This window comes from Mus musculus, chromosome 8 (genome assembly GCF_000001635.26).
Source record: "Mus musculus strain C57BL/6J chromosome 8, GRCm38.p6 C57BL/6J".
NCBI classification, from domain to species: domain Eukaryota; kingdom Metazoa; phylum Chordata; class Mammalia; order Rodentia; family Muridae; genus Mus; species Mus musculus.
This window is the reverse complement of record NC_000074.6, coordinates 95,238,192-95,521,991: the sequence shown is the minus strand read 5'-3', so window position 1 is coordinate 95,521,991 and position 283,800 is coordinate 95,238,192. Positions and strand designations below refer to the sequence as shown.

Here is a 283,800-nt window from a genome sequence, read left to right as displayed (position 1 = left end):
TATTCAGTCCTGTTTCTTCTTGTTTATATCTCCCTTGTTTATATCTCCCTTGTTTTTATATCTCCCTTGTTTTTATATCTCCCCTGTTTTTATATCTCCCCCTTGTTTTTATATCTCCCCTGTTTATATCTCCCTTGTTTTTATATCTCCCCCCGAACCCTGGGCCTCTCACTCTTTTATACTCTCAGTTCCCATCCACGCACAGCAGGCCACGCCACCTCACCAGGCACACAGCTTCAGCTAATCAGGGCAGCAGGGGCATATCTCCATCAAATTGGATTCACCTGTATCCTGGTACACCTGCGCAGCACTCAAGATGTTTGTGTCTTATATGAGGAAGTCAGGTGCAAGTCATATGACTTAGCTGCAGTACCTGGCACCTTTGGGACTGCCGCCACACCCGCTCCTAACAATTCCCCCTTTTTTCTTTTTTGGCAGAGAGAATGTCTGTAGATAGCCCCCCGCAGCCATGCCCCTTACCCGTCTTTGGGAGACAAACAGCATTGGTTTGATCCCTGTCTTAGGTTGGTGACATGCCCAGGGAGTCTTATCACTGACTACCTCTCAATCATGCCAAGCCACTCCTGGGGAGATTGTGTTTTGCTTGCGGCAGGTGCATCAAAAGGCCAGGATATTAATTAACCTATGGCCAGATCTTAATTGCTGCAAGCAAGCCTCATGGGTGAAGGTAGAGGTCTGATCCCCAGTGTGCAAGCATAGGGGCCCTGCACAAAACCATCCCTTAGGCTCATCACCCAGAGAGGTCTTGGCCAGCTCCCGTGTCGTTTTTCCTGGGGGAAGGGAACTAGGACACTGAACCTTCATGCAATCAGACATGCCTTCCACAGGATGCCAACAGCAGCTATCCTCTGTGCAGTGCTTAGCCTCGCACCCCACGGCATAACGCAGCATAATTTCTTTTAGAGCGGCAAACCGAATCTGAGGAGATTGTCCCGCCTCCACTGCAGCAAAAGCCTACGCTATCATGGCTAAAGTGCGGGCCTGCACACGCTGCACCTAACACATGTGCCAAACACAAAACACACACACACACTATAACAAGCATACATCCCAGGGCTCTCATCCCCGCTCATCTTCCCTGAAGCAAGGGATAGATAGCCAGAGGGGCTATCTCTTTAAGGGGAATTCAGGGATCAAAAAGCGTGGAAAAATTTGAACATCATGTCGAGCTGGTATCGGCTTCTGGAATACCGAAAGGATCTCTCATCTTGGCTCCATCCTTTGTGCTTGTGGGATCATCCACCACATCCACAGGGGCAACTGGATCAGGACGCTCATTCTTGCAGCGTCTCACCAATCTCTCCAGCACCCAAAGAGGTTCCGTCTGGTCCTGTAGAAACACACAAACAGACCCTCTCGCCCACATCAACACCTGATCCGGTCGATCCCCAGTGGAGATGGACACAATACCTCGTGGTGATGAGACCATAACCTCAATCACCTGTGTGTCCATCTGGGGAGTCAATATGAGAGTCAAGTTTTCACTAGCTTCCCCTCTGTTGGGCAATAATTTCCGTGCCCTTATGGCAATCTGATTCACCTGCTTAAACACCTGCACTGGATATCCTGTCTGTTGTTGTGCAAATCTACCTTGATCAAGCAGCATATCTCTATCCCATGCAAATTTAGCTTGATCAGTGAAAATAGGACATCCCAGCAAGGAGAATCTATCCTCTTTCCAGACCTCCGGACAGAAGGTCTGCCCATAGATGGCTGACGAGGAGGCATAGGGAGGGGGAGCAAAAGCTAATTCGCCTTCCTCCTCCGCCTCAGCTCTTTTATTTTGTCCTTTCTGTCCACCTGATAACACTGTGTCTTTCTTTTTCCTTTTTCTTTTTAAGCCCTTCTCTTCCGACATATTTTCTTGTTGCTCTATAAGGATTTTCTGACCTGTCTTGACTGCCTCTACACACAGTTTCAAACAGTAACAGAGTCCATATATCAGAACAAACAAGACCAAAACTATCAGACCTACCCACAAAGGGTCAATGGGAGAAAAAAGCATAACTACACAGCGAGGATCTATTGATCACTACACTGAGGTTATCATAGTTCCTTAACTTGTCCCCAAACCGGGAACCTTAACTTGTCCCAAAACCGGGAACCTTAACTTGTCCCAAAGCCTGCTTCCTGGCAACTTTATATTCGCCTCTATTTTATCAGAGGTCCTTCCCAAACTCCTGGGGTCGCAAGTTTCACTCACCGTGAACTTACCCTGCCGGCAACCACTGACTGCTGAAAGTTCTGAACTCGGTGGGGGAGTCGGTTCCCTGTACGGGCCACCAATTGTCGCGCCTGCTCTCGACCAGCAAGAACGATGCGACCACTAGTCCTTCTAACAGCAGTTTATTCAGTCTTCATCTCTCTTCTTTCTCTTCATCAGTACCATTCCCCAGCTGAAGAGTTCTGAATCCACGCCGGATCCTTCTCAACAGTCTGTTTTAAGGGAACCTTTATTAACCCCTTCTTCCCCGTTATGCAGTTCTGAATCCTCCCTGTAGCAGGGGGTCTTCGCTTGTGCCTGAAGATGTTTCTTGTCCCGGGTTTTCTTGTATTTTCTCGTCCCAGGTCTTCTCGTCCCGGGTTTCGGCACCACTTGTTGCGCGCGCTCAACTGGCCAGGAAGAACGACGCTGCTACAGGATCCTTCTGCACACATTTATTCAGTCCTGTTTCTTCTTGTTTATATCTCCCTTGTTTATATCTCCCTTGTTTTTATATCTCCCTTGTTTTTATATCTCCCCTGTTTTTATATCTCCCCCTTGTTTTTATATCTCCCCTGTTTATATCTCCCTTGTTTTTATATCTCCCCCCGAACCCTGGGCCTCTCACTCTTTTATACTCTCAGTTCCCATCCACGCACAGCAGGCCACGCCACCTCACCAGGCACACAGCTTCAGCTAATCAGGGCAGCAGGGGCATATCTCCATCAAATTGGATTCACCTGTATCCTGGTACACCTGCGCAGCACTCAAGATGTTTGTGTCTTATATGAGGAAGTCAGGTGCAAGTCATATGACTTAGCTGCAGTACCTGGCACCTTTGGGACTGCCGCCACACCCGCTCCTAACATACTACAGAATTTTGTTGCCCTTTAAAATAATTGGCTGGTGCTGGGAGCCAAACCATAAACTTAACTTATGCTTTCCTCCTGGTTGGCGCTTGTTGGGGAGTAACCTGGAAGCTAGCACTAGGGGCAAGCTTGTTGGTTAACTTGAGTTCAACCTTAGGTCAGGTTCTCTAAGATGGAGTCTGAACCCAAGATGGAGTTGGTCTGGTCTCTCAGTGCGTGCGTGCGTGTGTGTGTGTGTGTGTGTGTGTGTGTGTGTGTCTGTTTAAAGACAGTCTCAAGTCTCAATACACAGTACTAGAACTCAATGTGTATAACACCCTGTCTTCAAACACAAAGATCCACCTGTCCCTGCCTCTTCCAGTGTTGGAGCCAGTCCAGCCTTGATATTCTCTGCTTGCTTCTTTGTTTTTGTTTGTTTTGTTTTGTTTTGTTTTGAAGACAGGGTTTCTTTGTGTAGCCTTGACTGGCCTGGAACTTGCTATATAGACCAGGCTGGCCTTGAAGTCACAGAGATCCATTTGCCTCTGCCTCTGCCTCTGCCTCTGCCTCTGCCTCTGCCTCTGCCTCTGCCTCTGCCTCTGCCTCTGCCTCTGCCTCTGCCTCTGCCTCTGCCTCTGCCTCTGCCTCTGCCTCTGCCTCTGCCTCTGCCTCTGCCTCTGCCTCTGCCTCTGCCTCTGCCTCTGCCTCTGCCTCTGCCTCTGCCTCTGCCTCTGCCTCTGCCTCTGCCTCTGCCTCTGCCTCTGCCTCTGCCTCTGCCTCTGACTCTGACTCTGACTCTGACTCTGACTCTGACTCTGCCTCTGACTGCCTCTGCCTCTGCCTCTGCCTCTGCCTCTGCCTCTGCCTCTGCCTCTGCCTCTGCCTCTGCCTCTGCCTCTGCCTCTGCCTCTGCCTCTGCCTCTGCCTCTGCCTCTGCCTCTGCCTCTGCCTCTGCCTCTGCCTCTGCCTCTGCCTCTGCCTCTGCCTCTGCCTCTGCCTCTGCCTCTGCCTCTGCCTCTGCCTCTGCCTCTGCCTCTGCCTCTGCCTCTGCCTCTGCCTCTGCCTCTGCCTCTGCCTCTGCCTCTGCCTCTGCCTCTGCCTCTGCCTCTGCCTCTGCCTCTGCCTCTGCCTCTGCCTCTGCCTCTGCCTCTGCCTCTGCCTCTGCCTCTGCCTCTGCCTCTGCCTCTGCCTCTGCCTCTGCCTCTGCCTCTGCCTCTGCCTCTGCCTCTGCCTCTGCCTCTGCCTCTGCCTCTGCCTCTGCCTCTGACTCTGACTCTGACTCTGACTCTGACTCTGACTCTGCCTCTGACTGCCTCTGCCTCTGCCTCTGCCTCTGCCTCTGCCTCTGCCTCTGCCTCTGCCTCTGCCTCTGCCTCTGCCTCTGCCTCTGCCTCTGCCTCTGCCTCTGCCTCTGCCTCTGCCTCTGCCTCTGCCTCTGCCTCTGCCTCTGCCTCTGCCTCTGCCTCTGCCTCTGCCTCTGCCTCTGCCTCTGCCTCTGCCTCTGCCTCTGCCTCTGCCTCTTGATGCCTGGCTAATATTCTTAAAGAGTAAACACCAGTTATTTGTGAATAGTGTTCCTCAGTTTGGGCTTCTCTGGCATGTTCTTGTGGTTCAATTCAGGTTCTCCCTTTGGACAGCCACATCAGAGTACTGGAGTGTCAACTTGAGGGCAAGAAATGCTATCTACGTGAGAATTTGAACATGGGCCAGTCCCTTGGTTAAGATGGCGTCTGCCGGGTTTCTCTGCGGCAGCTGCTGTTTGTCCCTTTGTGGTTAGCGAGTATGTTGTGGGAAGATGCTGTGAGTCTATTTAAATATCCTGTTTCTCACCATCCTCCGCCCACCAGTGTTAGTGCTCCTTATGATCTTGCCCAAATTCTTGTTACTGTAACAGCTGCCAAATGGTGGATTTCTAATCCCATCCATCCCTATATGTTCCTTTGTCTAAATTCTACTTTATTTATATCAGGATGGACTGACAAGTTCTTTTTTAAATTTTGATTTATTTTTAATTTATGTCTATGGTTGTTTTGGCCGTGTGTGTGCTTGCTTAGGGCCCCAGAGGCCGGAGGAGAGTGTCTGATCCTCTGGACCTGGAGTCATGGAAAGTTTTTAACTGTCATTTGGATGCCACTGGGCATTCTATCTAAGTCCCCTGGAAATGCAGCAAGGGCTCTTAACCACTGAGCCATCTCTCCAGCCCAACTGGCAGATTCTTATTCTATTGTGTAAATTGTAATTCCTTGCTATTGTTAAACTAGTTGACACTTGAATCACCCCAAATTTGTCCAGCAGAAGCCCCTTTGAGTTGATTGCCTGTGTCCTTCTGACACATCTCCATCACCTTTTGTGTGCCTGTTTGCTTCCTGGCAAACCATCTGTGTCTATGTTTCCCTTATCCAAGTCTGTGCTCAGTTGCTATTCCAAAAAATTCTGGTTCCTCTCTTGCAGAATTTATATAATAAAGGAGGAAATGGGAAGGACAGAGCAGCTAGCAAGGTCGCATGCATTCCTTGTAAATGCCCCTCCTGTTTTCTGTCCCCCCACTAGTTGTGCAAGCACGCAGAATGTCCCCTGCCCTCCCTCAGTGAAGACAACTGACAGCACTCGATGAAGATCATGAGCGATCCCTGTTCGATCCTGACCTGCAGGACATCGAAGAGCCACTCTTTGCCCTCTGCTATTTCCCTGTTCCTCAAGGAGCAACACAGATCAGGTGCTGAAGGAGTAGGTACTGAATGGGAGAGGCAGGGGGAGCCAAGACGTGCCTGGCTCATTGCTGTTAAAATCAAAGTGAGGGTGCAGCAACACAAACACTGGTCATCTGCAAGAGGAGCGAGCATACGGGCGTGGTGGTGCACACCTTTAATCCCAGCACTCGGGAGGCAGAGGCAGGTGGATCTCTGAGTTCAAGGTCTACAGCCTGGTCTATAGAGTGAGTTCCAGGACAGCCAGGGCTACACAGAGAAACCCTGTCTCGAAAAACAAACAAACAAACAAAAGAATAGCGAGCACTTTGAAGGGTTGTGCCAACTGGCTCTCTAGCTCTAGACTATAAATAAGTAGATGATAGGTAGGTAGGTAGGTAGGTAGATAGGTAGGTAGGTAGATAGGTAGGTAGGTAGATAGGTAGGTAGGTAGATAGGTAGGTAGGTAGATAGATAGGTAGGTAGGTAGGTAGATAGGTAGGTAGATAGGTAGGTAGATAGGTAGGTAGGTAGATAGGTAGGTAGGTAGATAGGTAGGTAGGTAGGTAGGTAGGTAGGTAGGTAGGTAGGTAGATAGGTAGGTAGGTAGATAGATAAATAGATAGATAGATAGATAGATAGATAGATAGATAGATAGATAGATAGATAGGTAGATAGGTAGGTAGGTAGGTAGGTAGGTAGGTAGGTAGGTAGGTAGGTAGGTAGATAGGTAGATAGATAGATAGATAGATAGATAGATAGATAGATAGATGGATAGATAGGTAGGTAGATAGGTAGATAGGTAGGTAGGTAGATAGATAGATAGATAGATAGATAGATAGATAGATAGATAGATGGATAGATAGGTAGGTAGATAGGTAGGTAGATAGATAGATAGATAGATAGATAGATAGATAGATAGATAGATAGATAGAGCCAAGCATGGTAGCTAGCACAGGCCAGCACTTGGAAGGCAGAAACAAGAGGGTCATTAGTTCAAGGCTAACCTAGGTTACAGAGTATGACCGTGTTTCAGAGAACTAAGGCAGAAGTGAAACTCGGTGACAGAGAGCTTGGCTGGGGTGCACAGTGCTCTAATCTGATGCCCAGAACAACAAAGATCAACAAAGCAGATAAATAGGTATAAAGTATAAAACCAGGGTTCCAGGCCCATTTGCATACATGACCTGAGGCATTGCAAGCCTGAGGTTTGCAGGCTGAGGTTTGCAGGCATTGGATGCAGGGCCCATGGTGCAGTACTGCATCACCACTGGAAGACAGATGGCAAGTGAGAACCCAGTGTGGGCTACCAGTCCTCCACTCAACTTCTGCCGTCCTGGTACTGGTGTGACCTTAGTACCAGATGGCAAAGAAGGGGAATCTTGCTTGACGTAATGGAGTCTCTCTAACTCTTTCTCAAGGTTGGCCTCACAGCTGTAAAAAAAAAAAAAAAGGCAAAGTCCACTGGGCAAGGTGGTGCTTGCCTATAATCATAGCACTGAAGAAAGAGGCTGAGGCAGGAGGGTCTTGAATTGGAAGGCAGCCTGGACTACATGGTGAAACTCTGTCTCAAATACAGATAAAGGGAGAGGAAAAGGGAAGAGAGGGAGAAGGAAAAGGGGTAGAGGGAGAAGGGAGAGGGAGAGGGAGAGGGGGAAAGAGAAAGAGAGAGTAGGCTGGGCTGGTAAGACCCTGGACTCAGCCACTGTCAGGTCCAAATGAAACCGGGGGCAAGTGACTAACTATAGTGCTTATTAGCATACCAAAGCGCATGCTGGCACCTTGGCCTTCTTAACTCTTCTCACCCAACCCTAACCTAAACTTCTTCAGCTTATGGGCTTCTCTTCCCCCAGCTTCTCATTCCTATATAACCCTGCCATTTTGGCCATGTGCTTTCTTGGCTCTCTCTTGGTCCTTTTTTCTCTCTTTTGCCCATCCCCACCCCCCATCTCTTGGTCTTCCCCACCTCCTAATGGCCTGGTCCATTCTGCTGACCATGTTTAATCTACTACGTTCTCTTCTTGCTCTGGACCCTTCCAGGTGCATCTAGCTGTACTCTCCTTTATATCTACAATTAAAAAAAAAAAACAAAAACAAAACTCCTCAACCATACCTTGCAGGAGTCACATCACTTTATACATGTGGTGCTGAAACCCCCACTTTATACAGCCATTAGCTTGTCTGTCAGATAAAATCAGGTGTGGTAGTTCATACTTGTAATCCCAACACTTTTGGGAGGTGCAGTATGATGGCCATAGACTTGAAATGAGTATGGACTATAGAGTGAGCTCCAAGCCATCTTGAGCTAGAGTTATGACCCTATCTGAAAACAAAAATAAATAAATAATAAATAGTCTACAACTTTGAAGATACTTTTATGTACTTCTGTAAGCGTCCCAAGTGGTCCCTGAGGGTCACACAAATAATGCCCAGAGGCAGGAGCTCTTGGATCATGAAGGTAATCAGCTTCACTGGTGATTAAAACCATGGGCTCCTCCAACTTCCACGCACACAGGCCTGGAGTCCATGACTCTTCTCCAGCTCCCCTCATATGCAGTAGATTAATGAACCTGGCTCTACTTGCTCTGGATGGCTCCAAGAAGCCCTCATGCATGCATGGCCTAAGTCAAAAGGGTCCCTTGTTTCCCTGGGTTTGGAAAAGATGCCTTCTTTAGGACCGTAGAGATGGACTTCTGTGTATGTTCCAACTGCATAGTGGCTAAGCTGGAAGGGGAGGAGAGAGCTATCGCCACCCTCTCTAACAGTGAGTCACCCTGTCAACATGCCCTTTCCAGAATTCAACTTGCAGCTGGTTTTACCAGATCCCACGGAGATGGGGCCTGCCCTTGCCCCTGCCAACCCAGAACTCTCGCCTTTGCCCTCCTCCCAAGTCAGAAGCAAGAAACATGCCAGGCCAGAACTGTCTGAACTCTCAGACCCCTTCCTGGTCAAAACTCTCCCTGAGGTCTCTGTAAAGAAAAACAGATTATTATGGGATGGCTAGAGTCAAAACAGAAACCTTTGCCTTTCTCTCTTCGCCAAGCCTACATTCAAAGGAAACTCTTATTAAGGGCTTGGTGTGGAATCGTCTAGATTTTATCTATGCCTAGTCATTTTTCAATTAATTTTTAATTTTTCAAGATGTAGAAAGGAACTGGGAATGTATCTTGAAAGGAACTGGAAATGTATGCCAGTGGTGGAGCACTTTGCCTGACATGTACAAGGCCCTGGGCTACACACACACACACACACACACACACACACACACACACACACACGTACATACGTACGTACGTATGTATGTACGTCAGATCAGACAAGTCAGGGTCCCCGTCTAAGGTACTGCATTCTCATAGAGAAATATAACACAACCTATTTATCTTTTTCTTTTCTGTTTCCATTATTTTTTCTTTTTTTACATTTTATTTCTTTTCTGTGTTGGAGTATTTTGTCTGCATGCATGTCTGTGTGCCACATGCATGTCAGGTGCTCAAGGAGGCCAGAAGAGGGTCTCAGTCCCCCTTGGACTGGAGTAACTGATGGTTGGGGGTGTTGAGAATCGAACCCAGGTCCTCTGCATAAGCATCCTAAGAGTTTAACTGCTGAGCAATCTCTTCAGCCTCCTAGTTGTCTCTTTTGTTCTTTATCAAGATCATTTTTTTGGTCATATTCATGCACACTTGTGGTACTAACAAGTCAAATACTATTTCTAGACAAAATCAGTAATGTCCTCATCTCCTGCCTACGCACCCAGTCACCATCTGTGAGCTCTGATTCCCTAAGGAAAGGTCACTCTTGCATCTGTCTCTCTTGGCATCTGCCATCTTTATTTCTGAATAAGATACTTCCTTGAGATGCATTGATCCCTTGACCCTAGGCGTGACTGACTGCCATGCAGGGCCTCACGTCTCCTCCCTCCATTCTCCCCATAGAGTTGTATGACAAATTCCTCGTCCATTTTTATTGTAATCAGTGAAGTACTTTTCCTGCCAAGATACGGCTCTCAACTTTAACTGCACACTGAATCACCGGAGGACCTCTAATTGCAAAGCCTAGGTTGTGCTCAAATCTCTTCCATCAGGCTGAGAGTGAGGAGCAGTCTTCGGGACTTTTTGGTGTTTTCCAAGTGCTTCTGATATTTAGCCAAGAATAAAAACCACTACTACCAGGCCAAGGACAGTGGATGCATTATTTTCCCTGTTCCGAGTTTCCCACTGGGAAATTTTTCACACTTCTTTAATTTCTTTTCTCCTCCCTCCCTTCCTTCCTTCCTTTCTTTCTTCCTTCCTCTCCAACAGAACTGTAAAACCTCTCTGAAAGCGGTTGTCTACACTGCCAACCACATCCATCCAGAATCGCCTGGAGGTCTCACCACCCCGCCCGCCCCCCCCCCCCCCCGCACACACACACACACACACACACACACACACACACACACATTGCTCAGTGTGTCCATCTGTCCCACCACACTCTGCATGTCTCTGTCACATTCCCTGCACCCTGCCTCCTGAGTCATTTTTTTTTTGAAGTGCTCGCTTTCTTTTGGTGGATCAAAGCTGTGCAAAGGGTGCACGGGGATATAAGAATACTTTTATTTTCTCTTTCAATCTGATGGATCGAGTTTTTGTTTGGTTTAGAATCCCTAATTTCAAAAAAAAATTTTTTTTTAATTATTTCCAAGCCAGGCAGTGGTGATGCATGCCTTTAATCTCAGCACTTGGGAGGCAGAGGCAGGTGGATCTCTGAGTTCGAGGCCAGCCTGGTCTACAGAGTGAGTTCCAGGACAGCCAGGGCTATACAGAGAAACCCTGTCTCAGAAAACAAACAAACAAACAAATAAAAACAATTTCCAAATTATCTTTTTGAAGTGTTCTTTGTAGAAGAGCTCTTTGCTGTAAATGTCTATGGCTCCTCTTTCAAGAGTTATCTTCTTCCAGGTCTCGTGCCCATTTTGAGTGCTGGAAAAGCTGCCAGAAGCGATGTCCCACTCACTTGGAAGCAGTCGATGACTCCTTGCCCCCTGGATGGAACACCTCTGAGGCATGTTCTTTCTGCACACCGCCCTGCAGGCCCCCAGGACGATCAAGCTCCATTCATTCTCACTATGCACTGCCTTAATAACACGCCAGCCTATTGGCTTTCTCCCATCCCAGTCTCACTGCCCAGCCAGTCCTCAGCCAGTGTTCTCTGCGGTTACCTGCCTTTATTTTTTGTGGTGCTGAGGATCAGGCCCAGGGCCCAGTGTGTGCTACAAATGCTCTACCACTGAGTTACACCACAACCTTGGCCTTAACAAAATCACATTTTTTTTTTACATTTATTAAGTATTTGGAGGAGTGCTCACAGGTGGGCCAGACCTGTGAAGTGAGTGGATCCTTCCACCGTGTGGATCCTGGGAATTGAACTCGGGTCATCAGGATTCGAAGCAGGTGACTTTGCCAACTAAACCATCTTTCCAGCTCCGAACATTTCCCTGAAAGGCGCTCTCTTGCTGTTATGTGAAGGCCTAACCTGGTTCATAGCATCTATACGTTAACTTCCTGAGTTTCTCCATCGGTGCCTGTCCAGTTTCCTGCTGTGGGAGACATGTGCCTGCGTAGCAGAATCCTTGAAGTCAAGTGGCCAGAAAGGTGAGGCTCACGTGGACTTTTGCACATTACCCCCGGTTTTAGAATCACCCTCTTTTTTGGCCCCGGCCTGTGTCTTTAGGTTGCATGTTTCCCTGGTTTATAGAACAAACCTGCACCAGGGTCCAAAGGAGTAGTTGTTGGCCATGCTACATTTGAAAGGGCTCCTGGGACGTTACTCCAAGGATAGCTGATGTGAGAAATACTAAAAAATGACAGCATTCATTTTACAATCTGTTTCTGTGGGTGGAGGACCTGGAAGAGGACTCTGCTAGGGGCTCTGCTTGGGATCTCCTGTGCAGTTCCAGCCATCTAGATGACAGAGCTGGCCAGACCTCTCCCTCTGTGTGTGTCTGTATAGTCTTGGCTTCTCCCTGTGTTTTCCCACACAGGTTTCTTTGAGGTTTGGTGGTCTCGGGAATGTTGACTACTGACTCAGAAGCTTAAGCTTTCAGCGTTAAGAGAACCAGCCTGGGAAGTAGGGTACTAGCATTTCTACTGATTTCTGTTGTCATGAATCAAACGATGCTCCATTGAAGGAACAGGAACATAGACTCCATCTCTCAGCAGGAGGAAGGCCCCAGTAACATTGTACAGTAGGACATGAAATAGATACAGAGCAGTTCCACTCCAACTCCGATACATCATCTGACCCAGTTCCTAGCATTTGGGGGCTGTCGGTCATGAGCCGTCCTGCTTTGGGGGAACGTTAACCACATCAGTGTATGCAAGCCAAGAGAACCCAGCAAATCCACATTTTAAGGGGCAAACTTTCCAGGTAAGATTTTGCCAACTTAGTCCATCGAGAATAATCATTTCTCGCAGGCATCAGTACAGTGGGAGGGAAGCCAAACGACGTTGATTTTCCCACCCATGGAAGTTATGCCCCTGCAGGAGCCTTAGCTACTCCCTCTTCAGATGAGGACTATTATACACTGACATGTTTAAGCCTTGCAAATGGCAATAGGGTATCCTCTACGAGGAATACACTTGGCTACATTTGTAGCTGACCTGGGAGCCATGTGGCCTGTGAGTACTGGCTCGGAGGACGCACCTGGCAGAGGTCAGCACCTCTGAGACAATTCCAACTCAGTCCGTTCAGCTGCTCTCCCCTTCCAAAAACTCACCTGCTGCAGCCCCTCTCTGCTGCTCCCTTTGCCGGCTTTTGATGGGTTTAACCTCTGAGGATTGTTTACTGTGAGTTTTGATTAATCTTTAAGATGAGACAGAGGATTTTCTCAGCCTCTTACTCTAACTGAGAAGAAGTGCCTCGCTTTCCACTTCTCTCCAATATAATTGCTGTGGCCTTGCCTCATTATGCACATATGCAAGCGTTCATACCTCTTGGTATAATTTTACATCTATAAACATGGATCATGCTGTGCACATGGCTTGGCAATTTGCTCTTCTCACTCAATATATATTCAAGGCATCACCAGTGTCAGTATATAGAGAGCCTCCTCGTTCATTATTATGGCTGTGTAATGTTCCAAAGTTAGGGACAGGAATTATAGTCCCGAAGAAAGAAGAGAACGATAACAGCAACAAAAATCACCTTTGTCATTCCTTATGCCTCTCCCTAGCGGGGCTTGAGGGGGGATACTGGGCAGGTGGGTGGGGTGGGGGTTGGAAGGGGTTCATTGGTTTTCCCATAATTCTAATCATGGTGTGGACACTCAGGACTCTTCCTATTCCTTTGTAGCACCTTTTATTATAAAGCAGGTTTTAAAAAATATTTATTTATTATTATACATAAGTACACTATAGCTGTCTTCAGACACACCAGAAGAGGGCGTCAGATCTCATTATAGGTAGTTGTGAGCCACCATGTGGTTTCTGAGATTTGAACTCAGAACCTCTGGAAGAGCAGTCAGTGCTCTTACCCGCTGAGCCATCTTACCACCCCCACAGGTTTTCTTGGCTTTGGCATGGGTGACATTTGGAAGATTAAATTTTGATTTTTTGATTTTTTTTTTTTTTTTTTTGGTAAGGACATTCAAACCACGGGACACACATTTGGTTTCTGTCCCTGCTTGTAGCTTCTGAAGCCCTTGGAGTCTCTAAAGTCATAAGAAGCAGAGACGGGAAGATGAATGTTAAGGTGAGACACTCATTGATGGCCAGCGACTTGGTCATGCTTACCTTGGAAATGTCCATGAACACCCAGAATGCATTCTGGTTGCTTTAGGACAAGTGAACTCATAGGACCTGCAGAAGGGCAGCCAGTAGGGTATGAGGCTCACTCCCCTCTTCCTTTGGCTCTGTATGCCACACTCTGTTATCTGTAATCTTTCTTATCTCTTTCCTAATAACCAAGTGATTGAGCCCCAGGGGGGTTGGAGGAACCTCAGTTAAGGTTCTCAGTTGGTCGGAAGCACAGATTACAGACTGTGCGTGAGACTGGTACCCAGAGTGGGGGCCGGACCCTCAACCTGTAGGATATGACTCTGTCTCCAGGTAGAGCTCTATGTTAAAACTGAGCTAAATTGTAAGTTGCCCAGCTAGTGGCTTGTTAGCAAATCTTGGTGGGATACTTGGTGTGTGGGGAGGGGAGAGAAACACCACAAATCTAGTACTGAAAGTGTTAGATAGGCAAGAATAGAAAAGGATACTTTCTCTGTTATTCTTCTTTTTCCCTATGTATATGTTTATAAGAACTTAAACATAATCCCTTTCTTTGTGTCTGTTGTTGTTGTCGTGTGTGAGAGAATATGTAGTATGTGTGCCCATATGCATGCATGTGCAAACAAGAGCAAAAACGTCTCTGTCTGCTGCTCTCCTCTAACCTTCCTTTTACATATGGTAATGTAATATTTCCCCGGGCTTTAAGTACCCAGAATCCTTTGCAATGTCTCTTTTATGCAAAGCAAAAGGAGACCCTTCTGGTACAAGTTCAGGTATCTTCTATTCTAGAGCATTACTTTCAGTACCACGTTTTTAATATATAATTTTTTTTAAATTTTATATGCATTACTGTTTTGCCTGCCTGTGTGTCTGTATGAGAGCCTCAGGTTTCCTGGAGCTGGAGCTACAGACAGCTGTGAGCTGCTGTGTGGTTGCTTAGAATTAAGCCTGGCTCCTCTGGAAAAGCAGCCAGTGCTCTTAACCACTAAGCCATATCTCCAGCCTCAGTATCAGTTAAAATTTTTTTTTAAAAAGATTTATTTTCTTTCATGTGTATGAATTACTTGCCTGCATATGTGTCTGTGTACCGTGTGCATGCCTGGTGCCTGTAAAAGTCAGAAGAAAGTGTTGGCTCTCCTGGAAATGGAGTTCCAGATGTTTTGAGCCACCACATGGGTGCTGGGAATGGAATCCAGGTCCTCTTCAAGAGCAGCAAAGCTAACCACTGAGCCACCTCTCCAGCCCCAATATTGTTTTTTGTCATACAGAAAACGACTCTTGTTCCTTGTCAAAATATTATCTGGAGAGTATTAAAAACCTTTAAATTCTTATTAAAATGAGCGTGCACCCAAGATATGTTTGTTAGCAGGCAGATGTTAGATGGTACAAAGGACCATCTTTCCTCTTACAGGAAAGAGTTGTATGTCCCATATCAGAAAAGGCATGCTAAAAGCAGTCTGTCCTGTTCAGAACAAAATTGATCAATGGCCACAGAACAATAAAATCTTTGGTCTATCTTTTATATATGTGTGTGACAAGGTCTCACAATGTAGCCGAGGCTGGCCTCACACACTCAATGTTACTGACTCATTTTCCCCATTATAGATGCGCATGCCTCAACATGCCTGCTAGGATGTTAGCCTTTCTTAGCAGACAGAAATTATTTGTCTCACTGCTGAAATTCTGTCAGTTAACATATAACTTCATCAACTCTGGCCTCCAGGGAGGAGTCTGCTTCAAGTCCAACGAAGGTACATTTCTAAAAAAAAAAAACCAAAACAAAACAAAGACAAAAAAAAACCAAAAAACAAAACAAAACCCGGAAACCACGCCATCTGCTCTGTTGCACAGTGCTACAGAACCCACTGAAAAGACGCGTGCTGCTCTTTTGTTTCTTCAGTTTGGGGGATTTTCAAACGTTCTTCTTTTTTTTTTTTAAATTTTATTTATTTTTATTTGTATACATGTATGTGTGAGTGTATGTATGCCAAGTGAGTGCAGATGATCCTTGAGGCCAGAAGAGGGCGCCAGATTCCCTGGAGCTGGAGTCACAGGCCATTGTGAGTTGCCCAATGGGAGGGCTGCTGGGATCCAAATCCTCACCCAAATCCTCCCAAAGAGCATCTGGTGATCTTAACACCTGAGCCCTCTCTCCAGTCTCTTCTTCCTCTTTACCTCCCTCTCTCCCTCCCCCCTCCCCCCTCTGAATCCACATCGTACAGCATAATTTCTCCCTAAGGGAAACCAGCAAAAGCTCCTGTAGTCCTTTCTCCTCTCCCTCCTCTTCCTTCTCTCCATCCACACTCCAGGAAGGTGAGGCTAGTCCCCTGAGACATTGAGTTTCCTTTAGTCACTGCTCGGACCAGGCTTCCTGCCTGCTCACCTTTCTCTCTCCTTTTCCTCTTTCTTTTCTTCCTCTCTCTCTTTCTCCCTCTTCTACTCCAATTCTTCCTCCTCTACCCGCTGCCTCCCTTCCTCCCAGGAACCCCCTTCCTTCCTTGCATTAAAAAAATATATCCTATTTTATTGAAATATGATTCATATACCATAGAGCCATTTAAAGTACATAACTCCATGGCTTTTGACAGATTCACACAGTTGTACATTCCTGTCACCCTAAAAAGAAGCCCTATCCTGATTAACAGTCACTGTCATCTCCTCCCACCCCTTAGCAACCAGGAATCCACATTCTGTCTCTACGGATTCGCCTATTCTAGAGATTTCTATAAATAAAGTCATACAATGTGTGGGGCTTTTGTGACGGGTTTCTTTCACTTGGCTTAATGTTTTTCATGGCTCATTCATGCTGCAGCCTGTATCAGTAATTCACTATTTTATTACCAAGTAATATTGCATCAGACAGATATACAGAATTGTACTTAGTCAGTCAGTAAATACATGGGTTGCCTCCACCTAGGAGGCTATTAGGAAAAACGCTGATGTAAATTCTTGGAGACCACTTAACTTTTATTCACTGGGGACAGGGATGAGAATTTGTTAATGCAAATTATTTGTTTCTTTATATTTTTAAAAACTGTCAAATCACGCCTATTAATCTGACATGTTTTTCTGGTTGAGAGAACTATGGGGGTGGGGGCTATTTAGAAATCCATATTTCATTTTTTTTTTATTTTTTAAGTTTATTTCCGATTGAAAATTTTCTACATTCAGAGAGTGTATTTTGAACAGATTCACACACACACACACACACACACACACACACACACACACCATTCTCTCCATTCTAATTCCTCCCCTATCCCTATCACTGCTATTTCCTCTAACTTCATGAGGACTCTAGTTTAAAAAAAAATCATAGACTCCCTTTAGCGTATGGCAATCTGCGCATGCGTGTGGTGGCATCTCTTAGTGCTTTAGTAGCCTTTCAGGTGCCTGGAGGGGAGAGCTGATAGGCTGTGGGAGCCAGAGCAGTGGGAGGTCGTGGTGAAACAATGTTTTCTGGACACAACAGAGTAGCTGTGCATATGAATTGACAGCAGCTGTGGCCGCATGCACAAGACCCTCACAAAACCTCAGCAGAGAGTGAAGAGGAAGCCAGGAAGTCCAACCCTGAGCTGGCTGCTGATGGCTGCTGGAAGAGGAGTCTGTTTTCTTCCTTCAGTGTTTGGGGTTTTGTTTTTTGAGATAGAATCTCTGTTGCCCAGACTAGCCTGGCTGTGAACTTCTCAACCTCCTACCTCACAAGTCCTGGACTTCCAGATACAGGCTACCATGCTCAGCTAACTTTATGTCAACTTGACACAAGCTAGAGTAATTGGAGAAGAAGGAGCCTCAGTTGAGAAAATGCCTCTAGAAGATCGGACTGTAGACAGGCCTGTCAGGCATTTTCTTAATTAGCGATGGATCAGGGAGGGTCCAGTCCATTGTGGGTGGTGGCCTTGGGTTCTATAAGAAAGCAGGCTGAGCAAACTATGTGGAACAAGTCAATAAGCAGCATCCCTCCATGGCCTCTGTATCAGCTCCTGCCTCCAGCCCTACTTGAGTTCCTGTCCCGACTTCCTTCAGTAAGAGACTACTGTGTAGAAGTGTAAGCCAAATTAACGCTCTCCTTCTTCACTTGCTTTTGGTCCTGACGTTTCATCATAGCAATAAGAACCTTAAGTAGGGCAGTGGTATTTGAGAGCTACCCAGAATAAAGTGTCCTCCTTCATCACTAGCAAGTAAATAAGTTGCTGCCTTAAAAAGAAAAAAAAAAAAAAGGTTAATCCTTCAGGGAAGCGTAGGCATCTTAGAAAAGTCAATACCATGTTATTTATTAGCTTATCAGATGAGTGGGAGTTTTGACTCATTGAGAAGGGCAGGGAGGGATTCCAGAAAGCTCCAGTAGAAATCTGATAGCACTGCCTAGGAGCCACATTCCAGGACACAGCAAAGGATCAGGTCAGGTCAGTGGCCCCAAAGCACAATTGACATCGTTCACCAGTAAACAGACAGTGGCAGCAAGTGTTGGCATCAGGACCTCCGAAACCTGTGACATCACAGGTAACAGCGTAACCTACATGCCTGTTGCCAAGACAACGGCCACCATATTCCCAGAATCCATTGGGCTCACCTCCCACCTTTACCTGTGATCACATCAGCTTCCATATATATGTGTGTATATATATACACATACATATATATATATATATGTATATATATATATATGTATGTGTATATATATACACATACACACACACACACACACACACATATATATGGAACGCCTCTCCTCTCTCTCTCTCTCTCTCTCTCTCTCCTCTCTCTCTCTCTCTTCCCCCTTTCTCTTTCTGCCACCACCTTCCCCCTCTCTCTCCCAATAAACCTCTTAACTCGAGAAACTGCTTTGGCTTGGTGTTCTGTGTTCAGACTTTAGACGCTATTCTAACACATCAGCAAGTACCACACAACCACATGTGCTTGTCTGACCAAGCCCTCTCAGACAGTCAACAGCTTCTCCAGTGCAGGAGCGAGGATTTAAAAGGAAGAGACGATTAGACAGTGCTGCAGCATGACCCCAGTCAATTCTGAGACTGAGGCAGGTTTATTTTTTCCCAAACAGCCTTTATACCATTTTAATTTCATGCAAGTATTAAGGTCAGTTCTAGGTTAAAGAACAAGCAAGACAACAAACACAGATAGTCAAGGAACAAGCAAGGCAACAAACAGAGTCCCACGATCACCTCTGTGATCACTGTTTCTAAGGGCTTATCAGGGTGACCAAGGTGTCTGAGCCTACTTCACCGCTCTAGCCCAAAGTCCTATTCTTGCCTGAAGTCTACTTCTTTTGTTATTTTGTTGTTGTTGTTGTTGTTGTTTCCTTGTTCTAGCCTAAAATTAGATTCCTGCCTGAAGCCCATTTCCTTGTCCTTGGCCAATATCAGATTCCTGCCTAGGGACCCCCAAAAGTTCTCCACATTTGTCCCTAGGTTTTCAGTTGTATTTATATCATGGATACCCCAACCTGCCTCTCAGAGCACAGGTCCCATCCAGTTAACCAGCCTCCCAAACAGACTCCCAGACCTGCGTTTTCTCATACCTGTGAACCAACCTCCTCATTTACCTTTATGGCTGGTCTCCTGGCTTTCACGTTCACAGTTAGAACAAGGCCTTTGAGAGCCATCCCCCTCCTCTGTTCAGCGTGTTCTGATAGCTTCCGATCATGGTCATTTGACAAATCAGAATCTTTACAATGGTCCATAAATGTCTGCCTCCATCATTCCCTGTTACAGGGCTGTGTGATTCCTGCTGTTCCTCCCACATGGCAGGCACTTCTGCCCAGGCCGCTGCAGAGGAAGCTGAGTCCTGCCAAAACACTCTCGTGCCAAAACCTGCACGGTGAATGAATGCTCTTCCTTCATAGCCTCATAGGGACTTTTTTTGTAACATCCTCTCCTCCAGCTGCAGGAGCTCTGCATTGCCAGACTGAGCACGGTTGGAGGCGGTATGAAGACCAGAAGAGGCAACTCTAGGACAAGTGCTGTGGTTTTAGCTTGAGATGGACACTTTAGACTCCATTCAGAGCTTCCGATATAGACAAGTGCAGTAATGGGGGCGGGACGAGGGAGGCCGAACACACTTCACATCAATATCATGACTTCTAAAAACTGTTCTCTACAGAAAGGAATAAGGACATCTTGAAGTGGTCGTCGGCCGCAGAGCTGGGGCAGGAAAAATATATCAAGAGCCTGGAGCATCCTTTCTAACTAAATTATTGCTGGGGATAGTGACGGACGCCTTTAATCCCAGGAAGCTGGGCGTTCAAGCCAACCTGAGCTACCTGTGAACTTTATCTCTAAACAAACAAGCAAACAAACAAATAAAAAATCCTCAGAACCCAGTTGGAAGGAGGTCACTCCAGCAAAATAACAGACAATTTGAACATAAAAGTAATTTATTGCCAGGCAGTGGTGGCACATACCTTTAATCCCAGCACTCAGGAGGCAGAGACAAGCAGATGAGGCTAGACTGATCTACTCAGAGAAAAACTGTCTGGAATTTTTTTTTTTTTTTTTTAATGCATGAGGGTTAACAATGCGGCTTGGTGGGGAAATGCGCTTGCCTGATCACCTGGGCTCCATCCTGGAACCCACAGAAGAATGAAAGGACTGAGTCAGACCGTTATCCTCTGACCGCCACATGTGCACCATGGCGTGAGCACGCACTCACAGGCACACACACGGACACATCATATAAGCAAGCACACAGCAATTTAGCTTTAAAAAAAAACCAAAAACTGATGATAACAATTGTTTGTTGAGACAAAAATCTCTATATGTAGTACAGGCTGACCTTGGTCTTCTATCTTCAAATCACAACCTCTCAAGGGTTGGGATAACGTCTGTGCCTCTAACCTCAATGCCATAGGACTCTGCCATAACTCACTTAATAAACGAGTTCATGCCGGGCAGTGGTGGCACACGCCCTTAATCCCAGCACTCGAGAGGCAGAGGCAGGCGGATTTCTGAGTTCGAGGCCAGCCTGGTCTACAGAGTGAGTTCCAGGACAGCCAGGGCTACACAGAGAAACCCTGTCTCGAATAAAAACCAAATAAATAAATAAATAAATAAATAAATAAGTTCTTAAGTGTAGTGTTTGTTGAGGACCAAGGAAATTACAGTCTTCTTTCTTTCCTTCCTTCCTCCCTCCCTCCCTCCCTCCCTCCCTCCCTCCCTTCCTTCCTTTCCTTACAGATTTATTTGTTTCATTTATATGAGTACACTGTAGCCGTCTTCAGGCACACCAGAAGAGGGCATCAGATCCCATTACAGATGGTTGTGAGCCAAGATGTGGTTGCTGGGAATTGAACTCAGGACCTCTGGAATTGCAGTCAGTTGTCTTAACCACTGAGCCATCTCTCCAGCCTCCTACAGTTTGTTTCTTTGTTTGTTTGTTTGTTTGAAAAATGCCTCCTAAAAGTTGTATTCATTAAAAAGGTAACATTGTAGTGGGGAAGTCTAGCCCAGTGCTACCCTGATTTAAGTCACTAGCTCTGGGGATTGGACAGTGGACACTGAGTGACCCAGTAAGGTGGAAAGGGATGAGTCTGACTTTTATTTTTGTGTTGTTTTCACCCAGGATACCTGAGCCAAGTCATGAAGAAATGCCCGACAGATACCTCACTGAATATTCTCCAACAGGTCTCCATCCTTCAGACAGATATGGAGAAACTGTTGCCAACCAAAAGGGCTGAAGAAAGTTGGGCTACTAAAGCTGTAGGGGACCCTGACAGTGAGCCCTGTGTGCAAAAGACCTGACTGGAGCAGATGACATTACAATTAGGATTAGACAGTCATGATGCAGAGGCGGTTGCAGATTTGCACAATGCTTCCACTTGGCTGGAGAATTAGGCCAGGTCCCTGCTTGGCCCGGCATTGGTTCCAGTGTTGACACCGTTGTCTATGCGGTTGCGATGGTTTCATCTTCCACCCATAGCTGTCTATGTGCCCTCTGCTTACTCAGTGAAGGGACTGGTCATCACTGCAGGTGTGTGTCATTGGATTGAGTTTCTAGATTTGAGGATGGATTCCTGGAATCTTGTGTTACCATTGCTCTGGGAGCAGCCCAAAGGACAGGTCCCCTGGGCCGTAGAGATCATCTCTACTATGTAGCCTTTCATGCGATGGTGTTCCAGTCAGTTGTGTGGATCCCAAAGCATGCACACTTCCTAAAGCAAAGCCACAGAGTGAGATCTGTAGTGTGTGTTAATTTATTCATCTTGGGGGTGCAGCAGCTAGTGTCTATCAGGAGAGGTAAAAGGTAGTCCGATGGCAGCCTAAAGGTTGTCCTACACTGAAAACAAAAAACAACTAGAGCAGCTGGCCTTGCAGGAGAACAACCTTACTCCACAGCTCCACCATCTGCAATGTGACAAGCAAGGATCGTGCCAAGGTCACAAGTGCCGCTAAAATGACTGTGATTTGGTTGATTGATTGGTTGATTGATTGATTGATTTTTTTTCCATTCATTCCTTCCCTCCCCTGCCCCCTCTTTTTTCCTACATCCAGAATGAAGGGAACTACTAAACTTTCCATAGAGGCTACTAAATAGTGATGTAAACTTTTTGGCAGAGTGCACAAGCCTGCTGAGTTCTAGCCACAGGCTGTGGCTGGCTTGTTGCTGATAAGAGGGTACCTTATCAGCAGTGGTGGCGCATGCCTTTAATCCCAGCACTTGGGAGGCAGAGGCAGGCAGATGTCTGAGTTTAGAGGCCAGCCTGGTCTACAAAGTGAATTCCATGACAACCAGGGCTACACAGAGAAACCCTGTCTCGAAAAAACAAAACAAAAAATTAAATTAAATGAAATTTTAAAAAAAGAAGAAGAAGATACCTACAGTGAGCCTTTGAGTGGAAGAGAGGTGATGTAGGATTAAAGTGGGGGCATAGGCTATGGGTTGCCCCATTGTAACGGGATAGGCAACTTTAAGCAAGAGGGTAGATGTGAACTGGCTTCTGCAGAGAAAGCTGGCTGGATGCCATGATGGATTTGATGAGTGGGAGGCTGACGATAATCCTGAGCAGGACTAAGACATGCTTCAAAGAGCAACTAACTGGCAGGGGAAAGCTGGTGCCTTTGCAAGGCTCAGTGGGCATTATTCCTGTAGAGTTCAGCCTATTTGGCTGCAAATGCCCTGCTCAGCCAAGCACACTGGAAGCCACTTCAGGGAAAAGACTGCAAATCTTCCTTCATGTTTCCTCACCTGAAACCCCAGATTGAAGGTTCATCTGTTAGGTGTCTTCATCCTGACCCGGTTAAAATGCAAGTCCCTTTGAGAAAGCATTGAGAATCCTGTATTTACAATGTTTAAGGCTAGAGATACTTCAGATTTTGTTAGATTTGGGGATATTCTCATATGCATAATGAAATATCTTGGGAGATGGGACCTAAGTCAAAACAGGAAACTCACTTCCATCTCCTATGTATGCACACAACCTAGGGGGTGATTCTGTACTGTGTTTTTGGTAAAGTTGCTCACCCGAAATATAAAGTTGTATGATACTCAAAAAGTTTTGGATGTAGTGCTGGAGAGCTAGCTTAAGCAGCAAAGGGCTTGCTATACAAACGTGAAAATCTGAATTTTGATTCCTAGAACCCACATAAAAGTCAGGAATGATGGCACATACCTGTAACCGCAGCACTGGGGGAGTGGAGGCAGGCAGGTTCCTGGAGCTCATTGATCAGCCAGCCAGCCTGGCCCAAGAGATGAATGTCAGGTTCAGGAGAGCCCCCCTAAAATAACAATGGAGAACAATTCAGTAAAGACACTCAACCTTGACCTCTTACTTCCACGTGCACCCTTAAGTACCTGCACCTTCATATACATGTGCATATATACACATTAACAGGTGTATACTTCACACACACACACAAACATACTGGATAGATAAATAGAGGATAGATAGATAGATAGATAGATAGATAGATAGATAGATAGATAGATAGATAGATAAAATCCAGGGGGTAGTGGCTCACTTATAAGCCAAGTCCTGGAGAGGCAGGGCTAGGAGGATCCTGCAGCTTGCTAGCCAGCAAACCTACTAAATTGGTGAGCTCCAAATTCAGTGAGAGACTCTCAAATTATGAGCTGAAGAGTAATTGAAGAACAACACCCAATGTTAATACCCTTCACACACACACACACACACACACACACACACACCAGAGAGAGAGAGAGAGAGAGAGAGAGAGAGAGAGAGAGAGATTTTGAAGAATTTAGGGTCTCAGAGTTCAAATTAACGGGTATCAGCATTTTATTTACCCTTTGCTCTGAACGGTTTTATCCAGATTTCTTTAAGGGCATTAAGGAGAATTCAGTTAAGTTTGTGAGCTCCCATCCCTACCCAGCCAGATGGGCAGAATGAAAAAGGCCCTTATTGACAGACTAACAGAAATTTTCCATTTTCATGCCTTTTTTTTTTTTGTACTGTGCTGTGCCATATTCTGCCCCTCCCCCACATGCCTCTCTGGATGAAGGACACTGAGTCACTCTCTCAGGGTGATGAGGGCAAAAAAGAATCAAATAGGGATGTTCCTAAGGAGGGTGTGTGCAAGGGATCCAGGGCAGCCGGTTGGACTGCGGCATGCTTTCCCACATATTTGGAGCCCCAGAGGCACCCTTAGGTGAGAGCCCAGCATTACATGTGGGTTCTTGTATTAAATTAAGAAGTCAACCCCCCCTTTTTTTTTACCCTGCTCCTCTTTTCAACTGATGAAAAGTCCCCACAACCTGTCAAGTTACCTGAGTGATGGTGGGGACAACCCCATATACCTTGAAGATATTTATAAACATAAACACTGTCCCGAGACGGAAAGGCATTGGCTGGATTTCCTTCTAGTTCATTTCGTAGGCATTTGTTACCTATCTGCAATCTCACCCACTGAGCCTGGGCGTGTGCTCCGAAGCGAAGCCAAGCACAACGAAAGAGCAGAGGTTGTGTTGTATATTTTTACTATGAGAGAAAGTCCTGGGAAAACACACACCAAACAGTGAGATTAAAGAAGATCCAAAGAATGGCTTTTCCCCTTTTTATCTTACTGACTCCTGACCGCTTTGGAAGACATCTGCTTCCATTAAAGGAAACGTCAATTGTTTACATCAGCAGGCCGAGTAATGGATTTCATTTTAAAGAACAATGTATTAATGTCACTTGGTGAGGACGGAGGAGGCTTTACTTAGTGGAACTTTGTTCAGTTCAGTGAGCATAGGGGCCATCTATGTCATCGGGGAGGAGGGTTCCAGCTCAACTCACTCAAGGGCAAATGGATTTGTAATCACTTGTATAGGGGATCAGTGGGTAGAAGGAACTATCTAGAATATGGAGTTTCTAGCTAAACAGATCAGCTCGCCGGCATTATTGCTAAAGACAGGAGCATTTGATAAGATGTCAAGAACAGAAAGAGGCCACTCTGGGAAGCTATGCTAGCCTGACTCGGCAGGACTTTTTCTCTTCTACAGTTCCATTCACATGTAAGAGGTGTTGGGGTCACTTTTACCCCCCCCCCCCCGCATTACCCTCTCACCTATTTTTGTCTCCTTCCCCTTTTCTTCTTTCCAAGACATCCTGCTGGTACCTTCATGTCCTTTTTGTTTTGTGACCAAGTTTAGTGACAGTTGTTTGCTGGCCACAGGTAGCTCACCAGCATCACACTGCTAGAGAAAATGGCTCCCCTTGCCCAAGCCACTGCCACCTGGACAGGATTTTTGCTCCAAGTGAATTGGCCAAGGACAGAGAGGGGAGCTCCTGACCAGGCTAGTCAGAACAGACTCAGAAACCGAGTCAAGTTTTGGTCAGAGTTTCCTCTAACTGCTGAGACAAATGAGCACACCCAGCAGAACACAGCTCCGTTTGAAGTGGTCTCCTTGGTAACCAAGGTACTCACAGGGCTGCATTTTTACTTTGGAGGCTTTAGAGAAGAATTCATTTCCTTGGCTTTTCCAACTTCAAGAGGCCATACGCCAACTGGGTACAGAGCCTTCTCCATCTTCTAAGCCCACATTCCACTCTTCTCTTGACTGCTTCCATCCACACATCTGCTCCTCTTAACTGTTCTCCCTCCCTCCTCCCCTTGTGAGGAGGTCATAGTGACCCCAAGCACACCTAGGTGACCCAGGACAATCCCTCAATCCCAGAGTGTTTACTTCAACCACTTGCAATATCTTTCCCATGGAGGGTAACATACTAACAGACGCAGAACAGCAGGAAGCAAGTAGGATCGCTTTTCCTTTTACAGTTAATTTAGAGACGGGCAGACTTCTGAGTTCAAGTCCAGCCTGATCTACAGAGCGAGTTCTGGGGCAGCCAGGGCTATGCAGAAAAAACCGACTCAAAAAAAAAAAAAACCAACAAAACAAGATATTTAAAAATTGTTAGACCTGTGTCACCATGCCTGGTTTATTTCATTATTAAATTTTATTCTTTTGCTATTATGTGCGTGTAGGTACATACATGCCACATTAGTGTGGAGGCCAGAGGACGGCTTTGTGATGCTGGTTCTACCTTTACATGGATTCTGGGGATTGAAGTCAAGCTGTCATAAAGCTTGTGTGACAGTGCTCACTCACTGAGCTGTCACCTGTCCCTTGGTATTCTTTCTTACCATGATTAATGTGCACTTTTTTTTTTTTTTTTTTTTTTTGGTTTTTCGAGACAGGGTTTCTCTGTATAGTATAGCCCTGGGTGTCCTGGAACTCACTTTGTAGACCAGGCTGGCCTTGAACTCAGAAATCCACTTGCCTCTGCCTCCTGAGTGCTGGGATTAAAGGCGTGAGTCACCATGCACAGCAATTTGCACCTTTTTAAAATAACAATAAAAAACCTTTTATTGGGGACTGGAGAGATGGCTCAGCGGTTAAGAACACTAACTGTTCTTCCGGAGGTCCTGAGTTCAATTCCCGGTACCTCTCAACCTTCTGTAGTGAATCTGACACCCTCTTTTGGTGTATCTAAAGACAGTGACACTGTACTCACAGAAAATAATGGGTTTTTTTTAAAGTCTTTATCATAAAACTCCTCATCACTGAAAATACCTCGCAGCAAGCATCATTTTTAACAGGGTCTAATATTCCACTATGGGAAGGCACCCTAATTCTTTTATATGACCCCTTAGCCTGGAGGATATAAGTTGTTTTATACTCCCAGGCTTGAAAAGGATGGTGTTCATGACGAGTTTCTTTGGAAGGATGGTGACTAAATCTGAGAGGGGCTGTTAGGAAACTAACTTTGTGAGTTCAGATGCTGACTGCCTTCTTGAGGTGGTGGTCTTGGTTTCTTCATCTGCAGAAAAGGAAGTCCTCAAGTTCAAGGCCAGCCTGGTCTACAGAGTGAGTTCCAGGACAGCCAAAGCTACACAGAGAAACCCTGTCTCAAAAAAAAAGAAAGAAAGAAAGAAAGAAAGAAAGAAAGAAAGAAAGAAAGAAAGAAAGAAAGAAAGAAAGAGCTAAAAAAGAAAAGAAAAGAAAGAAAGGAAGAAAGGAAGGAAGGAAGGAAGGAAGGAAGGAAGAAAGAAAGAAAGAAAGAAAGAAAGAAAGAAAGAAAGAAAGAAAGAAAGAAAGGAAAAGAGAAGGAAGTCCTCGCAGCAAAGCTCCAGGCCATGAGTTTTATCTTTATTCGCTTTTTTTGTGTACTATGTGCATGGCACATGCTCACGGAGTGTGTACAGAGATGGGAAGGAGGCTGTCGAGTGTCCCACTCTATCGCACCTTATTATCTCCGGTCAGTTTCTCACTAAGCCTGAAATTAAGCCGGCAGCCAGAAAACCCTGGTAATGTTCCCACACCAGTCCATCCCTGCAGCCCCAAGAGATAAGGATTTGAACGCAGGGCTTCATGTTTGCGCAGCAGGCACTTTGACTCACTGAGCTATCTATCCCTCCATCCCTTGATTTTTATTATTTGACCAAGCCCACTCTGCAGTGGTGCAGCGTGACCCCCGTCAATTCTGAGGCTGAGGTGGGTTTATTTTTCCTCAATCTGCTTTTATACCATTTTAGTTACATGCAAGTATTAAGGTCAGTTCTAGGTTAAAGAACAAGCAAGACAACAAACACAGATAGTCAAGGAACAAGCAAGGCAACAGAGTCCCACGATCACCTCTGTGATCACTGTTTCTAAGGGCTTATCAGGGTGACCAAGATATCTGAGCCTACTTCCCTGTCCTAGCCCAAAGTCATATTCTTTTTTGGGGGGGGAGGGGGCGCGTGGGGGGATTGAGACAGGGTTTCTCTGTGTAGCCCTGGCTTTCCTGGAACTCACTCTGTAGATCAGGCTGGCCTCAAACTCAGAAATCCGCCTGCCTCTGCCTCTCAAGTGCTGGGATTAAAGGCGCACACGCCACCACAACCTGGCAACTTTTTTATTTCTTTGTGTGTGTGGGGTGTGTGTGTGTGTGGGTAGGTGGGTGGGTGTGTGTGCTCGAGTGCGCTCCATACAGATCAGATAGTTCTCCTGGAACTGGAGCTATAGACAGTTGTGAGCTGCCATGTAGATGCTGGGAATCGAACCTGTGTCCTCTGGGAGGACAGCCAGAGCTCTTAACCTCCCCCACTTCTGATTTCCCTTCCAGCTTTGTGATCTACAAATACATACTTAAGCACACAAACATATTTTAGTCTGTTCACATGAAAAAAAAGACATGGTATTGTCAGTACCGCTAAACCATAATTATTTCTTTCCTATCTTTCTTTTCTGATATAGAGCCTTACTACTTATGTAGCTTTGGCTGGCCTGAAAATGAGAGAGAGCCACCTGCTTCTGCTTCCTGAGTGCTGGGATTAAAAGCATCTACCACCACAGATGGCTGGACTATAGGTTTTGGGGGGCTTTGTTTTTGTTGCTTTTGTTTTGTTTTAAACAGCTTCATTGGGATGTAGTTCATATATCATTTAGTCCACTTTTTTAAAGTAGAAATAATGCTTTTAGCTTTATGAGTTTGGTTTTGGGGAGAAGGTATGGGTTTGTTTTTTGTTTTGGGGGGTTTTTTTGTTTTGTTTTTATTACATCCTTCCCCCCCACCCCCAGGCTGGCGTCAAACTCAGAAATCCACCTGCTTCTGCCTCCCAAGTGCTGGGATTAAAGGCATGCACCATCACTGCCAGGCCTTTTTTGTTTTGTTTTGTTTGTTTTTGTTTTTAATTCAACTATGTAGGATAAAGAAACTATCATTATTTTTATTCATCCTCTTCATATTTTTAGGCTAGGTTTCTGTTTTGTCTAGTTTTGCTTTTGAAATGAGGTCGTCTATATCTCTGGTCTGGTTTTGAGCTCCTCAGCCTCAGCCTCGAGACTATGGAGAATTACAGGTAGGGAGCTCACATCCAACTCTTTTTTTTTTTTTTTTTCGAGACAGGGTTTCTCTGTGTAGCCCTGGCTGTCCTGGAACTCACTCTGTAGACCAAGCTGGCCTCAAACTCAGAAATCCACCTGCCTCTGTCTCCCAAGTGCTGGGATTAAAGGTGTGCATCACCATTGGCTATCATATCCAACTCTTAAGGGAGGTTTGGGTTTTTGTTTTGTTTTCTTTTCTTTTTTCTTTGCTTTTGTTTTTGTTTTAAGAAGAAACAATGTGAGGTAAAAAAAAAAAAAGACCTGTGAAACCTCTCAAATGTTTTGAAAATAGACCTTATCAAGACAGTAAATGGGGGCTCTAGATTTGAACCCCAACCCCAGGAAAAAACTTGTCAGAAAATGTTCTAAGATCTTCATAATGATTTTTATTTTGTTCGGTAAATTGGAGTCTAGAAGAGATGTCGGCGAGGAAGCACTGGATGATCTGATTCGAGGCATCTCCTTGCATCCTCTTTTCTATAATTTTGATCACATTCACTTGTATATGGCACACACAGTGAAGAAAAATCAGTACTGGGCTCTCCCTGCCCTTCCACCTACTTATGCAGAACTACCTGCTCGGTCTTTCACAAACCCAAGCCAGATTCCTTCAGCTGGACTGCCAGGGTACCACCTCATGTTAACCGTAGCCAGGCTGGCCATATAAAGAAAAGAAAAGAAAAGGGGGGGGGGGGGACTAAAGAAAAGCAGTGGGACCTTGCCAATACTGTGGGACACCCATCATCCTACTTTGCAACAAGCCATAAAAAAAACGCCTTCCACTTGGCTGTGGGAGGGCTGGCTATAGGTTTCAGGGCTGAGCCAATAGAGTATCAGCCAAATCCGGAGTATGTTGCGCCAGAGCCATGTGTGGGAGAATCCCCAAGCAGCCACAGGTGTGGGATCAGGTTATGAGACATGGGTGTGGGCAACGTGGTGAAGGATGAGAGGCAAGAACAGGGAGTGTGGGTGGGGCCAGAGGTGGGCCAGGGTGGAGGAGGCAAAGAATGGGGCTCTGCCAGGGCTTGGACACAGTTCTCAGATCAATGGCAGTGGCTTAGAATCCTCTCCAGGCCATAGTCTCCTTTGAGAACCTGACACATGCAGAGGAAAAAGAGCATACATGCTCAAACTAGCTACAATTTCTGCACAGTGTCAGGAGCTTTCTAGAGCTAAGAAAGTCTATCTAAGATTTAGGATTGTGACTTGCTGGTCTAGACAAGTTAATAGAACATTTTGAGGGGGGAAAAAGAAAACAAAAAAAATAAAACTTGGAGCAACCTTAAGATCTTAAGGGTGTGTTAAAAAGGAGATTGAGAGGGGGTGCCGTGTTTGGAATCAAGGTCAAAGTCCATGTGTTCGCTAAATGCTTTATTTCATTCAAATTTTAAAATGTATTTTATGTGCATTGGTGTTTTGGCTACGTGCGTGTCCCCGGAACTGGCATTGACAGACAGTTGTGAGCTGCAATTCGGGTGCTAGGAATTGAACCTGGGTCCTCTGGAAGAGCAGCCATTGATCTTAACCCCTGAGCTATATCTCTTTCCAGCCCACAGTTCTTGTTTTATTGAAGGTGTTAGAGTTTGCACAAAGTTGCAAATTTGTGGGCTTTTTCTTTTATGACAAGGTCTTGCTATGAAACCCAGGTGGACTTCAAACTCATGACTCTCCTACCTTTGCGCCTCCAGGGTCCTGGCGTTACGGTGCCTGAGTCAGTACTTGCGGATATTTGGCTTATGTCATTAATTGTCAGCCAGTGGTTCCTTCTTTCCATGGATGGTCATGTCCTTGGGAACCCATGGGTTTTTGTTATTTGTTGGTTTTCTACAGAGCCACTTGAGAATACATTGTGGAGATTAAAACAGTTCATCCTTCAACACTTGAAAATTTTAAAACCAAAGGGCTTTTCTTGTTTAACCCCAATATAAAGCTCATGTGCTTCAAGTTAGCATTAAAACAGTGGTATTTTCCAGGCAGTGGTGGCGCACGCCTTTGATCCCCAGCACTTGGGAGGCAGAGGCAGGTGAATTTCTGAGTTCGGGGCCAGCCTGGTCTACAGAGTGAGTTCCAGGATGGCCAGGGCTACACAGAGAAACCCTGTCTGGGAAAAACAAAAACATTGGTAATATATAATATACACCCCATATTAAAATTACCCCAGAGATAAGTGTATTCCTCTCTCTCTCTCTCTCTCTCTCTCTCACACACACACACACACACACACACACATACACACACAGTTCCTGCTTTTGCTTTTTTGTTGTCTTTTGTTTTTGAAATAGAGTCTACATAACCCACACTGGCCTGAAGCACATTACAGAATCTAGGCTATGCTGCTGCCTTAGCCTCCCAACTGCTAGGCTAACAGTCATGGACTACCCCACCTGGCCTGACCCATTTATTTATTTTGGATATTCTTTGCTGCTTTTGAATGATAAGGGCAGTAGAAATAGTGTGTCTGTCTCTCTAGGCTTCTGAATGGTTTGTTTTATTTTTTATTTTGGACAGGTCTCACTCCATAGTCCAGATAGACAGGCATCAAACTCATGCTGATCTGCCTGTCTTAACCTCCCAAGTACCAGGGTTACCAAAATGCACTACCACACCTGACTGCATCCCCCCACAAAAAAGTAAACAAACAAAACAAGATCTTACTATGTAGCTCAGGCTGGCCTTGAACCCACAGTCTACTCCTCAGGTAGGATTACAGTGTGCAGCCTCAGGGGTCGCTCTCAGTCTCCTTTACTCTAGAGCAGCACCTCAAGTTTTGTTTTGGCTGTGACACTGTTATTTTTTAGCAGTGTGAACTAGATTTTTTTGCTGAACTGTCCCTCAGTTTGGCCGTGTCTGGTTGGATGCAGGTTGAGCTTTTTTGACAGCAATGTGATGAGTGGTGTGTCCTTTCTCTGTGCGTCACACAGAAAGTCAGCTGGTCCATGCATAATATGACCTTCAGGGTCCCCTTTGTAACCAGCATGGTAACCGTGGGCCAAGAGCACTGTGTTGACTGAAGGCCTCCTGCCCGGCAGACACTGAGTGACCTGGTGGTGATCACCCAGCCCTAGTCATGCCTTCACATTGTTTTCACAGGGAGGGGACAGATGGCAAACCAGGAGAGGACTCATGCCAAGCTGTAGTTTTACGAAGGGCATGGAGGAGTCGCTGAGAGAAGTATCAACTTCAGAGAAAGTGGCCTCTAAGGTGAGATTTGAAAAAGAAAGCCAGTCATTTGTGGGGTGGCAGCGGTACCCCGTGGCCAAGCTCAGAGAGAAGAAGAAACTGAAAGACGGGCATGCGCTATTCTCAGGGAAGGAAAGGTGTAGAGTTTAACAACAGCGGGAACATGTAGTGTTTTAATATGGAGCAGTCCTTAGTCTCTGTACAGCTCTGTGAAGTCGGTGCTGGGTTGATGCTACAAAATCTGTAGCACGGAGACGTTGAGTCATTGGTTCAAATCTGCATTCCTTGCAAACTATGGAACCGGGACTTGAACCTCGATAGTTCGGTATGTGAAGAAAGAGGAAACGTGGCCTCATCTAGAAAACAGTGTGTGGGGGGGAGGGAGAGGGGGAGTTTAGAGTCAGAGCAACCTGGGCTGGAAGAAGAGATCCTTGTTGTTAAAGAATATGAACAGGAAAACAAGATAGCCGGGGACCCCAGGACATCAATGAGAGAGAAGACTGTTCAAGAAGTCCTCACTCCCCAGCTCTCCCTCCTCCCAAACAAACAAACAAACAAAATGGATATTTACATTCTCAAAGTATGATCCACAAATTACAGGTTCAATACAAAGGGGGAAAAACCCAGTTAACTTTATGGGGAAACTATCTGGTGGGCTCTGGTTTAAGCAAGTGGCCCAAAGGATGGCTCAGTGGGCTCTCAGGGAGGAATCTGGATGGGGAATTGGGAGGCGAGGGTAGCTTTAGGACTAGTTTGGTTTTCCTCTTGAAGGAAGGGATCTGTGGATGGCAGGGTGGGGTCCAGAGTGGGAAGAGGAGTGAGGAAGGGGGACAGTTTGAGGGGAGGGTTCTTGGGTTTCAAAGAAAGTCAGCTCAGGGCCAATATGGGAGGTCGTGGTGGGTGGACACGAGGTGACTGGACAGTGGAACTATGCTAAGCGCGGCGGCAGTCAAAGGTAGAGACTTCTGGGGGGTGGCCTGCAGTTGGGCAGGCAGCCGGCCACATTGCTTGGAGGGTGGCGAGCTCGCTGAGGGGGCGGGCGCCGGCCATAGTCCCCCCGCACTGTAGGGGGCGCTGTGGGCCGGGGCGGGCCGGGGCTGGGCGGCGGCCGCTCCTGGCGAGTGCGGCCCCTTTTCCGGGTTTCCTCCGCCTCCTCCTCCTCCCTCTTCGCCGCCGCCGCCGCTGCCGCTGCCCCTCTCCCGACCGGTGGCTGCCGCTGCCGCCACCACCGCCTCTGGGGGGCCGCGAGCCGAGCGGAGGCCTCCGCGGAGCACGAACCCCGCCGTCCCTCCGGCAGCCGAAGGCCCCGGGCCGGCTCGGCCGGCGCCTTCCGCGCCCCCCGGCCCGAGCGTCCGTCCGTCCGCCCGCCCCCGCGGGCCCGGCCTGGCGCGGACGCCCGCCGCCGCCGCCGCGCTCCTCCTCTTGCTTGGGCAGCCCGCGGCCCGCCGCTTCCCGTGCCTGCCGCCCCGCGCCCCGCGCCGCGCCGCCGCCGCCCTCGGCGCCCCGCGGCGCCCCCCGGTCCCGCCCGCCATGCCCGGCCCGGCCGCGGGCAGTCGGGCCCGGGTCTACGCCGAGGTGAACAGCCTGAGGAGCCGCGAGTACTGGGACTACGAAGCCCACGTCCCGAGCTGGGGGTAAAGCCGCCGCCGGCCGCCCCACGCGCGAACCGCACCCGCCGGCCGCTCGGCCTCGGGGCTGGCAGGGAGGCCCGGCCCCGGCCGCACGTGTCCCCGGCCTCTCCTGTCCGCCCTGCCTCGGTCCCCGGCTCAGCCGCCGGTGGGGAGAAGCGTGGGGTCGGGGGTGGGGGCGGCCCTTCCTCCTCAGACTTTGGGCTTCCTATGGGTTGGGAAGTCCATGGCTGTCCTCTTGAGCTGTTGAAATCTCTACCTCTTTACTTTCTGAAATGAGGCTGGGTGGGAGGGTCATTTTGAAGAGGGGCAGATTGTCTAGAGCGGGCAGTGCCCCCTGGAAGGTGTGAAATGGGAGGCAGGTGCCGTGGAGCCACGGGCAGGGCACCCCAGTACCACCAGGGGGGATGCTTCCCTTAGTCCCCTTAATGGCTCCTGAGGCCTTGTAGCTGCCCATTCCTCTTCTTGTTAAGAGTCAGTTAGGTTAGGAGCTCTGCAGAGTGAAGGGAGCCAAGCTTCTGTGTGGCTCTCATTTAAGAGAATGAGTTGCTGTGTGATGGTAGGAATACTTCCGAATGCTTGATTAGTTGGAGATGGCGGATGGATGTGTGGTGGACAGAGGCTTGCTTAATCCCAAATCCTGGCATTTATGTATATCTCTTGCCTTTCACAGTAATCAAGATGATTACCAACTGGTTCGAAAACTTGGTCGGGGCAAGTATAGTGAAGTATTTGAGGCCATTAACATCACCAACAATGAGAGGGTGGTTGTAAAAATTCTCAAGGTGAGTGGCCAACGGTGGCATGTAACCTTTCCCCCCACAGGGCAAAAGAACCAGCTATCCCAGAATAAGCATCTCCTACAGGACTCCTACCATGCTTTTCCTTGTGAACTTTTGAGAAAATGTGCGGGCTGGTCTTAATTCTGAGTTTGGTAGGTCAGGAACATTTAAAGTGTGAATTCTGAACTTCTCAAACAAAGCTTGTGAGGGGGGACTGTATCTGATATGGAATAAAGAGGTATTCGCAAGAGAGGAAGGAGTTTGCATGGAGAATCTGTCAACTGTAGGGATTCTAAATCTGTACTCGTTACTCTCTGCTCCCAGTTACTCCAGAAAAAGTCCGGAAAACCCAAAACAAAACAAAACTGGAGTCTGCTCAGAGATAAGTTTAAAGCCAAAAATTCAGGACAATTCCCTCAGTTGATATTTTCATTTCATGTAGCAGTAAAGTTTCAGGTGGGCTGGATATAGCAAGCCAGCCGCTAAGAGATCTGGGGCAACAGAAGAGTACATTCTAGCCCCTGAAATAATAACTGGAACAAAACTTGTCTCTGTGGCAAGACTAGCCCTCTCGCTTTGATAATGATAGGGCTTTTGTTATCACTCAAATGAAGACATGATCTTAATGAGCATGAAGAGTCAGCCAAGTTTCTGTACAGGTGATTGAAGATTCAATAGTGCTTTGTAGGTTGTTCGAGAGGGTGGTTCGTAGGACCTGAGCGGTTCTTCATGGTTGTCAAGTCATTTAAATGCATATGCTTGTCACCTTAGGATCTGGGCAGTTTTTCATGTTGTCAGATCACTTAACATGTATGTGTGTCACTAGTGAAAGAGCACTGGAGAGTGGTAGTGTTTCACCAGATTTTCACAGTGCCCAGTGAACAAAAATGCAGGATTGAAAAGCTTGTGCCTTAGGGCAGTTCTTATTTAATTGTGTAGATTTTAGCGTTGTGTGAATCACCTTTCAAAAAAAATGGCTGCTGCTAATGCTCCTTACCATCCTGGCCTAGTGATGAAGGAGCAGAGTTGCTGCAGAGATGGGTGATGCTATTGCTGCTGCCCAAGACACTGGGGTGAGAAGGAAGGAATGATGGCAGATAGGGAGCTTGGCCCCGCTAAGTATGAGTTGTACATTGGAGGTCTGTAGTTATGGGAGGGGTGTGTTTTAAGCAGAGAAATGTTTCCTTCAGGGAACTTGCTGGAGGAAACCATGCAATTTCATTACTTACATAAACCTGTTTTGAATAGAAGTTACTTCAGACATTTTCATTTTAAGGATAAGCAAAAACAAGCATAGTTGGGAATATCCATGTTCTGTTGCTGCACATTTGGAGGATTGAATTTGCCAAGTCTAAAGCAATTTCAGGGAAATGTCTAAATGTCTGTGCAGTAGCATTTTGGGACTAAGTGCTGTTTGCTGTGGAGTGTTTGGAAGGGAACAGTGCTCAGGTGTGTGTAAGCCCCAGTGTGTTTAAGGAAACATAGGGTTAGTAGTTTCCCATGGTTCTTGTGAGGAACTTCAGAGATGAGTTGCTTGATAGTTTTTCCTCTGCTCTAAAGATCCAATGCATATATTTACCACATCCAGTACGGAAGCGGCTTTAAATTATTTTTACAGATAGCAGACCTAGGCACAAAGAAATGTACCTGACATCATTGTTCTGTTGAAATGGACCTTCACCAGAGCTCTTCCTTCCTACTTCTTCATTCCTCTGAGTGTTCATTTCAGCCTGGGCTGTAGGATCTTAGCACTGAGCACAGGTTCAAGTTCAAGCATGAGATTTGGGAGACCCGCTCGATGCTCTAGTTCCTGACGTGTTTGGTTTTTCTCAGAGGGCAGTCTGAACCACCTCATACTCCTTTGTCAAACCACTGTGTAGGCATTTCTGTGTAGCTTTTCTTTATATTTGAAGGGTAGAGTAAGAAATCACTAATATTGTGGTTTTGCTTTTATAATGGATTGGAAGTATTTTTCAAAAAGAACAGAGGCTATACCAAAATTATGCTTATTACTCAAATAAGTTGAAGTTACGACTAATACCTACTATTGTGATATTTTCTCAGAGAAAATTAAGCCCTTAGCAGTGCCAGCTGCTCGGTTTAGGGCAGTCTGGGAAAGGTTTGCTTTTCATAGAATCTCACAGGAAAGACTAGGTGGGCACGTGGTGACTGAGACACAGGGCGCAGGCACTCAGTGACACTTCATATCAGTCTTTGTCATTTTGTCACAGTTGGGTGCGTAGTGATGGAGGGCTTTTATTTCATTTAACTTGCATGTAAGATTTCTAAGTATTTCATTTGTCAAGGTAAGTTGAGGCTATTAGAGGACTTTACAAATTTAAAAAGCTGCTAGTGAAAGGTCTGTGGGTTTTTTTGTTTTGTTTTATTTTTTTCTAAAACAGGGTTTCTCTGTATAGCCCTGGCTGTCCTGGAACTCACTCTGTAGACCAGGTTGGCCTTGAACTCAGCAATCCACCTGCCTCTGCCCCTCAGGTGCTGGGATTAAAGGCGTGCACCACCACGCCTGGCTTAAATGTAATAACTCTTAACAGTTTCTTTAATGTGTCTGTGTGAAAAAGTGAGCATGTGTGCAGGTCTGAGGTTAGACCTTAAAACTTTGTAGTGAATAGAGAAGCCATGTCTTTTATTTTTGGGGAGTGGTGTCAGAAATTGTGTTAACAAGAAAGGAAAATGATTTTTTTTAAAAAAGGGTTTATTTATGCAACAAGGTAGAAGGCTACTTCTTGTCCTGAGTTTCATCTTGACTGTAAGCTGTCAGTTCTTGAAGGTGTGCCCAGAAGTAAAATTAAAGCATTGGTGAACACGGCTTGTGTGCATTCATTCCAGCCCTTCCTGGGGTCCTTGAGAGCTTTTAGTTAAACTGCTGTTTCCTCCGTGCATGTCAAGAGCAATCCTCCAAAGTGCTTTGACCCAGTGCTGCAGCGGCTTGGAAATTCTCATGTAAGGCTGCTGTTAACAGCATTATTTTATATTATAGACAGCTTGGCTGACTGTCACTTTCCCCTCTCAAAATTCTTGACGAAGGGAATGGTGGTGTTAAAATTTGTCTTAAACATATCTTACATATTTGTAGTTCTTTTTGTTTTTTGCATTGGTAGGACTAGGGTGGCTGCTCACTGGTAGAGCACTAGCTAGCAAGCTTGAGGTCCTGGAGCTAGTCCTTACCCTTCCCCCACCTTAACACAGCAAACAGAATAAGATTGTAGGTTCTTAAAAGGAAGATTGGCATTGATTACAGCTCTTTATTAGTGATTTAGTTCTTGGCTGATGGCCTTTGTCATATCCAAATGATTGTGTCTTTCTAAGATCAAATGTTCCCTCCTCTGGGCCCTCTCTGTCTGAGGGAAGGTTATTCTTTTACCCATCATTTAAGCAAAGGTACCAAGACATCTTCATAAAGAGACATGTTAATAAAAGCTTCGCTTTTTTGTAAATTCTAGTTTTAGCAAATGTTTCATAGTAAATGAGTAGTTACTAAGAGTATTGGAGTATTGGTAATATAAATTGTTAGAAATTGTATGTAAATTGGCCGGAGTTATTTGTAACGTTGACATTATAGGGACATACGTAGAGGGTTGAGCAGAATCACAGAATGTACTTGCTTAGAATCCATTAGAAGCATATCAGACCGATTTCTGTAGGAAGGATCACAGTGAGTGCAGGCACTGTGAATTAGGAATCTGTGTGTCACAGGAAATGGGGACATTAGCTGGTTGACTTGTTGGTAATTCTGAGTTGTCATGGAAGAGAGAAGGGCACTCACTGGAAGTGAACGGGAACTGTCTGTGTTTGGAGTTACTCTTCTAAAGGGGATGGCTTGGAAGTCGGGCTTGAAGCAGACTGAACTTGAGTGAGTTCTGTCTTCGTTCCCACAGATGCATGCTTGCTGATTTGTCTGCTCTCAGGCCTTGGTGGTGATTTTATTGCGTTCAGTTTTTACTTTTTAAAATCTCTTTCTTGCTTACTTTGGAGGTCAGGGGAGACACGCGGTTCATGTGTGGAGTCAGAGGATGACTTGCAGGGCTTGTTTCTTTCCTTCCATACTGTGGTCCCAGGATTGAATGCAGGTCACTACAGCCTGGGCTTTTACCTGCTGAGACATCTTGTTGATCACGCACCAGTTTCCTTAGAACGGTGGTTCTCAGCCTTCCTAGTGCTGTGACCCTTTAATATAGTTAGTTCCTCGTGCTATTGTAACCTCCAGCCATAAAATTATTTTATTGCTACCTTATAATTTTGATACTGTTATGAAGCATAATGTAAATATATCTGTGTTTTCTGATGGGTTAGGTGACCCCTGTGAAAGGGTCATTTGACTCCCAGGTTGAGGACCACTGCTTTAGTCCTTTTGACCTATACAGTTTCTCCAAGTCTCACAGCAGTTACTCACCAGATTTTGGGCTGTATAGCTTAATCCCTTTACTACATTAGAGAGAATTGTGTGTGAAAAGTATACAGTGATAGTACCCATCCTTGTGCATGGCTCAAGGCTTCATATGGCATTTACAACCTAGTTTATGGGTCTACTGTCTACCATTCATAATCCAAGTGTAGACTGTTAGCCATGTGAAAAATAGGGCAGAGGACTTGAGTTCTACATTGTTCATTTATAGCCTTTGGCTCTTTTTTTTCTCATCATTAAAATAGGATTATATGATATAAAGGTAGAAGGGTATGTAGCTGATATTATTGTCAGAATCTGTAGTGTTTTTCTTTCCAGAGTAAACTGCCTGAAAGGTAGATGTCAGGTTTAATAGTTAGCTCTGTGACATTAGATGCTTTGGGTAAACTGTAGGAAGAGAATTAACTTACCTCAGAAGATTAAATGTGCTTAATAAACTCAGTGCTGAGAGAGCAATATGATACAGTAATAACAGTGTTACACTTGAACTAATTGAACAATTTTAAAAGCAAAGCCAATAGTCAAAGGGATTGTAACATTAACTTGGTGAGATTAAAAGACTCTGCTCTATGCTTCGCAACCTACCCCCTGTTATGTATATTGAATATAGCATAAAATTTAAGCAATGCAACCATTTATAAGCGTGCAGTTTGTGGCATTAAATGAATTGATAATGCTGTTAGGACCACTATAACCATCTATCTGCATAGTTTTTTTTATCTTGTAAAACTAAAACTATACCCATTAAATGATGGTTCCCCAGTCTTCTATTCCCCAGCTCCTAGCAGCCACCATTTGTTGTTTGACTGTCAGGTATCGCATAAGTGAAATCATAAATCTGGCTTATGACTGGTGTATTTGACTTAACCTGCTGCCTATATGCATACGATACAGTTTAGTTTTTGCTAGGCAAGCCTGTAATGTCAGCACTTCAGAGTTGAGATAGAGGGAAATACCCTAAGTTCAAGGCAAATCTAGGCATTAGTGTAAGACCCTGTTTCAAAGAAAACTAAAAAGGAAAGAATAATTTCTTTCCTTTTGGAGAATAAAAGTAATGATGGGCTTTGGTTTTGGGTTTTTTGTTTGTTTTGTTTTTCGAGACAGAGTTTCTCTGTATAGCCCTGGTTGGCCTGGAACTCATTCTGTAGACCAGACTGGCTTCGAACTCAGAAATCTGCCTGCCTCTGCCTCCCAAGTGCTGGGATTAAAGGTGTGCGCCACCATGCCCGGCAGTAATGGGCTTTTATATATCCGTTCATCAGTAGCCAACACTAAGCTGCTTCCATGTCGTCACCGTGTGACCTGAGCTGCTTTGAAGACGGGCATACAAATTCCTCTTTGAGCCTATGCTTTGCAGCTTTTGGGTATCTTCAGAAGTGCAATTGGTGGCTTATATGGTAATTTATCTCTCTCTATAAATGGCATCTCTTAAGTTGCCCAGGCTGGTCTTGAGCTGATGATTTGCCTCAGCCTTCTGAGTGCTTCGATTGTAGGCCTGTGCCACCATTCCTGACTGCTTGGCTTCTCCTAAGATGTTTTCACAGGAGCTGATCCATTTTATAATGTCCACAGCAGGATGTGAGGAGTCTTCTTTGTATCCTCAGCAGCATGTTTTCTGTTTTAATGATGTTTTCTTTTTTGAGACTAAATCTCACCAGCTAGCTAGCCCAGGCTGGCCTTAGACATGTAAATTTTCCTTGTACAGCCTCCCAACTGCTAGGACTACAAGTATGTACCATCACACTAGCTAATTTTTTATTTTATTTTTTTTAATTAATCTTCTTAATAGTGTGTTGTCATTGGGATTTTATACTTTGCCTTTGTACATTTTTTTTTTCTTGTTTAGTTTTGAGAATAATTTCCCTCAAGGAACTGGTAATGTAAGTAGAATGGTGAGACTTGAAAGAGTAGAGGAAAAGTTGCTGTAAATGACATTGGTTAGCTCATATTTTTATGTAGGTCAAATGTAGTAGTTTTCAAAGATGTATGCAAATGAGGAAGTTCATGTCAGCCTGGCTAAGCCTATTCCCTCCTCCATCGTTTTTCATTCCTGGCACAAATTGTTGATTATAATTCTTCATTGCAAGGGTCGGATGGACACCTTTGTTCAGCAGTCAGTGATTGGATAATAGGATCAAAGTTTAAAAGTTGGTGGCTATATTATTGTCTGTCTTGAATTTATCAATCTAGTTGAACTTGGAAATAAATTTTAAAAGGCTTTGCTTTGATACTTTCTTTAATGGCTTGAGGTTCTGACTCACATGCAGTTGGTAAGCAAAAGTTGACTAGATGAATTGCAGTGGATACTGTCATTAAACTCCACAGCGCTGGCTCTATAGGAGAGGGGCTGGGCTCACTAGGAAGGTGATGGCTTTGTTGACTTTTCTACAGTGTGTCACCAGCTTATATTTTGTTGTAGGTTTGTTTGTTTGTTTGTTTGTTTTTTAAGATCTGGGCCACTTTGAGCAAGGGTCTTCCAGATGGCCATCAGGAAACTTTCTGAATAGGCAATTTGCCCTTTTTTTCTTTTCTGAGTGTACATCTAAAACACTTTAAATGTTAAACAAGTTTTTGTGGTTAAAACTTTGTTTTTCTTTGCTTTAATGTTTCTCAACATGCATGGTAGTAATACCTGATCCCAGTGCTCGGGGGCTGCGGCCAGTTAACTTTTGCTGCTGCTTTATCTACTTTGAGAAAAAAAAAATCAGTTTGGAAAACAGCTAAACTACTGCTGTTTGACTCTTTGAGACAGATAACCATCTGAGTTAGATAAATGTCTGAGAGCCCTGGTAGCATGCTTGCTGATTTGTAACTGGTGGCCAGTGGAACGTTCTCTATACAAGTGAGCTGAAGCATCTATTTCTGTAAAACTTGCAAAGCTTTCAAGGTATCAGCAATGCTCTCTGGTAAATCTTCTTGTCTTCACTGGTTCCATTTGTACAATTAAAGGATCTCTTTCACTCTCCAAGCTCTTTAACAGTTAGCTTCTGGAATCTTCCTTAGGCTCAGAGCAGTACAGGGAGGCAGATGGGGCTGCTTGCTGCCTTGTGCTTTGAAAGGGTCTGTCCAGGGCTGTGGGTCACTTTATTTTTTGAGTCTTCTTGGTATCTGGCAGCATCTGAAGACTGCAGCTGCTCTGGGCTCCACTGGACCATTTCAGAGTTGCCCAGCTGTTCCTAGTCTGGTCTGGGTAGTTTTAGGGCATCTGAATGTGCTTAGCTGCACTGTGAGGTCTCTTTACTCAGTCTTTCTGAGTTCCAGGAGCTGCACTTGTGTGTTGCTGGGGAGCTAAGGAGCAACACAAGGCTGGAGAAAGTGGCAGAGGCAGAGAAGCAGTGTGTGTACTGGCGCTGTGCGTGGGTGCTGTCAGGAGCAGGAGGGCTTTTTTAATTGAACATTGGCTTTATCCTTCTCAGTTTTTCTCCCATAAGTAGACCCCACACACACACTTGTCTATTTATGTAGACAAATATATGTTTTCAGATGTGTGCATATAAATATAGTATGCTTAACATGTTTCTATGACCTGTGTAAATCAGTCATCCCTAACTGTTTTATTTTAGTATTTTCCTTAAAATGGTGATTCCTTACATAGTCCTATAGTATCATGTTAAAAAATAAGAATTAACATTAACCCAGTACTGTTACCTAGTCTGTGGTTTTATTTACATTTGCTAGTTCTTCACTCTTCTTCACTGTAAGGAAAATCACAGCACATGGGTTACATTCATTTCTTTTTTAAATCTGGACTAATACCTCCCTTTCATGATGTTGGCAGATCACACATAGAAGCTGCGTGCCCTAGCTGTTTTTAATTGAGTTTTATGGCACTTGGTTTCTCCCCAACATTGAGGCCTTGATTACAGAAACCGAATAAGATTCCTGGAAGAGATGGGGCGAACACAGTGGCCGGATCTCTGCTGGGAACCCTGGGACAGTGGAGAAGTGTTCTGGCAGCTGGCTTATACGCGCACAGCTGTGTTTGCTCCCCAGGTTGACACTGTTGCAGGTGATGCTGGCTCTCTCTCTCTCTCTAGTCTTTCTCCTCCTGCCTTGTGATGGGGCGTGCAGGTATCCTGGAGAAGGCCAGGGGACAATGTTATCCTGAAGATGCTATCATTAAACCTAGAGGTCACTGTTATTCTGGTAGACTGGCCAATCAGCAAGCTACAGTCATGCCTGGCTCTTTTCATAGACACCGAGGGGTCTGAGTATGGGTCCTCATACTTACACAGCTCTTGTCCAATAAGCCACGTCTGCTAGCCCACTTTCCCTGCTCTTCTCCAGCTAGCCCACCTTCCCTGCTCTTGTCCAGAGGCATGTTTCAGTGACCAACCTGCGTCGTCATCTCTGAGCTTTAAAAATTGTGTGTGTCTGTGTGTTATGTATATGTATATTTATATATTTATTGTATGTGTGTTGAACTGGGAGAGAGAGCACACCATGCAGAGGTCAGAAGACAAAATCTGAGAGTGGGTCTTTTTGACCTTGTGGATTCTAGGGATTGAATTCAGGTCATCAGGCTTGATGATAGCAAGCACCCTATTGAACCATCTTCCACCTTCCCGAGCAAGGCCCTTTAGGTCTTATTTTATCATTCAGGAAAATCCATGGACGTCTCTTTACCTTGCTGTTATAACAGTGCCTTAACAATAAAGTAGCCCATTTCCTTAGCTCAGTCTCTCCCTTGACCCACTTGGGAGAAAAGCCCAGAGGAGATGAGGGTGCTGCTGACCAGTCAGGTTGCCAAGCCTGAGTCTTGCTTCTGTTAGCTGTGACCCTGGGTGAATAGCTCCTCTGCTACTGACCCTCCTGCTTAGAGGCTTCATGGGGTCAGTGGACTTCCTCCTCAGTCAGTAGGTGAAGGTCAAAGAGTGCACGCTCACTGATGTGCCTGTGGCTGTCCTGAGTTATAAATTATATTGATAATGACACACGTTTCTGTTTCTTGTTTGTTTGCTTGCTTGGTTGGTTGGTTGGTTGGTTTTTCGAGACAGGGTTTCTCTGTGTAGCCCTGGCTGTCCTGGAACTCACTTTGTAGACCAGGCTGGCCTCAAACTCAGAAATCCGCCTGCCTCTGCTTCCCAAGTGCTGGGATTAAAGGCGTGCCCGGCACACAATTGCCTTTTCAAAACTGCTTTTATTTGTTAACTTCAGACAGGAAATAGTAACACATACTGGGAGTATTTCTAAGAAGAACTTTAATTTTCCATTTGTAGGTTGGTGCCTTAGCAGTTAGCGGTCACTGCTGGAGATCAGCTTTCTCCCTTGCTGATCCAACAGCTTTCTCTCTCTAGGAATGAGATCGTTGGGAGAGTTACTGGCTCTGAGCTGATTTGATTCTAAATATTAAGGAAGTGGGAGTGGCAATAGGAAATGGGAGCCAACAGCTTGGAAACAAGTTTGTAACTTGATGTCAGTGAACTGGTTCTTGCTCATAAGACACAATTACATATAACTCATGGAAAGAGCAGGTGTCTACCCATTTCAGTTTTCCACTTGTCCATGGTCTACAGCTGTTGAGAGCTATAACACATTTGGCAGTGATCCAATAAACATGCATTTATTTTTAAAAGACTACATGAATGTTAAAGTTTGCTAAGTGCCCTAGATGTAACTACTTAAAGATCACATAAGCTATAAACTAAAATGTTTAACCTAAAAGAGTCCTATGGGTAAGCTCACTTACTTTCTTCTAATTTAAGCATATTCTTTAACACAACATAGTATACAGCAAACGATCCACGCTGTTGCTTAACATTGATTAACGTTGTATTTATTATATTAACTTCAAAAGGAGTCTCACTTCTGATTACTCTTGTGTATTTAAGCCAGTGAAGAAAAAGAAGATAAAACGAGAGGTTAAGATTCTGGAGAACCTTCGTGGTGGAACAAATATCATTAAGCTGATTGACACTGTAAAGGACCCTGTGGTAGGTGCCTGGTGGCTGGGGCTTGTGCTAGTGGATTGGGGTGGGCTGTTTAACACCCAGGACCTCGTGTGGTGCTGCATAATGGGCTGATGGCACTGGTAATTACTGCTGAGGGGATTTAAAAACCATACAACAGTCACGCTCATTGGTGAGCTGGCTGTCACCATTAAATGGAACCTAAATATGTACATAGAAAAACTCCACCAAAGATTTCTTCCCTGTTTCTTTGATTTAGCCCACAGAGGTTCGCTAGATAGCTCCCTGAGGCCCTGCTTTTGTTGTTTTTGAAAGCTTCTCACTGCCAGTTTGCATTCTCTTACCTTACTCTAGTATCTAGTAGTCTGATCTTGGGAATCTCTATGTTGACTCTAGTGTAGAGAACTAAACAGGTCTCAGACCACCAGTCCTTTGAAAAGGAAGCCTTACTGTTTCATATTGCTAGTCTTTAGCTCTGCATCAACCACAAGCCCCTCACATTGTATATATGCAAATAAAAATATATATTTTTACAACTAAAATGCTTTTGTTAAAATGCTTCATTTGGGGCAAGATGACTAAGTAGATACAGGCACTTGTCACACAGGCCTGGTGACTAGAATTTGATCCCTAATAACCATGTCAGGGTAGAACAAAAGAGCCTGATCCACAGAGCTGTCCTCTGACTCCACATGTGTGCCATGGCACATGTGCCAATATACACATGTGTATGTACATATACACTATAATAAAATTTTTTTTTGAAATTTTAAAATAATATTTTTAATTTTGACCTACCCTAGGGTGCTATTCCCTTTGTTTCTTCCCCTAAGGAAAAACATGGCTGTATTTGATTGCCTAGGCTTTGATCCTTAAGATCACCTTCCTGCCACTTATGTCCTCTTGCTGCTGTCCACCTGCTCTGTCTGGTTATCTCCCTGTTCTCTAGGAGAGTAAGAAGCAGGTCTTTGCTTCTGTATGCTGAGGACATCCCCATGCTTTAGTGGCTACCTGAGTGCCTGCTGTAGGCCGGTGCTATGCTGAGTACTTAGCTATATCACCCCATTTAAACCCTGTGATGAAACAGGGGCTCTGTACTGCTGTGGTTGACATCTTACTGTAAGGAAACAAACTGACAAACATTAAGTAATTTGCCCACCTGCACAGTAATAATACAGGGTGAGAAAATATTTTTCTTTTGGACCCTGATCGAGCCTGAGAAGGGGTTGTTATATACAAGTTTGTAATGATTGTTATTAATATATCCTATCCTGCTTAGTTCAGATTGGTGGCTAGCCCAGAACTAGTTAATGTTCAGGTTAAAGTGGGTTTATCCACTTGAGGATATAAATTCACTCTGTGTGTGTGTGTTTGTGTGTTCTTAATGTTTGAGATAAAAATGGGCATTGCTCATACACACCATATATATAGAAAATGTAAATTTAGGGGTATAGCTGAGTTGGTAGTGTCTGATAGCATAAGTAGGCCTTGAGTTTGATCCCTAGAACTGCATAAATTAGGCAAGGTGATATGTGCCTATAATCCCAGCACACAGAAAATCGAAGCCAAATGGATGATCAGAAATTCAAGGTCATTCTCAAGTAGGGAATTTAAGGCCAACCTGAGCTAGACACCCTGTCTCTTTCCTGACTCATACATACACACACAAAACTAAGACTGCAAGAGATGGTACTAGGGAATAAACCTAAAGACTTTGTACATAATAGACAAATATGAGTCAGTACATGGTTTGTAAGCCCCCCTCCCCCTCTCAGTTAACTGAAGATACGAATACCTGTCTTAGTATTTGTAACTTGTTAATGTGTGTGTATAATATATGAGTTAAGCAAAAAGTTGAAGTAGGACTTGAGAGTGGTTAAAAGCACATGTTATTTTCCAGAGAACCTGAGTTTTAGTTCCAGTACCTGTGTCAGGTAGCTAAGAGCCACCTTTAACTCCAGCTGTAGATGGATCAGACATTTTGCTTCTGTGGATAGCCATACTCACCTGCAAATAGCGAACACATAATATACACATAATTTAAAATAATTCTTTTTTTTTTTTTTGTTTTTTCGAGACAGGGTTTCTCTGTGTAGCCCTGGCTGTCCTGGAACTCACTCTGTAGACCAGGCTGGCCTCAAACTCAGAAATCCACCTGCCTCTGCCTCCCGAGTGCTGGGATCAAAGGCGTGCGCCACCATGCCTGGCTACAATTCTTCTTTCAGATTGATGTAGGTGGAAATGGGAAGGGAAGCCTTAGCCCTGAATTCGAGAGGATTAGCTTACCTGAGTCTGTAGAAAGCCATGTTTGGTTTTTTGTTTGTTTGTTGTTTTTAAAGTTTTATTTTATTATTTATTTTATGCATATAAGTACACCACCATTGCTGTCTTCAACACATCAGAAGAGCCCATCAGACCCCATTACAAATGGTTGTGAGCCACCATGTGGTTGCTGGGAATTGAACTCAGGACCTCAGGAAGAGCAGTTGGTGCTCTTAACCACTGAGCCATCTCTCCAGCCCAAGGTCAGGTTCTTGATGAAAATGCTAGAATCATTTGTTCTTGGTGCTGCATTGCCTAGGTAAAGACCTGTGTGTGTGCTATGGCCCACTCCCTAAGAACCTTGAGCTAAATAAAGTTCTCAGCAGTAAAGATTTTTTAGATGAATTTTTACTTCTATAACCCTAAAACCCCTGCTTTTCTTCCAGTTTTGAAACAGTATTTCTGCCAATTTGCAGAAATTTATTTCACCTAAGTAAACCTGATATTTGAAGCTCTAGATTTCTACAAGGAAGTATTAAACTAAACATCTTATGGTTTTTTCATTAAAGACTATGGTTTTGTGTGGAGAGTTTGTGTTATGTGCTATATGCTTTATGCATGTATGTATAGGGATGCATGTGTTTGGAAGCCAGAAGTCTTTTCAGTTAGGCTGAGTGCCCGTTGGGCTTCGGCTATCTGTCTCCACTACTGGAGATTACAGTACCCAGTTTTTGCATAGTTGTGGGGGATTTAGACTCAGGTCCTCTTGCTTTCACAGCAAGTGCCCTTAACCACTGAGCCATCTCTCCAGCTATACTACTTCTAAAAGTTTGATTACATTTGTCTGCCTCTGAGTCCAGATGATCTTTTAGGAGCCTAAAAAGACAACAGATTCTGAAAACCTATAAAAACTGTCAGATGCATCTTGCTTGCTCAACCCTGATCCAAGTGTGCAGCTCTCGATATAGGTGGAGACTTGGGATATTGCTGAGAGTAAATCTTAATAAAGTGAGTTGCTCAGGGCTGCTGCTGTTGAATCATTTGGGGAATAATCTTCCTGCTTAAAACTTTACACATATACAGAAGTAAATAGTATATGCTGTGCCCACTGAGCATGACTGAACTTGGGCTATATTTGCCCTCATGCCAACTTATAACCCTGCCCCTTTCCCACCTCTCACTTATTTTGAAGCAATCTAGACATCATAAATACTTCAAATTTTAAATTTAAAATACAAAAAGGTTTTCAGGGCTAGAGAGATTGCTCAGCGTGTGAGTACTTGCTGCTCTTCAGAGGGCCTGAGCTCGGACACCAGTACTCATTTCAGTCTGCTCATGGCTGCCTAGTTCTCCAGCCCTAGGGGCTCCAGTACACTCTTCTGATCTCTTTGGAGATGGACAGACAAGAACAAATCTAGAAAAACAACAAGAAAACCTAGGCTGTCTCTGATTTGGGAATCCCCTTTTCATCTGTGAGGTTTGAGGGTGGGGCTCTGCAAATTGCATTTATTACTGTCTGAGTATCTAAAAAAATCACTGTTCTCTCTTTCAGTCAAAGACACCAGCTTTGGTATTTGAATATATCAATAATACAGATTTTAAGGTGTGTATGCTTCTTTCTGGCATGGGGTTAATGGGGGTAGGAGGGAGTGGCTTGGGTACCATTTAAACTCCAAATCAAAGCACTCATGGATCTTGTTGGTGAGTCACGTGACAACTTGGATCCTGAATAGTGCAGACCTTGGTTGGGGTTCTTGAACTTGGAGGAGTTATTCATTGCCCTTTGACTTGCTTCCTCAAGGAGTTAGCTGTGGAGTTCTCTGTGTAACATGAGATGTAAGGCCTCATCTGTAACACGCTTGTTCTATTCAGCACAGTTTTAGCGGGTTAACTTTGGTTTTCATGACATCTGCCATTGCTAAAAGGAAAAGATAGTGGAAAGAGCTTCTGTGTAAGGAATCATTGGACTGAAGCTACTACTTTACACTATAGCAGTTGACAGCAATAACCTAACCTACTGAGAGTCACTGTGGTCAGAGAACTTTATCCTGGGATATATATTAGAGAGAGGCAGACAGAGACAGACAGACAGAGTCAGAGTCTTATTTTTGATCAGGACATACTATTTAAAACTGAGGGGTGGGTTGGTTGGTTGGTTGGTTGGTTTTGTATCCCTGGGTCTGTATATCCCAGACCATCCTAGAACTTGCTCTGTTGACCAATTTAACTCAGAGATCCTCCCGCCTCAGCCTCCAGAGTACTGAGATGTACTCAGGTGCCACTGTGCTTAGCTGACTGAAGCATTCTTTTAAAGGAATGTTTTAAATATCGAATGATTTTTGAGAGACACTATCCCAGGCTTGCCTGGAATTCATCATAGGCTTTCTGCTTCAGTTTGCTAAGCACTAGGGTTATAAAAGTAAGCAGCCATGAGCAGCTTTAAACTTGGTTCATGGATTTGTTTATTGTATTTATTCATGAAGCATAAAAATAGAGCCTACTCATGAGGGTTCTGGTGTTGCAACATACAAAAGGAAAACCTTTTTAGAACACAGTTTGAAAACAATATAAAAACAAAATAGTGATGTTGATTTCCAAGGGTCTGAGAGGACTTGTGGGTGATTACAACTCTGGCAAGGAATCAGACACTTGTGAATTGTTGAGGGAGAGGCTAGAGATAAAGCCATCTTGTCAGATGTTGGTGTCCAGCATTTATGTTGCAGGTGAAATAAAAGATCCTTATTTGCACATGTATTTTCTTAGCTAATCTCTCTAAGGGTATCTAATGAAAACTAAAAGGGTACATTGACTTAAAATGAAGTAAATTTTATATCTTTCTTGTATGTAACAAATGTTTTATTATAACTCCTTTACAGGTAAAATCAGTGGCCAGCATTTTGTGTTTCTCAGAGGTGATATGTGCCAGGTTCTGTGGGGAGTTAACAAATTCTAATGTCTGGGAAGCCTGTTTCTCTGGAATCTGAACCATTAAAGGAAGTGTTCTGAAGACATGGATAGACTTTTAAAGAATATCCTTTTGAAGGATATGTTTTTAAAGAAATCATGGGAATCAGTCATTTTTGAAGGTTGCATATTTGGGAACATCTTTTCTCCTCCTCACTCATGTCTTCACTATAATTCTGTGTTGAATTCCTGATCTCTTCTGTTTTGAAGAGTTTGTTCCAGTGTCAGCACTGGTGCCATTCCTGTTTGATCTAAAGATTTCTCTTTCCTTTTTCTGGAAGCGTTTAGGAATTTCTCTTCATTCCCAGTCTTGTGAATGTTCAAATGTGTGCCTTCCTGTGGGCGCCTTTCATCCTTTGTTCTGGATTCTTGCTGCGCCTTTTCCATCTGAAAGCTCATGGCTTTCCATATTTTCAGTGTTCTTTGATTTCTCCCCCCCTTTCTTGTTCTCACTGTCTAGAATATAATTCAAATGTTAGACTTTGTATTTTAGAAGTCCATTTCAGTCTCTGAATTTTTAAAAATAGTCTTCTGTTCTCTTACACTTTATGTAATATCTGTTTCCTCATAGAGATGGTTGCATCTTCTCCCCATGCCGTTTTTCTTCACAATTTCATTGTCTCTGTTAGTTGCTGCTGCTGTTTTGGAGTAATGCTCTGAAAGGCAGTCACCTCCTGCCTTGGGGATACCTTGGCTGTTGGGTCTTATTGGTTTCCAGTTGAGTGTGTTAGGGTCTCATGGAGATTTCAGTGATGTTGGTGTGCTAGCTCACAGCTGCTGCCTTCAGCTTGCTGTTTGCTCTCTTTCAGACATAGCTGGGTCTGTCCACTTCTGGACCTTTCTGTGCTTCTTAGTTTGAAGCTGTGTAGGCTTCTCACTGTTTGTCTGAACTTCCAGCTTTTTAAGTCTATAGAGTCCATGACCGTGCTGACTTCAAACTGTTGTTTTACTCCCAGTTCCGAGTCTATCCCTTCCAGGCCTGTATGTAACTGCAGAGAACCTTCAGGTGAAGCACAGGGATTGGAATCCCCTTTGAACACTGAGCCGTGCTATTTTGGTCAGCCTAAAAGAACACTAAATATCAGGTAGCATGTGTGTTTGGAAGGATGAATGATAGCTCTTAGATGGTTTGTCTTCTAGGTAGGATGACAGGTCACCAATTGGCAATCTGTTCGTCTTTATATACTCTAGAAAGATTTTTTATTTTGTCTTGTGTGTATCTTATTGGAAAGGTTTGGTTTTCCTTTTCATCATTTCCCTTTTACTGTGAAGTATAGTAACTGGCTTTAAAGTACTACACAGAGCGTGTTTGTCCTGGCTGGATGTCAGGTTGAAGCATTAGTGCCTTGGCTTAGGGAGTTGCTCAGTGATGGGTGTTCACTTAGCACTTACTTCCCTAGCATGCACAGGGCCCTGAGTTCCATCACTAGCACTACATGATAAAACAAAGCAACAATGCAGTGTACACAACTTGTTTAGTGATTTTTATCGGACCATTGGTAATCACTTTGATCGGTAAGTTTCCTTTCATTATCTGTTTCATTTTTATATCTAGGTTATATTGCATCTGTAAAGTTAGTTTGAGTAGTTTTTCCTCACTACTGCCTCTAAACGCGTGCACACGGTGTATAAATCTAGGCAGCTCTCTTCCTGACTTCTTGTTAATGGTAGATGACAAGTTTTATATTCAAAATTTTGAACTTGTGGGCTATGTATGGGTTTTCTCCCAGGCTTTCTGCACAGGGGCCACTATCAGCCATGGCCCAGGTGGGCCAGCTAGTGTTTCCATGTCTTCCTGTTCCATCTTTTTGCTGAGTCATCTTGTAGATAGTTGGACATTCTCTTACTTGGCTTTTGAATGTGCTGTTAATAGAACCTGAGCATTTACCTGTGCAGTCACAGAATCCAAGACATTGATTTTCACTATACTCCATCTACTATCATAACTATTCTCGGTAACTCTTGTCCCCCACAATGTCTTTCAGAGCTGTATGTTTGAGAGCATATGGTTCAAGATCAACTGGGCATTTCAAAAAATCTTTGTTGACTCCTAATTTGATTGTACTTGTGTCCAGAGAATATAATCTCTTCAGGTTGTGCATCTCTAGTCTAAAAAATCTCAAATATGGAGTGCTTCTCAGTACATCACCCCACAAAGTAGAAAATGGGAGCCATATCATGAAAGTTTTTAACGTTTTTTTTAAACTATTTAAAATCTTGAATGAATAAACTGATGTGGTCGTACATGCCATTAATCTTACCACTTGGGAAGTAGAGACAGGTAGATCTCTGTGTTTGATGCCATCCAGGACTACATAGTAAGGCCCTGTCTCAAACGAAAAGGTATGAAGTTAGCTTTGTGGTCTGTGGCTATGAAACACAAATGGATTTGGCCAGATGTTGTGGCTGGGGCCTCTAATCCCAGCATTCAAAAGGCAGAAAGAAGCCAAAGGGAGTTTGGGGTTAAGGTGGGCTACATGAAATCCTGCTTAAAAATAAAATAAAATAAAATAAAAAAGTATCCCCAAAACAAAGCCATGAATGAATTTTATGTTTAGACTTGGGTCTAAGAACCAAGATATTTCACTATGCTGATGTAAAGATTCTAAACACTGAAAATTACCTGACAGGAGAAACATTTTGGGTCCCAAGTACCTCAGATACCCAGCCCGTGTAGTGCTGGCTCTTTGGAACCTGTTGGTGTTCACTGAATCTAATGTGGACAATGTTTTAACCATGACGGTTAGTTCTCTGTGACCATAATCACTCTGTGTTTGATTTCATGGTAGAGATACTAGTTGGGTTAGTTCCTCCTTTAGAACCACCAGCTGTTTCCTCTATGTGAAAGTTAAACAGTAAAAGAAACGTAGTAGCCCTTAAATGGCAGAGTCATCTCTAAGAGTTAAGAGTGACAGCATACACCTCAACTTGAAAGTTCTTAAGAGTTGGATATGGTGGCACAGACCTATAATCCCAGTGCTTGGGAGACTGAGATAGAAGAATTCTAAGTTCAAGACCAACCTGGGCTACATAGCAAATTCTAGCTCACCTTGAGCTGCATAGGAAGAGCGTGTCTCAGAACAAGTCTAAAGGAAAAGGTATCTGTTGAGACATGTCCATTTTCTGCCTGTTAAGTAAGAATGTTGTAAGGGCTGGAGAGATGGCTCAGTGGTTAAGAGCACTGTCTGCTCTTCCAGAGGTTCTGAGTTCAATTCCCAGCAATTACATGGTAGCTCACAACCATCTGCATTCATGCATAGGAGTAAGTGAGGCCCAGTGTGGCCATTCCTTGGGTGTCTGTGATTTTTGTATGGGAGACCTCAGGCCTGGTTATCAAATTGCAGTGTCTTCCATTCTCTTGTTCAGATGTAGGGTTTATTTTAAAAGCCCAAGATACATTCAAACAGGCTGTAGTAGAACTGATTTCAGGGAAACATGAGTGTGGGTGAGGCTTTGCAGCCAAACTGGAATGGGAAAGAGGTTTCTTCCTTACTACTTGCACTTTATTACATTTAGTGTGTATGCATGTGTGTGCGCATGCATATACATGTGTCATAATGTGTGTGGACTGGCCACTGTTGTCCATATGGGTCCTAGGGAACCATACACTTCCATTGAGTGTGGCAGCACGCGCCTTTGCTGTGAGCTCCTAACCTTCTGGGAAACAGAGGCTTGGTGCGTTTCTGATAAGTCTCTTATGCAAATGTGCAAACTGTTCACTTCCTGCCTGCATTCTGCAGTTGCTTGGTTAATAATATTCTCCACATAGCTGGTGGGAAAGTGTGGTTCTTACAAAGTTTTTCTTTCTAATTTCCCATGGACTCTGTTTAGCCTTGGAAGATAGGATCTGTTTTGTTCCACTAACTGGCAAGCATTATAAAAGCAAATGTGGAGGAGTTAGACCTGCTATATGTCCTGCCGTATGAGGACTTGGCTTGAGGGTTTGGTAGAGAAAATGGGTGTAGGTTACAGCTGTGCAATGGAGCCATGACATATTATATTTGGAAAAGTGGGGAGAGTTCAGAGATCCTGAATCACCATGGTAGTGCCCACCATCAGCTGAGGGCACCTGTTTCCCTCATGTGCATAGCCAGGCACTCAGGCAACATGAACATGGCTCTAGCAGGAGACAAGTTTATGTTCACAACAGTGAGGGTTTACTTCTAGAACTCCAGATTGCTGCCAGTACCTGGTGCTAATTCTAGGGCCACTGAGGATCTCACTGTGCTGTGAACACCTTAGAACAGTGGTTCTGAGCCATGTGTTGCAACCCATTTGCGCATTGCATATCAGATTTACATTACAACAGCAGCATAAGTAGTTAGGGAGTAGCAGCGAAGTAATTTTATGGTTGGGGTTATCACCACACGAGGAACTGTATTAAAGGGCTGCAGTGCTAACCAGGAAGGTTGAGAACCACTGCCTCAGAGGGAGATCATGGCATGGCCTAAGACTCAGAGAAGGGAGACTCCTGATTCTCTCTAGAAAGCTCATAGGATGGTTTGGAAGAGAAACACTGGGAAGGGATGATGGAGAGCAAATATATGTTGGTGTCTTCAGAGAGGGTGGTTCCTGGAGCCACAGTGGGGATTGTAGCAACAACTATTAAAGGAAGCCAGGTTGCCCAGGTGGTTACTTGGTCCAGATGGAGCTTAAACTTCTTCGACCAAGAACTCCTGGGGAAAAAAGGAGGTCACAATGAGTGATGGCTAGCCATTCAGGGCTTTGTAATGAAATAAATCCAAGCACTGCTGTGTAGGTAATGTCTTTCATATTCAGTAAAATTGGTACTGGTTTGAATAATCAGAAATACTTTGTTGACAGCTCAAGGACTTTTTTTTATGCCATAGGCCCTTTATACTATGATTGATATAGATAGTACATGATATGAGAAGAAAAGCCTTTTTTAGATTAAAGGTTCAAATAAAATAGCCCATTGGTTTTCTGAAAATAAAAATCCTAGCACTCTGAGAGTTTGTGAATTTGGTCTTTTCTCTTTTCTGGGCTATTTATTGACTCATGGTTCAGTTTAGCACAGCCTGTACAATTGATCTGTCTCACCCAAGTTGGTATCTAAAGCTTGGACCTGTACATCCCATTGGAAGTTGTGACCAAGTAGTAGATAAGAAGCCTGTTTTCAAGCACAAGGCTGGGAAGACAGAGCCCCCTTGGGTTTGGTCATTAGGAAGCTGAAAGTCCCTGGCAGAAATGGTGAGTGAGTATGCTTGAGTACAGCTCAGCTCTCAAGGGCCACCCAGGGGTGAGCCCCTAGCAACACAGCAGCTTGTGGGCCTGCGCCAGCAGCTGTCTGAGGCCAAGAGAGCTGCACATTCCTACGAAGTTACTCTTTTTGCTAAAGGCCAAAGGGGTTGGGGGTGCCCTCTTCTTCTACACCTGTGCTTAGAAAACACTTTTTATTAGTTTCATTGAAATTTTTGCCAATAAGCAGTTTTATTTTCCTCTTTATAGAATCACAGTGTCTATCCATTACAAAGTAGATATACACTCCTTGTTGTGTGAGTCTTTCTTCTAAGAGTAAAAGTTTAAAGCCATTCCAACAACTTTATTTGTAGAAAGTACTACCTAGATTGACAGGAAAGGAGACTTACTTGGAATTGATTATCAGAGGCGGGCTTGGGGTACTTTAATGATCCTGGTACTCTTCTCTAAGAAACTGAAATTTATTTCAAACGCCCATGAGGTGGATCTCTGAATGATCAGTAATGAAAGGTTCCATGAGTGTGTTACCTTGTGGTCATGCTTGACACTGCAGTCTTTTTATTTTTTTAATGCCCTATTTTATACATCTTTTTTTAAAAAATCAAATATTGCCTGTGATTTTTTTTTTTTCCAACCTGGAATTGTTTGGAGAACATAGCATAGATTTTTGGAAAGTCTCTTGACATCTCCAAAATTCTCACTTTTCTTGTTTCTTGTACGAAATGTTTTATTCCCCTAACACTACTCCAAATTCCCTGGAGTAGTTCTCCAGGTGTGCTGTGTCGGGGTTGGGCTCAGCTTGCTGTGCAGTAGAATATGTGCACAGCTCAACAACAGACCTCACAGCAGTGTGGCTGTGGTTATTGAAATTGAAGTATTTCCTGTCCCAGAACTCCTTCCTTTCCCCATCTCTACTGAAGGTAGAAATGTTGGACTCCTTATCTTTGCTATTCCAGGTCAGGCAGTGAACTCCTGGGTGTCCATAATGTAAGCGCAAAATTTGCAGGGGAAGGCCAATGTTTAGAATATCAGAACACAGTCAGACTAAATTAACTTCTGCTTTCTGAAATCTGTTTCAGCAACTCTACCAGATCCTGACTGACTTTGATATCCGGTTTTATATGTATGAACTACTTAAAGTAAGTGGCGTTTGTTGATGGTGCTTTCCCCCTCAGGCTTGTATTTTTGAGAGGATGTTAAAAAATACAGAGAGAATTCAAGCAGAATATTTCTTAATAGAGAACTTAGTGAGACTTAAGTTCTGATGAGAATCCTGTTGTGAGACCTCACAGATTTTCAATCAAACTTGGAAATTTGGCCAAACAAGGAGTGCAGGGCCGTTATACAAAGTTCACAACCCCTCGTGTATGTCTCTTATTGGCAGTTGGAGTTTTTTTTCTTTGCCAGGTAATTAATCTTAGTTTTATGATTTAGTTTTAGTTTTATCTTAGTTCTTAGTTTTCTCTATGACAAGTGACCTCAGACTTTTTTTTTAAATGCCTTTTCAATTGCTTATAATTTGATGAGATGGCCTGGTAACTTTTTTTTTTTTTTTTTTTTAAGAGTCAGGGCTGCCTGACTGAGACAAGATAGTCTGGGTTGGGCTCATTCATGTGCCTGTGTGATGTGGGCTGGGGTTGCTGGAATAGTTGAGGTCCTGCCTTCCAAGTAACAGTAAGAGAATGGGAACCTCAGCCTGCAGCCTGCCAAGGTCAGCCCTGTAGTTTGGCCCTCAACATCAATATGTTTGTTGAATTAGTTGGTATAAAATGTTGGTTGGTTGGTTGGGTTTTGGGGGGGGGGTCGGGGTGCGGTTAGTGTTTTAGTTTTCTAAAGGCAGGGTTTCTCTCCTGGAACTCCCTCTGTAGACCAGGTTCCAGGGGATCCTCAAACTCAGAGATCTGCTTGCCTCCACTTCCCGAGTGCTTGGGAACAAGGCCAATTGCCACCACCTGGCAGTTACTATTTCTTTCTTGATGGGAAAGTTATGAAGAGGGATATACATAATTGGCAGACCTTTGATAATTGGCAGACATTTGCAGCCATCTTTTTAGTTTTTCAAACTGTCTTTTAACATCCCTTTTTTGTATGAGAACATCTGCATCTCACCTGCGCTGGCTAGTTTGAGCAAGTGAGAAGTGATGGGTGAACCTTCTAAGTGACTTACCAAGTACTAAAAAATCGAAGCATTATCAATCAACAGACACCTGTTTTTATTTGTCTTGATGAACACTGCAGTAAAGCACTGTGAACCAGCCTTGTATACCTTTTGGGTAATGGATCACTAAGAACTTAATAACAACTTTGTACCCCCCCAGAAGTGCATCATAAATACAAAATTGGCCAACATGGTGGCACATAACTTTAATCCTGGCACTTGTGGGGTAGAGGTAGGCGAATCTCTTGAGTTTAATGCTTGTGAACCTCAATTAAGAAAATTGCCAAGATGGGGTTTGTATGGGAACTGAAAAACATTGCTCAAGCAAAATACCAGGTTGAAAGGCTGGACTTGGGGAGTGGAAGTTTGCAGATCTGGCTTCCTGAAATGTTTTCCTTAGAATTGTTCTTGAGTGATCTGCCTGTTACTAGAGCCAGAATGCTGGGCTTAGAATTCACTAGTGTCTGTTGAGCTTTGTTAGGAAGGATAGACTGCTTGACCTGGCCTTCCTTTCCTGTGGAAGTGTGCAGTGGGAAGAGGTTTGCCATGCTGTGAACTTCAAGCTGTGCCTTTGCTAGAGGTCTTCCCAGAAATCCCCATGCATGCACTATGAGAACCACTGTCCTCTTCTCACAGGAGCTCATTTAAGTCACTTTCGAGTCTTGGAGTTTTTAGCTAGCACAAGCTCCATGAAGACAAACCTAGCACATCAGTGCTCAGTGCTGGTGCCCACGCTGCTGTCCAGTGATGGCAGTGAGCTATCTCTTTCTGCTAATGTGGCAAAATCCCAATGTCTAGGAGCAGAAGCTGTGGCAGATATTAAAACTGAAGTACCCCTCAAGGAATGTACAGGCATGTTAGGAACCCACAGTATGTCTGGCCACTGTACCCTGCCAAGAACTAATCGCTGCTTTTTTTTTTTTTTTTTTTTTTTGGCTCAGTCCTTGGTTCCATCCTATATTTTTCATATCCCAGGTATTGTCAGAATTAGATCTTTGACAGAGACTAGATAAAATGAAAAAAAAAATCAACATTTTCTTTTAGAAAATAGGAAATATTTAACCTTGCTGAAAATGTAGAAGAAGCCGGGCGGTGGTGTCGCACACCTTTAATCCCAGCACTCGGGAGTCAGAGGCAGGCGGATTTTTGAGTTCAAGGCCAGCCTGGTCTACAAAGTGAGTTCCAGGACAGCAGAGAGAGAGACAGAGAGAGAGAGAGAGACACAGACAGACAGACAGACAGGGACAGAGAAGGACAGAGACAGACAGAGACAGACCGACCTGAGGCTGAAGGCTGTGGGTGACTGCTCAGTGACTGCCGCTGCCCGCCAGGCTTTCTGTGATCGGATTCAGATTTAGGGTGTGGTGTGTGCCCTCACGGTCCCTAGTTTCATAAGACAACTGCAGAGATGGATTTGGGTGAGAGCTATGAAGATCTGGGTAAACAAATACCAGTTGAAAGAAGGCACCAAGAGCTCGTTGCAATCTTGCTACATCTATTGTAAAGCAAAACAAAAAAATGGAAATAGAACATAGGTAAAGTAAATCAATCTTAAGTCTCCATGGTATTCCATTGTAAATCCTCCAGTCAGATGTCCTTAAATCTGTGGTAGCTGTTTAAATTAAGCAAAACTAAGAGTTCTGTTATCTGTAGGACACTGGTCATATACCAGGTGCTTAGTGGCCTTGCATAGCTGGGACAAGCTGTAACTATAGATTGTTTTTGCTGCAGAAACAGTAGCGTAATTGCGGATGTCCAGGAAGTGACCCTGGCTCCTTCCTCTCAGTATTTCTTTCTTGGGAGATTATGTCACTGATTATGTCACCTTGTCCCCAGGTTCTGTATTGCCCATTCTCCAAATTCATACTAAAAGCATCAACTTTGTTGTTGTTGCTGTAGATTAGGGGAGCATATTGTTGGCATCAGGCTGATGCTCCTCTGTGGCATAAAGCTGCCTGGGATGGTGTCCTTTTCAGTCTTGCTGTCCCCAGCCAGGAGGTACTTGTTCTCAGAGTTACCTAAAAGGAAAAGGGCATATTCATACAAATTTAAAGATTTAAATAAATATTTCTTCAAAGGCAGCATATAGACTGACCAATAAAGAGGTGACAAATGTGTTTCAGCGCTAATAAGGAAATACAAGTCAGAAACACATTAAGATACTACTTTAACCCACCTGAATAACTGTTATTTTAGAAAGGGTGTGACAGGGATTGGCCAGTGTGTAAAACTGGAACCATCCTGTGTTAGACTTGAGAAAACAGGCAGTTCCTTAGAAAATGTAAAGTTTTATACAGCAAGGAACTTCCCAAGATAAATAGATGCATATTCCCCCAAAAGTCTTCCACGTGCTTATTCAATGCAGCGTGTTCTCAACAGCCAAAAGTAGAAACAACCCCAGTGCAGCAAACTAATAAGTTCATACAACTACTCAATCTCAAAAGCACAGTGAAAGAAAGGAGACCAAGGACCAAAAAAGTCTAGATCACAGAGCAGATCCAGCAGTGGCTTGAAGTCACTCTGTGTGGGAATTTGGTCCTGAGAGTTGTAAAGTGTGGTAGCAATGGTTACGGGGTTTTCTACTTACTAAAGATCACAGGCTTTCAACCCATAAAAGCCTCTTATATTGATTCTATTACAGAAAATAATTTTCTCTCAGAATTATAATGTTGGTTTTTAAAAGCTAAGTGGCTCAGATTTTATATTTAAGTAAAATGTAAATGCTTCTTAGCCTAGAAAACTCACGCTTATGTCTGCCTTGTTAGAAGATGTATTAGGATGTCATTCTTCAGGTCCCACGTGCTGGGTCTCGTTCCCTCCTTATAAAGCAACCTTCAGCATGACCATTGAAAGCCCCCTTTCTACTGGCTGCCAGCTGTAGTGTCCACAGAGAGCTTTTTTGAGACCATTCAAGTTAAAGTGTCACAAATAATAAGAATGTGTTTGCATTGGGGGCGATTAAAGGGTTTGCTTACTTTTCTCTGTGCTTTCTTACCTACTAGGCTCTGGATTACTGCCACAGCAAGGGAATCATGCACAGGGATGTGAAACCTCACAATGTCATGATAGATCACCAACAAAAAAAGGTACCAATCCAGCCAGGCAGCACCAAACCTTTGCTGAAGGCTTAGGGAAGATCTAAACCTCGTCAAATAGCATTGTGGTATCAGTAGACACGATGCTGTCTATGCTGTCTGTAGACCATGCTGATTCCTTTTGTAGACTGATTACTCTGACTTCTCTAGTCTCCTGTATTATTAGTTTCTACCAGGAACGTGTGTACATGCTAACCATGACTATAGTTTCTGGTTTTATTTTAGTTCTAGAGTTGACAGGGCTTTAGGAAGAAACTACAACAGTGGTTTCTACGTCACTTCTTCATGATCATTCCAGTCCAACTAGCCCTAAGAGATACACTTGGGGCCCTCCAACTCTGGCTGTCACAGCCAGTGTTAGCTTAATAACCAGTTAGAGCAGTGTGCAGTGCTTCTGCCTGGAGGGAGCCATACATGTCCTTCAGTGTTGCCTGGAGCTCATGTTAACAGCCGTGAGTGATGGGGGAGTGTGTTCCATATGTAAGTAGCATGGAGGCAGAAACAAGGTTGAGTTCTGATGATCTGGAGAGAGTAAAAGACCAGGGTAACTTAAAGGGAAAAACTCGGAAACATTCCAAGTGCTCCAGAAATGACCTCATCTGCAGTTCTTGAAGTGTAGTCTTCCATGGGTACACTCCTACTCTATGTGATCAAGTACCTGTTATAGATACGTGCTGTGGCCTCACCACAGGCATGGGCATGTCCAAGGGCATCTTTCATGGTCTGTTTCCTCTTGTCTTTCTTATAGCTCCGACTGATTGATTGGGGTCTGGCAGAGTTCTATCATCCTGCTCAGGAGTACAATGTTCGAGTGGCCTCGAGGTACTTCAAGGGACCAGAGCTCCTTGTGGACTATCAGGTGAGCGTGTCAGTGAAGCTGCTCTGCTCTGCATTAATTTTATATTTTCTTAGGGATTTTCCTGGTTTGCTATGTAGTCGATGGATTCATACAAAACCCAGTTATTATTCTACTCTATAAAGCTTTTTCTCAACTACATTAAATTTTTTTTCATTATGTATGTATAAGCTTACTTGTACCACAGCCCACGTGTGAGGGTTAGAGGGGTTTGTTCTCTCCACCATGTTGGTTCTTGGCATAAGGATTAGGTTGTTGGGGTTGGCAGCCTTGGATACTTAGTCTACCAGCTGAGCCTCTTGCTGCCCTTTTTTTTTTTTTAAGGAAAGAATGACTTTTAGTTATAACTTCAGAAAGGCTAAGAATGGAACTTGCCTGATAAGTATAAGACCCTAGTGCCTTAGAAATACGGGCCAATCTTCAGGAGTCAGATGAGTACTAGAAACTCCATCAGTACAAAGAGTTTCTAGCCATCTTTGACTGATCGACCGTCCTTACTGCCTTCAGATGTATGATTATAGCTTGGACATGTGGAGCTTGGGCTGCATGTTAGCGAGCATGATATTCCGAAAGGAGCCATTCTTCCACGGGCAGGACAACTATGACCAGGTGAGCAGATTATGTTATAAATGCTAGAGATATAACATTTGAGCCATGAATGTCACTCACTATATATGGGCTACCATGTAAGCTGATGAGTTGTTCAGAATTGTGTCTGTGGTACAAAATCCCAAAGCATGCAGACATTTGCTGTCTATGCTGAACCTTCAAGATGGGTCTAAGAAATAAGGTATCTCTTTGTTGCAGTAAATCTCCAGCCCCAATATGTCCGAGCAAAAACCACACAACTCAGTTACAGCATTCACAAGCTGCACAGCTAGATTGGGCACATTTACCGCTACACTACTCTGTCGCCCATCTATGAGATCCCTTGTTACTTGCGGCTTCTCCAGGCCACGTGGTACTATTCCATCTTCCACCTCCTCTTCCTCTGTCTTTCTTTCCTCTTTCTTCTCTTCCTCCTCTCTAAAACCTCCAGCCCCACCTTTCCCTTCCACTGCCCAATCACAGGCTCTAGCCTTTATCTGACCAGTTAGAATGAGGAGAAGGTTCACATGAGATCACCTGAGCACATGATCCACTCCTTATTCGGGCAGCCCCTCTTGAGGAAGCAGAGTTAACATCAGAATACAAATAGCACCAGGGCAAGCCACAATGTTTCCCCCTTTTTGTACAATTAAAGGGCTCTCCCTTTTTTTTTTCCCCCTCGTATAAATTGAGTACAACTATTATGCAATTTAGAAAGTATAAGATATATTTAAAACCCAGTCTGTCATATTGTCAATTTAGATAAAACACTCTACCATCTATCCTAACTTTAAAAGCTTACAATTTTATATCTGAATTATATTCTGGTTTTAGCTTGTATTACCATCTGAAAATCATCCTCTCAAATCTGTATCATCTCTCTTAATGTTAAACAGTTTGAGTGCTATGAAACTATAACTAGTCTTCAACTCCATCAGAAATCCAAAAATGACTTAAATATTACCTGAAAATATAGGAAGCACAAGAGATAGCTTCCAAAATTTAAACATTTTGTAGAGACAGCTGACTACCTGGACAGTCCCTAATTCCTCAAAATGTTAGAGCTTCAGTCTCCAACATTTATACCTTAACTATTCTTAGTCATTTCTACTTGAGTAAATTAAAAACACTTTATTATAATTAAATCCGAATATATAATGAGCCTTCTGGCCCAGGATCATCTGACAGACTTTTGTAAAGCAGAATTGTGAAGGACTGCTTACCCTGTCTTGCTTGGCAGAGCTACCGGTCAACTATTTCACATAGTATGACCTTTTCCTGGACAGTATTTTTGTAGATGAATTGAGGCAATTTTTGCCTAGTGGTAATCTCTCCACGACTGGAGCAATTCTATTGATATTTAATTTTTTTCTTTGAACCAAGAAAGGGGTGTAGTCAGGAGCAGACTAGATTCTAGTCAAATGATCTTTAATAATGAAATGGCCTTAAATGTTGTATTCTGTGGACTTCTGTCCACAGAAGACTATCTGTCGGGGGCTGGAGAGATGGCTCAGTGGTTAAGAGCACTGACTGCACTTCCGAAGGTCCTGAGTTCTAATCCCAGCAACCACATGGTAGCTCACAACCATCCATAACAAAAGCTGACTCCTTCTTGAGTGTCTTTAAGACAGCTACAGTGTGCTTACATATAATAAATAAATCTTTTTTTAAAAAAGAAGACTGTCTATCTATTTAAAGTATATCTGAACTGTTATACCTTAACTATTCTTAGTCATTTCTATTTGAGTAAATTAAAAACACTTTATTATAATTAAATCAGAATATAATATAATCTAGCCCTTGACTTGTATTACTTAATCATCCTAAACACTGTTTTTACTCTTTTAAAGTTAAAAAAAGATTTATTTACTTATTTTAATACCTAAATACACTGTAGTTGTCTTCAGACACACCAGAAGAGGCCGTCAGATCTCGTTACGGATGGTTGTAAGGCACCATGTGGTTGCTGGGATTTGAGCTCAGGACCTTTGGAGGAGCAGTCAGTGTTCTTACCCGCTGAGCTGTCTCTCCAACCCCTAAACACTTTTTAACGGGAGTTATTAGAAGGACTGGGTCCAAGCCTTGTATTCTTAGAAGAGTTGTACAGGCACAATGCCTATCAAAGAGTAACAATAATAATTTTAAATCTTGTATCAATATAAGAAATTTAAATCTGTATTATTCTATAAATTGTATATCAATGTAAAATTTTAACTTCAAGTTGCATTAATTATAAAAATTTCTGCCAACGTAGGATATGGCTGTATAATTTTTTTTTTTGAAAATTTGATAACCTATCCCTATGACAACCCACAATATCTCTTTGTCTAACAAAATCAGATTCTAGACATTAGATCACAATGTCCTCAAAGATATTAGCATCTAAATTACGTTAACCCTTTAAAAGCAGTTTAGAAACTTGGATTTGTGTGAGACAATTTGTATCTTTAAGTCTTCTTGTTTATCCTAGGCTCAGGTCTCTGTTAAGTTCCTAGAGATCTGAGTGACATGGAATCTCCTGATTCCCAGGTCTGGCTCAGTGTTCTCTAAGACTCATGGGAAGCTCTGTGCTTGGTGGTTTGGTCAGTTTGTTTTGTGTTTCAGCTTGTTCGAATTGCCAAGGTTCTGGGGACAGATGAACTATATGGTTATCTGAAGAAGTACCACATAGACCTAGATCCACACTTCAATGATATCCTGGGACAGTAAGTAAAAAAGAGAAGAAGGTCGGGATGGGGAGGGAGGAAGGGTGCACCTTGCTGTGATTCAGAAGTTGGAAGGTTAGACAAAATCCAGTTTCTTTCCCTTTTCTAACACCAGTATTGATGTTGGTTGGTTGGTTGGTTGGTTGGTTGGTTGGTTGGTTGGTTGGGTTAGCTGGCTGGCTGAAGCAAGGTCTCACTTGCCGTGTAGACCAGAGCTGGTCTTCAACTCACAGAGATCTACCTCCTTTAGCCTCCTAAATGCTAAGACTCCTACTTATCAATAGAAAATGGAAAATAAGCCAGGAGTGGACATGGATATCTCTAATGACAACATCAGGGAGGCTGAGGCAGGAGGATCATTGAGTTTGAATCCAGCCTGGCAATCATGAGATCCCATGGAAGCAGAGAGACAAAATCATAATGTTCCAGGGGAAATGTTTACTTGGTTAAAGCATGGACTTAGTATTTAACACGCTGGCTTATCTGTAAGCATGTTTTACCTGTGTGCATGCATTTGTACCATGTATGTATTGCTGTCTGCAGAGCCAGAATAGGGGTCCTTTGAAACTGGAGTTAGAGATGGTTAAGAGCCACCATGTGGTTGTCAGAAATTGAACTCAGAAGCTCTGGAAGAGCAATCTGTGCTCTTAAAACCACAGAGCCATTCTCCAAAGCCCTAAATATACCTATTTGGATGACAAATCCTGGAAAACTATGTTTTTAAATAAGAAATGTATAGCTTATTTTCTGAAGTAAGTTTTACAATAATTATTAAGGCATACTGAATTTTCAGGTATAGTGTAGATTTGTATGGTTTAGAGATTTATTTGTTTGTTCATTTGTTTGACATGGTCTTGCTGCATAGCCCTTTCTGGCCTCAACCTGAGTGCTAGGATTATAGATGTACACCACCATGCCCAGCTTCAGTCTTCAGTGCAGTATGCAAAAGGAAATACTTGGCTGGTGGTCTTCACACATTGTCATATGAAACCATTTGTTTCTAAAGCCAACTCTCTTAAATCTACCTAAGCATCGTTGATTGCTTAGTCACCACCAGGCTGTACTTACTCACAGTTGAAAAGACTGGGCCATAAGAGTGATCCAGGAAGATTGAACCGACTCCCGCTCAGATGTAGAAGTTTTAAACAGACTCTGTTTGTCCAGTGATTGAGCCGTTTTGTGTCAGTACACCATGGCTGACCTGGGTGTGACAGGTTGTGAAGGTGCTGCTATGTGAGGTACCAGTGAGAGTGAGCCTCAGCGGCTTCACAGTGCACCGTTCTAAGGGGTCCTTGATGTTGGGTCAGCAGAGAATTTATGTAGAAGAGAATTTTTCATGTTGTTTAGTCTCAGAATAGTAATGGCTCACTGTTTTCCTTAGACATTCACGGAAGCGCTGGGAAAACTTTATCCATAGTGAGAACAGGCACCTTGTCAGCCCGGAGGCCCTAGATCTTCTTGACAAGCTCCTGCGGTACGACCATCAACAGAGATTGACCGCCAAAGAGGCCATGGAGCACCCATATTTCTGTGAGTTTTTTGTTTTTCTTTTAAAGTATTAATTACTTTATATTGGTATATAAGCGTACATTGTAGCTGTCTTCAGACACACCAGAAGAGGGTGTCAGATACCATTACAGATGGTTGTAAGCCATGTTTTTCTTGCTGGGAATTGAGCTTAGGACCTCTGGAAGAACAGTCAGTGCTCTTAACCATTGTGAGTTATTAACCACTCTCCAGCCCTGTGAGGTTTTTTTATTTTGTTTTGTTTTTGTTTTTGGGTTTTGGTTTTTCAAGACAGGGTTTCTCTGTATAGCCCTGGCTGACCTGGAACTCACTTTGTAGACCAGGCTGGCCTTAAACTCAGAAATCTGCCCGCCTCTGCCTCCCAAGTGCTGAGATTAAAGACGTGTGCCACCATGCCCGGCCAGCCCTGTGAGTTATTAAAAGACAAAATTGTCACTCTTTATTTTCAAGGTCAGTCAGAACACTAGATGTCTGGCATCAAATTTTATTTATTCTAGATCACTGAGGCCACTTTATAGATGATTTTTCTTAGTTCCCAAAGGTGTTTGCTTATTCACTAGTAGTAGTACCTCTGAGGCCAGGCTATCTACCCACTCTCATAACCCTGATCTTATAGACTGAAGGTATCTAAGATTTGTTTTCAAGCATAAAATGTGTATAAAAACTTAGTCAGCAATATTTTTTCTCATTTAAAAAAGTAGTTAGCGCACCCTTATGTGTTTCTAAAGGAAGCAATGTGTGAATAAGAGGGCTCTGAGGCGAGGGAGCAGGCAGTGTGACAGCTGGACTCTGCCCTCTGACATCTCGCACTGCTTACGGTTTGAGTGTAGATCTCCCCATTGAAACTTCACATACACTGACCACGTGCTTGAAGAGGTAGCTCAGTCTAGTCCTGGGTGAGGCTGGAAGGGATGATGCTGGGTAGCGACTTGACTCTCAGTTCACTCTGAATCAAGATGAACTCTGGCCTGTAAGGTTTGGGTGTATTGTCTGACCACTGTGTGCTCTTTTCCTTTTTACCTCTGGAGTTTAATATTAACTAATATGAAGAATATATTGCTATGGTTTCAAACTTAGAGCAGAAGTTTAAGGTGACAAAAAGTGTAAAGGACTGTTCTTTTAGCTTTCTGTGCCTTAGACAGGTGACATTCAGTTGTCTGCACAGAGTGGTGGCACACGCCTTTAAATCAGCCACTCAGAAGGTAGTCAGATCTACTTAAGGCCAGCCAGGAACACATAGTAAAACTCTGGGGGTTTTTGAGGTTTTGTTGTTGTTGTTGTTTTTTTAAAGTCAGGTGTGCTGATGAAAATACCTTTAATCCCAGGACTCAGAAGGCAGAGGCAGGTAAATCTCTGAGTTCAAGGCCAGTCTGGACTACAAAGTGAATTCTAGGATAGCTAGCCAGGGCTACACACAGAAACCCTGACTCAAAAAAAAAAAAAAAAAAAAATTGCCGGACAGCGGTGGCACATACCTTTAATCCTAGCACTTGGGAGGCAGAAGCAGGTGGATTTCTGAGTTCAAGGCCAGCCTGGTCTGCGGAGTGAGTTCCAGGACAGCCAGAGCTACACAGAGAAACCCTGACTCAAAACATACAAAACCAAATAAATAGAAAGCAATATTAGTGTAAACAAATGGATGTGCATATGCATAAGGATTGCATATTTTAAGCTATCTAAGGTGTTGGTGTTCTGTCTGGACTCCACCCCCACAGTTACCTGGCAACAGCAAGGCCCACTATAAAAGGGGCTGTGTGCCCCCCATAAGGTATACAGTGAGATTCTGTCTCAGAAATGATAACTAAAACAATCTGATGAATGTTTCACATAATTCATTATTTGGTTATTATCCAAATAAACTATGTATCTCACTGCTCCTTAAAGTCAGTAGACTGGCTCTTTTATTCATCTTTTCATAACATGCTTATCATATATGCTTTAAAGAATTTAGGGGCTGAGTATGATGTTGGTACTCAAAGAAAAAACTGGAATAAATGTGAACAGTTGTAAATTAGGGTTTCTGTGCTTTTCAGCAGTTGGATCTATATTCTAAGGAAGTAGAAGAATCACCTAGAAAAAGTTTCCCAGTGAGCATGAAGCCACCCTGGCTGAGCAGGAGGATCAGGGTGAAGAAGAGGGAAGAGTTCAGGGCTAGTTTGAGCTCCTTGTAAAACTTCATACCCAAATCCAGTGTTCAGTAGGAATTGAGACAGTGATTTAGTCGTAAATTGATTGCCTAGCATGTGTGAAACTACACCCTGCTTTGAGGGAGAAAAAAATAAGGAATTATTTCCTGATCCTGCCTTGATGCCTGGTTTTTGTGTGACCTGAGTCCCACATAAACGTGCATGTAGAAGAAGAAAGGCAGATTGGCCTCAGTGCTGGTGCTGATGTGGGGAACCTGTGCTTTCTTGCAGACCCGGTGGTGAAGGAGCAGTCCCAGCCTTGTGCTGAGAACACCGTGCTTTCCAGTGGTCTCACCGCAGCACGATGAAGCCTGGGGAATCGACGGTAATGCGGCACTGATGCTTGCCAATAAAACCAACCAACCAAACAAAAACTTGAAGGAAACTACAGTGTGATAAAAAGAAATTCTAATCATTCCTTCTAAAGGCAAAGAAGAGTAAAGACCTAAAGTCTGTCAAAAGCAAGAAACTCCCCAGTACTAGTCTGCAGGGAGCTGGCTGTGCAGTGTGGCAGAGCGCATAGTTCAGGATCTGAGGGACTCTCCCTTTGGAATGCATGGGAGATGAGAAGCTCGGAGTTGTTGTACACGTACCTGCGTTTAACAGGATACCACTGTTGAATTAATCCGTTCGGTCAACAAGCTCTGAATATCTGACTTCCTATCTATTCCATTGTGGTCTGATTTTCTGTGAGAATTCAGGCTCAAGTTTTAGCAAAAGTCAGCAGTCTATTCTGACACACCAGCCTCATTTACAAAAAAAAAAAAGGATTAAAACAGTGACAGTATTTTTTTTAAGCTCTTTTACAAATTCATGTGTTATGTATTTTTTTATGACATGAGCTCTCCAGGAAATGTACCTCGTTCCTGCAGTTTGCTTCTAAGTGTATTCATTGGGAAGCAAACCGCCGTTGCTCTCGCCACGTCCTCTTTGGTGTCAGAAGATGGCACTGTAACTCTCGAGATGCCAAGAACAGGTCCCAGGCTCGTTAGATGTTCCATGCTGTGTGCATGACTTGGGGCTCACCTTTATTGATTTGCCTAACTATTGAATCTTGTTGCCTTTTTTTTTTCCTCTCTCTCTCTCTCTTTAGCTTTTTTTCCCCCTGGCCTTGTAAGAACCTCACAGTTTCTCAGCACATCTTTGTGAGGGCGCTACTTCAATGCTCCACTTTAAAACAAAGACTATTTTTGTTCACTACCATAGCTATAGCTGGAAAGTTAGTCTTCAGGCAGGTCAAAGAGGGAGGAAAACAGTTCTATTAGGATTTATTTAGGAAAGACCTCACGGGTGTAAAAAGGCCGACCACCATCTTCCCTCCCCTAACCCTGTGACAAACAAGTCTGGCTGCAGTCAGGATGGTGGGCAGATGGAGCTCTGATAGGTCATACATGAATGTGAACGCAAAGACATCTCTTGCATGCGGCTGCTAGCTGTGGGTAAGGCTGTCCTGGAACTCCTGCAGCTGGCTGGAGAGGGAGAGCCATGGCTTCCGGGAGGAAGTGGGGCTCCTGGAGCAAGTGTCAAAGCTTTACAGATCCACTGTTACCTTCACGTTAGCAGAAGCTAAATTTTGTTTTTTGTTTTTGGTTTTTTGTTTTTTTTAAATAGGGCTGATTTGATTTGTGGGATTGGTCACTGACATGGTTTGCCAGCTAGTCCCCTCTCCTTGGCTGCAGCCACGCCTCAGCACTGGGGACCTAACATGCTTGAGATATCCACCACATCACACTTAGGGTTTCTTCAGAAACTATTTAATAATGCCACACATTTTTATAAGGTTAGATTGTTTGTTCGAAACATCTGTTTACATTCCAAATTCCAATAAATTTGTATTGGTATTGGTAGCAGGTCCATTTCTAAATGCAGATTCTATTTTGTTGTTTGGTCTGTAGGAACTTAAAAGGCAAATGTAACTCTTCTCTTGATAGTACAGAGTTGAGTTTATAGATGAAAATAAGATCTTGGGCCAGTGGCATGGCAGGTATAGATGTTTGCTGCCAAGACTGATGGCCTGAGTTCAGCCCCAGACCCATGTGGCAGGGGGAGAACCTACTCCGTGAGTTGTCTTCTTCCCACACCTGTGCTGTGGCATGTGAACACATACACAATAAATAAAGTTTTTAAAATCTTTAAGATCTTTATAAAGCAGGACATACATTCAGTTAAGGTTTTTATAGAGCTGCTGCCTCCTCGCGTTGAGCCCTGTGTTCCCATGTATATATTTGTTCTTCCTGAGAGGTGGAAACATAACATGGCCGAGACATGACCAGTGTTAACACATCAAGTATTGGGGATTACCATGGCTATTCTCATGTGCTGTCACAGGCAGCCTGGATCCTTGGTGGTCAGGGGATGACCCAAGCTCCTCTTCCCTCTCTCTCTCTAAGTTGTTCAAGAGCTTATTGGAGGGTCTCAGTTGAGCAGTAATCCCACCTCTTTGCCCTGGGTCCTCCAGAGACAGTCCAAACATCTGGGAAAAGAGTTGGCCATATTCCCCCACACACACACAACCACTCCCCCCAGCCCCCTGGAATGCTGGGGGGAGGCCCTTGAGTGACAGCTGGGGGCGGGGCGTGCAGCAGGGACTGCACTTTACCTCTCCCGCCTTGGGCTTGAGATGCTCCCCCTGGGTTTGTACTTGATCTTAGGCTGACCTTTCCCAAACTGCAGTGTTAGTGGACCTTTCCTGCCTGTCTCACATCTCCCTTGGTATATATGTAACATGTATGCCCGGCACAGCTTGCTCCAGCCTCCTGGAGATTTTCCCTGGGTTTTAAAGAGTGTGTATGAGTAGTGGTGAGGCTAGGAAATTTACCCATCCAGTATCCTTTTTATATTCTTTTTAAACTCATCTCATAATTCTCGTTTGTTTCATTACCTTATTAGAGGTCAAAAGTGCCTATGACAAGGACTTAATTATTTCCTAATGAAAAGCAAAAAAAAAAAAAAAGACCCCACAAAAACCTGTGGGGAACAGGGTAGTGTTGCACTGTCATCTCAGGTATGCCTGTGTTGAAGAGTGCACCTGGTGTAATAAGAAGCCGCTCCAGGCCCAAGTTCCTATCAGTTTCTCTCCTTGGTATCCACAGGGAGTGCGACCGCAAGGTTGCCTGGACTAAAAGCCATGCTGAGAATGAGAAGTGTGTTGGTGACAGTTTGTCCTTTTCAGGTGCCAGTCAGCTGACCTGCTCCCGTCCTTGTAGGTGGCTGGGTAGAAGCCAGGCCTGGTGGACCTTACCCTAATGTCCATGCTTCGGGCACATGGGTTCCCTGGTTGAAAGGGAGAAGGTACTCTCAGTCCAACTACTGAGAGAAAGGAGCTAGGAGTCCCTGAAGCTTAGAGAAGGTGGCTGGCTGTTGGGAGCAGGTGAAAAGATCCTGTAAGGACAGTGTTGTAAAGGTGGGCCTTAAGAGCTCATACTTCTAAGGATGAAACTAGGGGACACTAAGTTCCTGTTGCAAATGCCTGGAGAGGACACTGCCCCTGGCTGGGGTCCTGTGGCCCTTGAAAGGTAGTTGCCAAGCGCCTCAGGGAAACAATCTAGGTCTCCAGGAGCTAATGTGTCAGCAGAGCTACTTGGGGGACAGGAAGGATAGAAAGAGTTTATATGTGCATTGAGATAAATGTAGGAGCCAGTTAACTTTCTGTTAACACCAGTTAAGATTCCCAGACACCACAGGGAAGGGAGTTTCTAGGTAAGAGCTGGGGAGAGGTGGTTGCAGAATGCCAGCCCTTCTGAAAGCAAAAGCAAGCAGGTGTCTTGAGCACACAAGAACCTGAATTTGTCAGGGAGCTTAATAAATTAAAACTGAAGTGGGTTCTGTCTTTAAAAAATAAGCCCAAGGGAGGTGGCCAAGAGTGCTTGCTTTTGCTATGGCGGTCTTGGTTGTAGAACCTGGCAAGGATGGATTATACAGCAGACGCATACTTTGTGTCAACCAATGTGCTACAAATGTGACACTTGACCCTGAACTGCATGTATTGGGGATTTTTAAAAGAAAAAACAAACTTTGAATCAATAAATTAACAGTTTTTTCCACTTGGTGGCTCTTCTTGATGTAAATGGTGAATTGGGGACAGAATCTTGTTATCCAGTGGCAAGTTTGGATAATCTTCAAGAACCAAGGAGCCTTCTGTTTGCAGGGGAAAAAACACTGCCTGTGTTGTGGTCTTTTTCCAAAGGAACACTACAAACCCAGTTCCTCCGTGTAGCCCTGGATGACTGATGTGGTGCCGTGTCAAATCCCATTTTCCTAAATAAAGTTTCTGTTGACAATTCCTGGCCTTCCCAACTAGGAGACAAACCGTTGCTTCGGACCTTAACTTGCATTCAGGGGATGGGGATGGGCCATAAACTTGGAACTTCAAAGACCTGTGGTGGCTGAGGCTGTCACTCTGGTGTGGAGATTTCCTTAGGAGTGAGACCAGTGGCACCCCTTGACCCCTGCTTCTGAGAACTGTCTGCTTCTGTCGCATGACTTTAACCTTGGGACCCAGGCTCGGGCGTTTGTAAAAGTCCCTCTCCACCACTACTTACAACACAAATGTGAGTGTGGGCCACTGTCATTTGGCTGATGACGTGGGTCTTACATGCATGTAGGTTTTCCCTAACGGATCCCCGGTGATTAGACCCTTGGACAACAGCTGAAGAGCTCTGAGGCAATGTCATTCCTTAACGGACCCAGAGTGTCTGGGCCAGCTTCCCCGATGCCAGGTGCTTTCCACACTGAGCTCTCTAAAATCCAGTCCCGGGCCTCAGCCACCTGCTTTACCATGATGGGTATGGGGGAGGCCATGCCAGACAGCTTAGTTTGCAGAGGTGGGTTGGAAATTTGAAGCCTACTTGCTGCCCTACAGTGATAGTGGGTTTGGCCTTTTTCCCTGAGTAACTCCAAGTCACTTGATTCCTAAACTCAAGATGTCCTCAGTAAATGGGTCAGATCCGAGAAAGCGCGGGGCTGGCCCTGTTGTTGTCTGGCTTGCAGGATGCTCACAGGCATCTGCATAAGCACCTACATTTGAAGGACAGGGCAGAACAGATTGTGACGTGACCAGAGTTCCTCTAAGAAGGCCAGGCCTCTGTTGGGGTCAAAAAGCAGGAAGAGGATACTTGAAGACCTGGGCTCATGCCTATCTAGTGTCCCCTCTAGTGTGGAGAAGACAGGCTTGCTTGTGCCCTGTCCCAGGTGGCCTGCCTCTCTGCCTCAGATTGATTAATGCCCTCTTTCCCCTCCTCCCATCTCTCTCCCCAGGTCTGTTGCGGTTCCTCCCACTTTTCCATAAGCAGAACAAGAACCAAATCAAAACGTCTTAACGCGTGTAGCGAGATCACGTCCCGAGAGCAGACACAAAATGGTGGCAGGCTTGGCGAACAGGAACTAGACCACCCGAAGGGCAGCCCACCACCGTAAATCAGACCTCACTTCCGAATGTAAAAGGTTCACATGCCTTTGGCTTCCTGTTGACTTCCTCCCGACCCAGAAAGCATGGGAAATGTGAAGGGTATGCAAAAATGGTTGTTGGTTACTGTTGCTCCCCGTGCCCTTGACCCATCCCATGGTCGCCTGTCGCTCCAGCAAACCCCAAGGACTAGCTGACCACAGACTCCACAGACGGGATGGGAGCAGTGTATGGCATGATGGGCAGTTACATATTATTTTAAAAGTATATATATTATTGAATAAAACGTTTTAAAAGAAGTGGATGGAGCGTATTTAGTGTGCAAGGGGCCATTGACCGAGACCTGTGGACAGAGAGGACTGAGTCACCAGCGCACTGTGCCAAGCTCTAACTAGAGGGAAGCAGGGCCAGGGTGGCATTGTCAGGCAGTGGAGTGAACAGCCTGGCTCACTGCATAGGCTGGGAGAGCGGGGCCGTGTCTTGACTGAGGTCCCCATCAGTTGTCCACCCTTACCTCTTCCAAATGAGGAGTGGCTCAGTATTTGAGGGGGATAAGTGTCCCCATGGTGACTTCAGGCTATAAGCCACCCTTTGCTGTTTCTCTGCTCACACCTCTACATTTTGTTACATTGCTCAGTTAAGCCTACTCCCTTCGGAAGAAATGCCTCAGAGTCCTGGAGGCAGGTTGAATCTGCTAACCAATGAGAGGGAGGAGATCAAGCCCAAAGGTACTTCTCATCCTGCCCTGATACTCGAGGGAAAATAGGGAGAGCAACCCCCACATGCATGCATGCATGCATACATACATACATACATACATACATATGTACATGCATTACATACACACAACGGTCTGCAGTGGAAGCCGTTAACAGGAAACAGCCAGTTGACAGTGCCCTTTCAATGTCCTCAGACGACTGATCCCAGCACAGCTATGCAGGCGCTGTAACCACAGCTGAGGGATGACCAACCTGGGGTTTGGCTACTGGTCATTCTCATGCTGCCTATAGATCTAGCACAGAGGCCCTAGCAGGTTTGAGGCCATCGAGAAGGTTGGGGTGCCAGCTTGCTCCTCACAAGGACCACTTGCTCTGTATTCTTCTGCCACGCGTTCTGAATGGCCATGCGAATCCAAGTGTGAACACTCAGTATTAAAGTGATTATGTGGGAAGGAAACAACAGGCCTCTCCAAGGCCACCGTGGTGTCAGTGTCCTTGGACCCCATTTCTGTCAGATCTGGTCAGTTCACCAGGTGTGAGACCTTAACACGCCCCACCCCACCCCAACAGGGGACACCAGCAAGTACCCTCCAGGCCACTGGCCATAGACCAGAAAGCCAATGGGCTACAAGCACCTTGCCTTGGTTTCTTTCTGTTTGCTTGTTTTCTTGAGGCAGGGTTTCTCTGTGTAACCTTGACTATCCTGGAACTCACTCTTGACCAGTCTGGCCTCGAACTCAGAGATCTTCCCACATCTGCCTCTAGAGTGTTGGGATTTAAGATGTGTGCCACCACCACCCAGCTTTGCCTTCATTTCTAACCCTACACTGGCTTACTATCCTTAAGCTGTCTCAGGGGAGCCTTTTCAACTCAAGGCTCTAGAAAGTCCAGTATCAGTTGCTCATCCATACGCTCTTGCAGATGTACATAGTGGGTATGGGCTGTCTCCACAGACCTGTGCAGATGTGCAGGGTCTCTGCTGGACAGATGGGTGTGGAGATCCAGCAGTGCTCTTAAGGAGCCGGGAAGGCTAGCTTTAGTCCTTGGGCTTCTCCTGCTTTTTAGCCCTGGTTCTCCTTCATTTCCCAGCGTGAAAGTCTTCCTTTCCTGAAGTCCCAGGCCTGTCAGATACTCAGGTTTTGTGGGTGGCAAGAAAGGAAAAGAGGGAAGGGAAAGAAAGGGGTTCGGGGGAAGGGGGAGGAAGGAGAGTTTTCACTTGAGCTTTGACTTTGAGAAGAGTACCTGGAGGCCCCCACCCACCCAGAACCCGAGTAGCCCATCCACCGCTCACACGGCCTGTCAGAGAACTCTTGCCATCTGCATTAGTCCTGAATGACTTCTGACTGCTTGTAGTTATCAAGAGGTAATAGTTGTTACTATTACCTCCAAGCCATACTGTTGTTCAATTTGATCTTTTTGTTTGTTTGTTTCAATAAACCTTTATTATCTACATTTTACAATGACTTTCATGGGATGCAAATGTTAAAAAAAAAAGATACTCTTTTTCTACAATGTTTCCAGTTGACAGTAAAACTGAGTCAGCATGTATCCATCTATGTTATCTGTTTCCATGGCTGCACAGTGTTCCACTGTGTGCTGTGCCATAGTTAAAGCAATTCCTTCTTAGGCTCTTGGCTGTTTCTAGTTTTTCAGAATTGCTAAGTGTGCGAATTTGCTCCACATTTGTAGGTGGGATATATGTAGGATAAAAATTACTTTTTAAAAAGGGTATAGAGTTCAGCTTTTCCTTTCAAAATTTTTATTATGTGTGTGCATGTGTGATGGGCTGGGGTCAGGGGTTGGAGGGGGGGGGGGTGCGGTGGGAACAGACATGGCCAGAGGGCCAGGAGATAGAGAAGATGGGCTGTTCTTCCCAGAATGCACTTTCCGGGGCTGTTAACAAAAGGTGCCTCTCACATGCATTTAGCTAAGAAGCCAGACTCAAAAGGCTGCATACTGAATGATGCTGTTTAAGCAGGGTGCAAAGCAGATCTCAGTTGTCTTGAATAAAGGATGCCGCCAAGGTGTTAGCATGACATCCTTTCAGGGGTGCTCCAGTATCAACGTGTGGTTATACATATTTATTATACTGCCTTTGTCAAAACTATCTACCCAAAAAGAGCTCATCTTCCAGATAATAAACTTGAAAGTATTTTTTAAACTCATCCTATGCAGAGACCCAACAGAGTGTCACGTGACTGACCTTCAGTCTAGGAACCTCTACAGTGGCCCAGGTCCCTGTCCTTCACCCACCAGCTGAAGGCTTCCAATTTTCAGGACACTCCCATGGTTTTACTCTGGCTAAAGGCCAGACCTGTTCATCTCACTGCTGTGCCGGAGAAAGGCCGGGGGGCCTTGGGGCAGGGGTGGGGGTGTCTGTGCTCTGCATGCCAGTGTGTAGTACCTCCCCGTGGCTCTTCAATGCTGGTGCTCCAGGTGAATTTCTAGGCTGGGGTGGCCTGAATACTTCCTGTTCCCTGGACCAGAGAAGGACCAACTGAGGGCCAGGACCTTGAGTTTGAAGGGATGCCTTTGTTATTAAATCTGTACATTTAAAACCCAGTTTGTGTCGTGAGTGTATAGGTATGCACACACATGTACCTATGCATCTGAGTATGTGTGGAGGGCACTGTACAGGGTCTTCCTCAGGAACTCTTCCCCCTTTTATTTTTTAAGATTTTTTTATTTTATATATGTGAGTATATACTGTAGCTGTCTTCAGACACACCAGAAGAGGGCAACGGAAGATCCTATGCGCACATGGTTGTCAGCTACCATGTGGTTGCTGGGAATTGAACTCAAAGACATCTGGAAAAACATTTAACGCTCTTAACCACTGAGCCATCTTTCCAGCCCCATCTCCACCTTAATTTTGTCACAGGTTCTTTCACTGAGCCTAGAGCTTCCTTAGTTAGCTACAGCACGGCTGGCCTGCAAGCCCCAGGGGTCCTCCTGTCTCCACCACCCTATAGAACTACAAGTGTGTCCTACTAAAACCCAACTCTTTTTTTAAAATGTGCATTCTAGGGGCTCAAACTCAAGCTCTATCAAACAGGATAGAAAGCACGCTACCAACTGGGTCATGTCCCCAGCCTTCTATAACTGTCATTATGATCAATTATAATTCTTGTTTTATAGCTACAAACCAGGTGATATTAGCACCTTTATTAAAACTCACATGGGTCAATAAATTAAAAACTTAATGGGTGTCAGATGCCTTTAATCCCAGCACTCTGGAGACAGAGGCAGATGGATTGCTATGAATGTAATGTGCCAGCCTGCTCTATAAAGTGAGTTCCAGGACAGCCAGGGCTATGTAGAGAAACCCTGTCGTAAAAACAAAAACAAAAAACAACAACTAAAACCAAAAACAACAACAAAAAGAACAAACAAAAAAACTATCAACAAAACCGTAATGGGTGGTACACAGCTATAGTTCTGGCATTCAGGAAGCTGATGCAGAAGATTGAGAGTTCGAGGCCAGCCTCAGGTACACAGTCAGGTCCTGTTCTGAGAAGCAAACAGCAAATAAACTAGTTTAATAAACTTTTTTTTAAAGATAATTTATTAATATATGTAAGTACACTGTAGCTGTCTTCAGACACTCCAGAAGAGGAAGTCAGATCTTGTTGTGGATGGTTGTGAGCCACCATGTGGTTGCTGGGATTTGAACTCTGGACCTTTGGAAGAGCAGTCGGGTGCTCTTACCCACTGAGCCATCTCACCAGCCCCGTTTAATAAACTTTTAATCAGTTGCTATGTCCGTGCATGGCCCCAGGGACTTGGACCTGACTAGGGTGCTGAGGGAATGAAGGAAATGACAGACACAGTCAGAGCTGGGGTTGGGTGGGCAGGGGCTCTCTGCAGGAGAAACCATAGCACCCCGAAGCTCAGCATGTTTATTACAATTGAAAAGGGATGTGGGGTTATCGCCCACGACTGAACAAGGAGGCTCCGAGTCACTGCAGATAAATGAGGAGGTGGGCTCATGGTATACAGCTGCATCAAGGACACAGCTAATGTTGGTAGAAATGGTCTCTGTGGAGGAGCAGTGTTCGGCGGTAAATATCTAGGGGAAGGAAGCTATGATGGACATTTTCTACACTCACTGTCAATATCCACACTTGGACCAGAGGAAGGCTTTGCCATTCCTTCATGGGTTTGAGGCTCTGGGGTCCTTGACATGGCGTGCCTATGTCAACAGCACACATCAACACAGAACTTCATTGACTGGGCTCTCTCTGCTCCCTGCAACCAGTAAATTCTATAAACATTGCTTACATGCTTAACCAATTCACCTTAGACATTTCAAACTTAGTCTACACAGCCTGTTTACTTTCACAAGCACAGTAGCTAATGAAAAACCTGACCAAAGTCACTCAAATACCAATAAACCTAAGTTTAAACTCATAATTGGAACTGTTAAACATTCGCTATTTACATATTTTTTCAGACATTGCAAATGTAAAACCACATGCATTTAAAAAAAAAATGAGTGCTTTCACATTAAGTCCAAAGCCTCAGACCCTGTAATAGTTATCATCCTTAAATATTTCACACATCTTAGATAAGGCCGTCACTGTAGTTGAAAACTCACTCCTCAGTCTGTCAGGCTACTGAGATCACAGCTTCGGTCTGCCTATTCATCATAATGTCTAGAGCTAAAGAGAGATGGGTCCTTATCTCCCAGGGGACACAAGTTCGATTCTCAGCACCGACATCAGGTGGCTCACAACCACCTATACCTCCAGCTCCGGGGCATCAAATGCCCCTCTAGCCTCCATCACCACCTGCACTCATGATTAAAAATCAGTCGTTAGAAACTAATGTCCTCCTGTCATAATATTCCAACACCATGCCTCAGTTCTGGTCCAAAACAAGCTAATGGTCAGAGCTTCCAGGCCAGGCAGAACTGGGAGTTAACAAGCCAAGCCTGTGACACTGAAGACATCCCCAGGCATGCCCTGTGATACCCCTCATGAGCTAGTTTTAATATGCAGATGGGCATCTGTGGCTTTTGTGCCTGCTGCCTGGATTGCATTCTCTTTGCTTCTATTCTGCACTTTCCCTCTCTTTGATTGCCTCTCTTCTTTTGCAGGGCTAGGCCCTGAACCCAGGTCTGCTGCATGTTAGAAAAGTATTCTACCACTAAGCCACATCCCCAGCCCTCTTGCCTAAAAAGACAAGATCTCATTGAATTGCTCAGTCTGATCTTAAATTCAACCTGTACACAGGATGGCCTTGACCTTTTGATCTTCCTGCCTCCTAAGTAGCTAGGATCACAGGCCTGAAGCACCAGGCCAGGCGCTTTGCGGTCTTTTTATCTGACTACATTCTAATCGTGTTGGTCATTGCTGTCAATGATAATATCCAGTTATCAACAAGATTTCCTACACTGTGTTGAAGGCTATGAAATATACATACAAGAACTACAGTGTCAGAGGCAGCTGGAAAGCAAGAATGACAGCATTTAAACATTTGTTCTGTGAAAGGCAGGCCTGATTTTAGGTAAGTTTGGTCTGTTTACCGTTGAAGTGAATGTTAGTGACAGAAGTGACCATTTGGTTCTCCATCCAGCTATTCATTCATTATGGAGTGCCTGCCGCACTAATAGAAACTGGCAGGGCCTGTTTCTGCAGATCAGAACAAACCATAGTCCATCCCTGAAGGGAATAAGTCAAAACCACGCCCATTTATCTACATTCTCCCTGCCTCTGATCAGCTGGTCTCTGCTGCACTCAAAGCTGTGATCGTAGTGTCTTACTTAGTAAGGCTTACTATTGCTGTGATGAAACACCATAGCCAAAGCAGCCTGGGGAGGAAAGGGTTTATTCACTCGCAGTTCCACATGACAGCTCATTATTCAAAGCAGCAAGGGAAGGGACTCAGGCAGGACAGGAACCTGGAGGCAGCAGGTGATGCAGAGGCCACAGAGAAGTGGTGCTTACCAACCTGCTCCACATGGTCTGCTCAGCTTGCTTTCTTAGAGAACCAGGGACCACCAGCCCAGGGATGCCATCACCCACAATGGGCTGGGCCCTCCCCATCAATCTCTAATTTAAAAAAAAACCTTACTGGCTTGCCTACAGCCAGATAGTATGGACACAATTTTTATCAATTAAGGTTCCCTCCTCTCTGATGACTTTGTCAGGTTGACATAAAACTAGCCAGCACACATAGTAGACCTTCAACCCCAATATAGAGAAAACCAGACATAGTCCACATAGATACTCATTGCAGATGAGTAGCTTGGAGAAGCAATGCTTGCTTTCCTCTGTCGCAGTGTTTACTGATTATCAAAGCTCTCAAGGTATGCCAATGGTATCTTCATTTTTTTAAAGGTTTATTTTATGTATATGAGTACACTGTAGCTGTCTTAAGACACACCAGAAGAAGGCATAGATCCCATTACAAATGGTTGTGAGCCACCATGTGGTTGCTGGGAATTGAACTCAGGAACTGTGGAAGAGCAGTCAGTGTTCTTAACCAATGGGCCATCTCGCCATCCCGGTAATTTCATTTTTAACTGAGAAAACTGCATAGTTAGCAAAGCAACCTGGTACAACATGAGACTTTGAAAGGGTCAGAGAGGTGGCTCAGTGGGTAAGAGAGCACTTGCTGCATAAACATGGGAATCTGAGTTCAAATCTCTGGAGCCCATGAAAAAGGCTAGGTGTGGCTAAGAGCACCTATAACCCCAGAACTGTGCAAGTAGGGACAGGAGGGTTGCTAGGGTTTGCTGGTGCTAGCCTAGTTCCAGTTTCAGTAACAGACCCTATTTTAGGGGAATAAAAGAGAATAACAGAGCAGGATGTCTAATGTCCTTGTCTGAATTCCCACACAAGGACCCCTCACACATGTGCATATTTTTCATACACAGAGAAAGAAAAAGACACTTTACAGAGCTTTTGTGGGCAGGTGAATGGCACAGATTACCCCTGATTCTGAGCAGGACAATCAGCTGAGTGAGGAGGGACAGAGACAGGCCCCACTGTGGCCTGGAACCCCAAGTCCAAGACTTAGTCGCTGACTCAGCACACAACGCATAGCTACTTCAAACTGTGGGCATTTGGGTTGACCCTAGGAGCAACATGGACCAAATTCATTGTTCAAGAAGTTCAAGGCTGGAGGGAAGGAATGGAAAGGAACGATAAGTGAATTACTGTTTAGACTGTCAAGTGGTGAACAAATAAAGAGGGAGATAAGATTAGGGTGTGGTGGGGAATGGGGACTCAGCGGGGTGCATCAGACAAGTCACCTCTGAAAAGGGCACTAGTAAACTGAATAGTGTTCACCTCAGGTTCATGTCTGCCTGGAACCTTAGAAAGTAAGCTGCTCGGAAAGAGGTGGGTTTGGATCTGTACTTGTGGTGGTTGGCAGGGGAATGGCCCCAAAGGTTCATATATTTGAACGTTTGGTTCCCCGTTGATGAACTGATTGAGAATTAGAAGGTGTTAAATGGGACCCCAGATCTTAGCACAACAACCTCATGATGAAAGTGCCAGGGGCTGGAGAGATGGCTCAGCGGTCAAGAGCACGGTCTTCAGATGCACAAGAGGGCGTCAGACCTCTTTACGGATGATTGTAAGCCACCATATGGTTGCTGGGATTTGAACTCAGGACCTTCGGAAGAGCAGTCAGTGCTCTTAACCGTTGAGCCATCTCTCCTGTTCTTGCTAACTTAAGTATGTTAACCCAGAGCATGGATTTTGTGCTCAGAAGCTCAGAAAGGCTCAGACCTACATCTGGATCCTGATCCTAACACCTAACAGTTGCCGGCTGGCTAATAAACCCATGTCCAGGCAGTCTTCTCTGGTGAATTCCCCACAACAACATGCTCTTGCTGGAGGATGGGTGTCACTGAGGGGAGAACTCTGAGGTTTCAAAAGCCTGTGCCAAGCTTACTCCCATTCTCTACCTGCTGTCTGTGGATTAGGATGTAAGCTGTTATCTATTGCTCCAGCACCATGCCTGCACCACACTCAACAATATGATGGTCAGGAGTCAGAGACAAAGTATGGAGCAGAAACTGAAGGAAAGGCCATCCAGAGACTGGCCCACCTAGAGATCCATCCCATATACGGTCACCAAACCCAGACACTATTGTGATGTCAACAAGTGCTTGGTGACAGGAGCCTGTTATAACTGTCTCCTGAGAGACTCTACCAGTGTCTGACAAATACAGAGCTGGATGCTTGCAGCCAACCATTGGACTGAGCACAGGGTCCCCAATGAAGGAGCTAGAGAAAGGACCCAAGGAGCTGAAGGGATTTGTAGCCACATAGGAGGAACAACAATATGAACTAACCAGTACCCCCAGAGCTCCCAGGGATTAAACCACTAACCAAAAAACATATGGTAGGACTCATGGCCCCAACTGCATTTGTAGCAGAGGATGGCCTTGTTGGTCATCAATGGGAGGAGAGGCCATTGGTCCTGTGAAGGCTCTATGCCCCAGTGTAGAGGAATGCCAGGGCCAGGAAGTGGGAGTGGGTGGGTTGGGGAGCAGAGGGAGGGGGAGGGGATAGGGGGGTTTTGGATGAGAAAATAGGAAAGGGGATAGCATTTGAAATTAAATCAAATAACATATATGTATATAATATATATGTATATATGTGTGTACACACACACACACACACCACACAATATGATGGTCCTGGACTAACCCTCTAAAACTATAAGCAAGCCTCCAATTAAATGCTTTCTTGCTTTTTTATATAACTTGCCTCGGTCATGGTGTCTCTCCTCAGCAATAGAACAGTAACTAAGGTAGTTAGTTAGTTAGTTAGTTAGTTAGTTAATGATGAACTGGATTCAGGACAGGCCATCTGAGAACTAGTATCCTTATTAGAGGATACAGAAGAGAAGGAGGTAGCCATGTGAAAATGGATGAAGAGTGTATACATCTATATTGCCATCAGCCAAGAATGCCTCAGGCCAGGAAGGGCCCCCCCCCCCAACATCTCTAAAGTTGAGCAGCTCTGACAACACTGATTTTGGACACCCCACCTCCAGAACAGAAAAAGGTTCTGTTTTGGGCCACCGAGAATGTGGTATGGTATCATTTGTCATGGCAGGTATAGAAGTATGAAAGCAAGTGGGTTGTTTTGTTTGTCTGTTTTTTGTTTTATTTTATTTTCTCATTGGAGAAAGGATCTATGTAGCCCCTTGGTTGTCCTGGAACTCACTCTATAGGACTAGGTTGGCCTCAAACTCAGAGATCCGCCTACCTCTGCCTCCAGAGTGCTGGGGTTAAAGGTGTGCATCAGAAAGCTCAGCAAGATACTTTTGTTAAACAAATTTATACCAATCTAATCCTAATCAAAATTGAGCAATAAATTAACTGTAAAACCTGAATAGAAAAACAAGACCCCATGAATATTAGACAAACCAGTATAGTGACAATTCTGGAATTTTGGTCTCTTTAAGAAAACACACAAATATTACAAGGATGTGATTTCTTTTTAACCCCAGGTGGAGGGATTCGGGGCTGCTTCAGATTGTCCACACCAGCTGACTATGATCTGCCTCTTGCTCTAGCAGAGGCATGGTTTTGCCCGCTGCAGATAGAATTCTGGGAGATTTTCAGCGGGTCTATAAATTCTAGGGCCCTGAGAGGCAGGGTTGGTGGTTGGTGATCAGTCTGGGGGTTGGTTGTGGCTTGCTAGTAGTCATGCTTAAAGAAGAAACAAACGAAGAAAGAAATTAGATAAGGGATCTCTCTCTGTGCGTGTCTCTGTCTCCTCCCCCCCAACCCCCATCCTTCTTTATCTCCTATCTAGTGCCACTCAGTGATAGATGCTTGTGTAGTGAGTGCTAGGTCTCACAATTCAATAAAGGATAAAGAGCCTCAGTGGAGACCTGGGCAAAAGACACAAACAAGCAATTGGAAATTAAATTTTCTTAATGTGGGAGGGGGAGGGGAGAGGGCGAGAGAGAGATGCATGTGCAGGAAGCTCAGAGAACAACTTCTGGCAGGCATTCATTCTCTACCAAGTGAGTCGGATCACCAGGCTTGGTGCCAGGTGTCTTTACCAACTAAATCCTCTTGCCAGCCCCAAATAAAAGCAATTCAAATACCTGTGAAGAGGGGTGGGAGAAATGGCTCAGTGGTTAAGAGCACTCACTGGCTGCTCTTCCAGTAAGATTCCTAGTTCCCACAGGATGGCTCACAACTCTCTGTAATTCCAGGCCCTCTTCTGGCCTCTATAGACGCATGAGAGGTGCACAGACATCCATGCAGGAAAAGCACCCATACAAGTATATATACCAAAAAAAAAAAAAAGAAAAGAAAAAAGAAAGAAAGAAGTGACTTTAAATTAATTTTAAATGCCCATGATGAGATGAGCCAGAATATTAGTCATCAGAAAATGAAAAATAAGCCAAACCAACATGTATATAGTTCAGACTTGTAAATTTAAGAAAACAGACTAACAGGAATTGTGACTATAAGCATTGTCTATGGGAATGTAAATGGCTACATGATTTGTAAGAGCTGTTTGGTCAAATTGAACATGTGTGTTTATTGAGATCTAGTTACTCTAGAGCAGACATGCAAGCCAAAGAAATTCTCATCTGGTTTTTTTTAAGTGGAATATGCATAAAGATGGCCATTCCTGGAGAAGGGGAGAGATAAATGTAGATGCCTACCTGGGAGGACAGTGACGGATTCCACACCCACTGGCCCAAAGGATGGATCTTAACAACCACAGCAAGGGATGCTGTGCTCAGTTCTTGTCTGTTTTAGGACAAAGACAGCTTCCGTGGCTACCTGCACACATTAATATGTGGTGGGATGCGGGCCGAGAAGGAGGGCAATGCAGGGAGGTGTGGAGACAATAGAGAGGCATACAATTATTTCCAAATGGTGATATTATAAATGTTACTTTTTATAGTTTCCTCAATATCTATATTACATTAATCAGAAAAAAATGAGACAGGGCTCAGAACCTTCTGAGGGGCTTAGTTATCACCTTAATTTTCTATTACTCATTCCATTTTCTATTTCCAGACTTAGTACTGCTGAATTATTTTTAGAAATAATTTACTTTCTATAAGACGCCAAGTGGTTAGTTATGTGCAGTATTGAAATCACCATCAGAACTCATATACCATCATTTCTCTTTTTTTATATTTTTTATTAGGTATTTTCCTCATTTACATTTCCAATGCTATCCCAAAAGTCCCCATACCCTCCCCCCGACTCCCCTACCCACCCACTCCCACTTTTTGGCCCTGGCGTTCTCCTGTACTGGGGCATATAAAGTTTGCAAGTCCAATGGGCCTCTCCTTCCAGTGTATACCATCATTTCTTATCTTGAATCTTTTTCCTGAGGATTTTGTTTAAGATTTCTATTTATTTATGTTTTGTTTCTGAGTTCTCTATCTGTATGTACACCTTCAGGCCAGAAGAGGGCATCAGTTCCCATTACAGATGGTTGTGAGCCACCATGGGGTTGCTGGGAATTGAACTCAGGATCTTTGGATGAGCAACCAGTGCTCTTAACAGCGGAGCCATCTCTCCAGCCCCGAGGATATTTTGAACAACTTAAAAACAATCAAGCTATAAATTATTCACTTGGCTTAGAGTACATAAAGAATTCCCAGATATCATGCAAAAATTAATTCCATATAACAAGTTTCATTTTTATATAGTAATAGATTCACATAGTTTTCACGATATCTAGAAATTCTGGCTGGAGTACTCAAAGCTTTGGTGTGAGGGTAGAGTGAGTTAATACAGGGTAAGGCATCACATATACCCGTCACATAGTAAATGTGTAAACTTTGCAACTATGATCGTTAAAATTGCTAAAGTGATCGTCTGTGCTTCAAACTCTTTTCTGTGCGCCAGAACACAGGCCTGGGTGGAACACCATTTAGGAAGACGCTCAGCGACTGGTGGAAGTCTTCCACACTTGAGATTTCCTTCTACTTGAAATACACAGCGTATGTCTTTCCTACAATATTCCAGAAATTGACACACTTTTTTTAAAAAAATCAGCTGTCGGTTCAACTCAACTATTCCACTTTTAAGATTTTATTAATTTTTGTTTATATCTTAATATTCCGGCTTTCTTCTTTTCGAATCAATGCATTTAAAGAGATACGCTTTCCCCCAGAGTATTGCTTTTACAGCAGCTCATTCACTGTAACTTGATAATTAAAGGTGATGATGTAAATTGGGCAATCAATACTGGTTCATTAGCTCACACGTTCTCCTGGGCCAACCAATATTTGTTTTTTGCGACAGGGTGTCTCTGAGTCCTGGCTGTCCTGGAGCTCGATATGTAGACCTCAAATTCAGAGATCTTTCTACCTCTGCTGGGATTTAATCCGGTACTAGGATTAAAATCTGGAGTCAACACACCCAGGGATAATATTTATCTGTCGTTGGCACAAAGCCACCTTCCTCACTCTTCCCGCCCTTCGGGGGAGGGGTCTGGCATGACTCCACCCCTCCACGCGCCTCCCGGTTCCCATGACACCACGCAGGCACTGTAAACACGTGAGGTAAACTTAAAGTCTCCTTCCGCTGTTCTAAACCAAGTCTGGGCCCCGGCGGGGAGGGGCGGGGAATAGTCCCTTGGCAACCAAGTTCCGCGCCCGAGGGGGCAGGAAGGGGCGGGCCTAAGGGCGGAAGGAACCGGAAACCGTTCTTTCTGCGGCAGGACTGGGCAATGCGCCTCCGAGGGGCGGGCCCAAGCGTGCGGAGGGATCCGTGGCGGGCCGAGGCGGCGCTCCGCCTCCTCTCCGGCAGGCTCGGCGGCGCGGGCGGCAGTTGCTGTGGTTTCGGTGCTGAGGTGGCTCGGTGCTCACCGAGGCTTACGGATCTGCGTCACGCCGCCGCTTCCCGCCGTCAGTGGCTGCAGCTCTCAGCGTCCTACCTTCGGACCGGCGGCACCCGCTCTCTTTCGCCGCTCGGTGCCGATCTCCAATCCCGGGCCTAGGGCGGCGGCTGCGGGGCCGCGGCTGGCGAGATGTTCAAGAACACGTTCCAGAGTGGCTTCCTTTCCATCCTCTACAGCATCGGCAGCAAGCCCCTGCAGATCTGGGACAAAAAGGTGAGCGGTGGGGGCGGGACGGGGGTGGGGCCGACTAGCCGCCCACGTGATGGAGTGGCTACCGAGCCTTGACGTCCCGGTCAGTAGAATGGGGGCAGAGTGCCCACAGCCTAGCTTGAAACGCATAGCACTTTGAAGAAAGACATGCATGTGTTCGCTGGTGCCAAGCACTGTTGCTGCACTCCATACGGAGGGCCTTTTCCCCGGACATCCTGAGCACCGGCCAAGCCAGACTTGTTCTGATCCCATTCATTAGCTCCATCCGTCGACAGCCAAACCTTTGGAACTTGCTGCGAGCCCTCTGTAACTTAGAGTCCGTACTATTCTTCCTGTACTGGCCTTCTCCATTGGGAAACCTGCAAAAAGGTGATTGTTAGGGGCTTCTCGAGAGCCAGTATCAAGCCTCTGTATTTTTATCCAGCCGTCCTCTAGAATGGATGGTGTTTTTGCTTGCCACATGAGATGGTGGCCTTCCCTGTTCACTTTTGGAGATATTAAGATCTAGATGAAATGCCTTGCCGTTTCTTTTCTCATGAAGATTCCTGGGGCAGTGAGCTGGACCGTTTTTTTGTTTTGTTTTGTTTTTGAATATAAAGTGGTCACTCTAATGTGGAAGCCAGGTGATTTAGGGAATATCTTTAGTTCTGCCCTCGGCTGGGGAAGATGGAGAGAGGTGATATGCCTAGTGTGGTGTTCATAGAGATGTATATAGAATGGGTGGAGTAAGTCAAGATTATTCGTAGTAGGACTAGAACAATGTCTTTCCTAATTCACAGAGAAGGGCTTTGAGACACACAGTGGTTGACAGAGTACCTGCATTGCCTTCTGTTTGTCACTGCTAGGCAGTCGTGTGTTCTGAGGACAGCTTTGAGAGAAACCTGTTGGGAGTGTCTTGTCATTTGGCTAAGACAGTTGAGAGTTCCTCAAGATCTGGCCTTTGGTATGTAAGCAGTCTGACCAACTCTTTCAGATCCATAGCTAGAGTTATGTCAAGAGTATCCCATAGGAAGCGGACCCTTAGCTCCCCCCATCCCACAATCTCCTGAGTGTTCGTTCACTTTGAAATGAAGCAGCAGGAGCTCTTAAATGAGACCTGCAGGGAGAACCCAGAGACAGTCCACCTGGCAGTGTTGGGAGGGTGCTCACCAGCCTTGGTATCTTGCCTGTTCTGCACAGCCAGAGGGCACAGAGAGAGAGCAGGCTTGTGTGCTGCTTGAACTTGGAAACTGAGCTGTCTGAAGTGTTGGTGTAAAGCAGTCAGAACAGGGCTGGAGAACATGCTGTTTTGAGATGGGAAAGAAGTGTCGGAGCGTCTATCAGAGGGTTCATTTACCCCCTGGCTTTTCTCTGTGATGTGTTTTATTCTTTCAAGCCCGAGTTTTTGACTAGTCAACATGTTTACACATGGCATAGAAAGCAGAGTAACCATGGTGCACTGTGTCCCTTAACAACGCCTCTAAAGGTCCAGTGGTACCCTGATGACATAAACAACATACACAACATTATTAGGGCAGAGTCACATGGAGCAAATTAAACAGACATTCTTGCAAAAACAGGAATTAATTACGTTTCTAACTCTTGTTTGGATTTGACAAACTAGTGTTTAAGGGAGAAGTTTTCTCCAACTGAGGCAAGAGGGGGCAAGAGAAAAAGAAGAAGTTTAGGCCTATCCACATCAGCTTTATTGTATTCAGGCTTTTCCTCAGTTAAGCGATCTCAGTAACTGGGGATGCAGTCCAGTCAAGGAAACACTGGAGTTGGTCATGTTTATCAATGATTTATTGAGCAACATCTGAGTGATAGGCCTTGTACAAAGAAAATCACCCTTCTCCTGGGAACTAAGGCAAAGCTGTAATAAGGTCAGAGTCTGGTTGTAGGGTAGGGGCGACAGGGCTGTCTACATTACCAACCTGTGCCTTGGCCCTTTGCCAGGAGGCACTACACACTGACTGGGATGATTATTTTGAGTCCTTATTTTGATATCACAAGTATTTACTATTCTGACTTTTGCGTTTGTGCACAGAGAAAATGCCTATTTGGTTTCTATGAAAAACGATCTTGAAAGATTAGGTGTAGCATCTGCTTAGGCTTCTGAAATTAAGGTGATGTAGTCATTGTCCTTTGGCTTTTCCTCTCCTAAACCTCTAATGTGGCACTGAGGCAGCGCTGAGACTAACTAGTTGTCCAGGCTCACTCACCGGTTCCACTCCCTCCTTAGAGACAGGCTCCTGCTGCATGGAGGCCATGAAGCGCTCTGCACGCAAAACCTCCCGCACGCACTTGGTGCTCCTGGCCTTCACCCACATCTTCCTTGGTCTTTGGTCACAGAGCAGAGGTAGCAGTGCCTCTGATGCTTGCCTTGACCCCACAGGGTCATTTTATCAGCTCCCAGCCTCTTCATCCTCCTGTCCCCACACTGGGACTTAGTTAAGAGCTGAGACAGATCTTTGTTGGCTTTCAGACCAAGAGCTTAGAAAAAAATCAACAGGTTCTTTAATGTCCCTTTACTTCTGGAACCAACAGATCCGACTACCTTTATTAAGAATGTTAGGGCTGGATGGGTACAACTTTAATTAGATGAGTCTCTGGGAGTCTGAGTCTAGCCTGGTGAACATAATAGCAAATCCTAGCTAGGGTGACTTAATGATGTACTGTCTCAAAACAGAAATAAAACGAAGAATGTTGCTCCTCCTGCACTGCACTGCGTGAGTGTCAGTCGGCTTTGCTGCTGCACTGGGAGCCCATGGCGCTGGCTGCCCATGGCACTGGCTGCCCATGGCACTGGCTGCCCATGGCACTGGGAGCCCATGGCACTGGCTGCCCATGGCACTGGGAGCCCATGGCACTGGCTGCCCATGGCACTGGCTGCCCATGGCACTGGCTGCCCATGGCACTGGGAGCCCATGGCACTGGCTGCCCATGGCACTGGCTGCCCATGGCACTGGCTGCCCATGGCACTGGCTGCCCATGGCACTGGCTGCCCATGGCACTGGCTGCCCATGGCACTGGGAGCCCATGGCACTGGCTGCCCATGGCACTGGCTGCCCATGGCACTGGGAGCCCATGGCGCTGGCTGCCCATGGCACTGGGAGCCCATGGCACTGGCTGCCCACGGCACTGGCTTGTGTTGCTACTAGAAGCCCATTGGGCTGATTTGTGAGTGCTGCTCTCTCCTCCTCCCTCCCAGCTGCTAATGTTTCTCCATGGAATGTGACTGTATCAGAGTCTTTTGTTGATCTTGTTAAGTAGTCATAATGACTGGGTCCCCATTTCTTATTTTAAGGAAGAATAAAGACCCTCTCCAGAATTTAAAAAAAAAAGTCACTACATTTTTGGTGTGTGTGTGTGTGTACACTCACACACAGGCATATCTTCTTGCCTGTGTCCATAGAAGTCAAAGGACAAGTTGTAGGAGTCAGTTCTTTCCTTTCACCACGTGGGTCCAAGAATTGAACTCAGGACAGCAGACTTAGCTGCAGTAAGGTTTATCTACTGAGCCACTTTGCTGACCCTAGACCCTGACTTTTAAATTGATAAACCTTGCTGATGTGTACTAAGTCTGTCTGGCCTCCAGGAATGGAATTGAGTGCCTTTGGATAGAAAGAGTAAAATGATTTTCACTTTCCCAGGCGTGGTCTTTATTTCTATGGTTGATAACTTTTACTGTAACAGGATGAAAGCAGTGAGCTTCATTTACTTGTGCCCTTTCAAGAAACACTGTGAGCAAGGTGGTGCTCGTACACACATTTAATCCTAGTAGCCAGGTAGATCTCTGTGAATGTGAAGCCATCCTGGTCTACGGTGTGAGTTCTGGGACAGCCAGGGTTACACAGAGAAACCAAGAATCAAAAGAAAGAGGGAGAAAGAAAGTGATCGAGGCTTGGGAGGCAGAAGCAGGCAGATTTCTGAGTTCGAGGCCAGCCTGGTCTACAAAGTGAGTTCCAGACAGGGCTACACAGAGAAAGCCTGTCTTGAAAAAAAACCAAAAAAAAAAAAAAAACCAACCAAACAAACAAAAACAAAAACAAAAAAGAAAGTGAGCGAGGGCAAGAGAGAAAGAAGGAAGGAAAGCAGAGCACAAAGAAAGAGAAAGACACTGTGGTGCCCAGGGTAACTGAAGGGACGGACCATTTGCAGATGTCTGGAGTTACTGTCAGCTGGGTAAGTAGCCCAAAGTCCCTTGAGCCTGAGCTTTGACCAGTCTCCCACAGAGGGCTCCCTCTGCCTGTTTTCTGACTCAGAGCCAGGCCCCTGGCCCTGGGCAGACTTTCCTACTGCAGTAGACAGCTTTAGGGGCTTAATGTAAATTGGGACATGTGTCATTAAGAGGACATGCCAGATAGCTGAGGGTTCCGCTGCAGAATGAGTGAGTGGAGCCAGAAAATGAAAGTGGGGGAGGGGGGCCGAGTGGGACTGGTACAGCTAATGTGTTATTTTTGAATCACTCTGTAGAACTGTGGAGATTGGCCAGCTTCCTCCCGATCCCTGTAGTATTATTTTTCCCTCATCCTGACCCTCCTCCCTGGGGCTCACACTGAGAGGGAAATCAGTGTTCTTTATTAGTTGCCCAGCAACCATGAAAAGCCTGGGAGAACACTGTGAGATGAGCTTAAGGTTTGCTCCTTTGGTGTCTGTAATACTGGGGATCATTCTCATCTCTAATTGCCAGTAACTTGGGTTCAAAAGCCCCCACATACTTAATGTGTAGGATAGCAGGGGTCAAGGTTCACAGGGAGGACTAAGAATACAAGATGATGGCATTTGCATGTCATTATGAAATCCACTCATCTTTTCCTTTTTTGAGTACTTCTGGGTAGTTGTGTGCATGCATATGTGTGGAGTGTATGTGCTGACGTGTTTGCTTGTGGAGGCTGGAGGTAGGCAAAAGCTGGTTAGCCATTGAACCCAGATCTGCCTGTCTGCCTAGCCCCACCTCACAGTGCTGGGGTTATAGGCAGTGTGATTGCCTTCCCCAGCTCTTATGTGGGTGCTGAGGATCCAAACTCAGTCTTACAATGTAGCCCAGGCATATCTGAAGTTAAAAAGCCTAAGGTAGCCACAGACAAGCAATCTTCCTGCCTCAGTCTCCTAAGTGCAGCCACTGTGCCTGTTAAGCCTGCTACTTTGCATGCTGATATTAATTTTGTTGCTGTTTTTGCTGCTGTGGCAGAACAACTTAAGGTAAGGAAGTTATTTGGCTCTTGGAGGAGATAGTAGGAGTAGGGAGAAAGATATGGCCAAGTTCATGGTAACAGGGACAGACAACTGGGTCATCTATGAAGACCAGGAATCAATGAGCAGAGAAATCTGACACTAATCTTGCATTACTTTTTTACTTATCTTTATTTTATGTCCATTGGTTTATTTACCTTTTTTTTTGTCCATTGATTATGTCCATTTGGTGTTTGCCTGCATGGATATCTGTGTGAGGGTGCCAGATCCCTTGAAACCAGAGTTACTCATAGTTGTGAGCTGCCATGTGGGTGCTGGGAATTGAACCCAGGTCCTCTGGAAGAACAGGTCTTAACTACTGAGCCATCTCTCTGGCCCCTATCTTTTCTCCTTTTTATTCAGTGATGAGTCAGAACAGAAGATGGATGGATACCACCCACATTCAGGGTGGGTCTTTTCTCATAAACTTCTCTGGAAGCACACCGCAGACATCCAGCAGTGTACCTTCATCACACTAACTTTAAAGACTGAGGGGTGTGTGTGTGTGTGTGTGTGTGTGTGTGTGTGTGTGTGTGTGTGTGCCTGTGTGCCTGTGTGTGTGCGTGTGCATGGTCATGTGTACGTACTTGGTTGCCTTTTTGCTTACCAAGTGAGTGCAGGTGCCTGCAGAGACTGGAAGAGCACATCAGATCCCCAGAACTCTAGTAATATGGTTAGGAGCCACATATGAGTGGTAGGACCAAACCTGGGCTCCTCTGCCAGAGCAGCCAGTGCTCTTAATTGCTTCAGCCCATGATTTTAAATATTAGTGAAAGGATAGTAAAGCAAGAAAATGTTCATGGCCACACTCTGCTGGTGAGCATATATCATGAAAGAATTAGTCATAAGCTAATTAGAGGAAGAAGTAAAGTGAAACCTTGAGCACTAAATGCATCGACCGCATTTTATCTTCATCCAAGGCCAGGTCTGCTCAGTGAACTCTGGGCCGAGGAAAGGAAGTTAACTCTTTCTGGGGACATGCATCTTACCACATGTGTTTGCAAGAAGCTTCCCGGAGGATGGGGTTACTTCCTGAAAGGCAGTGTTAGCCTGCATCTGTTTTGTTTTGTTTAGTTTTGTTTTGTTTTTGTTGGAGACGGGATTACTATATAGCACTGGCTAGCCTTACATTTGCTATGTACGCTAGGCTAGCCTCAAAACATACTGAGACCATCCTAGTTTGCAAGTGCTAGGTTCCCACCCATGTACTACCACAGCCGGGCTGCCTGTGTAATTTAATGTAGTCATTTCTAGAGGGGAGGGGTGGAAACCACTCCCTTCTCCCAGAGCAGGCTTTGGGAAGCCTCCTGTCCTTGAGTGTTCACGTCCCGGATCATCATCTGCACCCCACTCCATTTTTCCAGCTTGTTTGTGTTTCCACCCTTTGAAAGGGGCCTTGAAAGGGGGAAATGGTAATTCACTAACAAATCAGGCTGAGGAGAGACCTAGGAATGCTAGAGTGCATTCTAGCGCCCTCTGTTGGCCTCTGCATGCTGTGGAAGCCATTGTTCCCTTCGTAAGGACTTAGTGGGTAAGACTTGTAAGCTGTAAACCTAGAGAAGGTCAGAAAGGCACTTCCTTCTGTGAGTTCTGGCTGCCTTTCTGAGCTGGGAAGACCTCTTGTTGACTCTGGATGGAGAGCTTTTCGGAAGTGTTAGGACTGAGGCCATGATTTGAAACAATGTTGGATAAGTGGCAACAGTTGCCTTTTAGCGATAGTAGACTTGAGAGCCTAATTATTTTTTTTTGTCTCTTTTAGTCCATTGAATTTCACTGTTCTTGTAGCTGCCTTCTTTAGAAGGAATGTGTGTGTTATTGGAAATAACTAGTGTATGTTATAAAATTAGTACAGCATTTTATTGGAATGCTCCCAGCTCTTATCAGTGTGCTATACCACAGCATTTGGAAATAACTTCTTGACAGAGTCTTCCTTCAACAAGTTGCCTGATTTTCCACAGAAAATACAGGAGAAATCTTGCTACTTTGGTTGGGAGTGCTGGGGAAGGAGGTGGGCAGTGCTGGCATGTTCTACACAGACTTGAGCCTTTGTGCTCTTAATCTCTGTTGGAAAGTAGCCCAGAATTCAGAGCAGGAGGCCATTGACTGTGGCCAGCTTTGTTGAGAAGCATTTCAATGTGACATTTGTGTCTTGACAACCCAAGAACTGCTCCCCATTGGCAGAGATGAGAGGCCCATCTAGCCCCTGTGCCTGAAAATGGCACCAAAGGGTGTTTTGTAAGAAGCATTCTTCATGCCACTAGTTTCATGTGCTTTCTGACGCTCCCATGATCTCCAGCTTCCTATAATAGTCTACAGTCGATATGTTATCCAGGAATGTTTAAAACCCTCCTTGAACCTACTCAGATGTGCCAGCTCTTAGGGTGACAGATTCCAGAGTCAGCACATATTTGAACACTTAGCTTATGCTTCACACAGAACTAAATGCTGAAGAGGATCCTACAGATGGGTGGCATTTGATCTATTCTTGGCTGAGCCTCACAGATGTCACCTGGAAAACACCACACACAGTGGGGTAGATTTAGATTGGACTCATTGATAGAGCGTACAGAGACTGATGGTAAAGCACAGAGCAGTATTTTTAATAGTCTGTGTTAAAAAAGTATTGTCAGGCTCCTCAGTGCCTTCTCCCTATATGCAAATCTTAACAGAAAATAAAATTGTAATCACCAGGCTGATTAATGAACAAGAACAAGGAGCTTTAATCACTGAGGTTGAGTCATTGATTATGTGGCCAGTTTTAGCCCTCCCCCCCCCCTTTTTTTTTTTGGTTTTAGTCTTTTGAGACAGGGTTTCTCTGTATAGCTCCAACTGTCCTGGAATTCGTTCTCTAGACCAGGCTGGCCTCGAACTCACAGAGATCTACCTGCTTCTGTCTCACAAGAGCTGGGAATAAAGGTGTGCAATGCCAATGCCCCGCTCAACACTGTCCTTGCTCGTTTGTTTGTTTGTTTGTTTGTTTGTTTGTTTTAGTACCCAGGAGCCTCTCCCACACCTAAGTGATCTTTTCTGTATTAGCACATTCAGTCCTATGTCTCTTGTGCATTTTAGCTGCTTTGGATTTAGTGCTCAGAAATGTTTGTTTGAGAAAAGGAATTCATATTTAATGAGAGATTCTCATATTCTGTATAATATGTATATCTGTATATGTATAAAGTACTAAATTATGCTGTCTAGAGAATATAAATCAAGAAAGTAAATCAGAAAATGGAGAAGTCACTTTGCTGAAAATGAATGTCTGTACATGATATGGGAAAGAACTGAACTTATACAAGCAAAGTATATAAAAAAGAAAGTAAAGGAAAACGTAGGAATAAACTCAAGGAACACACACACACACTTCCTTTGAAACAAGGTCTCTGTGTAGCCCAGGCTGCATTGTAATTCACAGCAGTCTCCTACCTTAGCTTAGATGAGAAGTGTACATCAACAGGTGACGCTTGGGAATACTGCTCTCACCCTTTTTAGTGACGTGTGTCTGTGTGTGTGTGTGTGTCTCTCTCTGTGTGTGTGTGTCTGTGTGTGTGTGTTTGAGACAGGGTCTTTCTCCATAGCCTTGGCTGTGTTGTAACTTACTAGACCAGGCTAGCCTCGAACTCACAGTGATCCACCAGTCTCTGCCTCTGGAGTGCTGGGATCAAAGGCATGCACCATCTTGCCCAGCTGACACTAGATTATTAATCTTTGAGGACAAAGAAGCTATGTTGTAGTAACTTTGGAGTTTTGGCTTCTTTGAGAAACACAGAAATATTATGTGGATGTGTGTTCATTTTAATCTCAGGTCTGGGATAGGATGCTGCTTCAGATTGTCCACAGCAGTTGACTGATTTGTCTAGTGCTCTAGCAGGACTGTGATTTTTGCCAGCTGCAGTTTCTGCAACTGTGTAATGTTTGGAATTCTGAGTTCAGAGGATATATAAATACTAGGACCCTGAAAGGTGGACTGTTGGTGGGTTGTTGGAAGGTTTGTTGATTGTGGTTTTTTAAGTAGTCATTTGTGAAGAAGAAGCAAGAAATAAGATATCCCGATGGCGAAGATCAAACTGGTCACAAGGCACTGATGCTCCTAATCAGCAAGTATTAGTCTCCTGATAACATCTCCCCTTTCCAACCTCTGACTTTATTCAGATCGATTGATCTCCTTCTTTCTCTCCTATTTAGTGTTAGGGAGTTGTAGGGTAGAAAAAGGGGGTGAAGAAGGGTGGAAGAAAGAAGAACCCACAGAGTAGCAGAAGACAGCTACACTATGTATGTATGTTTGTGAATGAGACACTTATTACTTAACGCTGTTGTTGATGTGCTGTGGGGTTGAGTAATATACTCTGTATGAACTTTGCTGTTGACAGAGTAGAGAGTAAATGTTAGATGAATCTGAAACAGGGAGGAGTTTATTCCAAACGGCGGGTACAGGGATACTCCCTTATACACAGGCTTTGACGTGTTGCCAACTTGTATGTCATGTGTCTTGGGCCATATTTCCTCAAATGGACTCAATCAACCTTCCGAATTTTTATGAAGCTGTTGCGAAAAACTGCAACATTGATGGATTTTCACCCCTATAGGTACGGAATGGCCACATCAAAAGAATCACTGACAATGACATCCAGTCCCTGGTGCTAGAGATTGAAGGGACAAATGTCAGGTAGGTTGCCAGCTGTGTTATCTAGACGTTCTACAGCAGGAGGGAGGGCAGTTCACATCAGTGTTAACAGGCTGCAGAATCAGGCTGTCTGTGGACCCCTACACCACTTACAGCTTTTCTCAGGCAGCTTTAGTTTCCTCATCTGCAAAGTAGGAGTGTTTCCCTGCAGGGTTAGTGCATAGGTTAAATATGGCATTTAGGCCATGCCCAGCGTAGAAATCAGTTAGCTGTGTATTACTATTCGGCCAGAGTATGGCAGTACTACCCTGATCTCCCAGCTGTGGCCCCTGTGGTTTTTAATACCCCAGGTTTTTTTGATCTACCCTTTCATATTTACCTTAGACAAGAACTGAAGTCTTTTACTGGAAGAACTTCCCAGGCTTTGTTTTTTAGATACTTTATTGTTGGTCCCAGGCTTTTATTTGAGTGGGTTTGGGTGTGGATTTTTTGTTTGCTTATTTCTTTGGTTTTGGTTTTTCTCAAGATAGGTCTCACTATATAGCTCTAGCTGTCCTTGAACTCACCATGTAGTCCTGTAGACCAGGCTGGCTTCCCAACCTCCCACGTGCTAGGGTTAAGGATGTGAGCTACCACACCCAGCTGATTTCAGTATTGATTGATTGATTGATTGATTGATTGATTGATTGATTGATTTTTCAAGACAGGGTTTCTCTGTGTAGCCCTGGCTGTCCTGGAACTCACTTTGTAGACCAGGCTGGCCTCGAACTCAGAAATCTGCTTACCTCTGCCTCCCAAGTCATGAAGCACTATACAGAAGCCATTAAAAGGAACCCGAGAGATGCCAAACTGTACAGCAACCGAGCTGCCTGCTACACCAAGCTCCTGGAGTTTCAGCTGGCACTCAAGGACTGTGAGGAGTGCATCCAGCTAGAGCCAACCTTCATCAAGGGTTATACACGGATTAAAGGCGTGTGCCACCACGCCCGGCTGTTTTTGTTTTTTTTAAGATTTATTTATTTAATGTACCTGAGTACACTGTAGCTGTACAGATGGTTGTGAGCCTTCATATGGTTGTTGGGAATTGAATTTTAGGACCTCTGCTCGCTCTGGTCAACCCTACTCACTCTGGTGGGCCTCACTCACTCAGGCCCAAATATACTGTAGCTGTCTTCAGACACACCAGAAGAGGGCGTCAGATCTCATTATGGGTGGTTGTGAGCCACCATGTGGTTGCTGGGATTTGAACTCAGGACGACCTTCAGAAGAGCAGTCAGTGCTCTTACCTGCTGAGCCATCTCTCCAGCCCTTTTTTTTTTTTTTTTTTTTTTTTTAAAGATAAGCTCTCTTTATATTACCCTAGCTGCCCTTGATCTCCTGGCCTCTAGCAGTCTTGTACATCACCACACTTGACATTTGAACTGCTTGTTTTACTTATTTTGAATGTGTATATGGGGAATGCAGAATGGTGCTCAAGCCATGGTCTGTGTTTGGAGGTCAGAGTTTTCTCCTACCATGTGGGTCCCAGGGCTTAGACTCTGGTCGTCAGGCTCGGCAGCAAGTGTCTTTGCCCACTGATCGATCTATCTCGCCAGCCTTGACATTTGAAAAAGTGTTCACTAACTGAACTGTTGAGGGGTTTATTAGGTGATGAAGCTAAGCCCTTTAGATCTGTTTTCTAGTTTTTAGTCTTGGAGTATGTGGCATTGTACACACCACAGAGGAGGAAAGACAAGTAATCGGCTCCTGTGTTTCTGCTGACAGTACCACATACATCACGTGTCCTGCGGACCCCAAGAAGACACTGGGGATCAAACTGCCTTTCCTTGTCATGATCATCAAAAACTTGAAGAAATATTTTACCTTTGAAGTCCAGGTGAGTGTAGAGCACGCCCTCGGGCTGCACGCCCTCGGGCTGCGTGCTATCCTCCCATGTATGCGCTTTGCTGCCTCCGCTAAAGCTCAATGTGGCTCTCATTAGGGAGGTCAAAAGCAAAGCTTAACTGTGGGGTTTTGAAAGAAATAGCACCCAAAAAATCTAATCAATAGCTACAAAAGTCCGAAGATTAAAGATCAACAGGTCCATTTGGGGAGGGAATATTTAATATTGAATGATTGTTTCTGTTTTAGTATCTTTGAGCGTTTAGTGTGAAGAAATAGGAAATCATTCTATGGTCTGAGAGCCTGCAAACTGTGTCATATGTCATAGCAGCTGCTGTTGTCTTGACAACAAATAATATAAACTTGCTCCTTCCGGGCCATCTGTCACCAGTTGTGACCTGTCTCTGGCCTGTTTATTCTCCCTGGGGTTTGGCATTGGGAATCAGGCTGTGGAGGCTCAGGATCTGGTCTTAACAGCTATCCTGAGCTTGAGAACATGGAACTAGTGTGGCCCTCCTCTGGGTGTTGCAGGTACTAGATGACAAAAACGTTCGTCGAAGGTTTCGAGCAAGTAACTACCAGAGTACCACTCGAGTCAAGCCCTTCATCTGTACCATGCCCATGCGGCTGGATGATGGCTGGAACCAGATTCAGTTCAACTTGTCAGATTTCACCCGGCGGGCATATGGCACGAACTACATCGAGACCCTGAGAGTGCAGGTACTGCACCTTCCACACAGGGAGTCCCATACTGGGGGCTTTAGGACACTCTGGTTGGCTAACTGGCTGGCTTATGGCCCATGGAGCAGAACAATGTGAGGCTTCTAGCCAAAGTCCCCAAGGTATTGTTCAGGAGGTTTTGGCCTCAAAAAAGGTCCAGAAAGTAATCTGAGGTCTACTCAAACGTAAGGTAAATTCTACAAGCAACCTCCCACCCCCAGCAAAGGTTTTTTTAGATTTGTGTATGTGAATGTTTTGCCTACAAGTACATCTGTGTACCATGTTCGTGTCTGGTGCTTTAGAAGGCCAGAAAAAGTTATTGGATACCAAAAAACTCTCCACAGGAGTTAGGGATGGATGTGAGCTACTGTGTGGGTCCTGGGAACTGAACCTGGATCCTTTACAAAAGCAACAAGTGCTTTGACCACTGAAGCAACTCTCCAGTCCTTTGAATTATACACATATGCGCATGCGTGCGCGTGCACACACACAGTGTACCACATGTATGCCTGGTACCTGAGGAAGTCAGAAGAGGGTGTCAGATACCCTAGAACTGAAGTTAAAGATAGCTGTAAGCCATTGTATGGATCCTGGGAATTGAATCCCAGTCCTCTCCCTGCAAGAGCAAGTTATTAACCAGTGAGCCATCTCTCCATCTCCTGAATCCTCCTACTGTTGGAATCCACGCCAGGGCAATGCCAGTTTGCTAATAGAGATGAAGTTTTTAGGGTACCATGAGAAGGCTTCTGAGAGAATCAGGAAAAGGGGAAACAATTGTATTTAGCCTGTCAAAGTGAGTCTTTCTCCACAGATCCATGCAAACTGCCGTATCCGAAGGGTTTACTTCTCAGACAGACTCTACTCAGAAGATGAGCTGCCAGCAGAGTTCAAACTCTATCTACCAGTTCAGAACAAGGCCAAAGTAAGACACCCTTCCTTAAGGAAGCCAGGGGGAGGACATGGGGAGCCATGGTCTAGGACATGCCCTTGACCAAAAGCTGGCCTAGCTGGGCTGGCACTGGAAGTTGGCCATTGCCTTAATCCCCCTTACAGTGTGGCAGTGCCAAGTCAGGGGAGCTGTGGACTGTTCTGACTGTTCTGTTCCCGGTGCCACCGCAGTGCATCGTCCCTTCCCTCTCAGGCCTTCCTATTTCTTGCTCACAGTTCTTTTTGGAGGAATGCCCTCCATCTGATCCTTTGTCAGTCTCAAAGGCTAATGAGCAAGCGGTGTACAACTGTGGACATGTTGTGTATGCCTGCTCCAGCACGCTTGTGTCCCCACAGCCTGGTGTCTACCCGGGTATCATCAGAAGTAAGGGACTGGTGGGACTGACCTTCAGTTACCTAGTAGCTGAAACTGACTGCTCGTTTCTGCTTTTCTCCTTCAGCAATAACTGGATAGCAGCTAAGGGGACAGACTCTGGATGTGAGTCTTAGTTTAAAAAGGAAACTACATGGAGACCATGCAAAAACATTTAAATAATCCACTGTGCTGTGGCTCGCTGACCACTGTGTCCTTGTCATGGACACCAGTGACCATGCACAGTTGTGTTCCTTGCATTCTAAGTCAGTGGAGGGAAGCAGAGCTTTGAGTGACACACGAGTGTTGGGGTTTCCTGCTGCCTGCCCTGGCCCGTGAGAGACGCACGCAACAAACGGAAGAATTAGAGACGTCCTACAAGGCAGATTCAGACCAATATTTCTTCGTATAGTTTATTCTTTCTTTTATATATTATCTAAATATATGTATATGTTGTGTAATACACATAATCTGGAAATGAATAAAATGCTATATTCTTGGTTTGTAAATTTATCTTTACTTTTTTATATGATTATGTTTCTTGTTCCTTTTTGCTATGACAGTACAACCGTGTGCAGTCCAGGACAGGCCTGTGTGCACTGACTGGAGCACCTTCCAGATGAGCTAATGAGAGAGAATGCAGCCAGGATGTCACCAGGAGAGTCACCTTACTAGGGGGATGGGTTGTAAATTCAGTTTGACACACAATGGCATTTAACCTAAATTGTTCTTACACACCTGTGAAGGCATCCTTATAGCCCTCTTCATGGTCCTCAGTTGGAGTCTCCTTCTGGAGCAAGTCCCAGATTATAGACTTGCCAGATCCCTGTTTGTATCCCACAGTCAATAGAATAGCCTTGCAGTCATGGCGCAGATAGTTAAGCTTGCAAAAGAACTCTTGTTTTAGGTTTGTTTGTTTGTTTGTTTGTTCGTTCATTTGTTTGTTTGTTTGTTTGTTTGTTTGAGACAATGTCTCCCCTCAGAGCTCTGACTGCCAGGAACTCACTAGACCAGGATAGCCTAGAACTCACAGATTAGCCTGCCTCTGCCACCTCAGGACTGGGATTAAATGTATGTGCCACCGTCCCTGACAAAATCCGTTTTTTAAAGATGACATTTATTTATAGGACAGTATACATGTAGAGGTTAGAAGACAACTTTCAGGAGTTCTCTCCTTCCTCACTGTGGGTCCTGGCATTTAAGTCAAGTAGTCAGGCTTGGCAGCAAGTGTCTACTGCTAAACTATCTCCCAAAGGTGTTTTGGGGGGATTTTTTGTTTTGTTTTTGTTTTTGCTTTGTTTTGTTTGTTTTTAAAGGCACAGATAGGTCTCTGAGTTTGAGGCCAGCCTGATCTACAGATCGAGTGCCAATACTGTACAGAGAAACCTTGTCTTGAACATCCCCACCACCACCACTTCCCCAATTAATAATGTTGCACATAGCATGCACGTGGCCCTCACAGGACCATTTTGGGAGTTGGTTCTTCTTCCACTGTGAGCTCAGGGGATGGATCTCGGGTGGTCAGGGCTCAGGGGTGGTCAGGCTGTGCTGAGCGCTCTCTGGTCACCTGCTGAGCCAGTTCACTGGGTCAGACTGGAGCATGTTCTCACCACTCTATGTCACCCTTCGGACATGCTTCCTGCTTGCCTTGGGGCAGGCTAGCTTCTGGGCAACCTGTCTACTTTTTAATGCTAACCCATTTTGAAGGTAATATTTCTGTAATATAAATATCCAAGTCTTAAAAGAAACAGAAAACCACACCAGACACTGGTCTCCATTCCTCTGGATTGGGTGTCATTCCTTGGGTCATTTTGATTTTGGTTGAAGGTGAAAACCATATTCTGAAATACCTCATTACAGTTTCTACTTTCTGAAATTTAAAAAGGCAGGAACACCCTTTGCCAACATACTTGGTCTCCAAAATGCCCTGAGCAAGTATCTCTGAGGTCAGGGAACAAGGGGTACCCCATTGCTAACTTTTAGTCACAATGTCCTTTTCTGCCAGCAGTTCAAAGGTCCAGGTACGCTCACCTGTTAATTCTGTGGTCTTCCTTTTTGGGCCACCAAGCCAGCCAGAGCCATCATCTACAGCTATTACCTGTCTTGAGAATCCCTGGCAGTTCAGCATCTTCAGGTGTTTAGCGCAGGTGACAGTTCAGTTAGCCAGCATTCCCAGTCTGTCTTTCTCTCCACCCCTGTATTAGTCAGGGTTCTCTAGAGTCACAGAACTTATGGATAGTCTCTAGATAATAAAGGAATTTATTGATGACTTACAGTCGGCAGCTCAATTCCCAACAATCGTTCAGTCACAGCTGTGAATGGAAGTCCAAGGATCTAGCAGTTACTCAGTCTCACGCAGCAAGCAGGCGAAGGAGCAGGAGCAAGAGCTAGACTCCCTTCTTCCAATGTCCTTATATTGTCTCCAGCAAAAGGTGTAGCCCAGATTAAAGGTGTGTTCCACCACACCTTTAATCCCAGATGAAAGGCATAGCCAGATTAAAGGTGTGTTCCTTAACTCGGAGATTCAATCTTCTGGAATCCATAGCCACTATGGCTCAAGATCTTCAAACCAAGATCCAGATAAGGATCTCCAAGCCTCCAGATAAGGGTCACTGGTGAGCCTTCCAATTCCGGATTGTAGTTCATTCCAAATATTGTCAAGTTGACAACCAGGAATAGCCACTACAATCCACCCCTTGTCAACTTGACACAAATAATATCTCATGTTCACATGAAACAATAACAAGGTTGTAAATACGCCTAACATGATATAACTATCCCTCGTACAATCGCAAACGCATTAGTAAATTTACAATGGGCATTCATATTACTTTATAATCCTCGTTTCTGCAACTGGTTACGTGGCCTTAATTGGTATTTATAACTACCTTCCTCTACTACCCATTCTGTATTTCCTTCACCTTCAGCCAGCACCTCAGCAGGTCTTGGCTCTTTTCCTGGAGGATTGACCCATACCTTCATTCCTGATGGGTCTGCGTCCTTTGTCATCCTGCTTGGATTAGGCTGTTGTAGTTTCCCATTGACTTTAATCACAGGACATGGTAGTACTAAGAGGCGCCCTAAGGGATCTCCTACACTCCAGACATAATCTTGCTTACCACCATTGTGAAGAGGTAATCCAATTTCTCCATGGTAATCTGGATCTATCACCCCTCCTAACACTGTTATTCCTTTTTTAGCCTGTTGGTTTAAGGGCATTAGAAGCCCAAAATGACCAGGGGGAAGTCTGAGCTTCCAGTTCAATGGAATGTTTGTTGTAGCTCCTGGTAGGAGGACTCCCCTCTCTGGAGCCAAAACTTCTAGGCCAGCAGAACCTAGAGTTATGGGGACAGGAAGCAAAAATTTTCCTAGAGGGTCACTAGGAGTGATAGTAAGTGGAACTATTCCTTTTTCCACCCCTTGATTCCTGGACCCATGAATCCTGGCTATGGGTGAAACTGTACCATATATCGAGCGCTGATTCAAAGCATATACTGCCTTCTGAAGAACTCTGCCCCAGCCTTCCAAGCTGTTACCACCTAATTGGCGCTGTAACTGCGTCTTCAAAAGGCCATTCCATCTTTCTATCAGCCCAGCTGCTTCAGGATGATGGGGAATGTGGTAAGACCAGTGAATTCCATGATCGTGAGCCCACTGTCGTACTTCTCTGGCTGTGAAATGAGTTCCTTGGTCAGAAGCAATACTGTGTGGAATACCATGACGATAGATGAGGCATTCTGTCAATCCGTGAATGGTGGTTTTAGCAGAGGCATTACGTGCAGGAAAGGCAAATCCATAACCAGAATAAGTATCTACTCCAGTAAGAACAAAACGCTGTCCTTTCCACGAAGGAAGTGGTCCAATGTAGTCAACCTGCCACCAGGTTGCTGGCTGGTCACCTCGAGGAATGGTGCCATATCTGGGGCTCAGTGTTGGTTTCTGCTGTTGGCAGATCTGGCAATCAGCAGCAGCAGTAGCCAGGTCAGCTTTGGTGAGTGGAAGCCCGTGTTGCTGAGCCCAAGCATAACCTCCATCTCGACCACCATGACCACTTTGTTCATGTGCCCATTGAGCAATGACAGGGATGGCTGGGGAGAGAGGCTGACTGTCCACAGAACGGGTCATCTTATCCACTTGATTATTGAACTCCTCCTCGGCTGAAGTCACCTTTTGGTGAGCATTTACATGGGACACAAATATCTTCACATCCTTTGCCCATTTGGAGAGATCTATCCACATACTTCTTCCCCAGATGTCTTTCTCACCAATTTTCCAATTGTGATCTTTCCAAGTCCCTGACCATCCAGCCAATCCATTGGCTACAGCCCATGAGTCAGTGAATAATCGTACATCTGGCCACTTCTTCTTACAAACAAACTGTAATACCATGTGTACTGCCCGAAGTTCTGCCCACTGTGAAGATTTCCCTTCACCTGTGTCTTTCAAGGTTGTCCCAGAAAGGGGTTGTAATGCTGCAGCTGTCCACTTCTGGGTGGTACCTGCATAACGTGCAGAGCCATCAGTAAACCAGGCTCTAGTCTTCTCCTCTTCGGTCAGTTGATCATAGGGAACACCCCATGAGGCTATAGGTGCATGCTTGGCAGCAGATGGCATTGTAACAGGAGTAGAAACCATAGGCATTTGAGCAACTTCTTCATGTAACATGCTTGTGCCTTCAGGACCTGCTCTGGCCCGATCACGTATATACCACTTCCATTTGATAATAGACTGCTGCTGTGCGCGTCCCACTTTATGACTTGCAGGGTCTGATAGTACCCAGCTCATGATGGGTAGTTCAGGTCGCATAGTAACTTGGTGTCCTATTGTCAAACGTTCAGTTTCCACTAAGGCCCAATAGCAGGCCAAGAGCTGTTTTTCAAAGGGAGAATAGTTGTCTGCAGATGATGGTAGAGCTTTGCTCCAAAATCCCAAAGGTCTTTTCTGTGATTCACCTACAGGGGCCTGCCAGAGGCTCCAAACAGCATCTCTATCAGCCACAGATACCTCAAGTACCATCGGGTCTGCTGGGTCATATGGTCCAAGTGGTAGAGCAGCCTGCACAGCAGCCTGGACCTGTTGAAGGGCCTTCTCCTGTTCCAGGCCCCACACAAAGCTAGCAGCTTTCCGAGTCACTTGGTAAATAGGCCTAAGTAACACACCCAAGTGAGGGATGTGTTGTCTCCAGAATCCAAATAGGCCCACTAAACGTTGTGCTTCTTTCTTGGTTGTAGGAGGGGCCAGGTGCAATAACTTATCTTTCACCTTAGAAGGAATATCTCTGCACGCCCCACACCACTGGACTCCTAAGAATTTCACTGAGGTAGATGGTCCTTGAATTTTGGTTGGATTTATTTCCCATCCTCTGATACGCATATGTGTTACCAATGAGTCCAAAGTGGTTGCTACTTCCTGCTCACTTGGTCCAATCAGCATAATGTCATCAATATAGTGCACCAATGTGATATTTTGTGGAAGATCCAAACGATCAAGATCCCTTCTAACTAAATTATGACACAGGGCAGGAGAGTTAATATATCCTTGAGGCAAAACTGTGAAGGTATACTGTTGGCCTTGCCAACTGAAAGCAAATTGCTTCTGGTGGTCCTTATGGACAGGTACTGAGAAGAAGGCATTTGCCAGATCAATAGCCGCATACCAGGTGCCAGGAGATGTGTTAATTTGCTCAAGTAACGAAACTACATCTGGTACAGCAGCTGCAATTGGAGTTACTACCTGATTTAGTTTTCGATAATCAACTGTCATTCTCCATGATCCATCTGTTTTCTGCACTGGCCAGATAGGAGAGTTAAACGGAGATGTGGTGGGAACCACCACCCCTGCGTCTTTCAAGTCCTTGATAGTGGCAGTAATTTCTGCAATGCCTCCAGGAATACGATACTGTTTTTGATTCACTATTTTCTTTGGCAAAGGCAACTCTAAAGGCTTCCATTTGGCCTTTCCAACCATAATAGCCCTCACTCTACAGTTCAGGGAACCAATATGAGAATTCTGCCAATTTCTGAGTATATCTATCCCAATTATACATTCTGGAACTGGGGAAATCACCACAGGATGTGTCCGGGGACCTACTGGACCTACTGTGAGTCGGACATCAGTCAAAACTCCATTAATCACCTGCCCTCCATAAGCCCCTACTTTAACTGGAGGGCCACAATGTTTCTTGGGATCCCCTGGGATCAGTGTCAACTCAGAACCAGTATCCAGCAGACCCCGAAAAGTCTGATTATTTCCTTTTCCCCAGTGTACAGTTACCCTTGTAAAAGGCCGTAGGTCCCTCTGGGGAAGAACTGGAGAAAGGGTAACAGCAAAACCTTTGAGTGTCTTATCAAGATCCTTCCTCAGCGGAACCTGGCCACCCCTTCATTCAAGGGGTTCTGGATCTGCAAACTGTCTCAAGTCTGGAAATTGATTCACTGGCCGAGATTGCTGTTTACCACGATCTAATGTAGCCTTTCTTTCATTTGGCTGTTTACCACGATCTAATGTAGCCTTTCTTTCATTTGTTTGAGAATTTTTCTGCTTATACAGATCAAACAAATATGCAGTAGGCTTCCTATGTATTTCATTCCTGGAAACACCATGATTGGTTAGCCAGTACCAAAGGTCCAACCGAGTCATGCCATTATAAATTTCACCTCTCCTGTGCTGACCATTACTGGGTATGTTATTATAAACATTCTTTTGTCTACGCTGTCCATTATAATAACTAGAATCACCTTGTCTCGGGCGATTCAATGCTGCCACCTGGCCCTTGTTACCTCGGAATCCAACTAAACCCAGTGAATTTAATTCATCTAATTGAGCAGAAGCATCTCCAATGCTAAGATCTGGCACAAGGAAAAGGGAAAGAACAAAACCCTTCAAATGTGCTGGTGCCCCTCTCACCAATTTGCGTCTTATAGAGCTGGTGAAAGGCATATCTTCTGGACCTTCCCATTGTGGACAATTATGCTTTACACAATATATCCACTCTAGCATTGCAATTTCCCTAAGTCTTAAAATCCCTTCATCAACACTAAGCCATGGAATATCAGGCATCTCCAAGTCATTTCCAGTAGGCCATCTTTTGATAAACACCTCAGCCAACCATTCAAACAAACTTTTGACACCTTTTTTAACTATGCGAGCTTCCGTATTAAACCTAGAATCTCTACTCAGAGGACCCATGTCAATAAACTCAGCCTGCTCTAGTTTTATGTTCCTTCCACCCTTATCCCACACCCTTAAAATCCATTCCCACACATATTCACCAGGTTTCTGCTTGAATGAATTAGCAAACTCATTAAGCTCCTTAGTAGTGTAGCGAATTTCCTCATGGACTACACTTTCTACCTCCCCTCTAGGAGCCTGTTTTGCTTTGAGTCTGGTTACAGGTCTAGAAGAAACTATTGGTGGGCCGTGAGCAGACTCTGCAAAATTAATTTCCTCATGTGGGGAAGGCATTATTTCAAGAGGTGGGGCTGAGGGTACTACTTCCTCAGGTGGGGCAAACCCTTGAGAATCTGAGGATTCAAAATTCTCAGCTTCAACATGGTCTTCCCACACATCCCCATCCCATGTTGTAGGATCCCATTCTTTGCCAATTAGAGCCCTTACTTTAACTGTCGACACACTCTGAGGCTGAGACTTGAATTTTCGCTGTAGTTCAGCCAACCTTACAATGAGAGTTTCTGTTTGATTTTCTGCAACTTGAGCTCTATTGCTACAAGAGAGAAGATTCTCCTCAAGGACACACTTAGCAACTTTTAGATCGTTTACTTGTGTCTGGAGCCTTTCGATTTTATCACACAACTCCTTCCTTTCATTCATCATTTTTTCCACAGATACTAAGAGCAGCCAGCCAGTAAAATCATTTTTCGATTTTTTCCCCATCTTGTAGAAAGCTTTGTGCACTGAATCACCTAATTCATTAAGAAAATCAAGGGCATTAGCTTCTTTAAGTTCGGAATATAGTTTCAACCATGGGTCTTCAAAATTCTCTGAGCTCCCAGGAGGGAGAGAATCTGGAGAGGTTTCAATAGTTGAAAGTGCTGGTGGATCAACAAGCCAATTCCAGAATTTTAAAAGATTCATCCTTGTACTTCTGTTACTCTAGAACCACTCCTGGTACCAACTTCTGTATTAGTCAGGGTTCTCTAGAGTCACAGAACTTATGGATAGTCTCTAGATAATAAAGGAATTTATTGATGACTTACAGTCGGCAGCTCAATTCCCAACAATCGTTCAGTCACAGCTGTGAATGGAAGTCCAAGGATCTAGCAGTTACTCAGTCTCACGCAGCAAGCAGGCGAAGGAGCAGGAGCAAGAGCTAGACTCCCTTCTTCCAATGTCCTTATATTGTCTCCAGCAAAAGGTGTAGCCCAGATTAAAGGTGTGTTCCACCACACCTTTAATCCCAGATGAAAGGCATAGCCAGATTAAAGGTGTGTTCCTTAACTCGGAGATTCAATCTTCTGGAATCCATAGCCACTATGGCTCAAGATCTTCAAACCAAGATCCAGATAAGGATCTCCAAGCCTCCAGATAAGGGTCACTGGTGAGCCTTCCAATTCCGGATTGTAGTTCATTCCAAATATTGTCAAGTTGACAACCAGGAATAGCCACTACAACCCCCTTTCTTTCTTTCTTTTTTTTTTTTATAAGATGCCATGTGCCTGTCCCCTCTACAGAGGGAATCCCTGAAATAAGGTGAGAGTGGGGTGATGAGTGACCTCAGCAGGGCTTCCTGCCTGCCACTGTGCTGAAATCTTCGCTGCAGTCTGGGTCTGCTTTGGAGTGAAAGATGCTTTTGTAGAAGCAAGGAAGTCTGGGATAGCCTTTCTCCTGCCCTTGGTGCCAGGACAGCAGGGAAGTGTTCCTGGAGACTGAGAAACAGTAAGACTCTCCACACAGAGCCCCTTTCACCCTGAGGCCCTTGTCAGCTGGCACTGAGGATTACCTCACCAGCCTCTAAAGGGTGGCTGCCGGCAGCTGCCGGCTTCCCTGATCCTCCGCATACCCATCTGAGAGGAAGTGGGGGGTGCTGAGGAAAACGGATATTATCTAGGCTGGAGCCAGGCCCCCGGAACAGTGGCTTCCACCACAGCATGGCCCTTGACTTTGGTTCAATTCAGAAGGAAGATGACAGGCGATGACTAATTGAGAAACTAGGGGAAGGGGGAGACCTTGGGGGCAGAGGCCTGGTCTGGGGGTCGCCCCTGGCAGGCAGGGCTGTACTGCACCAGAGCACCTTAGGAAGTCTTGTTTTAGTAGAAGCTGCCTTCAGAATGACAGTTTGTAATTGGCATGCAGCTGTCCCAGTGACTGATTCTGGGGATCAGAGATCTATCATGCCCCTTATTGGCTCAATGACTGCTTTATTTGTGGCCAGCCGAGAAGCTGGCTGGCACTAGACCTGACTTCCTGAAGGTCTTCCGGGGATTCGAACAGTTTCCCTGGACATGCAGTGGATTTAGCTAAAACATTTTAGAGTCGCAGAATAAATTACCTGCACTCCTACTTATGAAGACATGGAAGCCACTCTGTGGCAGGTGTGAGGACCCAGGTCACCTAATGGAAATCCTGTGGTACTCCTGGCCCTGTGTTGGCATCCCTCTGCCTCAAGGACTAGACTTGGCTTGGCCTTGGTGGTGAAAGCCATTGGTTAGTTACCACATGTTACCTGAACTCTGAGGCCGAGAGTAGAAAGCAGAGACGTAGAAGTTTCACGGATGGATCATAGACGGAGTGTATCCCATGGCTAATTCAAATGAAGTGTGATGGCAGACTTGGTCCCCATCCTGTCCGGCGTATTCAGACTTGTAAGACATGCCCACTCCACAGCTGGCCTGGCAGCAGCCTGCTCAGAATGCCACTGTCATTCTGGGGTTTGGGAGGCTTAAAGCTAGGGTGTTAGGACGGTGAACAGGGTCTAGGGATGTACAGCTTGGTTGGTAGAGGCTGGCTGGTTTGCACAAAGCCTTGAATTTGATCCACAGCACCACATACAAACCAGACCGTTAAATAAAGTAAATATCTAATAAAACAAATCAAACCGCATGGTGAATCCTAATACTCCCAGCCCTCTGGAGAAAGAGGCCCAAGGTCACACTCAGCTCATCTGAGGCTCACCCAGGATGGGACAAACCCTGAACCCCAAAGTAGCATATTCAACCCAGTACACCAGGCAGTCTTTTACCACCACATACTTTGTTAAATGTATTTGTTTCATGCGTTTAGGTGTTTAGCCTGTGTGTATATCTAAAAGAGCATCAGATCCGCTGGAAATGCAGTTAGAGATAGTTGTGGGCTGCCATGTGAGTACTGGGAATCAAACCTGGGTCCTCTAGAGGAGCAGCCAATGCTGTTAACTGCTGAGCCATCTCTCCAGCCCCCACCGCAACATGGCTTTCCTAGCTCTTCATGAAGTACCTTCAGCCGGGCGGTGGTGGTGCACGCCTTTAATCTCAGCACTTGGGAGGCAGAGGCAGGTGGATTTCTGAGTTCAAGGCCAGCATGGTCTACAAAGTGAGTTCCAGGACAGCCAGGGCTATACAGAGAAACCCTATCTCGGGAAAAAAAAAAAAAAAAAAAAAAAAGAAGGCGCCATCTGCCACTAGTCCGGGACTTGCTAGGCTGGCCGGGGGTTTACCTATCTCCGTCTCTCCAGTGCTGGGATTACAAGTGTGTGCCACAAACTGGTTGGCAGAGGCAGGCAGATCTCAGCAAATTCGAGGTTTGTCTGGTCTTCCTAGTAAGTTCCAGGGCAGCCAGCACTGCAAAGTAAGACTGTCTCAAAGATAAATAAACAATAAAGATATCAGCCGGATACAATTTGGCAGGAAAAGATCCCATTACTGCAACAATTGTTTTGTCAGAACAATGTTGGTTATAGAAACATGGATGGGGGGCACCGGCCCATTAGAATCGAGGCATTCTCCACAGTCCCATCCAGCTACTTATCTGGGTGTGGAGACCACTGTCACACTCCATTGTCCCCAGTGGGCTCTCCAGGGAGGGCAGTTTACACTGCCCAGCCTGGCCCTGGGCCGAGGGAGAGTCAGGTCATGTTTTTACCGGCTGTCCCTATGACAGCTCCCTGGGTCTGACAGGCTCTGGGCTGGCACTGTAGCCTCTCCACTGGGCACATGTGGCTGTTAAAAGGGCTCTAGCCTGGGTGGACACTCTATTCTTGCATGGGAGGAGCCTTGTGAACTTTGTAACTTTCTGAGCTTCCCGAGTCTTAGAAACTTCCCAAGTCTTTGTTGGTGGTAGATACATAGGCAGCCACCTAGTCCGGCTAAGAAAGGACTAGGCGGTGAGCCTAGCCAGTTTGGGATGTCTCCGGCTGTAGGACCTACAGGCCACCCCATCAGATTTCCATACACCTGCTTTCTCCCTTGGATCCTGGCACTCACAGCCCAGAGCCACAACAGAAGCACCCCAGGAGGGAGCCAAACGGACTTGCTGGGGGCACTGGTGACACAGGGCTGTTCTGTACACCTACCAGGGAACTTCCACTGAGGTCTCTCTCAGCTTTGCTTCCAGTGAGTGTAGCATGGTGCTCCTCAGTTTTCAGGGAAGGTCTCCAAGTCTCTCCTGCTCAGAGCCTGAAGCTCAGGGAAACTTCTAATGGCAAGTAGAAAGAGCCTGACTCAAAGGATGCATTAGGTTCAAGCGAATATTTAGAAAACCAGAGGAGACTGAAGAGTGAGCCTTGGAACCTGAAGGTTATTGTATTTATAGTTTGAGCCTTTTGTCTCTTGAGATGGAGTCTTGCTCTGTAGTGCACACAGGTCTTCAACTCATGATCCTCCTGCCACAGCTTCCTGAGCACTGGGCTCATATTCCTTGGGGGTGATCCTACAGTGACTACAGATCCTACAGTGACTGTATTCTGTCAGGAAGGCTCACAGCTTCACTTTGTAGAGGCAAGAGTGGGGGACCCCCTGGTGAGTGACGGGGAACCAATGGAAGCTCTCACACTTACCTGTCTTACAGTGAACCGGTGCGATGTTTTATAAGGGCTTCTGTTGTCTGTTCCACCTCCCACCCCTTGCGCTGTTTGGCTTAGCTTCAGACACCATGGATACCAACGGGCATGATTCTTTTCCCTGAGGCTCATGCTCCAATCCAGATGTGCAGCGCCTCGTGGGTTTATCACTTTGAGCCTCCATCACAGCTCAGAGGCATGAGCTGACTGCTTCCCAAGGCCCTGTGCCTCCAGGTCATTGAAAAGACATAGGGATGTAATCTAGAGGTGGGTGTGAAGGGAATTTAGGGGCCAAGAGCAGGCCTTTACACTGCTTTGCTTTCTGAGCAGACTTGAATCTTTCTCTACATCTGTAAGCGGCACATCATCCTGTTCCCTCCGGGCTGGACCAGTGTGGGGAGAGAGGAAGGAACAGAGACTGGGGGAACTGGGAAGGAGAGATGGAGGGAGGGAGAGGGGAAGGGACAGAGTGGGAGAACTGGGAAGGAGGGAGGGACAGAGAGGAGAGAGAGAGAGAGAGAGTATAAATATGGATCTCTTGAGATAAGGACAGGTAATCTTCATTTGAACAAGTGGGCCCCATAAATCTGTATCTTCATAAGTCAGAGCCAAGGCTATTGATGGGCATGCATGCGTGTGTTATACACATGTGCATGCAGATGTAGCTACCTAAAAACAGATACATCCAGAGGATGTCTGGTGTCCTGCTCTCTCTCTCTCTCAGCCTCATTCCTTTGAGACAGGGTCTCTCACTGAACCAGTAACTCTGTTGTCTCCACCCCTTGGGGCCACTGGATTATAGGCTTGCATGGCCAGGCCCACTTTATGTTGTTGTTGTTGTTTTTAACTTGAATACTGGGGATTTGAACTCAGATCCTCACGCTTGTGCAGCAAGCAAACTTAGCATCTCCTCAGCCCCCAATTTGATTTTGTTAAATTAAGCAATCTTTCCAGAAGAGTATATTAAATGTAGTTGTGAGAAGAATAACTTTTAAAAGCCCACATATGAACACAGCTCAGGTTAAAGACAGCGCTGCTAGCTGGGCGGTGGTGGAGCACGCCTTTAATCCCAGCACTTGGGAGGCAGAGGCAGGCGGATTTCTGAGTCTACAAAGTGAGTTCCAAAACAGCCATGGCTATACAGAGAAATCCTGTCTCTAAAAAAGAACAAACAAACAAACAAAGACAGCGCTGTTTACCTGTGGCCTCCAAAGTGCTCTCCCAAGGCTTGTGACCTCAGCCCTCGCCACCACCCTCAGGGAAAGAATTCTGGAGGCTGATTTGTCTGGTTTTGTTTGTTGCTTATTGAGATAAACGTCTCACTTTGTAACTCTGGCTGTCCTGGGACTCACTGTGGAGACCAGGATAGCTTTGAACTCACAGAGATTCACTTGCCTCTGCCTCTGAAGTGCTGGGATTGAAGGCCACTCTGCCTGGCTCTAAATCTGTATGTGTATGTGTGTGTGTGTGTGTGTGTGTGTGTGTGTGTGTGTGTGAGAGAGAGAGAGAGAGAGAGAGAGAGAGAGAGAGAGAGAGAGAGAGAGAGAGAGCGCTTCTCATTTCTCTTTATGCAGTAGTTTCTGGCTGTCCTAGGTGTCTCTATGTAGTAGTCCAGGCTAGACTTTAACTCAGAGATCCTCCTGCCTCCCAATGGCTCAGGCATTTTAATGCACCCAAATGATTGCCTGCCTGCATCCCACAGTACACTGTTTTGCCTGTTTTCACAATTGTATAAAAAGGGTTGTCTGTGCTATAGTGTGGCTTATGTTTTTTACTCTACACTTCAGTTATGAGGTTCCCCATTGTTGTTGCACCTAGCTAGCACCTGTTCCTTTTCATGGCTGTGTAGTATTCCACTGCACATAGGTAGCACATTTGATGTGATCCATCATTCATAGCTGTTTCTCCCAGTTTTACATGCTTTATCGATGGGATAATCCTGAGGAGGGTGCAGCACATTCGGGCTGAGGGCTACTGAAGTTAAATTGTCTGAGTTTGAAATTTGCTTCCACCACTAAGAGGCTCATTGTACGGCCTGGGGCATGTTAATTCTTGTGCCTTTGTTTTCCTGGGTATGGAATGGGGACAGAGAGATTTCTATGCAAACGTCTCTGGCCAGGCCCCTTTTAGAACCTGCTTTTTTTTTGTTTGTTAATGAACAGGATTTCTGAGACCACGTACTAGTTACTGGGGAGTCAGGGTTCATTCCAGAAAGTTGTGGTCACCCGTCATGGCACCAAAGAAGGCAGGAGAGGTGGGGGTTCCTCATCACCAACCTCTCTCCTGTCTTCCTGCAAAATCCCAGCAGCCTTGAGGAAGGAAGGTGGAGGATGCGCTTCCCGAGATAACCTGGCTGGGCTGGCCAAGTGGTACCAGCTGCACCCTACTGACCTGGCTGAGCACCATGCTCCCAGTATGGACCCCTGCACCCACTAATAAAGCCAAAGTGCTAGGGCACCAGGTACTCCTCAGAATTCAAGCTTACCCTAGGGACCCACGCTGACTCCCTCCCTGCCAACTGATGTGTCCATGGGCCTCTCCTGGGCCACTAGAAGACAAAGCCTAGTTCATGTTTGCCCTGTCCAGGATCTCTATATGGTGACTGAAATTTAAATATTGGTTCTAAAAACTTAAATTAATCTTCAGTTCTGTCACATCAGTGAAATCTCAAGGGCTCCTAAAACTGGGAGATAGATACTTTAATGGCTGACTTAGGGTTTCTATTCCTGCACAAACATTATGACCAAGAAGCAAGATGGGGAGGAAAGGGTTTATTCAGCTTACACTTCCACATTGCTGTTCATCACCAAAGAAAGTCAGGACTGGAACTCAAGCAGGTCAGGAAGCAGGAGCTGATGCAGAGGTCATGGAGGGATGTTCTTTACTGGCTTGCTTCCCCTGGCTTGCTCATTTTGCTTTTTTATAGAACGGAGGACTGCCAGCTCAGAGATGGCACCACCCATAAGGGGCCTTTCCCCCTTGATCACTAATTGAGAAAATGCCTTACAGCTGGATCTCATGGAGGCATTTCCTCAACTGACGCTCCTTTCTCTGTGATAACTCCAGCCTGTGTCAAGTTGACACACAAAACCAGCCAGTATAATTGACCCCTTGTCAACTTGACACACAAACACAAATTGGTACCAGCATAGTGGGGTATTCCTGTGACAGCCTGACCATGTTTGGTGGAGGACTGTGGAAGGACTTTGGACCTTTGGTCTAGAAGATCCATTCAGTGTTAAGAGCTCTGTGGGATGTTCTGTAGGAGTTTAGAAGATAATGTTTAGAACAGTGAAGAAGGTGGAGACCTGGCTTGTGAAATTTCAGAGGGAAGATTAAAGACTCTTATCAGGGCCATTGCTAGTTTGATTGTGAAGATTCTGTAGTTCTGGTTATCTGGGGCTGAAGAATCAGCTTGTGATTAACAAGATACCAGAACTACTAAAGCAAAAACTTTGCATTACTGGGACTATTGATGCTGGTTAGCTGGAGCTAAGAAATTAGCGGTGATTAAGAAGAGACCAGCATCATTGAGGTGACATCTTCTGGGAAGTGTTTTCTGAGAGCACAGACGCTGTGTTCCAGAGATGGCCAAGGTTGTACCTTGTGCTGTGGCTGGACTTGGTAATGTGTAAGAGTCACCCAGGTAGTACTGGTCTTGAAGGCATGAAAGGGTCATGAAGAACAGATGAGGCTTGGCGCTGTGAGAGGCCATAGAAGGCCATTGGTGAAGGTGCAGCCTCGGTTGCAATTGATGGCCCAGGATTGAAGGGATCATGCAAAGGGGTTGAGGCTTGGCACCATGAAGAGAGCCTATGAGAGGCTATTGGTGAAGCCTAGTTACAGCAGAAGATAGCAGTGTTTTGGAGATGTCAGTACCATGAGATGACCATCAAGAACAGCAGCAGCAGTGCAGTACAGGCAGCTGGAGCCTAGAAGACAAGGTGTCTGCTACAAAGGGCAGGGCTGAAGATGTGACCCAAGCCCTTGAAGGAGCCCAGAAGATCATGAGTTGGATCCCAGACACTGGACGGTTGGAGTCTGATTTTGCTTTTGATTGTGACTGTGCCCTGATATTTTTCCCTTTTGAAGGAAGAAAGTATTTTAGTGGATCCCACAGTCAAGAGACTTTTAATTGTAAAAAGAATTTGGATTTTAAAAGAGATTGGACATTTTAAAAGGATTGAAATTTTAATATGTAAGAATTTGCAAAGGCTGGGACTTTTAAAGTTATTTAGATCGTGGAGATGACTAAGAAGTAAGGATTGAGTCTTAATAGTGACGTGTTTGTGGGTCAAGTTGACAAGGGGTCAATTGTACTGGCTGGTTTTGTGTGTCAACTTGACACAGGCTGGAGTTATCACAGAGAAAGGAGCTTCAGTTGGGGAAGTGCCTCCATGAGATCCAGCTGTGGGGCATTTTCTCAATTAGTGATCAAGGGGAAAAGGCCCCTTGTGGGTGGGACCATCTCTGGGCTGGTAGTCTTGAGTTCTATAAAAAAAAAAAAACAAAAACTGAGCAAGCCAGGGGAAGCAAGCCAGTAAGTAACTCCCTCCATGGCCTCTGCATCAGTTCCTGCTTCCTGACCTGAGTTCCAGTCCTGACTTCCTTTGGTGATGACCAGCAATGTGGAAAGTGTAAGCTGAATAAACCCTTTCCTCCCCAACTTGCTTCTTGGTCATGATGTTTTTGAAGGAATAGAAACTCTGACTAAGACACTGACTAATCCACTTTACCTGCTCTCAGTTACAGCTTCGAGTTGAGTTAGAAATCACTGGTCTTGAGGCAGACATGGTGGTTAACTCAGTCAGGGCTACCTTTGCTGTGGTGAAACAGTACAACCACAAACAACTTGGAGAGGAAAGGGTTCTTGCCTTACACTGCCACATCACTGCTCATCACTGAAGGAAGTTAGTACAGGAACTCAAACGGACGGGAACCTGGAGGCAGGAGCTGAGGCAGAGGCCATGGTGAAGCATTGCTTACTGGCTTGCTTTCATGGTTTGGTTGGCTTGCTTTTTAATAGAACTCAGGACCACCAACCCAGGGATGGCACCACCCACAATGGGCTAGGTCCTCCCCCATCAATCACTAATTAAGAAAATATGATGGCTGCTGGTGGCGGTGCATGCCTTTAATCCCAGCATCTGAGTTCGAGGCCAGCCTGGTTACAAAGTGAGTTCCAGAACAACCAGGACCACACAGAGAAACCCTGTCTCAAAAAACCAAAAGAGAATGACAGAGATGGGGTGGGGCGGGGAGGGGGGGAGAGGGGAGAGGAGAGAGAAGAATGCTCTAGAGGCTTGCCTGCACCCCAATCTTATGAAGGCATTTTCTCACCTGAGGCTCCCTCCTCTCTGACGACTCTAGCTTGTGTCAAGTAGACATAAAACCGGCCACCACAGCGGCACATCCCTATATTTCCAGCACTGGGAAGGTGGAGGTAGGAGAGTCAGGAAGTCTAAGTCACCTTCAGCTCCACAGCAAATTTGAAGCCAACCTGGGTTATGTGAGGAACTGTCTTACAATTTTTTTTTTTGCAAAATAAACTGAATGTGGTGGTGCACGCCATTAATCCCAGCACTGAGGAGGCAAAGGCAGATGGATCTCTGTGAGTGCGGGGCCAGTGCACAATGGGACACTGTCTCAACTCAACACACACACACATACATGTATGTATGTGTGTGTGTGTATATACATATATACATGTGTGTATATATATATACATGTATGTGTGTGTGTGTGTGTATACACATGTGTATATATACATACATTCACAATAAATTACATTTTAAAATAGAGTAAAATTGCTAATCATAGAGAAACAGCCAACACAATTGACCATGTAGACTGGGGAAGCTTGATTTTGCATGGGCAGACCTTCCACCGCCTTGTAAGCTTCAGTCACACTTTCCAGGAAGCAGCTGTCCTGAAGAGTGGGGTCCAGACAGCTCTCTATTTGCACATGGGGCTCTCTCAGGAATCAATGAATACACACACTTTTGCAAAACTCTTTTTTTTTTTTTTTTGCAAAACTCTTAGTTGTAGTGTTTGGCTGTCATCATGCAGAGTGGCCCACCCAGTCACTCTAGCCTGGTGTATAGCGGCCATACTGTACTTCCCACTGGGCATGCTTGCACTGAACAAAATAAAGTTTTATCAGCACTGAAAAATGTCCACCATTGTATAAGCTGATCAAGTGTGAGAGTCACCATGCATATACACAAACCACCAAGGTGTTCTATTAAAATGCAAGTTGATTGGGCAGATCAGGGGCTCAAAACTAGATTCTGCATCTCCCATAAGTTTCCAAGTCATGCCAGCATCCGGGGGTCCTGGTCAGAAGAGAGCCTGAAATGTTCATGTATTCGCATGTAGCTCATCTCAGTTCCGAAGAAAGGACCTGAGGTAGCTTAGCTAAACCACATATAATGTTAGAGTGTCTTCAGAGCTGAAAATGAGAGCAAAAGGCCAGGCTGGACAAATGGCTCAGTGGTTAAGAGCACTCACTGGCTGCTCTTCCAGGGGACCAGGGTTCAATTCCCAGCACCCACATGTCAGCTCACAACTGTCTGTAACTCTTGTTCCAGGGGATCCAACACTCTTACATAGACATACATGTAGTCAAAACACCAATGTACATGAGAGAGAGAGAGAGAGAGAGAGAGAGAGAGAGAGAGAGAAAGGCAGGAAGGTTAGGTCTCCAGCTGTGCACAGGTCTGTGCAGACATGCTTTTTGCTTCATTTCTGCTTGGGGTGTCTGAGTTCTTGTGGTTTGGAGGGCAAAGGCAGTGATCGCACTGGCTCCGGAAAAAGAGGAAAGTGTGTGTCATCTCATTCCTCACAAACTATGGCTAGAGATGGTGTGTGCTGGGTCAAAGGCTACAGGCAGGAGGAAGGCTTTGTGAAGGAGGCTTTTGAGGATATAGGTGATGCCAACCCAGGCTGTTGAGAATGGTAGATGGAACAGCAAGAGTATAGAGAGGCCAGGAGTACAGAAGCATCTTTTGTTTGGCAGAACAGACTTTTTTTTTCCCCCTGAGACAGGGTTTCTCTGTGTAGCCCTGGCTGTCCTGGAACTCACTTTGTGGACCAGGCTGGCCTCGAACTCAGAAATCTGCCTGCCTCTGCCTCCCGAGTGCTGGGATTAAAGGTGTGCGCCACCATGCCCGGCTGGCAGAACAGACTTATCCCTTTCATTGGATTTCTGGGCTGTAGACCCAGGCATGAAGTGACTTGGTTGGAGCCACAGGTGGGCAGACTTGGGTACTGTGGGGTGGGAGGCCACCCATCATAGTCTCCTTCTGCTCTCTTCTTCTTTCTTCTCCCAATCAACGGGAGCAAGGCTGTTCTGGACTCGGGGATGTGGCAGCCTTCTTACCACAGGCCCCGGCCACCTGCTGCAGCTCCGTGGGTGTGAGGCTGTGGGTGGGGGTTCTCTTGTTCCGGTCCTTCCCCTAATCCCTGGCAGCTGTTCTCTGACCCAGGGAAAGGGACTAGTTATTTTGAGTGGGCCACTGGCATCTGACCAGGAAACATGAATGACTGAGGCAAGGACTGGCAATGAGGCAGGCAAGCAGAACCAGAGCTGAGTTCAGCAGAGGGTGGCCCACGCTGGGGAGGAAAGAGCTGGGCCAGGGAGGATGCAGGCCAGAAGAGGCTTCAGAAGACAGCGTAGAAGACAGCGTTGGAAGTCTGAGTCCAGTCTGCATTGACTGCAGGGCTGGGGGGGCGGGGGGCGGGGCCAAGACCAGGCAGGGATGAAGATGGACTAGCTTCCCATCTTGGTCCCTGTGACCCTGGAAGAAGGAAAGAAGGAAAGGGAGGGACCAAGGCTAGTATGGCTGAAGAAGACATGATGCATTATCTTTTTTTTTTAAAGATCTATTTATTTATTATATGTAAGTACACTATAGCTGTCCTCAGATACTCCAGAAGAGGGCATCAGATTTCGTTATGGATGGTTGTGAGCCACCATGTGGTTGCTGGGATTTGAACTCCGGACCTTCAGAAGAGCAGTCGGCGCTCTTAACCACTGAGCCATCTCTCCAGCCCCCATGATGCATTATCTTACCCGTGCTTCTAGGAAAGCCCTCCCGGGGTCAGAAAGCAGACTCTGTGGGGACTTCACATCTTCCTAGGTGTCTCACATTCCTGTCTGTTGAGGAGTCTGGTGAACATGAGCCTCTAGGCCTGGAAATGTCAAGTGATCCAGTGATACTAGCATCACTTAGGACAGGCCAACTTGGACTTAAAGCCCAACTCTTTGTACTTATGACTTCATTCCCTCCGAACCCATGGGCTACCTCACTGAGCCTTCCCTTGTGGAAATGGGAGCAGCATGCACCTCCTGGGAGTGGGAGGGCTTAGATCCATGCATGGTGTGTTACCATGGTAACCACAACTGTCACTGGGATGTTGTGGTGGTTGGCATGGCTCTTGGGCCTTGACTATTTTCATAGAAATACCTGGAGGGGCTCTGTAGTAAGGGGGATGCTGATAGTCTTATCAGGAGGAGGACTGTGGACTCAAGAAAGGCATTAAGGACCAAGAGGAACACACTGGACCATGTACCCTGAGAGGGGCAGGCTCAGCCCCTGGACTGCCTGGTACTGAACTAGTGGGATGAGGAAATGAGTGCATGAATGAATGAATGAATGAATGAATGAGTGAATGAATGAGTGAATAAATGAGTGAATGAATGGACGGATGGATGAGTGAATGAATGAATAAGTGAGTGAATGAATGGATGGGTGAATGAGTAAATAAATGAATGAGTGAATAAATAAATGAGTGAATGAATGGATGGATGAATGAACAAATGATGGCTCCCCAGAGTGTGACAAGCTCTAGTGAAGTCCTAGACTGGGCAGTGAGCAAGATATTGCCATCTATTCCCTCTCTAGTGTTTGAACAAAGTAATAGAGAAAAACAGGGTTACCAGACCTTGAAATAGACCCAGAGAACTGGAGGCCATAGGTCTATTCTCCATCTGCCTTCCCTCTCCCCAGCTGCCTGGAGTGGCAAGAGGAGGGAAATAGGAAGAGGAAGGCAATGTCCCCCGGGGTCCTGGGAAGAGCTCATCCTGACCACAAACCTCTCCCTGAGTGACCAGAGAGCCTTGGTGTACCAGCCATGCCACTGAGCGGGCAGAGCCACGACTCTCCAGAGTGGCCTCCATAGCAGAAAGAGTCCAGAGAGGGGGCCAGTGGGTGGTCAGGAAGAGAAAGTGCTCTTTGGGGGTAGGATGTGCGCTGTCCTCACTGAGAGCGAGCTGAGGAACAATGATGGTTGACCTGGGAGAGGAGAGCAGAGGTGGGGGACTCTAGGTGCAAGGAACCATATTCACAAGGTCTGGGGCTAGACTGGGTCTGAAGGGACCTGGAGTGTGAGGGTGGAGGGAGGAGGGGTTAGAGGGACACCTGGTGTGGGGCGCCAGTCTCGGCTCACTCCAGCCTGAGGCTCCATCCAGCCCACAGAGAGCAGCTGCACCTAAGCGTCTGTCTTGAGGGCAGGTGAAGGCCTCCGGCAGAGTACAGCCGCCGCTGTGTCTCCATGTCTCCATGTCTCCACCCCACCTCAGGCTCTGATGATAAGCGGCCCTGCTCCCACCCATGCCCCACCTGCACAGAGAGGGGCCAGCTTGCTGTTCTAGAGGCCACTGTCCAGTCACCAGGGGTAAGGGTTGGTAGGATGGATGGGCAAGACAAGGAATCTGAGGGACGGACGTGTCAGGGCTGAGGAAGATGGCGTTTGGCTTTTATAAGGAACTGTCTTTCCCACTCTCAGCCCTGTCCAGATGAAAGCTGCTGACATGCAAGCACTTCTTTTAGGCTCATAAAAGATTAATTCTTCTTGGTTTCTGGTTGGATGGTTGCTTTCTCCAAGGAGACCCTCTCCCAAGAAGGAGGACCCGCCTCCCACCTCCCGCCCTCTGCCTAGCTCTGGGGAAAATAGCCTCCTCTGCTTCTCAGTCTTTTCTTCAGCTCGGGAGAAAAATATGGAGGCTGGAGGACTAAGGCAGATTCTGTGGACCTTCTGTCCTTTTTCAGAGGTCTGAGGGTCTCGCTTTTTGTTGTTGTTGTTGTTGTTGTTTTGGTGTTTCAAGACAGGGTTTCTCTGTGTAGCCCTGGCTGTCCTGGAACTCACTGTGTAGACCAGGCTGGCCTTGAACTCAGAAATCTGCCTGCCTCTGCCTCCCAAGTGCTGGGATTAAAGGCATGCACCACCACTGCCCAGCTGAGGGTTTCGTTTATGGTTAAAGTCCCGGGAGTGCTTTCCTGTATATGTTCCCTCAGACACACCTCCTGGGCAGAGGTGGGGTCTGCCTTATATTACTATGGGGTGCTGAGGTTGGGAATATTAAGAGGCCTGCCTGATAGTGCACAGCCCTGTGAGGTCAGCCTTATAGGGGAGAGGTTTAGGGGTGACTGGGCAAGAGGACTTTGCAAGGACACTTATCCAGCATGGGACATGAAGACTTGGCATGGGGGTCTCATCTAGATGCAAGGGGTGGATCCGTCAGAACCAAGCACGTGAGGCACCCTCAAATACATGTCCAAAGGCCCAGCCAGGTGGGATGTGTGGGGTTGGAGGGCTGGGAGGGATGGCAACACCAGGGAGCAGGCTGGAGAAGGCAACGAGTCCCTAAACAATCCTACCTTTCCCTCTCCACACAGCCAGAGAAACATCCCCTGTTTCTCAGAATCTTCATCTATAAAGGGGCTCACTGTGCTGGGGGTGGGGGTGAGAGGGGGAGAAAGACTAAACAACAACCAGCTCTCTGTTCTCACACATATCACTGTGAGCCTACTGTGTGTTAGCCATGCAATGGGCCATGTAGTAAGTGAAACGTCATCTCCCTTGCTGAACTTCTAGCCCAGCTTGGAAGACCAGTAGCAAACTTGTACAGACACTGTGACCATAGTGTGGTGTGAGGAAGAGGTCCCTGTAGACCCCTTCTTCACAGCGTTGACATGTAGATAGGTGTCTCGGGAGCCAGCATCTGGGAGGAGGGGACAGCTCTTGTGCATCCTTGAGGTGGCATGTGCTGGTGGCAAGGCCTTCAAGCTGTCGCTCAGGGAATGGACATAGCCTCCTCGTGACAGTACCGTTTGAAAGTGTCTCAGAAGCTGTGGAGGTAGAGGCTGTGTGGACACGGGGGCACAGGAACTCCACAGTCATCCCCTCCAGCTACCATTTGTGTTCTTACATATTTCCAGCCTCAGATGGCCTCTTTCCAGAGCTCTTACGGCCGAGGTTTTCCCCGACTGTGGCCCCATTCCACTCCCACCCCAACCCAGGGTGGGGCCCCTGATCTGGTGACTACCTCCTCCTAAATGGGGAGGGTGCTAAGTCTGTCCTGATCAACTCGGGAGCATCACAAAAGGCCCTTTCATCAGAGGGCATTGTTTGGGGGACTCTCAGGGGACATAGTGCCCTCTTGCCTGTGGGCATAAAGACCCCCTTTCTCTTCTATGGCATCAGTTTCTGGACTGGCGGGGGCAGCAAGATTCCATCCTTCCCTTTCAGAGTATGTGCAGACAGGCCAAGCCAGACAAGGGCAGTGGTTTACAGCTTGTGGTGCTGGGTGGCTGCTGGGGTGGCAGCAGTCAGCAGCAGCCTCCTTCTTCAGCGAATCCTATGGGCAAAGAGCTTTGCACCAGCGTGTGGGGTGCCGATCTAGTGCACGCCCCTAAACAAGAGCTGGACTCCTCTGTGTTGGAGAAAAGGGGTCAGATTTGGAGTGTCAACGGCCTCCTCAGCTCTACTGGCTGGAGGTCACGTGGGCTGGCCTCTTTCAGAGTGTAAGCTGACCTTTCTGAATGGTCGGCCTAGATTTCTCACCTCAACCCAGGCCGAATCCCTCATCGCAGCTGCTACATTCCAGGCTGGTCAGATCTGCTTTTAGAGGAGGTGGGCAGGAAAGAGGAAGTACCGAGGGGGCCGCCCAGTGGCTTGGACAATCTGGTCATGAAGTGATAATAAGAACCCCCTTTTTGAGAAGGCCCCATGGGCAAGGTAATGTGATAGCTGAATCCGAGAATCTCTTCCTGCTAACTGGCCCTGGAAACATTTCATCAAGGATGAGGGAGGGGCTCATGAGCCCCCCACCCCTTCCTGAGGAACTATTAATGGTGACTGGGGCCATTAATGCAGCCACAGATAAGACGCCTATTCTCTAGTAAATAACTGCCCTGCGTGGGTGCGCATGCAGGCAATCTAGTTAAATTCAGTGGCTCTCACTCGGGACACACAAACAGACACCAAAGTAGGAAGATACTTATGGAAAGGGGCTCAGTCGAAGAGGGCGGAGGTGAGACAGGGTAATGGGTAAAATGGCGAAAAATTCATTACATTGGTATATGGAATTGTCCAATGATAATAGTAACAACGATGATTAAGAAGAGATGTGAGGATGTCACCTTCATAGAACATGTCCATTGGGTGGGGCCAATTGAAAGTCTCCTAAGCAGAGGTGAGGGGTATCTGCCAAAGCCAAGGTCCTGGTGGAGTGAAGTGGGGGACCAGTAGCTGAGCTAGGGCCTTGCAAAGCCAAGTGGAGAGGGTTGCAAATCTGTCCACACCAAGAGTCAATAGCGTTCCACAGTGGCTGGGCAGTGGTGGCGCATGCCTTTAATCCCAGCACTCGGGAGACAGAGGCTGGCGGATTTCTGAGTTCGAGGCCAGCCTGGTCTACAGAGTGAGTTCCAGGTCAGCCAGGGCTACACAGAGAACCCCTTCCACGAGCAGAAGGAGGCAACTGAGCCAGGAGGGGCAGTGGGAGCAATGGGAACAGACTTAGGACACATCCCAGGTAGCAGCGGTGGGAGCCATGCCTGGGGGTGAAGGGTGGCTGAGATCATCTGACAGCTGCAGAGGGAGGAGAAAGGAAAGAATCAGAAAGCAGCAGGGACGGGAAAGGAAGGAGAAAGCCCAAGAGGCTTAGGGGTGGGAGGGTGAGGGGGTTGGGGTGGAGAAGGGAAAAAGAGGAGAGGAGAGGGAGGAAATGAGGAGCTGAGGTGGGGGTGGGGACAGGAAGTCCGAGCAGGAGCCACAGCTGGAATGGGGTCTGTGCAGGGGCAGAATCTTCCAGCCACCCTGTCCTGACCCACCCTCCTCTGCTGGCCAGAGGAGACACAAGCAAGGCTCTTTGGAGGACAGGGGTAGGAGCCACACAAGCAGGCTCAGTTAGATACAAGTAGGAGCTTTTCTCCAAAAGGTCTGCGGGGAAGGTCCCCTTCCTGCCAATGAAGCAGCCCATCCCCCACCCCCACCCCCACCCCCAGCAGGGGACTATCCACCATGACCCTTCAAGGGTATGGGCTACACATTCTTCTGCGGGTTGGCGGCACCCAGCTCAGCAGCTTGGTGTCTCTATTCCAGGCAGAGCTGTGCTAGTGAGCAAGGCAGGCAGGGCAGGGGCTCTTCAATGAAGCTGAACGTTGAGGTCAGCGTGCGCCCATGCCCAGGTGGGTCCTTACCACTTCCTCTGTTCCAGGAAAATCAGGCAAAAGCCACTGGAGAAGAGGGGTGGAGGGCAGGAGCTGCCTGGGTATTTCCAGGGAAAATCTGATTGTTTTCATGGAACAGGCAGCTAACTGCTGTCCCTCCTGCCCGCACACCCACTCCTCATCACCTTATCTTCACCTCAGCTTTCCTCTCTTCTTCCCTCTCCTGTTAACATCGGGACAAACGCTGGTCTCCCTGTAGCAAGCACCCTATCCTGAGCACTGGGCCCTGGGTGCCAGCAGTTTGGGGCAGGCATGCAAGTATGTTCAGGAGTGTGCAGAAGTATCATGCATATGTGAGTGTAAGACTGTGTGTACATGCATCATGTATATAAATGTGTCATATGATGCGAACAAACATGATAGAGATGTGAACATGCAATCACTGTGTGTGTGTGTGTGTGTGTGTGTGTGTGTGTGTGTGTGTGTGTATGTATGTAAGAGATGGCTGAATCTCCCGAATGCCTGGGACTTGGTAAGTATGCGCCACCACACAAGCTTGCAGCCTGGCTTTTCATCTGTGTATGAGGACAGCGCTTGCCTGTTTCTTAAAGGCTGGTGCTCATGTTCAAGCCAGGCAGGAAGGGTTGGCAATGGCCCTAGGTCCAGGAGATGTGCTACACTCTCAGCAGGGGCTGTTATTGTCCCCTAAGAGGAGACTGAGGCTCCAGAATGTCAACTGCCCCACATCTGTCCATGGCGAACCTGAGGTGAGACCCCAGGTCTAATTGATTTATAACAGAGCCGTGGGGATCTCTGTATTATCTTTGTGTGACCCTGTTCTTGCTGCTCCATGGCCTCTGCTGCTGGCCCTAGGGTAGTCTTCATCTTGACCATCAAAGGCCTAGGTCATTCAGACACCAGGCAAGTGTTTATATATGTGAGGAAGACGGAAGAAAGTAGAGATAGGCTGGAGACGGGCCACATCCGTTTGACCAAGCTTTGATGGAGGTGATCATGCCACACAGAGATAGTACAGAGGCAGCACAGAACCCCTTTCCTCCAGGACTCTGAGCCAGCAACTCCTGGCTCTTGGGGAACAGCCCCTCTGAACCTATGAGAGCTATGGTCCTTTCTTAACTGGGCATGTTTTGCACTTTGTGCCCACCCAAAACATCCCCATAGACATCTGTCTAGACTTTTGTCATTTCTTTGGGGAGCCTGAGGTCCCAGCACATGGCTTAAAATTGCAAAAAAATATATAGGAAATATATATAGGTAAGGCTGGGATTCCACCTTTCTGCCTGTGTGTCCAGGCATAGACTCTGTTAGCCAAACACCTTCTCTTCCTCTCTCTTTCTCACCAGCCTGAAAACTCACCCCCACAGTGAACCCTCAGAAAGGGCTCATCTGCGTGGGGACACTGGAACTTCTGAACTTTTCTGTTCTCCTTAGTCCATCTTTAGTTTTGATCACCTCCATCAAAGCTTGGTCAAAGGGATGTGGCCCATCTCCAGCCTGTCTCTACTTTCTTCCTTCTTCCTCCCTTATATAAACACTTGCCTGGTGTCTGAATGACCTAGGCCTTTAATGTTCAAGCTACTTACCCTAGGCTACCTAGGCCCAGCAGCAGAGGCCATGGAGCAGCAAGAAGAGGGCCCCTTCTTCAAGGTCACCTTTCCCAGTCCATCCCACTCCACACTCTCATTCTCCAGAGGATTTCCATCCTCTCCACATGGGATTCTCCCTGTCCACCCTTCTGCCATCCACCTACCTGTTTAGAGTGCACATTGAGGGATGAAGGAGTTGGATACAAAGACCTGCATATGTTGATGGTTGTTTATTCACTTTTTCAGCTCTGGGGTAAATACATTGGAATCTTTGTTCTGCCACATTTGGGTTTTTTGTTTGTTTGTTTGTTTTTTTTGTTTATTACCTTGAGCACAAGCCACACTTTCTGTGATTTCTGCCTCTTGGAACAGTGGTTTTTCCATGTCCCCTAGGCATGTCCTTAGAATGTCAAAAGCAAAGCTCCTGGGGCAGGGAAAGACAGGTATGTCTGAGGAAGTGAGTGGGCTTGGTAAAGGAGGTAGAAGACAAGAAGAGGAAGGAAGTTGCCAAAGTAGAATGCCTGTCAAGATGCCTTGAGCCAAGGGTTGGGCATTCGTGACTGTCTTGCACATGTGGTCTCTGATACACTGCTGTATTCCCTCACAAAATCATCAAATGCCACACCCTGGCTGGCTGTGCAATATACCATGTCAAATATATAATGTATAATGTTGCATGTAAAATACGTTAAAACCCACTTATTGTCTCTTCTTTGGGCCAAGCCCAGGCTGGACCTGTCCCGAGCCTCCATCAGTCGGGGCCGGTACAGTAGAGCTCCCCAGGAAAGGAACTATTGTGGCCCATAAATAGGTTAGGCGGTCAGGAAACGGGAAATCCTGAAACACAATGAGGCCCAGTGCACAGGGGCTTCCTTTAGGCACAGGACTGGCTTGGGGATGCAATTGGGGCCAAGTGCCTCTCTCCCTGAAGTAAGACTCCCTGATTGCTGGCCACAGACACTGACTGCTCTTACCACAGCCTTCAGGGACATTCAAGACTCAACCTCACCCCAGGGGTAGCTCAGGACAGTCCATGCAGAGCTGAGACAGTCAGCAGAACAGCAAGGGGACAGTGGGCACCTCCCAGCTGAGCTCTGGCAACTGGCCACAACAGGAGGTGATGGAGCAGCCGGGCCTGTCCCGGGAACAGGTTCTTTCTATAACCCCTGAGTACCTCTGCCAGGCCCTGTCACCACACTAACCTGCACACCTTCAGCATTCTCATCCTAGGCTACCCAAAGGATGCAGGAAGAGCAGGCTGCACATGTACCACGACAGTGGACACAGGGAACCGGGAACTCTGAAAATGCATGTTCCAGAAAAAAATCATAAGGCAGATAGCACAACTCAGTGTCCTATAGGACCTCAGCATCGCACACACGGGCAGGCAAGATGGCTCAGTGGATAAAGGTGTCTACTTACTGTCAAATCCAACAAACTGAGTGCGGGTTCCAGGAACCACATAGAGAAAAGAAAGAACCAACTCCCACAAGTTGTCCACTGACTTCCACATGCATGCTATGGTGTGTGTGTGTGTGTGTGTGTGCACACGCTTGCAAGCACCTGTGCATACCCATATGTTCATTTAGTGCACACACATTAAATGAATTGGTAAATAAATCTAAAAATGCCCACAAACATATATGTATGCCAGTGTAAACTGGAAGCACAGAAAAAGTCAGATGGTCCACAAAACATCAGGACATCAGGGCTGCTAGGGACTTCTCTGTGTGTATGCTTTCTATTTTTTCTACAGCAATCTTTGTAATCTTAAACAAACAGGGCACGGAACACCACATCCTATAGTAGAAGATATTTTATATCTTTAGCATGAGCTTTTAAATGGGTGGGGAAATGGAAGGAGAGTCGTCAGTTGGGAAAACAGGATACAGAGCTGTATACGTCAAATGTAAAGGATGAGACCGTGAGAAGAGGATGGGAAGGAAAGGCTGATGTCATAAAGGCCCTGACACCTACAGGACAGTCCCCCTTCCGGTATACCAGGCAGCCTCAGTTCTTCTGGCAATTCCATGCATGTCAGAGAGAATCTTATTGTCGTTGCTACACCCTTGATTGAGCCTTCTTACATCACCAGGTAATGTAGAAAGAACAGGCATAAACATCGTCTGGCTGAAAGGTTTCCGGAGACTTCCTTTAACAAGTATGTGTTATCATGTTTGTATTCCTTTCAAAGCTCGGTCTCACCTCCAAACTCGGCAGAGCATGAACTAGAGTTCAGCACGGCTCCCTGGTTCCTTCTCATCCCCTTCCTGAGTAAATTTTGCATAGGGTGAATGTGGTCTTAAGTGTATCAATGATTGATTAGACAAATGCTACCATGCTACAGAGCATGAACGTCAGGAAATTACCCAGTGGAAACATGGCACGTGAGATCATATAGTGTGCCGTGTTTGTGTCCGGCCCATTCATTCACCACAGTATCTTTTCCATTTGCCCACGCCATTGCATGGTCCACTGGGTTTCTTTTCTTTTTTATTTGGTTTTTCAAGACAGGTTTTTTTCCATGTGACCCTGGCTGTTCTGGACCTTGCTGGATCAGGTTCCAGGTTGACCTCAACTCAGAGATCTGCCTGCCTCTACCTCCTGAGTGCTGGGATTAAAGGCAAATGCCACCAATGCCTGGCTAGTCTGCTGGTTTTCATTGTTGAATATTAGCCTAGAGCTGCCTATGGCTTTGTTCTGAATAACATCTGCACAAATCTCCCTGAGAATGGAGCCAGCCTCTCCTCATAGCTGTCAAACACTTGTGCTTTTTTGGCTTATCTAATTTGTTTCTCCTTTTCCTGTTAATTTTGTAGAAACTCTTTGATTATTGAAGTTGGATGCTGTCTCTCTCTCTCTCTCTCTCTCTCTCTCTCTCTCTCTTACACACACACAGAGACATAGAGAGAGACAGAGAGACAGAAGACAGACAGGAAGAGACATAGACAGACAAGAGAGGCAGACAGAAAAAGAGAGAGACAGACAGGCAGATAGGGAGAGACAGACAGACAGACAGACAGAAGAAGAGAGACAAAGACAGACAGGTAGAGAGAGACAGACAGGGAGACACAGACAGACAGAGACAGACAGACAGGGAGACACAGACAGACTGGAAGTAAGGGAGGGAGAGAGAGCAGAAACAGACAGAGAGGGAGGAGGGAGGAGAGAGAGAGAACACCCGTTGTTGGTTTAGGAAGAGGCGTAGAAGACTACAGGAAGACGAGTGACAGTTGATGTGGTTGGTGGCTATGATGGTGCCTTTGTGGCCTTGCTCTCCACACTTAGAGTCCCCTCCAGCCCTCTCTGCCTCAGTCACAGGGTATTCGAGGCTCTGCTCTCACACTCTGTGCTCTCCCTGTCTAGCTTGCTCCTGCTGCTCTGGCCCCTGCCATTCGCACACCTGAGCCTTTCTCATTTAGAGTCTCTCTTTCTGGGGGCATACTTCCCCAGACTTCGCTTAGTTTCCCTTCTGAAGGCTCTGAGAGAAAACACCAGTGTTTTCCAGAGTCTGGAGGCTCTGCGTGTTACTATTTCCCGATTCATGGCTGCCTCTGTCTTCACATAACCTCCTCCCTTTTCTGCCCCTGCCTCCGTCCCTTTCTCTTGCATCCCTCCCTTTGACTGTGCTAGGCACATCCTCTGCCTGCCCTGAGCCACACCCCCAGCTCCCCCTTTAGGCCATTCTTTTGTTTGTTTGTTTGCTTGCTTGCTTGCTTGCTTTAGTTTTTCCAAAACAAGGTTTTCCTGTGTAGTCCTGTCTGTCCTGAAACTTGCTCTGTAGACCAGGCTAGCCTTGAACTCAGAGATCACCTGCCTTTGCCTCCCAAGTGTTGGGATTAAAGGCGTGCGCCACCACTGCCCAGCCATCACCCCAAATCTTAATCCCCAGCAGCATCAAACCAAATTCAAATTTCCATTTAAAGATACTTTTCTCACAACTCACAATGATGATGCATGCCTGTAAATCCAGCACTTGGGAGATTGAGGCAGGAGGCTCATCACTGGTTCCAGCCTGGGCTACATAGTGACCCCTAGGACAGCCTGGGCTACAGAATGAGACTGTTTCAAAAATCAAAACCACAAAAATAAAACCAATCAATCAAAGAAGAAATTATTCTTTCTGAAAAGGCTTAAATCTCATTATCTACTGGAGGCATGGGTGAGACTCTGGGTTCAGTCTATCCAGAGGCAAATTCCTCTCCACATATGAACCCAGAAATCTAAAAGATGTGTTTCATGCTTCCAAAGTACTATGGTGGAACATGACATGACAGACACTTCCATCCTAAGGGAAGGTAGAAGAAATGAGAAGGCCCCTAGCTGTTAAGACTTGGATATGCAATGTCCCCAAAGGCACTTGGTCCCGACCTACTCTTTTGGGATGTTAAAAACATATTGTTTATTTATGGGGGGGGGGGGTGCACGCGCATGCACGCAATTTCCTGGAGCTGGTGTTACATGTGTTGTACGCCGCTGAACATGTATGCTGCGAGCTGAGCTCTGCTCCTCTGAAAAGCCAGTAAGCACTCTTAGCTGCTGAGGCCTATTTTGGAATTTTAAAAACTATGTTTACTTACTTATTTTGAGGGCATCTTAGTCAGGGTTTCTATTCCTGCACGAACATCATGACCAAGAAGCATGTTGGTTAGGACAGGGCTTATTCAGCTTACACTTCCACCCTGCTGATCATCACCAAGGAAGTCAGGACTGGAACTCACACAGGGCAGGAACCTGGAGGCAGGAGCTGATGCAGAGGCCATGGAGGGATGCTGCTTATTGGCTTGCTTCCCCCGCACCCCCCTGCTCAGCTTGTTTTCATATAGAACCCAGGACAGCCAGTCCAGTGATGGCACCACTCACAATGGGCTGGGCCCTCACCCTCTTTGATCACTAATTAAGAAAATGCCTTACAGCTGCATCTCATGGAGGCATTTCCTCGAGGGAGGCTCCTTTCTCTGTGATAACTCCAGCTTGTGTTAAGTTGATACACAAAACCGGCCAGTACTGAGGGTATTGGGTTATGACGGCTTGCAAGTAGAGGCTAGAGGATAACTTGTGAGAGTCAGTTCTCTTCTTCCACCATGTGAGCCCAGAGATCAAACTCAGTCTTCCGGGTACCTCTACTGGCTGAGCCATTTGTCACAGGCCGGTGGAGGTGCTACTGTGAAGTCTGTGGAGCCTTTAGGAACTGGGGCCTGGTTGGTGGAAGTTGTCCACCAGGGGTTTGTGATTCTGGGCAGCTCTCTTTGCTTTCTGATCAACTGCTCTGCCTTCTCTGCCATGATGTTCTGAGATACTCTGAAGCGATGAGCCGAGACCAGAAGTTGCTTCCGAGTGACCAGAAAAGTGACTATTGGGTAGAAGCCACACCCAGCAGGGCAGTGTTACCGTGCAGCTAGGCCCACGGCTAATCAGCCCAGGTCCTGCCTGGAACATTTTGGAATCCAACAGCCTTTCCGTATTTTCTTTTGTCTTCATTCTTTGCTGCCCCAGGCGGTAACATTTCTGCCAATGGAACAACCTCACAACCTGTGGGGCTCCCTGTGTGGCAGGGATCTGTGCCATGAAGCAAAGGCTTTGCCCAGGTCAAGCCCATCTCTCCTTTATCCTTGGGATGGTTTGAGTCCTGCACTAATCTCTTCAGCCACCTGCTCATCGCTTTGCCAGCACTGGGTTCCCAACAGTTGATTTCTTCATGTGCCTTCTCCACAAAAAATCAAACGTGCCAAGACTCTCCCCAGTCCACCCGGCCCTTCCTCAATGTACATCTTCCATCTCACGTTTCACTCTAAGCTGTCGGAGTGATGCTTTTGTGCACTGTGTGAAGATTACCCTTGTATTATTCAAATGCTGATTTCTCTGCCAGCAGAGATCTGTGTACAGGCTGGACATTGGAAGCACATCCTGCCTTAGTGTTTTGTAAATATTGTTCTCCAACATCTCTGGTCCAATAAAGCTGAGTGGCCAATAGCTAGACTGGAGAGTTAAGGCAGGACTTCCAGGCTGAAAGAGAGGGTCTTAGGTGGGGACGGGAGGCACAGGAGTTGACAAGGGCCAAGACAAGACCAGGATGGATAGCTACCGGGCCACGTAGTGGGACGTAGGCCAGGCTAGTACTGTTAGAATAGATGAGAATCTGCCTAGCGAGAGTGTCTAAAGCTTATAACAAATACAGTTAGATCTCCATGTCCTTGTTCAGGTGGTAGGGGTGGTCCCCAAGAATGGTACAGATACGCTAGGCAGTGAGGGGAAACAGGCCATGGAGTTAACACTGCACTGGGAGCCGTTCTGAATGGCAAGTTCATTTCTGACAAGTTCTGCTTTCTGTGAAGCACTCGGAGGCAAGCAAGCATAAAGAATAGTTTGGTAACCTAAGATTTGCTTGTTTGGGGCCATATGCCTTCCTAACGCTAATGCACTTGGCAGCCTGAAAGTCTTCCCCATACCTTCTGTACGCAGTTGCTTCTCTGAACGATGCAGCCAATCAACCTGTTATCAACCTAGGACCCACACCTGCTTCCAGCAGCACACACTCCCCTCTGAACAATGGAATATGTTTCTCTTTTCCATAAAGACAATGAAACTTAGATTCTATCCATTCACACTGTCTTGATGTCTGGCAGGAGACCAGAAAGGCCAGTGAAGGCCAGGTGTCTCATCACTCTGGGTGTTTGTCATGACATTTGTTATTTGAGTCTGGGGCAACCTGGACAACTTAGGTTGATCTCAGTTGAGGTCCCACATCTTCCAAAGCCCTCGGCCAAATAATTCTGGGGCATCAGGAATTAGGTCCATTTTCCCTGGGGACATCATTCAGTCCTCCACACTCCTCAGTCCCCCGGAGGCCTTTCCTCCGGTGTTCCCTGGTGTCACCGTGTAAAGCACACACATGCGCACACCTCCCTCCTTGCCCTGTTCCCTTACTCTCAGGTGCACATCCACCCTTGGCTGATTTGTGGACATTTATTAATCTTTCTACCGGCACATAACTTTCATGAAGGGAACATTTTAATTTAATTTTATTTGGTTTTTCAAGACAGGGTTTTCTCTACGTAGTCTTGGCTATCTTGGACCTTGTTCTATAGACCAGGGTAGCCTTGACTCAGGAATCTGCCTGTCTATCTCCACTGAGTACTGGGATGAAAGAAATACACCATTATCCTTAGTGTAAAGACAGTTCTTTTTTTTTTTTAAACCACTCTGGAGTCTCCATGAACAGAACAGGGCTGGATACAAGTAATTCCCCAATAGCACCAGTGGCGTGAATCTCTCTTCACCCCTGTAGTCAACTTCTACCTAACATGTCCTACGTTTTCTCTCTGCCTTTCCCTTCCTAGACTCCTAGGCTCCTGTCTCAGGTCATCAGCCATGAACTATGACACCTTTATAGGAATCCTTACCTCGGGCTTCCCTCTGGGGATGTCCAAACTGCCACATGGGAGGGCTCTGCAGCTGTTCCACGGATTCTCTAAAGGTGACTCATTGGACGGCTCCTGTTGAGAGACCATGCAGGCAGGAGCCAAAAACATTCCAAACCTGGGGACAGCTGTTGAGGAAACTTTTCGGAGCCTTTGTGGGGGGCTGGAGGCATGGGGTATGCTTCAAGGTGGACCTCAGAGGGTTTGGCTGGGTGTGTGTGTGTGTGTGTGTGTGTGTGTGTGTGTGTGTGTGTGATGGCTCAGAGCTAAGCAGAGGTTGCCTTGCCTTCCTGACTCAGGGAGAACGGAAGGGATAGTTAGCCCATGAGAGAGCATCTGCTTGTGCTTACCCACAGAAATGGGATCTCTGCCCTACATTAGGTAGCAGTGAGCTGTGGCCTGCTCCGTTGGGCATACGTGGTCACTTTAGAATGCACACACTCTGTAGCCCAGACTTTCATTCCGCACAGTTGTCCATAAATGCTAGAAGTATTTTCTGAATATATGACATTCTTCTATTCTCAGGGATCACAGGATCAACATTATGTCCAGTGGTGGGGAGATCACTGTCTAAGAGTAAAGAAAAATACCAGTCACCAGTGTGTGTGTGTGTGTGTGGAAACTGGAACCCTTTGCACTGTTGGTATGAATACAAAACAATGCAGACAGTATGGTGAGTAGTAAGGTATGTCCTTGGAAATTTAACAGGGAATTTGGTATGGTCCAGCAATTTCATTTCTGGGTAAAGACCCAAGAGAACTGAAAGCTTGGGTTCAGGAGTCCTGGACACTGGTGCTCAGAAGCAACACTTCCTGCAGTAGCCAGAGGGTAGAAGCAAATCTGTGCATTGATAGATAAACAAAGAGCGGTATGTCTACAAAAAGGAATATTACTTAGCATTGAAAAAGGAGGGGACTTCTCACATGGGGTATGCTACCACACCCTGTTAAGTGAAATAATCCAGCCAACAAAAATATCATATGATTCCTTACAAGGTGTGCCCAGAATAATCACATTGGTAGAGAGACATCATAGAATGAATGGCAGTTGTTCAGGGGAGGGGGGTGGAGAGAGGGAAGGGGGAGGCGGTACAAGAGTAGAGCTTCCAGTTGGTAGGATGCAGACAAGTCCTCACACTGTATTCTTGCACACACTAAGCAAGAGCTCTGCCACTACTGGGCTATAGTTCCAGCTCCGCACACTGTATTTTTTTTTCTTTTTTCCAACATACGATTTTTATTGATTGTTTGGAATGTTTAACAATGCACTCCAATCACACTGGCTTCCTATTCCTCCCAAGTCCACCTTTCCACCCTGTCTGTGCACCCCCTCCCCCACACACATACACAAAGAAAGAAAGAAAGAAAGAAAGAGAGAGAGAGAGAGAGAGAGAAAGAAAGAAAGAAAGAAAGAAAGAAAGAAAGAAAGAAAGAGAGAAAGAAAACACCAAGTTCTATTTGTGTTGTCCATATACTCACTGGAGCATGATCAAACTCCCAGTGGCCAGCCCCTTAAAGATAACTGAGTCCTTCCTTACTCCCCTGCCAGGAGCCATCAACTGTGAAGAGCTATACTGTACCCTTGAAAGAGTTTAGAGGGTGGTTGAGTATTTGAGTGTTTCCGTAGCACGTGCATGGCCTTGAGTGAAATCTCCACAGCCACAATAAAAAAAAAAAAAAAAAAAAACTATTAACTAGGTCTGTCTACGTGTTCAAAACATCACACATAAGCTGGGTATAGTGGCTCACACCCTTGATCCCAGCACTCAGGAAGCAGCTGCTGGTAGATTTCTGTGAGTTCAAGGCCAGCTGTGTCTACATAGTGAGTCCCAGGACAGCCAGGCTCGCATCAATAGATCCTGTCTCAAAAATAAAACAAGGCATCACACATTAGGTAAAACATCACTTTAGACATGTAGTTCATGGGGCTGAAGAGATAGATGGCTTAGCTGCTTCTCTTGCAGAGGAGAATCAAGTTCCCAATGTCTACACTGGGTGGCTCATAACTGCCCCTAACTCCAGCTCCAGGACATCCAACCCCCTCCTCTGGCCTCCTAGACACCCGCACGCATGTACGGATATACACGTACACATAAATAAAAATAACATAAATCTCTAAAAAGGAAACATAGTTTTGTCTTTCTGCCATATTTCTTTTTCTCTTTTTAAGGTTTATTTATTTTATTTTATGTATATGAGTACAGTGTAGCTGTACAGATGGTTGTGAGCTATCATGTGGTTGCTGAGAATTGAATTTAGGACCTCTGCTCACTCTGGTTAACTCCGCTTCCTCCAGTTGGTCCCGCTTGCTCTGGTCCTGTTCGCTCCAGCCCAAAGATTTATTTATTGTTCTAAATAAGTACACTGGGGCCTGGAGAGATGGCTCAGCAGTTGAGAGCACTGAGCTCAATTCCCAGCAACCACATGGTGGTTCACAGCATCTGTAATGGGATCTGATGTCCTCTGCTGGTGTGTCTGAAGACAGCTACAGTGTATACACACACACACACACACACACACACACACACACACACACACACACACACACACACAGATTAAATAAATAAATAAATCTTTATTTTAAAATAAATAAATAGATAAATAAGTACACTGTAGCTGTCTTCAGACATACCAGAAGAGGGAGTCAGATCTCATTACCAATGGTTGTGAGCCAACATATGGTTACTGAGATTTGAACTCAGGACCTTTGGAAGAGCAGTCAGTGCTCTTAACTGCTGAGCCATCTCTCCAGCTCTGCCACATTTCATTAAACAATTATGATCTAATTATTTTCTCAGTGTGTGTGTGGTATAAAATCTCATTATTATTCCAGCCTGGCCTTGAACTTGCAATCCTCCTGCCTCAGATTCCCACATGCTGGGATTACAAGCATGCATCACCATATCCCACTCTTATTAGTCTTAAACCTACTATTTGAATTTGCTCATCCTAAAGGATGTGTGTGGTTCTGCCTCTGCACACGTGGCTTATTTCACTTAGCATGATGTTTTCAAGGTTCATTCATGTTGGAGCACGGATAAGAACTTCACACCCTTTATGCCAAAATATTTAACAGTGTTATGTTATGCCCTGGCATGGACAGACCCCCTTGCGTTTAACCATTTGACCGTTGGCAGCCACCTATGGGTGGTTTCCATCTTTTGGCTACTTCTGACTTGTGCTTTTGAATCTTAGATAAAGCACAAAGAGCTTGGGCTAGTTTGGGGTGCAACCGGCAGTAGAATCTTTTGGAGGTCCTCCCACCCCATCTTGATCTTGTCTTGCTGGCTACTGTAAATAATCTCACCAGGATAGAATAGCACAGTGGGCTGTGTGGTTGAAACTTGGAGCCTCCGTTCTCTTGCTTTGTGTTCTGTCCAAGTGGGATTTGTGGCCCTGGCTTCTAAGTCTAGGGCCGTTAATCCTGTTCTCCTTTCTCAGTTTCTCCAGGCCCTGAAGTCATTTCAGGGGCTGCATCTGTGACCCCAGAGGCAGCTGGAATAGCTTTATGAGTAAGAAGCTGTGGTTCCCTTTCGCTCTCAGGTCTTTTGCTCCCATATTTGAGATTCCTCTGAGTCTTTCCATTTTTAGTTTGTCCATTTTCAGGACTGTAGAGTATGCCTTTGTGTACATATAAATGTCATAATGCATTAGCTTCCCCCATTGATAGACAGGGGGTTTGTTAGCAATATTTAGTTTTCCTAATGGTATACTACGGTATCCAACTCTTGCCTTTCATGAATATATATGTTGGGGAACCTCGATATTAAAGTAGCAGTACCTTCCATGACAGGATGGCTTTCTGATCTTGGCACAAAATGGGGGACTCCCTTTCTTAGTGAGGCTTCTCTGCCCCTGCCTCTGTCTGGAGAGTATCCCTGAACACAGGTGGCTGGCCTTGGCTGGCCTTGTCTGAAAAATGACCTTGTACAGAGCTCCCTACAAGGCTGCATATCTCAGCACATACACCTTGCTCTGGCTCCCGGCCCGCATGATAACCAGGTGCTGTACCAGTCAGCCCTTCTCACTAGCTTGATGTTATGACCAACTATCCCTTTCCACCCGTACCCCTAAAAACCCAGCCCTATTCCTGAAACAATAAAGTAGACTCGCTCACGACAGCAGTCCCCAGGGGTCATTCTGTATGCGCTCACTGCCACCCCAACTACCTCTGTTGCTTTTGTCTTTTGTCCTCTCAGACTGGTGGCCACCTGCATCCGAGGAGAAAGGAAGAGACCACATACATACATGTATTTTATTACATAAAGCTGCCGGGCAAGTGCTATCTCATGTTTAGTTTGCAGAAATGATGCCAAATGATCATCTGATGTTATAAAGTTTCTTTTGGGTTTATATTGGTTTATCTTGTTCTGTTTGCAGACTGAAGATAGAAAGAAGGGCCTTCTATGTGTTAGGTGAGCTATGGTCCCAGCTTTTCATACTGTTTCAATCCTCATCACCACTATATGGGAATTCCAGCTGCCCTGTACCCGTGCCAACACTTAGTATTGTCATCATTTGTACTTTAGCCACTGGTAGATCAATTGTGTTGTTAATTTTTCTTTGTCTGACAGCTAATCTTTGAAGTTGGATTGCGATTTTATCCTCTTTCGTTTGTTTGTTTTGTTTTGGAGACAGGATTTCTTTGTGTAGCTCTGGCTGTCCTAGAACTAGCTCTGTAGATAAGACTGGCCTTGAACTCACAGAGACCTTCCTGCCTCTGCTTCGGGAGTTCTAGGGCTAATGGTTTTTGTTACTACCCCCTGGCTGTGTTTTCATCTTTTCATTGCTTGCTGAGATGTTGTTTCTAAGTAAGGTAATGGCCAAGTCACCTATGAATGTTTTCCTGGGGGGTCTCTTTGTAAAAAGTGTTTTGCAGCATTCCATCTGCAGATATAAGATTTCTCTTAGATCAGCATTTTCTCTGGGAGCTTTGCTGGTCCTTGTTGCAGGGACCCATGGTGAGAAGGAGTGGCCATCACTAGGTATTTTCTTACTTTGAAGGATTGCTTGGTGTCTGCTTGATAAATCACAGCCCCAGGGGAAAAAAGTCTAAATCTGAATTTAATAGCATTACCTCACCCCCACCCCAAGGAGTTCTTCTGGGTGACTGCCACAGCACCCAAATTAGAAATTGCTGAGGTCATTTCAGGCTATTGTGCCTTCTTCAAATAGTACTTCCTTGTTTAAAATAAAGAACCAGGAAATGTCAGGTAAGGGCTGTGCTTGTGTGAGAACTCTGGCCAACAGGGACTCCTTCTCCAAGGAATTGTTTTGTATAGGAAAAAAAAAGCTTACCTAATATTCCAGCATAGGAAAAAGACTATTAGAAATGTCCAAATGCTAATTTGAGCATATCCATCCAATAGATGACTGAAAAATCATTTTATAAACAAGACAAGGGGCTGGAGAGACAGAGATGGGCCAGTAGTAAAGAGCACTTGATGCTCTTGTAGAGGACCCAGGTTCAGTTCCCGGCACATGATGGTTTATAAACATCCGTAATTCTGGTTCCAGAGGTTCTGCTTGCCCTCTCCAGACCTCTCTGCTTACATACACGCAGAGAAAATGCTCATCACATACATAAATCTACAGAAGAAATAAAATGTTTTTGAAAAAAACTAAGTAAGACAAGGCAAATTTATGCAGGTGGATACAGACTGAAAGGAAAAAAAAAAGAAGAAGAAGAGACAAGAAAAACAAACAAACAAACAAACAAACAAACAAAACCTCAAACCCAGACAGAGATAGGGCAGGCCAGGATGTCATGCAATATACATGATCTATTTGAATGGACTGCAGCCAGAGGTGAGAAGGGTATATGGCACAGAGGGAGAGAACCGTGGAACTCCTTTGCAAGCTATCTAGAACATTCGAAACGTTTACAAATCCACTCCCATCTATTATTAAAAAAACTAATTAAAAATGGAAAACTTGGGCTGGTGAGATGGCTCAGCAATCAAGAACACTGACTGCTCTTCCGAAGGTCCTGAGTTCAAATCCCAGCAACCACATGGGATCTGATGCCCTCTTCTGGTGTAAAACAAACAAACAAATAAATAAAATAAGTAAATAAACAAATCTTTTTTAAAAAATGGACTTTGAAATATAGAAGTGGGAAAGAAAGTGCTCATCCCAGGGGGCATGTTCAGTCCTTTCAGCGGAATGTTCCCTGTCCCCTCTAAAGCCATTCAAACTTCTAAGCCAGGAATGCCATGCTCAGGAGTCCTAGGTAGGAGCATCCTAAGCCAGCCTGGGCTACATAGTAAGACCTTCTCTCTAAAGGAACCCCAAAGCAAGCCAAACAGAAAGCCACTTCTTCCTGTCTCACTACTATTGGCTCTTAACAGAGCTCAGCAAGTCCGGCAGGCCCATACACAAGTCCTTGGAACAGTTGGAAACCTCTCTCTCTCTCTCTCTCTTTCTTTCTTTCTCGCCTAACAGTAACTGGTCTTGGTGGTCTTTCTTTTCTTTATTATAGACTTACTTATTTTATTTATATGAGTACACTGTCGCTGTCTTCAGACACACCAGAAGAGGGCATCAGATCTCATTGCAGATGGTTGTGAGCCATCATGTGGTTGCTGGGAATTGAACTCAGGACCTCTGGAAGAACAGTCAGTGCTCTTAACCACTGAGCCATCTCTTCAGCCCCTGCTTTCTCTATAAAAATAACATTATTCACTGTGTGAGGGTGTGTGTGGAGGGGTTGGGGATGAAAGCCAAAGGGCAGCCTACAGATGTCATTCTTGCCTTCCTCCAGGTGAATTCCAAGAATAAAACTCAGATCTTCGGGCTTGTTGGCAAGTGCCTTTACCTGATGAGCCACCTCACCAGCCCCTAAAACACATTTTTTAGTCAGTAGAAAAACAAGAATACAATTCCAACTTGGTTATACTTTCTTTTCACATCAACATAGTCATTCAATTAAATTTTGTGTGTGTGCTGGTTTGGAGAGGAATGGCCCCCGTAGGCTCATATGTGGGAGTGGCACTACTTGAGAGGGATTAGGAGGTGTGGTCTTGATGCAGAAAGTGTGTCACTGGGAGTGGGCTTTGGGGTTTCAAATGCTCAAGCCAGGTCCAGTGTCCTTCTCTTCAAGTCGCCTTCGGATCTGGATGTAGAACTCTCAGCTACCTTTCCAGCACCATGTCTGCCTGCACACCGCCATGCTCCCTGCCATGTCAATGGACTCAACCTTGGAACTGCAAGCCAGCCCCAGTGCAATGTTTTCCTTTATAAGAGTTTCCACGGAGCCGGGCGTGGTGGCACACGCCTTTAATCCCAGCACTCGGGAGGCAGAGGCAGGCGGATTTCTGAGTTCGAGGCCAGCCTGATCTACAAAGTGAGTTCCAGGACAGCTAGGGCTACACAGAGAAACCCTGTCTCAAAAAAAAAACCAAAATAAATAAATAAATAAATAAATAAATAATTTCCACAGTTATGGTGTCTCTTCACAATACAACACTGATCAAGACAGTGTGTGTGTGTGTGTGTTACACGTCCATAACTTTTAAATTGCGACTGTGTTCCACGTCCATAATTTTTAAATTCGTTATTTTTAATGGAAAGTCTTGGGGATACAGGAGTCTAGCGCACATCCTTGTGCTTGGAAGAGACAGAAACCACATATTTCAGACTGGGGCCCAAACCATCACTGTCGTTACTAGACTCTGCTCTGTAGCTGTGACAGCAACAGACAACAGTCATGATGGAGGAGTGCAGCTAAACTGCAGCAGGGAGCTGTAGAAGCGGCTAGGAGCTGCAGAGGTTGGAGTCTTAGTCGCAGTTCCTGCAGTCTGTGCTCAGCGGATGTCTGTTTGCGGAGTGAATGAACACACAGGCTAAAAGGTCAGCAGCAGGGCCTGATCCTCGTCCACAGGACAGAGGTGTTCACTGAATTGAGGCCCGTTTTCATCTCTCGTCAGCCCTTGTTTGCTGTGTGATATTGGGCAAATTGCTGTCCTTTGCTGGGCCTCTGCTGCCTGTCAGTAAATGGAGGCAACACTCCCATTTGCCAGACTGCATGGAGCAGATAAACTGTTACAAAGGTCATGGAAGTACCTGGAACAGGAACAGAAGGTTTCCATGGGGCAGCTCAGGGAAGGAACTGACACTTCTTAGAGATCTGGTGGCCTGGGGAATGTCAACTTGGCACAGGAAAAAGGGGTGGAGCCAGCCAATAACATGACCCGAAACACAAACAGTCCCCAGAGAGGGGCCGAAACTCTCAGGTTGGTGAAAACACGCTTGTCAAGTTTCTGTGCTGCCTCTGAGAAAGACCTGGGAAGGTGGCCCGGGCTGGTCTCAGTTGGCAGTGCTGTCAGGAGTTGGCAGTCACCTGACCGCTACAGTAGCACTGAATACTCCGACTGCTGACAGACCCGTTCATTTCCTCAGAGCCAGAGGTGGCACATCAGGGGTAGAGCATAGGGAGGCGCCTCACACTCCCATCTCACTGGGGACCACCTAAGATCCACAAACCCTCTCCAGGTGGCTTACAAGGGCAGTTTGGAGGTGTGTGTGAAAACCAACATGGTGTTGGGGCCCTGGGAAGCTCAGGCGGTTTGCAACTGTGTCGGGGCTTAGATTCACTGTCGACAGCTTGAACCAAGGACACTTTTCAAGACATAGAAAAGTGTGGTCAGGTTCCTCAGGGGATGTCAGGAGTTAGGCCAGAAGGACTGGGCACCTCTGCAGGAGTGGGGGAGGGGGAGCTGTCTCCTAGATGGTGAGAAGCATTGACAGAGGGAGAGCCCTGGCTTCCTCCTGTGGTGCCTGCTCCTGTGGGCATACAAGTGTCCTTCAACCAGAGAGCTAGATTCCCAGTGCACCGGTCTGGGTTCTTCTCAGTACACAGAAGCCCTTCATGGGGAGAGTCGTGTCTAGGGAGCAGACGACCCTGTTGCAAGATCAGTAGAGGGTCTAGGGAGCTAGCTCAGTAGGTAAGAGTGACTGCTATCTAAACACATGGACCTGAGTTCAAATCCACAGCACCCACAAAAGCCCAGGTGTGGCCGTGTGTGCCTGTAGTTTCAGTGCATGTAGAAGGAACAGGACACTGCAGAGACAGGTACCTGGGATCTCCCTGGCCAGCCAGCCAACTAGCTGAAACACCTTCCAGTTCAGTGATGGACTAAGGACTAAGGTGAGGAAGAGAGAAAGATACTCAAAGCCCTCCTATGGGCTTCATATGTGTGTGCACACTCATGCAAATACATGTACCCAAAATTAAAAAATAATAATTTTAAAGACCAGGGATCAGGGATTGGAGATCAGCACTCGGGTAGGGGGTCGGGCTAAGAAGACTGCAAGTCTGAGACAATCCTGGGTTACATGGGCAAGACTACCTCAAACACAATATAAAGCAAACCCTGAGGAGAAGAGTCATGGCTCGGTCAACTTTCTTTCTAGGCCTCAGTATCCCCATCTATCCAATCGGATCAAGTCGCTACGGACCACAGGTGTTAGGTCTGGGCTGGATGGTTTGTGGATGGTGTGGCGCTCAGCTGCCCCTCTCAATCTGGGGACCAGGAATGATTCCTCAGAGGACCCAGCCCCTTGCTGTGATATACTGGGCATGGATGACACCGGGTATCCAGGAGGAGCCTGGGCGTTGGCTTAAAAAGGGGGAGAGTAGAGGCTATTTCTGGAAGTCTGAAATGGGGAGACACGTGGGTGTGGGAGGTGTGGGGCACTCGGGGAAGAAACCTGAGCTAAGACACTTGGGAAGGAGCTGCACCAGTGCTGGGGTGGGGCAAGAGAGGGGCCTGACAGCTGGGAGGGAGCCAGCGGGACCAGAATGCCCCTCCTCCAGGGCACCTGTCCTCAGGCTCCTCTGACCTTTGGTCCCACCCCACAATCACCCCTGGAGAGGCAGCAGAGAAACCATACTGTCCAGTGCCCACCCCACAACCTCCATACCAGCATTCCCAATAGGGAGAATTCAGCACAAGCCACCGAGAGCCTCCTGTGTCTGTTCTCGTGACAACTTTCAAGTCTTGTAACGGTTTGAACCACACATGGCTGTTAGCCCCATTCTACAGATGAGGGTTTTAGGTTTGGAGAGGTGAAGTGACTGGCTCAGGGACACACCCTTTATAAGTTATGGAGCATGCTCAGTCTCTGCGTGCCGGTAACCATGGGCAGGCTGAGCAATGAGTAAGAGTGAGAGCTTAGCTTAGCCAGAGGTGGGAGGAAACCCAGCTACCTTAAGAGTGGAGGGCAAGAATCTAGGAAAGACAAGAGACACCCAGGTCTTGAAGATGTACAATTTGGACTGGATGAAATGGACAGAGAAGTCTTCTCAGGGACGGAAGAGCTTGGGCAAAACCCCAGACTTGGAAGGCATGAGTAGCCTACCTGGAGTTACTGTTATGTTACGGGATGAGGGTTGGGCTAAGGTTCTGGGCCCCGACAGTGTCCTGATGATGCTGATAACTGCTCTCCAACACACACTGTGGTTTCTCAGGGTTGTTTGTTAGGGACATAAAGCCAGGGTTTCAGAGGCGGGACTGAAGGATGCATGGGCAGAAAATCCTGCTTCTCTCAAACCTACACAGAGGGCCCTGCAGAAGGATGGATGGGACAGTTTTGGGTATACAGGAAGCCCGCCATTCCTTCTACACTGGAGAATGGCTTCTGTGTGTACCACAACAAAAAGGCTTTTCTGCCAAGTGGAGGAGAGGAAGCGGCCAGGCTGGCTCTGTCCAACCCCAGCCTGAAAGGAGACTCTGTCCTAGACCCTGGAATCTCAGATGCAGAGAATGAAGGAAGCGGGGTGGGGGTGGGTCCGGTCCCTGTCTCATTCCTCATCAGGACCAGGTGGGAAAGGCAGGGCAGGAGTTTTCCAACTTGGTCTGCCTAATCTGATCCCAGCATGGTGACTTCCTAGCTGTGTGGCCTTGGCCAAGTCACTTACCCTCGGAGACCTACTTTCCTTCTGAATAAAATGTGAGAGGAAGCATGCTGGTTGGCCAGGGTCATAAATCACATTCAGGCATGTCCAATGTCCAGACTCCCGCCATGTTTTTTTCTTCACGGAGCATGCAGCAGGGCAGTGTCGCTCCTTTTCTGCAGCCTCGACTTCAGGTCAGGGGTGAACCCTGGGCGCCTGGGTTGTGTAGCTCTAAGTGTCACAGACGAGTAAAGACTGGAAACACCCTGAGGGGGATTACAGTGACTCCTGTACCTTCCTGAATGTCTTTTTTTTTTTTTAAGATTTATTTATTATTATTATAAGTACACTGTAGCTGTCTTCAGACACACCAGAAGAGGGCGTCAGATCTCATTATGGATGGTCGTGAGCCACCATGTTGTTGATAGGATTTGAACTCAGGACCTTCGGAAGAGCAGGCAGTGCTCTTAACTGCTGAGCCATCTCTCCAGCCCCCCTGAATGTCTTATTTAAAAAAAAATACTGGAGAACTAGTAAAAGGGGTGTTGAAAGAATAGGGGTGGGGTAGGGAGCCCTGATTTTTTGGGTTGTAACAGAATACAGACAGGTTGTCCATTAAACAGTTTCTTAAGGAGTCAAGGCCTCTGATCACCCCAAGAGCACAGGCCAAAGCAGGCCAGACTAGGGACTATATATAGGAAAGCCAAGATGGGTCCTCCCCGGTCCCTACCACCTGCTGCTGTGTGAGTCCCCTGTGGTGAGGAGCTCAGGGCTACTTCTTGGATGAGCCAGAAGCTCTGGGCTTGGAGGGCCAATCCCTTCGGTTCTCCTCAGCCCATTCCTATACAAAGAGAGGAAGGGGTGGGACAGGGTGGGGTGGAGTCCAGAGAGGGAGCATGGTTGAGGGACCTTGCTGATGACTTAGCAGCCTGGCCCGGTGAGTGATGAAAGAGAGGCTCCGATTGGCCTAGGGTTGAACACAGACACGGACCTCAGATGCACCCCAGTTCACCAGCCACACCCAGGCCCCCAGCACCCCAGTTCCTGCCATCCTGGGCCCTGTGGTGGGATTTTCTGCCCCTGTAGACAAGGCAGCAGGTTCCAGTGCATTTTATTCTCTGAACATGGAGGGAAGATTCTGGAGGTAAAGTGGCCCCGTTACACAATTCTCTCCAGACCCATCCCTGAGTTCTTGTTCAAGCCACCTCTCAGGCTGCCCAAAATCCAATCCAGGTGGGTGGGACGATTGGGCGGCCTTGTCTGGTTCTTCCAGACCGCCAGATGTGGAGTCATTTGGGAAGCTGGGCTGTCCTCTCCTCTTATCACTACCAAATGTTAAGTAAACCCAGTAAACCTCAGCCCAACCAGACTCCTACTGCCCCCCCCCCCCCACTCTTCCCTGACCTTCCTGGACTCCATCCCAAAGGTCCTACCAAACTGGGAGGAGGGTATTCCTCGGCATCCTCGCTTGGCCCCGACCCTGCCAAGCAGGTCTTCCTTGCGGCATGCTTGGGTCTGAGCGTACAAGTGCAGCCACGCTCGCTGGCTGGACATTTAATCAGTGCTGATTATCTACAGAACTAAACGATGGGGAGTGGGGGGGTGGACGCCCCACCCCTTGCTGACTCTCAGGTTCTGCAGAGGGGACATCTAGAGTGCTGCAGGACATGCCCCTCCGATCTGTCACCTCTAGTGCCAGGCTATAAGAATCCACCACTTGGAAAGCGGCGGTGACCCAGAGGATCCTGGCTGGCAGCCCTTTACTGCTCAAGGCTTTAGGGAGGCAGAGGAGACAGAGCCACAGCTGTACAGTACCATTTCCCACAGAAGCCTCCTGCTGACTCCAGGATGAGAAGAGGAAGGGAGGGCCCCTTTCACCCTTAGGACAGACTTCCCAGGCCTTAGTGGATTCCTTTGGGGGTTCCACAGACTCTGTGTGGGGTGAGCTGCTGGCCTGAGCCTAGTAGTGTTGTGTGGGGACAGGAATCTGGAAGGGAGGAAGCCCATAAGCTTGGTCTGTGACCTGCTGAGCATCCACAATCACACACACTGCCCAGGGACCTCTGGTACCCTAGTGGGTGTGTCTGCCCCATGTCATTAAGAGTTGGGACAAGGACTGCAGAAGCTGGGGGTGGGGGCGGGCGGGGAGTGCCCAGCCTCCGGAGACCTATGGGGCACTGAAAGAGAATATGGGCAGCCTAGGGAAGGAGGAGCTAGTCACTAGCATTGGGAGGGGAGCTTGGCAGGCTCCCTTTGGTCCTAGGTGAGACATGTCCAGGGCCCCTTCCTAGAGGAAAGAAGCTGCAGGCCCGGGGCAAGTAGGAGCTGCAGAATGCTAGGATGGGGTAGGGCTTTTAGGCTTCTGGGCTTCTTAGGAGCCTAAGAAGAAGGAACCAAGTCTCAAGGTTATCAGGGTGCCCCCCCCAGGGGGGGGAGCATATACTCTCCCTAAGGCAAATTCAGGAGGGCAGAGCCCGAGGTGGGCTCCTTCAAGGCAAACACAGTTCTTGTCGTGGGAGGAGAGGTTCAGGCTGAAAAGCCAGAGCCAGAGAAGCTTCCCAGCCCTCTGCCATCTTCCAGAGGTGTGAGCCTCTGTCCCTTCGTTCCTGCCTGGGGCGGTACTACACTCCGGGAGATCTCAAAGCATCTCCTGGCCCGAGTCAGGAAAGCGGAACCAAAGGCTGAGAGAGGGTGCCAAAAAGAAGAGGCACCTGGGCATAAATAAAGGAGGACGGGGGTGGGGGGCAAGGCTGGCAGGGGGATGTGTGTGGCTAGGAGGGCATCCTGCCGCGCCGAGGGAGCATCTGGGATCCACACGTCTCCTGTCCCTGCAGACCTGAGCACCGGGTGCTGCGGGTGCTACCTGATCACACCCACTCCTGCAGTGAGCGCTTGCAGTAGAGCAGCATGCGAGGGGCGCCCTTGCGCTGCATCTGCACCAGAGCAAAGGCCAGGCCCAGAATACAGAGCAACAGCAGCAAGGGGACCAACACCATCACCACGTTCACTGTCCGGACCACCTCCTCCATCTGCACCACCACGCGGCTGCCCTCATCCTTGTCACCCGCGTTCTCTTCCTTGCTGTCACCATCTGCCTCAGGCTCGGCACCCCCGTTGGGGTTGAAGGGTGGACGAGCCACATCGGGCCATCGCGATCGGGGCTCCACGTGCTCCTGGCAGCCCATGAAGTCCCGCAGGATGGATTTGGGGTGGCCGGGTTCCATCCGTAGGCGTTCGTTGTTGAATTTCCAGTACTTGGTGCCCTTGTAGAAGTAGGTGTAGGCTATAGGAACAGACAGGCCAGAATGGCGTCAGGCTGGGGCAGAACATTTGTGGAGCACGTTAAACGGTCCTGGATAATTTGTGGAACACGTTAAATGGTCCTGGATCTTCCGGCACCGAAACCAAGCCAGAGAACAACTCAGAGCTGTTCAGGACCAGTATCCCACTGACACCAGGAAGGGCTAGGTTTGAAGCACAGGGTGTGTCTGGGCTTTACTGAGCACAGTGACATGCCTGCACACGGAAGCAGGGGGTCAGGTGGAGCACTGGTAAAGCTGGCAGGTCTGCCCTGAACATCAGAGTCCCAAGTAAAAAATCAGACACAGAGGGGCCCTGCTGGAGAACTAGCCGAGTCACGGCTCCTGTCACTCAGTTACAATGACAGGTACTAGAGCTTCTTCGGCAGGTCTGTGAGTGGACTTGCTCCCAGTGCTCTGAACTACTGCCCAGCTTTAGCTCCAGACCTAGACAGACACGGGAGGCACCTAGACAGCAGCCTCTCTTAGCTGTGGGGTTGGAGGTCCCATCAGAAGAGGACAGTAATCAGCAATATGAACTAACCAGTACCCCTGAGCTCGTGTCTCAGATGAACATGGAGTAGAAGATGGCCTAATAGGCCATCACTGGGAGGAGAGGCCCTTGATCTTGCAAAGATTATATGCCCCAATACAGGGGAATGTCAGGGCCAGGAAGGGGGAGTGGGTGGGTTGGAGAGCAGGGGAGGGGGAGGGTATAAGGGACTTTTGGGATAGCATTTGAATGGTAAATGAAGAAAATATCTAATAAAAATAAAAAAACTGAATTAAAATAAAAGAGGGCAGTCATGATGCAGGGTGGGCAGGCTGTCATGCTGGAACATGGCACAGTTAGGTCCCCCTTCCATGCCATCACAGTACCATGGGACCTTGGACAAGCCCTGTATCCTGTGTATGTAGCAGAGTATGTAGCAAGTGTTGAGTCCTCTGGGAGGGAATGGTGCAGTACCTGCATCGTTGCTGAGGAAGGCCCCTTTGGGAGAGGTGGGGATCCCCTGCCAGACACTGATGGGCTTGGGGTAGCCAGGGTCTCCATGCTGTGTCTCCTCGTTGAAGCGCCAGTACCTATGACCAGAAGCATCAGGCTGTGAACCTGGAGCCCTGCCCGGTTTGGGCCTTGGGTCTTTCCCCTTCCCCTATAGCCTCTCCCTGGGCAGGTCTGAAAATGAGAGGCCCTGGCTAGAGCCTCTTCCTTTAAGGGAAAGGGCATGGCAAACCGCTCACCTGTCTGCTTGAAAGAAGAAGGTGTGACCTGTGGGCTCCCACCAGATGGCTGTGTCAATGCGGTCATAGGGGATGTCTGTGCCATAGCTGCTCAGCGGCTGTGGGTAGCCGGGCTCCAGATTGGCTTCTCGGAAAAGCCAGTAGCGGTTACCTGTATGGGGAGCAGCAGGCTGTGTGAGGATAAGCCCAGATTGGGGACGGAGGTGGCAGAGGAAATGCTACCCATACACACCACCACTGCCCATCTCGCAACCCACGCATCTACGCCTATCCCCATGGCCACCTGCGAGATGCTCATTTCTCTGTGTACAAGTCATCCGCTACCACCCAGTCTGACTCACACACTCTGCATGGCCTTCTAGACTGCAGAAGATGGACAGGGATACAGTTGTAATCCAGGCCTGCAGGGTCTAGGGCTGCCTGATCCCCCAGCCTGTCTGCCTCTCCATTCACACTATGCTACCTCCAGGTGTTGAGTCAGCCCACCATAGTGATGGGAAATGCAGTCTTCTCTTCTTTCCTAGACCCAACAGGGCACGAGGGCTGCCTGGTCCCTCTCAAGGCCTCCTGCTTACCTTTGAAGAAGACAAAATGTCCATCCTGGCGCTCGTAGGCAGCACTGATGTTCCCCGGCAGACCGCGCCAGAAGTGGCCAATTGGCATGGGGTAGTTGTCTAGAACGCGGTTGTGCCTGACTCGCCAGAACCAGCGGCCCTGGGGAAGAGGGTGGGTATTGACGGGCGGCATGTGCAAGGTACCTTGGCTCAGGGTGGGAGCTATGCTTAACTCTGCTTCTTCCCAGGTCAGGGATGATCTGTCAGACAGGCCATAGAGACCCCAGGAGCCAGGCAGTACCTGGAAAGCCAAGGCAGCTCCAAGGAGGGAGCTTTGGGCTGAGAAGCGGGAATCTGACTGCTGTGTGACCCTTGGCAAGTCCCTTGTTTTCTTGGGTTGGTTTCTTCCTCGCCTGGGGTCTGGTAAGCACCCAGAAGCTGTTAGCGAGGGAGGAGCCAGGCAAGGCTCTGAACAGGACTTAGAGAGGCTGGGGGTGGGGGGAGGTGGGGCCAGGTTCTGGGTTGGCTGGGGAAGGCACTAGGAGGGTGGGGCCAGACCTTGAACACAAACATCTCTCCGCGGAGCACAGCCACTGTGTCGAAGTTGCCATCGCAGATGTTGGGGCCATACTGGTCAGGCCTCTCTGTGGCTCGGGGCTGGGGTGGGGGCCCTGGTTTGGGGGGCCTTTCTGGCTTCCCACCTGGATGTGGTGGCTGGGGAGGCCGAGGTGGCTGGTGATCTGGCCGTCCTGGCCGCCGGGGCCTCACAGTGGGGAGAGGCCGGGTGGGCTGTGGCTTACCATCTGGGGAGCCTACAGAGAGGAGGGGATCAGGCCGTGAGAAGGCAGGCGCAGAGTCCAGCCTGGGTGCCAGGTTCTCCTATACAAAGTGCTGGAGTCCTGAGTCTCCTTCCAGCCTGGAGAGACTTGGACCCCAACAGGGACCCCCTCCAGGAACAAGGTCCTGTCTATCCAGAGAAGATCTCTCTGTTACCAGTTCATTCCCCTACCTCCTAACCCCCCAGCCTCCTCCACACAATCTTTTTCTTAACTTCTCTGGGATGGGAGGCTACCTGCTTCTGCTTTGCCTGGGGACAGTCTCCTTGCCTGGCCAGGCCCTAGGAAGTAAGGCACCTGCGGAGTAAGGAGCAGAGCCCTGGCTTGGGCAACTTGAACTCTACCAGATGCACAGCTTAGTACTGAATTGCTGGGGATGGAGGAAGGTACATCTGTCAGGTGCCCCCCTGAGGAGGCTGACAGAAGAGCTGGCCTTGGGGAGATCTGGCCACTGTAGATTTGCTATGTAGAGTCTGGGCTAGATAGGCAGCTGTCTCACCCCAAATCCACTGGGAAGTGCTGGGAACAGACTATGGGTCCTTGGGACAACTTTAGTCTAGTAGGGATAGTGCCAAAGATAGGAGGGAGATAGGGTGGGTCATCTAAATCTTCTTGCAGTTCCAGCCTGGAGCCAGTGTGGGTTCTGGGCAAGTGACTGGGCCTCAGTTTTCCTGCCTATAGAATGGGAGCAGAGTAGTGCTTGTCTTGCACGGCTAACAGGGCACAGCCTACTCACCATACAGCTGCTGGATGCCCCGAAGGTCATCTTCGGGCAGCTGGAAGTTGTCGGTATCCATCCACTGGTAGAAGGGTGCCATAATAGCGCTGGGGTTACTTGAGTGTTCTAGCCCCAGGGCATGGCCCAGCTCATGCACGGCCACCAGAAAGAGGCTGATTCCTGTCGGGAAGGCATATTCAGTCACTCCGGTCATCTAGGCCCTCCAGGCTGCCATGGACCCTACTCTTGCTTCTCTCTTGGATGGGACTGAGCTTCTCTTACTTTTGGCTTCTATTTTCCCCATCTGAGAAATGGGTCCAACATCCCCTTCTCTTCCCACCTTCCCTTGGTGGGACAACAGACTGAGATTAAGTACAAGGCTTCAGAGTCATGAATAGGGGACATTCTCTCCTCCTGAGCCTGAAGCTACTGAGCTGGAGGGACCAGCCAAGCTTAGGCACTGCCCTGCCTGCTCCCACCCTGTCCTGGCCAGCTGTCCTCACCATGCAGGTCAGTGCTGGAGAAGGTCCAGGGTTCATCTGCGTCGAAATGGGTGTCCCCACCCAGACCAGGGCCGGGGAAATAAGCGTGGGCCAGAAAGCCACCCACGCCATCAAACGGTGAGCTGTCGCCATGGAAGCCAGAGGCAAAGAGTACCATGATGTCAGCCTCCGCTCGCCTTCGTAGCCGAATGTCATCATAGGATACTTCCTGGAAGACCAATGGTGTGACCTGCTCCCACACTTGGAAAGCCCTGCGCACCGCCTCCATGGAGTTGTACCAGCCCAGCTTCTCAGTGTAGTTCTGGATGCTGCGGGTGGGCGGGGAGATAAGAGTTAACAGGGCCCTAACAGAGATAAGGGCCTATGGGATACCACCGTCCATTGCTGCCACCTTCCTAAGATTACATAATGATGCCACGCTATCCACTCTTAGATATGAATTAGAACTTGTCACATCCAGTAATTTTTTAAGATACGGCCCTACGTTTTCATGGTGGAAGACAAGCAGATTTAAAATAAGAAAGACAGTGAGGCTTGGTGGCGGCCTATGCCTTTAATCCCAGCACTCAGGAGGCTGGAGCAAAGTGGATCTCAAAGTTCAAGGCCAGCTGGTCTACAGAGTAAGTTCCAGGCTAGCCAGAGCTACATAGTGAGACCCTGTCTTGAAAAACCAAAAAGAAACAAAGAAAATAAAAATACAGTCAGGAGGTGGGTATGGTAGTGTACCCCTGAAATCCCACCACTTGGAAGCTGGAGGTAGTAAGGTCGGGGGTTCAAGGTTAGCTTCAGCTACATCGTAAGCTTGAGCGCATACTGGGTATTACATGAGGACCTGACCTCGTCTTAGCAACCCTCCCCACACCCCCAAATCTCAAAACAAAAGGTAGTAAAAATAGTAAGTGAAAGAAAGCACAGCTCTTTGTGGCCATGGGATAGAGGCAGCTGAAGTCTAGGAAACAAGCCAAGCCACCCTGGATATTGACCCTAGGGCTAGGCAGACCCTAACTTTAGCTGTGTGACTTTGGACATTTGACTAGACAGATTCAGTTTCTCTATTTGAAAGACAGCAAAAGGGGAGGAGCTAATGCTTTCTTTGTGTGTGTGTGTGTGTGTGTGTGTGTGTGTTTGTGTGTGTGTGTGTGAGTCCTCGAGAGGATTAAGTGAGATACTGCACAAAGGATATATATACAGCCCAGAGCAGGGGCTCTCAACCTTCCTAATGCTCCGACCCTTTAATACAGATCCTCATGGTATGGTGTGGTCACCACCCCCAACCATAAAATCATTGTATTGCTACTTCATAACCATAATTTTGCTACTGCTATAAACTATGATATAAATATCTGATATGCATGTTATCTGATATGCCACTTCAGAGTGGTTGCAACCCATATATTGAGAACCACTGGTCTAGAGCCTGCATATGAAGCAGAAAGCCTGCCCCTTCCCTGAGGATTAGACTCAGCTGCTGGTGCAGATAGACTGTCATAAACCACAAGGGGCAGGGGGACACTGACCTAGTGGACCATGCATTTGCTCAAGGATCTGAGACCTGAGTTAAAGCAGGATGTCTGTCCCCCACACCTACTGACCACACTGATTCAAGAGCTCGTCTGGTCACATTAGGCCAGTATAGCTTGCAACCAGCTGGGGTCAGATAAGGACCAAGCAGGAGACACGTGACAGTGACCCATCTTTCCCTGGAGGGAGGCCCTAGATTGTGAGCTGGGACTGAGTAAGGCCAGGCCTCTTCTGGGAAAACCCAAGTCCCCCTGAGAGGGCAGAACAGCGCCCCTTGAAGCTGGACCCGTACCTGAAGGTCAGGTGGTAATTGTTCCATGCCTTTCCTGTCAGGGTGTAACGTTTCCGCCGTCGACGCAGGTTGGCTTTCACATGTACCCCAAACTGATCAGGAACCCCACATCGGGGCCGCTTCATCCACCTGGATCACAGATATAGAGGGGTCAGCTTTGGGTTATCTCTTCCAGGCAGCGTCTTGCTTCCCAATCTTCCCTCAGAGGGATGTTTTGGGGGTGGGAGACTCTGGCTTCCAGAATAGTGGGTAAAGAGATTCCATTTTAAGAAGATTGAACGCTAAGGAGTGACTCAAAAATGTATGCTCCTGCTCCTGAGTATAATCCAAGCATGGGCTGGGTTCTCTTGTGGCCTCCTGTCCCAGTTGTGTCAAGCTCGGTGCTTCTCAATGTATCTGTAGGTCCTATCAATTCTAATAGAGTAAGGCCTAGCTAGGTTGTCCCAACCAGGGGTTTGGTACTGCACGTCCCATTCTCATGCCTATAGCAGGTATCACTAATTGAACATGATGCTCTTCCTGACAAAGCTGGACTATTTCTATCTCATCTCTTTTTTTATTTATCTATTTTTTAAATGTATGTGTATGTATGTGTGTCTGCATGAATTTATGTGCATTGTATACATACAGGTGTCTGTTGGGGTTCTCAAAGATACCTAGGAACTGGAATTATAAGTGGTTGCAAGCTGTCTCCTGTGGGTATTAGGAACTGAACCCAGGGCCTCTGAATGAGCAGTCAGCAATCTTAACACTCCAGCCTCTATGTTATCTTTTTTAGCATAAGGCTTCAGGCAACCATACTAAACAATAAACATTAGCATGAAGATCAAACCATCAGTCATTCCTCATCCAGGCCACTCTCCTCTGAAAATGTCATATACCAAAGGCTCCTCAGAGCAGGCTGGAGGCCAGGAGGCCCATGGTGTCTGGAAGGGGTCACGTGGAGGGACTCGGACTCACGTTTTCGTCTCTTCATCAAGCACACCCGTGACAGGGATCCCATAGAAACTCTGCATCTCGGCAAGGGCGGAGGCCAGGATCTGGGCAGAGCGCATGGTGGACATGTGGCGGCTGGGCTGGGGTAGGTAGCCATAGAGCCGCAGCCAGTTCTGCAAAGTAGCCAAACCCGGTTTGCTCAGTCACTGCTCAGAACCCTCCAAGACCTCCCAATTCAAAGGACATTCAGTTCTTCCGGGGCCTATAAAGCCCTCACCACCCAGCCCACCTCAACTCTCTAGCTTCCATCCTGCCGACTGGTACACTATTCCTTGCCATCCCTCTGCCCCTCAGCGTGGGATCATTCTGCTCCAGGCAGGCTGCTGGGGACCCTCAAGTATTCAGAATCTCTCTAAGAGGTTAAGAGGGCACTGGGTCCTGTGGAACTGTAATTACCGGCAGTTGTAAACCATGCATTCAGTTGCTAAGGACCAACATCTGGTCCTCTGCTGGAGCAGCAAATACTCTTAACTGCTGAACCATCTCTCCAGCTTTGGAGAGAGAGAGAGATTGAGAGAGAGAGAGAGAGAGAGAGAGAGAGAGAGAGAGAGAGAGAGAGAGAGAGTGTGTGTGTGTGTGTGTGTGTGTGTGTGTATGTGTGTGTGAGGTTTTGAGACATGGTTTCTCTGTGTAACCTTAGCTTTTCGGAAACTTGCTTTGTAGATCAGGCTGGCCTCAAACTCAAAGAGATTTGCCTGCCTCTGCCACCCAAGTTCTGGGATTAAGGCATATTGCCACCAAGCTCAGTCCAACCCCTCTTTTTTTTTCAAGACAGGGTTTCTCTGTATAGTCCTGGCTGTCCTGGAACTCACTCTGTAGACCAGGCTGGCCTAGAACTCAGAAATCCGCCTGCCTCTGCCTCCCAAGTGCTGGGATTAAAGGTGTGCGCCACCACCGCCCAGCCCCTCTTTTTAATTAAAATTTTTAGTTAAGTTTGTGTGCATTCAGGTTCCCATGGAGTCGAGAATAGGGTGTTGAGTCCCTGGAGCTAGAGTTAGAGGTGACTATGAGCCCTATCACATAGCACTGGGAATGAGCATGGGTCCTCTGTAAGGACATGCTCATAACTGCTCAGCCATCTCTCCAGTACCTTTTAAAAAAATGATAGTTTTGGTTTATTCTTTGAAAATTTCTGACATTTATCCAATGCGTTTTGAACATACCCTCATCTGTGTTGGAATTTTGACTGGCTTGATCTTATGCAGGTCTTACGCAGGTTATCACATCTGCTGTCAGCTGATGCGTTCCACAGACATGCCACACCTGAGAGTCATTTTTTTTTACAGCTCTCCCTCCTATCCATCAGCTTGTAATTTTTTTCTGTCCAACCTTTCACCCAGCCCTGATCTGTTAATATAGATGATTCATCCACAGCTGAACACACACAGTCACACACACTTGGCACTTTGACCACTGGTGAGTCTCTGCATTAACCACTATCCACTGTGCAAAGAGGCTTCTCTGACCAAAGTTAAGACCAACACAAATCTATGGGTTTAAATAAAAATACTTAGAAGGCAGTCCAACAGCCTTTAACATAATATTATTTAATAGTATTTAACATAATAGCAGAGGATTCAGCCCTGGCGCCTATGGTTTTCTGGGTCATGAGCCTTTTCTCTTTCTTTTCTTCTTTCAAATTCTCATTTTATGTGAATGAGTGATTGTTTACCTATATGTGTGTGCACCGTGAGTGCCTGGCGCTCACAGAGGTTAGAAGTGGATGTTAGATTCCCTAGGACTAGAGTTACAGACAGTTGTAAGCTACCTGAACCACGCCGTCACCTGCAAGAACACACACACACACACACACACACACACACTCCTTTTTTTTCTCTTTTTTTTTTTGAGCCAAGGTCTCTCTTCTATATAGCTCTGGCTATCCTGGAACTTGCCTTGTAGACCAGGCTGGCCTCAAACTCCTAAGAGATCAGCCTGCCTCTGTCTCCTGAGTACTGAGATTAAAGGTGTATGCTACCATGTCTGGCTTTATTTATTTTGGGTGTGTATGGTCACACATGTGAAGGTCAGAGGTAGGTTCTCTCCTTCTACCACGTGGGTCCTAGGAATCGAACTCAGGTCTCCAAGCTTGATGGCAAACACCTTTATCTACTGAGCCATCTCATTGGCTCCTCTGTTCAGAATCTTTTAAGGTTTCACCAGGTAGGAAATCCAGCAGGCCCTAAAGCCTCTAGGAGTATGTGGGGGCCAGGGATTGGGGGAGGAGAGACAGGCTCAGGCAGGAGGATGTGTGCCAAGAGGATGTGACAGAGTTCTGCTATGACTTATTTATTTTATTTTGAAACAGGGTCTCTAAGTCAGACTGGCCTTTAACTTCTATGTAACCAAAGGATAACCTTAAATGCCTCATTTTCCTGCCTCCACTTCCCAAGATTACAGGTGTGCACTACCATGCCTGGCTTCATGCAGTGCTGGGGCTCAAACTCAGGCCTTCATGCGTGCTAGGCAACCATCCTACCCACAGACCTACATCTCCAGCTCCTACCATCTGCACTGGATGCTTCCTCATCTGTAAAATGAAGACCAGTGTGCTGTTACAGGGTGGCTCAGTTACCATTGCTGTGCTGAAACACCATTGAAGGGATCAGTATTCAGTATAAGATACCTCAAGACCTAGTTCTCAGCACAAAGGAGATTTATTTGCTCTGAATTTGCAGGGAATAAGAGACAAAGACAGGAGATAAAGGAGAGGGAGAAGGGGAAAGGATATTTGTTCCAGAAGGACAAGGGACTGTCTTTGGATAGAGAGGAGACAGATGTGGCCCATAGGCAAATGCAATCTATAAAGGTACAAGGGGAAACGTGGGTTAAATTTTAATTGGGCACGTTAGGTGAGCCAAAGAGGGCTTTGATTGTTAGACTTCAATACTTTGATAGCTGGACCTTGATGGTCAGCCTCAGAGGGAGGAAGTGACCAAATAAGGAAACAGGCCTTGGTGGTTAGCTCTAGGAATGTAATTTACTGGTTTTTAGCGAGGCAGAGAGATGGGGAGAAGGCAAGACCTGCCAGAGCACGGTTTGCCATGTTTGGGCTGGCTAGTGTCTCTTCAACCATGACCATGATGATTATTCGGCTTACACGTCCACATCATTGTTCATCACTGAAGGAAGTCAGGACAGGAACTCACACAGGGCAGGAACCTGGAGTCAGGAGCTGATGCAGAGGCCACGGAGTGGTGTTGCTTACTGGCTTGCTCAGCCTGCTTTCTGATCTAACCCAGGACCACCAAGATGGTACCGCCCACAATGCAAGGCTCCTTCCTATTTGGTAATAATAATTTGAAAATGCCCTCCAGCCAGATTTTATTGGGGGTATTTTCTCAATTGGGGTTCCCTCCTTTCAGATAACTCTAGCTTGTGTCAAGGTAACATAAAAATGAGAGTGAGATTTGTGAGGCGCAGACCCAGGAAAAGCACTTAGTACACAAAACCAGTGCTCAGTTCCTTACTAGAACTTGACAGGCAAATCCCACCCATGCATCCTGACCGCCCGTCCGTCCATCCATCTGTCCATCCATCCATCCATCCATCCATCCATCCATCCATCAGTCCAACCACCCACCCACCCACTCTGCCAGATGTTCCTGTACACTCTAGCATGCCCCCTGGGGGGCTGTGGGAGACATGGCCATCTAGAGCTTATAGGCACCCAGGAGACTCTGCACCAGAAAGGGGGTGCTTCACAGCTCTTAGGTCCACGAACGCACCAGCAACCTGAAGTAGCAATTCTGATGAATGATTCTGAGAAATGCTCAGAAAGACCAACTGCCTCAGGCCCTCAGGATGGTGAGAGGATGGTACCCAGGTAGAAGCAAGGAAACAGAGGCCTTCCTTGGCCTCACCGCATTTACTTGGCCACTTGGAAGACCCGCTTTCTAGGTCGTTCTAGAAGGGGAAGGCTATTCGCTGAGGAAACCCAAGGCAAGCTAGACATGGAAGATGCTTTGGGCTGACACCCAGATGTTAGCCCGCTCAGCCCAGGGCAGCAGTGCCAAAACATCGATGGAGAGAGAGCTGCCGAACCGAGTCCCAGCCTGGCTGGCCGTGCAGTCCCACTCAGAGACCCGGGGGCTTTGGAGGATGGCAGAGCAGCAAGCAGAGACCTGGAGCTAAGAATCAAGTGTCAGCTCTGTACACAGTGGGGCCAAGCTTATTAAAGGTGGGGGTGGGGACGCGGTCTGGATTAGGGCCTGCTTTTTCTGTGAGGTTCTGCAAGGATCAAGTGGCCAAAAGCCCTGTAAATGTTGTGGATGATAAGAGACTGGGGCTCTGACTGGCAGCCTTGTTTCTGCCAGCAGGCCTAAGGGGGCCTAGGCTTCTGCTGAGACTGGCCAGGCAGGAGCAAGGCTAGGGCACAGGATAGCTGGGGGAGGAGGGAGCCCCCACAGCTTTCCCTCTGACTCTCTCTACCCCTCTGACCCACACGGTAATAACGACTGCAACAGTACCTCAGGTCTTCCCAAGCACTGAAACCTCCTACCAAGCTCCTATGCAGAGTCCACTTCTCTTTTGGACAGTTTTCCTGAAGCCTTGTGGGAAAAGTCCAATGGGCAAGGCCACCAGGCAAATGGCAAAAGGCATGGAGCTGGTGTGTGTGTGTGTGTGTGTGTGTGTGTGTGTGTGGAGGGGGGAGGGAGGTTGGGGGGGATGGGGTGGCTGCTGACAGATGAGGGCACTTTCATATCACCTATTTGCATAAGGTAAAAATATCTCCAGCGCAAGCAATCAGAACCACAGAGGGGCTGATTAGCCTATCTGCAGAGCCATAAGAGGGGAAGGAAGGCTGGGATAGAGGCTCAGGAGGAAGCCCTGGGCAGGGAGGGAAGGGGAGCTGGCCTGTTTGCAGCAAAGAGCTTCAGAGATCTGCAGAGATCTGGCAGAAGAGCTGTTTCATCCCGGAGCCAGCCCAGGGCTGCCAGACAGGTCCCAAGGGAGCCTGGTGGCTCTCCTTCACATAGTTAAATGCCTTTAAGTCCCCAGGAAGCACAGAGTTTCCATCTCCCTATCAGTCGTGCCTCCCAGGCACTGCTGGGGTGAAAGTGGCTGGTGACACCCCTGGGACAGGGACTGGTGAACAGAGCCACAGCCTCCTGGTATGAGGTGAAGCTGATGGCTGGCCTGCCTCTGGCAAACACGTGCTCAGGGTGGCTGCACACCAAGTGTCCACGAAGCTGCCCACTGGGCAGCAGACAGCACCATGGGGCTTCTCCCCTTCCTAGTGCTGGGGGGGGGGGGTGAATGCTCCATCATTCTAGCACAGTCCTGGCTATGAGAGGATTTGGAGGCTAGCCACACCGGTGGGAAGCAGGGTACACAGGTTGGCCACCACTGCCTTATAGTGACAGGCAGCTCAGGCCCCTGAGCCCCAGATAACTAAGGGGCTCTGCTGCTTTGGGACAAATGATGGGAACAGTACCCAAGGTCCCCCCCGGTGAAAGAGGGCTGTAGCCAGGCCCTTCCAGTTCCTATTGATGGTATCTGTCCCTTGTGCATGGCGCCTCCTACTCCTCTTTGTCACCTACAGGTTCATGGGTGAGGCAAGCAGGCAAAGCTGTGCTTCTCTGATGGGGAAACTGAGGCACGGAAGTTAGTACTGAGTAAAGTACTGAGCATAGTAAAGGAAGGGCCCTAACGCAGGGTTTGTTGCCCTTTCTATGAGGGCCACTGTCCGATGACGGAAGAGGACTGGGCTATGAGGCCTCTCCCATCTTTAGATCAGAGTGTGTCTGTAGGGTATTCCCAAGACCCTAGAGTCATGGCTATGCTAGCTGCTGTTTTGAATTTCAGCCTCCATCCGAAAATTATCTATTGATGTTGTAGGAAAGTGGCTGACCTCAAGCAGGAAGGCAAAGGACAGCACTTCATAAGGGAAATTCCTGGTCCTCAGAAGACAGTAAACACAACACCTCAGAACCTGCTGTGGACCATTCAATGCTCACAACCCCTCCTGAAAGACAAACATCTATGTATTCTCATTGTTCTGGGAGCAAGGTTCAGAGGCAGTGAGCTGGCTGCTCAGAGTCACACAGCTGATCTGGGTGCAGGAGGTTTCTGCAGTGTTCCTGGTCCCTTGGCCTCATATGCTGGGCTCTGGCCCTTCTCAGGAATACCACAGCACAGCACAGCACTGGGGCAGGGCACCTAATCCTCTCTACACCCAGCGTCTCTGGCTGGGTCTGGGCACTGAGCCAGGCTGTCCTTCCCCAGGCCTGTTGAAGCAATATGGAGGGACATAAGCCCGCAGGGAGGGTGCATCTGAGAAGGAGCCCCCAGATCTCAGATCGATGCTGTGCCTAGAACAGCTATTGGAGAGGGGAGCTAGGACTGGGGCCTGAGCCACTGCTGTGGACAATATCCTGCTCCTGGGGCTTACACTAGGGCAGTGTCCAGTAATAGCACATCAGCCCTTCCCCTCCCCCCAAAGCTCTTATCAGGCCTCAGGTGATAAAGACAATCTCAAGGGTTCTGCTCTGTCTCTGACCTCAACTCCTTCTGTAATCTGAGAAGCCCCAGGCGTTTTTTGCTCAGGCAGGTACAAAGGGAAGCTTGTCAGGACCATCAAAGATGAATCAGCCCCAGACCTTCTAAGACCTGAGGATTCTTGGAAACAAACCAGGGTTCTGCTCCGTCTGCCACAGCCACACCAGAAGAAACAGGTGCTGAGTCTGGGATCGAGACCCTGTAAGAGACAGGGCTTGACCTCTTACTAGCAAGGTGCATTCTGGGTCACTGGGAGTGGCGGGATGGGGGGGGGAGAGAAAGAGAGGGGGGGGTTTGTGGGTGTGGGTGTGTGCGTGTAGGGGGAGTTCCAAAGCAACCAAGCCCAGCCACCTCTCTGAGGCAGAGCCACAGATTCACCCAACAGGCACCTCTGAAGAGACAGGGTACTTAGAGCTACCCAAGGCAGCTTATCCCACTCTATGCCATGCCAGCAAGGACCCTTAGAAAGCCCCACCCCCTACCCCAAGGCTGAATACAAACTAACTTTGGCCTTGTTACTGAGTAGAAACTTGCCCTGGGCCTAGTTGCTTGTCCATATTAAAGGCCTATGAGAAACTGGCCAAGAGAACTCTGAAACTTAGTTTCCACCTCTACAAAATGGGTCATGCGGAACAGGACAAAAAACTTGAATGACCAGACACCAGGCCCATAAAGGAAGAGAGAATTAGTTGAGCATGGTGGCATAATCCCAGCGCTTGGGAGGCAGAGTTCAAGACCAGCCTGGTCTACAAAGCAAGTTCCAGGCTGGTCAGAGCTACATAGAGAGACCTTGTCATAAACAAGGGTCTGTCCAGACTACTCAGTTCTTCTTGCCTGATACTCCCAGGGGTAGCACGGTCCATTTAAACAGTTCTAGGGCATGTACATTTGGGGAACCAAATCTATTTCTTATAAATATTTCTAAGATCCTTCTGCCTCAGGTTTCCAAATCCTGGGATTATAAGCACGTACCATCATACCCAAACCGCCATAAGTCTTAAAAAAAATTGTATGTGTTTGTATGCAAGTTCAGGTGTTCTTAGAGGCCAGAGGCCTAAGAGGTAGTTGTGAGATGCCTAATGTGGATGTTGGGAACTGAATTCTGGATACACCCTGTGACATCATCCTCTCTCTAGACCCACGTATGAGTCTCCCTGCCCCCAATATTGGGGGTTGATTGATTACAGAGCCTAGACTATGCCAGACAAGTGTTCTACCTCTGAGCTTACTAATAACCCTGACCATTTTTTTTAACTTTTTATTTTGAAACAGGGTCTCATGAAGTTGCCTAGATTGGCCTTGACCAGGTGTCCCTTAAACTTGAAATCCTCCTGCCTCAGCCTCCTAAGGATCTGAGGTAACAGGCCATAGCCACCAAGCTCCTAAGACACTCTGAGTCTTAAAGGTGGCTGTGGGTTATAGTGATAGTCGGGGACTTCCAGCCAGGAAAGCAGGAAGGAGGCGGCCACCCAATCCGCCCCCACAAGCCTTAACCTGAAGGAAAAACAAACGGGTCCTTTGGCCTATGGGAGGGGAGGGGTGGGGCGGGAAGGGCCTTTGTTTGCCAGAGTTTTCAAGGTTGGCTAGAGACCAGGCCTTGAGAATCACCTGGACCTTGGGTCTCCCCAGGGCAGGGTCTGGGGGGGGAATAGGTAGGGAACAGGACAGCTTTGGCAGAACCCCTAAAAACCTTCCCATCTGAGTCAGTCTCAGCAGGCTCCAGAAGGAACTCATGGGGTGGTCCCTCGTCAATTTGACCTTTAGCCCAATCGGAGGCACTAAGACAGAAGGCTGTGGGTTCAAACTCCCGTTCTGCAGTTCTTGGCTATGTAACCTGAGGTCCTTTCAACTAGAGAGCTTATTTTCCTCTTTCATACGTCTTAAAAAGAAACGTGAAAAATGCTTCTAGAATGTTCTTGGACAGAACTAGTTTGATAACCGTACTGAAACAATGCCCGAGGCTCTTGGGCTGCCTGTGCATAGCACGACAGCATTGCCTATACAGAATAGTTTCCCCTGGAAACCATCAAGCAGTTATTATGGCCATTCTATTTTACAGGCAAGAAAACTTGGAACTTCAGACAGGTTCAGTAACTTGCCAACAAGGACTACTGCTTGCTTCTCAGCCATTAATTTTACCAAGGGCTACAACGCTAAGTGGGGGGCATGGAGCTGGGCTCCTTGTGTCTCCAGGTGGTTCCCAGGTGTATGTGTCAGCTTTAGAGAGCTGACCTACACCCGGTTCTCCAGACTGCATAGCTCTGGGGACTCAGCCATCAGTGGCTATGGGACATAGGACATCTGAGAGCAGAGGAGGTCAAGGCAGGCCTTCTGTTTATTTCTGCTTGTCTCTTTGGGGCTCATGGGATTCAGTGGAAGGTACCCCTTTTGTCCCTTGGCAAATCCAAGTCTGCCACGTTTGCCTGGGGCTGCATATACCCTGTCACTTCCCTGCAGACAGTCAAGCCCCTTGACTGCTAGTCTCTAGGTATTCTCAGAATGAACACATGTCCTTTGGGGAGCAGTGCTCCAGATCCCCAGTGCTTGAGCCCTGGGTGGATGTGGGCTCTTCCTCCCAGATGATGCTAACATGCTCAGGCTGGCAAAGCTCAGCCATCCTCAGGGTCTCAAGGCCTGACATAGATCTATGGGCTGGGGATCTGCCAGGATTCTCTTTGCGAGGAAGAAGTGTCCAAGCCACGTCCTTAACCCCTTTGTTTCTGCTGACTCAAAGAACACTGTACCATGCCATGGGCTTCCTGCCCTGGTGTCCACCTAAATCTTGGGGTGCCATTAAGGATGCCGCCTCTGAACCCTTAGGCTGAGAACAAACTCCCAGCAGGGTAATATTGGCAAGGACTACTTGAATCCAGACACAAAAGGGGCACAAAGGGACAGCCAGAATTACACCCATGGTAGAGAAAGGCCTTTCCACACCCACGGCATGCCATTCTGAGCTGGCACAAGTGACTTCTGGGCTTTTAGAGAAAATCTTTAGGGGAGAGAGTATGGGTATGTTCTCATGAGGTTTCTGTCCATATCTAGGGTATCTTTTAGAAGTCTCCTTCCTCCTTGGGGTAGGGCAATAAAAAGTATGTGTGTTCACCGGTCACAGTGGGCAGGCCAGTGCCATATACTGTTCTAACAAAGACACACAAGGAGGTCAATGATGGGTGGGCCAAGGGATGTCCCAAACACAGTGACATGTTAAGGGCTAATGTGAAAGATGGTTTACATCCAACCCCAGTCCTCAACTGTGTCCAGCACCCCAGTTCTCCCCGATCTTGAGGATGTGTGGAGATGCAGTCTCCAAATCCTTGCTAGCCTAACATGAAACCCCTTTCCCTTCAGGGAAAACATGAGGCCTGTATAGTTTCTGTTCCATAGTTGAGAAGGAATGTTATCATGAGGAGGGGACCTAGAGGGACCATCACTAGCATATAAGAGGAGATGGGCACACAGACCGTGCCTCCAGTCAGATCTGAAGATCAAAAGGCCTAGTGGTGGTGGTGGTGGTGACATACACCTTTAATCCCAACTAGGGAGGCAGAGGCAGGTGGCTCTCTCTGAGTTTGAGGCCAGCCTGGTCTACAGAGAGTTCCAGGAGCACCCTAGTTGACTCCAGTCTCCTCGACTCCTTCCTCAGTTGTCAGATGGGGACAGGAAGTCTTGTGACACTATTCAGGAAAGGTGGGAATGTCCAGTTTTGGTGTTGGTGGCACCCCACTTGTGAACTCTGGCAGCCTGAGTCACTTCCACAGGATAGGCTGAGAGCGCTAAGTTTCGGGAAGGAGAAAGAAGAGTTTCCCTAGTCAAAAAGCAAAGACACTCAGGTTGCCAGCAATTGTAGCCACGGAGCAGGTCAGGGTCCGGATGGGGTGGCAAGCTGGCACCATCCAAGTGGGGTCCTAGATCACAGTGCCTGTCCAGGGGAGAAAATGGCAGAGGCTAGGGCAGAATAGCTCAGGAGTAGCTTTGCCAAGGAAGGCAGGCTACCAGGGGCTGTCTGCAGGCATACAGCAGCTCCTAGCACAGGCCCGTTTCTGGTCCCTTAATCTAGTGAATTCCTGTGGTTGCCACCTGGGAGGGTGAAAAGAGGCAGAGTGTTGGCCTTGGCTCAGCTTTCAAGGTACTCACAGGCAAGAACTGACCAGAGGTCAGGAGCTGTGGACTCCCTTAAGTGAGAACCAGACCTTTCTCAAAGGAAAGGGAATCTGGACACTATGGATGGCAGGCCTAGATTGAGCAGATGGGCCAAGGGACTCTTTGGGTCCAATTATGACCAGTCCTACGGGATGTCTCAGAGCAGCCTGTATGCCAAAGCCAGCTCTAAGGGTTATGACATCCATCCTTCCACCCACTGTGGATTCCAACATGCAACCTTTCTGAGTCCCCTCCAGCCACAGCCTAGGCACAGCCAAAATTGTACCCCAAGAGTCAATCTTAGCCAGGGACACCATGGTTTTCTTCTGCGGTGTGTGTATGTGTATACGTGGTGGTGGTGATAGACTGTGGGCACACTTGGCTGTACTGCCTCAGTTGGAGGAGGCTCCCTAAGCCTCAGCTCCTTGGCCATCCAGGAGGCCCATTCACAACCACCAGACTCCAGCTTGGTCTGTGTAGGCCACAAATTCTCAAAGGGGAATCAGTGACTTGAAATTCTTTGGCACCTTCTCTGGTGGTAGCACCTAGGTTACAGGCAAACAATTCCTACCAGCAGGAGCTCCCCCTGAAAGCCTCTGCCCCAAGGCATTGTGAATTGGGTTGGGTTCCCTGCAACTCTCTGATCTGATGAGAGGAAGGCAAGGCAGGTGGAGGATTGGAGGTGTAAACTGGCCCCCCCCAACCCAAGTTTTTATTAAAGTAAGATGGGGGAGGGAACAGACTTCCATTGGAAAAATCTCTCTCAGGCAGACTAGAAAACTGGGCAAGCCTTCGGGGCTGGGATGGAATAGTAGGCTGTCTGCAAACCATCGCTCCAGGCAGCCCAAGGGCACCAAGGCCCCAAGCCTACACAGAAGATGCAGACCCTGGCTCATCCTCTCTCCAGATTCCACACCTAGTCTCCTTTCTCCTAGAGCTGGAAAGAATGATCATTAAAAGTTCGATGGCACCCAGCGCGCTAGGGGCATACACTGGAGGGAGAGGTACCCATAGGGACTCTGAGCAGAGACCGCGCCTGGTCACTTGCAGGACCAATCCAGAGAGCAGCCAGCATATGGACGTCAGCCCGGCTTCCAGAGAAAAGAGGCGTGGAGTCTACCCAGTTTCACCCAGGCCTGGGCGTAGGGACGCTGGTGTGAAAAGTGTTTCAGAAGATAGGGCCTGTCCTTCAGACCCTGTCCCTGGAGTGGGAATGCTTCAGCCCCAAGAAGTCACCAAAGCACCTTTGCAATCCGTCATTAGCCTGGGAGATTCACACCCATCCCCCAACCACCCTGGCTAGCCCGGCGACGCACGATGTCAGCCAAAGGAGCTTCAGCCAAAGCGCGAGCGCTGCGGGGCTCTTGCTCCGCCTAAGCTCTCACTACCCGCAGCACCCCACCCCTCGTCACTCGTAAAGCCCACATTGCGCGGATCCGGCTCTCGAGGAATCGCGCGGGCTAAATGACTGGAGGCGAGGGATAGGGGCTGCGGAAGCGGCTGCAGGGACTCAAGCTAGGGCGGGTCAGTGCCCCGAGCGGCTTTCAGGGTGCACAGCAGCTGCGAGCTCTGTGCTCCCAGGGCTTTGGGAAGAGGCGCGCAGCAGAGCTCTGACCAGGGAGTGGCAGCCTGCCAGTCCCGCTTTTTCAATCAGGCTCTCCAGCCCAGATCGGTCCTCACCCCCTAAGGCCGGGTGCGTCTCCCCCCACCTGCAGGTCCCCGCTGCGGCGGGTGTGGTTCGCACTACATCCCTCGGGTTCTTACCTCCGCGGCGTACACTTCGGCGTCTTTAGACGCTGTACCATGGCCCAGACAGTCCAGAAGCACCAGTAGCAGCGGGAGCAGCGAAGCTCGGCTGCTGAGGCAGCTGCCAGTGCAGCCTGGACGTCCGAGTGCGCTCCGGTCGCTGCCCATGCTCCTAGGCAGTCAGCCCGGTCCTGAGCGCTGCACGCGGGGCTAGCTGGCTGGCCCGCACCGCGTCCTCGCACGCGGCTGGGAAACTTGCGACGCTCCCTGGCTCCCGGCCCCGCGGGCGCGCGGCGGACCTCCGGCTCCCGGTGCCTGCCTGAGGAGCTCAGGTCCCCTCTGCCAATTCCCAAACCGGGTGAGAAGCGGGCAGGGCAGGTCGGGGCACGCGGGGACTCGCCCGCTGGAGAAGGGGACCGGCCGAGCTGCACGCCGCAGAGTCTCGCAGCGTCGGCGCGGTGCGCCCTGGCCCCGGCCCCCGAGAGCAAGCAGAACTCCAGAGCCTTTGTCTGGCTCAGCGCTCCGGCCGCCCGGTCCCGCGGCGCCCCCTGCGCGCCCTGCACTCTCTGTCCATGCCCAAGGTCCTCCGCGCTGCCCAGAGTGCGCGCTTCCCTCTGGCGACTCCACTAGCTGCCGCGCCCAATCGGGCCTGGATCCCCAGGCAGTCCCGGGAGGGGCGCAGGGAACCGGCCCGACAGAGCGACGAGCCCGCCAGCCAGCTAGCCAGCGCCCGGCGTCCCCGGCGAGTTTGGCTCCGCAGCCCTACTCCCAGTGCGCGGCGGGAGCCGCGGTTCTTAAAGGGCCAGTGTGCTCCCTGTGCGCAAAGCCAGGCGGAGGCTGGGGGCGGGACCTAACCCGAGGCTTCTCAGTAGCAGGTGCCGCCTGCGGTGACCCGGCAGGTGGGTGACCCTACTCCATTTTTCCTGATGGCAGTAAACCTCTCCTAGCCTGCTTAGCTCCTATCTCTGGGGAGCAGGAGTGACCCATGACTCGACCCTATGCTGAGGGAGGGCGCAAGGAAGGCGAGATCTCCCTTGGAGGGAGGCGAGAGGACATTCAGATCAAAGTGGGACAGAAAAAGACTTGGGTAAGGACCTGAAGTACTGCTTTAAGCTTTTAAACATGGCAATAAAACTCTGGGGGTGGGGGGAAGTTGGAGGAGCAAGTAAGATGGCTCAGCAGGTAAAGGCCCTGGCCACTATCAAATTTGTCAAGTACGGCGAAAAACTTCGATCTCCAGGACCTACTTGGTGAACCGATAGAACCTGTGCCACCGTAGCGCTCGTTAGACCCTACACACCCACGCAAGTCCCAGAGCAGAGTGTCTTAGTCTCTTTAGTAAATTTCCCCAGTGGAGAAGTCTGGGATTAGGGCGCCTCTGGGGCGCCTCTAGTGCTGAATGCAACCTAGAGCGCACGCTTACAAGGCGTGTGAGTCTGCATCCTTACTCCCTGCCCAGTGGATAAGAGCAACTGACTAGATTTTTTTCTGAGTTTCAGTGTTGGGCTGAGGGTTCCGGTTCCTAGTGTGCACACATTTCGTTTCCAAGAAAAGTCCATTCCACTATATTTGGTCTCTGTGCCCGCGAGGCCCATCGGAACTCCGGGTGGAAGGGCAAACCTTCTGGGGAAGCTGGGGCTGGATTTTAATTTTTACTCCGGCGTGGACGCTAAGGTGATCGAAGGGCCACGGCAACTTCGTCCAACCCCAGGTCAGCCCTAGTGTCCTTAACTGGGGGAATTGGTATGCCACTTGAGAACCAGGGCAGAAGGCAGCACACTTTATCACCTCCCCACAGACTAGAGAAATGGTGTTTACCTTCCCTGAGGGTGGTCTTTCCTAGAGTTGACTCTCTGGATGCCTCCGACCCCTCTCACCTCTCAGAATCAGGAGACCTGGCAAAGGACCTTATGGCTGGTTTGAACCCACTCACCGGCTGAAGGAAAATAAAGCATACCCATTGCCTGGCCTACTAACAGCTCGAGGAAAGGAGATGGGGATTTAGAGAAGAGGTAGAGGCAGTCTCTCCCCTTCCCACTGGTGGACCTCTCTGTTGGGGGTCCCTCGCCGGGAAAACCAGCTGCTGAATTTTCTAATTAGAAATTTGATTTTGGGGCTGGTGAGATGGCTCAGTGGGTAAGAGCACCCGACTGCTCTTCCGAAGGTCCAGAGTTCAAATCCCAGCAACCACATGGTGGCTCACAACCATCTGTAACAAGATCTGACTCCCTCTTCTGGAGTGTCTGACAGCTACAGTGTACTTACATATAATAAATAAATCTTTAAAAAAAAAGAAAAAAAAAGAAATTTGATTTTGACAAATGTCTAGTGTCTGGTGAAAAACAGCCCCTTTTCTGTTCAGGTGTACTGCATCTGTTTGCCAAATTTATTCCCAACTTTTTTTTTTTTTTAAACTGAGTTTATGGGGCTAACTCGGAATAAGAAAAAAGAAAACCAATCTCACTCGAGTCGGCAAGATTTGAGAGACTATGATAAGTCAAATCTGATGCCCCCCCCCCATTGCCGGTTGTTCTAGCTGTAGGAAATGGATCCCACCCCCCCGTCCCTTTCCCCTCCCCACCTCAAAAAAGTTTTTCCCAGACAGTATTTCATTGTGTAGCCTTGCTGTCTTGGACTTCACTCTATAGACCAGGCTGCTCTCTGATTCACAGAGATCCACCTGCTTCGCCTCCCAGGATTAAAGCCGAATACCACACCCAGCAGCAGTGGAAATGGATCTTTATGTGAGAGATTCTTCAGAAAACTCTGGATTTCAAACCAGGTCTCTGGGTTCCCGGCCCAGGTCGACTTCACTGGAATCTGGAGCATTTTGTTTCCCATCTAGGTTTGCTTTCTTATTTGTAAGAGGAGGACCCAGATTCAGCGCTCTTAACCTTTGAGCCATCTCTCTAGCCCCCATTACCTGATTTTTTTTCCCCTATCAGTTTTAGAAGTATGTAGCTATGTGGTACACTCCCATTAGCTTTGCTGTCAGTAGCCCCTAGGATGAAAGGGTCATGGGAGAATAGGTGGCCTGTTTTTCAGACTTGGAGGCAGCTCAAAGGGACGGGAATGGGTTGGAGAGATGGCTCAGTGGTTAAGAGCATTTACCTATTCTTCAGAGGATGCAAGTTTGGTTCCAAGCACCCACATCAGGTAGGTCAGAATTACCCATGACTCTGGCTCTGGAAGAACATGACCCCCTCTTCTAGCCTCCACACATACCTGTGTAGATATGCACACCCCAAACCCATCCCTGATGGGGCTTGAAAGTGCAGAACACATTATGCCTCATTTCCCTACCTCCAGCCACCCTCCCATGCCTCAGACCACCCCATTTCTTTAATCCACAAAAACCTCTATGGTGGGGAAGGTTGGTTTGACACTCTTGCCTCTTCGTATTTGAGCACTTATCACTTCAGTGACTGGTACTGTGCCAGGCTGGCAAAACGGGACCCTTTCGGTCAACAGGACAGTCTTTCGGACTGTGGGTGCCAGGAGAAGGAAGAAATAAACAAACCACGTACTTTCCCTCTCTCTTGGAAACAGAGCTGGGGTGGTCTAAAGAGGCAGAGGAGAAGGCTTCGGTGCCAGATGGAAATCAGCCAGCCAGGCCTGGAGATGAGCATCTCACCTCCCTGCCCTGCAGGGAGCAGCTGAGGTTGCCAGAGCCAGATGTGTTGATTCTGTACTCTCCCAAGCGCGATCAAATCCTCATCAAGAACAGTTCTTCCCCGAACACCACCCACCTAGCGGTGGACAAGCCTGCTCTGGCCTTCCCTCTCCAGTTGTCTCTTGGGTTTCTGGAACACTTCTCCTCTTTTGGAAGGAAGCGCCCCGGCTGCTTCTGCCTTGTCAGCGCTCCACTCTGGAGGCACACTGCATGTCTGGGTGCCTGCCAAGCAAAGGCTGCCAGCCTCCTTAGGCACGGCTTACATGCCCATCCCCCCCCCCCCCCCCCCAGCACAGCTCAGACTTCCTTCCTCCATTACCACCTCCACTCTCTATTGAAGAGCTGCTTATTGATCTTGGCCCATTTCTCAAAGTGGCTGCACTTTAACTCCACTCGGCACAGACACAGACGACCTGCAGAGCCACATCCTCCCCCAGGGGAGCAGTCCTCAGCGGTTTGGACAAGTACAAGGGCCGGGGATTCTACTCCGCACACCTCCCGTTTCCCCTCTGATCACCCAGAGGGCCAGACCTGGGCTGTTCTATGGCCCAGTTCAGGGCCTGGCACAGAGCAGGTGTCAGTAATGTGACTTGGGAAGCTAGGGTTGCCATGGTGCCTGTAGGCTAGAGAACATGCCTAGCTTCTTCTCCAGTGTGATTTCTGATGCCACTGGCACCAAACAGCAGGTCAGCTGAAGCCAGTAGATTCAGGTGTGGTGGCATTCAGGGAACAAGGCATGAATGTGTTCTGTAAGGCTAGGGAAAAGGCAGGGTTGTGAGGACATGAGTCACAAAGTGGGAGCCAGAGCACAGGCCTGAGCAGAAGGTAAGGGAGGGGCTGGGCTGGGCTGTATCATGGTGGAAGCTGAGGCTAGGGTTGAGTCAGGTCCTGATGTTCTCATGTCCCCAAGCAAGCCACGTAACTGTTCTTCCATAGTAATTACCTCAACCCAGGTTGCTTTCCCCGGGCTCAGCTGTGAAGGCCCTAGGAAGGGCTTAGTACAGGTCATCTGGTATAAAGTCTAAGTGTTGTGTCGGAGGAGTGAGGATAGCATCTCCCTGGGACATGCTGAAACCCAGTGCCACTGGTGAAGTCCTACAAGACATGGCAACCCTATCTTCCTATTTTCTTGCGTAGGGGGATGTCTGTATATGTGTGTGCAGAGGTAGACATGCATGTGCACACGGCTGTGCACATGTGCAAGCCAGAGGGCAAGCCTAGGCGTTTGTTGTTCCTTGGGGCCATCCATGCTGTTATTTGAGACAGGGTCTCTCATTGGTTAGAGCTTGAGAAATAGATGGGGCTGGCTGTCAAGTAAGCCCAGGGTTCCTTCTGTCTTTCTGCCTCCCCAATGCAGAGATTACAAGTGTTTGGTACCACGGCAGCTTCTAAAGGATGGGCTCTAAGGACTGAACTCAGGGCCTGACACTTACAAAGCAAGAACATCACTACCTGAACTAGCTCTCCAGCTCCCACTTTTTAAAAACTTTATGGGTCTGGGTGTTTTGCCTGCAAGTATAAGTACCACATACATGCCTGGCACTGGAGAAGTATAAGTAAGTACCACATACATGCCTGGCACTGGAGAAGGCCTGAGAGGGGCTGGAGTCAGAATGGCTGCCACGTGGGCTCTGCCGCCATGAAGAGGCTGGAGAGAACTGTCTCCCGAGGGCTGTTCTCGGAACTCGTGTGCCTGCACACACACATACATATGCTAAAATAAACAAATACCTAAAAATCTTTGAAGTCGTAAGAGCCTCCCAAGAGCCCCTGGACTGTGAAACACAGCTGGAGGGGAGATCAGAGGCACCACTCACCTTTTAAAGTAGAAGTAGTTTAAAATAAGACACCACATTAAAAAGGCAGATTTTATTTGTTGAACATAATTTAAAACTGTAAAAAAATATTTCTTCATCCATCACTAGAAATCCCCATGACAACTAGAAAGGTTTGGCTCTTTGCCCTGGTAGGAGCTTGATGGAAAATAAATTCTCCAATGCCTCCCTGGCCCTCTCCCCACTTCCCACCCCCACTTTGAAAAATGCTCAGCAACAGGGGCAGGGGTGCTCTGGCTGGAGGGAAGATGCCTCTTTGCATCTCTGGGAAAGCTGATGGGGAAAGTAGGGGTCATGGGTGTTGGAGGCCTGGCCAGCAGCCATAGCCAAGCCAAAATGAAGCATCTGCTGGGCTCTCCCCAGGCACCTGGCTGGGTAAGTGGGAGGAAGGAATGAAGAAAACTGCTGCTGACCACAAATTAGCACCCTGTGCCCTGGCCCTGAAATGACCTCTCCTGGCACAGGACGGGATGAAGGGACGAGGTGATAAATAAAGGAGATTAAAGAGAGGCTGACAGACAACGGAAGCCCCAGTCTGACACAGGTGGGTCAGAACACAGGGATCTAAAAAAGTGGTTGACGGCCAAGGGCATCAATATAGATTACTGCAGTGGAGAGACCTCGGTGGGGACTGAGCGTGGGTGGGCTCCCCAGCCAGGCTCATTTGACTTTCCTAAGAAAGTGGAGGAAGAATTAGAGGTCCGGGCTGCCCTCTACTGGTGATTTCTGGAAATGAGCACATTACAGTAGCAGCCTACCAACCTAAGGACCAGGAGAGAGTGAGCAGCCCACTAGATCAGTACTAAGTGTGGGATTAGGACTCCTGGCTGGGGCATCCCACAGATGGCAGCAAGTTCCTCCATCTCAGTCGGCTTGTGGAGAGGCACGGGACAAGGCTCACTTCAAAGGCATGGAGAAGAATTTGTTCCCGGACTTGCAGCGGACCTGGTTGGCCAGCACACGTAACAGCATCTCAGAGTCTTCAAACTCATCCACGATTTCCTTCAGCCAGCAACAGGGAGATGACAGCTATGTTAAGGGGAGTCAGACCCAGAGCACCACAAACAAAAGCAGTCCAGTACACTGGGCAATTCTGAGAGGGTCCCTGGTCATGCAGAACTCCGGGCTTGGCAACCATCATCTTGTCTAATCATCTTACAATTGTATGAGGTGGGGCCTATTGCCTCAGCTTGCAGATGAGGACAGTGCCCTGGGGACAGTGACTACTGTGAAGCTTGGTTCGGTCTGGGCCGAGGCTCCTGGAGCTGGACATCAGAGCTCTTTGCTGTCTTCAGTATGATCAAGCTGAGGGGAAGGTACCCAGAGACTGATGGCCCATGGACTTTGACTTGTAAAATATTTTTCAAAAATCCTAATCAGTTGCTAACACAGAACATCAGAAGACTGTACATAAAAATCTGGATTTCTGGCTTCTCTTGAGAAAAACAGAAATGCTGTCAACAATGGGCCATACTACTGACTGCCTTCATGCACTGCCAGGGGAGGGCGTCAGCTGCCACACACTGCATGCAAATTCTCCTTCCAGGGCCCTGATAGTAAGGTCACCTGTTCCACACGCTGTCAAAATGTGGCCTGGCTTGGCATGGTGGCACAATGGTGGCTACCAGGTGGCCTGAAATCCCAGAACTCAGAGATAGTAGGAACACTGCAAGTTTGAGGCTTGCCTGCTCTACAGTGAGTTCTAGGCCAAGCTAGGAGGCACTGTGAGACCCTGTCTCAAAAACAGACCCACAGTGCAACAGGTTCTGAGGGCTGGAGGTTCTGTGCACCTGACATTCTTCTTCCATTTCCAACTGCCACACCCAAACCTCTGACCTCAGATAAATGGCTGAGGCTGAGGGGTGGGTTTCCAGTCTCCTCACAGGACAGGGTTGTAAGGCAGGGCACACGGAGCCATAGAGATTTTGCTAAAATGCACTTCTACTGCCTTAAGTCTAGGGTGGGGTCAGGGCACCTATTTCACTACTCAGCTCCTAGCTGCTGCTGCTGGGTCAAAGGGAGGGGGATGAGGGTCTCCTGCCTTGCCATTCTGTTTCCTACAGGTTTAGGTTTAAGTACCAATCCTTCCCTTTGTCATTTGTCCTCCCCATCATTTTTGGAGCTCAGTGCTCTGTGTCCCTGCTCTGGAAATTCACCTGTAGTTCCTGCAGGCACTGTCCCTCCAGCTGGAGACTAGCATCACCTACACACCAGGCCAGGCTGACATGAAATGAGGGGTCCTGGGGAAGAAAAGCTGGGAGTTAGGCCACCACTGGACGGCATGGCAGGCCCATCCCCCCACAGCGGGTCTATGACAGTCCTGTTGGGTCTACCAGTAGGATCCCTGGATGCCCCAGTGCTGAAGCCAAGTCCCCTGCCCACACAGACATAATAGCTGGTGCCTCTCCTCAGTACAGGGGTGTACCTGTCCCCCAAATACAACAGTGACAGCCTAAGAACAATGTAATGGTATTTGACGGTTCATGAGGGCACTGGGTGGCGCCCTTAGAAAAAAGATGTGGGGGGCAATGACTCAGAGGTTAAGAACAATGGCGGCTTTCCTAGGGCACAGAGGTTTGATCCCCAGCACCCACCTGATGGTTAACAAATCTCCTTAAAGAATGTAAGTACCACTGGTCCCAGGGGGGTCTCACACCCTCTAATGGCCTCCAAGGGCACTGCATGCACATGGTATACAGACAGAGGCCGACAAAACATCCATAAGTACAAAATTAATTAAAAATTAAATGGGGGGTATAGAGAGCTGTGTACTCTTTTCCATCCTCGAGGGAAGGACAGCGAGTGACAGCCAAAGCCTTCCTCAGAAACCAACTATGTAGTCACCTGAATCTTGGATTTCCAGCTTTCAGGTTTAAAGGCATGTGCTACCATGTCCGGCTATAACTCTATTTTCTGATCTAGAACATTCCAGCAGAGGCCATACTTTTCAGATTAAATGAACAAAACCCCAAAATGTCAACAATGTTGAAGAAACAATAATTATCTCTATTTAAGACTAACTGTATACCTGGGCATGGTTTTGAAAAACACATCGAATAGAATCAATGTTCTTTTACAGCTGTGACACTCAGCCTGGACTTTGAGTCCCAGGAGGGCATAGGGAAGGTACAGTGAGACTGAAAAGCTACAGCTGTAGAGTCATTTCTATGTGTTGGCAACAACTACTTAGGAAAGACAGGCTAAACAGATACTCTACAGAGAAGAAGCACAAATCACAAGATGGATGGGAGCTTTTTGAAATGGTGGACTTTGGGTAGACACCTCAAACTCCAATCCTGTGCTCTGGCACTCAGTGCTCCCTCCACACAGGGAAGTTCTGGAGGTCTCTTCAGTTGTCTCTGATGGGGCTTCTTTGAGGATGCTCTGTTCCAGGGCTAGCAGAGCAGCAGCCCTGTGGCAGAAACCGTAACCATCTTTGTTCCCTTACCTCAGCCCTGTGCATTACCTGGTAGAAAGTAGTAAGGTCAAATTCCTTCATGGCTCTGTCCACCTCTGAAACCAGGTCCAGGAACTGGGCATGCCCTGAACTGACCTCCAGCCCGATGAAGGTCCTGGGAAGAGGCAGTAGAGACAACAGGGGCACAAAATGCAGCGCATGAGAGCACAAACTATACAGGTTGGTGCAGGAAGTATCCAACAGGAAGCCTAAGATTTAGGTTGTGGCTCATCTCACCTTCCTGTGCATGTCTTTGCTGCTCCATGAACCAGCTCTTTCAACCCACTTTCCTTCTTGACTTAAAATATCCCTTTTACTAGGGGTCTCTTCTCATGTCTAGGAAACCTTGCAGGGTGGCCTTCATCTACCACTGCATACACCACCCTCTGCCCCCTCCCCTCTCTGGCTTAGCAATATCAGGCACGGTTGGTTCCCCACACCTGGACACCCTTCAGCTTATAAAGTCAGAGAGCCTACAATGAAGGAAGAGCGGGCCATTTCAGAGCAGCCGAGAGGCAGGGCTTGCTGAGTAAACTGGACAGGGAGGCCCTGGGGATAAAAATGCCACCTTACCTCACTTAATGCTTTAAGACTTGTAACTCCTCAAACTTCATTGGCTCATTTGCCATGAGGAAGCGGGAGACGGTACAGGAAGGAAGGTAACAGGACCTCATCTCTATGTCGGGGAGCTAGACAAGGACAGATCTCCGCCTTCACAGCCCACTCTGTACTAAGATAGTTCCTACATCTGTATTGCCCCTGAAACCCCTCAAGTTCTTCTCCTAGGTAGGTCTGGGTCTGGGAAGCGATGCCCGACAGATACAGATGAGAACAGAGCAGCCCCTCTCTCTCGGTAACAGATAATCTTCTTCTGCCGACTTAGGTCAGGGACCCACCTGGTTTTCTCTTGATTGGTGTAAATCTTTACCCTGTTGGCAGTAAAGAAGAACCTGAAATTTAAAGGAAGAAAGATATTTCAAAGAAAAAAAGAAAAGAAAAGAAATAAAACAACAGTTCATATTTTAAAACCCAGAACTTCCGCTGGGGATAGTGATGGATGTCTGCAGTCTTGTCCTCAGGAGGCCAAGACAGAAGATCTCAATTATAGTAAAAGTTTGTCAAGAACAAGCAAGCAAACAAGCAAACAAACAAAGCAAGCAGTCCTCTAAATCTCTCCCCCAAATAGCTTTTAAAAATATAATTAACTCATTTTACAATCAATATTGTTACCCTATGACTTGAGTGGAAAATTGTACTAAAATATCCTAACTAATTAACTAATCAAGACCCTAAGTCACCCTTACAGCATGTGGCTGTGTCCAGGTGCCAGCAAAAAGTTTGCTTTGTTGACAGCAGTTTAGGCCAAAAAACAACTTGAAGTCACCAAGTTTACTGGCTGCTAACTTCACCTATGTGCCGTAGAATGCTCTGCTGTGCATCTGAGAAAGACATTCATTGTGTGGGTGGTAACGGAAGTTGTTATGACCCTGTGAAGCAGGCCCAACAGTTATAGACAAGAAAATAGAAGCCTGGTGAGGCTGAAGTTGAGGCTCCATTTGATTGCAAAGCCCTGGCTCTCAGTCTACCCTTGGTGAAATGGGCCTGTTTGTAGAAACTAGGCAGAAGCCTCATCACTCAGGGACCAGAGGCAGCTGCCTGTTCTTGGTCATCTCAACTCAACAGACGCAGAGTGTGAGGCTGGCCCAGCTTCATGGGGACACTTGGCAGAAAATGGAGCAAAGACACCAACCCAGGTGATCCTCAGGTGAGCAGGGCAACGCTACAACTTAGACCACGGAGACTGATACTGCTTGTTTCCAGCACATAGCAAGGTGCCTGCCCTGTTAAAGAACTAGTTAGTACCCACAAGGAGGCCCAGGAGTGGCTTCTCCTTAGGAGTCCCTTTGTGAATTCTCACTCACTGGCTTCTCACCTTCATGCAGCATGCCTGCAGTGCACCTGCCGGTCTTGTTACCATGACAATGCTCTAATCACCCAACTTGAATGCTAGTTTGACCAGGAAACAGAGGGCTAATAAGATCAGGGCAGCATTCTCTAGAACCAAGGGAAAGGGCTTTTCTATTCTTTACTTACAAGGGGAGAGGATGAACAGAGCCAGGCTACCCAAGGTCATTCCCGTGGCAGCTGCTGAAACTATTAAACAACAAGGACAACCACCACCACCAGCGCCTGGGCACTGGCCCAGTGATTAGTGATTAGAGCACTTGTGTAACCACGCGGACTGGCATTCTGATACCAGGACCCATCTAACAAGTTGGGCATCCTGTGTACACCTGTCACCTCAGCTATAGGTGGGTCAGAGACAGGATTGCTGAGGCTTGCAGGCTTCCAAGCCTAGCCAAGAAAACACAAGCTCCTGATGTGGAAAAGGCCCTGCCTCGGAGGAACAGGCAAAGATTGATTGATACAAGACAGCTGATGCCTTCTTCTGGCCTCCAGAAGTACACAAAGGCGCAGACCCTCACACACATGTATGGACATGTGCTACCCTCCCCCCATACGCACACTTTAAAATGTGTTTAAAAATTTTTTGTGTGAGTGTTTTGCCTGCATGCATGACTGTGGGCTATAGGTATAGAGTGCATGTGGAGGCCAGAAGAAGCCTCAGGGCCTATGAGTTACAGTTTGAGTTGGGAACTGAACCCGGGTCTTCTGTAAGAATAGCCAGTGCTCTTAACTGCTGAGGCATCCCTCTCAAGTCCAATAAACATTTTTTAAAAGAGCCTGGAGGGTGGGGGAGATGGTCAGTGAGGAAAAGTAGTGCTGGACAAGTGTCATCAAAACTCCGGAAGCCATGTAAAAAAGCCGGACACAGTAACAGAAGCAGCTGTAATTCCAGTGCCTCCATCTGGAGACGGATCAGACATGGACTCCTCGGACTAGGTAATCCGAGACACACAGCAGAGAAACAGGAAGGGATTCTATGTCAAGCAATGTGGACGGTGAGGACCAACACCTGACTTCTACATGCATGCTGTGGTACGTATGTACCTGTATTCACATATAGGACAATGCATATACACACATACTGATGGCCCCCTTGTCACTGAGAGAAGGAAGCCAACCTTGGGGACGAGACAGCATGACTCAGTGACATCTCCTGGTTACTCCCATCGACTCATGCATGAAGCTAGGGCTATCTCTGGACCAATCTAGGCCGGGTTCCAGCACCTGTGACAGTCCTGATGCTATGCAGCTGGCTCAGTAAACGGGACAGTGGCAGTCACAGCGGGCGACACTGAGGTGAGCGTTAGTCCTCGCTTTCTCACCAACTGACTGCCCTGGAGCAAACTCTTTCCTCCTCAACCAAATGAGGAGTTTTTCCGTTTGGAAAAGCCACACTCAGGAATCTGAGCCTCGGGCCCCTAAGCAGCGGGGTTAGGGCTTCACTAGAAGCTTCTGCTTCCACCCGTCTCAGGCCTTCACAGGGGTGTCTATGAAGAAAGACTCCGCGCACATGAGTAAAGAGACGGCTCAGTGGGAAAGAGCACTGGCGGCTTTGGCAGAGGACGGGGGTTCAGTTCTCAGCATCTACACAGTGGCCCACAACCTTCCAGACCTCTGATGTTCTCTTGTGACCTCCACCAGTACAGGCACATTCATATATGCAGGCAAAACACTCATAACATAAAATTAAAACAATATTTTAAAAAAGATTCCATGGTGGTTTGAACAGGTTTGGTTCCCATAGACTCAGGTGTGTAATTGCTTGGCTCATAGGGAGTGGCACTACTAGGAGGTATGGCTTTGTTGGAGGAAGGGTGTCACTGTGGGGGAAGGCTTTGAAGTCTGCTATGCTTAAGCTACACCCAGGGTGACAGTCTCCTTCTGGGGCCTGTGGATAAGAGGGTAGAACTCTCAGCTCCTCTAGCGCCACATCTGCCTGGACGCTCCCATGCCTCCCACCGTGACTGGAACTGTAAGGCAGCCCTAAGGAAATGTTTTCCTTTATAAGAGTTGCTGTGGTCATGGTGTCTCTTCACAGCAATAAAACCCCAATTAAGACAGACTCTGAGATAAAAGTAGATCCAAAAATGCACTAACAAGATAGTTTTGTGAGTTCTATATCGAACTAGCCCTCCGAGGACCCGGAGAATCCCAGGAAAGAACCCTTTACTCAGTCTTGAGCAAGCTCCTATTGATGGAGTGAAGAACCACAACTCCTGCAGAAGGCTGTGAGCATTCAGAGAAGCCAGTGTCCGGACGGATGGAGGAGCTCTGGCTCCAGAAGGGGGAGGGGCATGGGCATGAGAGTGTGTGATGGTGAGTGGGACGAACCCTTGGGCCCTAACAGCAGCAGGACCAGGTGACTCCGGGCACTAAGGAATCCTGAGAGCAACTGGAGAAGACTTGGTGGGAAGAGCGGGCAAGGCGTTTCAGCGGCAGTATAAAGTAGGTAAGTGCAGAGACACCCTAAGTGGGTAGAGAAACCCTTTCTAACCCTGCCCTATGTGTCTTTTCCATCGTTCTTCTTTACATCATTTTAAATATCCTTTGTAAGGGGTGGGGATGGAGCGCAGCGACACGGTACTTGTGTAGCCCCCACATCTCCTTTGTAGGTCTGAGTGTGGTGGCATATGCCCAGCCTAGGACTCAGGAAGCTGAGGCAGGATTTCTATAAATAGAGAGCCAGTCTGATCTATACAGTCTGCCTGCCTGTCTCAGTACATAAATTGGAAAAACAAACAAACAAACAAACAAACAAATAACCCCAACAACCTGGAAATCCAGGAAATGAGCTGCTTTCCTGAATGTTGTGAGTCCTTCTGGCAAATGACCCTTGGGGGGTGGGTATCATAGGAAGCTCTGATTTGTACCAAAATCACAATTCTTGGCTAACCTAGGGACCTACCATGCAGCCAACATCTACTGCAGAGAGCAACTTGCGGGATGAAGTCCTTTTCCTGTCCCACCGACTCTGGGAATTGGTGTCAGAACTGCACTACCCTGTAGGACACCCAGTTAGTATCTGGAGAGGTGCACAGTGCAGGTATGGGAGAAGCCCTCACGTATCTGGCAAAAGGAGTGCTGGAAGACCTAGGTGGGAGCTGAGAGACAGACTCAACACAGACTATGGAGGAGCTCATGTAAGGTGCCTGCCTCACCCTGGATGGGCAGCACAGCAGCCTCAGGAGGCCTTTAGGTCTGGCCTGCTTGCTGGGCACCACGCCCACCTCCAAGACCACTAAAGCCCAGGAAAGGAGGGGGAACTGACCAAAGAGGAGGTGCTCACCTTTGGAAAGAGGCCATGCGGTCCTTGAGCACCTGCACAAAGGGGAGGATCCAGTGGTGACGGAGAACCACGCTCTGGGACAGGCTGACGTGGAACTCCTCCATCAGTACCAGTCTCGGTACAAACATCTGAGCTCGGGGCAGCAACGCGTCAAGCAGATCCCGGAAGTCCTCCTTCGCCTCATCTAGAGAAGCATAGGGAGCTTAGAGTGCCTGCTGAGCCAAGCTGTCACAGGTGAATAAAAAGCCCGGAGAGCAGGGAAGCCCTTACAGCCTGCTTCCAGGAGTAGCCTATGTCTGTACAGCTTACCAATATATATATATATATATTAGAGACAGGGTTTCTGTGTAGCCCTGGCTGTCCTGGAACTTACTCTGTAGACCAGGCTGGCCTCGAACTCAGAAATCTGCTTGCCTCTGCCTCCCGAGTACTGGGATTAAAAGCGTGTGCTACCACGCCTGGTTTAGCTTACCAATATTTTAATGCCTCTTCAAACGAGTTTATCATGATGATATGTGTGGACACACACATGATCCTGCTTTCCAGAGCTGGGTCTTTCTACCTTGTTAGGGGCAGGGTCTCTCTTGTTTCTGCTGTGGGGCTGTAGGATTGCTAGCCTGTGAGCGTCTCTGTGGTTCTCTCCATCTACATGGTAGGAGTGCTAGGATTACAGATGACGTCAATCATCTGCCTTCCTCCTGGGTTCTCGGGATCAAACCCTGCAAGTCATCAGGCTTGTGTGCTAAGCACTTTTACCTGTTGAGCCATCTGGGTGGGACCTTCATGTGGACTAAATTAAAAAAAAATGTGTATGTAAGTGTTTTACCTGCAAGTACGTATGTTAACATGTATGTGTCTGGTGCCTGTAGAGTTCAGATGATGGTGTCAGAGTCCATGGGACTGGGGTTATGGGTGGTTATGAACTACCACGTGGGTGATGGGAACTGAACCCAGGTCCTTTGCAGGAGCAGTAAGTGCTCTTAACCTCTGAGCCATCTCTCCAGCCCTTAATATGAATTTCTGAGTGTAGTTAACATGTATTTATTGTAAGAATTCGAGTAAACAAGAAGCACCCAGCAGGTGAGGAGTATGAGGGATCAGGGAGCAGATCTGGTAGGTGGTGAAGGTTGTGGATAGGACTGGTGTTGTTCCTGTGAACCAATCACCTGAGGAATAAAGGAGCCAATCACTGGGCGAGTAAGGAGGGACTTCTGGGTTGGACGGATGAAGAGAGGAAGCAGGAGAGAGTTAGGTCTTATTGGACGGGATAGTGTGAGGACAAGATGTAGCTATGAGTGTGGCCTGGTTTCAATGGTGGATCTGTCAGGATTCACCACTGGAGGATTTAGATTTAATAAGCCTTAGCAGATTAGGATTTTAGTTGTTGTCCCCAAACTAAATTACTGTCGTTTCTGAACTAAGTTTGTGTTGTGTTTTCCTTCATGTGGCGGCTGGTCCAGGTTCAAGAGAGAAAGGTACAGCAGCAAAGTATTGGGTTTGCCTGAGGTGCACCACAAAGGCCGTGGGGGATTTGAAGCACAGCGTTGGTATGGTATTGACTCGCAGGAGGAAACCTAGCAAGCTAGGTGGAGAGATTTTGGAGCTCTGAGTCAGAGAGTCTCTGTGAGAGAAAAACAGGTTGACCGCTGGGCGGTGGTGGAACACACCTTTAATCCCAGCACTCAGGAGGCAGAGGCAGGCGGATTTCTGAGTTCGAGGCCAGCCTGGTCTACATAGTGAGTTCCAGGACAGCCAGGGCTATACAGAGAAACCCTGTCTCAAAAAACCAAACCAAACCAAACCAAATCAAACCAAACCAAACCAAACAGGTCGACCACTGCCTGCCAGTACATGGCTGGCCAGGTTGCCGGGGCAGACAGGAATATGCCAGTTCATTTTTTAATATTTCCCACAACAGGGATTAAAAATGTATCAGTGCATGAAATTCACAAAAACATCAATAAAGATATATTAAAAAGGGGATGCTGTGTTGGCTCAGAAGATAAAGGCTCCTGCTGCCAAGTCTAATGGGCAGACACTGCTCATTGATCAACTATTGCAATTGTCCTCTGATCTCCACATGTGTGTCATGGCTTGCATACATACATGCATTCAATAAGTAAATAAATGGAAACAATATTCAAAATGAGGAATACAGGGGACTTCTGGTGTCTAGTCCAGGCTATAGGAAGCCTAGTTGTTGCCCACAACAAGCAAAATCCTCAGCCAACTGAAAAAACAAAAGCTCTTTACAGAGCTATGAGAAGTAAGACCACAGGCATGTGCAACCACAGGCATGTGTAACTTTCACATGATCAGACCAGAAACACTTGAGCTCACATCTCCTCAGGAGCAATTTGCAAATATTTTTTTAAACTCAAACACACATTGTGTTTTAGTTATATTTGTAGGCTGCAGCAAAAGATCTTCTAAGGATTCTTTCAGCATTAAAGGCATATATTTGATCTAAACCCATGACCAGGCTGGGAGAAGTGGCCCAGATTGCCTTTTAGTCTCTGCAGGCACCTGCACACATGTGAGCACACAGACACATAATTCTTTTTTGACATGGTATTTTTCTATGTAGCCCTGGATGTCTTGAACTACAAGGCTGGTCTTGAACTCACAGAGATCTGCCTGCCTCAGACTCTCAGGTGTTGGGATTAAAGGCATGCAACACAACACCCTGCAAAGTCAATCTTTAAAAATAAATAAGTGAAATTCATGACCTAAGCTTCCACTTTAGGGATTTACAAAAGGGAGGTGGTGGTGAATTCATTCAAAGTAATCAGAAGAAATAATGAACATTAGAGGAGAAATAAATGAAACTGAAACTGGAAATCAATAGGGAAAGTCAACAAAAGCAGAAGTGGGTGACTATGGTCTGCTGACAGGAAGTGTCCTGCCTCATCCAAACCATTTTATTGGTCAATAGCTATCAAGATGAATAAGATCGACTTCATTAAATTCAAAATGTCTGCCCTTTAAAAGACACAGCCAAGAGGATACAAGAAAAAGCTCCAAACTGAGAAATACTGATAAAGACTACAGAAAGAATACAGAACTGTTAGAACTCATTAAGAAAACTTGGTTAAGGCTATGTGTTTACCATCCCAGCACTTGGGAGGCGCAGGCAGGTGTATTCCAGTGAATTTGAGAGCAGCTTGGTCTATATAGTGAGTTCAAGACCAGCCAGGGATACAAAGTGAGACCTTCCAGGGAGAGGGAGAGGAGGAGGGGGAGGGAGAGGGGGAGGGGGAGGGGGAGGGAGAGAGGGAGAGGGGGAGGGGGAGGGGGAGGGGGAGGGGGAGGGGGAGAGGGAGAGGGAGAGGGAGAGGGAGAGGGACAGGGAGAGGGAGAGGGAGAGGGAGAGGGAGAGGGAGAGGGAGAGGGAGAGAGACAGAAGTTCATTAAAATATAGCCACACTGGGGGTTCTAGGACAGCTGTCTGGAAAAAAATAAAACAAAACAAACAACAATACAAACAAACAAAAAGTAATAGCCCCCCCCCCCCCCGAATCCTAATATACAACTTACCAAGGAAGATGGACAGATACCTAAAAGCCTATGGGAGATGTTCTGCATCAGGCTACAGAGAGCCAGTGCTACTCTGCACTGCAGAGCAATGGCATAGCAAGTGCAGGCCGGGACACTCGTGGTGGAGAAATTTGTTGTTGTTGTTGTTTTAATTAAACACACTGTTACCATACAATCACCCCATCTATCAGTCACATTCCTTATCATTTACATGAAGGAGCTGCTGAGACCTGTCCACACAAAAGCCTGTGCACACATGCACGGACACACATGCACACACATATTTTATTTTATTTTTTGAGGCAGGGTCTACCTATGTGGCTCTGGCTGGCCTAGAACTCAAGAGATCCACTTGCTTCTGCCTCCCAAGGCCTGAGATTAAAGGCATGCACCACCACACCAGGCCAGCCTAATGTCTTTTTATGCATATCTGCTCATATTTAGGAACAGCCAAAATCTCCTTTAGTAGGTGAGCTGGCTAGACAATGGAATATTAGTTAGCACTAATAAGAAATGCGCTATCAAGACGTGACAAGGCACAGAGGAGCCTTGAATGCACACTACTAAGCCAAAGAGGCCATGTGAAAAGGCGATATATTGAGTGACCCCAATTCTGTGACATTCTCGAGATGGCAAATTTGTGGGAATAGATGGCTGGTGGAGGGCAGGGGTAGCTAGTTGAGCATGAAGGATTCTTTTTTCGGGGGGCGGGGGGGGGGGGTTGAGACAGGGTTTTTCTGCGTAGCCCTGGCTGTCCTGGAACTTACTCTGTAGACCAGGCTGGCCTCGAACTCAGAAATCTGCCTGCCTCTAACTCCCAAGTGCAGATTAAAGGCATGCGCCACCACTGCCTGGGTAGCATGAAGGATTCTTATAGCAGTAATATTACTCTACATGATAATATAGATGCACATCTTTTTAAGTTTGCCCAAATTCATAGAATATATACCACAAAAATTAGCCAGGGGGCTGGAGAGATGGCTTAGGGGTTAAGAGCACTGGCTGCTCTTCTAGAGGTCCTTAGTTCAGTTCCCAGCAACCACATGGTGGCTCACAACCATCTAAAATGGGATCTGATGCCCTCTTCTGGCACACAGGTATATGTGCAGATAGAGCACTCATGAACATAAAATAAATAATACCTAAGAAAAAAAGATTAGCCATAATATTAAATGTTTGTGAAGTTTGGTGATTATAATGTGGGCTCAGGTCAGGTGGTAGTGGCATACACTTTTAAGTCTAGCATCTGGGAGGCAGAGGTAGGCAGATGTCTGAGTTCTGGGACAGACAGACAGGACTACATGGAGAAACCCTGCCTCAAACAAACAAACAAACAAACAAAAAATGAAATGAAATGAAAAATGAAAAAACCCACAAAATTAAAAAACCCACAAAACAACAATAGCAAAAAAGTGGGTTCATCTGTTGTAATATAGCACTCTGGATGGTGGATACTGGTAATGGGTGAGTCTACACAAAATCAGAGCCACCATTTTGTGTATTGTGCTAATTGGCATAGATTATCTGATTTAATCTTCCAAAGAGATAGATAGCATCACCCCCACTTTAGAGGTGCAGAAATGAGACACCCAGTAGCTGACAGAACACCCAGTGCAGGAAGGTCTACTTCAGCAGTTAGGCAGTCCATTGTCTCCTCAGGTCTGCGGTGGGAGCTGAGTCCAGCACACAGCAGCCCTGGTGTCTTCCTCCTAGCCAGAGCTAGAGGCACTTTAGTCAGTGACTCACACGGTATGTAGATGTGGGTGGCCCAGTTGCCCCGCTCATGGGGAAAGGTTCGGATTCGACCGCCATGCTTTGCACTGTCGTCCTCAGGCCCTTCCTCTGTGCTGGGGAACATACTTAGCACACTGTCAGGCACTGGAAGCTTCTCACTGGGAACGGGGTTCTGGCCACTGCAAAAGAAGAACACACATTTATCCTCATTGATACCCCTTTGAACAACGGTAGTTCTAAGCTGTTATGCACAGTGATTCTTACCCACACCAGTCTTGCCATGTTGGCCTCGAACTTGATCCTCCTCCCTCAGCCACAATGGCTGAGTGTTCATTTCCAGGAAGGGGTTGAGCTTCTACTAAAGAACCATAGCTTTCTAGAACTGCTTAAGTTTCCTAGCTGGGAAGGCAGACCTCAGCTGGCTCTTGGTCCCCATGGAAACATTTCAGCAGGTAGCAGTGTGGCTTGGAGGTCCCTATTAGATAGTTGGACAGGCCTGAACTCAAGTAGCTCTGTGATCTTGGCTTACATTAATTTCCTCACGTGTAGAGCATATTTTTACTTGCTAGAGCTCTTGTGCAATGAACCGACACACTACAGTCAGCAAAGACCAGTATTTAAGAACCTCGAAGATTTAAGCCTCTTGGCGCATGAGATTTTCATGGGTTTTTCAACAGGCTGGTGTCTCCAGTCTACCGTGTGGCTCACGGTGGCTATTCATTAACCATTTACTAGACGAACGAAAAGCTTGGGTTATTATTGCATAGTGTTCAAACGAGGAAACATCTGGGAAGAAACATAGTTGCTTTCCAAAAGAGAAAAAAAAAAAAAAAAAACGCACCAACGGAGAGGGCTGGACTTGAACCCGTGTCCTCACTCCCAACTTTGCCTTAGCCAGGGTGTGTGTGTGGTAGTGCCATTCCAGGGCTTTGTCCAGGGTGTGTCCTGAATCCTTTCCCTCGACATCCCTTTTTCTCTTACCGGGGAACTGACCCACCCTCTTGGTTCCCCGGGAGGCTCGGGTCCCACTAGGGTTTCAAAAGAATCTACGCTCGAGAGAGAAAAATTCCTCGATCCTCACCAACGGTGGAAGCCAGTACCCGGTTTGCTCCGCCCCGCGGCGACAGCCTCCGCTTCATCCTCTGAACCGCTGCTGCTGTAGCCCACCAGGGGCGCCGAGCTCATGGGGCCTCGACCACAAGCCGTGTCCACCGACAACCTGATCCGACGCCCGGAGTTCCTCTGAGCCGGAAGTGCTCTGTGGGGGGCGGGACCTAGAGTAGCTCCACCTCGGGGCGGGGCCTGGCGACCCGGGGGGCGAAGCCCAGTGGAGCTTAGGACGGACGGCGGCCACCGCCTGTGCGGTAAAGGCTGTAGGAGGCGGCCTTCCGGATCACTCCGTCGCCCCAGTGTGGGTTCCACAGGTCTGCGGGTCTGTTTGCCAGACTTGCAAAAAGTTGGAGTCTCAGGATCCCTCTTGAGAGCGAGCTGAGCCGCAGGTCAGCTGCAGAAGACCGGAGAGTCAGGTGGGGCTGCGGCGAGCCGGGGATGAGGATCCCGGCTCCTCCGCGACCGTAGGCTCCGGCGAGCGGATCCCGAGGCTCCAGCCCCGCCCCTCCGTACCCACAGGCTCGGGCCAGCGGGGCCGCGGGTCCCCGACAGGGGGCGGCCTCGCTCCGCGCCGCGGGCTTCTCGGCAGCCGCCGCCCCGGCTGCCGCTCCTCCCCCGGCCCCGCCTACCCGGCCTCGCGCCGACCCTCTGTCCGCCGGTCTCTGCAAGACCCGTCGGTCTGTCCGCTCGCCCGTCCGTCCGCTGCCCCGGTCCCGCTAACCCGAGTGCGCGGGTCGATTCGTCGGTTCCGGCTGCTGCAAACCTGTCTCCCGACTCCGCGCTGCCTGCCTCTGCTACGCGAGGCCCGGGGATTGGCAGGACGCGTAGGCCGCGCCGCGGCGGATGGAGCCGGAATAAAGAGGCGGCAGAGAAAGCAGCTGGTCTTCGCTTGTCCCGCGCCTGACCCCTGGAGCAGGTGAGTGGCAGGGCACCCGGGACTGCATCTGGGGGCCACTCCAGTAGCCCCTGCACCCAGGGAGAGCCTCCTGAGCTCCGAGGCGATCCAGGCTGGGCCTGGAAGTACAGTTGCTTCCCGGGCACCGTTTGAGGCTCTGGGGCCTTCCTCGGCCGGAACCACCCCCTTTTCGGGACGCAGTGGCTGGGCCATCCGGAGCAGGAGCTGACAGCAGGCAGCCCAGCTGGGCCTGATGGGAGGAGATCAGCTTTCATTCGGTGACTCTGAGAGGAAAAAGGGCTAGGGTGGGGCGCGGGTGGGGGCTTCTCTTTGCCTTTCCTCTCCACTTCTCTCTCCAGCTCTTGTGCAGTGAGCTAAGAGTGTTCCTGGCTTCTCCTTACTGGAGAAGGGTCAGGGTAGGCAGTGGGGTTGCTCTAGGAGGTGGGGAGTGGGGGCGGCTGATGGGGCTGGCAGCCATTCATACCAGGAAAAATAACACACAGTTGGATTAGTACAGCTAGATCAGACAGTGTTCCGTGCAGTCCACCGCTCCTCTCTACCTTAGGAACGCTAAAATGGCCAGCTGTGGTTGGTTGGTCGTACTCCTAGGTACTACCCCAAATCAGCAGCCTCTTTATTCCCTCCCTTCCCAGAAGATGCTGAGGGTGACAACTTTTAGCTTGATTCTTAGGTTTCTTTAAGAGAACAGTTAGAAGCCAGCTGGCTTATGGGAACATTCTCTACTTTCCTTCCCTTAAAGAAAACTTGCAAACTTTTAAATCTATAAGCAGCTGAGAACCTAGAAAGGAGGCTGCCTTTGATTCCAAAAATAATTCTCTGTGGGATTGCTTTAATACTATCTCAAAGTGGTGAATTAGAGATTTGCTGGCATGGGGTGGGGGCGGTGGTTAGGTGGGCTTTATCTTGCAGTGATTACTGTGAATATTTGGGACTTGGAGGAGACACACCCTGGGGCATGCTTTATCTGTACAATTCAGGCAAACAGAACAATTTCTTACACCTTGACAGTCAAAGACTCAGAGGGTAAGGGACTTCTGTTTATGTTCCTCTGGGAGATAACTAGAGTGAAGAAGTTCACCTGATCAGTGGGTCTATAAACCTGTTATTTAACCCTCTTTGGCCAGGAGTTTGGGTCCCAGAAAGGCCATTAATCCTGTTAAGCTAGAGTGGCATGTGCCCTGGGAAAGGCCTGGAGTGCAGGTGAAGAGGAACGTAGACCAGTCTTTCAAAGGAGAGGGTTTTTAGGTGGTTCTTAGTATTGTTGCCTTAATATTAGCTTCCAGAGTCCATCTGCCTTAGAACTTATACCTCAGGGGCGTGGCTTCCTTCAGCCATCAGGATCCTCTTGATTCCAAACAGTAGTGTTCTCTCATGTCAGTGTGAAAGGGGCTGTCAGGCATTAGGGACAGGTCACCCCATACTATCTGACTGAGTGGGCCATATGGAAACTAGTGGGGAATTTGTGGAGGCTGAGGTGCCCTGCCCAGAATGGGGATTAAAGAAAGTGGGTATAGAGAAAGCTCTCTTCCCCTTTGCATGGAGGAGAGGAGCTGCCTCTTTGAGAGCAGGTGAAGGGAGCAGGGCTCGATCCCTGAGCATCTCCGTCCCCTAAAGAAGCTTATGTCTGTGTAGTGAGTGTGGGCCGCAAGGGAAAAGGGGAGAGCTGCTTGTTCCTGCCTCATATTCACTGTGTCTCTCTTCCCTACAGAACCGATTACTGGGGAAGGCACAGCCTTCTTAGCATTGCCAGGACCCTGTCTCGAAGAGCCCTCCCGTCCTGCAGGCTATCTTCTTGGCTAATGACAAGGGCTATCTGACAAGGCCTCTGTGCCCTGTGTGAGGTTCTTGTCCGAACCTGAGATCCGGTAGCTTCTCTCAGGGTTAGGTTCACCTTAAGCGGGGAAACTGAAGCCATTACTGTCCAAACCCAGTTTCATCTTCCCAAGCATGTCAGAAAGCTGGCAGCAGCCACCGCAGACTCAGCCACAGCAGCCACAGGCGCCGCAGCCTCAGCACCATGCAGAGACACCTCCAGCCCTGGCTGAGCACACGCTGCCCCCAGGCTCGGCCGAGAACCCCCTGGGCTGTGCCGTGTACGGCATACTCCTGCAACCCGACCCAGGCCTCCAGCCCCCACAGCATGCACCCCTGCAAGCCGGGGAGCCGGGCCCCAAATGTGGCGTGTGTGGCCATGATCTGGCACACCTGTCCAGTCCGCATGAGCACCAGTGCCTGGCAGGCCACGACCGCTCATTCCAGTGCACACAGTGTCTTAAGATCTTCCATCAGGCCACCGACCTGCTGGAGCACCAGTGTGTGCAGGCCGAGCAGAAGCCTTTTGTCTGCGGTGTTTGCAAAATGGGCTTCTCCCTGCTCACCTCACTGGCCCAACACCACAGCTCCCACACCGGCATGGTCAAGTGCTCCATTTGTGATAAGACCTACAAGCCAGCTGAGGCTGCGGAGCCGGCCACCACCACCGCCCCATCACTGCCCTCAGCACCTCCACCTGCTAACATAGCCCCTGTGGAGCAACCGGAAAAGCCCTATAGCTGCCCCGTTTGCCAGAAGCCCTTCAAGCACCTGTCGGAGCTCTCCCGGCATGAGCGGATCCACACCGGAGAGAAGCCGTATAAGTGCACGCTGTGTGACAAGAGCTTCAGCCAGTCCTCGCACCTCGTGCACCACAAGCGCACACACAGCTCGGAGCGGCCCTACAAGTGCGCTGTCTGCGAGAAGACCTTTAAGCACCGCTCGCATCTGGTGCGCCACATGTACGCGCATTCTGGCGAGCATCACCTCTTCCGCTGCAACGTGTGCGAGCTGCATTTCAAAGAGTCGTCCGAGCTGCTGCAGCACCCCTGTACCCCGAGCGGCGAGCGGCCCTTCCGCTGCGGCGAGTGCCAGAAGGCCTTCAAGCGGCCGTCGGACCTGCGGCAGCATGAGCGCACGCACAGTGCGGAGAGGCCCTTCAAGTGTGATCTGTGCCCCATGGGCTTCAAACAGCAGTACGCACTGATGCGCCACCGGCGCACACACAAGACGGAAGAACCCTTTAAGTGCGGCCTGTGCGAGAAGGGCTTCGGCCAGCCCAGCCACCTGCTCTACCACCAGCACGTGCACACCCTGGAGACTCTGTTCAAGTGCCCGGTGTGCCAGAAGGGCTTCGACCAGTCGGCCGAGCTGCTGCGGCACAAGTGCCTGCCAACCTCCACCGAGCGGCCCTTCAAGTGCCCCGTGTGTAACAAGGCCTACAAGCGGGCATCCGCTCTGCAGAAGCACCAGCTGTCCCACTGCGCTGCCGCCGAGAAGCCTCTGCGGTGCACCCTGTGCGAGCGCCGCTTTTTTTCTTCCTCGGAGTTCGTGCAGCACCGCTGTGACCCGGCCCGGGAGAAGCCGCTCAAGTGTCCGGACTGCGAGAAGCGCTTCAAGTATGCCTCAGACCTGCAACGCCACCGGCGGGTGCACACGGGCGAGAAGCCCTACAAGTGCCCTAGCTGCGATAAAGCCTTCAAGCAGCGAGAGCATCTCAACAAGCACCAGGGCGTGCATGCCCGAGAGCAGCAGTTCAAGTGTGTGTGGTGCGGCGAACGCTTTCTGGATGTGGCGCTGCTACAGGAGCACAGTGCCCAGCACAGTGCTGCCGCCGCAGCCGCGGAGGGCGCCTACCAGGTGGCAGCCTGCTTGCCCTAAGGCCTCGGTGCCCGCCGCCACCTGCCCTGTCTAGTCTTGCCTGCTTGCAGCTGCATGGCAGCAAGCCTGTCAGTCAGCTGCCTCCTCAGGAGTCGGGACCAAAGGGCTCTTCTGGGCAGGTGGAGGGTGCGCATGTTCGGTATTCTTAGCACCAGCCTGGCCGTGGGAAGAGCCAAACTGCAGTGGCCAGACCCCAATTCCATCCACTTCTTCCCCATGACAGGACTTGCTTTCTGAGAACCTGCTACACCCCTTACCTGTAGGGAACTTGAATTCTACCTGTAATCAGGTGCCTCTCTGCCCCAGGAGTCGGGGATGCCAACCCAATTTTCCCAGCTCTTCAGCCTAGTTAGAAAGCTGATGGCTTGGGAAGAAGTAAGTACGGTTTCTTCTCAAGTTGCGTTTTTATTGGGGGTGGGGGGAGGCAAGCTTGAGACAGATCTGGGGACTTAGAATGGAGACAGAGCTACAGTCCCCTGACTGCCCAGCTAGGACAAATGTGCCCCAACCCCAAGTTTTTGATAGAGATGTAGGATAGGAAGGAGTCTGTGGGTACTGTCTGCTTGGAGACTAGGGGCCCAATCAGGGTGGGGGAAGCAGAAACATTCCACGACACCCTCAGTTCAGCCAGGGCTGTCCACAGAGAAAGGGACACAAGCAGCCCATGTCCTGAGTCTGTGGAAGACTCTCCTGCCTGTGAGTGGTTCTGAGCTGCAGGGGAATGAGTGTGCCCAGAGCAGAGCTGCGGTGTGGAAGTGGAGGACTGTTAGTCCCCTGACCTTCATCCCTGGGTTGGGGAGGAAGGAAGACCAAGCCTATGATTTCCCGGCAGATGTAAACAGGTCCCTTCCTATGTCATGTGAACCAAAGTGTCCGGGGCTCAGAGTCATAGGCTTGTCCCAGCCCTGCCTGAGGGCCAAAGGGAGTCCCAGGTATCCAGGGTGAGGACTGTCCTCTTACCCCCACAGAGCCCCCAGGCCCTAAGGATCGTCCATTGCTGTAACAACCTGCTGTCTTTTGAGCCCTGGGAACCCTACCCCCACCCCCCAGGTCTTTGGCTTCTCACAGCCTGCTTCCTGTAGCAGATGTGGGTACACAAGGAGTGGGAAGCCCAGCAGGCAGCATTCTTGGTAGGTACACGGTCAGCCACCATCACTGGATGGCCAGAGCCACCACGGGAGACTGGAGGACCTTTGTTGTCAGTCATCGTTCTGAACCCAGCACTGACCATGCCCCTTTCAGCCCCCTCTCTACCCGTGAGTCTTGGAAGACGACTGATCACTAAGTCAGGGGTCAGATGGGTAGGAGGAAACCACCTCACCTCATCTGAAAAGTCCAGCTGGCCACATCCGGCTCTCTGTCTGCCCAGGTTCTCTCCTGTGTCCATAGAGACTGAGCTTAGCACTTCTCTTGGGTTGACTCTTGGTCACAAAGCCTCAAAAAACTGGAACTCAGGCTTATAACAGCCTAGTCCTAACTGCTAGGTTTTTTTCCTTTCATTTTTGCATTCTAAAAGCTGTTTATTATACTATTCATAACATTGTATAGCTTAATTTCATGTCATTTTGGATCATATATAAATATGAGAGTTTGGAATTTTTAAAAGAATGACTCCATTTTAGGCAGCCACTTTTGATGTTAAATACAGTGAGTTTGACATGTGCTCTAGAAGTAAAGACATTGACCGGTGCAGCCCACAGCTCTTCCACTCGTTCTTTGCAGAGGGTTTGTTGGGAGGTGCAGAGGCTGAGACACAAAGCAGACCAAAGGAGCAGGTTGGGGCGAGGCTTGAATCCTGAGCTTTGAGGCTTCTGGCTGTGTAAGCTTGGACCGGTCACTTAACCTCTTTGGGACACAGTCGCCATATCTGTCAAAAGAACACATTGGAAGGTTAACTTGCCCCACTGTTGTGAGAGTTGCATGGAATCATTGTTGAGACCCCACAGGGAAGCCACAGACAAGCCAACAGCTACCAATGCAGCATACCTCACCCCTCCTGACTAAGGGTCAGTCTTAACCCTCGAAGGAGCTGGACCATGAGAGACCAGCAACTCATGAAAGGCCAGAAGCTGCAGATGGCAAAAATAAATTAAGTAAATAAATAAATGTATTCAGGTGCTTCCTGGAACAGTGGTGGCCCCACCTAGCCCGGCTGGCCCACACTCCTCTTTGGTCTGCCCTACAGTGACCCTCTGTGGACCGAGCCCGGGTGGGGCCTTTTACCTTAGTCCTTCCACGTATCTCTACTGTACACCATCCTTGTCCTCAGCTGCAGCTCACAAGCCTCCATTTCCCAAAGGCCAGAGTCGGGCTGGAGAGAACTAGCCAAGGGCTCCTTGTCCTAGATAAGGATAGAAAACTTCAAAGGACATGCAGCTACCCACGCTACAACTGTTCGGAAAACTATGACCAGACCCCATCTTTTCCTATCCCCTCTGTGGCCCCTGGGAAGCCAAGAGGTTCCTTCCTGTCGGCTTCCACCACTCAGCAGCTAACAGCAAGGGGCCTTTGTGGCTCTGCCAGGCTTAAGGCCCAGTTTCTTTTCTAGTTGTGTGGCAAAGATAAAACTCTGCTCAGTGGGCAGGATAGACTGGAACAGTCCTGTCCAGATCATTTCAAGGCTCAGGGATTGTCTAAGCCACACAGGTGAAAGACAGGCTGTATGACCTGACAGACACCCAATCTGGCCAGGGGAATCAAGGCAACAAAATGCTCTCCCTGCCCCAGATGGTGTTCAGCTTCTTCACAGATCCAAATTACTGTTGTCCACCTTCCTGTGCAGACAGAGAGGCAGGTCCTTAAAGGGCCTGCACCTTCCAGCACTGTCATGAAATGTCATCTCCAACCAGTAATGTCCCTCCTGGCCTGTAGCCCTGTTCTTCCTCCAGAGCAGACCTTTGTCCCGTGCTGGACTACTCTGCAGGAGTCCCCCAAACTCACAGCTGACTCTGGTGACAAGGCCTGCATCCCATCCTTAACAAAGCGTTTTTGTCCCTGAGCAGTCAGTCGTACATAGCTTCAGGAAGAGCCTTGGCTGCTCTCGGTCTACATTCCCAGAGATCTCTGCTGTAGGATCCTGTAAAGGTCAGTCTGTGGGGAGGCAGGAAGCTCCCTCCTCTCCATGTCCCCACCCAGCCTGGCTCTACAATCCTATGTTTGCTTCTTCCACAACCATAACGTGAGTATCTGCTGTTTGCCAGGCATAAGGCACGAGCGTCACACGAGAGAGTGAAGAGTTTCAGAATTGAGTAGAGTAGGGGCTGAGGGGAAGGCGGCTCAGTTATTGCGGTGCCTGCTGCTTGAGCCTGAGGCTCAGAGTTTGGATACCCAGCACCTTCACGGCTGTGTGATTCTGTGATCCTAGGCTGATAGTGGGAGGAATGACAAGACAGACATACAGACATTCCTGGTGTTCCTACCAGTCAGGATAACCATTTGGTGAACACTGGGTTTTTGAGAGACCCTGTCTCAAAAAACATGAGGTGAGGAGTGATGGAAGACACCTGATGCTGATTACCCTCTGCGTGTATGTGCACCCAAAGACAAACAACACAGTAAAAATGTCCACTGACACCTGGGCCGTGTCATCTCCACCCCACCCCCATCTCAGTGTGAGCCTTATTTCTGAGCCTGCCCTTCTGCCAGCCCTAGACCCTGGGCTAGGATGCATGTTCTCCATGTTGCTCTGTAATAAACATTACTGTTACTTTATAGTAGAAATTTCATTCTGTCCAGATAGATATATCTGCATGGTTCTGGAGGCCCCAGAGCCTATCCCTGAACCTTAGAAGGTAAAAGGAGCTGGCAAGTAAGCCTGCTGGCCACAGATGTGAGTCCCCCGAAACAGCCAAGAGCCCTGTACTTGTGGTCTTTGGGAAGACTGGGGAGAAGGGAGCACTTGAGGCTTTTGAGACTGGGTAGAAAGGGGTGGAAGGATGGCTTTGAACAAAGTTGGGGAGGCAAGAGCCTGAGGGTAGGATAGACAAGCAAGAAAAGATGGTGGGGTCTGTGGTAAAGGCCAGGGAACTGCATGTGTTCAAGTCCAAAAGGCCTAGAGATGGGGATCATGCTGGCTGCACTGTCCCGAGGTTACAACTACAGAGAAGACTTCAGATGGGACCCGTTTATGCGGAGCCACAACCCTCTGAAGGTACAGAGGAGGTCATAGCTGTGAGGTGGTTGCCACTCCTAGTACTTCTGAGAGCATTCCTATGTCTGTTTCCCAGGCTAGTCACAAACTCCTGGGACATCAGTCATGCCTCAGCCTCCCCATTGTTTGGGACTCTTAAGTGTATGCCACTAATCTTGGCTTCTTAGTGTTCTGATGGGAGGTCTCTTCCTTCTAAGTACTAGTCTCATGTCTCCAGCCCAGGAAGACCTTCTGCTTTCCTCTCCACTCTTGGCTTGCTCCTCGGAGCAGGAAAGAAGTAGATCACAGTCTCACTGCCTTCGGTTCCTAGTTTTGCCGGTCACCAGCTGTATGGTCTTGGGCCAATCAAAACTTCCTCTAGCCTATTTAGTTAGTTTTATGTGAATGAGTGTTTTGCCTGGGTGTATGTGTGTGCACCACCTGTGTGCCTGGTGCCCCTGGAGTCAAAAGAAAGTGTTATATGCTTAGGAACTGGAGTTAAGATGGTTTTGAGCCTCCGTGTGGGTGCTGAACCTGGGTTCTCTGGAAAAGCAGCCAGCACTCAACCTCAGAGCCATTTCTTTATCCCCAAGTCCATTTACTTAACCAGCTATAAAATGGATTTAAAACAACTTACCTCACAGGGCCTGTGAAACACTTAAAATCTTAATAAAAAGCATACACTGAATTGGTTTTGCTTATGCTTTCTCCTCCCCTTATTCTTAGACACAGCTTCTATTTCTTGTATTTATAAAGTTGGTGTTAAGCATGTAGCCAGTGGACAAGAACCTTTACTGCTGTGGGCTGGCCCCTGTAGTGTCCTAGACTAGAGGGGTGTAGGTTGTGGTTTAAAGTGACTTGGTCTGCCTATCGGTTTTTTCCCCACTGGACTCAAACCACTAATAAAGCATGGGTGACCTCTTGTCTGTGTCACCTGAGCATTCAGCGGAACCCTGGCCCAGGCAAAGGCCTCAAAGCTGGGCCACATTACAAGGTGAACTTTCTTGGTCATACTGGGTCACAGAAGCGGGCCCAGAAAAAAATAAAAATTCCGGGTCACTCGGTTCCTCCTTGCACCATCAGCTGTTCACTGGTGCCCCTCTGACCATTCTCACCCAAAGCAGGATGTGAGCATCCGCTGTGAACCTAGCCAGGTCCATTTCTTTATCATTTGGAATGAACGCTTGGAGCACTAACGGCTCTGGGGCTCTGTCGTTGGCTTCCCAAAGCTGTCCACTGAGTTTGCTTGAAGGAAGCTGGGTTTATCTTCCCCTGGCTCCCTGCCCTGTTTGAAGAATTCCAAATATCAGGTGATAGTATGTTCTGACCTGTGAGGACATTTTCCTCTCAGTCCCTTCCTCCTGGGATATTAGCCTTGCATGCAGCAGCTGTGCAGTGGGTTCAGGGAGGAAAGGGAATAATGAGCGAACCTAAGTCCTGAGGATGCCAGCTCTGCTGAGAATAAGATGAAAACAAAGGGTCTGCTCTGGGCATGTAAGCACATGACTTTGCACATAATTCCAGGTTTGGGGATATCTGAAGCTCCAAGGATGGTTCCAGGAACAGAACTCCCATACTGAGTTCCTAAGCACAGTGACTATTTGTCCCAGTGGGAACCTCTCCCTGCCGTCTGCCCTCGGCGGGGTGGAGTATGGGAGACCCAAGAGCTACAGATGCCAGTTACCCTAACATTGCACCAGACTGAAGCCCACTTCCCTGGGGCTCCTCTCACCTAGGCCATCACGCCCACCATCACAAGAGGGGCTCAGGACTAGGGTGTGTAAACCGAGGGACTGATGAGGTCCTGTCCCACTGCTCAAGAGTACATACAGCAGATAGCCTTCTGTTTAGGCAATGAATTTCTTAGCAGTGCCTTGAGGAGCCCAAGATATTCTCAATCATCTTATCCCAGTTTATATTTGAAATCTGTTTCACAGGGAATAAGAGGGTATAAACCTAACCTGCCCACTTCCCATCAGGGAAGTTCTGGTACCAGGAAACCCCAAAGCACACCAAAGTACATGGTGGTGTCATAAGTCTCTTCTTTGCTCTCAATGCTCAAACTCAGTTAGAGGCTCCACATTCAGGATCTTGGTTAGGGGTTGCAAGCGAGGGACAAGAGCATTAGGGAAACTCATATCCCAGCCTGTCCTTGTGCCTCCACCCCAGCTAGACTTGAGATCTAGCTGGGGTCCTGATAACTCTATCCAAGTCCACAAAACATCCTTCACCAGCCCCTACACGCCCTCTCCCCATTTCCCAGGAGTTTGTAAAGAACAGGTAATACACTATCCTGACCTTTCTCCAGACTTCTCTTTCACTCCCCCCAGCCCCCGACCACCACCCCCGCCACGAGCCTAGGGCCTCTCTGAGGAAGCATTAGGTTTATTTCTTGAACTGAACTCCTGGGGAGAAGATGGGTGGTGCCACCATATGCCCTCTGTCCGGCTAGGGGCCCTGAGGTGGCACGGTCCAGCCATAGAAGAATCAGCCTTTTCCCCCCACGGATTAATGCCAGGGAGTCAGATAGTTGATGCGACTGTAAAGAGAAAGAGGGGTGAGATGGGGACTCCAAGATACTCTAAAAAAAAATCAAGTTTTCCTTTCCTAGCTCCACCCCTCTACCCTGTCAGGTATCCCCGACCCCCAAGGCCGGATCCACTAAGCTGCTTGTAGAGTGTAGAGTGCCGGCTGAGCAACCTCAGGGCACTCTTGTTAGGGGGCGTGGCCTGCTGCGACCAGGGCGGGGCCATTCTCTACCTGTAGTGGGAGCCAAAGCGCCTGAACGCGTTCCTGCAAAAGAATAAAGGTCTGAGTGCTGGCTCACGGAGCTTGGAGATGCCAGATTCTGGCATGATAACTGCTTCATGCACCGGCTGACAGACGCCGGTTCAGTAGGAATTCATATCTGTCCTACAACTATGATCCCTCTCCTCTGGCTCGGGGATCGAGGTCACGAAGGGGTCCTGCAGATTGTCACTTACAGCGAGTCGAAAGGCAGGGGCTTCTGTCCGTAGCGGTCCAGGCTGGGGTTCTGGTTGAGGCAGTACTGTAGTGGGCCGTAGGAATGGGGACCCGTAAGCCTGTGGGGCGCGGACCCCAGCAGCCAGTCCCTCCCAGCCATCCGGGCCCGGTCTGTTTGCATCTTTCCCTACCCGCCAGTTCTGGGTCACCTCCGGCTTCAAGTACCGCACCGCGTAGCCACTGAAACCCTCCACTGTGGAGAGAGCCCACTTTGGGAACCTAGATCTGAACAAACCCGACCCACCCTCAACTAAACCCCGCCCCGCGCAGAATCCCCGCCCCTCCCGAACTCTGCTTGGCTCTCAGCCCCAGCCCTAGTGGCTTCCCTAACCTTGAGTTGCTTCAGCGCTCCTCCACCCCAACCCTGCCCGCACCCTCACCATTCTCACCACCCCTTCCTGGTCCTATGTTCCAGGTCCTTGTGCTTGTGGCTCTCATTACCCGCTTTACGCACCATCAAATAGCGGGAGGTCTCCCCGCTCTTAAGAGCATTCTTTGCAGTTGGTAAACTGACCCCTTTTGTTGGCACAAGGCAGCTTGAACTCTTCGGACCTGGACACGAATTTAGACCAATCTTCGATGGCACGCGTGAAGCAGGGCCAGTCGACCCGGTTGATGCCTGGCGCGATGGGAATCATCTTGCCGCCACGATACTTGTGACAGAGCTTCTGGCCGGTTGCTGTGAAATCCTATGGAATGTTGGACCATAATGGCAGATGCAAGACCCCAGAAGGCTTCCTGGGCCTGACCTGATATTAGTTAGCCCCATTGGACTGAGGATGCAGGAAACAAAGGCTTGGGTTGGGTGGGGGTGAGAGTTCCAGGTAGGCAGCTGGGGATATGCTCAGGCAATAGAGCCTTGGACCAGAGGTGCTTGGGCCTGGGCACGGACTGGTGCTACTGAGCCCATCCCAGGCTGGGGATAAAAGACACTCACCAGGCATTGCAGGGGTTTGTTGGGGACCCCTAGGAGTGTGAAGTGGGCCTTGTTGAAATCATCTGTTGAAAGAGAAACGTGTCCCTTCACGAGCCCTTAGGACAGGCCTACTCTAGAAACTGGGGCCAAACTATGTACCTTAGGAGAAAAAAAATGTTTTCCAGGTGTGGTAGCACATGCCTTTACTCACAGCACTCAGGAGGCTAGATAGAACTCTGTGATTTCAGGGCCAGCCTGGTCTACCTATCAAGTTCCAGGCCAACCAGGGCTACATGGTGAGATTCTGTCTCAAAGGGAAAAAAAATGTTAGTTTTTAAATATTTAAGATAAAACTCTATTTCTTACAATAAAGAAAACTCTATATAGTGTGGTGCCCATGGGGAGTGGCACTATTGTGGGACTGTGATAGGCAGCCTATTTTGGTTGAATGGGGCTTGCTCTGGCGACCCAGTAGAGAACTCTAAAAGGGACGGAAAAGTGAGCCACAGTCCCAGAGCCAGGTGCCTTACACCACAGAGCCCCCAACTCCATAATTCTGTGACTATCAGTTACACAGACAATGTCCCAAGCTTCTGGCATTCTGGATAGACTTCACCCCCACAGTTACCTGACTATAGCCAGGTATGCTCTTCCCCATAGTTACCTGGCAACAGCAAGATAGTCCAGCCCACTATAAAAGGGGCTACTTGCCCCCTCCTCACTCTCTTTAAGCTTTCACCTTTCTTACTCTCTAGCCCTCCTTCTCTCTCTCCCTTCTCCCCTCTCTCCACCTGGCCATGGCCGGTCTCTCTCTCTCTCTTTCTACCTTCTCTCTTTCTCCCTGCCTTTCTACAATAAAGCTCTAAAACCATAGACTGTCTCTGATCATCAAAGCCCGCCGTGCTTGAACAATGGGATAGACTTTCCCCTAACGAGCTGAGTCTAACCTCCTGCCAGAAGGTCTTCCTGTGCTCCAGCCAAGGACTCTCGCCCGTGTGGAAACCATCCAGCACCCCTCATCCCCCTGCCCTCTCCTCCCTTTGGCCCCGGAGCTGACCGAGCCACCTGGGGCCCTCATTTGTTCTCAGCTCCTCCGAGGTATTCAGCATGGGATGCCGGAGGCTGGGAACCTGGTCCCTAGGACTGCCCCTTGTCCACCACCCGCCTAGCTGGGGTCAGTGGCTTCACACAGCCAGACACCCACCGGGGCCAAGTGGAAAGCGTGCGGCAGTCCTCTCAAGTCCACCCACCCAGAGCACCGGAACTCTGGTAGACACGGGTTCTCTCCCCTCTTTCCCCCACACCCACAGCCCCACACACTATTAGGAGGTGTGGCAGTGTTGGAGTAGGTGTGGCCTAGATGCCTCCACCTGGACATGCAAGGGTGTGTGTCACTGTGGGTTGGTGGGCTTTGAGGTCCTATGCTCAAACTTCACCCAAAATGGGAGAGAGGGTCTCCTCCTGGCTGCCTGCAGAAGCCAGTCTTCTCCTGGTTGCCTTTGGATCAAGATGGAGAACGATCTCAGATCCTCTAGCACCATGTCTGCCTGCACGATGCCAGAATTCCTGCCATGATGATAATGGACTGAACCTCTGAAACTGTAAGCCAGCCCTGATTAGATGTTTTCCTTTATAAGAGTTGCCTTGGTCATGGTGTCTCTTCACAGCAACGAAACCCTAATACAGACTGATATAAAAACTTAGAAGTACTAGAAGAAAATGTGAACAACTTCCTCTATAAACCTGGGACAGGACTTTTAATTCCCATAAAAAGCCAAAAACTGGAAGAAAAGACCAATAACTTTGAGTAAATGGCATGTGTCTGCTGGCCCCAATGACCCGAGTTTGACATCTGCTACCCACATGATGGAAGGAGACAACTGACTCCTAAGAGTTGTCCTCTGACCTTCAAGAGTGAACTGTGGGCTGTCAGCGCATGCGTACGTGCATATGTTGTACATGCAATTGTGTGTGAATAAGTAAAAAAAGTAAGCACAAAAGGGATCAAAAGGGGAAAACACTTCTACTGATTTTATAGCTGAGACAATTTTCTTAATGTTGAAGGGGCTCCTGGAAATCAAGACAAAAAGAAAAGAAACACGGATAAACCACATATTTAAGTAGTTCATGTACAAATACTAGAAATTTATGTGGCTTCATGGGTGCTAAACTTATGAGAAGATGCCCAGTTTCATTCACAAGATGAGTGCACATTTAAGCTACATTATTACTTATTCGGCCATACTAGGAACAATGTAAAAGTTAGTGCAGCTTTGCCGGGCAGTGGGAGGCAGGCAGATTTCTGAGTTCAAGGCCAGCCTGGACAGCCAGGGCTACACAGAGAAATCCTGTCTCAAAAAACCAAAAACAAAGAAACAAACAAACAAAAGTTAGTACAGCTTTAAGAGATAGGCCCCCTCATCATACATCACCAGAGACTGTGTAAATCAACTGGAGCCTACAGACTGCAGTCTGGTAAATATTACTTATCATAATTATGAATACACACATGTCCTTTGATCCCACCGTCTAGCAACACACAAATGATGTTAGAAGAAGGTGACCTATTTTCATGCGTTTAACAGCAAAAGAATGTGAATGCCAGTTATTAAACTAAATACACTCAACTACATCTGCACTAGGGAACTGCAGAGAATAACTTGAGAACGGAGTGTGGTGTGCACAGCTGGAATTCCAGCGCTTGAAACCAAAGCAGGAGAATTATGAGTTTGAGACCAGCGTGGGCTGTAGAGTGGGACTTGGTTTCAAAAATCTAAAGGATAGGATACATAGCTCAGTAATAGAGAACTTGTCTAGCATGTGTGACACTCTATCCTCAGACCCCAGAACAACAACAAAAGGTATTAATTTGAGTCCGTATAAGTTTAGAATCTCTAAATCTCAAGACTGTCAGAGACCAAGAAGAATTTACCCTCAAGTCACCACCATAACCAAATCGCCAAAATTAGCAGCATAAACAACAACGAATTCTGTGCCCCTCCTTACAGTATTAGGCCACCTGTGAAATACTGCGGATAGCCAGGCCTTTAGATCTGGCTTTTGTTTAACAAGGTAAAGCATACCCTGGAAACAACTGCTGAGACTCACTACATAGAACAGTCTACAATGCTGCTCTTTGGACCCTTCAAAAAGTCAACAGTGCATCCTTCTTCGGGGTCTGGTTGGGTAGACAGATGGGACTTGAAGAGATCAGGTTGAGTGAGGGAACCAAGACCCAGAAAGACAAATGCCACACATTCTCCTGCACCTCAGGTTTCCAACTTGAAGTCTTTGCATGTGAGTACATAACCCAGAGTAACTGCAGAAACCAGGAGAATAAAAAGAGACCACAGGGTAACGGGGCGGGGGGGAGCAACAGAGAAGGAGATGGCAGGGCACAAGAGATGCGAAGGAGGAAATGGAAAAAAAAAGAGAGAAACATTAGGGAGGGGGAGAAAGATGAATGCAGAAGGAGGAGGGGGGTGTTATAACAATAGGATGCCTGAAAGTCATAAGGAATCATACTATTATTTAACCACATAAAATAATACCTATAATACATATAAGTCTATCTATCTATCTATCTATCTATCTATCTATCTATCTATCTCTATCTATCTATGTGTGTGTAATATATGTATGTATGTGTATATATATATTTGTAAATGAAATGAAAATTTCCATGAGTTAACAGTGCTCCCCCAACCCAAGTGCCATATACCATCTTAAACAAACAAACAAACAAACAAACAAACAAACAAAACCCAACACCAGGCACAAGAAGCCCTCTTCTGAGTTCTTGGTCAAGGTTATCCAAGAGCCTCCCAGAACATTATAGGCTATAGTGTTGCCCTTGGTTGCCCCCCACCCCCCCGCCCGAGTTAGCTATGACTAAAGGCACTATGCACTTTGGACAGAGGACCCAGACAGAGGACCCGAGCTGGATCTGACCTGAAAGCCTCTTCCCCTGAGGACTAGCCTTCACGATACTGTCTGGTAAAGCTTCCAAAGGAAGGAAACAACCAACAGCTCTATCCAGCTAGGATTCTGTCCAGCCATGAAGCCTATAAACCAAACCAATGACCCATGTGGCGTGATAACCCTAGGGGTACAGTAGTGGCATGGGTACCTTGGCAGTAACCAGCAGCAGCTCTCTAATTGAACTTAAGAGCTACTCAGCAAGAGAGAAGCCATGCCTGGTTGAACACCTAACCAACTATAACACAACTCTTGCACCCAAGGCTCAGGGGCTGTTGTGGACAGGGAGGCAGAAAGAGCACAAGAGCCAGAGGAACAGAAGGTTTGCTCTGAGATTGTGTCTCCCAGAAATTTCAGAGAAGCTACACCTATGAAATCTCACCAACATGGCTGCCTGAACAAAGATGAGACCAATAGACATCTAACATGGAAGCAGGGAAGGTCACAAGAGCTGAACCATAGACAAAGAACTACAGGCAACTATGCTGAGAGAGGAAGAAACAGTCTCCTCCAGGGAAGAGCACGCCAAATGCTTATCCAATACCAAGTGGTCAGACCTGAAACATTACATATGAGTACCAGTAAGCCGACTGAGCACATTGTATTTAGGGATGTATGTATGTATGTATCAACAATTAAAGAAAAAAAGGCCATGAGTTCTAGAGAAAGCAGAGGGAGAACACAGGACTTAGAGAGAGGAAAGTGAAGGAGAAAATGATGTAATCTTAATCTTAAATAAATTACAAAAAAAATGTAATAAAAAGTTAATAGGGGCTGGAGATATGGCTCAGCAGTTAAGAGCACTGACTACTTTTTCGAAGGTCATGAGAAAATACCAGCAACCACTTGGTGACTCACAACCCTCCGTAATGAGATGAGATCTGGTGCCCTCTTCTGGGGTGTCTGAAGACAGTTACAGTGTACTTACATATAATAAATAAATAAATAAATAAATAAATAAATAAATAAATAAAAAATCTTTTTAAAAAGTCAATAGTACAGAAAGAAGTGAAATGGGTGGAAAGTTGTTTTAGGCTAATAAGGCTCAAGACTTAATGATTTATACATGAGGGATGAAGAGCTGGCTCTGTGGTTAAGAGCACTGACTGATCTTCCAGAGGTCCTGAGTTCAATTCCCAGTAACCACATGGTAATTCACAACCATCTCTAATGGGATCCAATATCCTCTTCTGGTGCGTCTAAAGAGAGTGAAAGTGTACTCACATACACCATACTCCTAGATTACATCCCCCTCCCATTTTAAGCTATAAAATACTTATTTGGAGACTCTGGAGGAGATTTTAACGTGTGCTGGTTATTAGATGTTGTGGAATTACTGTTAACTTTTCTAGATATGATAATGGTATCATGCCATGTAGGAGGCTGTCCTTGCCAATGGGGACTGACTACCTGGCAAAGTTTTGCATGCACACATGTGTGAACATGAAGGAAAGAAAGAGATGAGCAAGACAGGAAAGGAGGAGGAAGGAGAGGAAAGAGGGATAAAGGAGAGAGAGAGAAGGGAGAGAGAAAGCTGGGGAAAGGGAAGAGAGTGAGAGATGGCGTGTGAATCCAACCATGCTGAAGCAGACCGTGGGTTGGGCACAGAGAGAGGGTGCTCCTAGCACTACCCTTCCAACTCATCTACTTGGAAATCTCCCAGTACACGCTCAAGGAACAAAAGGATGTGTGTCTGTATTGGGTGCGGTGGTGTGGGCCACCAATGCCGTCTCATCCGGAGGTTGAACAGGGAGAATAACTTAAGCCCAGGAGTTGAAGGTCAGCCAGGACAACATAGCAAGTCACTGTCTCAGAGAAATGATGATGCAGGGGAAACAGCTCAGTTATTAAGGTTCTTGCTGGGGAAACATGAAGCCCCAAGGTCTGGTCCCAGCATCCACATAATAAGCTGGGGTTTGGGGAGGGTGGGGAGGGTGGGTACACACTTGCCATCCTACTGTGGGGAGAAAGCAGGAGGATCCTAGTGTTTGCTGGCCAGTCAGGCAGACCTCTTCCAGTCCAGGAAGAGACACTGCTTCCAAAACCACGGTGAACAGCAACTGAAGAGCAACACCCGAGGCTATTCTCTGAGCTCTGTGCACGTGTGTGCGCACACATGCACACATACCACTTGAGCCCTCCTCCACAACATGACTTAGGCCAGCAAGAAGACCAGGCACAGTTTAAGGATAGCCTGGGCTATGTGTTGAGACACAGTTGGGGAGACACCTCCAGAACTGCCAGCTAAAGAAACCTGATTTTGTTAAACCTAGAGGAAATAAAAGAACAGTGCCACCCACAACAGCAGCAGCAGTTCACAACAGAGGCGGTAGGGCCTGTATGATCTGTTAATCATCACACAGTACCAGGCACCCTGCCCTTCATATTGCCTCTGTCCCTGTCCCCATTTTTCTGATCAGTAAGTAGAGGCCAGACCTTGGAGGAACTTTCTGGAAGGAAATAGAGAGCTGGACTGGTCTTTCTCATGCTTTCACCCGCCGCTTGTTCCTGCCTTTTCGACCATGACCTCCATTTTGCCAGCCACCCTTGCTCCCAAGGCCAAGAGCACACCCTTAGCTGCTGGCGGCGACAGGGCCTGACCTTTGGAGAAGTAGGTGGAAGACTGGCAGTGTTCATCGGAGAGGCAACCCTTGACAGTGTCCATATCCATGCGCCGAAGGGAAGGCAAGGCCGGGTGGTAGAGCTGGTGCTTCACACCGGCCAGTGGGTGGCGCACTCGCTCCAGGGGGAGGAGGACCGCTGGGGAAGCATACAAGTGGGCGGAGCATTCGTCCCAGGGCACCAGGTCTATGATTTGGGCCATCGCTGGGGAAGAGAGGGGCGGAGTCAGATGCCCTTCCGTATAGGCACATGTTCTTGGCCTATGCTGATTTAACGATTTATCAAACATTTACTGAGTATCTTCTGTGCGCCCCGTGATTTTTCCGAAGCTCCACATCCAAACAACAGATTTATGTGTTCTGTGTATGTGTGTACACACACACACAGACACACGCACACACACACAGACACACACACAGCTCCCAGTGCTCTGAGGGAGGTCAGCACAGAGTGTACGTGTATCTGAGAGGGCTGGAGCTAGGACACTCTAGGAACTGTCTAGATGAAGTGAAACTTAAATATTGAACAGGAAAAAGCCATAGTAAAGCTATTTAGAATGTAGCCTGGAATGCCGTGTGGCTTATGATGCTAGATAGCCAACTCTGGATTTGCCTAGGCCATATTTAGCATTTGCCCCAAATGCTATAGATAGATGAGACTCTTAAAGGAGAGAAATGTGACAGATCTGAATTAGAAAAAGATGGATGGTTGGTTACCTAGTGTCTCTGTTCTAAAAAGCAGATATTCCCTGGAGCCCCTTTTACTCATTTACATCTTAGAATTTGTTGACTCTACTTCCTGACCCTCCAAGTTACAGAGATAAGAAATGGACATGGGGTGGCAGGAGGAGAGAGGAACTTGACCATGAAATGTTTGCTACTTTGTGGGGTCTTCTTTCTTCCAGTCTTTTCCACCTTTCCCCCACCCTTTCAACCCACTAACACTAGATATGAGAGAAAAAGTATAGAGGGGAGAGAGGAAGGGAAAGAAATCCCCGAATCTAATTTCTGTTTCTTCTTGTTTGTTCTCTGAGCATGACTACTATCAAGCTACAACCAACCCCCCTGAACAACCAACAACAACCCATAATCCTCCTGGGTCCCTAGTTTATAGACCCTCTGAAAAGTTTTCAGAATTCCAAAAGTCACAGAAACTATCTGCAGCTGGCAAAACTATGCCCCTGCTAGAGCACGAGGCAAATCAGAGTCAGCTGCTTCAGACAGTCCAAGGCAGCCCCATATTCCTACACCTGGGTATTAAAAGCACATTCTTAAAATATTTCTGCATTAAAAAAAAAAAGAAACCACGATTCCAAAATTCTCACTATAATGAAGGATCAGGACGGGGCATGATAGAAAAAGTGGAAAAGCTGTCTCAGAGTTGACCCTCCATGAGGAAGGATGGAGTGGTAGAACACAGAGAAAAAGGAAGAGAGAACACCCTGCTACCATTTACCCATAGCCACTACCTCATCTGCAGGGCACAGGCCCAAGTGCACAGGCAGGTAAGAACCGTCTATCCTCCTGCTGCTCAGTGGGCAAAAGAAAGGATGTGGGCGTGCCTTCCAGGCAACTGCAGGCTAAGGAGCATCACAGAGACAATGCCCAGTGCAACCTGATTGTGAGGACGAAGCTCCTGGTAACCCTGGGCAACACAGGCTGCCAGGATCCCTAGGCACTGGACATCTATTCCCTGGGTCTCTATGGCAGCCACATAAGACAAGCATCTTGGAAAATGTCAGAACTGGGGCTCTATAGAGGTGACCCGGCCACATTAGGGTAGGGATAACTGCTGGGTTCACCCCAGCCTGTTTCACTGTGTTGGCTAGATCAACGTGACACAAGTTATAGCTATCTTAGAGGAGGGAACCCCACCAGAGAAATGCCTCCATAAAATTAGTCATAGGCAAGCCTGCAGGGGGCTTTCTTAATTAGTGATTGATGGGGAGGGCCCAGCCCATTGTGGACGATACCATCCCTGAGCTGGTGGTCCTGGGTTCTATAAGAAAACAGGCTGGAGCAAGCCACAGGAAGCAAGCCAGTAAGCAGTTCTTCTCCATGGCCTCTGCACCCTGCCTCCAGGATCCTGCCCTGCTTGAGTTCCTGTCCTGGCTTCCTTCAGTGATACGGAAGTGTAAGCCAAATAAACCCTTCCCTTCCCAACTTACTTTGGTCATGATGTTTCATCATAGCAATAGAGACCCTAAACCAGAACCAGAACAGTGACCCTGTACTAGCTACTGCTGCCTCTCTCTGGACCTAAGAGGACTGTTTGTGTTAGGCAAAGACCCCAGGCTCTGCAGCAGGGCTGCCTGGGAGCCTGGAGGGGACCTTGTCCCCATGAGTCTCAGGGAAGATGATACCACGCTGTCTTTGGTCTTTAGGGGTGGAGATTAGCCAGGCTCTGGGGTCAGGGCAGGGATCAGGCAGAGTGGTGGCCTCAGCAGGCTAGGGATTAGCAAGTGATACTCCACCCCTCCCCCATTCTGCCCTACCTTACTACCTGGCGGAACCGCAGCCTCCCTCCCTGTCAGGAAGCTTCGCTCAGAATCCCAAAGCCCCCAGAAATTGAGTGAGACATCCCAAGCTTTGGAATCCTGGGGCTGTCTATTCTTTTGCATATATTGACATATGATTTGCATAAATTTGCATAAATGCTAAACCTGTCATTCAGAATGTCCTATTGGAGTCCTGTAAGATTTGCTGCTCCTTGATTAGGGACCAAGGAACTTAAGAAAACACTCCAAGTTCTTCTCTTAAAGAAACTTGCCCGGTGCTGAGCCTACCCCTAAACGAAGGTCCACCTCTTTTGTTTTGTTTTGTTGTTTTGTTTTGTTTTGTTTGTTTTTCAAGACAGGGTTTCTCTGTGTAGCCCTGACTGTCCTGGAACTCACTTTGTAGACCAGGCTGGCCTTGAACTCAGAGGTCTGTCCGCCTCTGCCTCCTGTGTGTTGATTTAAAGGCCTGTGCCATTACTGCCTGGCAAGGTCCAACTCTTTTTTAAAGTTAGAAAACAGCTGAGCATAGTGGTGTACACCTTTAATCACCGTGAGTCCAAGGCCAGCCGGGTCTACACAGTGAGTTTCAGGCCAGCCAGGCCTACATAGAGTGACCTTGTTGCAAAATAAATAAAAAAATTTTAAAATCAAATTTAAAAAAATAAGAAAGTATATGAATATACAGTTTAGTAATTTAAAATTTGACTTATACCTACCTACCCCAACCCCACTCCCATAATTGCTATTCAGTCACAGACACAGCTTTGCTAAAGAATTTAGTGGGAAGAGGCACAGTGGTAGCACCTGGCACTTCTCATGCTTCCTACATGGAGCTGTGCTGTGGCAGAGCAGCCTCTGCCACCACGAATGCACTGCCATGGGACACTTCTGGGATCCTTACAGAAGCTGCCTCTTGAAGTCCTTAACACAGGTGCCAGATAAATCCACACTGCTCTTGTCTGATCCTTGTTCCTGCTGCCCTGAGCCGGTCCTGTCAACAGCAGGCAGAGGGTGTGCAGGGAACCAGCCCAAACTTGCTAATCATTGTGAGTTGAGTCTGCAGTCATCGATATCCCTGCAAGGGAAGCTTCATCGCCCACAGCAGCCAGCGGCAGCACAGACGATGAACATCAACATGACCTTTGGCGGCAGCGAGGACTACAGACATCAGAATACCCTGAGGTGGAAGTACAGACCACAAATACCAACATGGTCATGCTCCAGCTGCAGCACGAAGTATGGACATCCGCATGGCTTCCGGAGGCAAGCATGGACCAGGGACATCAACACGGCCTCCAACAGCCGCACGGACCACAAACATTGACATGTCCTGCTGCAGTAGTCTAGACCATCGACACCAGCATGATCTACAGCATGAGCGGCACAGACCACGACTATCGACGTGGCCTCCAGCGGCAACACAGGCTACAACATCAACACGGCATGTGACAAGTATGTCTTATGCCAAGCAAGTTTATGAAGAAATAGTATTCTGGAGTGATATCTCAGAAGTTAAGAGCATTGCCTGCTCTTCCAGAGGTCCTGCTGAGTCCCAGCACAGGGGCTGGAGAACAAGGGCACATTCTTGTTCCCAGCAACCACGTGGCAGCTCACAACCATCTGTAATGAGATCTGGTGCCCTCTTCTGGTGTGCAGGCATACATGCAGACAAAACACTGTATATGTAAATAAATCTTTTTTTTTTTAAGAGTCTAGTTGGATCTTAAAAGGTGGAATATGAACTAGGCATGCAGCTCTAATCCCAGCACTCCAGAGGCCAAGTTCAAATCTAGCTATGGCTACATGGTGTTTGATCCTGTGTCATACAGGACTATATCCTAGCCCAGCAGCTGCCATCCGGAGAAATTCTGCTGTGCAAACTTGCAAGAGATCATCCTAGCTGGGATGGTGACATTTTACATCCCCTGAGGGGTAAGGAGAATCATAAGATACTCATCTATGTGTATGCAGCCGCTCCCTACCACCTGTCATATGCAAGCATGTAGCCTTGGAGGGGCTAAGGGAAGGGAAGATACCATGGTGGGCAGGCAGCAATGTAGCTCCTTCTATCGAACTATAAAAGGTCTTCATCCTTGCTGGGTAAAGACTTTCTGGTGTAGACTCTTAGGGGAGGAGCTCCACTCCAGAATTAACCCCTCACCCGTGTTTTGTAAGTCTGACGAACTCACTGGTCCCCCAGGGTGAGCTTGTGGAATTGTACCTGGGATTGTCACTGGCACCTTGGAAGAAGAGGAGTACAAATTGTTTTTGTTTCCTCCAGGAAGGGAATTTTAGCAACATCCTGTCTCTGAAAAACCCAGACAAGACAAAGCAATTTACAATACAATTGCTTCATATGAAGAGCCTACCTTGGAAGCAGAGAAGTCAACATGGGCCATTGAAGGCTTGCGTGCAGATTTTCAGAGCCATGTGGTTTATAGTCAAAAGGTGGAGACAAGCTTGGTGCCCATGGCCAGGACTCAGAAACAAATCGTGGAGTGACTATATCACATAGACATCACCACCTACCAGGAACAAGAACTTCCCAGAGACCACCTCTTCTATTGCTTGGATCTTCTATGACAGCAGCGAACAGTACATTTCTGTCACTTGTAAATCACTTGATTTAAGGTGTTGTATTACAGTAACCCAGATGTAATAGGACAGTGAGCTTCAGTGGAAACCCTAAACAAGTAAGTTTCATTCAACCAGTTTCACTTCAGCCACGATGTAGTTGTTAGGAACAAAAGTGTGTCCTTGATCCCCAGCCCTGATGCTGGGACTCAGTAGGATCTCGGGAAGAGCATCTGAGCCTCCTCTCCAGCCCAAGATACTGTTTCTTAATAAGCTTGATTGGTGACACAAGGGAAGTGATCGTCATGGGAGCCAGATCGTCTGATCTGGGACCCCCACCCCCACCCCACCCCATATGCCGTCTGAGAAGACCTTCAAGCAGCGCCAGAGCTTTGAACAAAGAGTGGAAGATGTCCGGCTCATCCGGGAGCAGCACCCCACCAAGATCCCAGTGACTATAGAGCGACACAAGGGGGAGAAACAGCTGCCCGTCCTGGACAAGACCAAGTTCCAGATCATGTGAATATGAGCAAACTCATCATGATAATTAGACGGCGCTTGCAGCTCAATGCTAACCAAGCCTTCTTCTTCCTGGTGAATGGGCACAGCATGGTGAGTGTGTCCACACCTGTCTCTGAGAGTGAGGGAGATGGAGTGGACACCCTTTTGTACATGCTTTATGCTTCTCAGGAGACATTCGGGGCAGCACTGGCTGTGTAAGGCTACAACAATGCCTAAAGGTTGTTAAGCCCTTACCAAGGCATAAAGTGGCGTTATCAGCCGGACGGACGCTGGTCGGCTCACCACCCACAGATCAGAACGTAGGCACCCACATAGGGTATTAGGAACTGTTCATCAGCCAGAAACTGAGCTCCAGGCAAGTGCATTCAGCTCGGAAACTCATCTAAACCAGGCGATCTTGTGTTCCAACTTTACAAGTTTAAAAATAAAATACTTTGCATCCAAAAACAAAACAAAACAAAACAAAACACCTTGCTTGGCATAAGACATAGTTGTCCCAGGTCACATGGTTCTGCTTCTCTGGAAATGTAGATTAATACAGATTTTGGCTAAAGGTCTTGTCCCGGGCCAATGGTTTTTGTGATAATGCTTTAAGCTGTTAAAGACTCCGCCACAGATATCCTACTGAGTCCCAGCACCAGAGCAGGAGAGAAGGACACACTCTTGTCCCCCAGACTGAGCTGATGGGTTCCTGTCACCTTGAGGAGGCTCCCAGAAGCACACAGGTACCCTGGCTATTGGTTGTCCTGCAGCCTTTCTCTGGCTTTGTCACATTCTGTGGGAAGACAGATCCTGGCTTGGAGCAGGTTCCCTAGTAACTCAAAGGGCCCTATGTCTAGGACACTGCTGGACCCGTGGGGGTTGCTGCTTGCTTCCCTGGGTGCCAGTCATCTTTCTACCCTGCCCCCGATTCTGCACATGCTAATCCTTTGCACCCGGCCCATCTAGTGCCAATTAATCCTGGCTGGGTCTGAGAGGCCAGCTGCTGGGGCACTGAGAAGGCAATTCCTGGCTAGCCGCTGACATCTGAACAGGTAACTCAACATGAAATGGGGGCTCAGTGGGACTCCTTGGGGGATCACCACGCTCAGCTTTTAGCGGGGCTTTTAGGTGATAAATAGAGCAGGCAGGAGAGCTATGATGCGTGGTCCCCACACTCTATCCTGTGGCTTAGACTTTGCTATCTCCAGCGCAACCTGAGAAATGTGGATTTGATACCCCCAGAGGGTTTGGGGGAGGCTAGGAATCTGTTTTTTCCAGCTCTCCCAGAAGATTCTCAGAATCCTGGTGGTCTAACACTTCAGATTCCTGGGTGGCTACCTCCAGGTTCTCTTCCTTCAAAGTGGGAGGGCAGCAAGACAGGCCTCCAGATTCCGGTCAAGGAAAAACTGGGCTAAGAGGCTGCTTGCCTAGATAACCTCCAGACAGTTCAAAAATTCAAGCTAGGTTCACTGCCCACTACAGCAGAAGTCAAGAGAAGGCAGTCAGGACCCAAGGGCAGATCTCAGAGTATACTTATCTTGGCCAGAGTCCCCTTAGGCAAGTCTATTGACCTGAGAATGGATATCCCACTTACAGGGAGTAGGGGGCAGGCAAGATTGTCAGGAGAATGAGTGTTATCAAGGGGATGTGGAAGCCAGGTGTGGAGGAGGGCTTTCTTCAGGTCTGGTTCTCAGGACTGCTGGGAGCTGGCGGGGATCTGTGTGCTCTGCCATTCCCAACGTGTGACCTTGGGAGGAAGTCGCTGTGTTCTCACCCCAAGCCAGCAGAGGACTAGAAGAACCCATTGATTGTCCCTGGCCCCAGTTAATTTTCTGTAGGCTGATGTTCCTCCAAAGCTTAAGCTTTGTTTTCGTAGAGGTTGTTCTGGGAGAAGCTGAGCCAGTGCTGGGTCAGAGGTCAAGGTTAGGGGTTGGTCAAGCAGCCTGGCAATGAACTCTGGGAAGCTGGCTATGGGGCTACTATTTTTCTAAGGGTCCTTGAAGAGACAGACAGAGAGGCACAACCTTGGTAGGTCTGTGTCCTGGGTGGCCTTTCCTGGGCTTGTGTACATGTCAGCTTTGATCGTACCACCGAGCCAGGCCATCCTGCAAGAATTCAGTCTCTTGGAGCTTGGCTCCCCCACGTGCTTAATATCATGCTTAAGGTAGAAACTGGCCATCACCAACCATGACGGAAGTCCAACTGGTATTTTATTCTAAAAGCTAAAAAAAATGATGTATGGTTATTTATTTTTTAATTTATTTTTGAGAGAAGTCTCACTGTGTAGCTCTGGCTGGTCTGGACCTTGCTATGTAAAGCATGATGGCGTTACAGAAATCTACCTGCCTCTGCCTCCCAACAACTGGCATGAAAGCACATGGCTAATGTTATCTTAGATTTTTCTGTCCACAAGTCACTGGTGTTTCTTCTCTGTTGTGGGCTTCTGCAGTACATGATATTCCATAATTGGTATTCACACTCAGTACCTGTCCTTGTAGTCATGGCCAGCCTTTATGAAACATGGGCCAGTCACTGGACAGCAGATGATATCTGAACAGATGACTCCAGATGTGGTGAGGGCTCAGTCACTGGTCTAAGAATGCTGCCTATACCAGTTTCTGTTTGATTGGCTTTGTTTGTTTTGAGATAGCATTTCACCATATAGCTGTATAGCCGGCCCAGGACTTGCAGAGATCTGCCTGTCTCTGCCTCCCAAATGCTGGGATCAAAAGCATGTGCCACCATGCCGGGCTTTCTTAATGGCTGTTATGCCTGACTCTCTTACACTCTGCGTACAAGGTAGGCACTCTCGATGTCTCTTGCTTTTGTTAGTTCAGGCTGGCTGGCCTGGATTCTTCTGCCTCTGCCACTCAAGTGCTGGAGTTTAAGTGGGTGCCACCATGACAGGCTTCAGTGCTCCCACTCTGCAGGCAGGCAAACAGAGACACAGGGAGTCTGACTCACGAGAGTGCTAGAACGTGTGTGTCTCCTGTTCCAACGAATGTGCGTCTTCTTTCCAGCATTTCTGCATATTGTGTTATGGGCTGCATTACAGTCTATTTAATGCAGGCCTCACCCCTGATGAACACTGAGATCCTTTTCAATAGCTAGCCTTCGATAACATTTGAAGAAATATTTTTTATATATGCTTTATATGAACCCCCCCCCCCCCCCCACCGCAAACAGTTCCTTCAGCTTGGAAACAGATAAGCAAGGTATGCAAAAATCCATGCCATAGAATACTTACTACTCCTTAATAGAAATAAATGAATTAGTGACAGGAACCCTTAGAAAGGAATTCCAGATGCATATACTCAGTGAAAGGAGCCATGCTCAAAGGTCACACATGATACAGAACGTGTCATATACTGGAATTCAGACCACAGGGGCAAGAATGCGTATCTGTGTGTGTGTAGAAGAAACTTTTAAAACTATTTATTTTTAATGTGTATGTGTGTGTAGTCCATGTATGTTTAGGGGCTCACGGGCCAGAAGAAAGTATTAGATCTCCTGTAACTGGAGTTATAGGAGCTTATGAGCTGCTTGACATGGGTGCTGTAAAACATGTATGGAAAATCAAATCTAGAAGAGCAGCAAGTGCTCTTAACCTTGGCGCCATCTCTCCAGCCCTACTGCAGGATTATTTTAAAAGACAGGGTGCAGTAAAGGGCTAGTGCAACCCACAAAGTAGCCATGAGTGAGGAGGATGCCTGCGCTCATTCAGTTAAAGACTATGTTGCTTACAGGTGTCAGGATGTTGGGCTGGGTCCAAAGGGTGCTGCCTCAGCCTCCGGGGACCCCTCAGAAGACCGTGGAGACAGCAGGACCACAGCCAGAAACAGAGTCGAAACCAGAGGCCAACCCACAACCGGAGCCAGAACCTCAGCAGGAACCAGAGCCAGAGCCAGAGCCAGAGCCAGAGCCAGAGCCAGAGCCAGAGCCAGAGCCAGAGCCAGAGCCAGAACCTGAACCTGAACCAGTACCTGAAGAGGCTCCACCTGAGGTCCAGGCCCTGGTGAGGGGAGAGGGTGAGGAGGGCAGGCTGGTCTTGCTGCTCAGGGACTCACCGGCTTGGGCCACCTGACCCCCATGGATGAAAGGGGGGGCCAGTGGGAAATGTGGTCACTGACTTAGTGCACATCTGAATGAGGCCACTCAGGCCCAGAGAGTGAACAGGCTTGCTCAAGGCTGTTTCTGTGAAAGGTGAGGCAGACTTTGTCACCATCTCTCTTAGCTGCTCAGCCAAGCTCGAGATAACATGAGCACAGCTGTGCAGAATGTGCAATGAACGAGCATGCCTGTGTGCTGACAACATTCATTTATGGGGCTGAAGCAGTGGCGCAGAGGCTAAAAGCACTTACCATGCAAGCATGAAGAAAGACCTGAGTTCAAATCTCCAGAATCTATGTAAAATCTGGATGCAGTCACCTAAGCATCTTTAATCCCAGCGCTTCGATGGCGAGTTGGAAGCAAAGAGGAGAATCCCTGGAAGGTCATGGGCCAGCTATTCTGGCTAACCCATTTAAAAAGCACAAAGAGACCCTGTCTCAAAACAAGGTGGGAGACAAGGACTGACACCCCAGGTTGTCCTCTAAATTCATGTATGGTACCATGTGACCAACCTCTCCAAGTACACTCACACATCAACTACAAACTTGCATTGTGTACATACACACTATTTGCAAAACCAGGCAATAGGCTATAAGTAGCCTGTGACCATATTTTCCAGCCTCTGGTCCAGGACCCAGTCTACATACCAGGAGATTCAGAAATAGCTCCAGAATAGAAGTACATCGCTTCCCTCAGGTGGTATTTGTTTCATAGGAAGACTTTCTCAATACAGGAAATAGAGAATTAATTACAGGTTTTAAAAAACAGTATTTTTAAAAGATTTATTTAAAATGTCATTGGGGTGGGGGCGGGGCGGTGGTGTTCACATGGGTGCAGTGCCTACAATGGCCAGAAGAGAGCATCAGATTCCTGGAGCAGAGTTGTGAACTCTTTGATGGGTGCTCAGAACATGAGTTCTCCATAAGCCGAGTTCATACTCAACTGATCTGTCTCTCCAGCCCCATAAACAGTATTTTAGTTTCCAAGTGTCTTTGAACATAGTGTTCCCAGGATAACAACAATAGACACGCTAAAGAGAGCAGAGGTTGAGAGGGGAAGCCCAGAAGGCTTCAATCCTACACAAAGAATTACAGACAACTAAGGGATTCTGAGAGCGGGAGAAATCATCTTTCCCAGGGAAGAGCACACCAGTTGGTTGCCCAATACAAAATGGTCTACTTTGGAAACATACATACATGTAACAGACTGAGCAGCTTGTACTTATGTATTTAGGAATATATATATATATGTATGTATGTATGTATGTATGTAACAACTATTAGTGAATAAAGAGGCCATGGATTTTAAAAAGAGCAAGGAGGGGTTTATGGAAGGGTTTGGAAGAAGAAAGGGGAAGGAAGAAATGATGTAATTATGTCATCTTAAGAAAAATAAAAGCCAGGCAGTGGGGACACACTCGGGAGGCAGAGGCAAGCAGATCTCTGAGTTTAAGGCCAGCCTGGTCTACAGAATGAGTTCCAAGACAGCCAGGGCTACACAGAGAAACCCTGTCTCAAGAAACCAATAAACAAACAAACAATTAATTTAAATAATGAAAAAAGATTAGTGTTCCACTGAATACACTATACTTTGGGACACGAGATAAAACTTATAAACATTTATCACACTCAGTGTATATGCGTGCACAGAGTTCAGAGAATAACTCATGTGGCACATGTCCTCCTGCCAGACAGCAAGCACCGTTACCCACAGAGCCATCTTACCAACCCTGAGGGTTTGGTCCAACTGTCCAATCACCAGGGACCAGTTAGCAGTTTGCAGGGGGCACTGGTCCATGTGCCACATTTTGAACAACATTTTCCTAGAATGTTCCTTCAAGCTTAGCAAAACTTGCCAGTCTGACATCTCATCCCTTCAGGGGCCCTGATGACAATTAATTTAGCAGCTCAATTAAGCAGATTTCATTTAGCTTCTAATTGACGCTAGATTCTGTGCTTAGAGCAAAAGGCATAAAGAGGACTCAACCAAGCATTGCCCCTGGAGGTTGGCAGACAAGTGCCCGCCAGCTCCTTCTGCCAGGAGGCAGGGCTAGGAAGGGAATGAGCCCCAGCGCTGCCCTTAGAGCTTACAGGAACTCACAAGCGAGGGTCATTTAACTTCCAAAGTTAGAAGCGGTGGGGTGTGCTCCCTAGATGTGGAGGCTGGTGGAGGAAGTTTAACTGAGGAGCCGCAGAGGTGAGATAGTTCTGGAAGAAAAACGGTTGTGCCTGGGCTAGTGTAGAGTGTGTGTAGGAAATGGGTATAGAGTGTGCATGTGTGTACATGTGTATGTGCATATGGTATATTCATGATAGTATACTGTGAGCACACAAGAGTATGCATGACCATGTGTGTATTCGTATACAACTTTGGAGCTGCAGGTCCCTAGATAGAATCAGAGAGGCTGTCCTATCTGCACCAGGACATCAAGGCTTACAGGTCCCATTTGAACCCACAGCCACCAGAGGAGCCAATGGAAGGAGAGGGAGAGGCTGAGGCTGGTCCCAGCCTTCAAGGTGAGTGCTGAGACCCAGGCTGGCTGGGCAGGGGGTTGGGGTCTCCTCTCAGAGCCTGGCAGCATCTCAGTTCACAGATGATGAAGTGGAGGCTCGGAGAAGCTTGGAGCAGGCTTCTGGGAGCTTTTTGGCTGAGCTGAGCCTTGGTGCCCTCCATCAGACCTGCCTCTGACTTGCTCTCCCTAGCAAGGGAGAAATGGGCCTCTCTGGAGTCCACATCTGATATCTCGGAAATTCTTTTTTTGCCAGAGACCCAGGTAGCTGACCCTGCTCAGCCCACCTCCCAGGCCCAGGTTGCTGTTGCCAAGGTGAACAGGTACCACATCACCCTCTCCATCTCTCAACTGCCCCTGCAGGGAGCCTCTAGCATGGAGAGAACAGCTGTGAGTCAGTCAGGTCTGTGGCCATTCAAAGAGGCCCAGAGCATCATGGGAGAGTGTTCTGAGCACAATGGGGTGGTTACCGTGAGAGGGAAGGTCACAGTAATGTGCCAGAATGGCATCAGGGCTGGGGCACACTAATTAGTGTTGGGGTGGCTTCAGACCATGGCTGGAGCTGCTGACTTCCCAGTGAAGCCAGTGGTCCTGACATTAGCCATTTCAATCCATAGAGTTTATCCAGCCAAGTAGACCTGGGGCAGGGGCCAACAAAAGACAGAGACTTAGGATCCTCACATAAACTGATAAGCCTCCAGAGGTATTCTAAGGCAGTGGTTCTCAACCTTGCTAATCCTGCAACCCTTTAATACAGCTCCTCTTGTGGTGACCCCCAACCATAAGGTTATTTTTGTTGCTACCTATGAACCATAATGTGAATATCTGTATTTTCTAATGGTCTTAAGCAACTCCTGGGAAAGGGTCATTTGACCTCTGTGGATAAACCTACAGGTTGAGAACCACTGGTCTGAGGGCATGCCAGTCATTCGAAGGCTGGTAGGGGTGAGTTAATTGGGGTATAGAGAGAGGCTGGCTGTGCTTTATGGAGCAACCGGAGGGCAGGTTCCAAAGGTCTCTCTGGCATCCTTGGGGTTGAACTGAAGGGTACCCTGGGTCTCTTTGGAGAGAGAGTGAGGTTTTAGAGTCTCATCATGTGGAGATAGTGGCTTGATCCATGTCAAATCCTTCAGGACTATGGACTGCCACTCTGACAGGGTGGGGGTTGAGAGTGGACTCATGACCCTATCCCTTGGCAGGCCCAGCTCCTGGATGTTGAGCTGGTTCTGGAGAGGCATGCAGAAGGTCGTGCCACAGCCTGTCTGCAGCAATGGGGGCCAGAACCTGGCTGCCGGAGAGCGAGACCCAGATCAGGTACAAGGGCAGGGAGACCCGAGGGTGAGAAAGAGTCCATCAGAGATTGTGGGGCTGGAGAGGCTGCTCCTGGGATGCCCTGTAATGTCTGTCTGTCTGTCTGTCTGTCTGTCTGTCTCAGCAGGGTGGAGCACAGATCCCAGAACCTTGTGGCACTGGGGACCCAGGTAAGACAAAGAGGCAGAATGTCTTTCCAGGGGCAGGAGCTTCTAAGGGGCTACTGGGATGGGCTTAGCAGTGGGGAGAATTTCAGTGGTCCATGGGAGTGGCTCATCCATTGGCCTTGGGCAGGGGGAGCTAGATTTGAGTGGTCTCGGTGTTGCTGACCCGGGAGTTCCAGGCAGACACTTGCTCCCTCTTATTCGTGCCCTCTTCCTCCCTCTTCCTCCTTACCTTCATCTCCCCTCACTTTCCCCTCTTTTCCTTCCTTTCTGCTTCCCTTTTCTTTTTTTCTTTCTCCCCTCCTCTCTCTCCATTGACTTCATGGTTATTTTTTTCAAGCTGTTAAGTTTTAAACTGATAAACACAAAACACAACAGGGTGTGGTTTAATGGCTACGGTTTGGAGGTTCATTCCACCGATGCTTTTGTAGCCAGGTTAAACCTACCTGTTTCCCCAGACAACTCTCCTTTCTTCCTGATGAAAGCATCTAGTTTTCTCTCTAGCTTTTGAGATGCGCAGTGTTCAGTCGCTCTCTGCAGCCACCCTCTGTGCAGCCAGGACTTCTGACAATCTCTAAAGTACAGTTTTGTACCCAGTGAGCAACCGCTCCTCATCCTGCCTCCCTCTCCTTTATTTCCTGGCTCTGTAGGATCTGCAGAAGCTTCCGGGACTCAGGACACTGAGTAAGTCCTTGTCAGCCAGGGTCACTGTTGTCTGTAGCAGGCCGAGCAATGTGCACAGAACTGAGGGCAGAGTCTATCACCACCTCCGGGGTCACCTGAAGCATGTCTCTTCCCCTTTTTCGACCTCACTTTTCTTATCTGTAGCATGGGGTAGTATTCCAGGCTATTTGTGCTTTCTGACACTTCCTGGACATTCGGTAGGGCCACCTCTGAGAAGTAAAGCAAGCATGGATAAGCTCTGTGCAAACAGGTTTCTGGGAGAGTGGGGTTTATGTGGCATCTGGAAAGCAGGGCTTGGCTCACCATGAGGCATATGTGAACTTGGTTGTCTCAGCCTCACAGCCTATGACCTCTCAAAGGAAGCTCCCTTCTCAGTGAGGGTGTCAGGCCAGATTGGGACAATGATGACACTGAGGAACCTGCTCAGGGAGGGGCCCTGCCCAGGCTCAACCACCTCTGCCTGGTGGAACTTCAGAGCCTCCCGTGTTTTAAGAAAAGCCACAAACCAATGTGAACACAGGTGCACATACCTGCAACCCTATAATGCCAGAATTGGGGAGGCTGAGATAGGGGAATCATGAATTTGAACCATTTGGGGCTACATAGCTAGACTCTGTCTCACAGGCAAAACAAAACAAAACAAAGCCCATGGGCTAGAAACCTAGGATTCTACATGAAATGCTTAATAACTACCTATTCTGATTATTACATTTTCAGGTTACCATGTCCCCCAATGTCAGCCTGAAGAACCATTTTGTGATTTCTGCAAGAAACCCAGACTCATGCCTTCCACCCAACCACCTCCCTCCATTCACCCCCTCACTCACTCATTCCTTAGACTCTTACTTGGCTCTGTCCCCAGGCATAGAAGGCTGGCCAGGCTTAGACTCTAGTGGGCAGTCAAGGTAGCTCTTATTTCAGGCCATCCACTTGCTGACCACTGACCCTTCCACAGGCCCAGCCTTTGGCTGCTCAGGTGGCTTGAGCAGAATCTGGAAAAAGTGCTGCCCCAGCCCCCTCCGCCTTCCCTGGTAAGTGATGAGCTGGGGGTTGGTAGCTGACCATCGGGGAGGGCTGGGGCCCAGGAAGCTGCCCACTCTAGCAGGCCATGGCCAGTCCCCAACACCCACTGGAAGGTCGATCTTCTCATTGGAGTGTCCTTCATGGGAGGAGTGACTGACTAGGGCCTGGGGGCATTTGAGAGCAAGATAGATTAATCATTTTTCTTGATGATGAGATAAAATTCTCGACAATAGATATTTAAAGAGGTTACATTAGCTCGTGGCTTAAAGTGGGTACCAGCCATCATGGTGGGGGAACCATGGCAACAGGTCACATTGCATCTGCAGCCAGAAGTGAATGATGGTGGGTCTGTCTGTCTGTCTCTTAAACATTTTTGTTGAGTCTAGGACATCAACATATGGGATGGTAACACCCACATTCAGAGTGGACCTTCTTTCTTCAGTTAAACCTCTTTGGAAACTCCCTGAAAGACCTGCCCAGAGGGGGTGTGTCTCCTAGGTGACTCGGAATCACATTAACCCCCCCCCCCACCAGCTCCACGTATATGTGTATGCACACATGCGTACTGGTGATAACATATGGGGCCAGGGCACAACTGACCAAGGTGGGTATATGCAGGCTGGCTTTGACCATGATCCATCTCTCTATTATCTAGGCCTGGAAAGTTGAACCTGAGGCTGCTGTCTTGGATCCAGGTACAGAGAAGGAGCTGGGAGGGACTCTCTAAGTGGTCACAGGATAGGGTAGGCTCTTCAGGGGGAACTTGAGACTCTGTGTGTGTGTGTGTGTGTGTGTGTGTGTGTGTGTGTGTGTGTGTACGTACGTACGTATGTGTGTGCCTTAGCCAGGCACTGGGAGAGTTCAGGCCTTGCTAAGACATCAGAAACCCCTTCTTAGTCGCACTTGGGACTCCAAGTGGCTTCAGTCAGCTGGATTTCACAAGCTTGGGTTTGTCCCTTTCCTTCCTAGGCTGTTTGCTATTAGGGTAGTCTCCAAGAGCTCTTCACCCAGACCTGTCATTTCTCCAAATCTGGCCCCTTTATACCCACGAGGGGGTTGGCTGAAGCCCAGCTATGGGGTCTTTAGTGCCAGCTCTCTTACTGCTCAGATCCTCCAGGAACCCCTATGCAGATGGAGCCCACAGAGAGCCCCTCCCAGCCTAATCCTGGACCCCTGGAGCCTGAGGAAGAGCCAGCTGCAGAGCCCCAGCCTGGCTTCCAATCCTCTTCCCTGCCACCACCCGGGGACCCCGTCAGGTGAGTCCCCTAAAGGCTGTACCTCCTACAAGGATCAGGCCCAGTGCTTTGCTCTCACTCAGTACTGATTGCTAAATTAGAAAGTTAAAAGTATTCACTTGGGTCAAGACTCAAACTCTCCAGGCAAACCTCATCAGCATCTTCCTCCGTCAACCAGGCTGGGAGTAATCGTTTCCTTTAAACAAATACCAAGTGCCCACCTGTAACCTCAGGACGCTGAGGCAGCAGGAGGATCATAAGTTCAAGTCCAGCTTGGACTCTATAGCTGGATCTTGTCTCAAAACAAGTGAAACACACACACACACACACCTCTATCAAAACCAAATTGCATGTATTCTTTTATATCCCTTTTTTAATTAAAAAGAAAAAGTCCCTCAGGGTCTGGAGAGATGGCTCAGTGGTTGAGTGCTTGCTACACAAGCTCATCCCATGAGCTCAAGGACAAGAATTTGGACTCCAGCACCTCTGTAAAAGCAGGCATGGTCCTGTGCAGGGCTGTGAGCCGAGCACTGAGGCAGGGAGTGGAGACAGGAGGATTGTTTGCCGTTGCTACCTTAGCTGAAAAAACTTGAGCTCTAGGTTTAGGCAGAAAACCTGCCTCAGGTTTGTGAAGAAACCCTGCCTCAGGCTTAGAGACAGACCTGGCTTCTGGTTTAGGGAGAGACCGTGTCTCAGGTTTAGGGAAAGCCTCTGTCTCAAAGGAACAAGACAGAGAATGATAGAGGGGGGTGCCTGCCTCCCTTCTCTGGTCTCTGTATGAATGCACAGACACACACAGCTATTCATGTGCATTAAACTCACACACAAACACACACACAGACACACACACGCACACACATGCAACACACTTTTAAAAGAAGTCCCTCAGAAGTGGCTTTATATACCAGTTCTATATTATTCCTTTGATCACTGCAAAGAGCTACCTAGGGCTTCATTCATTTAACCACACAGGAGCACTTAGAAGCGTCCCACACTTTTCCTGCCATCAGAAGCTTTGTGCATGCCCTATCTGGTGACCAGGAGTAAATGTGTAGGGTTGTTGGACCAAAGGCCACATCCATTTTAAAATCTGGCTGGGTGCTGCCCCATGCTCACACGCTGTGGGGGAGGGGTGTGAGAGACTGGAAATGCAGATCTGAAGTAGATGGAGCTGAGCTGAGCTCCCTGCTAGGGCTGCCTGGGAAGGATGGGGGAGGACAGAAAGGGCCCTTCAGGGTTAGAGCTCTAGGGTTGGCTTCCGACAGGACCTACCTCTTAGCAGGCTTGTTTGTCTGTGGCAATTCCCCACCCCAGTTCTTCTCGCCTGGATTCAGCCCATCTCTCTACCACAGGCTGATTGAGTGGCTCCTACACAGACTGGAGATGGCCCTGCCTCAGCCCGTGCTCCATGGGAAGGCTGCAGAGCAAGTGAGTGGCAGCCAGGCAGAGGCGACCCTGGCTGGGTGGTGGTGAGGGAAGGGCCTTGGAAGCTCAGATAAGGGTTGGATGGTCAGGGAGTCCCTGGGGATGGGGACACAATACAGCAAGGAGGGAGCCATCAGTGGCAACTCGGCCTTGTGTGCATACATCTGGACTGTAGCCACCAGTACTGATCTACCAGTCAGGAGCTTATAGTCTAGGGACTTCAACAGGAGGAGAGGAGCTCAGAGATGGAGCCTCCTAGAACATCAAGAAAGGTTTGCTAGTGGAAGCGACCCAGAAGAATGCACAAGGATTCAGAGCCCAGGAGCAGTCCAGGAAGAAGTGAGGTTCCCAGGAAGCTCTTAGGCTCCATGAGCATTCCTGGCAGCTTAGGGCCCAAACATGGTGGTAGGAAAAGCAGGGTCACAATCACCTCTTCCTTTTTTTTTTTTTTAAGATTTATTTATTATTCTATGTAAGTACAGTGTAGCTGTCTTCAGACGCCCCAGAAAAGGGTGTCAGATCTCATTATGGATGGTTGTGAGTCACCATGTGGTTGCTGGGATTTGAACTCAGGACCTTCGGAAGAGCAGTCAGTGCTCTTAACCACTTTTTTTCTTTATCAAGATCCTACTGGCCTGATTCTCCTTCTGGGGGATTATTCATCATCTGGAACTAGGAAGTGGGACACTTGCACTCAGGCATGGCTGTGTGATATTGGCCCTGGTCCTCAGGGAACCTTACCATATCCCCCAGAGAAGCAGATGAACAAATATGCTACCACCCAGCCTTGGGAAAAACACAGGAAAGTGGTCTGAACATAAGATGCTTTGTCCAGAGGGAGGTGGGCCTGGACTGGTCCCAGGCCTCTGGGCCCCAGCACCTCTGAATCTCTTTCAGCCCTGTACCTTGTCTCATAGACACAAGGACTCTACTCTCCCCCTCACTGGCTCTAGGCCCAGCAAAGGTCTTCCGTCTTTGTTTCATGGGGGTGGAGCCAGGAGCCAGACATCCTGGATCCACTCCCAGTGCTATACCCCTCTCCACTCTTCACTGGCTCAGTGCTGAGACCGGCTGAGCAGAAGGTACCGAAAGCCAGGCTTCTGTTTCATACCCTTCATCGGTCTCTGAAGGCGCGGGGAGTACTGGCTTCAGAGAGTTCCAAACATAAAAGGGGCGAGAGGGGAAGAGCCATTAACTGCTGAAGATCCCTAGATGACAGAGGAGCCTGGGGACCCCCGGCAGCAGGGAAGCGGCATAGTAGGGAGAAGCCCTCCAGGTGCTGGAAGGAGAGGCTGGCCGTTTCACAGGGCAAGCAAAAGCTAAGGGCAAGCTGTGGCCCTGGATGGAGAAGGGGTCGGAGCAGCCAGTAGCCTCTGGAGAGAAGGCAGGAGCAGAGAGATGAGGCAGTGCGTCTTCTGCAGGTTCTGGCTGGGGGGGTGGGGGGGGGGAGAGGACATATGTGTACTAGGGATAGGAGGGAGGCAAGGGAGGCAGCCAAGGCAGGTCTCCTCTTTTTTCCCCCCCATGTAGGAGCCTGGCTGCCCTGGGATGTGTGACGTACAGACCAGTAAGTACCGTGCTCCTGAGTCCCACGTTCATTTCAGGGAGGGTCACGGGATATATGTCGGTCTGAGTTGAGTGTGAGTTAGGGTCTCCTAACCTGGAGTGGAGAGAGCTTGCTCCTGCTCAGGGTCTCTGGAGAGCAGTAATGGAGCTGGTGGCTAGAGCGGTTGCTCTGTCAGGAAAACAACCGTGAAGCCAAAACCACGCCCCTTCCTGTTGGCAATTGCCCAGCGCTAGAGACCGGACTCTGGAAGCTGGGTGCGTGGGTTTGACTGGGAAAGAGGTGGTTCTTGGGAAACAGAGTCTAGGGACTCCAGAGCCACTGAGCAACAGGATGCCCTACCCTGGGATGAGTTGGGAGGTATTGGATAGCACCATTGGAAGACAGAAGGCTGAAGCCAGGCAGTGTACAGCCAGAGACAGAGTACCACTGGAAGTGGATAATATACTGGCAAGTGGTAGACATTTATGCGTTCATCCATCCATCCATCCATCCATCCATCCAATAGTGATGGGTGGCTTATTGCCACCTGCTTCAGCCTGCTTCAGGCACCCATGGTGGGCTTCAAGAAAGCAAAGCAGCGCTCAGACCTTGCACAGTGTAGCCCCCGAACCATCCTAGACATGTACCCTCTGACTCCGACTAAGGGCCTCCCTGAGTGGGGAGAAAAACGATGTCCAATCCCATCCCCCTGGACCATGGTCTCTATGAGCATTCTGAAACTAAATGACCATTGTGGTCAGGGACACAGACAGGCAGCCCAGGCCATGGAGGTGAGAGAGTGGACAGTCGCTAGATCTATACCAGTGGGAGGGAGAAATCTGGCCAGCTTCAAGATGGGGCAAGCTCACTTTCTCCTGGGACTCCTGGTAGTCCTTGAATATGTAGGTGTAAGACCCCCGAAGCTGGGCCTCCGCTCAAGTCCTGGGATGAGCTGGTTGGTACCCCAAATGACTCGAGAGAAAAACCACACCTGATGCAAACTGCAAGAGGTTTTATTATCAGCTAGCTGAGGATGAAGTCCCTCCACCACCGCCCGTGCAGGGCAGGTGACAGTAGGGGGCTTTTAACAGCTAGCTGAGGAATTGGGAGGAGTTGGGAGGAGTTGGGAAGAGTTGAGAGAAACTCTTTCCTTGGTGAAATTTACAAGGCAGGAGTGGGGAGTGAGTTCTTTCTGAATTTTTATCTCCATGTCCTCAGCACAGGAAGGCAGGCATCTCTGGTTGTAAGATATAGAAACAAAAAGGCTTTTTGCTGGCTATAGAGAACAAAGAGCTTCTTTCTGGCTGTATTTTTAGAGATCGGGGAAAACAAGCTTGGGGAATGTCCAGGGGCTTTACCTTCCAGGGAGAAACGCTCTAAGTTGGGGTCTCACATAGAGACCCAATAGGCTGTTAGAGCAGAGAAAGGTCAAACCTTGGAGAACCGGAGGTTTCTCCTCAGTACGTTATAGCAGCAAAAACTAGGCCCTGTTTGGCCAGGTGGGTAATTACTCAGTCTGAAGTTCAAGGGCCCCAAATTTCCCAGGACAGGGACCATCTATAACACTGTGGAGAGCTCAGATGTGTGACAGGTCCTCCTGCCTTTCTCTTGGCTCCTTGGAAAGATGCAGGATTCTCAGCTGATTGCAATTAGATTAATCTCAAAGTTCCTGGAACAGGCAGGTCTCTGGTGGGCACTCGGCATGAGTGGGCACAGGCTTAGCACAAAGAACAGAGCTTAGGCAGGCTTGTGTCCTGTGGCTGTGGTGACAAATGTGCACACATCCATGTTTGAGGTGCTGGCAGGGTCCTTTCCCTTTGAGACTCTAGGAGAAGGCAGTGTGTGTGTGTGTGGGGGGGGGGGTGGTGGTGAATGTCCTTGCCGCTCTCCTGATTCCCTTGAGCCTCCTTGGCTTCCAGCTGTCCTTCTATTTACTCCCTGTGTCCTTGACTGTCACTGGGGGAAGGCCTGCCCTAAATTCAGAAGTCTTTTGCTTTGAGATTCTGAGGACAATAATATTCTCAAAGACTGTATTTTCAAATAAAGTCACATTTATATAGGATAGAATAGGACCTAGGCATGTCTTTTCAGGGACACTTTTTAATCCGCTACATGGGGTGACTGAGGGTCTGGGGATACATGTTCACTTCCTCTACTCTGTCCCCTAGTCTCCCCATCCAACTATCCTCTGCTTGGGCATGCAGATCCCCAGCCTTCTATCTATCATCTATCTATCTATCTATCTATCTATCTATCTATCTATCTACCTACCCATCCACTCATCCTCTGCTTGGCCACTCAGATGCTCATCCATCCACCCACCCATCCATCCACTCATCCACTCATCCACTCATCCATCCATCCACCCATCCATCCACCCATCCTCTGCTTAGCCACCCAGATGCTTATCAATCCTTCCATCTGTCTATCCATCCATCCTCTGTGTGTCTACTCAGGTGCCCACATTTCTGTCACCTCCTTTGTTTCAGGGGCGACAGCAGCTGGAGGCCTCTGAAACAAGGGAGAGGGGACCTGGGGAGCCCATGGACAAACGGATGCATGGATGGATGAAGGACTGAAGGATGCCTCAAGAGAAGAACTTTAGGGGGCAGTGACTGCTAATCTCCACCCTCTTTGAATAGTGAGCCCCCTGCACCCCCAGGCAGGGCAGAGGAAACCAGAGTCATTAAGTGTAACCCCAGAGCTTCCTCTCAGGGCTCTTGGGCAGGGGGCAGCACCCAGATCAGGGCAAGGGCAAGGAAGACTTCCTGGTGTGAGACTACAGAGAGCCCTCCCTATTGAGGCCTCAGTGTCTGAGCATGCTCTCACAAGGGGAACCTGGCACCATCCACACTACACGGGACTCAGTTTCCCTATAAGTGGTTCTTCCAAGGCCTGCCCTAGTTCTCTCTCCCAAGAGTGAGGGACCACCACCGACTGTGACATTGTAATTGACATTAAAGAGTGTGACTTTGCACCTCAAACCTGTGACTGTGTGATATTCTTAAGCCAAGTCTGAAAGAAGTCTTCAAGTTTTATTTATTTAGACAGGTTCTTGTGGTACATTCCAGGCTGGCTCCCAACTCTCCCTCCTGCCTCAGCCTCTGAGTGTTTGAATTGTGAGTATACCCCATAACCCTGTAGTACTTAGGTACTAAAGAGAGGTGGACTGGACAAGCATTGTCTGTGCTACTGGGGTTGTAGGATGGAGGAATTGGTCAGGGACCCTAAGGACCCAGCTACCCCTAGATGTCTTTATTTAGACTGATTTTGAAGCAAAATTGTTAACCTTAAAAAAAAAATCAGCTTTCAAGCTGGGTGTGCTCCCAGCACTCAGGAGGTAGGTGCAGACAGATCTCTAAGTTAGAGGCCAGCATGGTCTACAAATCAAGTTCTAGGATAGCCAGCGCTACACAGAGAAACCATGTCTCCAAAACAAATAAATAAACAAACAGATAAATAAAACCAACTAACAAATGATAAAATAAAATAATCAGCTTTCAGCCAGGCGTGGTGGCGCACGCATTGAATCCCAGCACTTGGGAGGCAGAGGCAGGCAGATTTCTGAGTTCGAGGCCAGCCTGGTCTACAAAGTGAGTTTCAGGACAGCCAGGGCTATACAGAGAAACCCTGTCTCAAAAAACAAAAAAACAAAAAACAAAAAGAAAAACAAAAAAACAAAAATCAGCTTTCCACAGAAGGGCCTGACTTCTGTCAGAAACCAGATTGGTCTGTGCTCACATGAAAGGTCTAAACAGCAGCTGTCACCTGCAGGCAGTGAGAAAGGGCAGTCCTGCAGAGAGAGTAAAGCAGGACGTGCCTAGAGGTGAGGGCACTGAGGCTGAAGAACTGTGGGCATGTCAGCTAACTGGGATCCTAAGTCCTTGCTGATGAAGTCAAAGCTAGAAGTTTAACCCTGCAGGGTCAGGGCTCTGGGCAATGGGGAGGCCCTGGAGGTGGTTGAGCAGGGACTGACTTTACAAAGACTACTCTGGGGTTGAGCAAGTCCTGCAGGCAGGGGATGTGCTCAAAGCAGCCTCACATCTCACACAGCCAGGCTCAGTTATGAAGAATGTCCTCCCTCCAGACATCATGGCTGGGGTCTGGGCATCCTGGCGATCTGCCATTCCCAGCGACTCTGGCTTCCCTGTGTGATCTTGGCGATGGGAGTGCCTGGAACCATACCTTCAGAAATGTGTAGGTTGAGGGAGAGCCCGTGCTTCAGGACAGAGTATGTGGGAAGAGACAGCCTGGCCCAGAGGGAAGGAAGTGGTATAAACCATGCCTGCTGGAGAAGATAGATTGAAGCCTGGGTCCTGGCTTTCAGGAGACCTGAGGCCAGAGCATCTGGCCTGGTGAGAACCTAGGTACCCAGACGCTGTGACAGCTGGTCCAGAAAGCAGGAGCAGCTGGCTGCCACTGACTCGGGGCAGAATCTTGTGCAGTGACTTTGGAGTAGACATGTTGCTGACTGGGAGGTAGCATGCCCATGAAAGACTCCAGGAGTGAAATTTAATAGTGTGAGCTATGCCAGCCCAGGGTTCCTGGGTGGGCTATGGACAACAAGAAGTCGACTATTACAGAGAGGGGCTGGAACACTGTAGACAGCTGTTTCTCCCAGGGAGCTGCCATCTGCCCCAACCCCATACCATGGGAGTATGTCAGCTACACCCCACCCTTGCCTTTCTTGGTTGGTAACCAGGCCCAGTGTTGTGGCATATTTATTTGCAAACAGGGACATTCTAAGGGCACCTTATAGGCTGGCTGCAGAGATGAAGGGAGGAGATGCTTATGAAGGGCCAACCACCTAGCACTCATGCTCAGAGCATCTAAAAAGAGTTCATGAGAAAGAAACAGTGATGACACCACCACTGGGAACTGGGACCCAGGCCTGGGGAGGCACTCACAGGCATGTTTACAGTGGCAGGGAAATGAGAGTCAGAAGACCTGGCTCTGTTGCCACATGTCCTGTGTGGCTTTGGACATGTCCAAAGAGAGGCTCGGCCTCTCTGAGCATGCTCTTCTGCCTGTAAAATATTCTTCTCTTAAGCTGGGAATGTCCTCTCCCTTACATTGTCCCCTCTGGGTAGGACTTGGTAGCGAGGAACAGAATAAGATTCACCTCTTGCTCTGGGGGCCATCTTAGGAGGAGGCTGCTGAGTCAAACCCCAGGGCTGTTTATAGGACAGGAGAATCCAGGATCAGGTGCAGAAAAACTGAGCTGGGGTGAGTGTGGCACTTCCCCAGGCTTTCTGGGTTTCCCTGGGTGTCTACAGGGAGAGTAGAAACTGGGGCCAAGCCAAACTAGACAGCGCTAAACGGTGCTGTGCTACCCCATCTGTAGGATGGGACTTGAACATAAAACCAGAGAATAAAATGGGGCAAACGGTTCTTTCTTCTTCAAAAGCGTGATGTGAGGATAGGCAAGTCTTGGAAGTCCCAGTGTGTGGAGCCTGGAGTCTAGCAAGTGCTCAGGAAAGGGACTAGGCTATCTGTATATTGATGGTCACAGGGTAAGACCTGATACCAGCACCTGTTTAATGTCACAAATATCTGCCAGGCGTAGCAGCACACTTCTGTAATTCCAGCACTTCAGATGTGGAGGCAGGAGGATCAAAGTTTGAAGTCAGTATGGGCTGCATAGCAAGACCTTGTGTCCCCAGACCAAAATAGACTGTCACCATTATTCATTCATGCTTGGATTGAGGGCCACCAAGACCCTTGGGACTTTCTTTTTTCTTTTTTTTTTTTTCAGAGACAGGGTTCCTGACTGTCCTGGAACTCACTCTGTAGACAAGGCTGGCCTCAAACTCAGAGATCTGCCTGCCTCTGTCTCCCAAGTGCTGGGAAGCAGTGTGCTACCACTGCCCAGCTAGACCCTAGGGACTTTTAAGAAATACCCGATATGAAGGAAGTCTCCCTTCCTTGACACCTGCCCAGAGTGAGTTGGGTCTCCCGTGAGGTGTCCTGAGCCCACATCTTTGTTTTATTTATTTATTTATTTATTTATTTATTTATTTATTTATTTATTTATTTAGAAATGGTCTTCCTGTGTAGCCCAGGGTGGCATAGACCTCACACATCTCAATCCTCCCTGCCTTGCCTCTGCTTCCCAAGTGCCAGTATTACAGGTGTGAGCCACCACACTCAGGTTGTCTGAACCTACTGCTGCCAAGAGCACAGACTAGCGCCATGTACTGGTCAGGGGCCGGGATACACAAAGAACCGTTAGAAGTCACAAGCACCTGTAATTATTTTCCATGTCCCCATGAAAAAGTCACGTTGTCTTGGAGAGTGGAGATTCTAAGCCTAGATGGAGGGACACAGGGTCTCCAAGAAACGGCTGCTGAGCTCACAGACATGCTGTCACCAAGAAATGGCACTCAAGAAATAGGCAAGGAGCAGGCTTTCCCTGTACCCCTTAGGACAATCTAGGGCACTCTGTCCCTGGGGGTGGTGAAGCATCTAGTCTGGGTCCTTTGACATCAGCTGAGGCACTGAGTAGAATATTCCCTCTGCTCTGAGCCAAACCTCTAGGCAGATAAACCATGACAGAAAGCAGCTCAGTGAGCTGCAACCAGAGCTTGATCCCAAGGGGGAGAAAAAGGCAGAGTCAAAGGAGGAGGATGGATAAGTAGTTGTGTTGTTTAATGCCGTCCCTGGGGTATTGAGCTGGCTGCTTATGATCCTATTGGTAACACAGCCAACTAGGAGCCAAGACACTGGGGTAGGACTCCCAGGATGGACCCCCAGGACTTAGGGACACAAGGTGCCCTCCTTACCCCACAAATGACTCCTCTTTATTCCCTGCAGTCAGCATCCTCCCCGTGGAACAGGTGGAACATGATCTTGTCCTGGAGGAGGTGGACTCTTGCTGGGAGGATGCTCAGCAGGAAGATGGCGCCAGCCCGCAGGAGACAGAGGTGGCTCCAGCTCATGAAGAAGAGAGTGAGGCCATAGTGGAGATACCCAGGTGGGAAAACAGAGAAGTCCTGGAGAAGGCATCAGTGCTTGAGAATGCTACAGGGTGGAATCCTGAAGGCACAAAAGAGTCCAGTGCATGACCACACCTGCCCCGCCACCCTCAGCACCTGCCCTCAGCCCCTGGACACATGACTACCAGGCCCCATTTCTGAGATAATCTGGGGACAAGTATACATGCAAGCCCCTGTTCTAGTTTGATTCTGTTACGGTAATGAAACACTCTGATGAGAAGCAATATAGGGGAGTGTACTGGCTAGTTTTGTGTCAACTTGACACAGCTGGAGTTATCACAGAGAAAGGAGCTTCAGTTGAGGAAATGCCTCCATGAGATCCAACTGGAAGGCATTTTCTCAATTAGTGATCAAGGGGGAAAGGCCCCTTGTGGGTGGTGCCATCCCTGGGCTGGTAGTCTTGGTTCTATAAGAGAGCAGGCTGAGCAAGCCAGGGCAAGCAAGCCAGTAAAGAACATCCCTCCATGGCCTCTGCATCAGCTCCTGCTTCCTGACCTGCTTGAGTTCCAGGCCTGACTTCCTTTGGTGATGAACAGCAGCATGGAAGTGTAAGCCGAATAAATCCTTTCCTTCCCAATTTGCTTCTTGGTCATGATGTTTGTGCAGGAATAGAAACCCTGACTAAAACAGGGAGGAAAGGGTTTATTTCTGCTTATACCTCCAGATCATAGTTCATCATTGAGGAAGTCAGGCAGGAACTTGAAGCCAAAACCATGGAGGAATGCTGTTTGCTGGCTTGCTCTCCAGGCTTATGCTTAGCTAGCATTTCATGTTGTCCAGGACCACTTGCCCAGGGAATGGTACTGCCCACAGTGGACTGGGCCTACCTATGCAAATTAACACTCAAGACAGTCTCCCACAGATATACCCAAAGACCAGTCTGATCTAGGCAGTTCTTCAATAGAGGCTTCTCCTCTCAGAGGACTCTGAGCTATGTCAAGTTGACAACTAAGGCTAACCAAGACAACCCCCTCTCTGTTTGTGTGTACAAAACATGGCCTAGCATATGTACTTATCTGCCCTTTGTTATACTTGATTACCTTGAAGCTTTCTATAATTCACTAGGTGGAAGTCACCTTCATTGTTTTCATAATTTACAGTATTCTATGACTATAGCATCGTTTTTGTTTGGTTTTAGACAAGGTCTCACTACATGGTCTTGGCTGGCCTTGAACTCACAGAGATCTATCTGCCACTGCCTCCCAAGTGCTGGGATTAAAAGTGTGTATTTCTGAGCCCAGCTTTGACACGTCTTCCATCGTTTACTGCTCTGGTTGGCAGTGTGAACCTGAGAAAGCAGGGTCTAAAAAATGAGGTGGACTAAATGCACTGGCCAACTTTATTCAGAGCATCAGACAATTTATTCACCTGAATAAAGTGTACAATCACAAGGACAAGCAGCACGTGGCCAAACGTGCTTTTTCTTTCCCATACAGGCATATAAACAAACAACAATAGCCAATTGTGACGGACAGTCCAAAGTGAACTCACTCCTTCCTATCCACTACCCCTGGGAGGGGCACAAAAGTACATTCCAAGAACAATTCCGTGTTTTTGAAGAAACTGAGCTCACTAGTCTCTTGTCTTGTTTTCTTGAACTTTTCTCCCAAGGGCTCAGGATTCCCCTCACATGACTCCATTCTTGGACCATGTTTGGACACTCCACTGGTGACATTTATTTTGTGTGTTAGTTTTCTGCTGTAGTTAGATACTCAAGGTCACCAAGTTTTATATATATGGTTTGTTTTAGTTTGTAACTTTGGAAGTTCAGTTGATGGGCAGTAGCCCCATGGATTTGAGCCCATGTTGAGGTATGGTGGGGAAGAACAAAAGGATGGACTTCCTGTCAAGGAAGCATACCAGAAAGAAAGGGATTATTATGATGAGCGAGTCATGCTCCTGACCTAAATTACTAAAAAACATATAAGGGGAAACTGAGGCTCACTAAAGCTCAGCGCTGTGCTTGAGTCACCACCGGGACAATGTAGGAAGGCTGTGGCTAGAGAGAGCCTGTGGTTACTGGAATGGAGTTCTCAGGTGGAACTTTGCTGGGAAGTCCCAGGACAGATGTCAGAGATGGGGTGAAGAGGACTGGAGTAGCCATGGGGGCTTACCTCTTTTCTCTGGTCCTGACTCAGGGAGCTGACGAAGATTCAAGAAGAAAGAGAAGATGAGCAGGAAGAGGATGAGGAAGAGAAGGAGGAAGAGAAGAAGAAGGGGGAGGAAGAGAAGGAGAAGGAGGAGGAAGAGAAAGAGAAAGAGAAGGAGAAGGAGGAGGAGAAGGAAGAGGAAGAGAAGGAGGAGGAGGAGGAGGAAGAAAAGGAAGAGGAAGAGGAGGAAAAGGAAGAAGAGGAGAAGGAAGAGGAGGAGAAGGAAGAGGAGGAAGAAGAAGAGGAGGAGGAAGAAGAGCCTATGTGAGTCACTTGTCCTGGGCAGTGGGGTTAGGGCCTCCTGGGGTGGAATGCTTTCTGCCTTTGTTCTGTGCTAAGCACTGTCAAGTATTGATCAGAGAACTGGGAAAGCTGGGGTCCCCACTGTGTTCAAAAGAAACCCATTGCCCCATATATACACCTCAACTCACACAGGTGCACCTCTGTGACGTTTGAGAACCTGTTTTCACTACTCAATGAGTTAAGAACAATGCCTAATATACAATAGGCATTGAATAAATATAAAATTAATGACATATAGATACACATTTTTATTAGTTAGGGTTTTACTGCTGTGAACAGACACCATGACCAAGGCAACTCTTATAAGGACAACATTTAATTGGGGCTGACTTATAGGTTCAGAGGTTCAGTCTATTATCATCAAGGTGAGAGCATGGCAGCATCTAGGCAGGCATAGTGCAGGAGGAGCTGAGAGTTCTACATCTTCATCTGAAGGCTGCTAGTGGAAGACTGTCTTCCAGGCAGCCAGGAGTACGGTCTTAAAGCCCACACCCACAGTGACACACTTACTCCAACAAGGCCATACCTCCAAAGAGTGGCACTCCCTGGGCCAAGCATATTCAAACCATGACAATGAGTGAACACATGTACTGAGTTCAGAGTACTTCTCTCTTGACAGCAAAGTCAAGGTTGTCTCCCCTATGTATGCATTCACATATACACATGTACATACACATATGCATGTGCGCGTGCGTGTGCCCCCCCCTCCACGGCCCTGTGTGGCCTCTAATAGTGTCTATAGCTGCTCTGGATTCTGCTCTGTTGTCCAGTAATACTTGATTTCCACATCCATATAGCAGAAGCATCAAAGTCCACACAGTGCATTTTTAATAGATTTAAAAATTGGAACTAGATCCCTGACCTAGTTAGGAGCTAGTGGTATCGCTGGCAGGGGTGCTGGAGAGAGGTGTGGGCAGGAAGAGTGGGGAGAAGCTGCTGTGGACAGAGGGAACATATCTGTCCCTACTCTAACACCTTGCCTCATTCCCTGTATTTGCCATGTCACCCACTGCCACAGCACTGCACCCAGTCCTATAGTCCCTGGGTTATCTCTCTGGCCAGAGCTTGAAGCTGGGCAACACCGTAAATCTTCAGAGTATAACTCTACTCCAGAAATGGTACCGTGCCTGTCAGACCGGCTACCTGGCAAGTGGCTTCCCTCTCCAGTGGCCACCTCCACAGCTGTTGGGGGCCGATAACAGCCCTTGCAGAGGGGTCACAGAGATGAGTGCCGTAATGAGTCTGGAGTAAGGACACACTGGTGACTAATGTTCTCTTCCCACTATGGACTACGTCATCCCTAGTCAAGAAATTGTTAACCATGAAACCAGCATAAGAGCTGGGGTAGAATCCTGGGGGTAACGACAGTTCTCAGGGCAGTCTTGCTCACTTTACATGTTGCCTTCCCAACCATAACAGACATCCACAATTTCTCTTGGCCTACCTCTGAGTTCTCCAATGCTTACCACCTCATCTCCTCTCAGGACCTATCTTTCTAGGGGCTGGGGAGACCTGTCTTTCTAGGAGCTCAGGTGTCCAGGATACACATAGATGCCAGCTGACATGGTGGCCTGCCATGATTTAACCTTTGAAAGATGGAAATGAGATTCCCAGAGCAAGCTGGCCAACTAGGCTAGTCAATTGGATTAGACCTGGGTTCAACCAAGAGAATCTCAGTGAATACAGTGGAAAGTGATAGAGGGAGACTGCAGGCCTCCACATACCACAACCCAGTGTGAACACACATACAAACATGATTATATATGTGCTCATATACCACACACATCCACATACAAACATCTTTTTAAAATAAACTTTCCATCCCATACCTAGTATTGTGAAAGTCTTCCTTTTGGGGGAGATTAAGCATGTGCCCCCCATTTCTGCCCTCTGGGTCTTCCTTGGAAATTCTGGCATGTGTCCTGTTCTTGAATACAGACACCTCTGAAGGCCAGTGGCTGTATAGGGCCCACACAAATGTTCCCATGGCTATACCTGTGTCCTCAAGACATAATGACATGGGCATGCATGCATATGTGTATGGCACACACTGGCTGTATACTCACTCACACATTTACACACATGCATTATCACACAGTCTCCCATGTGTGCATAAAGGTACCCACGTGCACATTGGCACACACAGCCCACACACCTCAGGCACACATTCATCTATACAAGTGGTCACTCGCCCCTTTAAATTCAGAGAGCCTTTGGGCCCCCAGGCCCAAGGAAGAACAACACTCTGATGACAGTCAGTGGTCCCAGGCACAACACAGAAAAGATGTGAAGCTGGGGATAGACATGGGCTGGGCTGTTACTGTCTGGGGAAGGATGCCCTTGGCCAGCTTTGCAGAGACACAGGTTACTGATGACGAGAAGGCCCTGGTAACACAGATGGTCGCCTAGCAACCCTGTCTCTGCAGGCAATAGCTCTGCTTTTCCTAGCAACCTTGGCCCATGGTCCCCACCTGACCTCCCTGGAGTGTTCCTGCAGTTCTCTGCACAGCCCCTTGGTGTGGCTAAACCCAGGAAGGACACCAGCTCCGAGCTGAGCCAATCACAGCATCTTAGAAGCTGCTGTCCTGGCTGACCCAGGGCTTCTCCCGGCTCTACTCATATGCTCCCGTCCCAGGCTTGGCTTCGCTGTCACAGCCCCAAGCTAACCTACTGCAACATGGCCCTTCCTACCAGCAGAGCCCGAAAGACCCAAGTAGGTGACCGCTCCTGACCCTGAACTCTTGTCCTCTCTTCCTCCTGAGCTGGAATTTCAGAGGAGGACCATGCTGAAGGTGACTGGCAGACCTGAACTTGGGGGGACATGGCCTGTGGTGGGTGGGGGAGGAGAAGACTGTTAAATGTAGAAGACAGCCATCTTAATTCTTCACCTAGAAGTCAGGGGCCTGCTGGAAGCCTACCTCAGCCCTTCTCCTACCTACTCAGAGATCCCTGGGACTTGGGAACTTTCTAGAAGTTGAGGGAGCTACTGCTAAGCAAGAGGGAGCCATGGCAAATCCTGGGTTAAGTAGTAGCAGCATGGCCTTGATACACAGACCCCCCCTCAGCAGCCCTTGGTAATGCAACAGAGCCACCGGAAATGGATTTGCTAGCTGAAGTTGTTTATCAAAGCCTGGCTGTGGTATCTTAACCTGCCTTGGAGGCCACTGCAGGGACTAGCTGTAAGACTGCTGTGGGCAGTGATAACAAGAGTCGCTAGACACTGTTAAGACAACAGGAATGTCAGATTCTGAGCCCACTTCACAGACAGGCACATTGAGGTTCTGAGCTGTGATTTTGGCTGCCCTGCCAGGAAGTGCAAGGCTGGGTCTGGCTCCTCCAAAGTGAAATGCAGACAAAGCCAGCATCTCACCAAGGAACCAGAAGAATCCAGAGATAATCCAGAAATAAAAGCTGGCATTCTTATGGCTTTTCTATTTCAGGGTTTGGCTCTCTGACATCCAGCACCCCACGCAAGGCCCTGTTATTTTGGAGGGGGGGTGTTTTTGTTTTTGTTTTGGTTTGAGATGTTTGTTTGTTTTGTTTTGTTTTTTGACATAGAAATAAACAGGAAGCCCCAGAGTTCCAGGTTCCTTGCCCAAGGCCAGAGACCTGACAGTCGGAGGCCTCTGGTCAGGGCTGCAGACCGGAGCTGTTTTTAGAAGACTCCACTCAGGCCCTAAGTGTAGGAGGCCCGGCTGCATGAGGCCAACTTGTGCTTGTGGCAGGAGGCGTAGCACCAGAGTACGTTAGGGGTCTGAGAGAATATTAGAATATTACTTTGCCTGAACCTAGGGCTTCACGAATGGTAGGCAAGCTTGCCAACCTAAGAAACTGTTCATTTTTCCTAAAAGCAGGCCCAAAGAACTTTTAGACGTAAGAAAACATTGCAAGGTATAAATGAACATTTTCTTCATAAAGTGCCATTGTAAAGTAATTTGAACATATTTTTAGGGGTGAAAAGATCCATGAAGGCTGATGTACCAGGGCATTGTCAACATCTGGTGTGAGGCGGTCAGACACTGCTTGTGGCTGGAGGGCAGCAGAGCTAGCACATACACTTGGACTCACCTTGAGCAGGCTGTGTGACCACAGGCTGCCTGGGGGCCTCTCTGAGCCTATGTTTTCTAAGATGAAGCGCTGGCGCCATTGCACCACAACCTTGGCGGGGGCTGCTTGGATAAAGAAGGGGGGGGGTCATAATGTTGTAAAGAGCTTTGCACGGAGCCTGACACACAAGTCATGGAAGTGGCTACGGCCACGTGATCACAGGCTCAGTCACAGACCCTGGCAGCAGGCTTCACAGAGATGCCACTACATCTTGTCCCAGCCCCTGCTCACCCGCCTGGGGAGAGCTGAGACATGGCCCTCTGGGCACATATGGCACCTTGGGACATCTGTGAATCTTTAGGGACAGGGCTCTGAGGGTCAGGTGGGGCTGCTAGGAACCAAGGCCTACCTAGTTCTAACTACAAAAGACACGTTAGAATCTCGTGCCTGGGATCCCAACGCCAGAGAAGTGATGCAGGAGGATCACAAATTCTGGGTCAGCCTTCGAATACATGGCAAGTTCTAGGTTAAGCTGGACAACCTGGACCCTGTTTAAACACCACACACACACACACACACACACACACACACACACTCAAGCACGCACTCACATATGCACTCACATTACTGTTTCCCTAGCTCTGAGTTATCATTCTAACATAGAGGTCACAACCAGAGGTCACGCTCAGACATCTAAGGGCCCAAATCTTCCTAGAGGCTGAATCGTGTGTGTGTGTGTGTGTGTGTGTGTGTGTGTGTGTGTGTGTGTGTGTGTGTTTAGGCTTGCTCTTGGGTAGTGATGGGGTGAGGTGGGGTGGGTTGTTTAAGATAGGTTCTTATGTAGCTCAGCCTCAAACTTGTTATATAACCTGGGCTGGTCTTGAACTTCTAATCCTCCTGCCTCAACCTCCTGAGTGCTGGGATTGCCTAGCTCTTCTGGGCAAACTCACGCTAACACAGCATTCAAATATCAGGACAGTCTACCTGAAAAACCTGCTTTGGACTTCTCTGGAAAATGAAGAGATCTGAACTCTCTTGTCCATCATTCCAAACAGAATAGGGCCCCATTCACAGGGACGAGAGTTCTCCTGTTTGTCACAGTCTCCTCCCTGCTCCTTCCAGGACCTCCCCCACCCCTGACCCTGTCACTCATGTATATACTTGCCGTCTGGGTCAGTGGTGTCAGAATCCCTTAGAATTGTACTGTTGTTGGTGCTGAACTCATGAGGAAGGAACAGCAAGGGCCTTGGGTTAAGGTTAGTGGTTTCGGTCCAGGCCACTTCACCTCCCTGCCCCCCACCCCACCTCCATTGTGGGGATGGAAACCAAGACATTTCACACTCTGGGTAAGTGTTCTATACTGAGCTCCACCCCAGCCCTTGCTTTCCTCATAATCCCTTTCCTTACATGCAGCCACCAAGGTTTCCTTCAGACTTGAGGACACCTAGGGTGTATATTCTGAATGGGCTTGCATCACCTATGGTGTCCTCTTTCTGGGCTGCTCCTCTCCTCATGTCTGAAGTCACCCTCAAAGGCCCAGTGTCTAAGCCACTTCCTGGGGGAGCCCTCTTTCCCTGGATAAGTGTGAGCTTCATTGCAGTTCCTTGTCTCAGACAGTAGACTGTCAGTGTGGCTATGACATAACCTGTGACTTCTCCCTGTCTGTCGTTCCTGGTCAGAGTTGGCCTTCTGCAGCATTTGGAAATGCCAGCCTCTACTAACACTGCCTCTTTCCTCTGTCCCTTTTGCCACAGTGTCCTGCTGGATAGCTGTTTGGTGGTGCAGGCTGATGTGGACGAGTGCCAGCTAGAAAGGACACCGTCAGAGCTAGCATCGATCCAGGTAGAGAGTGCCAACCCCTTTGATGAAAGGGTGGGAATAGGGTTTGCAGGTGAACTGTCCATAGGACAGAGAAAGCTGAAATTTTGGTGGCCGGGGTTGGGGGGACAACCCTAAGAGGCTGACATACTAAGGGAGATGTGATCTTGGAGTAAAGATTCTGGGGGTGACTGCTTGGGTAGCTTTATCTCATGGGGGGTCCTCTCAGTGTGTAAGATAATCCTGGGTTTAGGACCTTGGGTTTCTAGACACTGCCCTCTACTAAGCCACCTTTTTGGATGGCCCAGAAGATGCCTTGGTTGGGTGGGGTAGGAGTTGGGCAGAATGCAATGGGGCACTCAGTGTCCTCTTTATGTGTCTCTGTAGGAGCTGCCAGAAGAGAAAGAGGAGAAGGAAGAGGAGAAGGAGGAGGAGAAAGAGGAGGAGGAGGAAAAGAAGGAGGAAGAAGTGGAGAAGAAGGAGGAAGGGGAGGCCACAAACTCAACAGGTAGGAGTGAAGTTGTATAGGATGCTCTAGGGACTTTAAGGCTGGTGACAGCTTGGGGTGGGGAGTCCTCTTCCATACCCTTCATCTCCTTCCTGCTTGGGCTCCCACCATTCTGTCCTGGGCAAAGACCCTCCTCTGTGTCTTGGAGCCACATTATTCCAACGAGATGATGTCCTTCAAAGATAATGGGGAAATGACTCCCAGAGTGTTGGGAGAGTCTCATCCTGCTGGTCCCTCATGCCACCTCCTCTTAAGGAAAATGCAGTATAACTTGTGCAGAGACCCTGAGGTGGAGGGGGCAGTGCCTGTAAATGGCTCAACCATGCCCATCTCTGTGGCCACACCCCCATCTTTTTGATAATGTTCTGGGCAGGGAGCTGCAGTTATACCCAGCTTTGTGTTGTGGCCTCTCTAGCACCTCAACCCCTGGCCTGGTGTCTTAGCCAGTGTTCTATGGCTGTGAAGAAATACCATGATCATGGCAACTCTTATAAAGGAAAACATTTAATTGCAGCTGACTTACAGGCTCATAGGTTTAGTAATTATCTTCATGTTGGCAATAATGTCAGAAATGGTGCTGGAGAGGTAGTTGGGAGTTCTACATCTGGACCTTCAGGCAGCAGGAAGAGAGAGAGACACTGGGCCTGGCTTGAGCATTTGAAACCTCAAAACCCACCCCCAGTGACACACTTCCTCCAACAAGGTGACACCTTCTAGTAATGCCACTCCCTATGAACCTATGGAAGACTATTTTCATTCAAACCACCACAGCTGGGAATTCTAGGGGTTGGGTGCTAAGGAGGAGGCTAGACCATCGCCTCTGGACAGATGACATCCTTGCCAGCAGGGTGGCATTACTTATGCACCCCCAGTGTTCTGTTCTTCAAGCTACTGGGTCCTTGAGTTACCTAGTAAGGCTGATAGATTATTTTACAAATAACAGAACTGAGGCGTGTGGTGTGTTCCAGCATAGGCAAAATGTGAGGGCACAGACTGCTTTGACTTCTGGCTCCTCCTTTCCGTGAGACCCAGAGCTCCATCAGTAGAATGGTGCTAGGACCTCCCACACAGGCTAAATGGCAGCTCTACCTGTCATTCAAAAGTTTTCTCTATTGACGTCAACACTTGTCTGTAAGAACCTATAGTGTCCAGGCTGGGCACTGAACATCTACAGAGACGTAAGGTAAAAGCAGCCGTGCTGGCTCTGTCCTCTGTCCCAGGTAGTCTGGAAAGTAGTGTTCATCACTACTCAAAAGCTGACGGTTTCAGTCTCTCCTGGAAACTGGTTAGAGATGCAGAATTCAGGTCCTACCAAGCCCCGTGGAGCCAGAATCTGCCTGCTGTCAGGTGATTTGTCTTCATGTTAGCATTTGACACAATAGCCTTGAGCCTTACTTCTTAGATACCTGGAGCAAGGCTGGGCTTCAGGACCACATAAGCAACCTCAAGAGATTTTAGTAAGCAGCCCATTGACCCTAGGGTTCTAATGCAGGGTTTCTGGTTGGAAGGATGATGAATTGGCAGCAGGGGTTCTTTGAACAGAAAGATTGTACTGATCTCAGCACACTGGAGCCTGGCTTCTGAGGTTCTGAGTCTGGGGTCCTTTGAATCTGATGCAGCGAATAGTACTGTGGCTAGTCAGCAGGCCCAGGACTCCAAGATGGTTTTGAAGCTACAGGGTGAATTATCCAGGTGACTCGGTGATGCTCTTAGTGTTGAGCGTTGGGGACAGGAGTGGGTGCTTCAGACCTGGGCAGGGCTGCTGCAGCACAGGCAGGTCCTAGGCTGGTCTATGTCGTTGGGGACAGGAGTGGGTGCTTCAGACCTGGGCAGGGCTGCTGCAGCACAGGCGGGTCCTAGGCTGGTCTATGTCCCTGCTGGGGAGGAGCCCTGCCTGCACCACAACTCCCTCAACTCAGCTCCTGATTATAGTCTCCAGGATCACGCCTCTGCCTGCCACCTCGGGGACCCAGTACCATGGCTAAACCAGGCCTGAACATGGAGCTGAATCGCCTGGTTCAGGACCAGCCACCTGGCCAGGAGGGCCCCAGACCTGGCCCCCCAAACCCAGCCGAGCACCTCCCCAATGTGCCCAGCTATCGGCCCGCAACCACCCGCATCCCTGTCCTCGTTTCCCGGAGGACGGCCTTGTCCAACTCCAACTTCACCAAGGAGATCAGGAGCTCCATCCGTCGCCTGGGTAGTGTGATCTTGCCCCCCAGCATGCGTGCGATGTGGCCTAGTAGAGTTTCTGCATGGCTTGGGCTGTCTTGTCACCTCTGTGCCATGCTGTGGGAACGTGCTTTGTACTCATGGGAGCCTCGACAGACCTCCCTCCTACTCTGTAGTGATCTAGCAGGGTTTAGTCCTTTTCTTTCCATATGCCTACACCTTCACACTCAGCAATTTAGTTCTTCAACTGCATGCAGTCTCTACAGGTCATCCTCTTACACAGGCAGCCAGTCCCACTCTAGTTAAAAATCAGTCAGCTCTCTAGGCCATGAAACTTGGTGAGAACACTGGATCAAGGGGCAGGGGTCACTCCCACCCCTAACTGAAGTGTTATGGACAGTTGATAGCTTCTGGTGGGTGGGCAGAGGCAGTTTTCTGTAAGGATGTGGCTCCTGGTGGGTCCACCATGCCCCATGGATGGATAGCCTTCTACCCAGGAGTTTATATGGGCAACACAGATTGGAGTTGATGGGTTATCATAAAAAATAAAAAGGACAAGCAGTTGGGGGGGGTAGGGAGGTAGGTATGTGGCTGTCCTTGTCTCCTCTTCCTGGCTCACAATGGGCACTGCATGGGCTGAGCTCATGCCTGCAGTGAGGGGTGACGCCTGAGCTCTGTCTGCCAGTAGCTGGGGCAACTATACTGCTCCACAGGTCTCCTGACCTTGACTGTCATTACTTACTAGACCTCTTTTGGTGGATTTTCTTATTTTAATTTTTTAAATAGGAAAACTTTTAATGGCCAGTCAAATGGAAGACCGGCATGGCCTCCATAGACAGAAGATGTCAACAGTTTGCTCCAGTGATGCAGTGATAACATGCCGAACAAAAGCAACTTGTGGAGGAAAGGGTTTATTTTAGCTTACACTTCCGGGTCATAGTCCACCATTGAAGGAAGCCAGGGCAGGAGCTCAAAGCAGGAACCTGGAGCAGAAACCGTGGAGGAACTTTGCTTACTGGCTCGCTCTTATTGACTTGCTCGGCTAGATCTCTTCCATTCCAGTTAGCAATTAAGAGAATGCTTCTGGGGAGGGTGATGCGATGGCTCAGTGGTTAAAAAGCACTGGTTGCTCTTCCAGAGGTCCTGAGTTCAATTCCAAGCAACCACATGATGGCTCATGACCATCTATAAAGGGATCTGATGCCCCCTTCTGGCATGCAGGTGTGCATGTAGGTGTGCATGCAGCAGTAGTACTCAGGCATTCATTCATTCATTAAATAAATAAATAAATAAATAAATAAATAAATAAATAAATAGATAGGAGATATTCCTATCCCATTTAGAGACAGAAAGAGGAGAGAGAGAGAGAGAGAGAGAGAGAGAGAGAGAGAGAGAGAGAGAGAGAGAGAGAGAGAAATACTTCTCAGACATGCCCACAGGCTAATCAGATGGAGGCAACTCCCAATGGAATTCTCTCAAACAAGTGTGAGCTGTGTCCAGTTGACAGGTAAAGCTAACTGCCTATCTTCCTAGCACTCTGAGAAGGCTGAAGCAGAAGGGTCTTGAGTTAAATGTATGCCTGGGCTACAAATCAAAGCTGCCTTAAAAAATAAAGGCCAGAAACAGAAACAGATAGCATCAGTAGGAATAACCACAAGCACAGGGAAAAACAGAGCTATGGTTTGCATGTGGTTCTCGCGTGTTACTCATGAGATACAGAACCCGCTGAAGGCTTGGAGCCCAGATGCACTGCCAAGGCCACAGAAGCACTGACTTAACTAGTCCCCTCTGTAATCAAGATGCAGGAAGAGTGACAGTGGTGCCATGGTCTCATTCTCTGGCTCCCCTTTTCTGGTCTGTGCGTCTGGAATCATGTATGTCCTCTCTGGGAAATTGGGGGCTCCAGCTGGGAAATACTCCCAGGAGCACCACGAGGCTGTGGCTGGTACAGCGAGGCCAGGACACGGAATTTTAGGTGGAATCTAAGAGGTTCAACAAGAATGTTGTTTTGGGTCCTGATGTGGTGGTGCCCGGCTGTAATCCCAGCACTTGGGAGGCAGAGGCAGGCAGATTTCTGAGTTCGAGGCCAGCCTGGTCTACAAAGTGAGTTCCAGGACAGCCAGGGCTATACAGAGAAACCCTGACTTGAAAAAAACCAAAAAAAAAAAAAAAAAAAAAAAAAAAAAAAAAAAAAGAAAAAGAAAGAAAGAAAGAAAAAAGGAAAAAAAAAAAAAAAAGAAAGAAACAAAGATGCTCTCGAGTGGGGTCACATAGCAAGACCATGCCTCAAAAAAGAAAAAAAAAAGGAAAGACCACAAAACTCCCAACTGTTTGTCAGTTTGTCAGTGATGCCTTAGTACTTCTGAGCTGTGGCTGACTCTGAAGCAGGCCTTTGAATTTTCCTACCCTGCTGTTCCCTTACTGGTAAACCAGAAACAGTAACAACTGCCCTGCAGAGCTGCTGGGGAGGTGAACACACCCTGGTATCCTGGTGAGAGCCTACAGTTACAGACTCTCAGGAAGCTGGGGCAAGAGGCCAGAACACACTGCCAGCTCAAGCCAACACAGCAAGACCCATTTTAGGGGAGGGGGGGGGCGAGAATAGATGTGAGTACTTGACATTTAAAAACAAATACCAGAAGCTAGGCACTGGTGACACACGCCTTTAATCCCAGCATTCTGGAGGCAGAGGCAGGCAGGCAGATCTCTGAGTTCTAGGCCAGCCTAGATGACAGAGAGAGTCCCAGGGTACACCCCTAAACCAGCACTGTGGAGACTGAGGCAAGAAGATTGGGAATTTAAGGCCAACCTGAGCTACATAGTGAGACCCAGGAAGGAAGGAAGGAAGGAAGGAAGGAAGGAAGGAAGGAAGGAAGGAAGGAAGGAAGGAAGGAAGGAAGGCAGGCAAGCAGGCTGGCTAGCAAGAAAAGTCAGGGTGTCTTTATCCACATGTCAGAATCCACATGATGGAAGGAAGGGAACCAACTCCCACAAGCTCTCTCTCTCTCTCTCTCTCTCTCTCTCTCTCTCTCTCTCTCTCTCTCTCTCTCTCTCACACACACACACACACACACACACACACACACACACACACACACCAGTGTGTACTTCTACTCCACACATAATAAATAAACTATTTTTTCCAAGACAAGGTTTCTCTGTGTAGTTCTGTCTGTCCTAGAACTCGCTCTGTAGACCAGGCTGGCCTTAAACTCAGAGATCCAGCCAGCTGCTGCTGCCTCCCAAGTGCTGGCATCAAAGGTGTGCGCCACCACTATCACCACCACCCAGCTAATAAATGTAGTTTTCTTAAAACTTCAAAAGAAGAAAGAAAAGGGAGGGAGGGAGTGCTGAGCTATAAGCACATTGAAATGCTTCACAGTAAACAACATTTTAATGTTCCTGTTTCTAGCATTATTAGTCTAGAAATCAATATAATGTAAACTATCTCATCTGAGCTGCCCTCTACTGCCTGCTTGTTTCTTCTTTGCGCTGGGGGATGGACGTGATGGGTGGAGTCCTGCACAAAGCAAGCAGGGGTGGGGTGAGATAGGAGGGGGGGGAGAGGCGTTGCCCTGCCTGGATTCTTGAGTCAGACTTCTTGAGGATGTAGCAGACTGGCTATCCTGGGCCTAGAGCTGAGACCATGCTGGGAGCTGTACTGGAACCCCGAGGGCTAACCTTTAGGGTTTTTCCTCTTCTCCTTCCATGGGGAGCAGTGGGCAGCAGGTAAGGTTTTTATCTTCCCCTCAGCCTGGAGGACCTCTGTCAGTATAGCAAATGATCTGCCTCAGCTTTTTTTAAAAACCTTTCCCATTCTTGGTGGTCCTCCTGGTGTGTATGTGGGGGGGAGGTTGATGACTTAGTAAAAGAAACGCCCAGGTCTGAGGCCCCTTCTCCTCCCCATTGTATAGCTGTAAGCTGTGCACTGGATTTCTTGTGGTGGCCATGAAAAGAAACATCCCAGGGACAATTATTTCAGAGTACTTCCCAGCCTTGCTGGGGAGCAGGCCTGTAGCCTGCTGACTCTAGTGTTGTAGCCTAAAAGGTGTCATGCCCCGGCCATCCCAGGAAGTACCTGATTCTGAGGAAGACTCAGGTTTTTCAGAGGTCCAAATAGGCAGCAGGTGACCTCTGGGTGCTCCTGCTATAGATGTAAATACCCTCCAAAGCAGGTCCCTAGACAAACACATGGCCAGGACAGCAAATACATCGGAATTGGAGTCTCTTCAAGAATCCAAGGCTTTGGCTTCTACCCTTCTCTACAGGTGTGGGAGACATGGTTTCTCCTACCTTCAGAGGGCAACAGATGGACCTGTCTGTGTAATATTTAGTCCCAGCCTCCCCAGATCACTGCTAATTTCCATGCTGAGAAGCTGACGAGAGAGAGAGAGAGAGAGAGAGAGAGAGAGAGAGAGAGAGAGAGAGAGAGAGATTGATTGATTGATTGATTTCTGGAACATTTAGGCTAAAATTCCAGCTCCTGGGATTGGGTTTGGGATGGTGGAGACACACAGAGGGCTTCAGGCTGCATGGAGCTTGGCTGGGGGCCCCAGGGTGAGGAGAAACCCTTCAATGACAGCCCTAGGACCTGGCCTCTCTCTCTGACTCTCCACAGTACCAGCCACAAAGGAGCACCCGGAGCTCCAGGTAGAAGACACGGATGCTGATAGTGGCCCCCTCATCCCAGAGGAGACACTCCCTCCACCTGAGAGACCACCACCGTCTCCTGTCAAGTCGGACACCCTCACAGTTCCCGGCGCCGCTGCAGCAGGCCACAGGTTACCCATGATGACTTGCTTGCATCTCTATCTGAGCTGTGCGGCTGGCTAGCGGGTTTGACAGATGGGGCAGACAATAGAGATGGGAAGTAGCAGGACTCAGATCTCCTCTGCCTGCGCGGCTGAGAAGCAGTCTCAGCTGCAAGACAGAGGGATGCTTTGTAGCAAATGCTATTGTTCACATATACACTAAATGTAACAACTAGCCTCTGCCCCCTTTTTAAATCTTGCTTCAGTCTACGTTCTGGCAGCACATCGCTTCCTAAAGCTTCCGTGTGCTTTATAAATTGCCAGAGTCCTACATCTTGTTTATTTTTCCTCTCTTAGTTTTTCTTTTTAATTCAGGACTTCACATCCCAGTCAAAAGCTCACGCTCCCAGAATGTCTTAACAATTTAAAAATACATTTATTTGGCATCCATTCGTTTATTTAGTGTGAGCATGTGCCGTGGCATGCATTTGGGGGTCAGAAGACAGCTTTGTGCTGTGGATTCTCTCCGTCTGCCTTTATGAGGCTCTGGGGATGGAACCTCCAGTTTTGCAGGGCAAGCACCTTTACCCATGGAAGCATCTTGTCCCAGTACCCAGACAGTACCCAGGGCCTCACTTTTAAACCAAACTGCTTTGCTGTGTTGTTGCCGTGTCATGGTTAAGGACCACAGCCAGACTATCCTGTGTGCCCCGAGCTGATAGTAGTGGAACTGAATTCAGCACAGTGTCCTGTCCTCAGAGCTGGGCAAACTCTGTAGCCACACTGTCTTCTTTCCCTTCCCTTTTTCTCTTTTTCCCTTTTCCCCCTTTTCCCCTTTTTCCCCTTTCCCCTTTCTTTCCTCTTTCCCCTTCTTCCTTCCCCTTCTTCTTCCTTCCCCTTCTTCCTTCCCCTTCTTTTCTTCCTTCCCCCTTTCCCCTTTCCCCTGTCCCCTTCCCTTTCCCCTTTCCCCTTCCCTTTCCCCTTCCCTTTCTCCTTTCCCTTTCCCTTCCCCCTTCCCCTTTCCTTTCCTTTTCCTTTCTTCCCTTTTTTCTTCCTTCTTCCCTTTATCCATCCCTCCCTCCCTTTCTTCCCTTCCTCCCTCCTTCCTTCTCCCTCTGTCTCTCTCTGTCTCTGTCTGTCTCTCTGCCTCTCTGTCTGTCTGTCTCTGTCTCTGTCTCTGTCTCTGTCTCTGTCTCTGTCTGTCTGTCTGTCTCTGTCTCTGTCTCTGTCTGTCTGTCTGTCTGTCTGTCTGTCTCTCTCTCTCTCTCTCTCTCTCTCTCTCTCAGTCAGTGTCTCATCATGGAGTCCAGGCTTGCTTTGAACTCACAAGCTTCCTGCTCTGCCGCTCAAGTGCTGGGACTGTGGAGGTAAACCAGCACACATGTCCTAACTTCTTTTATTGTTTGTGTCCTAAAGGCTGACCCTCCTATGCAGGTCCACCCATGTGCATTGCCATGTTATTCCCAGTTGGGGTATAACACTCATGTTTAAGCCCTTAAGCTCTCTTCTTCTTCTTCTTCTTTTTCTTCTTTTTCTTCTTCTTCTTCTTCTTCTTCTTCTTCTTCTTCTTCTTCTTCTTCTTCTTCTTCTTCTTCTTCTTCTTCTTCTTCTTCTTCTTCTCCTTCTCCTTTTGTTTTTCGAAACAGGGTTTCTCTGTGTAGCCCTGGCTGTCCTGGAACTCACTCTGTAGACCAGGCTGGCCTCGAACTCAGAAATCTGCCTGCCTCTGCCTCCCAAGTGCTGGGATTAAAGGCGTGGGCCACCACTGCCTGGCGCCCTCATCTTCTTGTTACCTGATGTTCTGACCTTACTTGATGGGCTAACATGTTGCCATCATACACTAACATGCCTATCTATGTTCCTAGATTCTTGGTCCATGTGTGAGCCCTGAGCATTTTGTGTTTATGTGCTAATACAAGTCTTTAGGAAATAGTCCTTCTTCTCTTCTGCAGACATTAATTTATAAAATGTTTCTTTCTAAACTCTGTGGGGATGGCATGTGCATCTAATCTCAGCACTCAGGAAGTTAAGGCAGAAGGATTAAAAGCTTGAAACCAGCTCAGGCCACATGATAGGCCCCTGGAGGGGACAGTGAGCAGGATATAAAGTGAATAAGTAAATAAATAAGTTAATTAATTAAAACAAAACAAAAAAATGAAAAATGAAACGAGAAACAGACACATGGACACAGACACAAACAGACACACCCAAAGATACATAGACTCACAGAGAATCATCCCTAGATGTTACCCTGACCTGTATCCACCAGATGCCATCCTGTGTCTCTCTATTGACTCACTCTGCACCACCCTTAGCAGATCTTTCTCTGAACCTGGGGATGGCTTTCTTCATAGTGTTAAGTAATGCCTGTCTTTCTTTCCCAGGTTTTGGGGCTTTTCCCACAAAGCAACTCATCCCCACTCTTGAGGAAGAAGGTGGGAAAGTCCAGAGGATTAGCATCAAGGACACCAATGTCAAATAGTACCAAGGGCACCCCCAGCTCACAGCTCATGCTACCCAGGCTCTGGCCTATGGACCTTCAGACCTAATCAGACAAGATACCAGTGGCTCCGATTGCAACAGTCATGGCTTCCTGGACGACAGGGGCTTCCTTAGATAACTTCAGTCTCATTCTCAGGGAGCCCAGGGTTAAGAAGGAAGGATTTGTTCAAAGTCACACGATGAGCTGGTGATCAGACTCCATGGCTTGGTGTCACAGCTGGAGGGAAGCATGACAAAGGCACTGGGGACTTCAGATCAGAATGAGAGGCAGAAGGACACTTACGCAGAGACTGGACTGAGGAACAAATACCTCCTTCTCTCATTGGGTAGATTCAGTGTCATGTCTAGAGGAAGCAATGGAAGTAGCTTAGACTTTAAGTGTTGTGCTGAGGTCAGACTCCAAGTTTGCCTGATCAGAGTCCAAGCTGTTCACTTTGGACCAGGCCATTGAGAGTTGTGCAAACTGAGGTCCCAAGTCAAGCCCCCTCACCTCCCGGGAACCAGCTCCAAGGCAGCCATTTGTTTCCTTTAGCCTGCCTTCTCGGAAGGATCCTTACCTGTCTGGGTCTCTACAGGAAGAAGCTACCTTCTCAGGATGATGAGGCCGAAGAGCTCAAGGCCCTGTCACCAGCTGAGTCCCCAGTGGTTGCCTGGTCGGACCCCACCACCCCACAGGAGGCTGAGTAAGTAGAGCCACCCCTGAGTCTCAAGACACTGGTTTGGGATGAGCAGACAAGGAGAGGAGCAGGAACGGGGAGGGGGTGCTTTCAGAACCCCACACTAGGTGAACTTCATTCTTTGGAGCACTGAGACAGGGCCAGTTCTCAAGCACAGGGCTTTCCTGGTTGGCCCAGGGGTTCTACAGACTTAGCAGGGTGGACTTGGACTCTAGGCCAGATGTGTTCACTCCAGCAGGGATCAGAGAGGAAGGAATGCCTAGGCAGAAGCATCCTCCCCCACTGAAGATCTTGGCACTGATCCCCAAATAAGTCAGCAGGTAGAGAAAGACCACAGGCTCTGTCTCTACCTTGGAGCTTGTAAAATTAGATCCCCAGGCTCCACACAGCCTGAGACAGTGGCTCTGGAAACCTGCATTTCCATAGTATTCTGGTGACTGTGATAGCTGGGGTGTGGGGTGTGACTGGAGGCCACCGTAGCAGCACAGGAAGCTGAGTCCCCGGCATCTAACTGTCCCCAGGACTGTGTCAGACTTTCCTGGAATTTTTCAGTAACCCTGGTTGATGTTAAGTACCCAGCCCTGGACACTGGCTGGAGGTACCCTACCATGTTCTCCAGCCATGACCACCATGTTAAAAGCAAGCCTGCCTTCTCCCTTCTGGGTTTTTTTCTATCCATAATTGTATTCATTTGACTTTTCATGTATTTGCTGTTATTCCGTGTCATGATGTCGGGGAGCACGTATGTGCGACAGTACACGTAGAAGTCAGAGGATAGCTTAGTGGAGTCAGTTCTCTCTGACTGGTTCACTGGACTCTGGCTGAAGGTCCTCAGGCTTGTGCAGCAAACACTTATCTGCAGAGCCATCTTGTTGGCCTCTCTCCGTAACTGTATTCACTTTGTACTTATCGGAAATGTAGACATTTTAGAAAAGATAGGCTCAGGAAATCCTCAAATCTCACACAGTCCAGATGACATTTTAATCACAATGAAATTGTGTTTTATGTAGCAGAGCAGGGACAAGGGTCTGGTTTAATGTAAGAAAAATATGGTTGGAATCATAAATAATAATAAAAATTACTCTGGGGACATGCAAGGAGATCAACATGGAGACTCTTGTATTAGGTAGTTAGGTTAAGATTCTGTGACAAACAGGCCCTGATGGTTCAGTGGCTAAAATGACAAGATGTCGCCTATGCTGCAGTCACAGAACTAACCACTTGTGTATTTTCAGGTCAGTGGAAGGCTCTGTTTCATGCAATCATTCAGGGACCCAAGTGACAGTGGCTTTGCTATCTCCATGTAGCATATAAGATGTTCTGGACAAAACTAGAAAGAGAAAACTTTAATCATGCATGTAGACATAGGACTATAATCTCAGCTACTCAGAATCTAAGAGTGGGTCTGACATTGCCAGAGCAATGTTGGATTGACCTTCCTTAGGCTCTGCTGGAAGAGGAGGCACAGACATTACCCAGCTCAGGCCTGAGGTCCTGGGGACCCTTCCTGTCTCTTGTTCATCCTCTGCTGTGTCCCCACAGTGGCCAGGACCGAGCAGCCTCCACCGCCAGCCAGAACAGTGCCATCATCAATGACCGGCTCCAGGAGCTGGTGAAGATGTTCAAGGAGCGGACGGAGAAGGTGAAGGAGAAGCTCATTGACCCTGACGTCACCTCTGATGAGGAGAGCCCCAAGCCCTGTGAGTGGGGATAGAGATGGCCACAGGCCAAGGTGGATGGGGTGCCCACGGGACCCCAGGAAATACTACTGGGGAGGACAGCATAAACAGATAGTTGGGGTTATGAGAAAAGCTTGGGGCTTAGGTATGTACTAAGGAGTGGAAGAAGGTCAAAGGTGAACTTGGCCTTCCCACAAGCCAATGGTTTAGATTCGTCTGCCTCCTCCCACCGGGCATGGTGACTGGTATTTCTATCTCACTTTTGCATAGCTACTCTGGAAGCAGATGGTCTTAATGTTCAGAGGCACCCATGCCTTGCTGGGGTCACCTGAATAGGTGACTCTATAGCTCAGGCTGGTCTGGAACTCACTCAGGAGCCCCAGCTTGGCCTGGAACTCATGGCAATCCCCCCAAAGGCTGGAAATACAGGTGTGAGCCAGCATGGTCGCCAAAGGTCCCCTTCTTTGAAGGAGTCATCTGGCAAGGTGATAAATGCCTGGAATCCCTAGCACTTGGAAGTCTGAGGCAGGAGAATCACAAGTTTGGGACCAGCCTGGACTCCATAGTGAGAAGCAGAGACAGAGAAGGAAAATGAACATGTTTTCTTTTCTTTTAAAAACAGGGTCTCACTATGTAGCTCTGGCTGGCCCTTAACTCACTTTGTAGACCAAGCTGGTCTCGAACTCACTGAGATTCTCCTGCTTCTGCCTCCTGCACCACCACCCCTAGCCAAATGCACAAGCTTTTTGTCAGGGATAGTTTCTAGTTTTTTTGTTTTTTGTTTTTTTCTGACAAGGGTTGTATATTGAGACTCAAGTGCCCAAGACATGTTAACAGAGCCTGACTTCACACTCCTAACCCTGGAAGCTGTGTTTGGACACCTAAGAGCAAAGGCGTCTGTCACCAAGCACCACAGACCCATGAGGGGCTGAGTCTCAAGTCAGAGAATGGAACTGAGTCCTATTCTGAAAAGTCTGAACCAACATGTCCCCATGCTGAGTTCTTCAGTGTTCTGAATAAGGAAGAAGGGATCATAGGCACAAAATACTCCACCCATCCAAGGAGCAAAGAAAGGGTCTGCCTATGCACAGACAGACAGATAGACACAGATATAGTCAGGCAGACAGATAGACAGACATGGATATAGACAGACAGACAGACAGACAGACAGACACACACACACACACACACACACACACACAAACACACATCTGGGGTCTAGGAAGAGCTGCTGGGGACTCCAGACTGCTGTGGAAGAAAGAAAGGGCCATGGAATTTGCTCCAGAGGAGCATACTGGCCTTCTGCACCCAGAGTGTATAAGCAAGTTATATGTTAGGAAGTGGGGAGGCCCTGAAGTCCCAGCTCTGTGGGTAGGACTCTTTCCCTAGCCTCAGGGCTGAGTCAGATGGTCACTAAGGTCATCCCCACAGCCCCGGCCAAGAAGGCCCCAGAACCAGACCCAGCCCAGAAGCCAGCGGAGGCAGAGGTGGCAGAGGAGGAACACTACTGCGACATGCTCTGCTGCAAGTTCAAGCGCAGGCCCTTGAAGATGTACCGGTTCCCCCAGAGTATCGACCCACTGACCAGTGAGTTCCCTTGGAGGGAGTCCCTCCCATGCAATATGGGAGGGGGAGGGTCCAGTACCATGGACATCCTTGGTCCATGACTCTTTCCTTATACTTTCCAAAATGATTCCACACATCCTTGCCTGATTCTTTAACACACGTCCCTGACTAGGAACATAGGCCATCTCACAGCCAACGGAGCTGAAGCACTGAAGAATGTGAGCTACCCTAAGATGCAGCCAGTTAGACTCTTCACCTTGACCTAGGCCAAGTTTTCTAATCTGGCCATGTGGGCTCCTTCCTGGGACCCCTGCTCTGAGCAGGAGTTAAGTCAGAGTTCATCAGAGTCTGAAGTGAATTTCCATGAGCCTCTATTAGCCCATTCCATAGTCCTCCGGCCCAGCACCTTCCATGTGTGCACGACACTTCACAGTTTACACTGGAGTCCCTTGCTTTCTCAGCTGGTGAGTCCCTGTGATTTCAAAAAAGACCATGACAGGTGCCAGAGAGGAAGTTCCTCAAAGTTAAACAGGGAGTCACTTGGGGGGTAGGACTCTGACTCTTGGTGTTCACTGGGTTTCTAAGATACCAAGTGATCTCTAGTGATCTGCAGTGATACCAAGAGATCCACCCACCTGTCTGTCCATCCATCCACGTGTCGTTTGCTGCTGCTCTGGATTTTCTAAGACAGAAAATATATTGCCAAAGCTTACTCATAGGCTGGCAAGATAGCTTAGTTCCAAGCCTGGCAGCCTAAGTTCCATCCCCAGGACCCACATGGTGTGGCCTTTGACCTCCAAAATGGGCTGTGGTACCCATACACCCACCCTACCCCATAAATAAATGAATATAATAAAACGTTTTTCTTTTTCAAATTTCAGAAAGAAGGGAACCTTAACAGTCATTATCCAATAGTGCCACCATGTCCCCTCCTCAGCAGACTCTGATGTTTTAGGGTCTATCAGGGACCTCCATGGCCACCTAGATGCACTGATCCACCTGTCTGTCCATCTGTCTGTCTATCTTCTGAGTGATGAAATCCATACACAGTTGCTGGGGGGGGGCACTTTCTTGCTGCCCTTCAAGCCCATTCCTGTCTCCCCTCCCCCAGACCTCATGTACATCTTGTGGCTGTTCTTTGTGGTGCTGGCCTGGAACTGGAACTGCTGGCTGATCCCTGTGCGCTGGGCCTTCCCGTACCAGCGGGCAGACAACATCCACTTCTGGCTCCTCATGGATTACTTGTGCGACTTCATCTACCTCCTGGACATCACCGTGTTCCAGATGCGCCTGCAGTTTGTCAAAGGCGGGGACATCATTGTGAGTCATGGGCAGGGGGAGGGGGAGGGAACCTGGGCAGACCCTACAGCCAGGGCCTTCAGGAGACTGACCTCTGATGCTGTGAGCGGTGGACGAAATGAATGAACAAGATCCCGGGAGCCGCTGTCAGTGGTTTGTTTGTTTTTTTGTTTTTTTGTTTTTTTCCTCTCACCCCTTGCATGTTGAACACACTATGTGCATTGCATACCACTCAAAGATGAACTGGTTCCCAGACAATCTGAGTTATAGAAGTGGTCCAGAGAATGGCATCTGGGGCAGGTGTACCTGCTTCAAACTCTAGCTGCATCCCCATCTGAGCTTCAGCATCCTCGTCTATGAATGGGGTGGTAGCAGCTCCCAAAGTGATACAGGTATTGCTGTGAGAACTAGAAGATGCAGGGAGCTCGGGGAGCTGAGTGCGTCCTGCAAAGGACACGGAGACGATCTGCTATGTGAGCCAGCCCTGTGCCTGTGAGGAAACCACAGCCCTAACTGTGACCCTGGTGGTCATATACCTGTAATCCTAGCACTCGGGAGGCTGAGGCAGGTAGAGCTGAGTTGAGGTTAGACCAAGCTGAGTAGTGAACCCATGTCTTTAAAATGTAGGGGTTGGGGGTTGGGAGAGGTGTAGGAGAAAAGAAAGAGAAAAGAGAACCAGGCACCCCACTTCCCATTGCTGTGAGCAAGTCACTTTCCACAGTTCACACTGAGGCCTGGATGTGTAGCCCAGTGTTAGAGCTCTTGCCCAACTCCCTGGGTCAGTCTACTGCAAAGTTTTTTGGGTTTTGGTTTTTGGTGTTTTTTTTTTTTTTTTTTTTTTTTTTTTTTAGACAGGGTTTCTCTGTATAGCTCTGGCTGTCCTGAACTCACTCTGTAGGCCAGGCTGGCCTCGAACTCAGAAATCTGTCTGCCTCTGCCTCCCAAGTGCTGAGATTACAGGAGTGTGCCACCACTGCCCTGCTGTTTTTCTGGGTTCTTTTTGTTTTTTTAAATCCACTCTATAGTAAAAGTGGGGGCTCTCCTCTAAAACAGCTTCTAAGTGGCCTTTTCTTTTGGATTAGAGGTTTTTTTGAAAGGGGACATTGCCTTGCTGTTGTGTTCATGGAAGAAGTCAGGCAGTTAACATATTAGTGTGTGTGTGTGTGTGTGTGTGTGTGTGTGTGTGTGTGTGTGTGTGTGTAGGGAGTGATAAGGAGCCAACAAGTAATAGGTAGAGAAAGTTTTTTTCTTTTAAGAAAGATTTAATTATTTATTATATGTAAGCACACTGTAGCTGTCTTCAGATACCCCAGAGGAGGGCATCAGATCTCATTACTGATGGTTATGAGCCCCCATGTGGCTTCTGGGAATTGAATTCAAGACCTTTGGAAGAGCAGTCAGTGCTCTTAACCACTGAGCCATCTCTCCAGCCCAAGAAAGATTTTTACCACTTCATTATACTGATTAAGACTTAAGAGGGAGCCGGGCATAGTAGCACACCTTTTAATCCCGCACTCAGGAGGCAGAGGCAGGGAGGATCTTTGTAAATTTGAAGCCAGCCTGGTCTACATAGAGACATGGGCTACCCTGTCTCAAAACAAAACAAAACAAAACGGGTCAAGGGCTCTGGGGGGATGGCTCAGCAGTTATGAACACTTCCTGCTCTTCTAGAGGATGCAAGTTCAGTTCCTAGCACCCACATCGGGTCGCTCCAGGGGATCCAATGCCCTCTTCTGGCTTCTGTGGGCACCTGCGACACATAGGCACATATACGCATGCACATGAAGAAAAATAAATAAATCTTTTAGCAAAAAGAATCAAACATTAAAGAAAAAAAAGTAAATAGTGTTTTGAAGCTAATTATTAAGCTGCGTGAAGTAGAACTAATCCACGGTTGAGATTTTTGAGATTTTTGCCCACTCAAAAATGGGCAAAATAAAATTTAACATTCTAGAAGTTCAGATTTTGGACATTGTATCTTGTGTGTTGGATGCCATAGCAATTAATGCTCTGCCAACAGCTGCTTCACAGGCTGCAAATGTTATTGTCATAACAGGTACCATGAATTAAAGTGAGTCTTAAATGCTTAAAGAGCCTGTGATAAGCCCAGACAGCATATGCCAGAAAGGGAAGCCTTGGGCCAGCCTCCCCCTGGCCTCATCAGAGCAGTTGCCAGCCCCTCACAAAGTGGCTAGCAGTCCTGGGAGGAGCTGAGAACTGAGAGAATAGACTCCAAGCTCTTCCATTCCTCCATCCAGGAGCTCAGAGTCTGGCTGGTGACTCCAGCAAGGCTCATTCCTATGGCTGGTCATCCCCAGCCCCTCCCCACCCGAAACCACAAGTTCTTCTCTTTGGGGCAGCTGCATGTGTCTGTGAGGTCACCCCACCTCTCTGGTCAGAGCTTGATCTAACATCATTGTGCTTCCTTCTTTCAGACAGACAAGAAGGAGATGCGTAATAACTACCTGAAGTCTCGCCGGTTTAAGGTGTGTGTGTGTGGGGGGGTGGGGGGTGATGAGCCGTTTGCAACTAGGTATTTGGGGACCTGTGTTATGTAGTTCCTGTCACATTAAGGGAGGCTGGTCCTATCTCCGGTGGGAGTGCCCACTAGGCCACAAGTCTTCCGAGACAGCCCAGACTGGGTGGCTCTTACAGAACACCTTTCCATGCCTGTGCCTCTGCTTCCAATTAGGTGGCACAGAGTCCCTTGTGTTGGTTGGGGACAGTGTGCTGGAGGTGGGCAATGTGGATTATGAAGCCACACAGAGTGGGTTCGTGGGACGTCTTGTGCCCTCTCTTCTGACACTGCCCTGACTATTCTGACTGAGCTCTCTAGTAGATAGAGCCATGCCCCCTTAGCCCTCCTACCCATGAGTTCTGTGTCTTATCCCCTGCGATGCCTGTTGGGATTTTAGATGGACCTGCTCTGCCTCCTGCCCTTGGACTTTCTCTACTTGAAACTTGGCATCAACCCTCTCCTTCGCCTGCCCCGCTGCCTGAAGGTAAGATTGGCAGGTCCCCAAAGACTTCGGTTCCTCTGTGCTTGACCTGAACGCTGCCAGCTGGGGAAGGGAGAGTGTCCCCAAGAGGAGACCCTGGGGAGGTGGGTGTTCTGCAAGCATGCCTTACTAAGAAGTCCATTATAATTACTGGTAATTTGGGGGACATTTCTCATTAGACTCTGATCCAGAGACTACTGATGTTAGTTCTTCGACTCCATGACATGAATGCTGTTCTTACCATCTTAAAAATGAGGAAAGTGGCATAGAGAGGCTAAGGAACTTGCCCAGTGACACACAGCTAGGCAGGAGCAGAGTCTAGATTTGGATGTAGGCAATCTAGCTCCAACTCCATCCGCTCAGCACATCTCAAGGAAGGGGCTTCTGCTTTATAATAGACTCCATTCAGAAGATGGGGAAGTTGGTCCTTGGAATGGCCTGGTGACTCCCCCAAGGTAACAGGAGTAAAGCTGTGCCCCAAGGTCTGTTTTGGATGCATGGTGCCTATTCTAACAGTGGTTCCAGTTGTTTGTTTGTTTGTTTGTTTGTTTGTTTGTTTGTTTCTGCCACTCACTGGCTGGACCCAGGGTCCTAGGAGGATCTGCTGGATTCAGAGTGGAGATCCGACAAGTACCCTTGAATGTGATCAGGGCAGATGGCCACTCAGAACATTCAGGATCTCCTAGATTCTATCCAACCAATTAAACTTACTATTCCCCTTACATGATACTAGTGCTCTTTTGCAAAGACAGTAAATGGGGGAAATTACCAACAGGGGTAACCATGATCACACTGGTTACCTGGAGAAAGAGGGCAGAGAAGATCGGTAATCATCAGATAGGGTAGAAGACAAGGGCTGTGCAGCCATGTCTCCAGCAGGCCCAGAGCTGGCCTAATGTCTTCTTCTCTCCTAGTACATGGCCTTCTTTGAGTTTAATAACCGCCTGGAAGCCATCCTCAGCAAAGCCTACGTTTACAGGTAAGAGTTCCCCATGCACACACGTGCACATATGCACATCACTGCACACACAGAAGCACACACACAAACACACACACATCATATACCCTAGCCTCTTCCTTTCTGCTGCCCCCATCCCCCATCTCCCATGGCCTTCAGAATCCATGCCACTTCCTGGCCCAGCTTCTTCTCTGAAAGGATATTTAGTTGGTTGGTTGGTTTTATGTAGAATCAGGAATGTCTTATTTAACCCCCATTGTGACAAGGAAACTCACACACACACTCGGTGACAAGGCAGCATTTCCGTGTCAGTATAAGGAATTGAAGCTCCCATCCTAGCTCTAACTGAAGGACCATTTGTAAGAACACATTGGTAGAAAACAGATGTTAAAGGTGGAGCCCAGGACTAACTCAGCTATACTTGGGGAGCAAGGCTCCTTGTTCCTAAAGGAGTGCCCAGCTCACTGTCATTTCTCTACAGACACCAAATCCTCTCTGCTCTTCCCTCGGGCCTTATTTCCCCTTTGGCCCCTCATCTTATAGATTTCTCTGACACAGCTGGGATGATTCCAGCCCTGCATTTTGACAAGCCTCCAAATCAAACGCCCAGGTTTCTTTTCTCTCTTTCTCTCTCTCTTCCTCTCTCTCTCTCTCTCTCTCTCTCTCTCTCTCTCTCTCTCTCTCTCTCTCTCTCTCTCTCTCTCTCTCCCTTTCTTTCTTTCTTTCCTTCCTTCCTCCCTCCCTCCCTCCCTCCCTCCCTCCTTTCCTTCCTTTCATTCTTACTTTCTTTTTTTTTGAGACAGTGTTTCTCTGTGTAGCCCTGGCTGTCCTGGAACTCACTCTGTAGACCAGGCTGGCCTCAAACTCAGAAATTCACCTGCCTCTGCCTCCGGAGTGCTGGGATTAAAGGCATGAGCCACCACTGCCCAGGGTTTCAATTCTGAGCCCCCACTCCCACCCCCTGAACCCCCTTCCTACTGATTGGGTGGCTGAGACCTGTTAACCACTGATTGGGTGGCTGAGACTGGTTATCCACTGATTGGATAACTGGCTGGCCAGGGTTATATGGCTCCAACAGAGGGAAACCTCTGAGGTGGGCTTTGGGGGAGCTGAGATCTAGTTCCTTCCCAACGCCCCGCCCCCTGGGGCGAGGTATCACCTCCATGGCTGTGACACTCTCTCTCCCTCTGCAGAGTCATCAGGACCACGGCCTACCTGCTGTACAGCCTGCACCTCAACTCCTGCCTTTACTACTGGGCATCAGCCTTCCAGGGCATCGGCTCCACTCACTGGGTTTACGACGGAGTGGGGAACAGGTGAGTCAGGCTTCCCCCAGGACATCACAGGGGTAATATTTTTGTCCTTTACAGTTACAACAGAAAGACACCTAGAAAGGTGTCCTATGGCTATTGCGTTGCCAAAACAACCTTGCTCTGGAGGAGTCATTCCTCGCTAAAATTCTAAAGCCAAGTTCTCCTTCCCCATCCTAAGCTAAGGTCTCCTGGGAATTGCTAGTGTCAGGAGAGGGTCTGGGCACCAGACCTGCTAGAACAGTGAGTGGTTCTCAACTTTCTTAATGTTGCGGCCCTTTAATACAGTTCCTCACATTGTAGTGCCCCCGGCCATAACATTACTTTGTTGCTACTTTATAACTGTAATTTTGCTACTGTTATGAATCATAATATAAATATCTGCTATGCATAGTCTCTGATGTGTGACCCTCCCAAAGGGGTCACGACCCACAGGTTGAAAATTGCTGTGCTAGAAATAGAAAGATCTTTCTCACATACCTAAGTCCAGTAGGGTTGCCAAATATACCACACAGCCTTTAGTGTGTGGAAACATTCAGGTCAGGGGACAAGGACTGTGGATAAAGGTATTCCCCATAATGTCATTTGTCATATAGAAAAAATGGAAATGCCCCCCAGGGCCAGTGAAAGAAGCTTTCTGGTGGAAGCGACAAAGTTTCAGAGCATCTATGAGCTATTGTACCTCCCTGTGGGCAACCTACTTTTTCAGATTTTAACACTTCTAGATTTGAGGTATACGGAAAATCCACATGTACGTTTAACATGATATTTATTTTTGTACAAAAAGCTGAATTTGTGTTGAGGATACTGCTCAGTGGGAGGACAGCTGTCACTTAGCATGTACACGGATGGCTCTGGTACAGTCTCCAATATGTGGGTGTGCGTGCACACAAAGGCAGAATTGACTCCGTGGTATGCTGTGCGATTGTTGCATCTTAGAACTGATGAAATATAACAGGAGAACGTTTCCTGCTTTTTCTCTTCAAGTCAGCAAAGAATTGCACGTGCATTGAGCATATGTATATATCCAGCATAGTGGACAGCAAACGGAAAGCCCTGGCTGGATCCCCACTGCCTAAAGCAAGGCTGCACAGGAGCAGCATGAGGTGCCTCATGCATGCGACCTGAAATGCTTTAACAGCCATATCAAAGACACAAAAGGAAGCCGCATCAACGTTAGTAATTGTCTTAGTGTTTTACTGCTGTGAACAGACACCATGACCAAGGCAACTCTTATAAAGGACAACATTGAATTGGGGCTGGCTTACAGGTTCAGAGATGCAGTCTATTATCATCAAGGCAGGAACATGGCAGCATCCAGGCAGGTATGGTGCAGGAGGAGCTGAGAGTTCTACACCTTCAACTGAAGGCTGCTAGCAGAATACTGACTCCGAGGCAGCTAGGGTGAGGGTCTTAAAACCCACACCCACAGTGACACACCTACTCCAATAGGGCCACCCACTTGCATAGTGCCACTCCCTGGGCCGAGCATATACAAACCATCACAGTAATATATTTGGTTAATCCCAGTGACAGAGTTATCACTGCTATGTGTAATGGCTGTGTTAAGTATGAGTTCACTAGACAGTGGAGAACTTCCTCTTACACCTTTCAAATCGTGTGTGTATTACACACACACTCACACACAGACACACACACACACACACACACACAAACACACACTCACATACACACAGAGATATACACACACAGAGGGCACATCATTATACATGAATCTCAGGCCTCTGGTTTCATTGCTTCTTTATGATCTATACATAAGCTCTGGGGACAAAACCCAGGGCCTTCTGTGTGGTTAATTAAGCATTTTAAAGACAGTCTCTCTAAGTTGCCCAGGCTGGCCCTGAATTCACTCTGTAGCTCAAGTCGCCGTTGGGCTTTCTATCCTGACTAGCTTCCTGAGTGCTAGGAAGCAGCTACTAAGGACTCTTGTGAGGATGAACGGTAACAAACCAATGAGTGAGCGTCTGGCTGGTGCGCATGCCTGGCCAGTGCCTGCCCCAGCCGTGAAAGCCGCCACGCCGGGAAGAAGTTCAGAACCTGGCCTCTGGAAACAGTAACAGCCCAGCCTAGAAACATAAGCTAAATTCTGAGACTATGCAAGCTGCTCTAGGTTGTTTTCTGGCTTTCTTTCAAGTCTCAAAGGAGTCTATGCCTGTAATCTAAGAACCCCCTTCTCACTGGGCAGTGGTGGCACACGCCTTTGATCCCAACACTTGGGAGGCAGAAGCAGGCGGGTTTCTGAGTTCGAAGCCAGAAAAAAAAAAAAAGAAAAAGAACAAAAATTTTTTCAAGAAGTTCAAAAGTATAAATAACTGCAAATTATAACCATAAAATGTTATAACTATATAAAATAAAACTGTAAAATATAAAAAATCACAACTATAAAATATTGTAGTATTTTATAGTTTATAAATTAATTATACTATAAATTACAAATAACCAAAAAATGCAAATAACTATAAATAAACTAAAAATTAGCCGCCACCCTCGGGGGAGGATCTGCTGTGTGCTGGAGCAAGAAGCCTTGGAAAACCGGTTCCTGCCTAACGCAGTCCATTGTGTTCTGTCTCAGCCTGTAGCACTGAGCGGGGTTGGGGCGGCGCCCCACTCCAGGAGGACCCAATAAGTGCCTTGTCAGATTACGCCAACTAGAAACATTTAGGGGAAAGCTAGGACTTTGAGGACACCCCTCTTCCTCCCTCTGTGTGGTTCACTGCCCAGCTGCGCGAACACTCAGCTCCCTCCACAGTTTGATTGGTTAGATGGCTGAACCGGAGGCAGGAGGGGCTGCTTAGATCTACCTATGGTGATCCAGGCGCCCCCTGGTGACCAGTACTGGTATAGTAGGAAATGTCAGGGCAGACTGGTCTGTTGTGGCAAGCAGCCTTGTCTAAGATACCCCAGCTTGTCTGAGGCCTGCATGGGCATTAGCATGAGCTGGCAGGTGCAGTCCCTGTGTGAGTCTTGATGACTGATATAAGGATCTGGTCACTCTTCCAGCTCACTCATCCTCACAGTTGCCTGGGAAGAATGTTCCCCTGCTGTGTCCATTTTAGAGAGGAGGAAGACGACTGGAGATGGTCCATGCTAGGGCCTGTGCTTTTTTTTTTTTTTTTTTTTTTTTTTTTTTTGGTTTTTCGAGACAGGGTTTCTCTCTGTCTCTCTGTAGCTCTGGCTATCCTGGAACTCATTTCGTAGGCCAAGCTGGCCTCAAACTCAGAAATCCTCCTGCCTCTGCCTCCCGAGTGCTGGGATTAAAGGCGTGTGCCACCACGCCCGGCTGGGCCTGTGCTTTTGGTGGTGCCCTGCATAGGTGGGAAGGCCCAGGGAAGTCAGTCAGGTTGTTTGACCCTGCTGGCCTCCCTTTGCTGATATCCAGAAGGACTCAGCCTGGAGCTGTGGCTAGGTGCCTCCTGGGACCTCAGTTCCATATCTATGTCCCAGGATGGCATGTTCTCACAAGGCTGGGGCAGAGCCTCAGCCACCCCACGTAACACTTGAGAGGAGGGGGCATCTTCTTGCATCTGTATGGGATCCCTATGGGTGTCTGAACCAGGATCACAAGATCAGCCCGGCCGTTCCTGTAGTGACCAAGGTCCTTTTTCCACCTCTTACTAGTTATATTCGATGCTACTACTGGGCTGTGAAAACCCTCATCACCATCGGAGGACTGCCCGACCCCCAGACGCTCTTTGAGATTGTCTTCCAGCTGCTGAACTATTTTACCGGGGTCTTTGCTTTCTCTGTGATGATTGGACAGGTAGGTGACTGCAGCCACATCACACATCCATCACCTGTAGTTCTCCCACCCCCGCTGGAAGCTTCTCTGTGCGTTGTGGCTTTGGGGACTGAGCTCAGGGAAGACTTGGGACCAGAAGATGTCTGTGTCCCAGGACTGCCCGAGGCCTTCCTGTTTGAATGGTAGTCCCTTTGGGGAGCACAGGAAGCCAGGTGGCTACCTGGCTTTTTCAAAGGCTGCGAACCCGGGCTGTTCCCTGTAAGCAAACCCTTTCGGGGTCTCTGATGTGATGTGTGACTTGTGTTCTAGTCTGGGCCTGAGGCAATAGCTGAGAGTTCTCAAAGCAAACTTGGAAGGGGCCCATTCTGAGAAGCAGTATTCAGGGGGGGCCCAGAGTTCCACCCTGGAGGAGAGCGGCTATACACAGAATCAGCTTATCACAGTGAGACATCCAACCCCAACATGGTGCCAGGAACCCGAGATGGCCAGAGAGGTCTGCAGCCATGCATCAGCTTCTAGTGGCTTTGCTTTATGTTTGGCCATCTGTGTTTCTGTCTCTGGCTTACCTACAAGCATAGGTCCCTGACTTCTGTACTGCTACATATCCAACCAGTGTCCTGCCTGGCTTAGGCCAGCCACTTCTCTGACCTCCCCTCGCTGTTGTCTCGTTCCAGATGAGAGATGTGGTGGGGGCCGCCACAGCGGGGCAGACCTACTACCGCAGCTGCATGGACAGCACAGTGAAGTACATGAACTTCTACAAGATCCCCAGGTCTGTGCAGAACCGTGTCAAGACCTGGTATGAGTACACCTGGCATTCGCAAGGCATGCTGGGTAAGACTGGCCAAGCCCCTAACCCTCTACATCCCCCAGCCAGCCTTCACCTGATTCTCAGATTGACCAGTTCTTCCCTTGTCCTGTGTGTCCTGAGGATTCTCTGGTGGTTGTACCCTGAGCCATTGATATTAGAGAAACCTCTCAAGGCCAGTGAAGACTCTGGAAAACCTAAGGGGCATGTCCTCTGGACAGCCACTCTCCTCTTGCTCCATCTACCTTGAGACGCAGCTCCATCCAAGGTGTAGGCACTTCCAACCAAGTAAACAGCCGGGTGTGGCAGCCCAGGCCTAGGATCCCAGCATTTAGGAGGGCTGCTTTAAGTTTTACCCAAGGCTGAACCACACAGCTAGACCATGTCTCCAAATGAGTAAAGTGGTGGGTGGGCCAGTGAGATGGCTCAGTCAGTGGAGGGGCTTGCTGCTAAGCCTGATTGATGACTCAAGCTCAATTCCTAGGATCTAAATGGTAGGAGAGAACTGACCCCTGTAAATTGTCCTCTGACCTCTCCACGTGTACCATGGTACAGTGCGTTTATGCGCACATGTTTTTGTTTTGTATTTTTAAAATCAAAGTAGGGGTTGACAGTGCTACAAGTAGCTACAAGTAGAGATTATTGACACAGAAGCTGGGTAGGGACACCAAGGACAGGCTTCCTGGAGGACGTGGCTTTAGTCCTTAGTTTTGAAGGTTGAGTAGGAGTTTGGTTTGGTTTTGTTTGGTTTTGTTTTTTTGTTCTTTGTTTTGGTTTGGTTTTTCGAGACAGGGTTTCTCTGTGTAGTCCTGGCTGTCCTGGAACTCACTCTGTAGACTAGGCTGGCCTCGAACTCAGAAATTCGCCTGCCTCTGCCTCCCGAGTGCTGGGATTAAAGGCATGCGCCACCACGCTCACTCAGAGTTTGGAAAGGAGGTGATGGTGTTCCTGACAAGGGAACTCATAGATTCTGAAGTAGCCCCCTCTGGCGGGAGAAGCTGAGCTGGCTAAGCCAGTGCAGGGCCTCACATGGTTGTGTGCGGGTGTGTGAGGGGCCCAGGTCTGAACTCTGACCCCTGCTGGGTCTCTTTTCCAGATGAGTCAGAGCTGATGGTACAACTTCCGGACAAGATGCGACTGGACCTGGCCATTGATGTGAACTACAGTATTGTCAGCAAAGTGGCCCTCTTTCAGGTACCCCCACAGGTGCCCTCCCCCTGGGGGGAGGGTCTGGGACAAAGCCCCCTGCCTTCCTCTGACAGACTCCTCCCCCTCCATCTGGGCAGGGCTGTGACCGGCAGATGATCTTCGACATGCTCAAGCGGCTTCGTTCTGTTGTCTACCTACCCAATGACTATGTGTGCAAGAAGGTGAGCTGTGTGGGCTGTGTGCCCACAGGGTTGGGAGAAGGTCTGCTCACCCTGCACAGCAGCCATGATGCAGATGAGCCCTGGGTGCCGCTGCCAAAAGCTTCCAAAGCTCCCATCACACAGAGGAGCCAGCCTTGCAGAAAAGGGGTGGTGGGGCTTCTAAGCCACAAACCTGCTGCCAGGGTCTCATTCTTGCCATCAGGAAAGTGGGTGAAGGAATAGGCCAAATTAACAGCTGCAACTGGAGACCCGTGGGTGGTTTATAGCCCTGAAGTGTTTTGTGAATTTCTTTAAGTGGAATTAATCCCTGACATTTAAAAGTTGGAAGATTTCACATCAAAATCCAAACATCTGGATGAAACTGAGCATTGACCAGCTCTGGGTCCCACTTTCTGTAACAGCAAGAGTCGGCATGGGAGGAGTAGGGGTTAACACTAAAGGGACAGGTGGTGCCCTCCCTGTAGGACACCACAGGTCCCACCTCTCTGTTCCACCCCACACCAGGTTCCCTTCATTGCTTTGAGCCACACAGGAAACATGTATGTTAGAATCTGACTCTTGACAGTGTCGAAAGCCCTTTGTGCTCCTTGTTAAAGGGTCCAAGGTGGCTGCAAGGTCACCAGGGGCAGGGGGTAGGCAAATTTTAAGTCTTTTGTATGGAGGTATTAATAAGTCTGGGTGAGTGTATGGGGTGAAAACGTTGTAAGACTTGGAAGCCTCTAACCCCTGTCAGGTGGATTCAGCCTTTTTAAAAATTAGTACTATTTATTATTTTTGAGACAGGATCTCTTTATATAGCCGGGGCTATCCTGGAACTCACTATGTAGACCAGGCTAGCCTTGAACTCACAGAAACCTGCCTGTCTTTATCTCCTGAGGGCTGAGATTAAAGGTGTGTGCCACCATGCCTGGCTTTAAATATATATTTCAGTCCTCTGAAATAGTATTAAGTGCTCTTCACTACTGAGCTTTCTCTCTAGCCCTTCATTTGTTTTTTTTAAAGATTGATTGATTGATTTGTTTGTGCATTTATTTATTTATTTATTTATTTATTTATTTATTTATTTATTTATTTATATGAGTACACTGTCGCTGTCTTCAAACGCACCAGAAGAGGGCATCAGATCCCATTACAGATGGTTGTGAGCCACCATGTGGTTGCTGGGAATTGAACTCAGGACCTCTGGAAGAGCTATCAGTGCTCTTAACCATTGAGCCATCTCTCCAGCCTCCATCCAGCCCCCTCATTTTAAATTACTTATTTGCTATAGGGAGTTGAGGGGGTGGGTTGTGCAACCACAACCAGGTCAAAGTAGGAGGACAACCTGAAGGATTTGGTTCTCCATCCCCTTTGTGGGTTCTGGGGACCAAACTCTGCTCCTCGGGATCGCCAGCAGATGCCTCTACCTGCGAAGACATCCCTTGAGTTCAGTTTACAGGTTTGTGTTGGGCCAACACCCATAGCTATCCCTAGCCAAATGTGGCTCAGAGAGCCGCAGATTGGGTATGTCTGTTGGGCAGTATGCTAGGTAGCAATGAAGTTTTTGGTAGTAAACTGCTGAGCCAGGAGAGGAGAGGAGAATTCAGAAGGCTGAGCATTTAAAGCTGCTGCCTTGGGAGGCTGGGAGAAGTTTGGGAGCATTAGAGCACTTTATACAGTCAGTGTTAGAGCCACTTCCTTGGTTGGGTAGGTGGCTTCCCCTCTCTGAGTCCCATTCTTCTTGTGGATAAAAAGTGTAGGTGCAGTGCCTCCCTCATAGGGTGAAACAATTGCTGTCACTGTTTTCTGTGTGTTGGCATGGAGTTTGCATCAGGCGACTAAGGTGTTGGGGAGCATGTGTGAGCAGCACCCCCTGCTGTTGATTCCTCCGAGACTCTCTGAGACACTGGGACTTTGACCCCAGATGTCAGAACAGAGAAGGGAACACCAGATCACGAGTGTGTGTGATGTACTGGGATCCTGTAGAGGAAGTCAAGGTGTGACTGGGTTACTGTCACCCATTTTAATCATGACAGGTGTGATTGACAGGTGGCCGTCAAGACAGGGTGAGGCTTGGAAGGTGTGTGGAAGGTATATGGCAGGTTCCCGTTTCTGATCGAATCCAGAGCAAGCCATACATTCATCCATTCCCACAGTCACTCATTCATTTGTCCATTCATTCATTCATTCATTCATTCATTCATTTGCTCCTTTGCTTTTTAACTTGGGATTTGAACCACTGTGTGACAGGGCTGGCAGACCAACTGGCCCATTTCTTCAAGGAACAAGATAGGCATCTTCTCTCTGGCTCTCTTCCACCTATAGATGTTTTCTGTAAGAGTGCAAGTTGGCTAGGATTAGGGCCAATCTACTCAAGTAGGTCATCTGCCAACTGAGGGCATATTAGGGGGTCCTGGGGATTTAGGGTCTCACCAGACAGAGCCTAGGTTTGGGGGCAGAGATCGACCATGGCAACCATGCACCCTGAAGTCAAGCTGTCTGACCCGAAATCCCAGTCCTGGTTTGACTTTGCATTATGGTCTTGGTAGAGCATAATCTTACCATAGCAGGTTCACCCGTGGGAAGCACGCCCACCGACAGCAGCCCAGAAAATGCCCTGGGGCCTGTGGGCCTCCTGACAGTTACCATCATTCTCGTCTCAGCAAACACTAGCCAAGCTCCTGAGGTGAGAGCATAGATTCTCACTCGGTGTGGATCATGGGTAGTAGTACAAGGGAGAGCTACAGAGTAGCATCATACCCAACATTCAGAAGAGAAGATGGAGGCCAAGAGGAAATTGACCCAATCACACCACACGATCTGGTAGGGCAGGGCTGGAGCAGCCTCAGTGGCCACAGGGTGTGGGACTCAGCCTTCTTCTGTTCCAGGGGGAGATTGGCCGAGAGATGTACATTATCCAGGCGGGGCAGGTGCAGGTGCTGGGCGGCCCAGATGGGAAGGCTGTACTGGTGACACTCAAAGCCGGATCGGTGTTTGGAGAAATAAGGTCAGTGGCGGTAGGCGGTGTGTGTGAAGGTGGTGGGGAAATGCAAAGTTGAATGAATGGGAACAAAAGCCAAGCCCCTGGCTGGCACACACCCGTAGTTCCAGTTACCAGGGAGGCTCATAGGAAATCAGCCCGAAAGAAACAGTAATATTCTATTGCAAACCCTAAACAATTCTAGCCATGATGGTGCACACCTCTAATCCCAGCACTGAGGAGGCAGAGGCTGGCAGAGCTCTTTGAGTGTTCAAGGCCAGCCTGGTCTACATAGTGAATTCCAGGACAGCTAGGGCTACATAGTGAGATCCTGTCTCGAAACAACAACAGCAGCAAAAACCTAAAACAATTTCTCTAAAACCACAGCCTCCAAAGGGTCTCATTTCCCTACCTTTCTACTCCAGCTTGCTGGCTGTCGGGGGTGGCAACCGGCGCACAGCCAACGTGGTGGCCCATGGCTTCACCAACCTCTTCATACTGGACAAGAAGGACTTGAATGAAATTTTAGTGCATTACCCGGAATCTCAGAAGTTACTTCGGAAGAAGGCCAGGTACAGATTCCCTTTGTTTGTTTTCTTTTCAGGTTCTGAGCAGTGACTGGGAGAAGGAGGGGCTCTCCTATCGTTGTAAGACCATTGTGAATATGAGGGTGTTTGCTACAGAAACTGTACTGTGCTCTCAACAGTAATCCATGTTCAGATTGTGTGGAGTGTCTGGTAGCTTCCTTTTCCTTCCTGGATCAAGTCAAAGGCCCCGTCCTGCATAATGTGCCCAGTGTCCTGTTTCCTCTGACCTGGGGCAGCTCCTTTCTAAGGTGGCTATCTCTAATGGCTTTGATCTCTTTTCAGCCAACAGGCCAGCTATGTTTTAGAATGCTCCTTGGATTAGGTATATCTGGTATTTTCTGGCCATGGCTTTTTGGTTCTGCACTTGGTGCAGAAATGACCTCAAAGCAGCATAAGAGGGACACGTTGTCTGGGTTCTTCCCAGGTAATGAATTCCCCTCAACCTCAGGGACAGGATTTCTGTGCTTCAAAGTTACAGTTTCTTGCTACTTGACAAGCAATTAGTGGGGTCTCTTTGCAGGCACATACATGTTCCTGCTCCTACCCAGCTTGTCCTGCCATTTGGTGGGCACTAGTCTGCCCCTAGGCACCTTGCTGCTCAGTGGTCTCTCTGAGCCATCTCTGTCTAACCTCCCCTGGCCTCCCACTCCTGTGGCTCCCACTCGGCTATATAGAAACCCTCCCTCCTCCCCCACCATGTCCCAGGTGTGTTTTTTCCATGGGCAGGCATTACTTTGTTTTAAGAAACACCTATTACAGTTATTCTGAGGCTCCAGTTGCTCTCATTTGGCCAGTGGAACCTCTTCAAGCTGATTCTTGTTACCCTTTGATGTCCCGTTACAAGTCAACATTTCCTGTGTCTGCAGGCACAGGAAGAAATAGGCACCCCAAGACAGCCCGGCTCATCTTGGGCTCCCCCACCGCCCACGCCACTGCTTTCCTAGAAAGGGCAGTTTATTCAAGGAACCAAATTTCTTCTGGTGGGAAATATCTGGAGGAGTTCTGTGGGAGATGGGTTGGGGATGGAGCCCAGGGCCTTACCCGTGCTAGGCATGTGTGCTTCTGTCTAGGTCCAGCCCACCAGTAGTTTTTAGAAACTGGTGTGGTGTTTCATGCCTATAATTGCAGAGGCAGAGGCAGGAGGATTGCTGCAAATTCAAGACCAGCCATGTCTGTGGTGCAAGTTCCATGCCAGCCAGGGCTATATTTCTTAAAATAATGAGGTAAAAATAAAATGGAAACAAGATCTGAACCTAAGGAGTACTTATTGCTACCAGGTTTCCTCGTGAATCCGGTTAAGTGTATATCAATATATACATGTGAATATTTCAGATTTATAAGCACACACATGTCAATATTGATTTTTCCGTAGATAGTGATGAATTGGTAGATCGACAAGACAATTTCAGAGCAACTCTAGAGTTGGTTCTAATCATCTGTCTTTCTACACTTTTTTTTTTTTATATAATGGGCTCCTGGGAGTGACTCTCATTTCTTTATTTTTTTTATTTAATTCTTATATAAATTATATACATATATATATTTGAGTACACTGTAGCTGTCTTCAGACACACCAGAAGATGTCATCAGATCCCATTACAGATGGTTGTGAACCACCATGTGGTTGACTGGGAATTGAACTCAGGACCTCTGGAAGAGCAGTCAGTGCTCTTAACCGCTGAGCCATCTCTCCAGCCCTCTTTCTACACTTCTAAACCCCTTTCCTGACACCAAAGGCACTTGGCTGTCTTCTGAGTTATTTATTCATTTGTCCAATGATACAATGTTTCAGAATTTTTAACCCATCCACTGTGAGAAGGCAAGACTTTCAAGCAGAGTAGATAAAAGTTACTTTTGCCTTTGGCTCGAATATCTATGGTAAATATCTATGGTAAAATATTGAAGTTATGTGAGTTGAGGGCTGGAGTGTGGCTCAGCAACAAAGACTTGCCTCTTGGGCCTGGGACTCTGGACTGGAACTCCAGCATGGGACCGGATAGGGATGTAGGCACAATGTTATTGTGCCCTGTGTCCTCTCTCTCCCTCCCCCTCCCCTGGCTTATTCTCTCCCCCATTCAATCATTGGCTGATCAGTTCTATATTGACCAGTCAGGGAATAATTGGGAATTCAAACAGGAGAAGAGGGTCCAGGAGACAGCATAAGAAAACAGAAACATTTGACTAGCTCTCATGTAATATGCTAGGTTTATTTGCTGGGCTTGCCTTCTGTTTAAGGCTCTACCCATCTGACTATAGTTGATGTTGATGTTTTTGTGACAGAGTCTCACTGTGTAGCCCTACCTGGTCTGGAATTCAGAGTTACTTGCCTCTCCAGGGCTGGAATTAGAGGCATGCGCCACTATGCTTAGCTTAGTGAACTTCCGGTCTCAGCTTCTTGAGGGCAATCTCAGGTGTGTTCTGCCACGGCTAGCAAGATTGGGTTTTTGTTGTTGCTGTTTTTGTTGTTGTTGATTTGTTTTAATTTTTGAGAATATAAAATGTTAACAGTACTCCTGAAGCACAAAACTGTATGCTCAGGAAAGTGTCACAAGTCCTCCTTCGCCTGTCATCTGCCCCTATAAGGAGCTAAATACATTAGGTTTGGGGATATTTTTGTTTTCTTTCTTTAGTACCCAGCGTCTTGCACACACTAGGTGGATGCTCTATCACGGAGCCTAGCCTCAAGCTTTTAAGTTTGTCATATTTGATTTGTATTTGGGGCAGGATCCTGCTCCATTGGCCAGGCTGCCATTCCTGTTGTAGTCCAGGTGAGCACCACCATCTCCGTCTCCATCTGCCTCAGCCTCCTAAGGAGCAGGGCTCACAGGCCTGTGCCACCTGGTCTGCCTAGGCTCCTTGACTCCCATGTTTTCCATCTTGTGTTTTCCTCTTTTCAAAAACAGGCAGGCCCTTGGCTGTGTTCTTACTTCCGGTTTTGTGGATGATAGCTTATTGTCAGCTGCAGTCACAGACAGCCTTCCCTCCCCTCTCCTCCCCTTCCTTCCCCCACAGTGAGCACTTGGCATAGTGCCAATGCTTTACAACTATGAATAGCAATGCAGGTGTGTGTGTGTGTGTGTGTGTGTGTGTGTGTGTGTGTGTGCGCGCGTGCATGTGTGTTTGGATTTTGTATTGAGCAGTAAGTTATTTTGTTTTTAGAAGAGCAGATTTCTGCTTTCTAGTCCTTCAGATGAGATTTCAAACAGAGCAGCATGCTATGGTATTGAGAGGCTCGGGAGGTGTGGGGTGGCTGGTGACACCCAAATCCCTTCTTTGTGATATACTGGCTGGGTGAATTTGCAAAATTTACTTGACTTTTCTAGGGTTAGTTTCTGCATCTATAAAATAGAAGTAACCATCTCCTACTTTGTCTGTTGTGAAGATTAAGTAAGCTAGTCCAAGCCAGGCATGGTGGCACACCCAGCACTGGGTAAGGTAGAGGTGTATCTCTATGAGTTCAAGACTACCCAGGTCTATTTATTGAGGTTCAGGACAGCCAGAATAACCTAGTAAAACCCAGTCTCAAAACAAAACAAGACAAAACACAGTAAGACAACACCATCCATGTTAAAAATGTAATAGTCCAGCCGCCTTTAATCCCAGCACTCGGGAGACAGAGGCAGGTGGATTTCTGAGTTCGAGGCCAGCCTGGTCTACAGAGTGAGTTCTAGGACAGCCAGAGCTACACAGAGAAACCCTGTCTCGAAAAAAAGGGGGAAAAAAAAAGAAAGAAAGAAAGAAAAATGTAATAGTCCGTGTGTGTGCCTCTGTGTGTGTGTGTGTGTGTGTGTGTGTGTGTGTGTGTGTGTGTGTGATCTCATAGCCTCAGGCTATCTTGTAATTTACTCCCTATATAGCAGAGACCCGCCTTGAAGACCTGTGTGTCCTATGTCTTTCTCCTGAGCACAGAGACACCCTCCCTCCTCATCCAGCCCAGGCCTGTGTTTGCAGATTTCCTCTTGCTAACACTTGGAGATCGGTGCTCACTGGTAGACGGGTTCCAGCCTGGGGTCACGGAGGCTGATGATCCTTTTAAGAAAGATTTATTAGGAGAATTATTAATACTATGGATGGACAGACAGACAGCAGCATGGCAGGAGCTCTTTACCTGAGCCTTTTGGGGAAATGAGGAGGGACATGAGGATTCTCCTGGAATCCAGGCATCGGGGAGTCAGTTAGGAGCCTAAAGATTCACAAGCAGGCCCTGGGTAAAGGGTTTGCTGTTTCCTTTCCAAAAGAAAGGAGGCCGCTGCAGGTGGGCGTGGTCTGAGCAGCAGTCTGGCTCAGATTCTAATAGCAGACCCTTGTGATCACCACAGACTTGCACAGGGTGGCCATAGACTGGGTCCTAGTGTGTGCTGTAGCTGGTGTCGAACAAGGTGATACCCTTCCCCTGAGCAGATCAGTGCAAAAGGAGGGAAAGTTTGTTTGGGCTCTTGGTTTCAAAGGTTTCATTCCATGGTTGCCTGACACATACATGCACACATATGCATACATACATACATGTACACATACATGTATATACAAATGTATAGATAAATATGTACACAATATACTGAGAGGGGGAGGGAGGGAGAGGGAGAAGGAAAGAGAGAGAGAGAGAGAGAGAGAGAGAGAGAGAGAGAGAGAGAAAGAGAGAGGAGAGGGAGGCAGCCAGCCAGATAGATTGAAATCCCAGATCCTCTTCAAAGTATTACTCCCAATGACACATCCTTGTGAATGGGCTTTTCTCATTTGTATATTCTAGTCCCCACTCTCCTGCTTCATGTACTTTCCAGAGCAGAGGCCTGCCTGGATCATGGAGAATTCCATTCATGTAGACAGGTCTGCCAGCCATGACTCAAAGCTGAGCAGCCAGCAGCTGTCCCCTCCATTGCTCTTTGTCACTCCAGCACAACACGGAGCCTCCCTGCTGCCTGTCATGTGTGAATTATGGACTCACATGACAGAGGTGACAGCGCTTGGGCTGCTGGCGAGCCGGCTTCCAAGCCTTCTGATGGATGATCACGCTTGTGTCTCCTGGGGAAAGCCAGGGAGAAATGCAAATCTCAGGCGATTAATATCACCGCACGCAGTTTAAGCCCATTGGCTCTGATTTGCTAAGCAGCCGGCAGCAGCCTCATTTAAAAACAAAAACCAAACACACTGAGCTGGCACCCTGATGAATGAATTTGCCAATTAGCAGTCTCACCCACTAGACTGCAGGCAAAATTCAATTGTTCTTGAGCCAAGCTGTTCATCACACGTTGATAGCATGAAAAATCCCTAGTAAAAAGTGCTGGCTCTCTCGATGGAAAATTCTGTCCTTATTCAAAGAGACAGGGTGCTGGGTCACACCTGATCCCTCCTCTGCTTCTGCCTCTGCCACTTCCAGGCCACCTGGAGCACTTCTGTCCCTGCCCCTGCTCTGAGCTTCAGTTTCCCCCATTTTCAGGGGCACGATAATCCCAGTCTTTTTTTTTTTTTTTTTTTTCAGATAAAGCAGAGAGGGGGCCAGGATGACCTTTATAATAACCCCTTTTGTGAGAACTAGATCATTCCTTCAGGACCCTAAAGACTTCCCAACACATCCCGCCTCTCAAAGGTTCCATGCTATCTCCCTCCCAGTTTCACCATGAGCCTATGAACCCTTAGAGATAACTGTCCAACCACACCCAAACTATAGCTGTATCCTTCAGTCTGTCCCGTGTGACCTCAGGCAAGTTAACCAATCACTCCTAACCTCGGGGTTCTTATCCCTGTGGCACAGACAGTAAGCTCCACCCCATTGTGGCGATTCTAAGCATCCATCTATCGTAAGCACACAACACCCTGAAATCACCAACCAAAGACAGCACCAACACTACCAACCACAGCCATCACACAGCTACGCGGAGGGTTCTACGCAAGCGCAGGTGAGGAATTCTACTGCTGCGCACGTGGAATGGACGTCGGTGTCTCTCTCTTTCAGGCGCATGCTAAGAAATAACAACAAACCCAAGGAGGAAAAGAGTGTGCTCATCCTGCCCCCGCGTGCGGGCACCCCGAAGCTCTTCAATGCTGCCCTGGCTGCTGCAGGAAAGATGGGCCCCAGGGGAGCCAAGGGCGGCAAGCTCGCCCACCTGAGAGCCAGGCTCAAGGAACTGGCTGCACTGGAGGCAGCCGCGCGACAGCAACAGCTGCTGGAACAGGTAACATGGCCGGGCCCTGGCTCTTGCCCCTTAGCAGGTTTGTTTCAAGAAGGCCCGGGACTTCTAAGAGCCGGCCACACATTCAGTGTTGAGCCTTTCTGTCTCCTTTACAGCAGCAGGCCTTGTTTGGTTGAAACTGACAGAGACAGGTTCAAACCGGATAGATAGAGAAACCTGGTTGGCATCTCCCATAGGTGAGATGCCGAGGCAGGATCGCTACGAATTCTAGGTCAGCCAGGGCTACACAGATTAAGGGCAGTCTGAGCTGTATGAGGCCCTTTCCCAAACAACCCCAAATAAGAAATTATGTTGAGAGAATAGGAATATGATCCCTAAACTATCCCTAGTAGCTGAGCATCGTAGCCCACGCCTGCAATCTCAGTATAGGAGAAGCTGAGACAGGAGGATCCTGAGTTTGAGGCCAACTTGTGCGCCACACCAAATTTAGGGTCAGCCTGAGCTACATATGGAGACATAAAACAAAACAAATTCCCCAAACATGCTGGCCTCTCATCCTCAAACTTCAACTTGCTGATACTATATTGTTTCTCCTACACAACCACGATGCCGCCCTGCCAGGCTACTTGCTTTCACCCATTGTGCACCCTGTCCTCTGGATGCCCCAGAAAGTGGGGGCGAGTTGGCTTGCAAGATCTTCCTGTGCCTTGGAAAATCATGCCTCATGTGTCATGCTCTCTGGGTTTCAGGCCAAGAGCTCGCAAGAAGCTGGGGGAGAGGAGGGCTCTGGGGCCACAGACCAACCTGCACCCCAGGAGCCACCAGAGCCCAAGGACCCTCCGAAGCCACCAGGGCCACCAGAGCCCTCAGCCCAGAGCTCTCCACCTCCAGCCTCAGCAAAGCCCGAGGAAAGCACGGGGGAGGCAGCAGGGCCCCCGGAGCCCTCGGTGAGGATCCGTGTGAGTCCAGGCCCTGATCCCGGGGAGCAGACACTGTCGGTGGAGGTGCTGGAGGAGAAGAAAGAGGGGGCGGAGTGAGGTGCATGAAGCGCCCAGATCCCATCCCCAGGTCTTTGAACCACCCGCCTCGCCAAGCGTCCCAGCCTAAGGGCGCCTTCTCACAGGCTTGTAGAAACGCTCAAATTTCACCAGGTGGTAGTGATGCCCTCGAGCTCCTGCCATTCCCTGAGCACCCTGCTCCCTTCCTGAGGTTGCTATTTTCAAGAAGAAAACCGCCTTGTACTTCTCAAAGATTTGAGGAGAGACTAGAAGAGGGCTCCAACATCAAGGAGAACTCTACTAGACAAATCAAGGGTTGATGACTTGGTAGGGTCCCCACCAGAAGCCACCCTCTGTTTAAATGGTGAAGAGCTGGAGTCCCACTGAGCACCTGCAAACCCAGGACTGGGGAGACCAAGATAGTCCTTGGTTCAAGGGCAGCCAGGGCTACATAGTGAGACTCTGCCTCAAAAGAAAACAGTAGCAAAATTGCTTGAGGAGTTCCCAGGCACCTCGTGACCCCTTTGGGGTCCAAAGACCCTTTGATGGGGGGGAGGGTCGCCTAAGACTATTGTAAAGATCAGATATTTACATTATGATTCACAACAGTAGCAAAATAACAGTAATAAAGTAGCATTGGAAATAATGGTTAGGGGTCACCACAACACAAGGAACTGTGTTAAAGGGTCACAGTGTGAGAAAGGTTGAGAATCACCGAGCTAAGCTCATCCACATCCCAGCAGTAAACACAGTTGTCTAGCTGATGGCAGGGCAGGTGATCCCGGTATTCCTTGCTCCAGGTAGTGATGGCTGCATTATCATCTTAGCGCCCTTGAAAGTATTGCTTATCTTAGTAGGTAACGATATCAAGAGCTCTCCATGCTACTCTGGTCCTAGCATTTAGAGAGTATGCTTGTAGCTGGGTGTCATGGAGGCAGGGGGATCAGCCTGGGCTAGATAGCAATATCCCATCTTAAAAAGGAAAGGGGGAAGTGTATTGGTTCATTGGTGATGACAGCACAGTCCATGTTTAAATGCGTGGTGACATCTCAGCCACTGCTCATCAGTGAGCCTTTGGATTGTTTTCTGATCTCACTCTATCAAGAATAACATGGCAGGGCCATTGAGAGAGCTCAGTGGGCAGAGGCCCTTGCCACCCTACCATGCAAACGTGATGACCTAAGTTATATCTCTGAAACCCATGTGAAGCTGCAAAGTCGACTCCACGAGCTCGCAGTAATAAACTCATCTCCTACACATGGGGTGGCTCACTAGGAAGCATTTACCTGGCCTGTGTGACTTCCTGGGTTTGATCCTCAATACCAAAAGAAAGAACCTCACACAGAGCTAATCTCTCACTAGCACACTTTATTTTTTTAAGCGATGTGGGGTGGGGTCTGGGAGTCTAGTCAGTTTTGTTTTTGTTGTTGTTTGTTTTTTTAACCCTAACATCCTTAAACAGCATCCTCAGAGCTGCATCCTATGTTCTAAAGCCCGGGCCCTGAGAATGCTACCCGCTTGTGGCCAGTATTCCGGATGCTCCTACAGAGTAAACATGCCACCCTTCAGTAAACGGTGGCATGTGTCCCTGGCGCCTCCACGTGAGAGCCTGCTTCATGCGGAATCTGTTTTCTGTGAATGCACCTACTTTTAGATGCTAGCCCTTGAAAATATATTGCTTATTATATGAAGCAAGAGGTTCCCGTGGTTCCTGGGAAGAACGTTAATTTCGAAATGAGATCGGCAGTGTCTTAATTTCACTGAGCTATCTCATTTACGGTGAGACTCACAGAAACAAGATGTTAGGTAAACTGAGTTGGAGACCGGCACTAATCTCCTGTCTGAATTGGACTGGCTGGCCACTGATATAGTCCAGAGATTGCTGTAATCCTGAAGCCTGAAGAGAACACGCATGTGTGCCCATTGATTCTCTCCTCTTTTAATCTCCTTGTTGGGTCTTGCATTGATAATTTGATTGATAATGAACAGCATACCACTTTTTTTAAAAAAACCATATAAATATTCTAAATAGAACTAAAACCAAGAAGCTGCTTAAAAACTTCATTATCAAAATATGCTCAGCCATCGGAACTAGTCTAAGCTGTTTCCACAGCACACAAGAATACTTTCTGTACACGCCGGCTTTCACAGTACAGCTCATTTTAATTAATTAAAGAGTTTAGACAAACATTCCTGGGTTGTGGATTCATTTTAAAACTAGCAGCTGGGGCCAGGTGTGACAGTGCACACCTGGAATACCAACATTTAGAAGGTGGGAGAAGAAGGGTCAAGAGTTCAAGGATGGGCTGGAGAGGTGGCTAAGCAGGTAAGAGCATTGACTACTCTTCCAAAGGTCCTGAGTTCAAATCCCAGCAACCACATGGTGGCTCACAACCACTTGTAATGAGATCTGACACCCTCTTCTGGTGCATCTGAAGACAGCTACAGTGTACATAACATATAATAAATAAATAAATCTTTTTAAAAAAAAGAGTTCAAGGCTAGCCTCAGCTACTATTGAGGCCAGCTGGTATATGAGACCTTGTCTCAGATGAACAAGTGAACAACAACAACAACGCCAACAAGTGGAAAATTACAAGGCTGGCTTGGTGGCATATACCTGTACGCCTAGTCCTGGGAGGATGAAACAGGAGGGTTGAGAGTTCAAGGTCAACCTGGTGAAATAAGGATACCCTGTCAAAAGGCAAACCAACCAAAAGGCTCTTGTGAGAGGAAGGAGCAAGAAGAGGCAAGTAGGGCTGGAGGGATGGCACAGTGGTTAAGAGCACTGACTGCTCTTCCAAAGGTCCTGAGTTCAAATCCCAGCAACCACATGGTGACTCACAACCCTCCATAATGAGATCTGACGCCCTCTTCTGGGGTGTCTGAAGACAGCTACAGTGTACTTACATATAATAAATAAATAAGAAGGGGCAAGGAAAGCAGAAACCTCATCCTAAAGGTAAAGTGGGTGGCCGTGGAGAAAGACAACTGGTAGACCTGTCTACAGGACAAGCTCAAAACACCAGAGGGCTGGCTGT

General features: G+C 47.9%; 7 protein-coding genes, 1 long non-coding RNA gene and 1 pseudogene across 24 annotated transcripts, besides 1 other annotated feature; 5 read left to right on the top strand and 4 right to left on the bottom strand.

Annotated features, from left to right (window-relative positions):
- Positions 1-18,582: 18,582 nt before the first annotated feature.
- On the bottom strand, positions 18,583-25,578 carry 4933406B17Rik. Of its 4 annotated transcripts, none has more exons than XR_879116.2 (5): positions 25,033-25,578; positions 24,251-24,476; positions 23,136-23,241; positions 22,712-22,778; positions 20,865-21,870 (listed from the first exon to the last, which is right to left on the bottom strand). It is a non-coding gene; the product is annotated as an RIKEN cDNA 4933406B17 gene (long non-coding RNA). The 4 variants fall into 4 exon arrangements; XR_879117.2 differs by having other exon boundaries at positions 20,865-21,677; XR_879118.2 differs by lacking the exons at positions 20,865-21,870; positions 22,712-22,778 and adding an exon at positions 18,583-19,624.
- Positions 25,579-33,123: 7,545 nt separating this feature from the next.
- Positions 33,124-75,896, top strand: Csnk2a2 (casein kinase 2, alpha prime polypeptide). 6 transcript variants are annotated; one of them, NM_009974.3, is made up of 12 exons: positions 33,172-33,648; positions 34,316-34,427; positions 44,679-44,780; positions 48,571-48,621; positions 56,282-56,341; positions 60,363-60,446; positions 61,204-61,314; positions 61,819-61,920; positions 64,504-64,604; positions 65,986-66,134; positions 68,549-68,642; positions 73,574-75,896. In NM_009974.3, exons 1-11 carry the CDS (start codon positions 33,545-33,547, stop codon positions 68,623-68,625), a joined length of 1,053 nt encoding a protein of 350 aa, NP_034104.1. In that variant the 5' UTR covers positions 33,172-33,544; the 3' UTR covers positions 68,626-68,642; positions 73,574-75,896. The 6 variants fall into 6 exon arrangements, with proteins under 6 accessions (XP_017168045.1, XP_006530704.1, NP_034104.1 ...); XM_006530643.3 differs by having other exon boundaries at positions 33,178-33,648; positions 44,683-44,780; positions 73,574-74,020; XM_006530642.1 differs by having other exon boundaries at positions 33,542-33,790; positions 73,574-74,020.
- Positions 75,897-87,122: 11,226 nt separating this feature from the next.
- Cfap20 (cilia and flagella associated protein 20) lies at positions 87,123-101,743 on the top strand. The gene is made up of 6 exons (NM_008187.2): positions 87,123-87,504; positions 97,296-97,375; positions 99,098-99,209; positions 99,746-99,934; positions 100,746-100,856; positions 101,323-101,743. Exons 1-6 carry the CDS (start codon positions 87,421-87,423, stop codon positions 101,326-101,328), a joined length of 582 nt encoding a protein of 193 aa, NP_032213.2. The 5' UTR covers positions 87,123-87,420; the 3' UTR covers positions 101,329-101,743.
- Positions 93,678-95,484: an enhancer, noted in NCBI's record as "VISTA enhancer mm71". NCBI's record gives its function as "enhancer in: heart[9/9]" and the evidence as "EXISTENCE:transgenic organism evidence [ECO:0001131][PMID:17130149]".
- A 45,955-nt stretch (positions 101,744-147,698) lies between the features above and the next one.
- Mmp15 (matrix metallopeptidase 15) lies at positions 147,699-169,696 on the bottom strand. The gene is made up of 10 exons (NM_008609.4): positions 168,974-169,696; positions 156,530-156,678; positions 155,570-155,698; positions 153,757-154,064; positions 153,272-153,433; positions 152,258-152,511; positions 151,721-151,859; positions 151,146-151,296; positions 150,871-150,986; positions 147,699-149,887 (listed from the first exon to the last, which is right to left on the bottom strand). Exons 1-10 carry the CDS (start codon positions 169,121-169,123, stop codon positions 149,472-149,474), a joined length of 1,974 nt encoding a protein of 657 aa, NP_032635.1. The 5' UTR covers positions 169,124-169,696; the 3' UTR covers positions 147,699-149,471.
- A 4,782-nt stretch (positions 169,697-174,478) lies between these two features.
- On the bottom strand, positions 174,479-190,579 carry Usb1 (U6 snRNA biogenesis 1). 3 transcript variants are annotated; one of them, XM_017312496.2, is made up of 8 exons: positions 190,185-190,579; positions 189,527-189,949; positions 188,458-188,624; positions 183,175-183,358; positions 178,817-178,870; positions 177,930-178,035; positions 176,620-176,703; positions 174,483-175,465 (listed from the first exon to the last, which is right to left on the bottom strand). In XM_017312496.2, exons 2-8 carry the CDS (start codon positions 189,628-189,630, stop codon positions 175,361-175,363), a joined length of 804 nt encoding a protein of 267 aa, XP_017167985.1. In that variant the 5' UTR covers positions 189,631-189,949; positions 190,185-190,579; the 3' UTR covers positions 174,483-175,360. The 3 variants fall into 3 exon arrangements, with proteins under 3 accessions (NP_598715.2, XP_017167985.1, XP_006530584.1); NM_133954.2 differs by lacking the exon at positions 190,185-190,579 and having other exon boundaries at positions 174,479-175,465; positions 189,527-189,708; XM_006530521.3 differs by lacking the exon at positions 190,185-190,579 and having other exon boundaries at positions 178,817-178,849; positions 189,527-189,704.
- Zfp319 (zinc finger protein 319) lies at positions 190,181-195,861 on the top strand. Its single transcript, NM_024467.4, has 2 exons — positions 190,181-190,471; positions 192,180-195,861. The coding sequence occupies exon 2, from the start codon at positions 192,419-192,421 to the stop codon at positions 194,162-194,164; it is 1,746 nt and encodes a 581-aa protein (NP_077787.3). The 5' UTR covers positions 190,181-190,471; positions 192,180-192,418; the 3' UTR covers positions 194,165-195,861.
- Tepp (testis, prostate and placenta expressed) lies at positions 195,781-210,423 on the bottom strand. Of its 5 annotated transcripts, XR_001778480.1 has the most exons (9): positions 210,302-210,423; positions 208,813-209,037; positions 202,255-202,316; positions 201,832-202,006; positions 201,449-201,510; positions 201,278-201,342; positions 196,388-196,505; positions 196,151-196,233; positions 195,781-196,031 (listed from the first exon to the last, which is right to left on the bottom strand). XR_001778480.1 is itself a non-coding variant. In XM_030243801.1 (8 exons), the coding sequence occupies exons 2-7, from the start codon at positions 209,033-209,035 to the stop codon at positions 196,430-196,432; spliced, it is 663 nt and encodes a 220-aa protein (XP_030099661.1). In that variant the 5' UTR covers positions 209,036-209,037; positions 210,302-210,423; the 3' UTR covers positions 195,781-196,233; positions 196,388-196,429. The 5 variants fall into 5 exon arrangements, 4 of the variants coding, with proteins under 4 accessions (XP_030099661.1, XP_006531465.1, NP_955534.1 ...); XM_030243801.1 differs by having other exon boundaries at positions 195,781-196,233; XM_006531402.2 differs by lacking the exon at positions 196,151-196,233.
- On the top strand, positions 214,190-214,871 carry Gm5359 (predicted gene 5359; annotated as a pseudogene).
- Cngb1 (cyclic nucleotide gated channel beta 1) lies at positions 215,407-282,949 on the top strand. Of its 3 annotated transcripts, NM_001195413.1 has the most exons (33): positions 215,407-215,460; positions 218,155-218,423; positions 220,977-221,034; positions 221,284-221,350; positions 222,227-222,341; positions 222,466-222,508; positions 223,153-223,186; positions 224,142-224,217; positions 224,865-224,904; positions 225,318-225,465; positions 226,797-226,872; positions 228,400-228,436; positions 235,229-235,388; positions 237,549-237,824; positions 243,665-243,752; positions 244,116-244,236; positions 251,027-251,189; positions 254,237-254,344; positions 255,881-256,038; positions 257,449-257,604; positions 258,695-258,903; positions 261,318-261,368; positions 261,798-261,884; positions 262,796-262,860; positions 264,033-264,155; positions 267,789-267,930; positions 268,584-268,743; positions 269,814-269,911; positions 270,004-270,087; positions 272,955-273,073; positions 273,472-273,618; positions 279,584-279,803; positions 280,511-282,949. In NM_001195413.1, the coding sequence occupies exons 2-33, from the start codon at positions 218,163-218,165 to the stop codon at positions 280,796-280,798; spliced, it is 3,978 nt and encodes a 1,325-aa protein (NP_001182342.1). In that variant the 5' UTR covers positions 215,407-215,460; positions 218,155-218,162; the 3' UTR covers positions 280,799-282,949. The 3 variants fall into 3 exon arrangements, with proteins under 3 accessions (NP_001182342.1, NP_663576.1, XP_006531203.1); XM_006531140.3 differs by lacking the exons at positions 215,407-215,460; positions 218,155-218,423; positions 220,977-221,034; ... (11 more) ...; positions 243,665-243,752; positions 244,116-244,236 and adding an exon at positions 246,100-246,436; NM_145601.1 differs by lacking the exons at positions 235,229-235,388; positions 237,549-237,824; positions 243,665-243,752; ... (16 more) ...; positions 279,584-279,803; positions 280,511-282,949 and adding an exon at positions 230,905-231,399.
- The last annotated feature ends 851 nt before the right edge of the window (positions 282,950-283,800 follow it).

Coding starts and splice junctions, on each gene's coding strand:
- Usb1 (XM_017312496.2), bottom strand. CDS start 189,630: ATGAGCTCGGCGCCCCTGGTGGGCTACAGCAGCAGCGGTTCAGAGGAT. Junction 178,871..183,174: donor CGCATGGCCTCTTTCCAAAG/GTGAGCACCTCC, acceptor TTTAAATTTCAG/GTTCTTCTTTACTGCCAACA. Junction 175,466..176,619: donor AGTGCCTGCAGGAACTACAG/GTGAATTTCCAG, acceptor TGCTGGCTGAAG/GAAATCGTGGATGAGTTTGA.
- Zfp319 (NM_024467.4), top strand. CDS start 192,419: ATGTCAGAAAGCTGGCAGCAGCCACCGCAGACTCAGCCACAGCAGCCA.
- Tepp (XM_030243801.1), bottom strand. CDS start 209,035: ATGGCCCAAATCATAGACCTGGTGCCCTGGGACGAATGCTCCGCCCAC. Junction 202,007..202,254: donor ACAAACCCCTGCAATGCCTG/GTGAGTGTCTTT, acceptor AACATTCCATAG/GATTTCACAGCAACCGGCCA. Junction 201,511..201,831: donor GCCTTGTGCCAACAAAAGGG/GTCAGTTTACCA, acceptor CTCTCTCCACAG/TGGAGGGTTTCAGTGGCTAC.
- Csnk2a2 (NM_009974.3), top strand. CDS start 33,545: ATGCCCGGCCCGGCCGCGGGCAGTCGGGCCCGGGTCTACGCCGAGGTG. Junction 48,622..56,281: donor TCAATAATACAGATTTTAAG/GTGTGTATGCTT, acceptor AATCTGTTTCAG/CAACTCTACCAGATCCTGAC. Junction 61,921..64,503: donor GGCAGGACAACTATGACCAG/GTGAGCAGATTA, acceptor TTTGTGTTTCAG/CTTGTTCGAATTGCCAAGGT.
- Cngb1 (NM_001195413.1), top strand. CDS start 218,163: ATGTTGGGCTGGGTCCAAAGGGTGCTGCCTCAGCCTCCGGGGACCCCT. Junction 256,039..257,448: donor TGAGGAGAGCCCCAAGCCCT/GTGAGTGGGGAT, acceptor TCATCCCCACAG/CCCCGGCCAAGAAGGCCCCA. Junction 262,861..264,032: donor AGCAAAGCCTACGTTTACAG/GTAAGAGTTCCC, acceptor CTCCCTCTGCAG/AGTCATCAGGACCACGGCCT.
- Mmp15 (NM_008609.4), bottom strand. CDS start 169,123: ATGGGCAGCGACCGGAGCGCACTCGGACGTCCAGGCTGCACTGGCAGC. Junction 151,297..151,720: donor ACATTTTGTCTTCTTCAAAG/GTAAGCAGGAGG, acceptor CTCCCCATACAG/GTAACCGCTACTGGCTTTTC. Junction 150,987..151,145: donor TTCTTCTTTCAAGCAGACAG/GTGAGCGGTTTG, acceptor TTCTGGTCATAG/GTACTGGCGCTTCAACGAGG.
- Cfap20 (NM_008187.2), top strand. CDS start 87,421: ATGTTCAAGAACACGTTCCAGAGTGGCTTCCTTTCCATCCTCTACAGC. Junction 87,505..97,295: donor TGCAGATCTGGGACAAAAAG/GTGAGCGGTGGG, acceptor TCACCCCTATAG/GTACGGAATGGCCACATCAA. Junction 99,210..99,745: donor ATTTTACCTTTGAAGTCCAG/GTGAGTGTAGAG, acceptor TGGGTGTTGCAG/GTACTAGATGACAAAAACGT.